This window comes from Saimiri boliviensis, chromosome 14, assembly GCF_048565385.1.
Source record: "Saimiri boliviensis isolate mSaiBol1 chromosome 14, mSaiBol1.pri, whole genome shotgun sequence".
Classification (NCBI taxonomy): Eukaryota; Metazoa; Chordata; class Mammalia; order Primates; family Cebidae; genus Saimiri; species Saimiri boliviensis.
Window position 1 is genome coordinate 8,305,414 of NC_133462.1, and position 272,805 is coordinate 8,578,218.

The 272,805-nt window shown below is 53.5% G+C and overlaps 15 protein-coding genes, 6 non-coding genes and 1 pseudogene across 51 annotated transcripts in view; 3 read left to right on the forward strand and 19 right to left on the reverse strand.

Moving 5' to 3' along the window:
- Positions 1–29,444: 29,444 nt before the first annotated feature.
- Positions 29,445–54,442, reverse strand: CPT1C (carnitine palmitoyltransferase 1C). 4 transcript variants are annotated; one of them, XM_039466954.2, is made up of 19 exons: positions 54,193–54,442; positions 53,279–53,433; positions 48,870–49,009; positions 45,830–46,001; positions 45,467–45,568; positions 45,217–45,354; positions 40,099–40,176; positions 39,762–39,869; positions 39,579–39,663; positions 38,474–38,669; positions 38,164–38,346; positions 36,660–36,765; positions 35,278–35,394; positions 33,071–33,235; positions 32,702–32,836; positions 31,267–31,419; positions 30,409–30,522; positions 30,190–30,282; positions 29,445–29,758 (listed from the first exon to the last, which is right to left on the reverse strand). In XM_039466954.2, exons 2-19 carry the CDS (start codon positions 53,417–53,419, stop codon positions 29,573–29,575), a joined length of 2,412 nt encoding a protein of 803 aa, XP_039322888.1. In that variant the 5' UTR covers positions 53,420–53,433; positions 54,193–54,442; the 3' UTR covers positions 29,445–29,572. The 4 variants fall into 4 exon arrangements, with proteins under 4 accessions (XP_039322888.1, XP_074242165.1, XP_039322890.2 ...); XM_074386064.1 differs by having other exon boundaries at positions 32,732–32,836; positions 45,767–46,001; positions 54,193–54,274; XM_039466956.2 differs by having other exon boundaries at positions 45,767–46,001; positions 54,193–54,274.
- Positions 54,443–54,533: 91 nt separating this feature from the next.
- ADM5 (adrenomedullin 5 (putative)) lies at positions 54,534–57,227 on the reverse strand. Its single transcript, XM_003940474.4, is given in 3 exon segments — positions 54,534–55,641; positions 55,644–55,743; positions 55,953–57,227. Coding segments are annotated over 3 exon segments (654 nt in total). The 5' UTR covers positions 56,027–57,227; the 3' UTR covers positions 54,534–55,161.
- A 98-nt stretch (positions 57,228–57,325) lies between these two features.
- On the reverse strand, positions 57,326–69,848 carry PRMT1 (protein arginine methyltransferase 1). 4 transcript variants are annotated; one of them, XM_003940368.4, is made up of 11 exons: positions 69,743–69,848; positions 67,447–67,500; positions 66,801–66,902; positions 64,605–64,760; positions 64,394–64,457; positions 61,343–61,485; positions 60,825–60,912; positions 60,627–60,742; positions 59,406–59,556; positions 58,954–59,075; positions 57,326–57,604 (listed from the first exon to the last, which is right to left on the reverse strand). In XM_003940368.4, the coding sequence occupies exons 1-11, from the start codon at positions 69,776–69,778 to the stop codon at positions 57,521–57,523; spliced, it is 1,116 nt and encodes a 371-aa protein (XP_003940417.1). In that variant the 5' UTR covers positions 69,779–69,848; the 3' UTR covers positions 57,326–57,520. The 4 variants fall into 4 exon arrangements, with proteins under 4 accessions (XP_003940417.1, XP_003940416.1, XP_074242167.1 ...); XM_003940367.4 differs by lacking the exon at positions 67,447–67,500 and having other exon boundaries at positions 69,743–69,847; XM_074386066.1 differs by lacking the exons at positions 67,447–67,500; positions 69,743–69,848 and adding an exon at positions 67,136–67,235.
- A 4,289-nt stretch (positions 69,849–74,137) lies between these two features.
- On the reverse strand, positions 74,138–84,201 carry BCL2L12 (BCL2 like 12). Of its 9 annotated transcripts, none has more exons than XM_010351086.2 (7): positions 83,948–84,201; positions 83,238–83,352; positions 82,882–83,021; positions 81,057–81,143; positions 80,879–80,970; positions 79,227–79,499; positions 74,138–74,356 (listed from the first exon to the last, which is right to left on the reverse strand). In XM_010351086.2, the coding sequence occupies exons 2-7, from the start codon at positions 83,342–83,344 to the stop codon at positions 74,306–74,308; spliced, it is 750 nt and encodes a 249-aa protein (XP_010349388.1). In that variant the 5' UTR covers positions 83,345–83,352; positions 83,948–84,201; the 3' UTR covers positions 74,138–74,305. The 9 variants fall into 9 exon arrangements, with proteins under 9 accessions (XP_010349388.1, XP_010349387.1, XP_074242177.1 ...); XM_010351085.2 differs by having other exon boundaries at positions 82,882–83,024; XM_074386076.1 differs by lacking the exon at positions 79,227–79,499.
- Positions 84,202–84,299: 98 nt separating this feature from the next.
- IRF3 (interferon regulatory factor 3) lies at positions 84,300–90,327 on the forward strand. 4 transcript variants are annotated; one of them, XM_010351087.3, is made up of 8 exons: positions 84,300–84,390; positions 85,164–85,336; positions 86,475–86,646; positions 86,727–86,797; positions 87,367–87,559; positions 87,661–88,041; positions 89,142–89,257; positions 90,064–90,327. In XM_010351087.3, the coding sequence occupies exons 2-8, from the start codon at positions 85,172–85,174 to the stop codon at positions 90,247–90,249; spliced, it is 1,284 nt and encodes a 427-aa protein (XP_010349389.1). In that variant the 5' UTR covers positions 84,300–84,390; positions 85,164–85,171; the 3' UTR covers positions 90,250–90,327. The 4 variants fall into 4 exon arrangements, with proteins under 4 accessions (XP_010349389.1, XP_039321330.1, XP_010349391.3 ...); XM_039465396.2 differs by having other exon boundaries at positions 84,301–84,386; XM_010351089.3 differs by lacking the exon at positions 84,300–84,390 and having other exon boundaries at positions 84,756–85,336; positions 89,126–89,257.
- Positions 90,328–91,211: 884 nt separating this feature from the next.
- Positions 91,212–111,742, reverse strand: SCAF1 (SR-related CTD associated factor 1). Of its 5 annotated transcripts, XM_039465395.2 has the most exons (12): positions 108,682–109,139; positions 107,036–107,146; positions 105,970–106,083; positions 105,706–105,763; positions 104,943–105,037; positions 104,553–104,653; positions 104,349–104,464; positions 97,200–100,034; positions 96,152–96,234; positions 95,713–95,931; positions 91,946–92,074; positions 91,212–91,652 (listed from the first exon to the last, which is right to left on the reverse strand). In XM_039465395.2, exons 3-12 carry the CDS (start codon positions 106,075–106,077, stop codon positions 91,461–91,463), a joined length of 3,936 nt encoding a protein of 1,311 aa, XP_039321329.1. In that variant the 5' UTR covers positions 106,078–106,083; positions 107,036–107,146; positions 108,682–109,139; the 3' UTR covers positions 91,212–91,460. The 5 variants fall into 5 exon arrangements, with proteins under 5 accessions (XP_039321329.1, XP_074242168.1, XP_039321326.1 ...); XM_074386067.1 differs by lacking the exons at positions 107,036–107,146; positions 108,682–109,139 and adding an exon at positions 111,662–111,742; XM_039465392.2 differs by lacking the exons at positions 107,036–107,146; positions 108,682–109,139 and adding an exon at positions 109,147–109,216.
- On the forward strand, positions 111,202–116,693 carry RRAS (RAS related). Its single transcript, XM_003940365.4, has 6 exons — positions 111,202–111,429; positions 114,868–114,955; positions 115,071–115,173; positions 115,274–115,382; positions 116,136–116,254; positions 116,328–116,693. Exons 1-6 carry the CDS (start codon positions 111,277–111,279, stop codon positions 116,410–116,412), a joined length of 657 nt encoding a protein of 218 aa, XP_003940414.3. The 5' UTR covers positions 111,202–111,276; the 3' UTR covers positions 116,413–116,693.
- A 9,847-nt stretch (positions 116,694–126,540) lies between these two features.
- PRR12 (proline rich 12) lies at positions 126,541–165,997 on the reverse strand. The gene is made up of 14 exons (XM_039466857.2): positions 165,443–165,997; positions 163,777–163,889; positions 162,596–162,757; positions 159,204–162,514; positions 156,876–157,542; positions 152,991–153,439; positions 136,626–136,742; positions 136,267–136,400; positions 134,735–135,213; positions 132,492–132,617; positions 131,683–131,780; positions 127,983–128,129; positions 127,773–127,868; positions 126,541–127,515 (listed from the first exon to the last, which is right to left on the reverse strand). Exons 1-14 carry the CDS (start codon positions 165,526–165,528, stop codon positions 127,369–127,371), a joined length of 6,132 nt encoding a protein of 2,043 aa, XP_039322791.2. The 5' UTR covers positions 165,529–165,997; the 3' UTR covers positions 126,541–127,368.
- A 141-nt stretch (positions 165,998–166,138) lies between these two features.
- PRRG2 (proline rich and Gla domain 2) lies at positions 166,139–176,121 on the reverse strand. Of its 3 annotated transcripts, XM_010351084.3 has the most exons (8): positions 176,035–176,121; positions 175,263–175,328; positions 174,266–174,363; positions 173,849–174,021; positions 173,630–173,669; positions 168,789–168,924; positions 167,125–167,271; positions 166,140–166,806 (listed from the first exon to the last, which is right to left on the reverse strand). In XM_010351084.3, the coding sequence occupies exons 3-8, from the start codon at positions 174,348–174,350 to the stop codon at positions 166,788–166,790; spliced, it is 600 nt and encodes a 199-aa protein (XP_010349386.1). In that variant the 5' UTR covers positions 174,351–174,363; positions 175,263–175,328; positions 176,035–176,121; the 3' UTR covers positions 166,140–166,787. The 3 variants fall into 3 exon arrangements, with proteins under 3 accessions (XP_074242179.1, XP_010349386.1, XP_010349383.1); XM_074386078.1 differs by lacking the exon at positions 175,263–175,328 and having other exon boundaries at positions 166,139–166,806; positions 176,035–176,112; XM_010351081.3 differs by having other exon boundaries at positions 175,263–176,112.
- Positions 176,122–176,141: 20 nt separating this feature from the next.
- On the forward strand, positions 176,142–197,253 carry NOSIP (nitric oxide synthase interacting protein). Its single transcript, XM_003940361.4, has 9 exons — positions 176,142–176,230; positions 191,083–191,153; positions 191,713–191,818; positions 193,347–193,428; positions 195,055–195,214; positions 195,313–195,431; positions 195,572–195,759; positions 195,883–195,991; positions 196,276–197,253. The coding sequence occupies exons 2-9, from the start codon at positions 191,084–191,086 to the stop codon at positions 196,345–196,347; spliced, it is 906 nt and encodes a 301-aa protein (XP_003940410.1). The 5' UTR covers positions 176,142–176,230; position 191,083; the 3' UTR covers positions 196,348–197,253.
- Positions 197,254–207,565: 10,312 nt separating this feature from the next.
- On the reverse strand, positions 207,566–207,706 carry LOC141581340 (U4 spliceosomal RNA). Its single transcript, XR_012513934.1, has one exon. It is a non-coding gene; the product is annotated as a U4 spliceosomal RNA (small nuclear RNA).
- Positions 207,707–209,777: 2,071 nt separating this feature from the next.
- RCN3 (reticulocalbin 3) lies at positions 209,778–225,114 on the reverse strand. The gene is made up of 7 exons (XM_003940363.3): positions 225,012–225,114; positions 224,338–224,585; positions 220,632–220,834; positions 217,556–217,728; positions 214,064–214,124; positions 211,598–211,797; positions 209,778–210,309 (listed from the first exon to the last, which is right to left on the reverse strand). Exons 2-7 carry the CDS (start codon positions 224,577–224,579, stop codon positions 210,202–210,204), a joined length of 987 nt encoding a protein of 328 aa, XP_003940412.1. The 5' UTR covers positions 224,580–224,585; positions 225,012–225,114; the 3' UTR covers positions 209,778–210,201.
- Positions 225,115–226,412: 1,298 nt separating this feature from the next.
- On the reverse strand, positions 226,413–243,139 carry FCGRT (Fc gamma receptor and transporter). The gene is made up of 7 exons (XM_039467152.2): positions 243,036–243,139; positions 241,537–241,623; positions 240,450–240,701; positions 240,089–240,364; positions 228,149–228,418; positions 227,358–227,474; positions 226,413–226,728 (listed from the first exon to the last, which is right to left on the reverse strand). Exons 2-7 carry the CDS (start codon positions 241,607–241,609, stop codon positions 226,619–226,621), a joined length of 1,098 nt encoding a protein of 365 aa, XP_039323086.1. The 5' UTR covers positions 241,610–241,623; positions 243,036–243,139; the 3' UTR covers positions 226,413–226,618.
- An 8,062-nt stretch (positions 243,140–251,201) lies between these two features.
- LOC141581146 (uncharacterized) lies at positions 251,202–253,467 on the reverse strand (annotated as a pseudogene).
- A 318-nt stretch (positions 253,468–253,785) lies between these two features.
- RPS11 (ribosomal protein S11) lies at positions 253,786–257,348 on the reverse strand. The gene is made up of 5 exons (XM_003940356.4): positions 257,240–257,348; positions 256,407–256,538; positions 256,132–256,207; positions 255,683–255,812; positions 253,786–253,963 (listed from the first exon to the last, which is right to left on the reverse strand). The coding sequence occupies exons 1-5, from the start codon at positions 257,252–257,254 to the stop codon at positions 253,840–253,842; spliced, it is 477 nt and encodes a 158-aa protein (XP_003940405.1). The 5' UTR covers positions 257,255–257,348; the 3' UTR covers positions 253,786–253,839.
- Positions 255,924–256,006, reverse strand: LOC120362883 (small nucleolar RNA SNORD35). Its single transcript, XR_005578675.1, has one exon. It is a non-coding gene; the product is annotated as a small nucleolar RNA SNORD35 (small nucleolar RNA).
- A 2,460-nt stretch (positions 257,349–259,808) lies between the features above and the next one.
- Positions 259,809–264,992, reverse strand: RPL13A (ribosomal protein L13a). Of its 2 annotated transcripts, none has more exons than XM_003940355.4 (8): positions 264,895–264,992; positions 262,505–262,577; positions 262,145–262,210; positions 261,870–261,971; positions 261,584–261,669; positions 261,350–261,409; positions 260,563–260,685; positions 259,809–260,379 (listed from the first exon to the last, which is right to left on the reverse strand). In XM_003940355.4, the coding sequence occupies exons 1-8, from the start codon at positions 264,907–264,909 to the stop codon at positions 260,293–260,295; spliced, it is 612 nt and encodes a 203-aa protein (XP_003940404.2). In that variant the 5' UTR covers positions 264,910–264,992; the 3' UTR covers positions 259,809–260,292. The 2 variants fall into 2 exon arrangements, with proteins under 2 accessions (XP_003940404.2, XP_074242180.1); XM_074386079.1 differs by having other exon boundaries at positions 264,901–264,958.
- LOC120362882 (small nucleolar RNA SNORD35) lies at positions 261,187–261,272 on the reverse strand. Its single transcript, XR_005578674.1, has one exon. It is a non-coding gene; the product is annotated as a small nucleolar RNA SNORD35 (small nucleolar RNA).
- On the reverse strand, positions 261,475–261,543 carry LOC120362878 (small nucleolar RNA SNORD34). The gene has a single exon (XR_005578671.1). It is a non-coding gene; the product is annotated as a small nucleolar RNA SNORD34 (small nucleolar RNA).
- On the reverse strand, positions 261,748–261,831 carry LOC120362876 (small nucleolar RNA Z195/SNORD33/SNORD32 family). Its single transcript, XR_005578669.1, has one exon. It is a non-coding gene; the product is annotated as a small nucleolar RNA Z195/SNORD33/SNORD32 family (small nucleolar RNA).
- LOC120362877 (small nucleolar RNA Z195/SNORD33/SNORD32 family) lies at positions 262,381–262,464 on the reverse strand. Its single transcript, XR_005578670.1, has one exon. It is a non-coding gene; the product is annotated as a small nucleolar RNA Z195/SNORD33/SNORD32 family (small nucleolar RNA).
- Positions 264,993–266,346: 1,354 nt separating the features above from the next.
- FLT3LG (fms related receptor tyrosine kinase 3 ligand) overlaps positions 266,347–272,805 on the reverse strand; it is a 7,489-nt gene continuing 1,030 nt past the window's right edge. For 3 of the 7 annotated variants that reach the window (XM_074386084.1, XM_074386081.1, XM_010351079.2), the window contains 8 exons: positions 272,587–272,697; positions 272,414–272,482; positions 272,179–272,232; positions 271,845–271,988; positions 270,388–270,526; positions 269,599–269,777; positions 269,454–269,522; positions 266,481–266,569 (listed from right to left, as the gene is read on the reverse strand). In XM_074386084.1, coding sequence (XP_074242185.1) covers positions 269,475–269,522; positions 269,599–269,777; positions 270,388–270,526; positions 271,845–271,988; positions 272,179–272,232; positions 272,414–272,482; positions 272,587–272,697 — 744 coding nt within the window. In that variant the 3' untranslated portion in view covers positions 266,481–266,569; positions 269,454–269,474. Of the gene's footprint in view, positions 266,570–269,453; positions 269,523–269,598; positions 269,778–270,387; positions 270,527–271,844; positions 271,989–272,178; positions 272,233–272,369; positions 272,483–272,586; positions 272,698–272,805 lie in introns of those variants that run through there. The other 4 variants (XM_074386083.1, XM_003940357.3, XM_010351078.2 and 1 more) reach the window with 4 other exon arrangements.

Consider the following 272,805-nt stretch of genomic DNA (forward strand, 5'->3'; position numbering starts at 1 on the left):
AAGACGGCGTGAAACCGTCTCAAACAAACCAGAAGGCAGGGTTTGCCAGAGATTGGGAGGGAGGGATGAACAGGTAGAGCACAATGGATTTTTAGGGCCGTGAAATGACTCTGGATGAGACTACAGTGGTGGAGACATGTCATTATACATGGGTCCAAACCCACGGACACATCAAGTGTGAACCCTTATGTCAACCACGGACTTTGGGTGATAATGATGTGTCGGAGCAGGTTCACCAGCTATAAAAAATGAGCCACTCTAGGCCTGGTGCAGTGGCTCACGCCTGTAATCCCAGCACTTTCGGAGGCCGAGGTGGGTGGATCACCTGAGGTCAGGAGTTTAAGACGAGCCTGGCCAACATGCTGAAACCCCGTCTCTATTAAAAAAAAAATTAGCCAGTTGTGGTGACAGGTACATGTGATTCCAGCTCCTGGGGAGGCTGAGGCAGGAGAATCACTTGAACCTGGGAGGTGGAGGTTGGCAGCGAGCCAAGATGGCACCACTGCACTCCACCCTGGATGACAACCAGACTATGTCTCAAAACAAAACAAGCCGGGCGCGGTGGCTCAAGCCTGTAATCCCAGCACTTTGGGAGGCTGAGGCGGGTGGATCACGAGGTCAAGAGATCGAGACCATCCTGGTCAACATGGTGAAACCTCGTCTCTACTAAAAATACAAAAAAAAAAATGAGCTGGGCATGGTGGCGCGTGCCTGTAATCCCAGCTACTCAGGAGGCTGAGGCAGGAGAATTGCCTGAACCCAGGAGGCGGAGGTTGCAGTGAGCCGAGATCACGCCATTGCACTCCAGCCTGGGTAACAAGAGCGAAACTCCGTCTCAAAAAAAAAAAAAAAAAAAAAAAAAAAAAAAAAAAAGATTATATGGGAGTATGATTTTATATATATAAGCTAGATATAGTAAGCAATAAGTTATATGATTATATAGAAAGAATGTATGGGAGTATGATTTTATATATATAAGCTAGATACAGGAAGCAGTAAGTTATATGATTTTTTTTTTTTTTTTTTTTTGAGATGGAGTTTCGCTCTTGTTACCCAGGCTGGAGTGCAATGGCACGATCTCGGCTCACCGCAACCTCCGCCTCCTGGGTTCAGGCAATTCTCCTGCCTCAGCCTCCTGAGTAGCTGGGATTACAGGCATGCGCCACCATGCCCAGCTAATTTGTTGTATTTTTAATAGAGACGGGGTTTCACCATGTTGACCAGGATGGTCTCGATCTCTTGACCTTGTGATCCACCCGCCTCGGCCTCCCAAAGTGCTGGGATTACAGGCGTGAGCCACCGCGCCCGGCAGTTATATGATTATATAGAAAGATTATATGGGACTAAGTATGATTATATGTATAAGCTAGATAGAAGTAAGCAGTTAGTTATGCTTCAGGCATCAATCGTGCCTGGGGTCTGCACAGTTCTACTTCCTCAGTGCCCATGGCGGGTGTTACCCACAAATTTTTGCATTTTTAGTAGAGACAAGGTTTCACCATGTTGGCCAGACTAGTCTCGAACTCTTGACCTTAGGTAATCTTCCCGCCTCAGCCTCCCGAGTAGCTGGGACTACAGGCATACGCCACCGTGCCCAGCATTGTTTTTAAAGAGACAGTCTCGGTCTGTTGCCCAGGCTGGAGCGCAACGGTGCAACCATAGCTCACTGCAGCCTTGAACTTCTGGGCTCAAGTGATCCTTACGCCTCAGCCAAGTAGCTAGGAATACAGGTGCGGGCCACCATGCCTGGCTAATTTTTTGAAGTTTATGTAGAGGCAAGGTCTTCTATAGAGTGGGGGTGACAGAGTGAGACCCTGTCTAAAGAGCAAAAATTAAAACAGGCCAGGCATAGTGGCTCACACCTGTAATCCAATAATTTGGAAGCCAAGGCGGGCAGATCACCTGAGGTCAGGAGTTCAAGACCAGCCTGACCAACATGGTGAAACCCCGTCTTAAAAAAAATAAAAATAAAAAAAATAAAACAATTTAAATTTCCATATATATGAGGATTTAATTTTTTTATTCTTATTTTTTTGAGACAGAGCCTTGCCCTGTCACCAGGCTGGAAGTGCAGTGGCACAATCTCAGCTCACTACAACCTCCACCTCCAAGGTTCAAGTGATTCTCCTGCCTCAGCCTCCTGAGTAGCTGGATTACAGGCGCGTGCCACCACACCTGGCTAATTTTTTGTATCCTTAGTAAAAATGGGGTTTCACCATCTTGGCAAGACTGGTCTCAAACTCCTGACCGCATGATCTGCCTGCCTCGGCCTCCCAGAGTACTGGAATTACAGGCGTGAGTCACTGCACCCAGCCGATGTATGATGATTTTAAATTCCTCTTTTTGACATTAACTGGAGATTTAATTACATAGTGGTCAGAAACGTTGATCTGTATAATACCTGTTCATTGAAATTCATTGGGGCTTTCTTTTGGCTTAGTATAGATCAATTTTTACAAGTGTGCTTGAGAAAAAAAAGTGTGTGCTTCAGTTGTTGAATGGAGAGCACTCTTATCTACTGATTGATCTATCCATCCATCCATCCATCTATCCACCCATTTATTTATACTCCTCCTGAGTTCATTTCTCAGTGAAAAGAATGTTCCTGAGGCCGGGCGCGGTGGCTCAAGCCTGTAATCCCAGTACTTTGGGAGGCCGAGGTGGGTGGATCATGAGGTCAAGAGATCGAGACCATCCTGGTCAACATGGTGAAACCCCATCTCTACTAAAAATACAAAGCATTAGCTGGGCATGGTGGCGCGTGCCTGTAATCCCAGCTACTCAGGAGGCTGAGGCGGGAGAATTGCCTGAACCCAGGAGGCGGAGGTTGTGGTGAGCTGAGATCTCACCATTGCACTCCAGCCTGGGTAACAAGAGCAAAAACTCCGCCTCAAAAAAAAAAAAAAAAAAAAAAAATGTTCCTGTGTACTACTGGGGGATGTATACGTGAGGAGAGACATCTAATTGTACATAACAAGTGTGTGTATATATATATATATATATATATATATATATATATATTTTTTTTTTTTTTATAAACAGAGTTTCACTCTTGTTGCCCAGGCTGGAGTACAATGGGACATGATCTCTGCCCACCAAAACCTCTGCCTCCTGGGTTCAAGGGTTCAAGTGATTCTTCTGCCTCAGCCTTCTGGGGAGCTGGGAGTACAGCCATGTGTCACCACACTCGGTTAATTTTGTATTTTTAGTAGAGATGGGGTTTCTCCATGTTGGTCAGACTGGTCTCGAACTCCCGACCTCAGGTGATCCACCCGCCTCGGCCTCCCAAAGTGCTGGGATTACAGGCGTGAGCCACTGCGCCCCACCACTTTAACTTCTTTTCTTGACATTCTGCCTGGGAAGTTCTGGGTTGTTAACCTAGTGACGTGTAGACCACCACTGAACCCAAGTTTGGGTCAGTTATTACTAGAGCTACTCGAAGCTGCTCAAGCTAGCATATTAAATTCAGAATCAATAAATTGATTCATTCCCATCAGACTTTACATTCTGTTCTCCCAGGTCCAACACCCTTAGAATCCATTCCTACACATACACCCAGGTTTGCGAGGTCTTTGGAAATACACAGCATCTTCATCTCCTTCCGGAGCTGAGAGTTTGAAGGCCTGAGCTCATCATTTTCTTTATGTCGTCTTCCCAGTGTGACAGAAATAACTGTTCTGTTCCACAACCCTCATCATTCCTGCTATATTGGTCAAGGGCAGCAGTTAGTTGCTTTTCTAAATTCTTTTAAAACAGGCTCTTCTTTTTTGGCCAGGTGCCATGGTTCACACCTGTAATCTCATCACTTTGGGAGGCCGAGGCAGGTGGATCATGGGATCAGGAGATCGAGACCATCCTGGCCAACATGGTGAAACCCCATCTCTACCAAAATACAAAAAATTAGCTGGGCTTGGGGGCGCACACCTATAGTCCCAGCTACTCGGGAGGCTGAGACAGGAAAATCACTTGAACCCAGGAGGCGGAGGTTGCAGTGAGCCAAGATGGTACCACTGCACTCCAGCTTGGCAACAGAGCAAGACTCCATCTGTTTGGAAAAAAAAAAAAAGGCCGGGCGCGGTGGCTCAAGCCTGTAATCCCAGCATTTTGGGAGGCCGAGGCGGGTGGATCACGAGGTCAAGAGATCAAGACCATCCTGGTCAGCAAGGTGAAACCCCGTCTCTACTAAAAATACAAAAAGTTAGCTGGGCATGGTGGTGCGTGCCTGTAATCCCAGCTACTCAGGAGGCTGAGACAGGAGAATTGCCTGAACCCAGGAGGCGGAGGTTGCGGTGAGCCGAGATCACGCCATTGCACTCCAGCCTGGGTAACAAGAGCGAAACTCCGCCTCAAAAAAAAAAAAAAAAAAAGATTTTTTTAAGAGATAATTTCATTCTGTCACCCAGGCTGAAGTACAGTGGCACAATCACAGCTCCCTGCAGCCTTGAACACCAGGGCTCAAGTGATCCTCTAGCTTCAGCCTCCCAAGTGACTGGGACTACAGGTGCACCCAGTATACCTGGCTAAAGCCTTTTGATTTGATTACTGAAATCTCACTGAAAACAACCAATGACAGGCCGGGCATGGTGGCTCACGCCTGTAATCCAAGCACTTTGGAGGCCAAGGCGGATGGATCACCTGAGGTCGGGAGTTCAAGACCAGCCTGACCAACATGGTGAAACCCCATCTTTATTTTAAAAAGAAAAAAAAAAAAAGTTAAAAAAAAAAAAGAAAACAACCAACGATAATAAATAATAAATGATGCCACTACATGGAATAACTGTCATCCCGTTTTCCGCTTGCCAGGGTATCATCTCATCATTAACCAGCTCGTCAAACAGGTGAATGACCTGATCCCAGAATCCCATCTTCAGCCTCTGTTCAATTTATTTATTTATTTAGAGACAGAGTTTTTTTCTCTGTTGCACAGGCAGGGGTGCAGTGGTGCAATCTCAGCTCATGGATGTCCTGGAAAGGAGTGAAAAAAAAATGTACCAATGAGGAGGGAACAACCAACTGCACGTGGTTCTGTGGGTCAGCTGTGCTGAGGACCGGGAAACTGATCCCTGCACTGAACAATGAAAGTGAAAGTATTTTCACTGGAGTGGTGGTTGAAGGAGACTCAAGGAATTACTTTGTTTACTTTTTTTTTTTTTTTTTTTTTTTTTTGATATGGGGTCTTGCTCTGTCAACCAGGCTGGAGTGAAGTGGCATGAACATAGCTCATCACAGTCCCGACCTCCTGGGTTCAAGCAATCCTCCCACTGCAGCCTCCCGAGTCACTGGGACGACAGGCTAGTTTTGTATTTTTAGTAGAAACGGGGTTTTGCTATGTTGTCCAGGCTGGCCTCTAACTCCTGACCTCAGATGATCCACCTGCCTCGGCCTCCCAAAGTGCTGGGATTACAGGCGTCAGCCACCGTTCCTGGCCAGATTTTTAAAATTTTTTTTGTAGAAATAGGGTGTCACCATATCGCCCAAACTGGTCTTGCAGTGCTGGCCTCAAATGATCCTCCTGCCTTAGCCTCCCACAGTGTTGGGAGGTATAAGCCATCACATCTGGCCCCAGTGAATCAATTTAAGATAGAATGGAAGGCAAATAATTTTATTTATCTACTTATTTATTTTGACACTGGATCTTCCTCTGTTGCTCAGGCTGGAGTGCTGTGGTGCCATCTTAGCTCACTGCGGCCTCCATCTCCTGGGCTCAAGCTATTCTCCCTGTTCAGCCTCTCCAGTAGCTGGCACTGCAGGCTTGTGCCACCACACCTGGCTAATTTGGTTTATTTTTTTTTGTGGTGCTGCAGTCTCACTATGTTGCTTGGGTTGCCCTTCAATTCTTGGACCTAAGTGATCCTCCTGACTCAGCCTCAGAAAGTGCTGGGATCACTGACATGAGCCACTGCACCCGGCTGCCAAGATTTCAAGATGGTGGGTGTAGATCACTATTTTGATAAGATCTGCAGCAAAGTGGAGTGCAGAAATGAGCTGGTAGCCAGTGGGAAAAGTGGGAAGGAAAGTTCAAAATTCACAGATTTATCTGTGTTCAACCAGATGTCCACGTTTCAAGTCTCAAAGACCTACTCCTTTTCAACTGATGCCCAAACCTTCATATTAGAAACTTGTGCTGGGCACGGTGGCTCCTGTCTCTAATCCCAGCACTTTGGGAGGCAGAGGTGGGCGGATCACTTGAGGTCAGGAGTTCAAGACCACCCTGACCAACGTGGTGAAACCCCGTCTCTACTAAAAATACAAAAATTAGCTGGGTGTGGTGATGCATGCCTGTAATCCCAGCTACTTGGGAGACTGCGGCAGGAGAAGCAGCTGAACCCGGAAGGCAGAGTTTTCAGTGAGCCAAGATCATGCCACTGCACTCCAACCTGGGTGACAGCGCAAAACTCCATCTCAAAAAAACAAAAAACAAAAAACAAACAAACAAACAAAAAAACCTTGAGCTTGTAATGTCCTTTCAGTAGGCATCTTGGGGTACTCAGAAGACACTGCTACATACCACTGTCCTGTGGCCATCGTTAGTATCATAGTGGATGCCCTTAGAACATTATGCATTGCAATGGAAGAATATCTGGGACTGGGTAACTGATAAAGAAGTGACATTTTTAACAAATTTCATTCGGGCTTCTGCAGACTAAGAAGTGTAAGGGCATGGCCCTGGTTTCTGGCTAGGACTTTTTTTTGTTTTGTTTTTTGTTTTTGTTTTTGTTTTTGTTTGAGATGGAGTTTTGCTCTTGTTACCCAGGCTGGAGGGCAATGGCGCGATCTCGGCTCACCACAACCTCTACCTCCTGGGTTCAGGCAATTCTCCTGCCTCAGCCTCCTGAGTAGCTGGGATTACAGGAATGTACCACCATGCCCAGCTAATGTTTTGTATTTTTAGTAGAGACGGGGTTTCACCATGTTGACCAAGATGGTCTCGATCTCTTGACCTTGTGATCCACCTGCCTCGGCCTCCCAGAGTGCTGGGATTACAGGCTTGAGCCAACGCGCCCGGCTTGTTTTTGTTTTTAGAGACGGAATCTCGCTCTGTCCCCCAGGCTGGAATGCAATGGTGCAGTCTCAGTTCACTGCAACCTCTCCACCTCTGCCTCCCGAGTAGCTGGGATTACAAACACCTGCCATCATGTCTGGCTAATTTTTGTATTTTTGTAGAGATGGGGGTTCAAAAAACAAATGAAAAAATAAAAAGAAAGAAAAAGAGAGATGGGGTTCACCACGTTGGCCAGGCTGGTCTTGAACTGCTGACCTCAGGTGATCCACCTGCCTGGGTCTCCCAAAGTGCCGGGATTACACGTGTGAGCCACCGTGGCCGGCCATGGCTAGGACTTTCCTGCTGCATCACACATGGTGGAGAAGGTCAAAGGGGAAGCAGTCACGTGTGAAGAGTGGGAACCTGAGGGGCTTCCTCGCTTTCGAACAACCTACTCTCACGGGAACTACTCCATTCCCATGAAAACGAATCCAGTCTCTCCAGAGCAAGAACTCACTCGCCACGATGAGAATAGCACCAAGCTGTTCATGAGTGATCCACCCTTACAGCCGAAACGCCTCCCACTGGGTCCCACTTCCCAACGCCAGCACACTGTGGATCAACTTCAACACGTACAAGGGTGGGGACAAACAAAACACATCCGAAGCGCAGCAGTGGTCCCCTGCAGCAGCCACAGAATTCCCTGAAGGCAGTCGCTTCAGCTGGAACCCACTGCAATCAACACTGATGATCATACATGAGTAACCATGATGCCGGCAGGATTTTTTTTTTTTTTTTTTTTTGAGAAGGAGTCTATCTGTCACCCAGGCTGGAGTGCAGTGGCATGATCTAGGCTCAGCTTCCCAAGTAGCTGGGATTACAAGCACGCACCACCCTGCCCGGCTAATTTTTTTTAAATTTTTTTTTTTTTTTTTTTTTTTTTTTTAAGATAGGGTTTCACCGTGATGGCCATGCTGGTCTTGAACTCCTGACCTCAGGTGATTCGCCCGCCTTGGCCTCCAAAGTGCTCGGATTACAGGTGTGAGCCACCACACCCAGCCTTTTTTTTTTTTTTTTTTTTTTTTTGAGATGGAGTTTCGCTCTTGTTACCCAGGCTGGAGTGCAATGGTGCGATCTCGGCTCACCGCAACCTCCGCCTCCTGGGTTCAGGCAATTCTCCTGCCTCAGCCTCCTGAGTAGCTGGGATTACAGGCACACACCACCATGCCCAGCTAATTTTTTGTATTTTTAGTAGAGACGGGGTTTCACCAGGTTGACCGGGATGGTCTCGATCTCTTGACCTCATGATCCACCGGCCTCGGCCTCCCAAAGTGCTGGGATTACAGGCTTGAGCCACCGCACCTGGCCCCTCTTTTTTTTTTTTTTTTTTTTTTTTTTGAGATGCAGTCTCACTCTGCCACCCAGGCTGGAGTGCAGTGGCACGATCTTGGCTCACTGCAACCTCCACCTCCCGGGTTTAAACAATTCTCCTGCCTCAGCCTCCCAAGTAGCTGGGATTAATAGGCACCCACCATCATGCTGGCTAACTTTTGAATTTTTAGTAGAGATGAGATTTCACCACATTGGCCAGGCTGGTCTCAAATTCCAGACCTCTAGTGATCTGCCAACCTCAGCCTCCCAAAGTGCTGGGATTACAGGGGTAAGCCACCGAACCCAGCCTCCCCCAAAATTCTCATCCCATTCATGCTTAAACCAATGTGTCCCTCAGATAACATGGATAGACAACCTTCTTAACTCCCACCCCATATAGGTCTGTACCCCCAATGGATACCTTTGGCCATTTGGGCACTGTAATAGTTCACTGTCATACAGCCATAATGACTTAGCCAAGACTGGGTAATTCATAAAGAAAAGAGTTTTAATTGACTCACAGTTCTGCATGGCTGAGAAGGCTTCAGGAGACTTACAGTCACGGGAGGACGAAGAAGCAGGCACATCTTACGTGGTGGCTAGTGAGGAGTGAGCAAGCACAGGAAAAACTGCTTTATAAAACCATCAGCTCTCATGAGAACTCACTACCACGAGCACAGCGTGGAGGAAAGCACCGCCACGATCCGATCTCCTCCCAACTGAATCCTCCCTCGGCATGTGGGGATTACGGGCAATACAATTTGAGATGAGATTTCGATGGGGACAAAAACCCAAACCATATCCGATTCCCACTCACTCAGCCTCCAAATAACTTTTCTCTCATTTGAAATCATAAAACCCCGGCCGGGCGCGGTGGCTCAAGCCTGTAATCCCAGCACTTTGGGAGGCCGAGGCGGGTGGATCACGAGGTCGAGAGATCGAGACCATCCTGGTCAACATGGTGAAACCCCGTCTCTACTAAAAATACAAAAAATGAGCTAGGCATGGTGGCGCGTGCCTGTAATCCCAGCTACTCAGGAGGCTGAGGCAGGAGAATTGCCTGAGCCCAGGAGGCGGAGGTTGCGGTGAGCCGCGATCGCGCCATTGCACTCCAGCCTGGGTAACAAGAGCGAAACTCCGTCTCAAAAAAAAAAAAAAAGAAAAAAAAAAAAAAGAAATCATAAAACCCCATGGTTACCAGAGTATCGATGACATTTGGTTTGGAAGTCAATGGATAAGAGGACCAGGCAAAGCCCTCTACTGTACAATTCTATGACATTACCCAAAAGCTAAGTCGGCAATTGGCCTTACACTGGCTGGAGCTGGGGCTGCCAGCAACTTCTTGGCCCCATGGGGAGGATTTGCTTATCATGAGGCAACTCTTCTTTACTACTTCTTTTTTTTTTTTTCAATTCCTCTTCCACAATATCCACTTTACTTTTTTTTTTTTTTCTTTTTTTTTTTCTTTTGAGATGGAGTTTCGCTCTTGTTACCCAGGCTGGAGTGCAATGGCGCGATCTCGGCTCACCACAACCTCCGCCTCCTGGGTTCAGGCAATTCTCCTGCCTCAGCCTCCTGAGTAGCTGGGACTACAGGCACGCGCCACCATGCCCAGCTAATTTTTTGTATTTTTAGTAGAGACGGGGTTTCACCATGTTGACCAGGATGGTCTCGATCTCCTGACCTCGTGATCCACCCGCCTCAGCCTCCCAAAGTGCTGGGATTACAGGCTTGAACCACCGCGCCTGGCATTTTTTTTTTTTCAATGTCTGAGAGAATTTTCATTAAAGGCAGCAGAAAGGGATCACAGCATCTTAAAAAGCCTGCCACTTCTTTACACACTGCTGTCTCATAGAATGGGGGACAGTTTAGATAAATTGAGACTGTCCCTCAATTCCGTAACAGATATAGTAATGGATAACGGATTAGCCTTAGTCTATCCATGGTCTCATGACACATTAGTAATTACTATGGTTGGCCCGGCGCAGTGGTTCATGCCTGGAATCCTAGCACTTTGGGAGGCCGAGGTGGGTGGATTACGAGGCTAGGAGTTCAAGACCAGCCTGGTCAAGATAGTGAAAGCTCATCTCTACTAAAAATACAAAAATTGGCCAGGCGCAGTGGCTCATGCCTGTAATCCCAGCACTTTGGGAGGCTGAGGCAGGCGGATCACAAGGTCAAGAGATCGAGACCATCCTGGCCAACATAGTGAAACCCTGTCTCTACTAAAACACAAAAATTAGTTGGGCGTGGTGGCATGCACCTGAGGTCCCAGCTACTTGGGAGGCTAAGGCAGGAGAATTGCTTGAACCCGGGAGGTGGAGGTTGCAGTGAGCCGAGATCACGCCACTGCACTCCAGCCTGGTGCCTGACAACAGAGCAAGACTCTGTCTTTAAAAAAAAAGAAAAAAAAAATTAACCAGGCATGGTGGCGGGCACTACTATAATCCCAGCTACTTGGGAGGTAGAGGCAGGAGAATTGCTTGAACCCAGGAGGCAGAGGTTGCAATGAGCCAAGATCATGCCACTGCACTCCAGCCCGGGCGACAGAGTGAGACTGACTCAAAAAAAAAAAAAAAAAAATTAATTAGTATGGTCTAGTGGAGCGACTGTAATTAATGAAACCTGCTGTACCTATATAAACACCTCAGGTCAAATAGAGAAAGATATCAACAGGATATACAAACAACTACCTGGGTGCATAGCACTGATCATACCCAGACTATACAGAGCAGCTGGGCTCCCGGCTAAACCCGACCTTCAAGCCTGGAACCCTGGCCCTAAGTGAAAGCTACTGACCCCATTTTTCCATCCAAACGTTGCCTTTTTGGCCTGTCACACCCCTATCCTGTGCTCACAAAAGGACTTCAGCTGGCAGAGCAACACAAGTGGCTGATGGCGGGGGTTCAAGGGGCTGAGCATCAGAGACCCACAGACGGACACGGCTAAATTCGGATGCTGCAGCTTCAGGGAAAGATCGCCTTCTTCCCGCACCATCCCCTTGTCTCCATTCTGCTGAGAGCGACTTCTTCCATCACCCAATAAAATCCTCCCCATACACCATCCTTCAATCGTGTGACCTAATTCTTCCTGGACACCAGACAAGAACCTGGGTGCTGAGAGGGCAGGAGCCTGACGCTCCTGCTCAGAGCCTGCTCCCACCAGAGAGGGGTGACTGGCGGCTCTGGCGTTTGCTCCCACGCTCCCTCTCATGAGGAGTCCCCAGCAGCAGGCTGGGCAGAAAAAAGCCACTCCAGTTCCCACCCATGAAGGGGGTCAAGGTGATGCAGGAGTTATTAAGAAATAACTGAGGCAGATAGGGTATAGGAGTCTTTGGTAAAGCCTTTTTTTGTTGTTTTTTTGAGATGGAGTCTCACCACGTCGCCCAGGCTGGAGCGCAGTAGTGCAATCTGCAACCCGCGCCTCCTGGGTTCAAGCAATTCTCCCGCCTAGCCTCTGAGTAGCTGGGACTACAGGCACCTCCCAACATGCCTGGCTTGCTTGCTTATTTATTTATTTAGACAGAGTCTTGCTCTGTCACCAGGCTGGAGTGCAACGGCGTGATCTCTGCTCACAGCAACCTCCACCTCCCAGGTTCAAGCGATTCTCCTGCCTCAGCCTCCCAAGTAGCTGGGACTACAGGTGCACGCCACCACACCCAGCTAATTTTTGTATTTTTGCTAGAGACAAGGTTTCACCATGTTGGCCAGGATGGTCTCAATCTCGTGACCTGGTGATCGGCTCCCCTCGGCCTCCCAAAGTGCTGGGATTACAGGCGTGAGCCACTGCACCCGGCCAAGGCTTTTCTTTTTAATGAAAGGCAGCCCCAAATCATTTTCTAACAAAGAGGAGTTTGTAAAGTTGAGCTGCAGAGATAGACACACAAGCTGGGAGCTTGCATGGGTGAATGCCAGCCTGGTGGGAGCTGGGGACTAGAGATGTTCAAGATGGTGGCTCCATCTTCCCTTCTCTGCCAGCCACGGGTACAGTGAGGAGCAGACAAGAGGGCCCTGACCAAGGGGAGAATTCATTTGCATAATAAGATTAGGGGCCCGGCTTGGTGGCTCACACCTGTAATCCTCTGCTTTGGGTGGCAGAGGCAGGAGGATCACTAGGTGCGGAGTTTGAGACGAGCCTGACCAACATGGTGAAACCCCATCTCTATAAAAAAATATATATATTTGTCGTGCGCGGTGGCTCACGCCTGTAATCCCAGCACTTTGGGAGGCTGAGGCGGGTGGATCACGAGGTCAAGAGATCGAGACCATCCTGGTCAACATGGTGAAACCCCGTCTCTACTAAAAACACAAAAAATTAGCTGGGCATGGTTTTATTATTATTTCTGAGATGGAGTCTCACTCTGTTGCCCAGGCTGGAGTGCAGTGGTGTGATCTCAGCGCACTGTAACCTCCACCTCCTGGGTTCAAGCAATTCCCCTGCCTAAGCCTCCGGAGTAGCTGGGATTACAGATGCGTGCAACCATGCCATCGAATTTTTTATATACGTATATATATATATATATATATACGTATTTATATATATACGTATTATATATATATACACGTATATATATACAGCTTATTTATATACGTATATATATATATACATATATACGTATATATATATACATATATACATATATATATATATATATATATATATATATATTTTTTTTTTTTTTTGAGACGGAGTTTCGCTCTTGTTACCCAGGCTGGAGTACAATGGCACGATCTCGGCTCACCGCAACCTCCACCTCCTGGGTTCAGGCAATTCTCCTGCCTCAGCCTCCTGAGTAGCTGGGATTACAGGCACGCGCCGCCATGCCCAGCTAATTTTTTGTATTTTTAGTAGAGACAGGGTTTCACCATGTTGACCAGGATGGTCTCGATCTCTTGACCTCGTGATCCACCCGCCTCGGCCTCCCAAAGTGCTGGGATTACAGGCTTGAGCCACCGCGCCCGGCCTATTTTTTTTTTTTTGAGATGGAGTTTCGCTCTTGTTACCCAGGCTGGAGTGCAATGGCGCGATCTCGGCTCACCGTAACCTCGGCCTCCTGGGTTCAGGCAATTCTCCTGCCTCAGCCTCCTGAGTAGCTGGGATTACAGGCACACGCCACCATGCCCAGCTAACTTTTTGTATTTTTAGTAGAGACAGGGTTTCACCATGTTGACCAGGATGGTCTCGATCTCTTGACCTCGTGATCCACCCGCCTCGGCCTCCCAAAGTGCTGGGATTACAGGCTTGAGCCACCGCGCCCGGCCTATTTTTTTTTTTTTTGAGATGGAGTTTCGCTCTTGTTACCCAGGCTGGAGTGCAATGGCGCCATCTCGGCTCACCGTAACCTCGGCCTCCTGGGTTCAGGCAATTCTCCTGCCTCAGCCTCCTGAGTAGCTGGGATTACAGGCACGCGCCACCATGCCCAGCTAACTTTTTGTATTTTTAGTAGAGACAGGGTTTCACCATGTTGACCAGGATGGTCTCCATCTCTTGACCTCGTGATCCACCCGCCTCAGCCTCCCAAGTGCTGGGATTAATAGGCATGAGCCACCGCACCCGGCCGAATTTTTTTTTTTTTTTTTTTTTTTTTGAGACGGAGTTTCGCTCTTGTTACCCAGGCTGGAGTGCAATGGCGCGATCTCGGCTCACCGCAACCTCCGCCTCCTGGGCTCAGGCAATTCTCCTGCCTCAGCTTCCTAAGTAGCTGGAATTACAGGCACGCGCCACCATGCCCAGCTAGTTTTTTGTATTTTTAGTAGAGACGGGGTTTCACCATGTTGACCAGGATGGTCTCGATCTCTCGACCTCGTGATCCACCCGCCTCGGCCTCCCAAAGTGCTGGGATTACAGGCTTGAGCCACCGCGCCCGGCATTTTTTTTTTTTTTTTTTTTGGCGACAGGGTCTCCCTCTGTTGACCAGGCTGGAGTGCAGTGGTGTAATCATAGCTCACAGCAGCCTTGACCCTCCAGGCCCAGGTGATCCTTCCACCTCAGCCTCCTGAGTAGCTGGGACTGCAGGTGTGTGCAATTGCACCTAGCTTTTTTTTTTTTTTTTGGTAGAGACAAAGTCTTGCTTTGTTGCCCAGGCTGGTCTCAAACTACTGAACTTAGTCTCAAAAAAAAAAAGAAAGAAAGAGAGCAAAGTAAGAGTAGGCACCTCATAGGCAGACTAGCCCTGAGGAGTGTTGGTTGGCTATTTTAATGGTTATTTCTTGATTATATGCTAAGTAAGGGGTGAATTATGCATGAGTTGTTTCAGTTATTTTCACCAGGCCTTGGTATTTGTAAAGTCAGGTGCTGGTGGGAGTGTTTTTAGCGTGCTAATGCATTCCAATTAGCATATAACGAGCAGTGAAGGTAACCAGAGGTCACTTTCATTGCCCTCTTGCTTCTAGCTCATTTTGGCCAGTTTCTTTCTTTTTTTGAGACAGAGTCTTGCTTTGTCGCCAGGCACCAGGCTGGAGTGCAGTGGCGCGAGCTTGGCTCATTGCAACCTCCACCTCCCGGGTTCAAGCAATGCTCCTGCCTCAGCCTCCCAGGTAGCTGAGACTACAGGTACTGACCACCACGCCCAGCTATATTTTGTATTTTTTAGTAGAGACGGGGTTTCACCACATTGGCCAGGATGGTCTCGAACTCCTGACCTCGTAAATCTGCCCGCCTCAGCCTCCCAGAGTGCTGGGATTACAGGCAGCCAGTTTCTTTTACTGTTTTCATTCTTATCAGTGAGGTCTTATGTCTTGTTGTCTTGGAAACCAGTCCTGCGGAATTCCTATCTCACTAGGGTGTGAAAAACAAAGACGAAGGTTAGCGTTATTAAAAACTAAACGTTTGGATGAGGAGCCCGAGGACATAAAACTGAGCCTCTGAAGAGGGGGCACTGCTAGGATGGTGCTGGAGTTGCCGAGCTCAGAGGCGGATCACCAGAGACCGGAATTTTCTCAGGAAGGGGTGCTGGTCTGGCATCCCCAAGTAGTCTTGCACCTCTGAGGATGCACAAGTTTCAAAAAACTGCAAACTGGATTTAGTGGCTGCTACAGGAAAGAACTGTCCTGGACATGGTGAAGGAGCTTTGCTGGGTGATATGGATGAAAACAGGAAACCAACAGGAAATAAGCAGAAAGCGAACAGGAAGGAGCAAGACCCCATTTTCCGGCCGGATGAGGTGGCTCACGCCTGTAATCCCGGCACTTTGGGCTGCCCAGGTCAGGAGTTCAAGACCAGCTTGACCATCATGAAGAAACCCCCATCTCTACTAAAAATATAAGAAATTAGCTGGGCGTGGTGGTGCATATCTGTAATCCCAGCTGCTTGGGAGGCTAAGACAGGAGCATTGCCTGAACCCGGGAGGCGGAGGTTACGGTGAGCCCAGATCCCACCATTGCACCCCAGCCTGGGCAACAGGAGCGAAACTCCGTCTCAAAAAAAAAAAAAAAAGTTTCCTCCTCCAGGTATTACAGTCCCACTGGTGCCCCCTATTGGCAGAGGTTAACACACAACTTGGCAAAACCAAAGTGGGGTTTTCAGAGTCCCAGCCCAATTACACAAAGCCTAGTACTGGGAAATAGATTTGAAGCCAAGAGATAATAACTTAATAATTGGCACACATAATAATAGTATGTGCCAAGCAATTATGATTAATTCAATTCTGTACCCCTGAGGACCAAATATATTTTTGAAAGACAACTTGAAAAAAAAAAAAAAAGAGTTCTTAACTACACTGAAAGACTAATTATTTTTCTGGATAGCTAATATGCAGGCTCTGCTGATATTTATTCTCCCCCAACTACACTGTGGTTTTAAAGCAGATTCTATCAAAATCCCAATGAGATTATTTTTCAATGCATTGGACACAATTATTGTAAAGGTTGTCTAAATAAATAAATGAGTAAAACAAAGATTGGTTTTCCTGCTGAAGAGTATTAAGAGATATCCAGAGCCAGGCTGGGCGCAGTGGCTCAAGCCTGTAATCCCAGCACTTTGGGAGGCCGAGGCGGGTGGATCACAAGGTCAAGAGATCGAGACCACCCTGGTCAATATGGTGAAACCCTGTCTCTACAAAAAATACAAAAAATTAGCAGGGCATGGTGGTGCGTGCCTGTAATCCCAGCTACTCAGGAGGCTGAGGCAGGAGAATTGCCTGAACTCAGGAGGCGGAGGTTGCGGTGAGCCAAGATCACGCCATTGCACTCCAGCCTGGGTAACAAAAGTGAAACTCCATCTCAAAAAAAAAAAAAAAAAAAAAAAGAGATATCCAAAGCCAAGATATTAAAATATATTGGCCGGGCACAATGGCTCACACCTATAATCCCATCATGAGGTCGGTACTTCAAGATCAGCCTGGCCAATATGATGAAACCCCATCTCTACTAAAAATACAAAAATTAGGTGGGATGGTGGCACGTGCCTGTAATCCCAGCTACTTGGGAGGCTGAGACAGGAGAGTTGCTGGAACCAGGACCCAGGAGGCGGAAGTTGCAGTGAGCTGAGATCGCACCACTGCACCCCAGCCTGGCTAGAGAGTGAGACTCCATCTCAAAATAGATAGATACAGATAGATAAATGAAATATATTATAATGTAATACTAGTTAGTGTTATCCTGAAAGAAAAATAGAAAGATAATAAATATAAAGATATTTGATGAATACGACATCAAAAAGTAATAAGGAATGCATGTAGCAAAATTATTCAAAGTATTATGTTGAGGTTATTGATTAAAATATATAAAATTTGGCCGGGCACGGTGGCTCAAGCCTGTAATCCCAGCACTTTGGGAGGCCGAGGCGGGTGGATCACAAGGTCAAGAGATCGAGACCATCCTGGTCAACATGGTGAAACCCCGTCTCTACTAAAAATACAAAAAACTAGCTGGGCGTGGTGGCGCGTGCCTGTAATCCCAGCTACTTAGGAAGCTGAGGCAGGAGAATTGCCTGAACCCAGGAGGCGGAGGTTGCGGTGAGCCGAGATCGCGCCATTGCACTCCAGCCTGGGTAACAAGAGCGAAACTCCGTCTCAAAAAAAACAAACAAACAAACAAAATATATAAAATTTAAATACTTCTGTCACATAATACCCTGAAATAAATTCCAAATGAATTTCAGGAAAAACAGAAGAAAACAGAAATGAACCTTGTTGTCACAGAGGATGCTTGCCCAGATCTGGAACTCACCAACCTCCTTCCCTGAAAATTGTTACATCTCTCTTTTTTTTTTTTTTGAGATGGAATTGGTGCAATCTTGGCTCACTGCAACCTCCATCTTCTTGGTTCAACTGATTCTCCTGCCTCAAAGTAGCTGTGGCTATAGGTGTGCAGCACCACACCTGGCTACTTTTTGTATTTCGAGTAGAGACAGGGTTTCACCATATTAGCCAGACCGGTCTCAAAAACCTGACCTCAAGTGATCCGACCATCTCAGCCTCCCAAAGTGCTGAGATTACAGCCATGAGCCACCACACCTGGCCATTTGAGCCATTTTGAGTTGATTTTTAAAATATAGTATAAGGTAGGGGTCTAATTTTGTTCTTTTATTTGTAGATATCAAATTTTCTAAACACTATTTGTTGAAAAGACTGTCCTTTCCCCTATGAATGGTCTTAGCATCCCCCCCCCCTTTTTTTTGAGATGGAGTCTTGCTCTGTCGCCCAGGCTGGAGTGCAATGGCGAGATCTCAGCTCACTGCAACCTCCATCTCCCGGGTTCAAGCAATTCTCCTGCCTCGGCCTCCTAAATGGCTGGGATTACAGGCTCATACCACCACGCCTAGCTAATTTTTGTATTTTTAGTAGAGATGGGGTTTCACCATGTTGGTCAGGCTGGTCTCGAACTCCTGACCTCGTGGTCCGCCCACCTCGGCCTCCCAAAGTGCTGGAATTACAGGCGTGAGCCACTGCGCCCGGCCTACAAGAAGGTAGGGAAGAGGACATGTGTGTCTCAGGATTAATGTCCCATAATTAACCTGGTTGATTGTATATTAACAGATAGGGGTTAACCTGGTTAGTTGAAATGGGTTAAAACACAACTTGAGCTGGGCGTGGTGGCTCAAGCCTGTAATCCCATCACTTTGGGAGGCCCAGGCGGGTGGATCACGAGGTCAATAGATCGAGACCATCCTGGTCAACATGGTGAAACCCCGTCTCTACTAAAAATACAAAACATTAGCTGGGCATGGTGGCGCGTGCCTGTAATCCCAGCTACTCAGGAGGCTGAGGCAGGAGAATTGCCTGAGCCCAGGAGGCGGAGGTTGCGGTGAGCCGAGATCGCGCCATTGCACTCCAGCCTGGGTAACAAGAGCGAAACTCCGTCTCAAAAAAAAAAAAAAAAGGCCGGGCGTGGTGGCTCAAGCCTATAATCCCAGCACTTTGGGAGGCCGAGGCGGGTGGATCACAAGGTCAAGAGATCGAGACCATCCTGGTCAATATGGTGAAACCCCGTCTCTACTAAAAATACAAAAAAGTAGCTGGGCATGGTGGCGGGTGCCTGTAATCCCAGCTACTCAGGAGGCTGAGCCAGGAGAATTGCCTGAACCCAGGAGGCGGAGGTTGCGGTGAGCCGAGATGGCGCCATTGCACTCCAGCCTGGGTAACAAGAGCGAAACTCTGTCTCAAAACAAAAAAAACAAAAAAAACAAAAAAAAAACACACAACTTGAGGTGTCCCTGGGTGGGCTCAAACCACCAACCTTTCAGTTAACAGCAGAACGCACTAACAGATCGCGCGTTCTCTAACCAAGACAGAGGAAGACTCCGCCTGAAAAAACAAACAGAAAACCAACAACAAAACTTGTTGAAAAGGCTGAAAAGACATAATAACTAAATGCAAGACGGGATCCTAGATTGGGTTCTGAAACAGCAAAAAGACAGTTTTTTTTTTTTTGAAACGGAGTTTTCACTCTTGCTACCCAGGCTTGAGTGCAATGGCGCGATCTCGGCTCACGGCAACCTCCGCCTCCTGGGTTCAGGCAATTCTCCTGCCTCAGCCTCCTGAGTAGCTGGAATTACAGGCATGCGCCACCATGCCCAGCTAATGTTTTGTATTTTTAGTAGAGACGGGGTTTCATCATGTTGACCAGGATGGTCTCGATCTCTTGACCTCGTGATCCACCCCCCTCAGCCTCCCAAATTGCTGGGATTACAGGCTTGAGCCATCGCGCCTGGCAATTTTTTCTATTTTTAGTAGAGACGGGGTTTCACCATGTTGACCAGGATGGTCTCGACCTCTTGACCTCGTGATCCACCCGCCGCGGCCTCCCAAAGTGCTGGGGTTACAGGCTTGAGCCACCGCACCTGGCGCAAATTTTTATTATTTTCATTTTACAAGTGCGCCACCACATCTGGCTAATTTTTGTATTTTTAGTAGAGACAGGGTTTCACCATGTTGTCCAGGTTGGTCTAGAACTCAGGACCTCAGGTGATCCGCCCTCATCGGCTTCTCAAAGTACTGAGATTACAGGCATGAGCCCCTGCGCCTGGCCTCAATGTTTTTTTTAATTTTAGTAGAATCAGGGCCTCACTATGTTGTCCAGGATGAGGTCAAACTCCTGAGCTCAAGGGATCCTTTCGCCTTGGCCTCCCAAAGTCCTGGGACTACTGGCATAAACCACCATGCCCAGTCCTCTCCTTTTCTTATAAAAACATCAGTCATCTTGGATTAAGGGCCTCTGTCTGATCACAGGCTTTTTTTTTTTTTTTTTTTTGAGATGGAGTTTCACTCTTGTTTCCTAGGCTGGAGTGCAATGGCACAATCTAAGCTCACCTTAACCTCCCCCTCCTGGGTTCAAGCAATTCTCCTGTCTCAGCCTCCCAAGTAGGTACGATTACAGGCATGGGCGACCACACCAGCTAGTTTTGTATTTTTAGTAAAGACAGGGTTTCTCCATGTTGGTCAGGGTGGTCTCGAACTCCCGACCTCAGGTGATCCACCCTCCCCAGCCTCCCAAAGTTTGACCTGTTTGACCATATTCTAACTACTGTAATCACACTGGCAATTACCCTATTTCCAAATAAGGTCATATTGAGAGGTGCTGTGGGATTAGGACATCAACATATCTCTTTGCGGAACACAGTTCAGCCTATAACAGCCCCCAAAGGTGTCTACACCCTAATCCCTGGAACCTCTGTCTGTCTTAGGCTACCGGGCAGGACTCTGCCAATGTGTTTGAAGTTGCAGGCCTTTCGATGAGGCAATTATCTTGGATTAGCCAAGTGTGCCCAGTCCAATTTCCTGAAGCATTAGAACTGGGGAATGGAAGCCAGACACGGTGGCTCAGACCTATAATTCCAGCATTTTAGGAGGCCAGGGCGGGCAGATCACTTGAGGTCGGGAGTTCAAGACCAGCCTGACCAACATGGTGAAACCCCCAACTCTACTAAAAATACAAAAGTAGCCGGGTGTGATGGTGCATGCCTGTAATCCCAGCTACTCCAGAGGTTGAGGCAGGAGACTGAACCCAGGAGGCAGAGGATGCAGTGAGCCAAGATCGTGCCATTGCACTCCAGCCAAGGCAACAAGAGCGAAACTTTGTCTAAAAAAAATAAAACAAGAAAGAAAGAATTGGGGAATGGAGAGAAAGAGCCAAGAGAAGGCAGGAGATGTGGGATAAGGCAAGGACATGACCTGCTATTGCTGACTTCGAAGACAAAGATGGCCCGCAGCCTGGGAATGCCGGCAGCCCCCGAGGCTGGGAACGTCCCGCAGAGGACAGCCAGCAGAACCGATTCCTGCTCACAGTCTGAACACTTGTGGAAGCAGATTCATCTGCAGAGCATCCGGAGGGCGCCCTGCCCACACCGTGATGTTGAGGCAAGAGAACAGGGCCTCAAGGCAGGAAACCTAAGGACCTCCTAGAACTAAATGAAATGGAAACGCTTCAGCTGTGACAGGAAACAGCCTTTTCATTGACTTTGTAACTTTAGTACAAAGTAAAGTTATCCTCTATCTACACAGTCTCTACACCAAGTACCTAACTTTATAACTTCACCGTAGCCTCTTTTTTTTACACAGGACACACACTAAGTAACCAGGGGAAACCTCTAGAGGGTATTCAAAGCCCAGAAAATTCTGTATCTGGGCTCTTGAGCCCCTCTGCTCGGCCCACTCCCACTCTGTAGCGTGCGCGTTCGTTCTCAATAAATCTGTTTTGTTGTTTCATTCTTTCCTTGCTTTGTTTGTGCATTTCGTCCAACTCTGTTAAAAAATGCCAAGAACTTGAACACCCTCCACTGGAAACAATATCATCCTGAGGCGCTAAGCAGAGGAACCAGGTGAGCCCAGTTGACGTGACTTTCTGACCCACAGAACTTAAGAGATGAAAAATTTGGCCAGGTGCGGTGGCTTATGCATATAATCCCAGCACTTTAGGAGGCTGAGACAGGCGGATCGCCTGAGGTCACGAGTTCAAGACCAGCCTGACCAATATGATGAAACCATGTCTCTACTAAAAATACAAAAATTAGCCAGGCATATTGGCATGCATCTATAATCCCAGCTACTCAGGAGGCTGAGAGAGGAGAATTGCTTGAACCCAGGAGGCAGAGGTTAGTGAGCCGAGATCACACCACTGCACTCCAGCCTGGGCAACCAGTTCTTTTAACTCCATCTTAAAGAAAGAAAAAAGGAAGAAAGAAAGAAAGAAAGAAAGACAGAAATTAGCATTGGTATGATGCCATGAGCTACACTGCCGTCGCTTAAATAATGTCTTTTTGGGGCGGGCGCGGTGGCTCAAGCCTGTAATCCCAGCACTTTGGGAGGCCGAGGCGGGTGGATCACACGGTCAAGAGATCGAGACCATCCTGTTCAACATGGTGAAACCCCGTCTCTACTAAAAATACAAAAAATTAGCTGGACATGGTGGCGCGTGCCTGTAATTCCAGCTACTCAGGAGGCTGAGGCAGGAGAATTGCCTGAACCCAGGAGGCGGAGGTTGCGGTGAGCCGAGATCGCGCCATTGCACTCCAGCCTGGGTAACAAGAGCGAAACTCCGTCTCAAAAAAAAAAACCAAAAAAAAAAACAAACCGTCTTTTTGCTATTTCAGAACCCAATCTAGGATCCCGTCTTGCATTTAGTTATCATGTCTTTTCAGCCTCCAGTTTTGTTGTTGGTTTTCTGTTTGTTTTTTCAAGCGGAGTCTTGCTCTGTCGCCAGGCTGGAGTGCAATGGTGCGATCTCGTCTCACTGTAACCTCTGCCTTCCAGGTTCAAGCGACTCCCCTGCCTGAGCCTCCTGAGGAACTGAGAATACAAGTGCCCACCACAACACCTGGCTAACTTTTGTATTTTTAGTAGAGACGGGGTTTCACCATGTTGGCCAGGATGGTCTCCATCTCTTGACCTCATGATCTGCCTGCCTTGGCCTCCCAAAGTGTTGGTGGAATTACAGGCGTGAGCCACCGCGCCCGGCCCTGTTGTTGTTATTTTAATTCTAGAGACTGAGGCTTGCTCTGGATTATCATTTTAGTTCGCTGCAGCCTCAATCTCCCAAGGCTCAAGTGGTCCTTCCACCTCAGCCTCCCAAGTAGCTGCTACTTTAGACAGGCACCACCACTCGTGGCTAAGTTTTAAACATGTTTTGTAGAGACAAAGTCTCACTAGGTTGCCTAGGTTAATCTCAAACTCTTTGGTCAAACCATCCAACTGCCTCAGCCTCTCAAAGTGCTGGAATTACAGGCATGAGCCACTGATCCCGGCCAGCAATTGTGAGATAATAAATATGTATTTAAGCCTCTAAGTTTGGGGCCATTTGTCACAGCAGCAATAAAAAACGAATGATAACAGGAGTTAAGAAGAAATTACTCACGCAGATAGTGAGGGTACAGGAGTCCTCGGTAAGGTTTTCCTTTTAACGAAAAGCAGCCCCAAATCCTTTTCCTTTCCAACAAAGAGCAGCCTGCAAAGTGGAGCTGCAGACACAGATGCCAGCAGGTGTGCCAATCAGGTTCAAAAGGGCGGCCCCTTCTTCATTTGATCAGCCACGTGCCAATCGGAGCATTTATTTACATAATAAGATTAAGGTGGTGCTCCCAGCCTCCCCTGTGTGATATGTAAATGTTCTACCTGATTGAACCAATCCGTGAGCCATATGTAAATCAGGCATCGCCTCCTCAAACCTGACAGTAAAATCTGGCTGGTCTTTTCCTCTCAGAGACCCTGTTTCCATACAGAGAAAACTGTTTCTCTTTCCCTCCTGCCTATTAAACCTCTGCTCCTAAATTCCTCGTGTGTGTCTGCGTCCTAAATTTTCCTGGCCCAAGACGACAAACCCCAGGGTATATACCCCAGATAACGTAGCCACTTCACTAACACAAGGCCAGGTGTGGTGGTTCACACCTGTCATCCCTGCACTTTGAGAGGCCAAGGCAGGTGGATGGCTTGAGTTCAGGAGATCAAGACCAGCCTGGGCAACATAGCAAGAAGTTGTCTCTAAAAAAAAAAGAAAGAAAGAAATTAGCCAACTGTGGAGCCACTATATTGCCCAGGCTGGTCTCAAACTCCTGGCCTCAAGTGATCCTCCCACAACAACCTCCCAAAGTGATGGAATCACAGGTGTGAGCCACCAGGTCCAGCCCATGTTGTTTTCACTGTGGGGAGGTTGGAGGCAGAAACCAGGCAGGCAGCTCAAATGTATGGTCACACATTGTCACATACCTGTTGGCTTACTCACCTCAGAGGCATGGGGCAGTATCTCAAGGTATTGCCTCCAAGATACTTAAAATTACAAAGGGAAAAATGGTAAATTTACAGTGAAAAAGCCCAACAGATACCGCTTTAACCAGGCATCAAATACAGCAGGGGTTGAATGGGAATCCAATAATCCAGGCCCCAGCCCCTCCTCCCTCAGACCTAGGACCCCAAAAGATAGGGCGACATCCAAATACCTGGAACCTGTAAGTATTACTTTATTTGGAAAGAGACTGTATTAGTCAGGGGTCTCCAGAGGGACAGAACTAATAGGATAGATACAGCTATAAAGGAGAGTTTATTAACTTTTTTTTTTTTTTTTTTTTGAGACGGAGTTTCGCTCTTGTTACCCAGGCTGGAGTGCAATGGCGAGATCTTGGCTCACCGCAACCTCTACCTCCTGGGTTCAGGCAATTCTCCTGCCTCAGCCTCCTGAGTAGCTGGGATTACAGGCACGTGCCACGATGCCCAGCTAATTTTTTGTATTTTTAGTAGAGACGGGGTTTCACCATGTTGACCAGGATGGTCTCGATCTCTTGACCTCGTGATCCACCCGCCTCAGCCTCCCAAAGTGCTGGGATTACAGGCTTGGGCCACCGTGCCCGGCAAGTTTATTAACTATTAACTCACACGATCACGAGGTCCCACAATCGGACATCTGCAAGCCGAGAAGCAAGGAGAGTCAGCCCACGTCCCAAAACTGAAGAACCTGGAGTCTGATGTTCGAGGGCAGGATGCATCCAGCACGGGAGAAAGACGGAGGCTGGGAGGCTCACATTTTTCTGCCTGCTTTCTATCCTAGCCAGGCTGGCAGCTGACTAAATGGTGCCTACCAGATTAAGGGTGGGTCTGCCTTTCCCAGCCCACTGACTCAAATGTTCATCTCCTTTGGCGACACCCTCACAGTCACACCCCGGAACAATACTCTACATCCGTCAATCAAGTTGACTGACAACTCAGTATTAACCATCGCAGAATCACTGCAGATGCAGATAAAGACTTGAGACGAGATCCTCTCGCCTCACCTGTGTGGGCCATCAACCCAAGGACAAGCGACTTTGGAAGACAAAGGTAGAGAGGGATCTGAGACCGAGGAGATCATCCTGGAAAACGGAAGCCAAAACTGGGGTTGGGAGACATAGAAGCAAACGTTAGAAGCCGTGTTTGCTCACCTCTGCTTGCCAACATGACTGCACAAAGCCCCATGGCTCTGTGATGATGTGCAGCTCCCCGGAAAGATGCTTTGAAATTAGCCAGGCATGGTGGTGGGCACCTGTGATCCCAGCTTCTGGGGAGGCTGAGGCAGGAGAATCGCTTGAGCCCAGGAGGCGGAGATTCCCGTGGGCTGAGATCATGCCACTGCACTCCAGCCTGGGCAATAAGAGTAAAACTCCATCATAAATAAATAACTTTTTTTTTTTTTTGAGACGGAGTTTCGCACTTGTTACCCAGCCTGGAGTGCAATGGCGCGATCTCGGCTCACCGCAACCTCTGCCTCCTGGGTTCAGGCAATTCTCCTGCCTCAGCCTCCTGAGTAGCTGGGATTACAGGCACGAGCAATCATGCCCAGCTAATTTCTTGAATTTTTAGTAGAGACGGGGTTTCACCAAGTTGACCAGGATGGTCTCGGTCTCTTGACCTTGTGATCCACCCGCCTCGGCCTCCCAAAGTGCTGGGATTACAGGCTTGAGCCACCGTGCCCGGCAATAAAATTTTAAAAATAATAAATTTCAAAAAAGAATAAGAGGGTTGAGGCTGAGATGCCTGCAGTTCGTATTCTTTATTACTATGTTTTAAAAAAAAGTTACCCCGAAGCATAGCAACTTGAATTAACAAACATTTATTCTCTCACATAGTTGATAAAAGTCAGGAAATCGAAAGTGGCCTAGCTAAGGTGGTTCTGGCTCGGCTCAGTGTCGCTCATCAGGTTGTGGTTAAGATGTCAGCCAGGCCGGGTGCGGTGGCTCAAGCCTGTAATCCCAGCACTTTGGGAGGCCGAGGCGGGTGGATCACGAGGTGAAGAGATTGAGACCATCCTGGTCAACATGGTGAAACCCCGTCTCTACTAAAAATACAAAAAATTAGCTGGGCATGGTGGTGTGTGCCTGTAATCCCAGCTACTCAGGAGGCTGAGGCAGGAGAATTGCCTGAACCCAGGAGGCAGAGGTTGCGGTGAGCCGAGATGGCACCATTGCACTCCAGCCTGGGTAACAAGAGCGAAACTCCACCTCAAAAAAAAAAAAAAGAAAAGAAAAAAGAAAAAAGATGTCAGCCAGGCGACAGTCATCTGAAGGCTTGACTGGGACTGGAGTATCTGCTTCCAAGATGGTGCACTTGTGTGTTCCTCACTGGCTGCTGCCTGGAGGTCTCAACTCTTCACCACATGGGCCTCTCCGCAGGTAGGTTGGGTGTCCTCATGACATGGCAGCTGGCATCCCGCAGAGTAAGTGATTGAGAAATAGAGCAGGAAAGAGAAAAAAAAAAAAAAAAAAAGAAGAAGAAAAAAGAAAAAAAAGGAAATAGAGCAGGAAGGAAGCCATAGTGTCTTTTGTGACCTCATCACTTCTACCACATTATTTTCATTATTATAAAAAGAAAAAAAAAGAAAAGGCTGGACGCAGTGGCTCATGCCTGTAATCCCAGCTCTTTGGGAGGCTGAGGCAGGTGGATCACGAGGTCAGGAGTTCAAGACTACGCTGGCCAACACAGTGAAACCTTGTCTCTGCTAAAAATACAAAAATTAGCTGGGTGTGGTGGTGGATGCCTGTAATCCCAGCTACTTGGGAGGCTGAGGCAGGAGAATTGCTTGAACCCGGGATGCGGAGGTTGGAGTGAGCTGAGATCACACCATTGCACTCCAGCCTGGGTGACAGAGCAAGATTCTGTCTCAAAAATAATAATAATAATAAATAAAGAGTCATGAATGCAGCCCACACTCAAGGGGAGGGGAATTAATCTCTATCTTTTGGAGGAAAGAGTATGAAAGTGCTTGTGGATTTTTTTTTTTTTTTTGAGATGGAGTTTCACTCTTGTTGCACAGGCTGGAGTGCAATGATATGATCTCAGCTCACTACAACCTTTGCCTCCCAGGTTCAAGCGATTCTCCTGTCTCAGCCTCCCGAGTAGCTGGGATTACAGTCACATGTCACCACGCCTGGCTAATTTTTGTATTTTTAGTAGAGACGGGGTTTCATCGTATCGGTCAGGCTGGTCTCAAACTCCTGACCTCAGTTTATCCGCCTGCCTTGGCCTCCCAAAGTGCTAGGATTACAGGCGTGAGTCACTAAGCTCGGCCTGTGGACATTTTCTAAACCACCACGGAGTGGGAGGTCTGGCTGTGGAGGTTGAGCTGACAGAGGCTGAGCCATGTAGAATTTTGATTTTGTTGCTGGGTTGATATTATTATGTTTGACTCAGTGAGGGTTACAGTCACGGAGTATTGGAACACAGTAGTGCTGGGTTGGATGGCTGGGGTTTGGTGTTGACATGACGGTAGCTGGGCTGGTGGAGATTGTAACGTCAGAGGTGGTGGAAGTAGAGTGAAGGTGTGCTCAGGGATTACGGTGTTTAAAGTCATCACTATGGGTCCAGTGGAAGCTTGGTGATGGTGGAAATAAGAAGGGCTATCTGCTGGGGATGGTGGAGCTTGGAGTTGGACATTATGTTGGTTGTGTGGTTCTGTTTTTTTTTTTTTTTTTTGAGACAGAGTTTTGCTCTTGTTACCCAGGCTGGAGTGCAATGGCACGATCTCGGCTCACCGCAACCTCCGCCTCCTGGGTTCAGGCAATTCTCTTGCCTCAGCCTCCTGAGTAGCTGGAATTACAGGCACGCACCACCATGCCCAGCTAATTTTTTGTATTTTTAGTAGAGACGGGGTTTCACCATGTTGACCAGGATGGTCTCGATCTCTTGACCTCGTGATCCACCCGCCTCGGCCTCCCAAAGTGCTGGGATTACAGGCTTGAGCCACCGCGCCCAGTGATTGTGTGGTTCTAATTGTAGTTGAGTCGTTGGATAGAGTGAGGTGTGGCATCATGGAGTTGTTGATTGCTGGAATTATGGTGGCAGTTAGGATGGTGGGCATTGGCCAGTGTATTTCCTAGTTATGGGAGCTGAATCCACTGAGGAAGAGGTTGAAATGGCTGGGGTAGCCCGGGCATAGTGACTCACGCCTGTAATCCCAGCACTTTGGGAGGCCAAGGTGGGCGGATCAGGAGGTCAGGAGTTCGAGACTAGTCTGGCCAACATAGTGAAACCCTGTCTCTACTAAAAATATAAAAAATTAGGTGTGGCAGTGTGTGCTTGTAATCCCAGCTACTCAGGAGGCTGAGACAGGATAATCGCATGAACCCAGAAGGCAGAGGTTGCAGTGAGCCGAGATCATGCCATTGTACTCCAGCCTGGGCAACAGTGCAAGATTCCATCTTAAAAAAAAAAAAAAAATTGGCTGGAGTAGGCCAGGTGCAGTGGCTCATGCCCGTAATCCCAGCACTTTGGGAGGCCAAGGTGGGCGAATCATTTGAGGTCAGGAGTTCCAGACCAGCCTGACCCACATGGTAAAACCCCCAAACCCCATCTCCACTAAAAAAATAGAAAAAAAAAAATTAGCTGCGTATGGTGGCGCATGCCTGTAGTCCCAGCTACTCCAGAGGCTGAGGCAGGGGAATCTCTTGAACCCAGGAGGCAGAGATTGCAGTGAGCCAAGATTAAGCCACTGCACTCCAGCCTGGGTGACAGAGTGACTCTGTCTCAAAAAGAAAAGAAGAAAGAAAAGGCTGGAGTTGGGTAACAAAAATTTCAGTGGGTTTGTTTGGGGATTTTTTTTTTTTTTTTTTTTTTTTTTTTTGAGATGCAGTCTCTGTCACCCAGGCTGGAATGCAGTGGCATGATCTTGGCTCACTGTAATCTCTGACTCCCTAGTTAAAGTGATTCTCCTGCCTCAGCCTCCTGACTAGCTGGAATTACAGGCATATGCCTCCATGTCCAGTTAACTTTTCTATTTTTAGTTGAGACAGGGTTTCACCATTTTGGCCAGGATGGTCTCGATCTCCTGACCTTGTGGTCTGACCACCTCAGCCTCCCAAAGTGCTGGAATTACATGTGTGAGCCACCCCGCCTGGCTTGTTTGGGGATTGTCAATTGAGGTGGCTGGATCTTTAGGTTTGGAGATGGATTTGAGGCAGATGGTAGCATTGGGGCAGCAGGAATTCGGCTCAGGAGAAATTGTGAGGTTGTGTTTGGTAAGAACGAAGATAGACATGGAGGACACTAAGCAGGTGTTGCGAGCTGTGGTTGCAGCTGTGACTGCCACTGGGAATCCGTGGCTGGGCCTGGGAATGGATGGGAGCATCTGTCTTCCCCCACTCTGGTCCTCACCTCTTCCACCCCTGCCCTGCCCACGAGCACAGCAGACACCACACACCCAGCTCACACATCTTTATTGGCCTGGATGTGGGGTTGCCAAACAGGCTACCCTGTCCTGTGCCATTCCAGCGGTGGCCATCGTCACCCTCATTCCCGAGGGGAGGCCCGCTGCCTGCTGGAAGGAGTCAGAGTGCCGGGGATGTCATAGATGTCTTGGAGGCCCCAGTCTGGCGGGAAAGAAATCCACACCTGCGCCTCGAGTCCTCCTCCCTTGAACCTCTGAACCGGCGCTTAAAATGCTGCCCCGCCTGGAACAGGGAGGCCACATCCAACAGGGCATCCTCAATGTGCTGCCCCAGCCTGTGGGAGTCCTAGAAGAAGAACGGTGTCAGAGCCAGGGGGAGCTGGGACACAGGATCCTGGAGGCTGAGAAATAAGAGGGCTGGGGGCCTGGACTCCCGGGTCTGAGGGAGGAGGGAGCTGGGGCCTGGACTCTTGAGTCTGACGGAGGAGGGAGCTGGAGCCTGGACTCCTGGGTTTGAGGGAGGAGGGAGCTGGGGCCTGGACTCCTGGGTCTGAGGGAGGAGGGGCTGGGGCCTGGACTCCTGGGTCTGAGGGAGGAGGGAGCTGGGGCCTGGACTCCTGGGTCTGAGAGAGGGGGGAGCTGGAGCCCGGACTTCTGGGTCTGAGGGAGAAGGTACTAGGCATTTGGACTCCTGGGTCTGAGGGAGGAGAGGCTGGGGGCCTGGACTCCGGGTTCCCGAGGAAAGAGGGAGTTGATGGGTACACACGTTTGTCTCACCGTTTTTGTGCTTGACTTTTTGCTGGAGATGTGGAAGGTTATCATGTCATCCCCCATGAAGATATAAGAAACACCGTAACCATGCTCATCAGCCTGGAGTCGGAGAGGGTGGAGGGAAGAAAACAGCTCCGCTCCCCTCCTCCCCCACTAGGCAGGTGTGCCGGCCCCCAGCCCCCTCTCTCCTTAGGGTCTAGGGGCCGCGCCCCCAGCTCCACTCACAGGCCCGAATCCACCGCCCGAGGAAACATAGTCCGGGTAGTTGTGGACGTCAAACAGGTGCATTTGCTGAACAGGGATCTGGCTGGTGGACAGCTGCCACTGCTCCGAATGGACCTGAGGACATGAGACCATCACATGTACAGGACAGAAATCTGCAGGTCTGGTCCTTGGCTCCACTTCCCCGGGCCTTTCTCACCCCTAAATCCGTGCATCCTTCTCCCCGGCCACGCCCTCCTCCTGGCCCCGCCCCTCTGGCCCCGCCCCACCCTATTCTCACCAACCGTCCCTCCCCTTCTCCTCACGGACACGCCCCTCCTCTGACCACGCCCCTCTGCCTAGCCCCTGCTCTGACCCTCTCCCCTTCGCTCTGCCCTTTGCCTCTGCCTTCCGCCTTTCTTGGCCCAGCTCTCTCTGGCTTCTCTGCTGATGCATCCGTTCTCAAATCACCTTCCTTTTTTTTTTTTTTTTTTTGGAGACAGAGTCTTGCCCTGTCCAGGCTGGAGTGCTGTGGTGTGATCTGGGCTCTCTGCAATCTCCACCTCTTGGGTTCAAGAGATTCTCCTGCTTCAGCCTCCCAAGTTGCTGGGATTACAGGCGCCCACTACCTAATGTGGTGACCACGCTAAGTTTTGAACGTTTAGTAGACAAGGGGTTTCACCCTGTTGGCCAGGCTGGTCTCCAACTCCTGACCTCCAGTGATCCACCCACCTCGGCCTCCCAAAGTGCTGGGATTACAGGCGTGAGCCACCGCGCCCGGCCTTGATGCGTCCTTTTCCACCATCACCCTCCTTTCCTGAAGCCTCTCCCTTCTTCCACGGTCTCCCAACTCCCTCTCTGACCCTTTCCCTGTGCCCCAACCTGGGTCAGGAAGGGTGACTGCAGGTGGAGGAATCGGGACACGATGTAGAGCGCGAAGAGGTGACGGTCCACTCCCTGCCCGCTCATGGCTGCCTTCAGCAGAGCCTGGTGCTTGTCTACTGCCACGCGGAACAGGGCGAGGCACTGTGGGTCCTGGGGTCCCCAGGTCATGGTCACAGGTCATGGAAAGACAGGAAGTCGACTTAGTGCTGGGCCCGCAGCACACCTGGCCTCAACCCAGCTTGCCACATCCCTGCAAGGTGGAAATATCAACCCCATTTTACAGATGGGGAACTGAGGCTTAGAGAGGGGAAATCATGTGTCCAGGTTCACACAGCCAGGGGAGCCAGGAGGGTTCCTAGGTGTGTCTGACCCCAGAGCCCAAACTCCTTCCACAGAACCACAGTACCTTGTAGGTGTGGGGTGAGGGCGTAGAGGTGCAGGGCAGGTGGGATCCGGGCAGAGAGGGTATGGCAAATGTCACAAAGGAAGGTCACAAGGTCACATAGAGGTTAAATGGGCAGAGTTACATTGCAGAAATGTAGTCCTGGCCAGGCACTGTGGCTCACACCTGTAATCCCAGCACTTTGGGAGGCTGAGGTGGGGTTGGTGGGTGAGGGCTGGGAATCACCTGAGGTCAGAAGTTCAAGACTAGCCTGGCCAAAATGGTGAAATCCCATCTCTATGAAAAAACTAGCTGCGCATGGTGGCATGTGCCTGTAATCGTAGCTACTCGGGAGGCTGAGGCAGGAGAACTGCTTGAACCTGAGAGGTGGAGTTTGCAGTAAGCTGAGATCACGCCACTGCACTCCAGCCTGGGTGACAGAGCAAGATTCTGTGTCAAAAAAAAAGAAAAAAAGAAAAAGAAATGGTAGGCCAGGCTCAGTGGCTCATGCCTGTAATCCCAACACTTTGGGAGGCCGAGGTGGGTGGATCATAAGTCAGGAGATCGAGACCATCCTGGCCAACATGGTGAAACTCCATCTCTACTAAAAATACAAAAAATTAGCCAGGCATGGTGGCACATGCCCATAGTCCCGGCTACTCAGGAGGCTGAGGCAACAGAATTTCTTGAACCCAGGAGGCAGAGGGGTTGCAGTGAGCCGAGATCACGCCACTGCACTCCAGCCTAGGCAACAGAGAGACACTTTGTCTCAAAAAAAAAAAAAAAAAAAAAAGAAAGAAAAGAAAAGAAATGGGGTTCCTTCTTGGGGGCTCTCCCAGTGCCCTGTGAGATCACCATGAAAGCAGTTATCACACTAAGCTGGCTGTCTCCCCCCGTCAGTGAGCTCTTTGAAGTCAGAGGCCAGTTCTGATTCATCCCTTTCCCTCATGCCCATGACGGAGCCTGGCTTCCGTAGTTCCCATCAATGTTTGCAAGTGGACGAGTGAGAACACGGAAATGACTGAAGCCTCCAGTGAGGCCTACACCCACTGTCTTCTCTTTATCCTCCATGGCTCTCACAAAGCTGCAGGCCTCCCTCGTGCAAGACCGCACCGTCTCCGTCCGGCCTTCCAGGAATAAGCGCGTCATGGCCGACTCATAAGTCAGGCAGAATTGACCCCTGTCCTGGGGGACAAGGAGGAGAGGAGGCCGTCAGCTGGGCTCAGGAAGTCACGTAGACTTGACCCATCTCTGTCCAGACCTCCAGCCTCCTCCAACCAGCCCAAGAATGGCTGGGAGAGAGAATTCAAGATGGTAGACCCACAATGGCAATGACCACAAGGAACTGTGGAGGGGCAGGTTGCGGGGCTCCAGTGGACCGAGATCCTGAGGGGGCTGTGCTTGGGGAACCCAACTGACCCGGAAGTGGGCCAGCTGCAAGGCGATCTGGATGAAGCTGTCTGAAGAGAGGTGGCAGCGTCTGATGAAGCTCTTGCCGAACAGGGAGAATGGAAAGACGTGGCAGTCGACATTTTCAGACAAGATCTTGGCTCCCCGCAGGGCTACAGAGATGGAGGAGTGGATCTGCCGGGGCAGGAGGGAAGAGGGGTGGCTGGGGTTACAGATGGGGGTAGCGTGAAAGCCAGGAATGAGGCTGGAAGCGAAGGTGGACGTGGAGTTAGGGTTGGGGCAGAATATGGAAATGGGGACAAAGAAGAGAAGAGAACGGAAGAATGAGATTAAAGATGGGGATGGGGCCGGGCGCCGCGGCTCACGCCTGTAATCCCAGCACTTTGGGAAGCCGAGGCGGGTGGATCACCTGAGGTCAGGAGTTCGAGACCAGCCTGACCAACATTGTGAAACCCCATCTCTCCTAAAAATACAAAAAATCAACCAGGTATGGTGATGGACGACTGTAATCCTGGCTACTCGGGGGGCTGAAGCAGGAGAATTGCTTGAAGCCAGGAGGCAGAGGTTGCAGTGAGTGGAGATCATGCCATTGTATTCCAGCCTGGGTGACAAGAGCAAAACTCTACCTCAAAAAGAAAAAAGGAAAAAAAAGGCCGGGTATGTGGCTCACGCCTGTAATCTCAACCCTTTGGGAGGCTAAGGTGGGCGGATCATCTGAGGTCAGGCGTTTGAGATCAGCCTAGACAACATGGTGAAAGCCCATCTCTCCTAAAAATACAAAAATTTAGCCAGATGTGCTGGTGGGCACGTGTAATTCCAGCTCCTTGGAAGGCTGAGGCAAGAGAATCGCTTGAACCCAGGAGTGGGAGGTTGCAGTGAGCCAAGATGGTACCATTGCACATCAGCCTGGGCAACAGAGTAGGACTCCATCTCAAAAAAAAAAAAAAAAAGATGGGGCTAGGAATGGCAGTGCAGACTGGAACAGGATTACAAGAATACGGTTGGGCCACCGTTGAAGCTGGGGTTGGGGATGAGGATGGAGGTGGGAGTGAGTGTTTGGGAATGGAACAGGGAAGGGGGTTGGGTATGGAAGTTGGGCATGGGTTGTGGTTGGAGGTGGATTGAGTACAGGACGGGGTTAGAGTTGGGTATGCGGTTAGGGTTGGGTATGGGGTTCGGTACAGGGTTGTGGTTGGGTACAGGGTTGGAGTTGGGTATGGGGTTATGGTTGGGGTTGTGGTTGGGTACGGAGTTGGAGATGGGTATGGGGTTAGGGTTGGGGTTGGGTATGGGGTTAGGGTTGGGGTTGGACATGGGGTTGGGTATGGGGTTAGGGTTAGGGTTGGGGTTGGGTACGAGGTTGGGTATGGGGTTAGGGTTGGGGTTGGGTATGGGGTTAGGGTTGGGTATGGGGTTAGGGTTGGGTATGGGGTTCGGTACAGGGTTATGGTTGGGTACAGGGTTGGAGTTGGGTATGGGGTTATGGTTGGGGTTGTGGTTGGGTATGGAGTTGGAGATGGGTATGGGGTTAGGGTTGGGGTTGGGTATGGGGTTAGGGTTGGGGTTGGACATGGGGTTGGGTATGGGGTTAGGGTTGGGGTTGGGTACGGGGTTGGGTATGGGGTTAGGGTTGGGGTTGGGTATGGGGCTAGGGTTGGGTATGGGGTTAGGGTTGGGGTTGGGGTTGGGTATGGGGTTGGGGTTGGGGTTGGGGTTGGGTATGGGGTTGGGGTTGGGTACGGGGTTGGGTATGGGGTTGGGGTTGGGTACGGGGTTGGGTTTGGGGTTGGGGTTGGGTACGGGGTTGGGGTTGGGGTTGGGTATGGGATGGAGTTAGGATGAATGTGGGATTCAGTTGAGGTGTGGTGGTGGTGTTGGGATGGGATTGGCCATGGAGATGAATTTAGAAGGAAAGTGGAGGGGGTTGGTGCTGGGGTTGGACAGTGGTGGTTTTGAGTCTGAAGAGGGTAGAGATGGGGCTGGAGCTGAGGATGGGATTGGTAGTGGGAGGAGGGTTGGAGTTTGGGCTGCGGATGAGGTTAGGGTTGGGGTTAGAGGTTGTGGATGCATCTGGCCTGATGTGGACGGTGGGGGAAGTGTGGGTTTCAGGTTGTGGGTAGGAATGGGTTTGATTTTCAGGTTGGGGGTGGGGATGCGTTTGGAGTCAACACTAGGAATCTTGGGACTTGGAGGAAAGGCCAGAAACCCAGCCTCACCTGGTCTGGAAGGTCCCATTGCAGCCGCTGGGGCTGGGGTAGTGTAGGGTCCGGGTGTCCCTTGCAGTGGCCGTCTGCTGAGTAGCCCAGCTGAAAGCATTCTGTAGCCAGAGTGAACTGTGGGCAAACAGAGGCCGTCAGAGTCCCTTCCGCCCTGGGGACTGAGGCCATCTAACCCAGGACCTCTTGTCATATGTCCCTTTTGTGGATAGGGGGCAGTCGCTGAGAAACAGAAACCTCTGATGTTCACAGATGGGGCCTCAGTGAGGTTCATGTTCATCAAGAACAGGATTGTCACCAATACTCAACTGGTGTCTACTGTCCCTGTACTTCTTTTTTTGACAGGATCTTGCTCTGTCATCCAGGCTGGTGTGCAGTGGTGAAATTATAACTCACTGCAGCCTCAAACTCCTGGGTTCAAGCCATCCTCCTCCCTCAGCCTCTGAGTAGCTGGGACCACAGGCATGCACCACCATGCCTGGCTAGTTTTGCTTTTTTTTTTTGAAACAGCGTCTCAGGCTGGGCTGGTGGTTCACGCATGTAATCCTAGCACTTTGGGAGGCCAAGGTGGGAGGATCACTTGAGGTCAGGAGTTCAAAACCAGCCTGGCCAACATGGTGAAACCCTGTCTCTCAAAAATAAAATTAAAAAAAAAAAAATTCAGCTGGGTGTGGTGGCGCATGCCTGTAGTCCCAGCTACTCGGGAGGCTGAGGCAGGAGAATTGCTTGAACCCAAAGGCGGAGATTGCAGTGAGCTGAGATCAAGCCATCGCACTGCAGCCTGGGCAAGAGTGTGACTGTCTCAGAAAAAAAATTAATAATAATAATAACAAAAAGAAACAGAGCCTTCTTGGCTGGAGTGCAATGGTGTGGTCTCGGCTCACTGCAACCTCTGCTTCCCAGGTTCAAGTGACTCTCCTGACTCAGCTTCCGGAGTAGTTGGGATTACAGGCGCCTGCTACCACGCCTAGCTAATTTTTTTTTTTTTTTTTGTATTTTTAGTGGAGACGGGGTTTCACCATGTCGGCCAGGCTGGTCTTGAACTCCTGACCTTGCGATCTGCCCACCCTGGCCTCCCAAAGTGTTGGGATTACAGGCATGAGCCCCTGTGCCCAGCCTGGAGTCATCTTCCTGCTCTGTAACTCCTCGCTGTGTGACTCTGGGAAAATCACTTCCTTTCTCTGAGCTCCATTTACCAGCTCATCAAAGGGAAATCCTCATCCTAGACCCTGTTCTTTGCTGGTGACCCTGGGCCAGCCTCTGCCTCTCCCTGAACCTCAGTTTTTGTTTTTGTTTTTGTTTTTGACCCTAAGGCCCTGCAGAGGGCAGTCTTCAGAGACAGGGAAGGGGTCCCCAGAACCAGGGAGTGCTGGCTGTCCTACCTCCCACATGTGTCCTGAGATGGGGCAGTCGGCCCAGGAGTGCTCCACGCTGAGCCCCAGCTTCCCATTGGAGAAGACGATTAGGGTGAAGGATTTGTCAAACCAGCTGTCGGGGAGAGTTCAGAGGGGTCACGGAGAGAGCAGGGCAGGGGGAACTTGGGGTGCTTTCTGAGGGACTTGAGGGGGTTTTCTAGGTGGGGAGATGTGGGGAGACATCGGGTGCTGGTGTGGGGATCTCCACACCACTGGGGGTCTCTATTGGGGGTCCCCAGCAGTGGCTCTAGAGGTCTCCAAGACATGTCTGGGATTTAGAGTTTGGAGATTTTTTTTTTTTTTTTTTTTTTGAGATGGAGTTTCACTCTTGTCGCCCAGGCTGGAGTGCAGTGGCGACATCTCTGCTTACTGTAACCTCTGCCTCCCGAGTAGCTGAGGGTTCAAGTGATTCTCCTGCCTCAGTCTCCCAAGTAGCTGGGATCACAGGCACACACCACCATGCCCAGCTAATTTTTGCTTTTTTGAGGTGGAGTCTTGCTCTGTTGTCCAGGCTGGAGTGCAATGGCATGATCTCGGCTCACTGCAACCTCTACCTCCTGGGTTCAAGCGACTCTCCTGCCTCACCCTCCTGAATAGCTGGAACTACAGGCACCCACCGCCACACCTGGCTAGTTATATTTTTAGTAGAGACCAGGTTTCACCATACTGGCCAGGCTGGTCTTGAACTCCAGACCTTGTGATCTTCCCACCTTGGCCTCTCAAGGATTATAGGCATGAGCCACCTTGCCCAGCCTAATTTTGGTATTTTTAGTAGAGACAAGGTTTCACCATATTGGTCAGGTCGGTCTTGAACTGCTTACCTCAGGTGATCTGCCCCCTCAGCCTCCCAATGTGTTGGGATTACAGGCGTGAGCCACCACACCCAGTCTAGAGTTTGGAGATTTTTAGGGAACTTGCTGAGGAAGTTTCAAGGCTTTTGGGGGTGTTGGGAAGTCAATGGGTCTCCCCTGGGCCTAGGAATTCAGTGCCTGCCAGGCCTGAGAATCTCTAGGTCTGGAAGTCAGGGTCTAGGGCCATGGGTTGGGGTACCTGCATTAAGGCCTGAGGATGGAATGGTTCAAGTTCTGAGGCTGAGGTCGCCAAGTCTGGGGTCCCAGGGCCTAGGAGTCCTGGGTTTGGTGGTCCTCAGCTCTGGGGTCCCTGGGTCTGAGATGCTAAGTGTGGGTTCTGAACCTGGGGTCCCAGATTGAGGAGTTCTCTGGGTCTGAGGGTCCAGCTCAGGGTTTTGGCAGTCTCAGATTTGGGGGTCACTGTGTCTGGGTTACAGGTTGTGCATCCCAGATCCAGCGGTTCCCCAAGTCAGAGGTCTCCAGGTTCCAAAGCATTGGGTCTGGGGTCCTCAGCTCTCTGCAGGTGTGGGTTCCCAGGTCAGGCTGCATCAGGGGTCCTAGGTCTCATACTGGATTCTGGGGTGCCACATCTGGGGGGCCCCATCCCACGACTGACTTACCGGTCATGGCCCCGGCCAGCCAGCAGGGCATGGGCATAGGCATCCAACGACGCCGCCGGGTCCTCCCTGGTGAGCCCCGCGGGCTCAGCGTCCAGCGACACAAAGAAAGCGGCCCCTTCCACCACCTCCAGGGCCTCGGCTGCCTGGGTCTTCAGGGACGTCCGCACCTGGGCCCACGTGTCTCTGGAGGGCCCGAAATGTGCCTGAGTCCACCCTATCCAGCAGCCACCCGGCCCCACCCCTGCCCTTCCACAGCCGCAGGACACTGGTGACCTCTGAGAGCCCCTGACCCCTGACCCCTGACCCCTACCTGGGAGCAGCAGTCAGAGAGGCCAGATGTTCCTCGTGGGGGCAGGCTGGTGACGGATCATCCAGGATTCGCTGAAACTGCTGCTCCAGGGCCCTCGGGGAAAGCAGGCTGTTTCGGGAGTGGGTCCCCACACGGAAGAATCGGCCTCGGTGGAAGACAGCCACGTGTTGGCTGTCGTGGAGGTGGCGGATGTAGTCTAGGGGTGGTGTTGGCAGAAGCGTAGGGGCAGGAAGGCCAGCCACAGAAGTATAATGACTTTTTTTTTTTTTTTGAGACAGGGTCTCGCTCTGTTGCCCAGGCTGGAGTGCAGTGGCGCAATCTCGGCTCACTGCAGCCTCCGCCTCCCAGGTTCAAGCGATTCTCCTTTCTCAGCCTCATGAGTAGCTGGGATTACAGGCACGCGCCACCACCACATCTGTCTACTTTTTGTATTTTTAGTAGAGATGGGGTTTCAGCATGTTGGCCAAGCTGGTCGCAAACTCCTAACCTCATGATGGCCTGCCTCAGCCTCCCAAAGTGCTGGGATTACAGGTTATTTGAGCCACCAAATAACAATCATTTATTACATACTTCTTAGGTGCTGTCGACTGTTCAAAGCACGCTAGTAATCATCAGCACCCTGGGACGTTTATTTACTTATTTTTTGGAGACAGAGTCTCACTCTGCATCCAGGCTGGAGTGCAGTGGCATGGTCTCGGCTCACTGCAGCCGCACCCTCCCGGGCTCAGGTGACCCTTCCACTTCAGGATCCTGAGTAGCTGGACCGTCAGGTACATACCACCATGCCTGACTAACTCTTAAATTTTATTATAGACTGGATCTCATTACATTGCCCTCGGCTGGTCTTGAACTCCTGCCCTCAACAATCCTCCTCTTTGCCCCCCGACCAAAGTGCTGGGATTATAGGTGTGAGTCACTGTGCCCACTCCTAGGTACCATTATTATCCTGCTTTAGTGAAAGCTGAGGCTCAGAGAGGGTAATAACACGCAGAAGGTCACATAGGAAGAAGTAATGGACCCTAACTCAGGCAGGTGGACTCCAGAAAGCATGCTCTTAGCCACGATATTGTTCTCCATCCATTAGTGGGGATGGGAAGAGTCTCACCTTTTTGGACCCCTGGAATCCGCGTGGTGTTGAAGATCTTCTCATACTGGGCAGAGCATAAGGGACGCATTCCCATCAGCAAAGTCTGCAGGAAACCGTGGGCTGTGAGCTGCCTTCCAGGACCCACGTGGCCCCAAGGCCACAGGACCACAGCTCCACCCCAGCCCACTGGGCCCCTCTTACCGGGGGGATCTCCTGGCGGTTCAGGCGGTGGCGGTACAGGAGGAGGGCATGGATGGCGTTTCCAGCGCGAGCTGCCTGCAGAGGCGTGGGCGTGACATACAGGAAGTCCTAGGGACCAGCAGAGGGGACGGCAAAACGCCCGTGGTCAGGTTTGCCCCAATGGGGCCACTGACCCACACACAGGTCCTGACCCCAAAACAGGGCGGAATGATGAATCCCAGCCTGTGCGTGCAGATCCAGGTCACTGAGCATGAACGTTGCATTCCACCCAGGTACCCCAACCCCAGACCCGGGGCCTAGGAACCTCAGCTTGCTCCAGAACCCCTCCCCTTCTCACCATCATGTAATAGTTGCTGTTCACCATCAGCGGATTTCGGGAACGCAGGTACACAAATTCCTCCCACCAGTCACTGACCTGGGAGCAGGGTAGAGAGACACAGTGAGGGGACTGGGGCCTTGCTGGGGGAGGGACAACAGGACAGGGAAGCCCCCAGATGGTCCTGTGTCAGGCAGGGAGGATAGAGCCAAAGAAGCCAGCCATATCATAGTCAGTAACTAGCAATCACCTAGAAATCCCGCCCTGGGGGTTCAGTTAGCTAAACCCTGCTACACTCCGGCAGTGGAATATCACACAGCTGTTGGAGAGAACAAGGTACAACCAGGCGTGGTGGCTCACGCCTGTAATCCCAGCACTTTGGGAGGCTGAGATGGGCTGAACACCTGAAGTTAGGAGTTCAAGACCAGCCTGACCAACATGATGAAACCGTGTCTCTACTAAAAATATAATAATTAGCCAGGTGTGGTGGTGTGTGCCTGTAATCCCAGCTACTTGGGAGGCCGAGGCAGGAGAATCACTTGAACCTGGGAGGTGGAGGTTGCAGTGACCTGAGATTGCATCATTGCATTCCAGCCTGGGCGACAAGAGTGGCTCACACCTGTAATCCCAGCACTTTGGGAGGCTGAGGCAGGCAGATCACCTGAGGTCAGGAGTTGGAGACCAGCCTGGCCAACATGGTAAAACCCCGTTATTACTAAAAGTACAAAAATTAGCTGGGTGTGGTGGTGGGCACCTGTAATTCCAGCTACTTAGGAGGCTGAGGCAGGAGAATCGCTTGAACCTGGGAAGTGGAGGGTGCAGTGAGCTGAGATCGCACCACTGCACTCCCACCTGGGCAACAAGAGTGAAACTCTGCCAGAAAGAAAGAAAGAAAGAAAAAGAAAGAAAGAAAGAAAAGAAAGAAAGAAAGAAAGAAGGCTGGGCGCGGTGGCTCAAGCCTGTAATCCCAGCACTTTGGGAGGCCGAGGCGGGTGGATCACGAGCTCAAGAGATCGAGACCATCCTGGTCAACATGGTGAAACCCCGTCTCTACTAAAGATGCAAAAAATTAGCTGGGCATGGTGGCACGTGCCTGTAATCCCACCTACTCCGGAGGCTGAGGCAGGAGAATTGCCTGAACCCAGGAGGCAGAGGTTGTGGTGAGCCGAGATCGCGCCATTGCACTCCAGCCTGGGTAACAAGAGCGAAACTCCGTCTCAAAAAAAAAAAAAGAAAAAGAAAGGAAAGAAAGAAAGAAAGTGGGGCCGGGCGCGGTGGCTCACACCTATAATCCCAGCACTTTGGGAGGCCGAGGCGGGTGGATCACGAGGTCAAGAGATCGAGACCATCTTGGTCAGCAAGGTGAAACCCCGTCTCTACTAAAAATATAAAAATTAGCCGGGCATGGTGGTGCATGCGTGTAGTCCCAGCTACTCAGGAGGCTGAGGCAAGAGAATTGCTTGAACCCAGGAGGCGGAGGTTGCGGTGAGCCGAGATTGTGCCATTGCACTCCAGCCTGGGTAACAAGAGCGAAACTCTGTCTCAAAAAAAAAAAAAAAAAAGAAAGAAAGAAAGAAAGAAAAAAAAGAGAGAGAGAGAGAAAGAGAGAAAGAGAGAAAGAAAGAAAGAAAGAAAGAAAAATAGGCCGGGTGCGGTGGCTCACGCCTGTAATCCCAGCACTTTGGGAGGCCGAGGCAGGTGGATCACGAGGTCAAGAGATCGAGACCATCCTGGCCAACGTGGTGAAACCCTGTCTCTACTAAAAATACAAAAAATTAGCTGGGCATGGTGGCACATGCCTGTAATCCCAGCCGCTCAGGAGGCTGAGGCAGGAGAATTGCCTGAACCCAGGAGGCGGAGGTTGCGGTGAGCCGAGATCGCGCCATTGCACTCCAGCCTGGGTAACAAGAGCGAAACTCTGTCTCAAAAAAAACAAAAAAACAAGAAAGAAAGAAAAATAAACAGAACATAAATGCAAAATTTACAAAACAATAAATATGTGAAATAATATATATGTATATATACATGAAATTTCTTACCTTGCCAATATCATAGTAACATTCAAACAATGAAAAAAACAACTGAAAGCACTGTGATAAGACTTTAGCTGGCCTTGTAGGGTTGTTTTTTCTTGTACATAAAATAATGATGTGTGTTATTACTGGCAGTTGGCCTGGAGGTACAATAAAATATACAGGCCAGGCGCAGTGGCTCATGCTTGTTACCCCAGCATTTTGGGAGGCTGAGGTGGGAGGATAGCTTGAACCCAGGAGTTTGAGACCAGCCTGGGCAACATAGTAAGAACCCATCTCTACAAAAAAGCTTAAAGATTAGCTGGGCTTGGTGGCACATGCCTATAGTCCCAGCTACTCGGGAGGCCGAGGTGGGAGGACAGCTTCAGCCTGGGAGGTCAAGGTTGCAGTGAGCCATGATCACGCCACTGCCCTCTAGCCTGGGTGACAGAGTGAGACCCCTTCCAAGAAGGAAGAAGGCAAGAAAGAAACAGAGAGAAAGAGAGAGGGAGAAAAGAGAGAGAGGGAGGGAGGGAGGGAGGGGAGGAAGGGAGAGAGGGAAAGAAAGAAAAAGAAAGGAAATGGAAGAAAGGAAAGAAGGAAGCAAAAGAAACAATTCTTTTTTTTTTTTTTTTTTTTTTTTTTGAGAAACAATTCTTTTTTTTTTTTTGAGACGGAGTTTCGCTCTTGTTACCCAGGCTGGAGTGCAATGGCGCGATCTCGGCTCACCGCAACCTCCGCCTCCTGGGTTCAGGCAATTCTCCTGCCTCAGCCTCCTGAGTAGCTGGGATTACAGGCACGCGCCACCACGCCCAGCTAATTTTTTGTATTTTTAGTAGAGACGGGGTTTCACCTTGTTGACCATGGTTGGTCTCGATCTCTCGACCTCGTGATCCACCCGCCTCGGCCTCCCAAAGTGCTGGGATTACAGGCTTGAGCCACCGCGCCCGGCCAGAAGGAAGCAAAAGAAAGGAAGAAAGGGAAGGAGGCATGGAAGGAATGAGGGAGAAAGGAAGGAAGGGAGGGAGAGGGAGGGAGGGAAAGAAGGGAAGAAACGTTTGTGTGTGTGTGTGTGTGTGTGTGTGTGTGTGTAAACAGAATCTTGTCCAAAAGTGTGCAGAAAAAAAAAAATTTAACTAGAAAAGCAAAGCCCACATTCCTTTCTATTCTCCAGACATTTCGTCCCCTTCCTCAGGTTTGACCCCCTGACCTTGCCATGTTGTTGCCCGCTGGGGCTCTACTGCACACCCTCTTCCCTGCCCTTCTCATTCTCAACACAGGTTTTCTCATCCAAGCCCAGGGTCTCACACCTACAATGGTAGGTCTCACGGTAGCTTCCTCTCCAGCCTTCCACCCTCTTTCCCTGACACCAGAGCTGACCCTGCCCCTTGCCAGCTCCAAACCCGCCCATGCCTCCCTAGTACGCCCAGGATAGAGTCCAGGATCCTCAGTCTGGAGTTCAGGCCTCTCCCACCACTTTTCACTCTTCAACTACTTTGTTCTTTTTTTCTTTGTTTTGAGTCTCACTCTGTCGTCCAGGCTGTAGTGGCATGATCTTGGCTCACTGCAACCTCCACCTCCCAGGTTTAAGCGATTCTCTACCTCTTAAGTAGATAGGATTACAGCCGCATGTCAGCACACCCGGCTAATTTTTATATTTTTGGTAGAGAGGGGGTTTCACCATGTTGCCCAGGCTGGTCTCGAACTCCCGACCTCATGTGATCTGCCCGCCTCGGCCTCCCAAAATGCTGGGATTACAGGCATGAGCCACCTCGCCAGGCCTAGCTCCTGAATTCTGGTTCAAACTTTGGAAGATCTGGGGTGGAGCTCAGAAAATTGGAGCATCTTTACCCTAAACCTCAATGTCAAATATATATGGCTGGGTGTGGTGGCTCACGCCTGTAATCTCACCACTTTGGGAGGCTGAGACAGGCGAATCACGAGGTCAGGAGTTTGAGACCAGCCTGGCCAACATGGTGAAACCCTGTCTCTACCAAAAATACAAAAAAATTAACCGGCTGTGGTGGTGCGTGCTTATAGTCCCAGCTGCTCTGGAGGCTGAGGCAGGAGAATCGCTTGAACTGGGGAGGCAAAGGCTGCAGTGAGCCAAGATCGAACCACTGCACTCAAGCCTGGGTGACAGAGTAAGACTGTGTCTCAAAAAATATACATATAAGCCGGGCGCGGTGGCTCAAGCCTGTAATCCCAGCACTTTGGGAGGCCGAGGCGGGTGGATCACAAGGTCGAGAGATCGAGACCAACCTGGTCAACATGGTGAAACCCTGTCTCTACTAAAAATACAAAAAATTAGCTGGGCATGGTGGCACGTGCCTATAATCCCAGCTACTCAGGAGGCTGAGGCAGGAGAATTGCCTGAACCCAGGAGGCGGAGGTTGCAGTGAGCCGAGATCGCGCCATTGCACTCCAGCCTGGGTAACAAGAGTGAAACTCCGTCTCAAAAAAAAAAAAAAAAAAAAAAAAATATATACATATAGGCTAGGCGCGGTGGCTCACACCTGTAATCCTAGCACTTTGGGAGGCTGAGGCAGGCAGATCATGTGACGTCAGGAGTTCGAGACCAGCCTGGCCAACATGGCGAAACCCCATCTCTACCAAAAATACAAAAAATTAACCAGGTGTGGTGGCACATGCCTGTAGTCCCAGCTGTTTGGGAGGCTGAGGCAGGAGAATCGCTTGAACCCGGGAGGCAAAGGCTGCATTGAGCCGAGATTGCGCCATTGCACTCTAGCCTGGGCAACAGAGGGAGACTCTGTCTCCAAAAAAAAAAAAATTAATATATATATACAAACATATATAAATGTAAATTTATATAATATATATTATGAGCATATGTATTTATTAATAAAATATAATATATATAAATAGATGTATATATGAGCGTATATATATTTAATGTTGAGGTTCAGGTATAGATGTATGTGAGCGGGGGCTTGGTGTATTCGCCCCAGGCCAGGCCCAGGATGGGGACCCGGGGCCATCCTCCAATTGCGGCAGTGGGCGCGTGGGTTGCGGGCGCGTTGTGGGGCGCAGACCTCGCAAGTTCAGCAGGGCGACCTCACACCCTTGGCCTTTCAGGTGGGGCCTTGGTGGCGGTGGCGGGACTCACATAGTTGGACGCCCACCAGGACTTGAGCCGCAGGTACCACTGCAGCAACGACGCCTGCAGCCTCAGGAACTCCTGCGCCAGGACCGCGGTCCAGTCGAAGTCCTCGTCGGAGAGGACGGGCCGGACCGACTCCAGGTACTGGAGGGCAGAAGAGCGCAGGTCACGCCCCGCCCACCCACGCGCGCAGGCCGCGGCCCGCCCACCCACGCGCAGGCCACGCCCACACACGCGCAGACCGCGCCCCGCCCACCTTGCGCACAGTGTCCTGCACGGAGGGCACTGGCTGGCGCGGCAGGGAGCGCTGGTAACTGAAGAGCATCGGGTGGCGGCCGGAGAAGATGCGGACCAGGGCCTGGGGAAGAGGAGTCACGGGGTCATTAACCCCTCACCGGGGGCCAGGGAGTTGAGGGGGGCGGGGTCGACAGTGGGACAGAAACCCAAACAGAAGGACACAGAGACTGAGACGGAGCATCAGCGACCCCGATAGAAAAGGGGACAGAGACCCAGAAACAGGGGACAGAGACCCAGAGAGAAGGGGAGAGATACCCACAGAGAGAGGGGGCAGAGAAGCGGGTCCCAGGAGAGCCGGAGCAGGGCTGTGCCCCTCCCATACCAGCCAGGTCTTGGTGGGAGAGGACATGGCTCCATGGGGCTCAAGAAGCCAGCCGTGGTAGGACAGAAGCAGCCTCAGCGCCACGTGCAGCGTGAAGATCAGGGCTCCCCACAAACACGAGGCAAACAGGGCGGCTGCCAGGACCCCCCGGAGCCCGTGGTGCTGCCCACCCCTGCGGGGAGAGAAAGAGAGGCTGGGCCTGGGTCTCCTGGCCTCAGAAACTCCCTCTGTTCCAGCCCCCTCCAGCCCCTGCCCTGGTCTTTTGGCTGTCAGATGGAGAAGCCCATTTTTGTCATCTGTAAAGTAGGAGTTCTATCACCCCCTCCAGGCCCCTCCCATTGTGGCAGCACCAAGCTTCCAAAGTCACTTTCCATGGAGGCTGGAGTGCAATGGCTTGATCTCAGCTCACTGCAACCTCCGTCTCCCGGGTTCAAGCGATTCTCCTGCTTAAGCCTCCCAAATAGCTAGGAGTACAGGTGCCGGCCACCACGCCCAGCTAATTTTTGTATTTTTAGTAGAGACGGGGTTTCATCATCTTGGCCGGGCTGGTCTCAAACTCCTGACGTTGTGATCCGCCTGCCTAGGCCTCCCAAAGTGCTGGGATTACAGGCATGAGCCACTGTGCCCAGGCTTTTTTTTTTTTTTTTTTTTTTGGAGAGATGGCGTTTCACTATGTTGCCCAGGCTGGTCTCGAACTTTTGAGCTCAAGCCTCCTGCCTCAGTCTTCCGAAGTGCTGGGATTACAAGTGTGAGCCACGATGCCCGGCCTCCCTCTTGGAAATGTCTACATCTGATCCTGGGCCTGTTCTATGGGGACATCTGCACAAAATCTGGCTCTTCCTCCATAGGAGGACCCATCCAAAAACTAGATCTGACATTTCACCAGCACCTGGTTTTCTTTTTTTTTTTTTTTAAGATTAATTTTAAGTATTTATTTATTTATTTTTATTTTTATTTTTTTTGAGACGGAGTTTCGCTCTTGTTACCCAGGCTGGGGTGCAATGGCGCGATCTCGGCTCACCGCAACCTCCGCCTCCTGGGTTCAGGCAATTCTCCTGCCTCAGCCTCCTGAGTAGCTGGGATTACAGGCACACGCCAGCACCTGGTTTTCAAATCCTTCCTGAAGATAAAAGTAACACAATACAAGGCCGGGCGCGGTGGCTCAAGCCTGTAATCCCAGCACTTTGGGAGGCCGAGGCGGGTGGATCACGAGGTCAAGAGATCGAGACCATCCTGGTCAACTTGGTGAAACCCCGTCTCTACTAAAAATACAAAAAATTAGCTGGGCATGGTGGTGCGTGCCTGTAATCCCAGCTACTCAGGAGGCTGAGGCAGGAGAATTGCCTGAACCCAGGAGGCAGAGGTTGCGGTGAGCCGAGATCGCGCCATTGCACTTCAGCCTGGGTAACAAGAGCGAAACTCCGTCTCAAAAAAAAAAAAGAAAAAAAAAAAAGAAAAAAAAAAAAAAGTAACACAATACAAATAATGCAGCCACTCCCATGGGTAACTCCTGCACTCCACTGACTCTCTCAGGCATGATTTTGATGAATTCTTCCAGCACTCTAAGAAGCAATTATTCATACTCCCACTTACAGATGAAGGCCATGACAATCAAGAATGGTGAGGTCTCCTGCTTAAGACTACATAACTAGAGATGGGCAAAGCTCATACTTTTTTTTTTTTTTTTTTTTTTTGAGACAGAGTTTCGCTGTTGTTACCCAGGCTGGAGTGCAATGGCGCGATCTTGGCTCACCGCAACCTCCGCCTCCTGGGTTCAAGCAATTCTCCTGCCTCAGCCTCCCGAGTAGCTGGGACTACAGGCATGCACCACCACGCCCGGCTAATTTTTGTATTTTTAGTAGAGGCGGGGTTTCACCTTGTTGACCAAGATGGTCTCGATCTCTTGACCTCGTGATCCACCCGCCTCAGCCTCCCAAAGTGCTGGGATTACAGGCATGAGCCACCGCGCCCGGCCAACTTTTTTTTTTTTTTTTTTTTTGAGACAGAGTCTTCCTCTGTCACCCAGGCTGCACTGCAGTGGCGAGATCTCATCTCACTGCAACCTCTGCCTCCTGGATTCAAGTGATTCTCCTGCCTCAGCCTCCCAAGTAGCTCGGACTGCAGGGGCGTACCACCACAGTCCCGCTAATTTTTGCATTTTTAGTAGAGACGGGGTTTCACCATGTTGTCCAGGTTGGTCTCAAACTCCTGACCTCAGGTGATCCACCCGCCCTGGCCTCCCAAAGTGCTGGGATTACAGGGGTGAGCCACCGCCCCCAGCCTTTTTACTTTTTTCTTGACACAGAGGTTGCCCAGGCTGGAGTGCAGTGGCTCAATCTCAGCTCACTGCAGCCTTGACCTCCCGGGCTCAGGTGATTCTCCCACCTCAGCCTCCTGGGTAGCTGGGACCACAGGTGAGAGAGCGACCACACCCAGCTAACTTTTTGTATCTTTAGTAGAGATGAGATTTCACCACATTGCTCAGGTTGGTCTCAAACTCCTGGGCTCAAGAGATCCTCCCAACTTGGCCTCCCAAAGTGCTGGAATTATGGGCTTGAGCCACTGCACCCAGCAAAGCTCACAATTTTTTTTTTTTTTTTTTTTTGAGACAGTGTTGTGCTCTGTCTCCCAAGCTGAAGTGTAGGGGTGCCATCTGGGCTCCCTGCAACCTCTGCCTCCTGGGTTCAAGCGATTCTCCTGCCTCATCGCTGAGTAGCTGGGATTACAGGCATGCACCATCATGCCCAGCTAATTTTTGTATTTTTAGTAGAGTCAAGTTTCCACCATGTTGGCCAGGCTGGTCTCAAACTCCTGACTTCAAGTGATCCGCCCACCTTGGCCCCACAAAGTGCTGGGATTACAGGCGTGAGCCACTGCACCTGGCCTCACCTCCTTTTTCTTCATGCTATACCTTTATTAATCTGACCCAAAATAAGTCTCAGAGGTTATTTTTCATTAGCAGGTACCCAATGACAGAGAAACTTATTGGGGGGAGGGAGAATGATTAGGGGCTACTGGGCTGAAGTTAGGGGAACCTTACCAGTCCGGCAGCAACTCTTTGATCTTCTCCATCAGTCCCAAGGAAGGATCCAGCTGGAGGAACCAGGCAAGCTGGATAGCACTGAAGAGGAAAAGCCAGCTGAGGGGGCTGGCAGGGAACACACCGGTGAGAAAGTCATTCTGTGGGAGGAAAGGGCATCCATTCAATCACCTGCCCTCTCCTCTGAGCACCTGTTCTGTGCCATCCTCAGACACCGTTGAGCACCCAGTGTGCGCTGAGCCCTGAGCTGGAGGCTCAAGATCCAGTGGGGAACAGGGAGACCCAGGCCCTGCCCTCAGGGAGGTCAGTCTGGAATGAAGTAAGGTTATTTATTTATTTACTTATTTTGAGGTGGAGTTTTGTTCGTGTCGCCCAGGCTGGAGTGCAGTGGCATGATCTCGGCTCACTGCAACCTCCACCTCCCGGGTTCAAGCGATTCTCCTGCCTCAGCCTCCCGAGGAGCTGGGATTACAGGCACGCACCACCTGACCCAGCTAATTTTGTATCTGTAATAGAGACGGGGTTTCTGCATGTTGGTCAGGCTGGTCTCGAAATCCTGACCTCAGGTGATCTGCATGCCTCGGCCTCCCAAAGTGCTGGGATTACAGGCATGAGCCCCTGCACCTGGCCAGTAAGTATTAATTGCTGTAGGGGGAGCTGTGAGCTGGCAAGTTACAGTTCAAAGGCATCAGGGAGGGCTCCCTGGAGAAGGATATTCTCAGGCAGGACCTCGAAGGGGAGATTGTCAAAGGCAGAACAGGCCGGGCCTGGTGGCTCACTCCTGTAAACTCAGAACTTTGGGAGGTCAAGGAGGAGGACGCTTGAGCGCAGCAGTTCAAGAGCAGTGTGGGCTGACACCTGTAATCCCAGCACTTTGGGAGGCCAAGGGGGCAGATCACTGAGGCCAAGAGTTAAGACCAGCCTGATCAATATGGTGAAATCCATATCTACTAAAAATACAAAAATTTGGCAGGGCACACTGGCTCACACCTGTAATCTCAGCACTTTGGGAGGCTGAGGCAGGCGGATCATGAGGTCAAGAGAACGAGACCATCCTGGCCTCTGTCTCTACTAAAAATACAAAATTTAGCTGGGCATGGTGACATCCACCATGTAGTTTGAGCTACTCAGGAGGCTGAGGCAGGAGCATCACTTGAATGCAGGAGGTGGAGGTTGCAGTGAGCCAAGATCATGCCACTGCACTCCAGCTTGGTGACAGAGTGAGACTCCGTCTCAAAAAAAAAAAAAAAAAAAAAAAAATTAGCTGGGCATGGTGGCGGGCACCTGTAATCCCAGCTACTCAGGAGGCTGAGGCACAAGAATGACTTGAGCCTGGGAGGCAGAGGTTGCAGTGATTCGAGATCATGCTACTGCTCTCCAGCCTGGGTGACAGACCAAGACTCTGTCTTAAAAAAAAAAAAAAAAAAAAAAAATTAGGCCGGGCGTGGTGGCTCAAGCCTGTAATCCCAGCACTTTGGGAGGCCGAGGCGGGTGGATCACGAGGTCAAGAGATCGAGACCATCCTGGTCAACATGGTGAAACCCTGTCTCTACTAAAAAATACAAAAAATTGTCTGGGCATGGTGGTGCGTGCCTGTAATCCCAGCTACTCAGGAGGCTGAGGCAGGAGAATTGCCTGAACCCAAGGGGCGGACGTTGCGGTGAGCCAAGATCGCGCCATTGCACTCCACCCTGGGTAACAAGAGCGAAACTCCGTCTCAAAAAAAAAAAAAAAAAAAAAAATTAGCCAGGAGCAGTGGCACACACCTGTAGTCCCGGCTACTCAGAAGGCTGAAGCAGGAGGATCGCTTCAGCCCAGGAGTTAAAGGATAAAGTGAGCTGCAATGGCGACACTACACTCCAGCCTGGGTAACAAAGTAAGATCCTGTCTCAACTGAAAAAAAAAAAAAAAAAAAAAAATGACCTCTGTTCAGAGTAGGGGCTGGAGCTAAGTAAGGGCTTCTAGAAGTACCAGGTCGTGGAATGAATGAGGAATGAACAAGAGCACAGGGTTACTAACTACACTCCTTTGGAAGCCTGAGAGAGAGAGATGACCAACATTTAATGAGCACTTACTATGTTCCAGGTGCCATTTACAAGGATTAACTCTTTAAATCTTCCCCAAACCATGTGAAGTAAGTACTAAGATGAAAACACTTTGGTTCAGCCAGGTACGGTAGCCCATGCCTGTAATCCCAGCACTTCAGGAGGCTGAGGCGGCAGATCACCTAATGTCAGGAGTTCAAGACCAGCCTGGCCAACATGCTCAAACCCTATTTCTATTAAAAATACAAAAATTAGCCAGACATGGTGGTGAGCACCTATAATCCCAGCTACTCAGGAGGCTGAGGCAGAAGAATCGCTTGAAACGGGAGGTGGAGGTTGCAGTGAGCTGAGATTGCACCACTGCACTTCAGCCTGGGTGACAGAGTGAGACTCTGTCTCAAAAAAACAAACAAACAAAAAAAAAAAAAACCGCTGGGGTTCAAGGCACACAGAGAACATGTTTAAGACGGGGTAAAGCCAAGCATGGTGGCTAATGCCTATAATCCCACCAAATCAGGAGGCTAAGGCAGGAGGATTACTTGAGCCCATAGGTTCCAGACCAGCACTTTGGGAGGCCGAGGCGGGTGGATCACGAGGTCGAGAGATCGAGACCATCCTGGTCAACATGGTGAAACCCCGTCTCTACTAAAAATACAAAAAGTTAGCTGGGCATGGTGGCACGTGCCTGTAGTCCCAGCTACTCAGGAGGCTGAGGCAGGAGAATTGCTTGAACCCAGGAGGCGGAGGTTGCGGTGAGCCGAGATCGCGCCATTGCACTCCAGCCTGGGTAACAAGAGCGAAACTCCGTCTCAAAAAAAAAAAAAAAGCCGGGCGCGGTGGCTCACGCCTGTAATCCCAGCACTTTGGGAGGCCGAGGCGGGTGGATCACGAGGTCAAGAGATCGAGACCATCCTGGTCAACATGATGAAACCCCGTCTCTACTAAAAATACAAAAAAATTAGCTGGGCATGGTGGCATGTGCCTGTAATCCCAGCTACTCAAGAGGCTGAGGCAGGAGAATTGCCTGAATCCAGAAGGCGGAGGTTGCAGTGAGCCGAGATCACGCCATTGCACTCCAGCCTGGGTAACAAGAGTGAAACTCCGTCTCAAAAAAAAAAAAAAAAAAAAAAAAAAAATTGGCCGGGCACGGTTGCTCACGCCTGTAATCCCAGCACTTTGGAAGGTCAAGGTGGGTGAATCACGAGTTCAGGAGATCCAGACCATCCTGGCTTGCATGGTGAAACCCCGTCTCTACTAAAATATACAAAAAAATTAGCTGGGCATGGTGGAGCACGTCTATAGTCACAGCTACTCGGGAGGCTGAGGCAGGAGAATTGTTTGAACCTGGGAGGCAGAAGTTGCAGTGAGCCGAGATTGCACCACTGTACTCCAGCCTGGCAACAAATCGAGACCCCCATTTCAAAAAAAAATTAGCTGGGTATATCGGTGCGTGATTGTAGTCCCAGCTATTTGGGAAGCCAAGATGGATGGATTGCTTAAGCCCATGAGGCCAAGGCTGCAGTGAACCATGATTGCCCCACAGCACTGCGGCCTGGGAGACAGAGCAACACCCTGTCTCAAATAAAGAAATAAATAGGGCCGGGCGCGGTGGCTCAAGCCTGTAATCGCAGCACTTTGGGAGGCCGAGGCGGGTGGATCATGAGGTCAAGAGACCGAGACCATCCTGGTCAACATGGTGAAACCCCGTCTCTACTAAAAATACAAAAAATTAGCTGGGCATGGTGGCGTGTGCCTGTAATCCCAGCTACTCAGGAGGCTGAGGCAGGAGAATTGCCTGAACCCAGGAGGTGGAGGTTGCGGTGAGCCGAGATCGCGCCATTGCACTCCAGCCTGGGTAACAAGAGCGAAACTCCGTCTCAAAAACAAACAAACAAACAAACAAAAAGAAATAAATAAAAACAAAAAGAAGCTGGGCACGGTGGCCTGTAATTCCAGCACTTTGGGAGGCCGAGACAAGCGGATCACTTGAGGTTAGGAGTTCAAGACCAGCCTGGCCAACAGGCTGAAACACTGTCTCTACAAAAATACAAAAATTAGCCGGGCATGATGGTGGGTAGTCCCAGCTGCTACTCGGAGGCTGAGGCAGGAGAATCGTTTGAACCTGGAGGAGGAGGCATCAGTGAGCCGACTGCAAAAAGTGAAGAGGTTCTCAGTCGGTGTGGAGCCCGGAAGTGAACCACGGAGAAACAGCTAAAGGGGTTCTGGGATCAGACATAAAAATTCCGCTAAAGGTGTGATAGGCTCCCAGAAATAGACCAACTGAAATGCCGGAAGTGAGCCTCAGACATCCCGGAAGCAGAAACCTGGATCCCCGGAAGGAAACCAACCAGCAGCATTCCTCACCCAGAAACGTGACAGATGCCTTTTCCAGGAGCGCAGGCCAGAGAGGTATATCTCCTGCAGCACAGGGGCACTGAGTTCCACTTCGGCCCCATCCGAGGTCAGCGAGGGTCGGAAACCCACGGCCTGGTGCGCTTCTGCCATTTTACGCTGGAGCCCTGGGAGTCCGGCAGAGCCATTCTTCAGGCCCCCAGCCCCTCCTCCCTGAGACCCGGGAGTCCAAGCCCCAGCCCCTCCTCCCTCAGACCCGGGAGTCCAGACCCCAGCCCCTCCTCCCTCAGACCCGGGATCCCTCGCCTCCAGCCGCCTCCTGGCGCGCCGACCCAGGACTACGTAACCTAGCTCATCCTTCTCTAAGCACCTGAGGGGTTTTGAGGGTTCTGGTTTGTAGACCCAGAGGCTTTGCGGGAAGGACGTCAATTGGGGACCTCTGTGAACGCGTGGAGAGGCTAGAGGGACAGCTCGCGTTAACTCCTCCTTTACCTGCTCTGCCAGGAACGTGGTGCGGGGGCATTGCCCTCCCCCTCCCCGTACAGGACTCTCGAGATTCGGAGGGCGGGGTTGGAGGAGGGAAACCCGTGCAGGGTCTTAAAAAAAACATTAGTTTTAGACCCATAAGAAACAAACTCCTGTTAGACATTGACGGTGTCCACCCCATTTCCGCTTGTCACGCCAAGGCGAGGGGGGTGGTGACTATAAATCCATCCGCTCTGGGGTGGCCCAGCGTCCCCTCCCCCGCCCGGGCTGGAGGGGCTGGGGAAGGAAGCACCCACTGCGCATGCCTCGCAGCCTGGGATGCTGAGGCGGTGAGCGGAGGCGAGCGTCGAGGACAGGTGATGGAGAGGCTTGCACGCGCAACCCTAGACGCAGGCCTCCAACCGCGGCAGGAGCCCGGGCCCCTGGGGTCCAGCACTTACCACGTTGAATCAGGAGTCCGCCGGTCGGATCCTGGGGACCAAACCAGAGTCCACCCCCGCCCCCCGATTTTGAGTGCCGGCCCCAAATCTCCCGCTTGCATGTGTCCAATCACGGTGTAAGGAGTCCGGGTCGAGAGGCCTTTGGATTCCTGCACACCCCTAGATCATCGTCACCCAGAAACCCCGATTCCTGTCTCGCGTGTCCCTAGCCGGGTATTCGGGTCCCGGGTTTTATCCCCGCCTCCTTCCAATCCCCGCGTTCTATCCCCGCCCCCTTCGATCACGGCGTCCAATCCCCTCTGTCCGTTCGATCCCCAGCCCTCCGTCTCCTTTTACCCGGCCAGATTCTCCACCATTTGGCGGCTCGCATTCTGTGCAGCTTGTTCGGAAACCGGGTTCCTGGGCTCCCCACTCAGCGCATTGTCTCTTATTCTCCTGTCTCTTGGGGGAACAAGGCTCAGCTGGGAGGTCGCAGCCCACCCCGGGAGCATCCTTAATGTCTAGCGCGTAGGGTGCCAGAGCAAATCTCAGCTCTTTCACGCCAGGGAGGGAGGAGGGATGTTTGGAGGTCGGGACGGCCCCCCAAAACCGCCCACAGAAAGTGCATGGATTGAGTTGGCAAGAAGGAGGCACTCCCGGGCGCAGCAACTCACGCCTGTAATCCCATCTCTTTGGGAGGCCGAGGCAGGTGGATCACGAGGTCAGGAGTTCAAGACCAGCCTGGCCAACATAGTGAAACCCCGTCTCTACTAAAAACACAAGAATTAGCCCGGCACAGTGGCACGCAGCTGTAGTCCCAGCTACTCAGGAGGCTGAGGCAGGAGAATCGCTGGAACCGGGGAGGCGGAGGTTGTGGTGAGCCAAGATCCTCCCACTGCACTCCAGCCTGGGCAACAGAGAGACTTCACCTCAAAAAAAGGAAAAATAAAAAAAGGAGGCACTACAGCGGATTGGATTCAAGTTAGACAGTCAGTGGGACTTCCGTGAGGGAGAAGCAGCATAGACAATAGAGAAGGGTGTATTAGAGACCCAGCCCCGACTGAGCGGACGAAATAGGTACAGAGGAGCAGAGACTGAAACGCAGAACGCTTGTTTGTTCAGCTCTGGTCGACAGTGTTCTTGGTCCAGCCTGGTCCTTGTGCTCCTGGGTCCAACCCAGTCACAGCCTGGGGAGGGGCTGGGGAAGACGATCTCAGGGGCTGGAGTTAGGGGAGAAGAAACGTGGGGTAGAAGTGCCAATGTACAGACAGGCAAACCGAAGCCGGGGAGGTGACCAGCAGTGCCTGAGGTCACCCAACGAACTGGGCACTCTGCTGGCCCCCTGGCTGTAGGCCGGTGTCCTGGGACCTGGGCCAGGCTTCTGCCTTGCGTCACCGCCGCCGGCGCCCATAGCTGTAGGGGTCCTGGGGCTCGCGGCTGGACTTCCCTGAGGGCTCCTTGGCAGAGGCAGAGTGAATCCAGTGTATGATCTCCAGCAGGCGGTGAGTCCGGCGTACACCCAGGGACCAGACATGCTCACGGTGCTGGAGGGCGTCCTGGTGCTGGCCCCGCCTGGAGAGGGAGTGTGGGAAAAAACGGGGTTCAAACCGAATCGAGAGATGGGGCGTGGTGGAGGTGGGCACCTAGCACTCCGAGACCAGCGGGGCACGCTTACAGATCACCTGCCCATTCCACAGAGGAGGAAAACCATGGCCGGGAGGGTGTGCGAGCCCTTTACCGTCTCCCTCCTGCCCTGTCCGACTGCCACCGGCCTTTCTCACCTGGCCGCAGAATCCGGGTCCCCTTGGGCAAAGAAGGCGAGGAGCAACAGCAGGAGGAGGATGTGGGCAGTCATCGTGGGCAAGGCGGGTCAGGATCTGTACTCTGGAGTTGCAGCCACCCCACCCCGCTCCCGTGCCGGCTGATCGTCTGTGCAGCTCTAGAGCAAGGAAACTGGGCTGGTCCCCACTTCTCAGGCGGGGAATAGAGGCCAAAAATCTGAGAAGAGACAGTCCCACGCCAGAGGGGCAGGATTTGAACCCAGGTCCCTGCCTCCCACACTGTAGCTCCGGGGCCCTCACGGGGTGTGCCGGTCATACCAGAGCTGTCTATGCCCCGGGAGGCCTGTGGAGACTTGCTGCCTTTAAAGCCTGGGAAATAGGGTGGGGCCGATGACACCCGCAGGTAGCTAAGCAGCTGGCTTCCACGAAAATGGGTGAGGGCGGCGAATCGCTAGCTCCACGTGTAGATGCAACCTCACTCTCACCCCATCGGGAAGCCGTTTAGTAGACAGTAGACCCTGGAACCTCAGGGGGCAGGCAATGCAGGGCAAGCGCAGATGCCGCCCCCGGATGGTGTGGAGCAGGGGAGACCCCCAGTGCCCTCTGGAGAGGCAAGGCCGAGGGCTGCAGTTGCACTGAAGCAGGTGTAGCCAGGGCTGTCAACGTGGAGGGGGTCCTGGGTCAACCAGGTCGTGTGCAGTGTCGTGGGGGACCCAGGACCCCGTGGCCAGCCCCCAAGAGTGAAGGGTGGGCACAGACACCATGGCTGCCGCAGAGAGGCCTTGTCTTCGCCTCTGGAGGATGGGCAGGCCCGCCCACCTTACAGCTGCCACTCCCAACTCCCCCATCCTAAGCCCCAAGCCATTCTAGGGCAGGAAGCAGGGCCACACAGCTCGGAAGAATTGTCCTCCCCAGCAGACACCTCCAACCCACGAAGTGTCCCTGGCTGCTGAGGGCAGAGCACAGTCAGCCCTAGCTGGCTTCGGAGGGTCCCGAACAGGAACAATGTGAACGCTGCGGGGAGGTGGGCAGGCTGTTCTGGGAAGCTTGAGGGGCAGCTGTGCTGGAAAGCCACCCCCATTCCCTGCCAGGCAGGAGGCTCCGGGACTCCGCAGGGGGCGGGGGTGCAGCCCCAGGAGGAGGATGAAAGAGTTGGATGAAGACCCTGAGAGAGAGCTGTGGAGGGCAGGGACCCCAAGAGGGGACCAAGGAAGGGGAGCAAGAGGCCTAGATATGGGGGAGGGGAAAACGCAGATCCACAGAACAGCAGCCAGCGGCAGGCGCCAAGGCCGGTCCCCCACTGCTCAGGCTGGCACCTCAGCACCTGCAAACGGAACCCCAACCCACTTTGCCCCCAGGAAGCAGAGCCAGACCCCAGCTGAGGATTTATTGGAGTAAATGCAACCATATAAAAACATAAGTTATGAAAAACACAGTCACAATGTACCCTCCCCATCCCCCCGGCCCAGGCCCCTAAAACCCTCTTCTTCGGGAGAGGAAAGGGGAGCCCCCAAACCGCCTAGGAACGCTCAGCCCCTGGGCCCGTGCAGGGCGGGGAGAGCCAGGCCTCAGCGCATCCGGTAGTCGGTGGAGCAGGACAGCTCGCACAGCTGGCCCTTGAAGTCCAAGTCGATGGTGAAGTCCAGGTCCCGCTGTGGGAGAGGGGGCGTGAAGGCGGAACCCCGTCAGGAGGTGGCGGCAGGGGCTGCAGACGGGACCCGTGACGACGCGCCCTCCCCGAGACCCAGCTGGACTCCGGCTTCCTGCCCATCTCCATGCTGCAGACCCCAACTGCTGGTCCCGCCCGAGCAGCTGACCTGACCCTGACAAGCGACAGCTCCACACGGACACCCTCAAGCCCACCAGGCTCACTCGACACAGAGCCCGGCTGCTGTCCCTTGCCTTTGGGTTTCCCCATCAAGACGATTCCCATCAGCAATGGACTGATTCCTTCTTTCACAAAAAAGAAAACCTTTCCCGAGCCCACTTCCTCCTCAGGCAAACGCTATGGTGAAACAAAATGGTCCAGCCTGCTGTCTCCACTCTACTCCCAGCCTTCCTGGAGACCCCCCACGCCCTCCAGCACGTGAAGACGACTTGTTGCCGACGGTCCGGAGGCCGCCTCCTCCCTCTCCGGTGTCTTTCCCAGCTAGCACCACGGTCCCTTGGGGGCCGCATGAGTCTTTGTAGGGGGCAGTCGTGTGGATGTAGGAGGTTTACCTCCCCCTCCGTCCCTACCCACCAGATGCCAGGAGCACCCCTTCTCCCAAGTGACAACCACAAGTGTCTACAGATGGTGACAAACGTTCTCTGTGGGGGCAGTGAACCCACTCAGTTGAGAATTGCTGCTGTCACGGGCTCAGGAGCGTCCTGGGGTCCACACTCTGTGACTGCCCTGAGTGCCACCTGGCCTCGCACCCAGGGGCCGGGACCCACACTTCTAGCCCAGACCGCTCCCCGAGACTCCAGGTTCCAGGCCTTCCGTCCTCCGGCCTGCTCAGACATGCCACACTGGACCTCTGCCTAGACCCACTCTCCTGGAAGCCCCCGCAGCTCCCCCACAAAGCCCCCTGGTCTTAGGTGATGGCAGCTCCTGCCAGGTGCTCAAGAGGGAAAAGAAAGGGGATCAGAAAACAAACCAAGAAGCTGCCTTCTTCCTCGGGCCTCACGCTGGGCGAGGAAACCCCGTGCACTCTGCTGGGGTCTGCCTCTTGCCCTGAAGCCCACCCAGGCCAACACCTGTCTGCCCTGCTCCCAGCCTGAGAGGCCACCTCAACTGGCGGCTCCGTTATCACTGATCCCCTTGTCTAGAGTGGAAGCACCAGGAGGGCAAGGGTTTGGCCTGGGTCCCCAGGCCCAGCTTCCAGGAAATGATCAAGAAATCCTGCTGTGTAGACAGGCATTGGGCTGAGGGGCTCAGGGACCTGGGAACAGGCAGAGGCACCCGCTCCCCCACCCCCATCTGCCCCCCGCTGCCCCCATCCCCGCCCGGGAGCCTCACGTTGTTCTTGGCGTTGGGCCGCATGCCGATGGTGCCGAAGATCTCCTCACCCGTCTTCACGGTCAGGTAATCCTCCATGTAGAACACCGTCTGTTTCCAGTGCGTGTACGGGGACTCCGGGCCTGCGGGCGCCGCCAGGTCAGCCAGCCTCAGCCTGCGGGCCCCACCCCAGCCTTGGCCTCCCGTTCCCTCTGCTGGAACGCCCACCCCCATGACAGCTGACGGGAGTGCTGTTCGTGAGTCACTTCCCGTCACTGAGGTTTGGAGACGGGGACTGTGTCAGCCTTCTGTGGACGGGGAAACTGAGGCCCAAGGCCACGTGACAGCTACATGGCAGAGTTTGTGCTGGAACACGCGTGTCCGCATGGCGCTCTGCCCGTTTCTGTCCCCCGCTCCCCTACGTGGGTGCCCCTGGCTCGGGGACGGCCCCGGCCCTGCCCGCCCCGCCTCACTGGTGGAGAAGCCGGTCCTCTTGTGGCAGCGCGTGAACTCGATGTTGAAGTAGGCCACCAGGGCGTGCACGTAGTCATTCCGCTTCACTTGCAGGCAGAACGGGGAAGTGAAGGTCAGGTCTTCCACCTTGACAGTGTAGATGTCCACCTCCTGCAGGACAGCAGGCAGCCAGCTCTGGGATGTGTCCCCAGCCCGCGTCACGCCCTCCTCCCTCCCTCGGCTCCCCGAGGGACTGTCACCCCGCTGTCCCCTTCCTGCTGGCCCTCCCGCACAGGCGCCCAGCCTTGGCTCCTCATTCATTCCTCCTCCTGCCTGTCTGGCTCCCAACAAACCGCTGGGTTCAAGCCTGGATTCCTTGCTCCCTTCTCTCCCACACCCAAGCCTGGTACTCTACCCTACCTCTGTCCAGAGCCCCCTCAGCCCTGACCCCACCGCCAGACCTCCTGGAATGCAGGTCCCCAACTCTGCCCTCTCCCCAACCCCTTGACAAGTCCACCAAGGTGGTGACTTCAAATGGCAGCCCAAACGCCGACCTCAAACCCTGCGCCGCCAGCTCCCTGGCTCTCGGAGGGTGGCCCCAGTGGGGTCCCTGCCCCTCCGGTCGCCTCTCCTTCCCCGCTTAACAGCTCCCTCCTCCCCGACAGGAACCCCCAGCCAGCCACCCAGCTTCACCCAGCTCGACAAATACTCGCTGTCGCCAGGTCTCAGAAGTAAAAAAAGTAAAGAAGAAAACCCTGTGGCCCAGGCTGGAGTGGTGACGCGATCACAGCTCACTGAGGCCCAAGCGATCCTCCCGCCCAGCCTCCCGAGCAGCTGAGACCACAGGCGCATCTCAGAGCCTGCCCGCACCCCCCACCGGCTCCTCTGCAGTGGCCCGTGTGCGTGTTCACTTGCTCACCGCCCTGGCGTCCTGCCTTCCCGTGCACAGGTCTCCCGTGCACAGGTCTCATCGGGCTATAGCTGCCGGCTTCGGAGAAGGCAGGGCCAGCCTGCCTCGCCGCTGGATGCCAAGTGCCAAGCCTGGCTCTCCCACAGGAGCGCTCACCAAGATATTTAAAGGACAAAGTGGCTTTTCCAGGCCTCTAGCACCCCTCTGGCTGGCAGGTCAGGCTCTGAGACCTCAGGCCGACACTCTGGGCCCCAAAGCCCTGCGCCAGGGCCAGGTGATGGCCTCTCTTTGGTTTCAATGTAGGCGGCACCTGGCATGCCCACCCCCTCACCTTTATGAGGCAGGCGTTGGTGACCAGCTGTTTTGGGTCCACCACGTCCACTAGGGGCTCCTTGATGGCCACATCTTTGATGCAAGACATGTCGAAGCCATATACATTCTCCCACCCTGGGGAGGCAGGCAGGGAGTGGGGTGAGCCCGCAGCAGCCCACCCGCGGCCCCACCCGCCAGCTCCCGGGCGCGCACTCACAGTGGATCTTGTAGTCTTTGTATTGCCGGTCCTCGATGGCCGTCACATACAGCGTAGCTCGGTCTGGGAAGATGAGGCCGTCGGGCGCCTGTAGAGGGGCAGGGTGAGGGTGGGGCCTGGCAACACTGCCCCTAGTTTTGCCTTGAGACATGGCCTCCTGCCCTGGTCTCAGCCACCTTCGTGATGCAGCTGCACTCACCCCCACACCCCCTGGTCTATTTCCCACACGGCCAGCCGCCAGACGACTCTCAGGCACATCTCAGGCAGCTCCTGTCCCTCGGAGGCTCTGGGGACCCTCAGCCCCTCCCTGGCTGCTCTGAGAGGAAAGGCAAGGTCACACCATCTCCCTGCCACCGTCTAGATCCAGGGCCTGTCACACCTGGCTCCGGCCGTGGCCTCCAACACCTGGCAGCCAGCCCCCACAACAGTCCCGACTGTGGGAAAAATCGAGCATGGTTTTCGTCTTCTGCCTGGACCCCAGCCCACGCGAGCTGCGCCCGTCCCGCCGCGGGCCTCACCAGCCACTTGTCTCGTGCGTAGAGCACGGTGTTGAGCATGGACTCATAGAAGAGGCAGTAGCCCATCCACTCGCTGATGATGATGTCCACCTTCTCCACCGGGAGCTCCACCTCCTCCACCTTCCCCTTGATGATGGTCACCACTGCAGGCGGACAAGGGTGGCCACGTCAGTCCCCAGGAGGCCTGCCCCTTACACATCCCCGGGGGGTTGAGCCTGGGTACCCCGCTGGGTTCAGAGAACTTAGTGAGCGGAAACCACAAACCATCTTTTATCTTTTAAAAAAAAAAAAAAAAAGTCTTTCTGTCGCCCAGGCTGTAGTGCAGTGGCACCATCTCGGTTCACGGCATCCTTCACTGCCCGGGTTCAAGAGACTCCCCTGCCTCAGCCTCCTGAGTAGCTGGTACTACAGGCATGCGCCACCACACCCGGCTAATTTTTTTTGTATTTTTCTGTAGAGACGGGATTTTACCATGTTGGCCAGGATGGCCTCGAACTCCTGACCTTGTGATCTGCCCACCTCAGCCTCCCAAAGTGCTGGGATTACAGGCTTGAGCCACCACACCTAGCCTAACTCTGTTTTAAAATTCACACCTCGCTCTGGACATTTTTGAGGCAGGAGCAGAAATTTTATGTGAGCTGGGTATCAGGCAATGTTACAATTTTGTATTCAACTGGGTGGTCTTGAGATAATAAGTAACAGCGTGGTTATGTTCTCAAAACACCATCATCTATTAGGTGAGATGCTCGCAGACGCATTTACCAGGAAAATGACATCACAGAGGGAACTGGTTTCAAATGGATTTGTGCGACCATTATGAGAATCTCTTTTTAAAAGTCACTTAAGGATGATGCCGGTGGCTCTCGCCTACAATCCCAGCACTTTGGAAGGCCAAGGTGGATGGATCACCTGAGGTTGGAGTTCAAGACCAGCCTGGCCAAAATGGTGAAGCCCTCTCTCTACGAAAAAAACACACAAAAATTTAACCAGGTGTGGTGGCAGGTGCCTGTAATCCCAGCTGCTCCAGGACTGAGGCAGGATAATCACCCGAACCGGAGAGGCAGAGGTTGCAGTGAGCTGAAATCACACCACTGAACTCTAGCCTGGGCAATAAGAATGAAATTCCATCTAAAACAAAACAAAACAAACAAAACAAAACAAACAAACAAAAAAGGAAAGAAAAGGCAGAGCAGGAAATAAAGAAATTAAGAGAAAAAGGAATGAAGTACTGATACACGCTAATACATGAATGAAAAAGCAGAAACTCCATTTCAAAAAAAACATCACTTCAGTTCCTAAAGGGAAATCTACCACATTCCCGAGTTCCCTGACCCCCACCAACCTAGCTGCGGGGACTTAAAGGCAATTTGACAAGACCTACCAAACTTACTAACTCATATTTCACTCAAGACTGGTCTCAAACTCCTGGGCTCTGCGGGTCCTCCAGCCTCAACCTCCCGAAGTGCAGGGGTGAGAGGCATGAGCCACCATGCTCGGCCACTAAGTAACCTTTTGACCCAAGCAGTCACCTTTTATAAACTGACCTCACAAATATACTAGTTTGTGTATGAAATGACATGATGTGCAGGGGATGAAAGTCTCAGAGCAGGCTGGGCACAGCGGCTCACGCCCAACACTTTAGAAGGCCAAGGTGTGAGGATCGCTTGAGCCCAGAGGTTCACCTGGGCGACATGGTGAAACTCCACCTCTATTTTAAAAAAAAAAGTTAGCCGGGTGTGGTGGCGTGTGCCTGTAGTCCCAGTAACTCAGAAGGCTGAGGCGGGAGGATGACCCGAGTTCAGGACAGGGAGGTTGCAGTGAGCAGTGACTGCACCACCATATTCCAGCCTCGGCCCCTCCCCCCAGAAAAGGAAAAGAAAATCTCAGAGCAGCTTAAACACCCATCAACAGACAACTGGTTTAAAAGGCTGGGAGATGGGCTGCTGCGGGGGCTCATGCCTATAATCCCAGCACTGTGGGAGGCAGAGGCAGGTGAATCACTTGAGGTCAGGAGATCAGGACTAGCCTGGCCAACATGGAGAAACCCGGTCTCTATTAAAAATGCAAAATTAGCCAGGTGTGGTGGTGCGTGCCTATAATCCCAGCTACTTGGGAGGGGAATCACTTGAACCCGGGAGGTGGAGGTTGCAGTGAGCCGAGATCGCGCCATTGCACTCCAGCCTAGACAACAAGAGTAGGCCGGGCGCGGTGGCTCAAGCCTGTAATCCCAGCACTTTGGGAGGCCGAGGCGGGTGGATCACAAGGTCGAGAGATCGAGACCAACCTGGTCAACATGGTGAAACCCCGTCTCTACTAAAAATACAAAAAATTAGCTGGGCATGGTGGTGCGTGCCTATAATCCCAGCTACTCAGGAGGCTGAGGCAGGAGAATTGCCTGAGCCCAGGAGGCAGAGGTTGCGGTGAGCCGAGATCGCGCCATTGCACTCCAGCCTGGGTAACAAGAGCGAAATTCCGTCTCAAAAAAAAACAAAAACAAAAACAAAAAAACAGACAACAAGAGTAAAACTCTGTCTCAGAAAAAAAAAAAAAAAAGGCTGAGGCTATACCTATGATGGTGGTCGTGGAAGAGTGGATGTCTCAACATCCTGGAAAGCAGGTGAAAGAAGCCAAGGGCACGAACCTGGTAGGAAACGCTACAGGCGTGAAAATTATGCACGTAAATGTAAACGTATTTACTTAAGTATGTGCTTGTAGGTCCAGACTTCTCTGAAGTTAGTGTTGGTTAAACTCAGAGGAGGGCGGCTGGGAAACAGGGGCTGCTTCTCACTGTGGGCCCTGAGCAACCAACCACGTGACTCTATGACTCATTCGAGAAACTAGAGAGCGCTTCTTGCCCTAATTTTACGACTGAGGCGCTAAGCTTGCGACTTTGACACTCTGATCCTCAGGCTGCCGGCAGCCCAGAAGCCCATGGGAGAGGAGCCACTGAATCTGTGGCCATCCATAGACCCCAGTGCTCCTCGTAGAGCCCTGGGGAAGCGGGCATCACCCTCCTCCACTCCCGAAAACCCATCCTCTTTCTGGGCTCACCGTGGTCTAACTTGTTGGCTTTGACGATCTTCACGGCATAATCAGAGATACTGGAACACTCGATCTGAGGGCCCAGGAAGAAGGGCAGGTGAGACCCTCTCAGTCCCATTGCCCAGCCCCCACCCCCACCCCCTCCATCCAATCCCTCATCCCCAATGCGCCCCCTTCCCTTCCCCAGGCCCGGCCCCCTCTGGACGCCCTGGAGACTCACCCCGATGACCTTGCGGGCCCCAGCCTTGGCGGCGAACATGCAGAGGATACCCGTGCCCGAACCCACGTCCAGCACCACTTTGTCCTTGAAGAGGTGCCGATTGTGAAACATGGAGTTGCGATAGGTGAGGGTGCGCACCTCATCCTTCAGCATCTCCTGGAGAAGAACGGCACAGAGACGCCGTGAGGGCCCTGAGTCCCCAGCTGGAGGACACGGTGTCCTCACAGCTCGGAGGGCCAGAGCTTGGCCCTCTCGCTTCCTGCCATGCACCTCAGTTTCCCTTTTTTACTTAATCATGTATTTATTTTTATTTATTTATACTTTGAGACGAAGTCTCGCTCCATTGCCCAGGCTGGAGTGCAATGCTGCGATCTCGGCTCACCGCAACCCCCGCCTCCTGGGTTCAACCAATCCTTCTGCCTCAGCCTCCTGGGTAGCTGGGATTATAGGCATGTGCCACCATGCCCAGCTAATTTTTGTGTTTTTAGTAGAGACGGGTTTCAACATGCTGACCCGGCTGGTCTCGAACTCCTGACCTCAGGTGATCCACCCGCCTGGGCCTTCCAAAGTTCTGAGATAACAGGCATGGGCCACTGTGCCCAGCTGGTTTCCTCTAATTCGATTAGGGCCGGACATGGTGGCTCAGGACTTGGTGCCTGTAATCCCAGCACTTCGGGAGGCCAAGGCGGGCGGATCACATGGTCAGGAGTTCAAGACCATCCTGGCCAATATGGTGAAACCTGGTCTCTACTAAAAATATAAATATTAGCCAGGCATGGCGGTAGGCGCCTGTAGTCCCAGGTACTCGGGAGGCTGAGGCAGGAAAATCACTTCAACCCAGGAGGCAGATTGGCCACTGCATTCCAGTCTGGGTGACAGAGCGAGACTCCGTCTCAAAAATAAATAGGCAGGGCGCAGTGGCTCTCGCCTGTAGTCAGGAGTTCGAGACCAGTCTGGCCAACATGGAGAAACCCCTCCTCTACTAAAAATACAAAATTAGCTCGGCATGATGGCGGGTGCCTGTAATCCCAGCTACTGGGGAGGCTGAGGCAGGAGAATCGCTTCAACTCAGTAGGTCAAGTTTGCAGTGAGCCAAGGTCAAGTCACTGGACTCCAATGTGGGTGACACAGTGAGACTCCATCTCAAAACAACAACAACAAAAAAAAAAACCCATAAATAAATAAATAGAAATCAGATTAGATGGACTAAACTCCCATCTTAGCCAGACTTGACCACTGCTACCTAAGAACCAGTGAACGCTGGATTTAAAAGTCTTCAGGCCGGGGGCGGCGGCTCACACCTGTAACCCCAGCACTTCAGGAGGCCAAAGCAGGAGGATCACGTGACCCCAAGAGTTTCAGACCAGCCTGGGCAACAAGGAAAGAGTATCTCTACAGAAAAATAAGAAAATCAGCTGGGCGTGGTGGCACACCACTGTGGTCACAGCTACTCCGGAGGCTGAGGTGGGGGCATCACCTTAGGTGGGACGTCAAGGCTGCAGCGTGCTGTGATTGCAGTAATGTGCACTCGACCGTGGGTGACAGAGCGAGACTCTGTCTCTAAAAATTAAAAAATGGTGGCCGGGTGTGGTGGCTCACGCCTGTAATCCAAACACTTTGGAGGCCAAGGCGGGCGGATCACCTGAGTTTGGGAGTTCAAGAACAGCCTGACCAACATGGTGAAACCCCGCCTTAAAAAAAAAAAAAAAATTAAAATGGCAATTTTATGCATATTTTGCCACAATTTTATGAAGAAGGCCTCGGGAGAAAAGAAAATTCCTTAGAATGCCACCCCAGCTGCGTTCTGGGGTCTCCGTGTCTTCAGTCAGATCTCAAGGGTGCAGAAGCTGTCAGGCGGGGAGCAGCTGGGGCGCAGTCCTACCGCCGGTCACTAGAGGGCGGCAGAGACCAGCGGGCCCTGCCTGACCTCTGGCTAAGGCCCCAGGCAGGCATGCGCGTTCCCACCCCAGCCTTCAGCGCGGGGCCCCTGCAGAGCTTCAGGCTCACCTCGGTCTCCAAGGCAACGGCTTGGAGAGGCGACCCTGGGGGGTGCGCAGCAGAGGGGCAGAGGGGTGGCCTGCTGCCAGGGAAGCAGAGCGCATGCCTAGGGAAACAGGATCCATGCCCACCCCCCAACCCCCTGCCCCACCATTTAACCCCCTTGAGACTGGGGCGTCGGGGACTGAAGCCACTCACCTCGTGGATGCCGAAGTGGGCATAGGAATCAAAGTAGTAATCTTTGGACGTCATGTCCTCGGCATTGGGCTTCTCGCTGCTTTCCGGCTGGCCACAGGACACCTGGGAGGGGGCCGATGGGAGCGTGGGTCAGATCTGGGGGCTCCCCACGGCCTCTTAAACCTCCAGGTCCCTATTTTTCCCTGAAGAATAGTATAGAACCCCCCAAAATCATACCATGACAACCCTACAGCCCCCCCAGGAACTCCAAAACCTAACAGCCCCATTTTCCACTTCCACGACCCCCCCCCAGAGCACCATCCAGGGGAGCACCCCAATACCTCAGCCACGCCTACCATATCTCCAGTCTCTCTGCCCCCGTCTCTAGCTCAGCCCACAGCTGGGGAGGGGAGGGGAAGGAAAACGGGGGCAGACACAGGGAAGGGCAAAGGGGGGCTGGAGGTGGAGTTAAGGAAGTAGCCATGATACCGGGGGAGGCCAGCAGGGCCGGGAACCTGGAGGGGTTGCTACTAAGTGTCTGGGGGCCTGGGGTCAACTGGTTTGAAGCAAGACGGGTATGATTAGACCTCGAGAAAGGGCCAGTGTGTGGCAAAATATACTGATGTGGAGGTCGGGGTGGGGAGGGGTCTCACAAAAGGATATTTACTTCTTCAAGAGGCGGCTGGAGGCTCATCCCATTAGCCAAGGTGGCTACAAAATTCTAGGAGAGAGTAACAGGGAGAAAGGATTAGCTACCAGGAGTGGCTGCAGGGGGCTGGGCGGCGAGACCTGGGCTCTGGCGGGAGGTAGGGTGGGTGGGTTTCCAGCAATTCTCCTTTGTGGGGAGTGGTGGCAAAGGGGGCAACTAATGAGGTGGGGTGTTTAAGAAGGGGTAGGAAAAGTGAGGGGAGAGGGAAGAAAGAGGGTCTCCGACCCCAGCTGTGGCTGGAGAGATGGTGGCCCGCCCCAACGTTGCTCCTCTCTGGCCAGGCAGCTGACCACACACCTCCCCCATCCAGGCCAGGGAAATTGGCACCGGCCACCACCAGCTGTCGCTCCCCCTCATCACATAATCTCCCCCAGATTAGGTGACACTTCCTGACACACACACCCCTATCCTAGGGTGCCATGAATAGCAGGAGGGAGGGGGGCTGGCAGGCTATGCCCACAGGGCATCTGCCACCTCTGTAAACCAGTCTCTTGTCTGAGAGGATTCCAGAAAAGAGGTGTGACCCACAGCCACTCCCCCAGAGCTAGTACCCCAGTCCCCAGCTCCTGCCTTGGGCTCAGGAGCCTCCAAACAAAACTAGCGAGAACCAATCCCCTCCCTTATAACCCTCTGCCCTGGAAGGTGGAGTCCCAGGGATGATGGGCAGCTCCTGGACCCTCTAAGAACGACAGGACTCCAGAAAGTGGCTTGGGGAGTCAGCCCGTCGCCTCCATTCAGACACCTATCCCAGGCCCTGAAGACCCCCAGGTGCGGCCAAGCCTGAGGCCACCCCAGGGGAAGGTAATTCCTCCACCCTTAGAGCCCTGGTGCCGGAGACCGCCAAGGGGGTGGGGAGTCATAGCAGTGACCCCTGGGAGCTGCATCCTGACAGCTGAGAGCTGACCTGCCCCTCCAGTCAGTGCCATAGGTAAGGGGTCGAAGGACAGAGGCCCATCAGATTACATCTCTTCCAGATGTGACCACTTTCCAAGTCTCCAAGAAGGGCCACATCACAGACCATGACCTACTAGGCTGCAAGCACCCTCCCCCCAGCTCTCCCAAGCCAGCAGGGATGCCTATAAGAAGAAAGGCACTGGGGGGTTTTCCCGCGGGGGCCTATTTCTCAATAACGCTGAAAACTACCGCCAGACAATCCTAGCCCAAGAGGGCTTGAAACGAAAGACGGAAACCTCCCCCACATGGCTGCAAGAGAACCAAACCTCACTAGAAACCTTTTCAGGCACCCAGCCTCAGGATCCCGGGGTTCAGGACCCCATGGGGGGTCCTCTCCCGCCCTCACAAAGGCCCAGGGGAGATAAAGGGCTCCAGGAGAGGATAAAGCTCTCAGCCTACGTATTTCCCACCACAACTCATTCCCAGCAGACATACCCTCCTCCCTCCCCCGCCCGGAAGAAATTTGACGGTAGGTGGGCTTCGGGACACGCCCCATGAAAAAGATGTCCCTCCCACACACCCAGAAATGGCCACAAGGGGGTGCACGGCGCCTATTAATGGGAAAATCTCCACCTAGATGCCCCACCACCACCCAGAGGGAGGTCACAGGGGCATGCCCCATCCCCCAACTCCTAAAGCCCTGGGCTAGGGTAATAATTCTGAGACAGGAAACGGGGTCGGGGGGACCCCATTCTTCGTCTTCCTCCAGTCCCTAACCCAAAACGCACAAAACCGGGGCCCCTGTCCCAACAGATGTCCCCGGAGCTCGGAAGGAGGTTGTAAAGGGCTGAGAAACACTGGCCCTCCCCAGAGACTCCCTAAATCGTGGAGGGCCCCAGATCGATCCCACCCCAAGGCATGTGCCCGCGTCCCCGGGGAGGAGAGTTGGTGGCCTCAGAGGGAGGGTCGGACCCCCTCCCCGCCCCCCCGGGCGCCCCTCCCCGGCCGGGGGCGGGGCCTTTGTCCCGCACGTGGAGCCCGCCCGGCCACCGGACTCGGCACACCCCCTCCCCACCCACCGCGCCGCGGCCACGTGGGGGCCTGGCCGGAAGCGCCCCCAGCCCTCCTCCACGTGGGAGGGGGGATGAGACCCTCCGCTAGGTCGGATGCCAAAGGCCCTTGAAAACTAGGAAACCGCCACTTAAAACGATATCCCCGGATGCGGAGCATGGGGTGACCCCGTGTGCGGCGGGCGACCTCTAACCTCCTGTCGCCGACTTAGAGCCCTTTCCCCACCACAGAGCTGTGAAACACCGACCCAAAGCCGCCCCTAGCCCAAGGCGGCGCTCCAAGCGCTCACCTCCATGATGCAGTTCGCGGCCTCGGCTGCCGCCATCTTCACCCGCACCTACTCCTCCTCCGGCCGCCAAGACCCCCCCTTTCTCCTCACTCCCCCGGGACCGCCTTATACCAGAAGGTCTAGGGCCCGCCTACCGCGACCCCGTCGGAAGATTTCATTGGTAAAGGAAGCAGCCCGTCTGAAAATACCGTCTAGCAATTGGCTAGAGAAGACGTCCATCATAGGTCAGGGGTTTGCCAACTCTGGCGCCCAGAGTCCCGCCCCCTCAAGTCGACCTGGGATGGGGAAAACTGCCCGTCTATTGCAAAAAGCGCGACTGGTGATTGGGCAAAGTCTACATCAATGCCCATCCCTTTACCCCTAGCACCGCCTCAAAGCTTCCCGGCGAGCCCCGCGCTAAAGGGGCGTCTCGAAATGCCTGTCAATCACGAGAACAACCCGCCTCCTCATCGCTCCCATTGGTTTATCGTGACGCGACGTCATGCGGCCTTTGGCCTACCCTCGCCAAGCGGCCGGCCTCAAGGAGAACACGACGATTGGCTCACGGGTAGGGAAGGAGGCGGGGTTTCAGGCACCGGCGATTGGCTCAAAGGAACTCTCACTCCTGGTCCACTAGGTGGATTTTCCCAGGCCTGGGAGAGTCTGGAGGAAAAAGGTGGCTTGTGCCCATTACCTGGGGAGAAAAAACTGAATCACTGAGAGGCCCAGAGAGAGGAAGGGCCTGTCTGGGGTCCCTAAGCAAGTGAGGAATAGGTGTCCGCCTCAACACATTAAATCCTTAAATCCTAGCCCTTGTCATAATCATTCCAAGTTTGGTTTTTGTTTTTCGTTTTTTTTTTTTGAGATGGACTCTTGCTCTGTCGCTCAGGCTGGGGTGCAGTGGCGCGATCTCGGCTCACTGCTGTTTCCGCCTCCCAGGTTCAAGCGATTCTCCTGCCTGAGCCTCCCGAGCAGCTGGGACTACAGGCGCGTGCCACCACGCCCGGCTAATTTTTGTATTTTCAGTAGAGACGGGCTTTCACTGTCTTGGCCAGGCTTGTCTTGAACTGACCTCGTGATCCACCCGCCTCGGCCTCCCAAAATGCTGGGATTAGAGGCGTGAGCCACCACACCAGGCCCATTCCCAGTTTTTAAAGCTCATTGACCCCGCTCGAGACACTTGGTTGTTGCCAAGTCCCTACCGCTGCCAGGAACTCCCACCTCTCTTTGGCCAGGTTCTCAACGTCAATTAGGGCGCAGTTTAGACATCACCTCCTCCGGGAAGCTTTCCTTGATCTGCAGAAAAGGTTCCTAGCTGAATGAAGCTGAATGCAAAGGGCCGAAAGCGTGGATCCTGCCACTGCTCTCTGCAATCCCTCTACTTCCCTCCGAGCACACCTTTCTCCAACCCCGAAATGAACTTGCTCTTTGATCTCTGGGTCTCGGCGCAGGCTGTACTCCCTGATGTGCCGCTGGCAAACGCCTGAGACTTCAAAATTTTCAATAGGTTTCGGACGCGGTGGCTCTCGCCTGTAATCCTGGCACTTTGGAAGGCCCAGGCGAGAGGATGACTTGAGAGAAGGTGTTCAAGACCAACCTGGGCAACATAGTGAAACTCCGTCTCTATTAAAAACACAAAAATTAGCAAAGAGTGGTGGCGCACGCCTCTAATCCCATCTATTGAGGAGGCTGAGGCAGGAGAATCGCTTGAATCCAGGAGGCAGAGGTTGCAGTGAGCCGAGATCATGCCATTGCGCTCCAGCCTGGGCAACAGAGTAATATTCTGTCTCATAAAATAATTATTTTTAAAAATTGAAAAACGTGGCACCGGCCGGGTGCGGTGGCTCACGCCTGTAATCCCAGCACTTTGGGAGGCCGAGGCGGGTGGATCACGAGGTCGAGAGATCGAGACCATCCTGGTCAACATGGTGAAACCCCGTCTCTACTAAAAATACAAAACATTAGCTGGGCATGGTGGCGCGTGCCTGTAATCCCAGCTATTCAGGAGGCTGAGGCAGGAAAATTGCTTGAACCCAGGAGGCAGAAGTTGCGGTGAGCCGAGATCGCGCCATAACACTCCAGCCTGGGTAACAAGAGTGAAACTCCGTCTCAAAAAAATAAAATAGGCCGGGCACGGTGGCTCAAGCCTGTAATCCCAGCACTTTGGGAGGCTGAGGCGGGTAGATCACGAGGTTGAGAGATCGAGACCATCCTGGTCAACATGGTGAAACCCCGTCTCTACTAAAAATACAAAAAATTAGCTGGGCATGGTGGCACATGCCTGTAATCCCAGCTACTCAGGAGGCTGAGGCAGGAGAATTGCCTGAACCCAGGAGGCGGAGGTTGCGGTGAGCCGAGATCGCGCCATTGCACTCCTGCCTGGGTAACAAGAGTGAAACTCCGTCTCAAAAATAAAATAAAATAAAATAGGCCGGGCGCGGTGGCTCAAGCCTGTAATCCCAGCACTTTGGGAGGCCGAGGCGGGCGGATCATGAGGTCAAGAGATCGAGACCGTCCTGGTCAACATGGTGAAACCCCGTCTCTACTAAAAATACAAAAAAAAAAAAAAAAATTAGCTGGGCATGGTGGTGCGTGCCTGTAATCCCAGCTACTCAGGAGGCTGAGGCAGGAGAATTGCCTGAACCCAAGAAGCGGAGGTTGCCGTGAGCCGAGATTGGGCCATTGCACTCCAGCCTGGGTAAAAAGAGCGAAACTCCGTCTCAAAATAAAATAAAATAAAATAAATAATAATAATTAAAAAAAGAGAGACAAAGTGACTCTGTCTTTTTTTAAATTATTTTTTATAATAATTTTTTTAAAAATGAGTCACGGCCAGGCACAGTGACTCATGTCTGTGATCCCAGCACTTCGGGAGGCCAACATGGGAGGATCACTTGAGCCCAGGAGGGGTAGACCAGCCTGGGCAACATAGTGAGACCCCATTTCTACAATTTTGTTTTTGAAATGGAGTCTTGCTCTATTGCCCATGCTGGAGTGCAGTGGCATGATCTCGGCTAACTGCAATCTCTACCTCTTGGGTTCAAGTGAGTCTGGTGCCTCAGCCTCCCCAGTAGCTGGGATTACGGGCACTCACCACCATGCCCAGCTAATTTTTGTATTTTTAGTAGAGACAGGGTTTTGCTACGTTGACCAAACTGGTCTAAAACTCCTGACCTCAAGTGATCCACCCGCATTGGCCTCCCACAAAAATTCTTTTTTTTTTTTTTTTTTGAGACGGAGTTTCGCTCTTGTTATCCAGGGTGGAGTGCAATGGCGCGATCTCGGCTCACCGCAACCTCCGCCTCCTGGGTTCAGGCAATTCTCCTGCCTCAGCCTCCTGAGTAGCTGGGATTACAGGCACACGCCACCATGCCCAGCTAATTTTTAGTATTTTTAGTAGAGACGGGGTTTCACCATGTTGACCAGGATGGTCTCGATCTCTTGACCTCGTGATCCACCAGCCTCGGCCTCCCAAAGTGCTGGGATTACAGGCTTGAGCCACCGCGCCCGGCCAAAAATTCTTTTTTTTTTTTTTTTTTTTGAGACGGAGTTTCGCTCTTGTTACCCAGGCTGGAGTGCAATGGCGCGATCTCGGCTCACCGCAACCTCCGCCTCCTGGGTTCAGGCAATTCTCCTGCCTCAGCCTCCTGAGTAGCTGGGATTATAGGCACGCACCACCATGCCCAGCTAATTTTTTGTATTTTTAGTAGAGACGGGGTTTCACCATGTTGACCATGGTTGGTCTCGATCTCTCGACCTCGTGATCCACCCGCCTCGGCCTCCCAAAGTGCTGGGATTACAGGCTTGAGCCACCGCGCCCGGCCTCAAAAATTCTTTTTTAAAAATTAGTATGGTGTCACATGCCTTTATACTAGCTACTAGAAAGGCTGAAGTGGGAGGATCACTTGAGCCCAGGAAGTTGAGGCTGCAGTAAGCCATGATAGTGCTACCGTATTCCAGTCTAAGAAACAGAGCAAGACTCTACCTCAAAAAAAAAAGAGGGGGAGGGGAGTGCGTGTGACAAACCACTGGTCTGTAGGTAGATGAGAAACCAGCAGAAAAGACTCAAAAGGAGAAATGGGAGGAGAAAAAGAACAAGAGGGTGGTGTCCTAGACATAGGTGAAATTAGACCATACCTTCCTGTGGAAATCACTGGAAAGACTCCATGACCATCATACAGCATTAGCAACCGGATCGTGAAATAGGAGAAAAAATCTAAATTGCTGGAATATTTACAGATATTCTCTCAAGTACATGACATGTCCACGAGACAGACTCTTGTAGGTGCCCCAAATAAATATTTCTACTATGAATGAACTGGTTCCTTCTTCTATTTGTGTAAGCCACAGAAATCTCTGAACCAAATTTCCTCTACTTAGAACTTCCGTTCTCAAGTGAAAGAACAGACAATTGGATACTTTGTAAAGCTTTCAATACGAAAAGTTTTAAACAGTTTATTTTTGGCAAAAACAGGTACGGCAACCACCACTCCACAGTCCTGAGTGGAACAGGAAGGCTTGGAAAAGCGCAGGCAGAGGGAAGGGACATGAGGTGTAATCTTGTAGCAGCTTCTGAGGAAGAGCTCAGTCCAATGGCAAGTTCAAGTCCACAGGTGAAACGGCCAGGATGCCCTCCTGGAAGGGAAAAGTGGCAGAGCCCTGTGAGCAGGTGAGCAGGGCAGGCGTCCCCCGCCGCACTGCAGTGTCCGCATCAGCCCAGTGAGATTAGAGTCGGGAAGGCAAGGAACCAGAGAGCGGAGAGCAACAGACACCCAGAGAAGGGGACAGAGACCCAGACAGAAAGGCACAGAAATAAGGGGGACAGAGTCCTAGTGAGAGGAGGAAAGGCTGAGCACAAGGAGGGTCAGGGCACGGGAGTGGGGTTAGACAGAGACCAAGAGAGAGAGAAGAGTCGGGGGACAGCATCAGAAAAGGGGAAGAGAGTCCTGGGATTTGAACAATTCAGAGCTTCGTGTATAAATCCAGATTCCGGGCCGGGTGCGGTGGCTCACACTTGTAACCCCAGCACTTTGGGAGGCCAAGGCAGGTGGCTCATGAGGTTAGGAGTTCGAGACCAGCCTGGCCAACATGGTGAAACTCGGTCTCTGCTAAAAATACAAAAATTAGCTGGCATGGTGGTGCGTGCCCGTAATGCCAGCGTTACAGGCTATTCGGGAGGCTGAGGCAGGAGAATCGCTGGAACGTGGGAGGCAGAGGTTGCTTTGAGCCAAGATCGCATGCCTGGGTGACAGATCAAGACTCTGTCTCAAAAAAAAAAATAATAAAATAAAATAAATTTCCGGATTCCAACACTCTGCACGATAGGGACTTTCCTTCTGTGCCCCCACAAGAGGATAATAAGAGCCCCAGGAGGTTGTAGTGGGTTTAAATGGGATCATTCTACTGAAATCCCTGGCAGAGAACCTGACCCACCCAGAAAGCTCACCTGTTATCAAGCCTATTAATTTTTTTTTTTTTTTTTTTTTTTTTTTTTTTAGGAATTAGCTGGGTGCGGTGGCTCACGCCTCTAATCCCAGCACTTTGGGAGGCTGAGGTGGGTGGATCACTTGAGGCCAAGAGTTCTAGACTAGCCTGGCCAACATGGCAAAACCCCATCTCTGCTAAAATCACAAAATCAGCCAGACATGGTAGTATGCGCCTGTAATCCCAGCTACTTGGGAGACTGAGGCAGGAGAATCGCTTGAACCTGGGAGGCGGAGGTTGCAGTGAGCTGAGATCACGCCACTACACTCCAGCCAGGGCAACAGAGTAAGACTCTGTCTCAAAAATACTGTAAAATAAACGAGCTTCTTTGCTGAGCCCAACACTTATATCCAGTCCCCGAAACATGTACTCTGAATTCTGATCTCACTGTGGACTGGACCACGTCCAGTCCTGCTCCTCACCCCCACCGCCTCCATCCCACGCCTTCCCCATCTCAGGGAACTCAGATGTCGCTTTGCAGCTATTCGGGTCATCATCTTTTAGTCTGTCCCCACATCTGGCCCATTAGCCAAATCTGTCAGCACCACCGCTAAATTAAACCCAGCATTCTACACTGCCCCAAACTTGGGTCTCATCCACTCCCGTCCTCCCTGCGCCCCTACTCCCCCGCTCCCCCGCCCACAGTCTGTCCCCAAGCGGCCGCAAGAGGGCGCCCGTTAGCACCTAAATCAGCGTCTGTCCCTCTGCTGCTCGGAGTCCTTGGCTTACCCAGTCAAAGTCCAAGTTTTCAACATGACCACAGGGTCCTGGCTGGCCTGGTGTCTCTCCTGCTGTCACCTCTCGCCTGCTCACCCTGCTCCAGCCCTACTGGCCTCTTCCTTCCTGTTCCTCAAACACACTTGGCCAGCTCCTGCCAGGGAAACCGGTTCCATGGAGAGCCTGGCCTGTGTCCCTCTCTCCGTGAATACCCACAGCGACCCCCAGGCAGGTAAATGAGACGGTGCCCACTGGACCAGCCGGGAGAGTGTCAAACTCAGGGAGATTTCGACAGTCACCAAGCCACAGGGCCTGCATACTGGAGCCCAGCCCATCTCTGAAAGAAGCAGTGGAGATCAAGTCGAGTGAAAAAAAGGAGGGAAGTAAGACCTCTGGGTCTTCTGAAGCTTTTGTGTTACAGGTGGGAGACGCTCCAACAAAGAAAAATGAACGGCCCGGCGCAGTGACTCACACCTGTAATCCCGGCACGTTGGGAGGCTGAGGTGGGTGAATCACAAGGTCAGGAGTTCAAGACTAGCCTGGCCAAGATGGTGAAAACCCGTCTCTACTAAAAATATAAAAATTACCCGGGCGCAGTGGCTCACGCCTGTAATCCTAGCACTTTGGGAGGCTGAGGTGGGTGGATCGCCTGAGGTCAGGAGTTCAAGACCAGCCTGGCCTCATGGTCAAACCCCATCTTAAAAAAAAAAAAAAAAAAAAAAAAAAATTAGCCGGGCGTGGTGGTGGGCACCTGTGATCCCAGCTACTTGGGAGGCTGAGGCAGAGAATTGCTTGAACCCGGGAGGTAGAGGTTGCAGTAAGCCAAGGCCACACCACTGCACTCTAGCCTAGGCAACAGAGTGAGACTCTGTCTCGAAAAAATTAATAAATAAATAAAAATGAACAAGAAGATAAGTAAAACAAGTCAACTCCACCATCTGTTAGAAGGCACAGAGTGCTATGGAAGGAAAAAAAGCAGGAAGGGGGAAGAAGGGCAGTGGAGGGTGTGGAGGTGGCTGTGATTGGCAGTGGGGACCTGGGAAGGCCTCGCTGGGAGTGAAACCAGAACCCACCAGAAGGAGCAGAGGGAGGAGGTGGGGCATCCAGGGCAGGGGGGGCATCCTGGCAGGCACTGTTAGAAAAGGCAGTGGGGGCCGGGCGCGGTGGCTCAAGCCTGTAATCCCAGCACTTTGGGAGGCCGAGGCGGGTGGATCACGAGGTCAAGAGATCGAGACCATCCTGGTCAACATGGTGAAACCCCGCCTCTACTAAAAATACTAAAAATTAGCCGGGCGCGGTGGCTCAAGCCTGTAATCCCAGAACTTTGGGAGGCTGAGGCAGGTGGATCACGAGGTCAGGAGTTCGAGACCAGCCTGACCAACATGGTGAAACCCAATCTCTACTAAAAATACAAAAAAAAAAAAAAAAAAAAAATAGCCAGACGTGGTGGCTGGTGTCTGTAAATCCCTGCTACTCAGAAGGCTGAGGCAGGAGACTTGCTTGAACCCAGGATGGGAAGGTTGCAGTGAGCTGAGATTGTGCCAATGCGCTCCAGCCTAGGAAACACAGTGAGACTTCATCTTAAAAAAAAAAAAAAAAAAAAAAAAAAAAAAGGGAATATTCTGCCAGCTGTAATCCCAGCTCTTTGGGAGGCCAAGGCAGTTAGATCGCCTGAGGTCAGGAGTTTGAGGCCAGCCTGGTCAACATGGTGAAACCCCGTCTCTACTAAAAATACAAAAAAATTAGCTGGGCATGGTGGTGCGTGCCCGTAATCCCAGCTACTCAGGAGGCTGAGGCAGGAGAATTGCCTGAACCCAGGAGGCGGAGGTTGCGGTAAGCCGAGATCGCGCCATTGCACTCCAGCCTGGGTAACAAGAGCGAAACTCCGTCTCAAAAAACAAAAAAAAAAAAAAGAAAAGGCAGTGGCTAGCCATGTGATCACACCAACAAAATGCCTGCAGCACGCCAGCCAGTGCACAGAGCACTTACCAGGATGACCCCATTTTAACCCTCAGAGCAACCCTGTGAGGCAGCACTACTATTCTCCCTACATTATTTAGTTTTTTTTTTTTTTTTTTGAGACTGAGTCTTGCTCTGTCTCCAGGCTGGAGGGCACTGGCTCGATCTTGGCTCACAGCAACCTCCGCCACCCAGGTTCAAGCAGTTCTCCTGCCTCAGCCTCCCAAGTAGCTGGGATTACAGGCACCCGCCACCAAGCCCGGCTAATTTTGTATTTTTAGTAGAGACGGGGTTTCACCATGGTCAGGCTGGTCTCAAACTCCTGACCTCAAGTGATCCATCTGCCTCAGCCTCCCAAAGTGCTGGGATTACAGGCATGAACCACTGCACTCAGCTTTTATTATTATATCGTTTTTTGTTTGTTTGTTTTCAGACAGAGTTTCACACTGTCGCCAGGGCTGGAGTGCAGTGGCGCAGTCTCAGCTCACCCCAACCTCTGCCTCCCGAGTAACTGGGATTACAGGGGCCCACCACTGCATCCAGCTAATTTTTGTTTGTTTGTTTTGTTTAGTAGAGATGGGTTTTAGTAGAGACATTTCACTATGTTGGCCAGTCTGGGCTTGAACTCCTGACCTCGTGATATGCCTGCCTCTGCCTCCCAAAGTGCTGGGATTACACGCATGAGCCACCGCGCCCGGCCTATTATATTATTTTTTTGAGACAGAGTCTTGCTCTGTTGCCCACACTGGAGTGCAGTGGTACAATCTCAGCTCACTGCAACCTCTGCCTCCCAGGTTCAAGTGATTCTCCTGCCTCAGCCTCCCAAGTAGCTGGGATTACAGGCAACCACCACCAAGCCCGGCTAATTTATGTACTATTTTAGGAGAGACTGGGTTTCACCATGTTGGCCAGGCTGGTCTGAAACTCCTGACCTCAGGTTATCCACCTGCCTCGGCCTCCGAAAGTGCTGTGGCCGAGGCTAATTATTTTCAATTTTTGTAGAGATGGGGTCTTACAAAATGGTCTTGAACACCTGGCCTCAAATGATTCTCCTGCCTCGGCCTCTGAAAGTGTCAGGATTACAGGCGCGAGCCACCTAACCCAGCCTCTCTCTGAGGAGAGGTTTCACATTCACAGCGTTAGCATACCCAGTGGCTGACGCCAGGCATAGCATCCGCACTCATCACTGCAGTCCTGGCATACAGCAAGAGCTCAACACAGAACCAACACAGTGGAGCTGGGCGAATACCTGAGCTCTGAGAGGAAACCTAAGAAGCCCCCACCCCTCCTCTATCTCATGACAGTTGGGTAAAGCGAGGCCCGGAGAGAGGCTTCAGTGGCTCACCCAGCCCCCCTGGGCCTGGATCCAGGGCGCGAAGCTGTGCACGTGCTCCACGCTGAGTCCGGCCAGGGTGCCCCCCAGCCCGGCCACGCGCCGGCTCAGCTCCATGGCCAGGGCCAGGCGGGCCAGGGGCTCCGGAGAAGGAGGCGGGGGCCCAGGACATGCTGGGCTTGGGCGAGATCTGTCCTCCCGGCTGCAGAACAGCTCCACCAGGCGAGTGAAAGAGCCGGCGGACAGGCGGACCAGCTTGCTGCGCAGGGCGGGGTCCGAGGCCAGCTGTGGCGTGGAAGAGGCAGGGTCAGAGTCAGCTGCACCCCAGAGACCAGCTAACAGGGGGCTGGGAGGCGTGGCTCCCCGGTTCAGGATACTTCTAGATGCTAAAACTCTAGGCCATCCCTCGTCCATATTAGCCAATCAAGTCAGACTCTAGGGTCTCGGCCAAACTACCCCCAGGATACTGGCGGAGAACCTGAGTCGCTAAGCCACGCCCCTTCCCCTGCCGCCACAGCCAATCACAGCCAATCTCTGCTGTAACTGAGTTAATCTAGTCACGCCCCCAGTACCCTTTCCCAGGGGCCAACCTAGTGTCTATGACAACCTTGCCCTCTACCATCCAATTAATATAAGAGGTTCATGTACTCTGCCCAAGCTCCGGAGCCAATAGATTTCAAGACACAGCCACAAGCCACGCCTCCTAAGCCAGGCCACATCCTATCCTCAATAAGATTTTAGAGGCCGGGCGCGGTGGCTCAAGCCTGTAATCCCAGCACTTTGGGAGGCCGAGACGGGTGGATCACAAGGTCGAGAGATTGAGACCATCCTGGTCAACATGGTGAAACCCCGTCTCTACCAAAAATACAAAAAATTAGCTGGGCATGGTGGCGCGTGCCTGTAATCCCAGCTACTCGGGAGGCTGAGGCAGGAGAATTGCCTGAACCCAGGAGGCGGAGGTTGCGGTGAGCCGAGATCGCGCCATTGCACTCCAGCCTGGGTAACGAGAGAGAAACTCAGTCTCCAAAAAAAAAAAAAAAAAAAAAAAAAAAGATTTTAGACACTCCCCCAATTCCCACATTCATTGTCTGTCTTTCCCAACTTGGCAAATCTCTTCCAGACCATGTTTTTGATGGCCACACCCTCTGCATTTAGGCCACGCCCCTCTAACAATCAAAACCGCTAATTTACAGTACAGCACTATCCTAACCATACTCCTGTTATTCAACCATTCTTTTTTTTTTTTTTTCCTTTTTTCTTTTTTTTGAGACAGAATCTCGCTCTGTTGTCCAGGCTGGAGTGCAGTGGCACTATCTTGGCTCATTGCAACCACTGCCTCCTGGGCTCAAGTGACTCTCCCGCCTCAGCCAGCTGGGATTACAGGTATGAGCCACTGCACCCAGCTAATTTTTGTATTTTTAGAAGAGACGGGGGTTCAGGCTGGTCTCACACTCCTAACCTCAGGTGTTCCGCCCATCCTGAACTCCCGAAGTGCTGGGATTACAGGCGTGAGCTACCTCTCCTGGCCTCAATCCTTCTTAAACCTTGTCCTACCCTCTCTCCACTTGACCGTCCAAAGAAAATATAGATCCGGCTTCTGATCCCAGTGCTCCACCATTCCGCAACTCCTGTCCTTGCCAAGGGGTGGGACAGACGCCCATCACCTTTTGGTTAATGACTTCTGCCTCCTCCTCCAGCAGGACTACCAGCCTCCGCAGTAGAGCTTCCTTCTCTGTGAGCGGGGGACCCTGTAATTCTGTAGGCAGAACAGAATTTGGCTGGGGGCCAAACCCTGACTATCCTGCTACCCCCATCCTTCTCCAGGGCCCCTCTGCGCCTCACCTGGGCTAGATGGAGATTTCAGTTGCTCTTCAACCAGCTGTTCTAGCCGCTGGGCCACCAAGGCATAAAAGTCTGGAGTAGCTGGGCCTGAGTAAAGAGAGTTCATGACAGGATTCCAGGACATTGGAAACTTAGGGATTCCCTCCTTCCCGCAACTACTATGGCAGGTGGCAATGATTCTCATTTTATAATGGGGTAAACTGAGGCCCGGTGAGAAAACTTGGTAAAAAATGTCAAAACCCTTAAACTTTTCACTTTATTATATCCTCAGACTGGACTTAGAATGCCAGAGTTGGCCGGGTGCAGTGGCTCATGCCTGCAATCCCAGCACTTTGGGAGGCCAACAGGGGAGGGTCACTTAAGACCAGGAGTTTGAGGCCAGCCTGGCCAACATGCGAAACCCCGTGTCTACTAAAAATGCAAAAATCAGCCGGTATGCTGGCGCGCACCTGTAATCCCAGGCACTCGGGAAGCTGAGACACAAGAATCGCTGGAACCCAGGAGGTGGGGGTTGCAGTGAGTCAAGATTGTACCACTGCTCTCCAGCCTGGGTGACAGAGCAAGATTTCTGTCTCCAAAAGACGTTCAGAGCTGAACTAGACCTCGAAGATGATCTCATCCAAGGGAGGCAAACACAAGACACTACTGTTAGTATCCCCTTCCCTCACCCACTTCAGACATCACCAATTGATCAGAGCACTTCCTCTCCTTAGCCGTGAACCCCTTTTCAAGCTAGCACTCCCAGCAGCCATTACTCGTCCATCCAGGTTCACACCTACGAGGAAGCTTGTCAGTCACTCTTGATCAAGTCCAATGATCTCCTCCCCAATTCCTACACTGTTACTGGAAAAACAGGGGAGCGGGGCAGAAAGCATTTTCCCCAGAGTCACGCAACTAAAACAGCCAGGGCGACGTGATGGAAAACCAGGTCTCCTGCCTCTCTATCAGGGGTATTCCTGGCTACAAAAGTCCCAGGGGCAGGGAAGTAGTTATAGAAGTAAAGAGACAACAACCAGAGCGACCAAATGCTCTCTGAAAACCAACCCACAGAACTGACAGATAGAAATCTGACTGGGGAGGGGAGAGGACAGGTTCTGTCCTAAAAGTTGGTGTCAGAGACTCCACAAGGCCACCCACTTGCTGAGTGATCTTCTATTTTTTTTTTTTTTTAAACGGAGTTTCGCTCTTGTTGCCCAGGCTGGAGTGCAATAGCACATTCTCGGCTCACCGCAACCTCTGCCTCCTGGGTTCAAGCAATTCTCCTGTCTCAGCCTCCTGAGTAGCTGGGATTACAGGCATGTGCCACCACGTCCGGCTAATTTTTTGCATTTTTAGTAGAGACGGGGTTTCACCATGTTGGCCAAGATGGTCTCGATCTCTTGACCTCGTGATCTACCCTCCTCGGCCTCCCAAAGTGCTGGGATTACAGGCGTGAGCCACCGCGTCCGGCTTTTTTTTTTTTTTTGAGACAGAGTCTTGCTCTTGTTGCCCAGGCTGGAGTGCAGTGGCGCGATCTTGGCTCACTGTAACCTCCGTCTCCTGGGTTCAAGGGATTCTCCTGCCTCAGACTCCTGAGTAGCTGGGATTACAGGCACCTGCCACCACCGCCGGGGTTAATTTTTGTACTTTTAGTAGAGACGGGGTTTCATCATGTTGGCCAGGCTGGTCTTGAACTCCTGATTGCAGGTGATCTGTCCACCTTAGCCTCCCAAAGTGCTGGGATTACAGGCGTGAGCCACCGCTCCTGGCCATAGTTAAGTGATCTTAAACTAGCACCTTATCCCATATTCTGCCAGTTTCACAGATGATCATGGAAATCTCTTACCAGGCTCTGAACCATAGCAGGGGCGGATGGGCAGAGAGCAAGGCCGAGGGGACTGAGTGGGGGCTGCTCCTCGCCCCAGGGAGCAGGGAAGACATCTTCGAAGGCGGCTCAGGAAGTCTGTTGGCTCTTCTGGGGCAGGGCTTCTGGGGAGGAGGACTTCAGAGAGTGACCCCACCAGAGATCCTGTGTAAGTCACTTTCAACTACCTCCCTCCCCTACCGAGGACCTCTCTCCAAAACCCCAAAGACAGAGAATAGAGTCAGATATAAAGAGAGGAGACAGACTGAGACCAGGAGCAAGAGTTAGGAAGGGGCCTCAAATCCTGGCCCCTGGGGGAGAAGCGCAACTCCTGTTACCTGGGTGGAGTTGCAACAGGAGACCCGGCTGTCTCACCACGCCTAAGGAAGGCAGCTAGGACCCTCAGCGTGTCTTCCCGGAGACCCAGCTCTTCTGAGCCTGCCATGGAGGCACCTATGAGAGAGGGGGCTAGGGACTGGACTCCAAGCATTTATCGAGAAGTGGAGGCTTGGGGACCAGGACTTGTGAGTCCCAAGGAAGGTGCTGAGGGCCTGGACTCCTGGGTCCTTTGGAAAGTGTGGGTCTGGGGGCTTAGACTCTTGAGTCCTCAGACAGAAGAGGAACAGGACAGACTCTAATCCAAGGAAAGATGGGGGGGTGGGTGCCCAGATTCATGGGTCTAAAGGAGGAGGGAGCTAGGGTCCTAGATTCCTGAGTCTTAGAGAGAAAGGAACTGGAGACCCAGACCCTTATGTCTCCCAGGGAGAAGGGGCTTAGCGCCCCAACTCCTGGATTCTGAAAGAGGTATATGCCGAATTACTGAAACCCTTAAAGCATCGGGAACTACCAATCCCAGCAGGCTTTAGGGCAAATTTTCTCCTCGGTCCGCGCTTCTTCGCCGCGCAGCCTGCTGGGAGGTGTATTTCCAAATCTCCGACTCTTGGAATCTAGACTTGGATGTCGGAGAAGCGGGACTGGGTCCTCACTCATGGATCCCGGCCGCCTCCTCTTCCCTCCACACCCTGACCCTCGGCAACACTCCGCTGACCTGGTTCGGGGCCCCACCGCCGCCACGTCCACTCAACTTGCCGCCTTCTTCACTCAACTCGTACCAACTTTCTTAGTTCAACTTTCCCGCGCCTGCGCACTGGGCCGGGTGGGTAACCGGCCCAACGTAGACGGGGCGGAACGCTGGCTGCACGCTCAATTTGCATTTGACGCTCCCAGCATGCCTCTGGCCGGAAAGCCGAAAAAGGGCATGGGGGCGGGGACAGCCCGGGCCCTACGGCCTGTCCCTTCGGCTCTGGGTTCTGTCACTCAAAGAATGATAAAGTTGTTTTTATTTCAAGAAGTCGTTGGAAAAGAAAGCCCCAGCGCTCTAGAGCTCAGCTGACGGGAAAGGGGGTGTTCAGCCCCGAGTCTGAGAGCCACCCGGAGCCCCAAGACAGGGGTGGGCTCCAGCTCCCCGCACGCCCCGACCTTCCATCGTAGGTAACGCGGAAGAGCCCGGGAGAGCGTTGGTGGCGTCCGAGAACGAGGAGCGGGAAAGATGATGGGTCTGCACAGAGAGTGAAAGGCAGGCTGTATAATCTGGGGAAAGTGGAGAAAGGAGGGAGCTACAGTGGCCGGCGCTGGAGGTCGGTTGCAGAAAAGCTAGAAAAAGTAGGGAGGGAAGAGAAAGAGAGGAGGCGTCTACTGGGGGGGATCTAGAGAGGGAGGGGTGGACTCCGCAGATGCGGGCAGTTCGCTCTCGAAAGCTGCGGCGTGCTCTGGAGGAGGAAGGCTGGCAGTCGAGGGGGAATTGTGGATGGAGGTTCTGCGTTGGAAGTAGGTAGGGGATCTTCTGTAGGGGGACTGTGGAAGGGAGTCTACACTAGGGTAAGTGCAGGCGGTAGAGGCTTACAAATGAATCGATTCTGCACTGACATAGCTAGGGAAAGAGATGCTACCCTGAAAGTGGGGCTACTTGCTTTCGATGTGGGGGAGAGAGGGGTCTACACTGGCAGAATTGAGGGAGTGGAGGGTCTGCACTGAAGTCGCTGGGGAAGGGGTGTGCCATGGATAGGGGAAGGAACTCTAGCTGATTAGGGAGCCTCTCTGGCGGTTGGGAGGATGGGAAGAGAAGGTTTCCTGTTCGTACCCCCGAAAATATGGGTGACGGACCTGTGCCGTAGCCCGTGACAGGGAGGTCTGGGTGCGGAAACTCCAGGCCAGGTGGGTCCGGGAGAGGCCGGCCGCGCCCAGGAAACGCCCTGTACGCGCAGGCCGGACCATGGGAACCCCAAAGCCACGGATCCTGCCCTGGCTGGAGTTGCAGCTGAATCTGGGGCAGCTGGAGGGTGTGGCCTGGGTGAACGAGAGCCGCACGCGCTTCCGCATCCCTTGGAAACACGGCCTACGGCATGATGCACAGCAGGAGGATTTCGGAATCTTCCAGGTGCGTCTTGAGACCAGGGACGCTGGAAACCGGGAGCTGCGCGCGGGGCGGGAAGGACTCCGAGGGGCAGGGCTGAGAAGGCGGAGGTAGCGCGCGAGGGGCGGGCTCGTGTCACCGCTGGTGGGTGGGGCCAGAACGGGAGGGGCGGGGCTAGCCGGATCAGCTGACTGATGGTGGGGCGCCGGCAGGGTTGGAGCTGCCGGTTCCGGGAATAGAACTAGAACCGGGAAAGCCGGGTTAGTATCCAATGGAAATGCATCCTGTGGATTTGGGGCTCTCTAGTGGACGGGGTTCCTAGTTGTGGGATCCTGGGGGATTGTTCTTGAAACATCAGAGGTGAGACTTGGAGCCCCAAATCTGGGGTTCCTAACCACCGGATTAGGATAAGCCAGAGGTGGTAAACAGTGTGAGGGACGAGGTTATCACGGAGGGTGTCCCGGGGCAGGTAGTGCACGGGGTTAGTAGGACTTGAAAGCCTGGCTTAGAAAGAAAAGGTTTTTAGGGGGCGCGGTGGTTCACACGTAGAATCCCAGCACTTTGCCAAGGCCGAGGCTAGAGGATCGCTTGAGCCCCGGAGTTTGAGACCAGCCTGGGCAACACAGGCCCCGTCTCTTTAAAAACAAAAACAAAAGAGGTTTCAAAGGCTTTTGAAGAGGCTGGGTGCGGTAGCTCGTGCCTGTAATCCCAGCACTTTGGGAGGCTGAGGCGGGCAGATCACCTGCGGCCAGGAGTTTGAGACCAGCCTGGCCAACGTGGTGAAACCCCGTCCCTACTAAAAATACAAACATTAGCCAGGCGTGGTACCTGCCTGTAATCCTGGCTACTCTGGAGGCTGAGACAGGAGAATCGCTTGAACCTGGGAGGTGGAAGTTGCAGTGAGCCAAGATTGCGCCATTGCATTCCAGCCTGGGTGACAAGAGTTGAAACTCCATCTCGAAAAAAAGTTTCAAAGCTCCATTTTGAAAACTAGAGGTGCAAGATGGAGTTAGGTGGGATGGGGGGATTTGGGGATGGACCTTGCAGAGTTAGAACTTGCCCGGGAAAGAGGGTGGTGGTAGGATGCGGGAGACAGGGGTGGGGCTCCGGGACAGGATCTAGGTCGTCCTCTCTCACTATCCTGACACCACTGTTGCCCCAGGCCTGGGCCGAGGCCACTGGTGCTTACGTTCCCGGGAGGGATAGGCCAGACCCGCCAACCTGGAAGAGGAATTTCCGTTCTGCCCTCAACCGCAAAGATGGATTACGTTTAGCAGATGACCGGAGCAAGGACCCTCACGACCCACATAAGATCTACGAGTTTGTGAACTCAGGTCCGCCAGGGGTTCGTGTGGGAGGCTGGGGTCCCAAGGGTTCCTGGCACCCCTGGCCGCCTCACCAACTTTCTCAACAGGAGTTGGGGACTTTTCCCAGCCAGACACCTCTCCAGACACCAATGGCGGAGGCAGTACTTCTGATACCCAGGTAAAAATGTGCCCAACCTTCAAGCCCCTCAGTGTCTGTCCTGTTCCCATGGGCTCATCCTCTCCCTCTGGACCAGCGCCCCTCCCTAGCCTCCAGTCTGCCCCTTACCTGAGCCAGTGCTGGCCCCATCTGTCCCATGCTCCAGTCTCCTTAGGAGAAAATTCAGTCTTCACTTGGCATTGAAGGTGCTCGATTTGCATTTGACACGCCTTCCCGGTATTTCATATATATCCTTGATTGGCAGGGGCTGTCTGTCAGCCACTTGGGAACTGAAAACCTTCCTCCCCTTGATCCTTCTGCTGTCAGAGCCAGGGGAGCATCCCCTCTGAAATTCTGCCCAGGTCTTGCCTGCAGAGCCAGATCCTGGGGCTGGAATGGTAGCATGTGGCGTTCATTAGAGTGTCTGTTTGGCTATTGATGCCCGTGGCTGCCTCTATCCCCAGACTGGAAGCCCTTTGAAGGCAGAGTTCAAGCCTGACCTCCCTGCACTGCTGAGAACAGACTTGGTCCACATAAAGTCTCCAGAAAAGACTGTTGAAATGCCCGATTCTCTTTTTGTTTCCCTCCAGGAAGACATTCTGGATGAGTTACTGGGTAACATGGTCTTGGCCCCACTCCCAGATTCGGGACCAGCAGGCCTGGCTGTAGCCCCTGAGCCCTACCCTCAGTCCCTGCTGAGCCCCAGCTTGGACAATCCCACGTCCTTCCCAAACCCAGAGCCCTCTGAGAACCCACTGAGGCGGCTGCTGGTGCCGGGGGAAGGTGAGTGTCAGCTGCCGGCTGGGAGGGGCTGAGGTCTGGGTAGCAGTCCCTGACTCTCTCTCAATCCTTCTCCCCTTCACGCTGCTGCTGCCGCTGCTCAGAGTGGGAGTTCGAGGTGACAGCCTTCTACCGGGGCCGCCAAGTCTTCCAGCAGACCATCTCTTGCCCAGGAGGCCTGCGGCTGGTGGGGTCTGAAGTGGCAGACAGGATGCTGCCTGGATGGCCCATCACACTGCCAGACCCTGGCGTGTCCCTGACAGACAAGGGAGTGATGAGCTACGTGAGGCATGTGCTGAGCCGCCTGGGCGGAGGACTGGCTCTGTGGCGGGCCGGACAGCAGCTCTGGGCCCAGCGGCTGGGGCAGTGCCACACATACTGGGCAGTGAGCGAGGAGTTGCTCCCCAACAGTGGGAATGGGCCTGATGGCGAGGTCCCCAAGGACAAGGAAGGAAGCGTGCTCGACCTGGGACCCTTCATTGTAGGTAAGTGAGACAGGAGCTTCGCCCTGCCCAGGAGGAAGCAGCCCACATAGCGGTTAGGATCTCGGGATTAGGACTGAATTCAGATCCTGGCTGTGCTCCGCTGGCTGTATAACCTGAGACAAAGGACTTTGCCCTGAGCCCGTGGAATCCGAGGACGGCCTCCTCTCTACTTGCCTGCCCGCGCTGCGGTGAGACACAGATCCAGTACGTAGAGCACGCTCAGGAATTAGCTACCACTGTCACCATCATCGTAACTAATGATGGTGGATAGAGCAAATAGCAGGAAAGCTGCGTGCCTTAGGGAGTCGCTCTGCGGCGGAGCTGTCCGCGATGATGGGAACGGCCACCTACACTGCCTGGTGCAGCAGCCGCTAGCCACAGGGCCCGAGCACTCAGGTGAGGCCAGTGCAGCCAGGACGTGGTTCGCTTTAATTACAGTTTAGCCGGGCGCGGTGGCTCAAGCCTGTAATCCCAGCACTTTGGGAGGCCGAGGCGGGTGGATCACGAGGTCGAGAGATCGAGACCATCCTGGTCAACATGGTGAAACCCCGTCTCTACTAAAAATACAAAAAAATTAGCTGGGCATGGTGGCGCGTGCCTGTAATCCCCGCTACTCAGGAGGCTGAGGCAGGAGAATTGCGTGAACCCGGGAGGCGGAGGTTGCGGTGAGCGGAGATCGCGCCATTGCACTCCAGCCTGGGTAACAAGAGCGAAACTCCGTCTCAAAAAAAAAAAAAAAAATTACAGTTTAAACTTAAGTAACCTCACGTGGCTGATGGCTGCAATTAGTGCACCCTTAGAGGAGACTGAATGCCAACCAGCTTCTCCAGATTCACTGAGCATCCTTGGGGGAATGGACCCCTACTCTGGGCCTGTCATGAATGCTGAGGCTTGGGGGCTGGGGGGTTCACCCTGACGGGAGGGAGGTAAGAAGTACAGAAACAGAATCATGGGGACTTTCCCCAAACAAGCATTCCCTGGTGGAGGTGGCAGAGGGCCTCAGGTCAGGGGAGATGAGTGGGGGGCTATTTTCCAAGTTTCTGGGGAAGCGGGGGGAGAGGGTCCTCTTCTCATCCCTGACTAGGCTTTTGGGCCCCCAGATCTGATTACCTTCACGGAAGGAAGTGGACGCTCACCACGCTATACCCTTTGGTTCTGTGTCGGGGAGCCATGGCCCCAGGACCAGCCGTGGACCAAGAGGCTCGTGATGGTCAAGGTGCCTGCAGCCCCGAGTCCCTGGGGCTGAGAGGGGTGGCCTTACAGAGGGAAGAGTTTGCTCTCAGGAACTGCAGCTCCCAGAAGGCCCTCCGAAAAGCTGCAGCTTCCAAGATCTCTGCAATAACCAGCTTTTCATCCGCAAGAGCTCCTTCCCATGGCCCCAGCAGCAGAGCCTGTTTTGAACTTTCTAAACCAGCAGTCCCCAAGCATTTTGGCACCAGGGACCAGTCTCATGGAAGATAATTTTTCCACAGAAAGGGAGGGGGTGGTTTCGGAAAGAAACTGCCCAACTGCAGATCATCAGGCATTAGATTCTCATAAGGAGCAACCTAGCTCCTCCCGAGCACAGTTCACAATAGAGCTCATGCTCCTGTGAGAATCTAATGCCACCCATCTGACAGAACACTGAGCTCAGGCAGTAATGTTCCCTCACCTGCTGCTCATGCCCTGCTGTGACCTGGTTCCTAGCAGGCGGTGGGGTTGGGGACCCCTGCTCTAAACCATGTAGAAGCTGGTGGACACCAAGTCCTAGCTGCCATTGTGAGGCCATGGCTGTGGCTCCCAGGAGTCAAGATCATAGACTGCTCAGCCCTGACTCCTAGGAGCACTCTGGCCTTGTACACGCATGTGTGTGTGTCTGTGTGTGTGTAAAGAGGGGAAACTACAACTCCCAGCAGCCCTGGGCCTGTGGTTCATCCTGGCTTACAGCGGGGGCTGCAGGGAGTTGTAGTTCTCCTAGCCCTGACTCCTACCTTGGTGGATACTGGCTGTTTTCCCTGACTCCTGTCTCCACTTCCTCTGCAGGTTGTGCCCACATGCCTCAGGGCCTTGGTAGAGCTGGCCCGGGCAGGGGGTGCCTCCTCCCTGGAGAACACGGTGGAACTGCACATTTCCAACAGCCACCCACTCTCCCTCACCTCCGACCAGTACAAAGCCTACCTGAAGGACTTGGTGGAGGACATGGATTTCCAGAGCCCTGGGGAGGCCTGAGCCCTCACTCCGAATAGTGTGGCCTCTAGCTCCCCTACCCCACCCACCACCTCGATCAATAAACTGGTTCCTGCTGTAGTTACCACTTGTGCGTCTGGTGTTGGGTGCCCTCTGACCCAAGCTGCTTGTTATTCCTGGTCAGGGTCTCAGTTTACCCATCTGTGCAGCTGTGCACAACTCAGGTGCTCAATGCATGAGGACCAAGCACTGCAGGGGGCAGCCGACCCTCCTCACCTCTTCCCAGGGGACCTGCTGGGTGATGGCTGCCCCCACTCTGTAGACCAAGACATAGGCTTCGAGAGGCACAAAGGTGAGGAAACACAAAGACCGGCCAGAACCGAGGCCCCTGCCCTGCCTATGAAGAGTTTGGGCAAACAGCCCTTCTCCTTCCAGGCCTCACGCCCCGTCTGTGTGGGGCTGGAGGGAGCAGTGGTAGAGAGGCTCTGCTGCCACCCTGGGGCCTTGTGCAAAGCCTGCCTGCCCTCTGACCCTGGGCACTGTCGTCTCTCCTGGCCGGGCCTCAGTTCTGGGTGATGAAAGTGGCAGAAGCCAGTGCAGCCATCCTGTTCTGTGTCTCAGTTTCCCTCTCAAGAGAGTGGCTGAGGATCACTCCAGCTTCACAGGGCTGCTGAAAAGAGAAGCCCACTCGATGGGGAACACAGATCCTGTTTCTGGGAGCAATTCCAAGGCAGGCACATGGTACCCAGGGGCCCTGAGCTGGGAGGATGCTGGTCAGGTGTGACCCCACCCCTGCTACTGTGAGCCACTGGCTCCCTGCCGGAGACTCTGCTAAGTGCTCTGCCTGTGTCTTGTTCAATCCTTACAACACCCACTGTACAGAAATTGAGGCCCAGGGGAGGCAGCTGCCCCAAGTTAGTCTGGTCACCCTTAGCCTCCTGGGGGTCCTGCCCCAACCCTCTGGCAAATTTGTCCCTGAAAACTAAGGATTAGAACCATGGTGCTCGGGGGCCATGTTTCATGAAATCTTTAATGAAATTGGGGAGAGGGGCACGAACAGAAGGGAGGGGCACTGGGGACAGGCTTTGGGGCAAGGGATGTGGGCATGGGGCAGGGCAGGGCAGGGGGCTCTCCTCTTCCCTGCAGCAACCCTCCCCCAATCATCCCACTGATGGGGAGGGAAGTGGGGAGGTGGAGCCATAAATATGTCCAGAATTTCAAAGAGACGAGGGGCGAAGAGCTGGCCAGGGCTCTCAGAGAGGGGGCAGGGGCAGGCCCGGGCCACCCTTGTCCGGGGGCCCTGGCTCCTTGGGCGGCCGTGGGGGCCCTGGGGGGTCCCCTGGCTTGCGACCGTGCTTGCGGAAGTAGCGGTAGCGCTGGACGTAGGCCCGCACCAGGTTGCTCACCTTCACCGGGTTGATCTCCCCGCTTTTGCTGTGGCAGATCTGGGGGACCAGGGACAGCCGGAGTCACCACCAGGCTCCTGGGGCCCCACCCACCAGGGCTGCTGGGCTCAGCATGGGACAGGAGCACTTCCCAATTACAGGCCAAGGTCCCTCTGTCGCCGTTGACAGTGGGTCCCCCAGGGCCAGCGGAACAGGCCCAGGTGGCCTTGAGAAAATCTCGTCACCCCCTCACCTCCCAGACTGACCTCCTCCCCACCTCCCATCCGCACCCATCTGTCCCTCCAGCTCGTCCTCCCTCTGTCCTGTGTCTGCCCCTCTCTCCAGGTGCCCACCTTGTGGACGGCCTTCCTCAGGATGTCCTTGTACTCCTCCTTGGTGATGTCCTTCTTCTGGTAGTACGGCTTGATGGCCAGCTTTACCTCCTCCACTGCCCGCTCCTGCGTGTGCAGCTTCTTCAGATACTGGGGGGGGGGGGGGGGGGTGGCGACAGCAGGGAGGAAGAGACAGCAAGGGCCAGTGAGTACCGGGTACCGGAACCTCCGTCTCCACTGGCCTCTGCAGCCAGCTTGGCCCTCTGGCTGTCCTGCTGTGCTTGAGCTAGAAGTCCTGCTGAGGGTCTGTCCCATGCGCCCTCTGCTGCAGGGACCTGGGACCAAAGGCCAGCCCTGGGCCGCTGAATGTCACTGGACATCTCCTCTAGGCCGAACCATGCCTGCCCGAGGCCTGGCCATGACATGTGTCACCTGCCCTCACAAAGTTCGGTCTGACATGGCAGGCGCTGGCCAAGCAATTACAGCCGGTTTTGAATCAGACTACAGGCAGGGCTGCTTCTGAGGACGGCAGGAAAACTACACAGGGATTTTCACCGCAGGACGGGAGGACGCAGTTCAGGTTTTGTTTTTTGTTTTTTGAGATGGAGTCTTGCTCCATTGCCCAGGCTGCAATGGGATGGTGCAATCTTGGCTCACTGCAACCTCCGCCTCCCGGGTTCAAGTGATTCTTCTGCCTTAGCCTCCTGAGTAGCTGGGATTATAGACGCACACCATCACATCCAGCTAATTTTTGTATCTTTAGTAGAGACAGGGTTTCACCATGTTGGTCAGGCAGGTCTCGAACTCCTGACCTCATGATCCACCCACCTCAGCCTCCCAGAGAGCTGGGATTACAGGCGTGAGCCACCGCGCCCGGCCCCAGTTTACATTTTTATAATACTGCTCTGGTCACCAAGGCGATGGAGGGAATGGCTAGGACTGAGGGGCACTGGGGAGTGGGGGTGAGGACTGTCCTCGGACCCACTTGCATTGGAAGCCTGGTCTGCCGCTCTCCGGCTCTAAGCCCTGGGATGATCAGCCAAATCTCCTTTTTGTGGCTCATTTTTGTTTCTTTGTTTTTGAGACAGGGTCTTTCCTTGTCACACAGGCTGGGGTGCAGTGGCACAATCACTGCTCACTGCAGCCCTGCACTCCTGGGCTGAAGTGATCCTCCCACCTCAGCCTCAGCCTCCTGAGTAGCTCAGCCTCCTGAGTAGCTGGGACTAGAGGTACCACCTCAGCCTCCTGAGTAGCTGGGACTAGAGGTACCACCACCACACGCGGCTAATTCTTGGACTTTTGTGGCGACTGGGCCTCACTATGTTGCCCAAGCTGATCTTGAACTTCTGGGCTCAAGCGATCCACCCGCCTCGGCCTTGCAAAGTGTTGGAATTACAGGCATTAGCCACTGCACCTGGCCACCTTTGTGGCTCATTTGTAAAACAGGGACAGCACCTATGAGAAGGACTATAATGACACACATGGAGGACATGGCACAGGCCAGGCACAGATCAAGGACTCAATCCAGGGGAGCTGTGCCTCTTCCCAGAGGAATGGCCGCGCGGATGAAAAGGAGAGGACACTGTAATCCCAGCACTTTGGGAGGCCGAGGCGGGTGGATCACAAGGTCAGGAGTTCGAGACCAGCCTGGCCAAAATGTCGAAACCCCATCTCTACTAAACATACAAAAATCAGCTGGGCACGGTGGTACACGCCTGTAATCCCAGCTACTGAGGAGGCTGAGGCAGGAGAATCGCTTGAACCTGGGAGGTGGAGGTTGCGGTGAGCCGAGATCGTGCCATTGCACTCCAGCCTGGGTGACAGAGTGAGACTCTGTCTCAAAAAAAATAAATAAATAATTTTTTAAAAAAAAGGAGGACAGGATAGGGGGCAGGGCAGACAGCCTCCGAGGCAAGGCTCTTCCCGCCTGTGGCCAGCGAGCTAGGAGATCCAGCAGCCACAGCTCGGGTAGCAGCTGCATCCCTGGCCTCAGGCAGAATCTTTGTCAAAGCAGACAGGAAACCTCTAGCCAGAGAGCCACGTGGGACCAGAGAAGAACAAGCCCTCTGCAGGCACAAGGGACCATCCCTTGGCACAGGGGAGGCTGCCCTCCCAAGCCAGGTGACTAATCCCCATAACCCAGGGCCAAGCCAGGTGGGGGCAAATAAGCTGAGTCCTGGGAAGGGCAGGGCACAATGGCTAACAGAGTCCAGGGACGCTGTCTGACAAGCTGAACTGTGAGGGCAACTCTGTGGCCAGGAGAGACGCAGGCCACCTGGAGGGACTCCTCAGGCTTGCCTGCTGCCACAGGACGAGGGTCTCTAGAGAGACGCTGCTCCCCAGCACCCATCTCAGATGTGGCAAAAAGGGGCAAAGGGCAGAGCACAGACCAGGGAAGAGCAAGGGCCAGTGCAGACGAGAAGGTCCTCACCGTCTCAGGCCTGCAGCACAGGGCATGAGACACGGACAAGTGACGGGCTAAGCTGCGGCCCCGCCTCTGCGGCTCACACAGGGATGTTTCATGGGGTTTATCCAGCTTTATCTGGCACCGTGAACAACTGCGTGAAGGTGGGCCACACCACCGTCTGGCTACGGGCTGCTGGACTGTGAGAAAAAACATCCAGGCTGGGCACAGTGGCTCACATCTGGAATCCCAGCACTTTGGAAGGCTGAGGTGGGAAAATTACTTGAGCCCAGGAGTTTCAGACCAGCTTGGGCAACATAGTGAGACCCCGACTCTACAAATAATTAAGAAATTAGCTCCACCATCAAATCGAAGTGGTATAAAAAGTAAAAAAGAAAAAAAAAAAAAGAAATTAGCTAGGCACGGTGGCGCGTGTCTGTCTAGCTACACAGGAGGGTGAGGAAGGAGGATCCCTTGAGCCCAAGAGATCAAGGTTGAGGCTACAGTGAGCTGTGATTGTGCCACTGCACGCCAGCCTGGGTGACAGAGGGAGACCCTGTCTCAAAAACCAACCAACCTGGCTCAAGCCTGTAATCCCAGCACTTTGGGAGGCCGAGGCGGGTGGATCACGAGGTCAAGAGATCGAGACCATCCTGGTCAACATAGTGAAACCCCGTCTCTACTAAAAATACAAAAAATTAGCTGGGCATGGTGGCGTGTGCCTGTAATCCCAGCTACTCAGGAGGCCGAGACAGGAGAATTGCCTGAGCCCAGGAGGCGGAGGTTGCGGTGAGCCGAGATCGCGCCATTGCACTCCAGCCTGGGTAACAAGAGCGAAACTCCGTCTCAAAAAAAAAAAAAAAAAACCAACCAAAAGAAAAAAAAAGCAAACCACACACAAAAACCCTTATCCAGACCTGATCGAGAGAGAAACAGGCCCAGAGCCCAGGACAGGAGCCAGCCAGAGCCGCTGAAAAAGAATCCGCATTACTGTCTGCCTGGCATCCACTCTCCCTCTCTTCATCTAGAAACAGGGGTCTTGACTTTTCATTCAAAAACCACCCTCCCCACTGACACAGAGGAAGAGAGTGTGAGCAACAGGTAATCAAGGGGTGGACTGCAGTGCAGTGTGTGTCTATGTGGGGTATAAGCGCACACCCCCACCACACACACAGACACAATTTTCCTTCGGCCCCACCCAATGCGTTTCCTGCTCCTCCATTCCAGCGGAAGTTCAGTTCCTTACAGTTTCATGATTTTGGCCTCTAAGGCCCTGTCTGCCTGCCTCAGTCTCCCTTTCTCCTTGAGCCCCCAAATCTCCGTTCCTGTCTGTATTTTCTACAGAACGGTCACCACCCACGCACTTCTCCCTAGGCCAGCTCACCTTATCTGTGTCTCCACGTCCCTCGGAGCTGCTGCTGCCCTCTCTCTTGTCAGAAGTGGCAGCCAGCCCGGTGGGGGTGGGAGGGGTCGAGCCACAGCCCCCCAGGGGGAGGCTGCCAGGAAGCAGGTAGCTGGAGGGGCCAGGGGGCAGACCCAGAGAGGTGGGCACAGGAGCTGGGGTCACCCCCAGACTTGAGGGTGGCTTTCTGTGGCTGAGGATCTGTGGGAAGAGGATGGAGGGGTGGTGAGTAAAGGGAGGGGACAGGGAAGAGGGGACGTGCACCCCGCTGTTCCCACGCTGACTTCCCCACAGCCGAGGCAACAGGCTCCTCTTCAGGCCGATACCTTGCCCCAGAGCTGCCGGGCCTGCGGTTCCTCTCCTAACCCGAGGCAATGCACAAAAGAAGGGGCGGCAGGGACTCTCCCCCAGGGGAGCCCACCTGGTTGGTGGCCTGGATCAGCTCCTGGGCCTTCGCTCGGCTCGCCAGGTTGGCTTCTTCCATCTTGAAGAGAAGTGCAGTCACTGCAGGAGACGGAGAGGTGACAACACGGAGATGGGGGGAGGTGACAGGACAGGAGCTGGTGAACCTCACCTGGACACTTGCTGCCATCTCCTGTCCTGGGTCCCAGGACAGCCACAAGGCCCCACACTCAGAATTGGGAAAAGGGGACCGGGTGAGGTGGCTCACGCATGTAATCCCTGCACTTTTGGAGGCTGAGACAGACAGATCACCAGAGGTTGGGAGTTTGAGACCAGCCTGGCCAACATGGTGAAATCTCATCTCTACGAAAAATAAAAAATCAGCCCGGTGTGGTAGTGCATGCCTGTAGTCCCAGCTACTTGGGAGGCTGAGGCAGGAGAACAGCTTAAACCTGGGGGGCGGAAGTTGCAATGAGCTGAGATTGCGCCATTACACTCCAGCCTGGGCAACAGAGTGAGACTCTGTCTCAAAAAAAAAAAAAAACAGGGAAAAAGGGGGCCTCAGTCCATGAGAGAACGACCCCCACCCCGAATGTTCTTGGGACTCCAGGTGTGTGGGCGGGGGGCTAGCCAGGGTCATGCGGTGGAGAGACGGCTGCAGGAGTCAGATTCTGTCTCCTGACCCCCTGGAAGCCAGTCCCAGCCTCTCTCCCCACCTCTGCAGTCTGGTAGAGGCCACTGCCATCCGCAAGGAACACAGTGCCCTGCACGAGCCATTCTTTCTCGTCCCTCTAACCTAGTTACCCTCTAGGGACACCCCTGAACCTAGCCCAGCACTCCATTCTGGGCTGGCTGCCCCCTGCTCTGGTCAGCCCCTCTCCCCCAGCACACCAAGGCACCTAGAGCCTCTGGACAGACCCCAGCCGGCCTCACCCACCCCTGCCCGCCCAGTCCATGTCCCCACAAACCTCCCGCTTCCAGAGCACCCCACCGGCTCCAAGTCTGTACCCTCCAGTCCCCATCCTGCCTTGCTCGCCCCAGCACCCTCCTCCCCAGGGGACACTCACAGGCCAGGACGCCGCTGGTGGTGCAGTCCACACCAGCTGGCAGGTTCCAGGGCATGGGCGGGGGCAGCGTGGGCAGCTGGGAGACACGGGAAGCCGGCCCGTCCTCCGCCCCCGAGTCACCGGCTGTGGACCCCGCGCTGGGGGCAGTGCTTGGGGCGGCCGCAGCAGTGCTGGTGGCCGTGGTGGTGGCAGGCTGCTGTTCCTCCTCCTCCTCTTCTTCCTCCTCCTCTTCTTCCTCTTCCTCCTCCTCCTCTGCCCCACCTCGGACTCCAGCCTCCTCGGTGGCCTCCTCAGGCAGGAAGGAGACCTCGGGTGTCTTGCAGCTGCTGTCCACGGTCTGTGAGTCCGGAGTGAGGGCAGGGGGCGGTGGGGCTACCTTGGGTGGTGGGGTGCTAGGGACCTTGGCTGCCCGTTCCTCTCCGGACCACGAAGTCTCCTCTGCCCCCTTGGTGCCCGCCGCCTGGCTGCAGCTATCCGCTTTCGACTTCTTCAGCGACACCGGGCCACCACTGCCCGCGCTGCCGCCTCCGCTGCGGACCTTTTTCCTGGTCTTGGATGGCTTGGTCTTTCCCTTGGTCCCCTTGGCTTTCTTGGCCCCAGCCTTGGCCTTGACCTTGGTCTTTTTGGGCTTGGTGCTGCCCGGAGCTGCTTTGGCCACCTCAGTCGGGGCCCGCTCGTCGGGCTTTAGGAAAGGGGAGCGACTCTCCCGGTCGCGGCTGAATTTGACGCCGATGGAGCCCAGGCCGGCCGACGCGGCGTCCTTGGCCGGGGTGGTGCTGCTGACACCCTCGCGGATCAGCACCGCCACCTTGGACTGCAACTTCACCTTCCGGGAGGAACAGGAGGAGGACGAGGATGAAGAGCCGGAGCCGCTGCTGACCGGTGGCTTTGGCGGGGGCCCTGAGGAAGGCGCCGACTCCTTGGGGGGCCGGGCCTTCTTGGATGACCTGTCCCTGTCCCTCTCTCTGTCCCTGTCCCGATCCCGGTCCCCCCCGTCCAGAGCCTTCCGACGAGACCCCTTCTCCCGGGAGGAGGAGGAGGAGGAAGCGGCCCCCGAGCGGCGCCGGTCCTTCTGGCTGCTCTTGCCGCCCCGCTCCTCGCCGCTCAGTCCCTCCGAGTCGTACAGGACCTCCCGCTTAGGGGACGAGGCCGGGGCGGGAGAGGGTCCTCGGGGGTCGGACTTGTCAAGCCGGCCCACCGTGATGGTCCGCTTGATGGCGAAGAGGTCGTGGTCCGTGAGGTCCTGGATGGAGGGCGGCACGGCCCCTCGGCGGCGGCTGTCGCGGTCACCGCCAGAGGTGGAGCCGGAGGGTGGCGGAGCCGGTGCCGGGGCCTTCTCACTGCCATCCCCAGACCGCTTTTCGCCCCGGGACCGCGACCGCTTCTTCTTCTTCTTGCTGCCGCCACCGTCCCGGTGCTTCCCGCGGTGCCGCTCGCGCCGCGAGGATGACGACGAGGACGTGGCTGGGGGTGGGGAAGCCGAGCGCCTCCGCCGCCGCCGCTTTTCCCGGGACCGCGACCTGCGGCTGCCTCCGCGGCGGCGGTCGGTGCTGCGCGAGCGGCGGCGGGCGGAGCGGGAGCGGGAGCGGGAGCGGCGGCGGGCAGACGACGAGGTGTGGGAGCCGGGCTTGCGGTCCCGCGAGCGGTGCTTCTTGGAGTCCCAGGGCGAGGCTGGGGCGGGCGGCGCAGGCTGGGTGCCCGAGGAGGACGAAGCCGCCTCCTTGGCCTCACCGCTGCGCTTGCGCTCCCGCCGGGACTTCTTGCGTGTGGGGGGCCCCACGGTGGCTGCCGGGGCCGGCGCGGGTGCCGGGGAGGGCGAGCGCTGGCGGTAGCGCTCCCGCCGCTGGGTCAGGATCTTGCGGCGCAGGTCCAGGCCGCCCCAGCGCGAGTCAGCCGCAGGCGGCGCGGGGGCCGGCTCCCCCAGGTCCACCTGCAGGGCGCCCTCGCCATCCGACTCCGCGTGCAGGGACAAGAAGTCATCCCCCTCGGGGGCCCGGGGAGCAGGAGGCTGCGGTAGGGGCTGGGCCGCAGGTGTGGCCGAGGCGGCGGGCGGAGGCCGGGTGGCCCGGCCGCTGGGGCGGAAAAGGGACAGTGCCACCCTGGGCTCCTCCTCTGGCTGGACAATCTCGCCCTCCTCAATCTCCGAGTCGCCGGGTGGCAGCAGGGGCGGCGGGAGGGCGGCTCCACCAGCGGTCACCACCTCCACAGAGACCTTGCCTTCCCGACAGGCCTCCGCCTCGGTCCCCACGACGAAGACCCGCCGGCGCGTGGCTCCATCAGCCCGGGTGGAGTCCGCCTGGGGCGGCGTTCCAGGGGCCGGAGTCGGCTGTGCGGGCTGTGGGTCTGGGCGGGGGCTTTCGTCACCTGGGAAGTCCTGGCTCAGGCTGTTGTCATCGTAGATGCCCGCCAGGGTCTCCGAGATGCGGCTGATGCTTTGGGACAGGCCCTCCTCCTCCTCCTCCTCCTCCTCCTCCTCTTCCTCTTCCTCTTCCTCCTCCTCTTCTTCCTCCTCGGGTGAGGGGGTCCCGGCTGATGAGCTGGGGTTGGAGCCAGTGGGTTCGAAGGGGTCGTACTTTTGCTCCGGAGCAGGCGGTGGAGAGTAGGCCTCGTCGGTGGGGTGGAAGGGGTCATAGATGTCGAATCGGGGGGCAGGTGGGGCTGGGGGTGCAGGGGGCGGTGGGGGTGGGGGAGGGGAAGGGGAGGAAGATGAGGGAGAAGGGGAAGGGGAGGAGGACGCAGAGGAGGGGGCAGGAGGTGGGGCCGGGCCCCCGTCTCCTGTGCCCAAGGTGAGATGACGTGCACAGGTGGGCCGAGAAGAGTTCGACTGTGGAGAAACTGCAAAAGATCAGTAAGAGAGAGGCGGTCAGGGCCTGAGCCTCCTTCCTGGTGCCCACTCCCTGGCCCGGCCATGGACACTTCTGCCCAGGAAGCCCCAAGTTCTTCCCAGGGGCCAGCTGTAGAATGCTCCGGACAACTGCATACCACGATTCTTAACCTGAGGGTCACTGGAGGAAACTGAGGCAGACGGCTGCAGTATCCTCCCCAAGGGCACAAAGAGAGGAGGCAGCAGTCAAGGTATAAACTCAATGTGGCCCAGAACCTGCACTCCCATATCCTGAGACACAGTACTGGCCTGCCCCTGGGCAATGTACCCTGGCCATGAAACTAGGAACTACCTTGACCAGTGCTGGCGAGCGATCCCAGGAGGTGGAGGCTGCAGTGAACTATGACCGCAACACTGCATTCCAGCCTGGGCCAAGAAGAAACAGGAAACAGGCCAGGACAGTAGAGCTGGGGTTCAAACCTAAGCCCCGCTCCGAGACAGAAACAAGCCCCAGCCTGCAGCACCCGCTGCCTCTCGTGGGAGTTTCTCCCACGTGGTAGAGGGAAGAATGAGAGGCTTACAGGGTGAGATTCCGGTGTAGAGCCAGGAAGTGGAAGAGCTGGGGAGCCCAGGAAGCCTGGTCCTCACCCCAAGCTCTTCACTCTGTGCTGAGTCCCCACCCAAGGGATTACATCTGCTCAGGACTCAGAGACACCACTGACCAGTGACGGTGGCGATGACAAAGGTTTGCTACCTTTGTGGCATGGGGATCCTATGTTACCTCGTTCACCCTTCAAGAGCCCACTACGTGTGCTAACTACTACAGTCAAAATGCCACAGTCACACGATGGAGACAGAGGCCACACCACAGGCAAGGATGGCAGGCAGCACAGTGGTGTGAGGACAGCACGAGGGAAGCAAAGGGGTCTAGAGGGCAGCACCGGAGCGACCCCTTGATCCACAGGCCCTGGATCAAGACACGTGACCGCACTCACCAGACACATGACCACAGGCAAGTGGATCAATGCATCTGCCTCAGTTTCCTCATCTATAAAATAAGGGTTTCTTCATTCATTCAACACCATTTATGGGAGGGCGGGGTGGCTCATGCCTGTAATCCCAGTACTTTCGGAGGCCAAGGTGGGCGGATCAGTAGAGGTCAGGAGTTCGAGACCAACCTGACCAACATAGTAAAACCTATCTCTACTAAAAAAATACAAAAATTAGCCGGGAATGGTGGCATGCACCTGTAATCCCAGCTACTCGGGAGGCTGAGGCAGGAGAATTACTTGAGCCCAGGAGGCAGAGGTTGCAGTGAGCTGAGACCCCGCTACTGCATTCCAGCCTGGGCAACAAGAGTGAAACTCCTTCTTTAAAAAAAAAAAAAAGGAAAAGAAAACAGTGAACAAAGCTGGGCGTGGTAGTTCATACCTGTAATCCCAGGACTTTGGGAGGCCAGTGCGGGAGGATCACCTGAGGTCGAGGGTTTCAGACTAGCCTGACCAACATGGAAAAAACCTGTCTCTACTAAAAATACAAAATTAGTCGGGCATGGTAGCGCATGACTGTAATCCCAGCTCCTCAGGAGGCTGAGGCAGGAGAATCACTTGAACCTGAGAGGTACGGGTCATGGTGAGCCGAGATCTCGCCATTGCACTCCAGCCTGGGCAACAAGAGCAAAACTCTGTCTCAGAAAAAAAGATACCGATGAACGGCATGGCCAGTCCCTCGGCTGCTGAGGGCTTAGGGGAAGATGACGCAGGGGTGACGATGACGGCACTGACTTCCCAGGACAAGCGCTGGAATAGATGAGTGAGCAGAGAGAGCCAGGCTGCACCTGCCGCCGAGTAAGGATGGCTGAGTGTCAGCTCCTCCTAGTCTCATCGCTATTCCCAGCACCTTAGACATAAAACACTCCACAGACCAGAGTGGTCAGCAAACATGCGAGATCCATGGCTTCATGTACATTTCTGTATGGGATAGGATTATGGGTGAGTTTCCTTGTTCCTAAATTTTAATATTTTCTGGAGGAAAAAGACAAAAAAACCACCTGGAATAAGAAAAAACATAACCTCAGAGTCCCCCTGAGAACAACTAGTATTAGCTTCTGGATACACCTATGTCACTCTTAAGGCCCAAAGACAAATCCAGCATACCACCTGTTTTCCTACATCAAGTTTTATAGGAACACTGCCCTGCCCATTCGTTTACTTATCCTCTACAGCTTCTAATTTTAAAGAAACTGAAACACTTTTGTGGGCCCCTAAGAATGTCATGGGTCCTAGGACCGTGTCTCTGTACTTAATGGATAAATAGATTCCAGCTGTTAAAAAAAAAAAAAAAAAAAAGCAAGGCCGGGCGCGGTGGCTCAACCCTGTAATCCCAGCACTTTGGGAGGCCGAGGCGGGTGGATCACGAGGTCAAGAGACCGAAACCATCCTGGTCAACATGGTGAAACCCCGTCTCTACTAAAAATACAAAAAAATTAGCTGGGCATGGTGGCACGTGCCTGTAATCCCAGCTACTCAGGAGGCTGAGGCAGGAGAATTGCCTGAACCCAGGACGCGGAGGTTGCGGTGAGCCGAGACGGCACCATCGCATTCCAGCCTGGGTAACGAGAGCGAAACTCGGTCTCAAAAAAAAAAGCAGTGGGTGGGCAGGGTGGCTTCCATCTGTGATCCCAGCACTTTGAGAGGCCAAGGCAAGAGGATTGCTTCAGCTCTGGAGTTCAAGACCAGCCTGGGCAACACAGCAAGACTGTAATCCCAGCACTTTGGGAGGTTGAGGCAGGCTGATGACTTGAGGTCAGAAGTTTGAGACCAGCATGGCCAACACAGTGAAACCCCCTCTCTACTGAAAATACAAAAATGAGCTGAACGTGGTGGCACGCATCTATAATCCCAGCTACTTGGAAGGTCGAGGCAGGAGAATCACTTGAACCCGGGAGGCAGAGGTTGCAGTGAGCTGAGATCACGCCACTGCACTCCAGCCTGGGTGACAGACTCCATCTCAAAAAAAAAAAAAAAAAAAAAAAAAAACTAGCCAAGCATGGTGACATGCACCTGTAGTCCCAGCTACTCCAGAGGCTGAGACAACAGGATAGCTTGAGCCAGGAATTTGAGGCTGCAGAGAGCCATGACTGTGCCACTGCACTCCAGCCTGGGGGACATAGTGAGACCCTGTCAACACACACACACACAAAAGAGAGAAGGTAAACGTGACCAGGCACAGAAGGCTGCCTGCTCTACCACAGAACCGGTGCTCAGAGCTCAGGCTGGTGCCTGTAGCTGACTGCACCTTCCTCTCCTCTCCCTCCATCCCCTCCTCCAAATACGTATGTTCATGCAGAAGGCAGGCCTAAGCCCAGGGTTCTCAACAGAGTCCAGGGCTCAGCAGCATATACTCTTTTTTTTTTTTTTGAGACGGAGTTTCGCTCTTGTTACCCAGGCTGGAGTGCAATGGCGCGATCTCGGCTCACCGCAACCTCCGCCTCCTGGGCTCAGGCAATTTCCTGCCTCAGCCTCCTAAGTAGCTGGGATTACAGGCACGTGCCACCACGCCCAGCTAGTTTTTTGTATTTTTAGTAGAGACGGGGTTTCACTATGTTGACCAGGATGGTCTCGATCTCTCGACCTCGTGATCCACCCGCCTCGGCCTCCCAAAGTGCTGGGATTACAGGCGTGAGCCACCGCGCCCGGCCAGCATGTACTCTTTAAAATGCAAAAGACCCCAGACCTGCAGAATCAGAACCCCTGGGAGTGGACCCAGCGATCTGCATGTGAAGAAGTCCTCCTGGCAATTCAGATGTGCGCTCAAGCTTGGGCTAAACTGCTCACAGGGTTCCCACTGTGTGTAGGGCTGGAGGAGCAGATTCCTCCTTGGGCAGCACATATCTCAGAAGTCAAAACCTTGGGCTTCAGACTCAGACACACCAGGACTTGAGGCCCAGGCCCCTCATGAAGCATCTGGCTGTGCACCCTGAGCAAGCACCTCTCCTTTTTCAGACTGTCTGATCCTATGGAAGATAGAGACTCAAAGAGTCCCCCTCCTGGGGAGATGAATTCCTAGTGCAGTGACACTAATACTGAGCGGGCCGAAACCAAGTGTTTCACACACGCTAACTGCTCCCCCGTGGCCCCAGCACATCGGTATTCACTTTATATACATCTGTTTGCACCTACAGCCTCGATCACATCTAACACGAAAAAAGTGGAAGGTTTTATCTAAATGACACGAGGAACACTACATGACCACCATCACCACGGACAGCTGATCCCCACACAACTCCAAGGCCACCTGCCCAGCTCCGCCCTGACCCCACATACCCGTTTTGCCTGTCCTCCAGGCCCTGAGCCGGGGCAGCAGGCTGGGCACAGGCAGAGGGATGGGATCTCTGTCCCCGATGCGGACCTCCGCCACCAGCTCCAGCATGTCCTCACTTCTGCAAGGTGGAAGAGGGGGTTGAGCCCCAGGGGTGCTTCTGGGATTCACGCCAGGGCCTTTCCCACTCCAGCTGCCAAACTACTCACTCGCCAGGCCGCAGGTCCAGGCGGCTGGGAACCCAGGTATCCGGGGGATCCAGGACACTCACCAGCCCTGCAAGGAAGCTGTCCGCAGCCATGTCCAGCACCTAGAAGAGGCCAGAGAGGCTCTATGCCAACCCTGCTCACATGAAGATTGACAAATCCTACTGCCCCATTCCCTAAGAAAACTGAGGATCTAATTCCCGTAGCCTGACCGCCATCAGCACTCAAAGCTTAGGCCCACAGATCAGGCCCCCAGACTCGCCCACATTGCCCCGGTCAGCATCGCAGAGCCAGGAGTCCAGGTCCCAAAACCCCACCCCCACAGACTCAGGGCCCCGTCCCTTCCTCCCTGATACCCTGAGTCCGGCCCCCAGGCCCCTCCTTCTTACTCACAGTAGCTGTGTCAGTCCCCCCTGATTCCTGGGAACGGGGCTCTGACCGTGGACTCCGGCAGCGCCGCCATCGAAGGCCATGACACCGAGAGCCATCTGGAGAGAGATTTGCATGGGGGATTGGACACAGGGGACTCACCGCAGAGACTTGTGGGGCGAGAGGAAAGAGGAGCTTGATCTAGTTCCTGACAGCGGAACCGGCCTCCCGCCTGCTCTCCCGGCCGCCACGCACCACCTCCCAAGGGAATTCCCAGCACCCGTTCCGCGTTGCCGACGCTCTCAGCTATTTGTCCTACTGTCTGCCCTCAGACACCTCAGCCTGGCATTCAGGCCTTGCTGGGGTCTGGTCCCCACAGACCTCTCCTGCCTCCCCCTACCCCACTCACACCCTCCTGCATGCCAGCCCCGAGGAACCTCGTCGCTGAGCCCTTGTGCTACGGGCCTACTGTGGCCGATCAGGCTTCCCTCTGATCCAAAAACTCTAGTAGGTCCTCGGAGACCCCGTTCACCTGTCCCCACTCCGGGAAGGTGCCCTGACCCGTCCCCCACCATGCTAGCTCAGGTGGGCCTTCTTCCCCTCACAGCACGTGCCTGTCTCCCTTCCCCTGGACGACGGGCCCTTCCAAGGCGGCCGCAGGGTGTCTGCCTCATCTTTGGCTCCCCATGTCAGCACACGGGTAGCACCCAGGGGCTTCAGAAAAGCTTCCAGAATGACAGGATAAAGAATGGAGAGGGGACGGGGCCAAAAGGAACCGGCGCCATACCTTTGTCATTGGGCAGGTCTCCCTGCAAGGAGCTTCCCACGGCCTGCTGGATAGCTCGCTGCGGAAGGGGGTAAGAACCAAGAGTCAGGGGACCCAGGCAGATGCTTTGCGACCTCTGCCCCTTGGGAGACAGACATCCCAAACACTGACAACCAGACTCAGGAGCTTCACGGGAGCCAAGAGTCCAGGGCCCCTGCCTCAGGCTCCTGGAGTGTGGGGGCCCGGCTCCTCCATCCCCCAGCGCTAGGAGCCCAGCAGCCTCACCAGGATAAAAGCAGAAGGAGAAAGCGTGGGGTCTCTGTCTGGCGGCCCATCTCCCCGATCCTCGCCCGACTCCTCCGTCTTCCCTCGAGACTCATCTTCTTCCTCCATGGTCACCTGGAGGTCCGGGGGCGAGAGTTTGGAGTGGAGGTCCCGGGAGAAAGGACGGAAGCCGAGGGTAGACACGAAGACCTCAAGGGCCCCGTGCCACCTCTCTCAGCATCCTCTCTGGCACCCTCCTCCCCTCCACCTTATCCCACTCTACCCCGTGCTTGGGCAAGTGCTGGGCCCAACACAGACACCCCAGGGACTAGGAGCCATTCTCTTCCTTTTCTCTGGATCTCAGGTGCCTCTTCTGTCAAAGGGAGACCTCCCCGGCTTCCACTTTTACCATCTCATTCCTCAATTCCCACAGCTTCCCTCACAACCCATCCAAACTTCAAGACCTCGTTTCCTGGCCTCCGAAGATGCAAAGCCAACACTGAGATTTTTTGTGTGTGCTGCACTGTGATTTCAAAGAGTGTATTCCACAACAGGCCCATAAAGCCACCTTTCCCAAAGCCAGTGTGCTGGGCACCAGTCAACGCCACGCCTCCAACGCCACACAGAGCCATCAGCTGTCCTCGATGACCACCCCTAAATTTTATTTATATAGAGTACCTAAGTTGCAACCTTCATAGAGTGATCTGCAAAACCAGTAAGGCATTTTTTTTTTTTTTTGAGACAGAGTCTTGCTCTGTCATCAGGCTGGAGTGCACTGGCACGATCTCCTTGCAATCTCCGCCTCCCGGTTCAAGCGATTCCCCGCTTCAGTCTCCCGAATAGCTGGGACTAAAGGCGCACGCTATCACACCTGGCTAATTTTTTGTATTTTAGTAGACAAGGGGTTTCACCATGTTGGCCGGGATGGTCTCGATATCCTGACCTTGCGATCTGCCTGTCTCGGCCTCCCGAAGTGCTGGGATTACAGACGGGAGCCACCGTACCTGGCCCAGTATGCCATTTTTAAAATGAAATCACTAAACTTCAGAAAGGCATGATGAAGAAAAACTTCCTAGGCGGCATTTACCTACTGCCATCTTCCCAGAGCCTTTGCAATATCATGGAAATTCTTTGACATAATTTCCCAGTCAGGCGGTTGAAAGATCAGCCATCAAACAGGTGGATGTCTTGATTAGGGCTTCAGAAAAATATGAATATTTCAGCTGTAAGCTCTCCCATGACTGTCAAATCTGCTACTCCTAAAACAATATCCAATCTCAAAATTCCTAGAAAGCTTCAAAATCCCTAACCCACAACTCAGTAGGCTTAAATGTAAATGCACAAGATGGGAGTATCTATCTCAGAGAATGGCTGTGAATACTGAAAGCCTGACTTCTGCCACACGTTTAGAGCACATTATGGGCTCAATCCAGATGAACAGGAACGACGCTATTAGCCCTTAAGGCCCACGTTTCCCCTTCATCTGTCTCCCAGCTTCCCCCACAGCATGCCGGCTGACAAGACCTGGGTCCTGTTCTACATCCCTCCACAGATTTTTCAAGCCACGCCGAGCTTCCACATTCAGCCTCCCAGCTCCACTTAGTTCCTAACCTCCTACGACACACCCAACCCCGATAGTCTATTACATCCCAGCCTCTTTCACCAATACTCCATACCCTCAGCCCTGTGGACCATTCCTGGCCCTGGGACGGCTCTCCAGCACCTCCCAGGGAAGCACATGGCTACCTAGAACAGTGACTGTCACATATTAGAAGCTTAATCAACATCAGCTGCCTACAGACTCAGGGATCCCCAAGCCCTCTGCAGTACATAAAGATACTTGCTTGCTCATTTACACAGCACCAGGCTTTGCAGACACACCCTCAGCTACTCAGATCTTTTGGATAGAAGAATGCTCTGCAGATACTGCTAGGTCCTGTCTGGATCGCTGGTTTCCCCAACTACAGGGTCATATAGCAGTCTAGTGCTTCACAAATAACTTGTTATAAAAAGTAAATAGAACAAAACAGTTCGTCACAGCACATCACAAGTAGTAAGTGGGAATGTCAATTCATGGAAGGTGAGTTAATGTTAACACATTATGTTACATAATGTTAAATATATTATGTTGGTCTGTACTAGGTCCATTGAAAAAAATGTATCTTAAAGCAAATCACTATCAAAATAGCTTGAAAAATACTGTAATAGTGAGTCCAGACGACCCTACAGACTCTTCCAGACTAATGAAGATTAATTTTAACTCTCTCAATAACCCTAGGGTAATGCAGAATTTTAAAACATTTTTCATTTGAATTACTTTCTGAAGGGCAAGTACATCTAAGACGGGCAAAATTTCCTCATTCTCTTCCTGTATTTTCCACCGTAAGTTTACCTGTCCCCAAAGACATTCGAATTTGCTCCAGGCACAAAAACTGCATTCCTGCAGTCACATTAAAGCCATCTAGATGGTTCCAGGTCCTTCTATCTGCCCCCAGCCTCCTGTCACCCATTTAGACACTACCCAGACCTTGGAGACCCATCCAAGACCCTTGGTACATCTCAATATTTTGCTCCCACCCCTGGTGGGCATATCCCAACCCCCTAGGTGGCCCTATAAGATTTCCTAGTCCTTGAACAGTTCTTCCAGGCCTGATAAAGGACTCCAGACCTATGCAGACCAGTTGCATCCTCAGGCCAGCCCATGTAGTCACTTTCCAGCCCTAACAAACATACCCCAGGCGCTCTAGATGGTTCTGAAGATACTCCTCAGGTCTTGCAGACCCTCCTTCACCCCTGGGACATATCTCAAAATCTCAAGATGGCCCCAGAACCCTCTAAGCAGACCCTAGACTCCGGTCAGCCCATAAAGACGATCTACAGTGTCTACAAACACGATCCAGGCCAGCTATTTGATGGAGGGCAGGCGTTAGGCTCGGTCCAGGCCCAGGGACGCCCCCAGTCCTCTCGGAGATGCCCCATAGACGCCTCCAGGAACCCACGGATACGTCCCGGGGCCCTGAGAAGGCCCCCCTCTCGGCGCCAGGTTTCGCCGCAGCTGCCGGGCCCAAGACCGCCCCGTTAAGCCCTCCGAGCCCCGTGGCTTGTGGGGAGGACCCCGGGACAACTAGCGACCCGACTCCGCCCCGCCCACCCCAATAGGCCCGAGCCCCGCTGCCCGGACCGCCGCCGCCATCTTACCCCGCCGCTCGGGCTGCGGCTCCGGCCCCGGCGCGGGGCGGGGCGGGCTGGGGCGGGGCTCGTGAGCAGAGGAGGAGAGAGGCGGAGCTAAAGCGCCGCCGAGCTTGCCGGGATTTCAAGTACCGAGCACGGCGCCGTGAAGGCTGGTGGGAAGGCAACGGGACTCGGTTTCCCAGAAGTCAAAGGGATATATGGGGCGGTGCACGCGCGATGCACGCCGGAAGACGTAGTCCTTGCACCGCCTCTGTCGCGCGGGGACAGCAAGGAGGTGAGAGGTGAAGTGGGCGGGGCCGCGGAAGCCCGCGATGACGCCCCACAGTGCCCTGCGCGCGCGCGGAAAGGGTGGCGGAACAGGAGGTGACGTAAGAGGGGCTAGACCGAACAGATGCAAGGGAATTGTAGTTCTGCGGAGTGAGCACGACTTGCTGGATGCTGTCCTGCCCACATTCTGTGCCTCAGAATCCAGATCCTCTAGGCCCCCCTAAATTTAGAACCAGACGGGATGCAGCAGCGCACACCAGTAATCCCACTCGCGAGACTGAGGCGGATGGATCGCTTCAGCCTAGAAGTTGGAGGCCAGCCTGGCCAACATAGGGAGACCCCGTCTGTAAAAAAATAAAAACAAGCCGAACGCGGTGGTTCACACCTGTAATCCCAGCACTTTGGGAGGCCGAGGCGGGTGGATCACCTGAGGTCAGGAGTTCGAGACCAGCCTGACGAACATGGTAAAACCTCGTGTCTACTAAAAATACAAAAATTAACCGGACGTGGTGGCTAACGCCTATAATCCCTAGCTACTTGGGAGGCTGGGGCAGGAGATTCGCTTGAACCCGGCAGGCGGAGGTTGCAGTGAGCCGAGATCGCGTCATGGCACTCCAGCCTGGGCGACAAGAACTAAACTCCGTCTCAAAAAATAAATAAATAAAAATAAACTTAGAATCCAGGAGCCCGACCGCACAGCCTCCTCATTCTGTACAGAGAAGTCTGAATTCGGAATCCTCTCACTCAGAGCAGAAGACTCTTATTTCCCTCCTCCCTCGAACTCAGGAGTCTCATTTTTCCTTCCTGACCCACGAGTCGGTCTCCCAGACTAGTCCTGGTCTCAAGCTCTCACATACGAATTCGGGTACCACCAATGCAGTGCTCTCGCTCGGACCCATTATCCCGGGTCTCCAGCCTCTCCAACCCTTGGACCCAAGAGTCCTGGTCCCCGGCTCCCTCCTTTACCGAACTTAGTAATAAGGACTCAGACACCTTCCTCCCTGACACTCTCCTCCCCAGGGCCCAGGAGTCCACATTTCCAGCCCCATTTTCTCCTAGGGACCCAGGAGTCTGGGCCCTCGCCTTCCTTCTCCAAGACCCGGAAATCCTGGCTCCAGGCCCTTCATGACCCGAGCATCACGACTTGGGCGAGCTGGCTCATGGATTAGGAATGCAGTGATCTCACGGCCCCTCCCTGCCCCGTTACCCCGCTGTCCCCCTCTAGGGCCCCACTCCCCTCCCAGTCTGTCTTCCGCTTGGCTGGGACAGCGGGAACCGGAAGCCTGGGTCCCTTAGCAGGCGGAGACTCCAGCTTCTAACCCAGACGCCCGGGTCGAAAGCTTGGCTAGGATCCCAGGAGGGAGGTGGAGCTTCTCCTGAAAACCTGCTGCTGCCTCGGAGCGCCCTATATACGGCCGTGCGCGCGAATCTACGAGCCCCGCCTACCAGACTAAGGCCTCGGAGATGGTGCCCCAAGAGCCACTGTCACAGGGGTCCTTATTTGCATAGCCCCTCCCCTTGACGAGCTTCCCGCCCTGACTGCTCAAAGAATGTTATTTGCATGGCCACGCCCACAGACCGCCCTCCCGCTGAGAGCGCGTGGCGGCTCTCGGGGCGAGCACGGGTCTCTTATTAGCATATGCCCGCCCCATTCGGAATTCCCCTTCGCAGCGAACCCCGTTCCCTTTCACGTATTAACATAGCTCCTCCCTCCCCTTGGCCCGTCCCCCTCTTTTAAGTGTCCGGAGACGCGAACCCTCCTAGCCAGAGTTCATGATTATGCAGTAGCCTAATTAGCGTAGCCCGCCCCGCCGGGTCCCGCCCGGCTCCCCCGCAGGCGGTAGCGAAGGCAGCAGCAGCGGTGGCGACATGAGCAGCGGGGCGGCGTCCGGGACAGGGCGGGGGCGGCCCCGGGGCGGGGGGCCTGGGCCCGGGGACCCCCCGCCCAGCGAGACACACAAGCTGGTGGTCGTGGGCGGCGGCGGCGTGGGCAAGAGCGCGCTGACCATCCAGTTCATCCAGGTAGTGGGCCCTCACCCGGGAGGGTGCCCCCGGGACCCACAACTGAGCCCTTGGGGGGAATCCCTGAGACCCCTGAGACCCTCCTATAAGGCCCTCTAATCTTAAAAGATCCCCACAGATTGTAACCTAAACTCTTGGAGAGCCTCCACCCCCTCCATGGGGGACCTTCCTTCTGCACTCGAATCCTGAGATGCCCCCCCATTCCCTCCCCCAGTGCCTAGACCCTGCTTACCTGCTGACCTGGCTTTGGGAGGTCTGACACGTCCTGGGAGCATGCTAAATATAGAACGCTCACCCCATTCAGACCCGAAGCAGTCCCAGGCCCTCCCACACACACCCCTCGGTGCCACCTTCAACCACCCTTAGCCCTATCTCCTCCAAATCCCAGAACGCCAGTGCCCAGCATCTTTCAGATTCCCCCACGCTCGATTTTTTTTTTTTTTTTTTTTTTTTTGAGACAGAGTCTCACTCTGTCACCCAGGCTGGAGTGCAGTGGTATGATCTCGGCTCACTGCAACCTCCGCCTCCCAGGTTCAAGCGATTCTCCTGACTCAGCCTCTCGAGTAGCTGGGACTACAGCGCATGCCACCACACCCGGCTAATTTTTGTATTTTTTAGTAGAGATGGGCTTTCACCATATTGGCCAGGCTGTTCTCAAACTCCTGACCTCGTGATCCGCCCGCCTCAGCCTCCCAAAGTGCTGGGATTACAGGAGTGAGCTACCACGACTGGCCCTACATTCGATTCTTAGCACCTTCCATGACCTCCCCCAGAATCTAGAAAGTCTACCCAGACCCTGGCTCTGAGACTCTTCTGGGACTACCCAGTCCTGAGAGTCCTGCTCTCCGACCCAAGATTTAAAAAGACATCCTGCCCCTTGGCCATTCCAGAAATCTTCAAGATCCCCAAGTCCTGACAATCCACCATTCCACAAGACCCAAACCTCCACTCTCCCAGCCAGCCCCTCATCTATCTTGTGTTTTTCCTCCACTGCAACTCCCTAAGCCTCTCTCAGAAACCCTGGATAACTCTCAAGTCATCTCCATGGAAGAAGCCCCCAGATTCTTTTTTTTTTTTTTTTTTTTGAGACGGAGTTTTGCTCTTGTTGCCCAGTCTGAAGTGCAATGGTGTGATCTCGGCTCACAGCAACCTCTGCCTCCTGTGTTCAAGTGATTCTCCTGCCTCAGCCTCCGGAGTAGCTAGGATTACAGGCATGTGCCACCACGTCCGGCTAATTTTGTATTTTTAGTAGAGATGGGGTGTCACCATGTTGCCCAGGCTGGTCTCGAACTCCTGACCTCAGGTGATCCACCCGCCTCAGCCTCCCAAAGTGCTGAGATTACAGGTGTGAGCCACTGTGCCTGGCCAAAGCCCCCAGATTCTTGACACCCCCAGAAAGACCTACTCTTTGGAAGTTTCTCTGGCCCCAAAAATACATCTCAATGTCTCTAAGACTGTATCTACTATAACCTCCCAAACGCCCCTGAGCCACCTCCAGGCTGACCCCCAGTTCTCAGCCCTGAGCTGCTCCGGCAGTGTTCTGAAGTCAGGCCCCTAACTACCCGCAGAGCCACAATCCCTCCCAGGGCCTAGTCCTTACTGCGTCCCTCCAGGACAAGCCCTGAACAAGCACCCTTATAACTGACAGATGCAGCCTTCAGACCCCTAGCCACCAAATCACCCCCTTTCCTGAAATTCCACCCCTGCCCAGGAAACCTCCTCCCCATTCCCAAGGGAGGTCTTCCCCACTTCAAAGAAATCCTAAAAAAACTGTCTGCACCTGAGATGCTACTGCAGAGGCCCCGGGAACCCAGGACCCGCCCCCATCCTGACCCAAGAGACCCCAGCAAGGGCCTGGGAGGGAGCCCTGCTTGTGTAGAGAAAGGCCCCTGCCCCGGGCCCCTTGCACCCAGAGGCAGTCCCAGAGCTGGCCAAAGGCCTGGCTGGAGGCGGGAAGGACCCAGGCAGGAAGGGAGGGGCCCGGGCCCGAGGGTGGGGCAGCCTCTCCGCAGCCGGATTGGAACCGGGACCTTCCCCTGGGAGGAGACACTGGAGGCCGCCTGAGGAGGAGGAGGGGCAGGGGAGGAGGAAGAGGACGGGGAGGAGGCAGAGGAGGGAGGGACATAGAGAGGCAGTCTGCAGCTCTCATAACTGACATGTTCGGTGTTTAACCGGACTTGCTCCAAACCTCCCCGATGCTGGATGAGAGGTGGTACTGTTCTTAGCCTCCTTTTCCTTTTTTCTTCTTTTTGAGATGGAGTCTCACTTTGTCACCCAGGCTGCCCAGGCTGGAGTGTAGTGGTGTGATCTCGGCTCACTGCAATGTCTGCCGCCCAGGTTCAGGCGATTCTCCTGCCTCAGCTTCCCGAGTAGCTGGGATTACAGGTTCCTGCCACTGCACTTGGCTTATTTTTGTGTGTGTGTGTGTGTGTGCATATATATATATATATATATATATATATATGTATTTTTTTTTTTTTTGAGACGGAGTTTCACTCTTGTTACCCAGGCTGGAGTGCAATGGCGCGATCTCGGCTCACTGCAACCTCCGCCTCCTGGGTTCAGGCAATTCTCCTGCCTCAGCCTCCTGAGTAGCTGGGATTACAGGCACGCGCCACCATGTCCAGCTAATGTTTTGTATTTTTAGTAGAGATGGGGTTTCATCATGTTGACCAGGATGGTCTCGATCTCTTGACCTTGTGATCCACCCGCCTCGGCCTCCCAAAGTGCTGGGATTACAGGCTTGAGCCACCGCGCCCGGCTGTGTATATATATTTTTAAGACGGGGTTTCACCATGTTGGTCAGGCTGGTCTTGAACTCCCGACTTCAGGTGGATGATCCGCCCACCTTGGCCTCCAAAGTGCTTGGATTTCAGGCGTGAGCCACCATGCCCGGCCAATTTTTCTATTTTTTAGTAGAGATGGTGTTTCACCATTTTGGCCAGGCTGGTCTTGAACTCCTGACCTCATGAGCCACCCACCTCGGCCTCCCAAAGTGCTGGGATTACAGGTGTGAGCCACCACGCCTGGCCGTTAGCCTCCTTTTTCAAATGAGGAAACTGAGGCTCAGAGAGGGGAAATGATTTGTTCAATGTCACACAGCTAGCATGTAATCAGGATGTGGGACATGTACCTTATACTGGAAAGAGAACCAGGAGTGACTGAGAGAGAAGACTAGTGTGAGGAGCGGGGCAGTGGGGAGAGTGGGGCAGGGGAGCAGATACGCAAAGAGAAGGGGACAGAGACCCAGAAAGAGGGAAATAAAGAGACAGAGGGTTCAGAGACCCAGAGAAAAGAGGGCAGAGACCCAGCAATGGGGAAAGACACTTAGAGGGAGAGAGGGACAGAGACTTAGAGAGGCAGCCAGGGGCAGGGCTCCGTCCTGTCTGTCCTGCCTGCCGGGGCCCTGTACTAACTTTCCTCTCCCTACCCCGCCAGTCCTACTTCGTGTCTGACTACGACCCCACTATCGAGGACTCCTACACGAAGATCTGCACTGTGGATGGCGTCCCGGCCCGGCTGGACAGTGAGGCGGCAGGGGATGGATGATGGATGGGGGTGGTGCCAGCGGGGGCTGAGGGCTCTTGGGGGCGACTGGGGGGAGCCCGGTCCCCATGATGGCCCCCTCCCTGTCTCTGCAGTCCTGGACACCGCGGGCCAGGAGGAGTTTGGGGCCATGAGAGAGCAGTACATGCGTGCCGGCCACGGCTTCCTGCTGGTGTTCGCCATCAACGACCGGCAGAGGTGACAGGGGTGGCTGGAGGCGGAGCATCGGGGGGGGGGGTCGGGGGAGGAACCGGGCTCCGAAGCTGGCTGGACCTCTTGCCTCCGGCTTCACTTGCAGTTTCAACGAGGTGGGCAAGCTCTTCACACAAATTCTCCGGGTCAAGGACCGCGACGACTTCCCCATCGTGCTGGTCGGGAACAAGGCAGATCTGGAGGCACAGCGCCAGGTTCGGGACACCGCTCTTTGTTGGGACCTCATCTTAGCCTGGGAGCCTCCTTCCACTGCACCTGTCCATCAGTATCCTCCTCTGTTCCTGCAGTCCTTTGACTGCCACTGTCACAGGGCTCACTTAGATGGGTTACCCCCAAACCTGACCTTCGGGGTCCCTAGCATCACCGAGCAGAGAGCCTAGCACACCAGTATCCTCAGGAGAGGCTGCTGGATGGAACAAAGGCCGTTCAGCCCCGCACCTGCCAGCCCACTTTGCCTCATCCTCCACCCTCGAGCTCCTCCCAGCCAACCTCCCACCAGCCCCAGTACCCGCCCTGCCCATGGCCGGCCCCCTCCATGGCTCCCCAGTTCCTCCCTGGGTGCCAGATGCCCCGCACAGTTGAACCCCGGTCCCTGCTCCCACCACCTCCCCGCGCTCCGACAGTGATTTCCACACAGAACTCATCCATTTGGCACAGGCTTTGGGGATTTCCAGCCTTTGGGTCTCCACTGGCCTCTGCCGGTAACACCCTGACTTCTCTGCCACTCCTGGTTATCTAAGGCACAAAGGGCAAGCCACGAAGCCCGCCCCCATCCGTCACTTAGAGGACACCAAGCCCCTGCGGCATCTCCCTCCAGGCTCTCTTCCTCTTTGAGTTCTCACAGTGGTTCACCTCCCCTAGAGGATCCAGCCTGCCTGTCTGTCTCTCCAGCTGCAGTCACCCTGAGTGCAGGGACCTGACCCCGTGTCCCTCCCCCGCACCCCCAGGTGCCCCGATCGGAAGCATCGACCTTTGGCGCTTCCCACCACGTGCCCTACTTTGAGGCCTCGGCCAAGCTGCGTCTCAACGTGGACGAGGCTTTTGAGCAGCTGGTGCGGGCCGTCCGGTGAGCCTCGTCCCCTTCCCGTCGTCCTTGTCCCCCGCCCTTCCACTCCAAACTCACTGGCCTTTTCCCACAGGAAATACCAGGAACAAGAGCTCCCACCCACCCCTCCCAGTGCCCCCAGGAAGAAGGGCGGTGGCTGCCCCTGCGTCCTCCTGTAGCCCAGGCAAGAGAGAAGCAACAGGCACAAGCTCTTGGGACCAGCTGCCTTCGCACCTTGCTGTGTGGCCCGAGGCCCTCACTGAGCCTGTTTCCTCATCTGGGTCTCCCAGGACACATCACGCGCCCCACCCTTACTTCTCCTGGCCTCTTCTGGGCTACTGCCACTGTGTGCCTTCTGCCAATGCTGCCTGTCCCCACCTAAACCTGGTGGGGGTGAGGGGCTCCTGGTCACTGCTGTATATAACTCCCCTCCCACAGAAAAATAAACGTCACTGCCAAAGTCAGGAGTTGCTTTCTAAAAAGGTAATGAGGGTCGGGCACTGTGGCTCACTCCTGTAGTCCCAGAACTTTGGGAGGCGGAAATGGGAGGACTGCTTGCGTCTAGGAGTTTCAGACCAGCCTGGGCAGCATAGTGACAACCCAAACTCTTTTTTTTAAAAAGGGTGGGGGAATGAGCTCTGGGGAGGTGAGTGAATTCGGGGCACACCTGTTATAAAGCCTCCCTCCACCTACAACCCTCGGATCTAGAACCCATCGCTTGGGAGGGACACGGAGAATTTTTTTTTTTTTTTTTTTTTTTTTTTTTTTGAGACGGAGATTCGCTCTTGTTACCCAGGCTGGAGTGCAATGGCGCGATCTCGGCTCACCGCAACCTCCGCCTCCTGGGTTCAGGCAATTCTCCTGCCTCAGCCTCCCGAGTAGCTGGGATTACAGGCACACGCCACCACGCCCAGCTAATTTTTTGTATTTTTAGTAGAGACGGGGTTTCACCATGTTGACCAGGATGGTCTCGATCTCTCGACCTTGTGATCCACCCGCCTCGGCCTCCCAAAGTGCTGGGATTACAGGCTTGAGCCACCGCGCCCGGCCCACGACACGGAGAATTTTAAAAGCAGAACCAAGTGCTTGAACCCCTACTTCCCTTTCAACAGGGCGAGTCCACCCTTTTCTGTTTTTGAGGGTATTTTCTTAGGATAAACTTTGAATGTCTGGTAAAGGAATTTTTTTTTTTCCTGTAGTTATAGAATGTGCTCTTCAGCCAGGCATGGTGGCTCACTCCTGTAATCCCAGCACTTTGGGAGGCCGAGGTGGGCAGATCAAGAGATCAGGAGTTTGAGACCAGCTTCACTAACATGATGAAACCTTGTCTCTACTACAAACACAAAAGTTAACTGGGCATGGTGGTGCATGCCTGTAGTCCCAACTACTCAAAAGGCTGAGGCAGGAGCCAAGATCTGGACACTGCACTCCAGCCTGGGCAACAGAGCAAGACTTCAAGAAAAAAATAATCATGTGCTCTTTAACATAGTAGGCAGAATCTACATATGGCTATTAAAATTAAAATTAAATAAAATTTGGCTGGGTGCAGTGGCTTATGCCTGTAATCCCAGCATTTTGGGAGGCCCAGGTGGGCGGATCGCTTGAGCTCAGGAGTTCAAGACCAGCCAGGGCAACAAAGTGAGATCCCATCTCTACTAAAAATACAAAAATGAGCTGGGTGTGGTGGCACGTGCCTATAGTTCCAGCTACTCGGGAGGCTGAGGTAGGAGGATCACTTGAGTCTGGGAGCTAGAAACTGCAGTAAGCCAAGATCATGCCGCTGCACTCCAGCCTGGGTGACGGCAAGACTGTCTTAAAAAAATAAATCAGCCGGGTGCGGTGGCTCACGCCTGCAATCCAAGCACTTTGGAGGCCAAGGCAGGTGGATCACCTGAGGCTGGGAGTTCAAGACCAGCTTGACCAACATAGTGAAACCTCATCTTAAAATAAATAAATAAACTTAAAACTCGGTTCCTCAGTCACATCATTTCAAGAGCTCAGTTGTCACATGTGGCTACTATCTTTTTTTTTTTTTTTTGGGAGGGGTGGTGGACAGAGTTTTGCTCTGTCGTCCAGGCTGGAAGTACAGTGGCAGGATCTCTACTCACTGCAACCTCTGTTTCCTGGGCACAAGCAATTCTTGTGCCTCAGCCTCCCAAGTAGCTGGGACTACAGGCGCCCGCCACCATGTCTGGCTAATTTTTTTATTTTTGGTAGAGACGGGGTTTCACCATGTTGGTCAGGCTGGTCTCTAACTCCTGGGCTAAAGTGATCTGCCCGCCTCGGCCTCCCAAAGTGCTGAGATTACAGGTGTGAGCCACCGCGCCCGGCCTCTAGTGGCCATCTTAATAGATAGGGCAAACAGACAACACTCCTGTCTTTGCTGAGTGGTCTATTGGATAGTGCTTGCTTTTTTTTTTTTTACTTTTTTATAAGACGGGGTTTCACCATGTTGGTCAGGCTGGTCTTTAACTCCCAACCTTAGGTGATTTGCCCACCTTGGCCTCCAAAGTGCTTGGATTACAGGCGTAAGCCACCATGCCCGGCCGGATGGTGCTTTCTAGAGTGTTCCAGGACACTGGAGATAGGAAACAACTCAGCTGGGCGTGGTGGCTGATGCATGTAGGCCCAGTACTTTGGGAGACCGAGGTGGGTGGATCACTAGAGGCCAGGAGTCTGAGACCAGCCTGGGCAAGAGATAGACCCTGTCTACACAAATAGACAGGCAGCCACTGTTACAAACCCTGCTTGGCCCGCTCCCACCTCCAATGTATATTGAGAAGGGGCTTTGGCTGCAGGAGGGAGAAGGGACACATGGGTGGAATGGTGTCTAAGCAGCCATGTGGCAAGTCCTCAGTTCCAGAGAGTTCCTCAGTGGCACTGACATCTGAATCTAAACGCTGAATGCAACTTGGGGCCAGTGTAGACATCTCCCATCCAACCTCCCTATTCTGTCCTGGGAGGAGCAGAATAGTTGGGTGTCTTAAGGCCACAATGGGAAAGCGGATGACACACTTCAGTCTGGAAGCCCAAAGCCCATCTCTGTCCTGGGAACACTTCGTTTTTTTACATTTCATTTATTTATTTATTTATTTATTTAGAGATGGAGTCTTGCTCCGTTGCCCAGGCTGGAGTGCAAGGGCGAGATCTCAGCTCACTGCAACGTCCACCTCCCGGGTTCAAGCGGTTCTCCTGTCTCAGCCTCCCAAGTAGCTGGGATTACAGGCATCTGCCACCACACCTGGCTAAGTTTTGTATTTTTAGTAGAGACAGGGTTTCATCACATTGGTCGGGCTGGTCTTGAACTCCTGACCTCAGGTGATGTGCCTGCATCAGCATCCCAAAAGGCTGGCATCACAGGCATAAGCCACTGAGCTCAGCCCGGCCCATTTTATTTGAGACAGGGTTTTTGCTCTATTGCCCAGGCTGGAGTGCAGTAGCATGATCAAAACTCACTGTGGCCTCAACCTCCTGGGCTCAATAAATCCTCCTGCCTCAGCCTGTCAAGTAGCTGGGACTATGAGCACACACCACCACACCTGGCTAATTTTTCTTTTCTTTTTTTTTTTTTTTTTTTTTTTTTGAGATGGAGTCTCACTCTATTGCCCAGCCTGGAGTACAATGGCTGTGATCCTGGCTCACTGCTATCTCCATTTCCTGGGTTTAAGTAATTCTCTCTGCCTCAGCCTTCCGAGCAGCGGGGATTACAAGTGTGTGCCATCATGCCCAGCTAATTTTTTGTATTTTTAGTAAAGATGGGGTTTAATCATCTTGGCCAGGCTGGTCTTGAACTGCTAACCTCAGTATCCACCTGCCTTGGCCTTTCAAAGTGCTGGGATTACAGGCGTGAGCCGCCATGCCCGGCCCAATTCTCCTGCCCCATCTTCTCGAGTAGCTGGGACTAGAGACGCGTGCTACCACACCCAGCTAAGTTTTTGTATTTTAAGTAGAATACATATTGTCCAGCCTGGTCTTAAACTCCTGATGTTGTGATCTGCCCACCTCAGCCTCCCAAAGTGTTGGGATTACAGACACAAGCCACCACCCTGACTAATTTTTCAGTTTGCTGTAGAGATGGGGTATCGCTATGTTGCCCCAGCTGGTCTACCTTTAAGCAACCCTCCTGCCTCAGCCTCCCAAAGCTCTGGGATTACAGATGTGAGCCGCCACACCTAGCCTGGGAACACTTAAACTCTCCCACATCCAACCTAAGCTCTGGTGGGAGTGAGGGGCATCCTGCCCACTATTTGCTACTCTGGAAGGCTGGAGCCAAGTGGAGACCACCATCCACCCACCCTGAAAGCCTGTGTGACTGGCCATCTCTTTTCTTTTTCCTAAGATGTAGTTTCACCCTTGTTGCCCAAGCCGGAGTGCAATGGCAAGATCTCAGCTCACTGCTACCTCCACCTCCTGAGTTTAAGCGATTCTCCTGCCTCTCATCCTCTCGAGTAGCTGGGATTACAGGTGCCTGCCACCACACCAGGCTTTTTATTTTTAGTAGAAACGGGGTTTCATCATGTTAGCCAGGCTGGTCTCAAACTCCTGACCTCAGATGATCCACCCGCCTTGGTCTCCCAAAGTGCTGGGATTACAGGTGTGAGCCACTGCACCCAGCCATGACTGGCCATCTTTTTTTTTTTTTTTTTTTTTTTGAGACAGAGTTTCGCTCTTGTTACCCAGGCTGGAGTGCAATGGCGCGATCTCGGCTCACCGCAACCTCCGCCTCCTGGGTTCAGGCAATTCTCCTGCCTCAGCCTCCTGAGTAGCTGGGATTACAGGCATGTGCCACCATGCCCAGGTACTTTTTTTTTTGTATTTTTAGTAGAGACGGGGTTTCACCATGTTGACCAGGATGGTCTCGATCTCTTGACCTCGTGATCCACCCGCCTTGGCCTCCCAAAGTGCTGGGATTACAGACTGGCCATCTTTAAAGACCCAAACCTACCCAACACACCAGCCTAAAAACCTCAACCGAGATGTCCTCATGCCCTGACCGTCAGCTCCACCCGTCACCTGTCAGCCTTCAACCATCTGCTTCCTGACCCTGGACCCGATTCCTGAATGCTCTACCTGCACCCATCTCAGAACCTGCTTCCCGGTCCTTGGGTGGAGCATGGCCTTTTCGAGGCTCCTGGTGCCAGGCTGCCTGGATTCAAATCCAACTCTGCCACCTCAGTCTCATCTGTAAAATGGGGGCAAACACAAAGGTACTTCACAGGGTGGGCGTGAGGCGAAAGGAGCCGATCGCAGAGGAAGGATCCCGGCACATACTAAGTGCTCGCCCTCAAGGACTGTGGCCCACGGTTCTCCATTCTGCCTCAGAACCACGAATGTCCCTCTGTATCCTAGATGAGAACACTGATTAGTGGGCTGGGCGTGGTGGCCCACCCCTGTAATCGCAGCACTTTGGGAGGCCAAGGCAGGCAGATCACTTGAGGTCGGGAGTTCCACAACAGCCTGGCCGACGTGGCGAAACCCTGACTCTACTGAAAATGCAAAAATTAGCTGGGTGTAGAGTGGTGCGTGCCTGTAATCCCAGCTACTCAGGAGGCTGAGGCAGGAGAATCACTTGAACCAGGGAGGTGGAGGTTGCAGTCAGCCGAGATCGAGCCATTGCACTTCAGCCTGGGCAAAAGAGCAAAACTCTGTCTCAAAAACAAACAAACAAACAAACAAAAACTCCACTGATCAGCTAAATATCCCTTTCCGGGTTCTATTATCACAGAATCTTTGGCCTGTTCTCAACCCGCCGTGGGAAAAACAAGGGCTTGGATATACTGTGTCACATCTTGGCTCTCTCCTCCCTAAGAACCTCTGCACACCGGAGGTGCAGCCCCGCTTGATGGGGAGCGATGGGGCAAGACGGTCAGCAACATTTCCATCAGTTTCCAAACAAGCTCTGACACTTCCACCTAAGTCCCAGCTGTGGGTACTCAGCCCTCAACAGAAAAGATTCCTGTGCCAACATCTCTTCCCAGATCTCACCATCCACATGCCCCCTGCCAGAGTCTTGTCTGTACTGCCCATTGGGGCCAACTTCTTGGTCAGGGTACCCTGCTTCTTGTAGGACCAAGATGCATTTTGAGAAGGTGTCAATAGTTACCTCGTGCCCCCAACACTCAGGACAACTGGTAGACCATTTTTGGAAGGTCCACAGCCACCAGCGTCCCAGAGATCAAGACAATGGCGAAAAGGCTGGCATCTCCCTAGGCACGTGTTCATGCCAGAAATTACATATTCGGTTCCTCCTCTCCCCTGAGCTCGACAGGCCCTAACAATCCTAAAGCTCTCCAGGTTTTGATGTCCCCATCTTTCCTTTTTTTTTTGAGACAGAGTCTTGCTCTGTCACCCAGGCTGAAGTGCAATGGCGCGATCTCTGCTCACTGCAACCTCTGCCTCCTGGGTTCAAGCGATTCTCCTGCCTCAGCCTCCCAAGTAGCCACTGCACTCAAGCTTGGGTAACAAAGTGAGACTCGGTCTCAAAAAAAAAACAAAAAACAAAAAGAACAGCCAGGTGCAGTGGCTCACACCTGTAATCCCAGCACTTTGGGAGGCTGATGTGGGTGGATCATGAGGTCAAGAGATCGAGACCATCCTGACCAACATGGTGAAACCCCGTCTCTACTAAAAACACAAAAATTAGCTGGGCATGGTGGGGCACCCCTGTAATCCCAGCTACTCAGGAGGCTGAGGCAGAATAGCTTGAACCTGGGAGGCGGAGGTTGCAGTGAGGTGAGATTGTGCCACTGCACTCCAGCCTGACGCCTGGTGACAAACTGAGACTGTATCTTAAAAAAAAAAAAAGAAAGAACACTACCCATTTTCCATCCTGGAACTCTGACCTGATACAACGCCAATCCTTTAGCCTCCATTTTTACGTTTTTCGTAGACACGAGGGTCTCGCCATGTTACTCAGGCTGGACTCAAGAAATCCTCCTGCCTTGAACTCCCAGAGTACTGGGATTACAGGCATGAGCCACTGGACCTGGCATTTGGCCTCAAATTGACAGCCTAATCCAGGACCTTGAGTGTGTGGCTCCCCATCAAAGGCTGCATCCCACGTGCTACAGGCCACAGTTTTGAGGACAATAATGGTCCATACTCAGTTGGCTTAACTTAATAACTGTACAAAGTTCATGGGTTCTTTTTTTTCGAGATGGAATCCTGCTCTGTCACCTAGGTTGGAGTCCAGTGGCACGACCTCGGCTCACTGCAAACTTTGCCTACTGAGTTCAAGCGATTCTCCTGCCTCAGCCTCCCCAGCAGCTGGGATTACAGGCACTCGCCATCATGCCTTGCTATTTTTTTTGTATTTTTAGTAGAAGGGGGTTTTTCTCCATGTTGGCCAGGATAGTTTCGAACTCCTGACTACAGGTAAGAGCCACAGTACCCAGCCTATTTATTTTTGAGACAGAGTCTCGCTCTGTCACCCAGACTGGAGTGACTTGGCTCACTGCAACCTCCGCTTCCTGGGTTCAAGCGAATCTCCTGCCTCAGCCTCCCAAGTAGCTAGGATTACAGGCACAAGCCACCACACCTGTAATCCCAGGATTCTGGGAGGCTGAGGCAGGCAAATCACAAGGTCAGGAGTTTGAGACCAGCCTGACCAACATAGTCAAACTTTGTCTCTACTAAAAACACAAAAATTAGCCGGGCATGGTGGTGCACATCTGTAATCCCAGCTACTCAGGCGGCTGAGGCAGGAGAATCCCTTGAACCCAGGAGGCAGAGATTGCAGTGAGCCAACATCATACCACCGCCATCTAGCCTGGGCAACAGAGCAAGTCTGTCTCAAAAAAACAAAACAAAACAAAAAATTCCAGCCTGGGCAACAGAGTCCACCTTCCAAAAAAAGAGAAATAGCCGGGCGTGGTGGCTCAAGCCTGTAATCCCAGCACTTTGGGAGGCCGAGGCGGGTGGATCACGAGGTCAAGAGATCGAGACCATCTGGTCAACATGGTGAAACCCCGTCTCTACTATAAATACAAAAAATTAGCTGGGCATGGTTGCGCATGCCTGTAATCCCAGCTACTCAGGAGGCTGAGGCAGGAGAATTGCTTGAACCCAGGAGGCGGAGGTTGTGGTGAGCCAAGATCGCGCCATTGCACTCCAGCCTGGGTAACAAGAGTGAAACTCCGTCGCAAAAAAAAAAAAAAAAAGAGAGAAATAGGGTTTGCCAGGCTGGTATCGAACTCCTCACCTTAAGTGATCCACCCGCCTTGGCCTCCCACAATGGTGGGATTACAGGTGTGAGCCACCACACCCAGCCAATTTGAAGTTTTTTTTTTTTTTTTTTTTTTTGCTCTCTCCCTGCCTCCCTTTCAACTTGCACATTTTTGACGTTCTTGTTCTAGAACACTGTTCTTCAAACTTGAATGTGCTTGAGAATCCTCTAGAGATTTTACCAAAAAGTGGGTTCTGATCAAGTATATCTGAGCAACAGCCTGACAGTCTACACCTTTTCCTTTAAGGGTGGGAGGGGAAACAGCCCCCATTCAACCCGCCCTCTCCTCCTCTGCTGCCTGTGCTGATTCTACATTTCTACAAGCTCTTGGGGAACTCCAAGAGTGCTGTACCATGGACCACTCACTTGGACACAAAAATACAGGACTTCAGGCCAACTGCAGCGTAATCCCTTTCAGAGGCTGAGGTTGGCAGATCATGAGGTCAGGAGTTTGAGGCCAGCCTGGCCAACATGGTGAAATCCCTGTCTCTACTAAAAATACAAAAATTCGCCAGGTGTGGTGGTGGGCCCCTGTAATCCCAACTACTCAGGAGGCTGAGGCAGGAGAATCACTTTAACCTGGGAAGCAGAGGTTGCAGTAAGCCAAGATCAAACCATTGCACTCTATCCTGGGCAACAAAGCGAGACTCCGTCTCAAAAGAAAAAAAAAAAAACAGCTGGGCACAGTGGCTCAAGCCTGTAATCCCAGCACTTTGGGAGGCCGAGGCGGGTGGCTCACGAGGTCAAGAGATCGAGACCATCCTGGTCAACATGGTGAAACCCCATCTCTACTAAAAATACAAAAAAAAAATTAGCTGGGCATAGTGGCACGTGCCTGTAATCCCAGCTACTCAGGAGGCTGAGGCAGGAGAATTGCCTGAACCCAGGAGGCGGAGGTTGCGGTGAGCCAAGATCACGCCATTGCACTCCAGCCTGGGTAACAAGAGCGAAACTCCGTCTCAAAAAAAAAAAAAAAAAAAAGCCAGGCACGGTGGCTCAAGCCTGTAATCCCAGCACTTTGGGAGACCGAGGCGGGTGGATCACAAGGTCGAGAGATCAAGATCATCCTGGTCAACATGGTGAAACCCTGTCTCTACTAAAGATACAAAAAATTAGCTGGGCATGGTGGCACGTGCCTGTAATCCCAGCTACTCAGGAGGCTGAGGCAGAATTGCTTGAACCCAGGAGGCGGAGGTTGCGGTGAGCCGAGATCGCGCCATTGCACTCCAGCCTGGGTAACAAGAGCGAAACTCCATCTCAAAAAAAAAAAAAAAAAAAAAACTACAGGATTTGAGCCGGGTGTGGTGGCCTGCGACCTGAGCCTGTGGCAGGAGGATCCTGTAAGCTAAGGGCAGCCTGAGCAACACAAGGAACACAGGGCCATGCATGGTTGCTCTTGTCTGTAATCCATCACTTTGGGAGGCTAAGGCAGGAGAATCGCTTGAGGCAGAGACTTGGAGGCTGCAATGAGCTCATGCCACTGCACTCCAGCCTAGGTGACAGAGCAAGAACCTGTCTTTAGCTAAAAAACAAAAGAACACCCCACAATGGGCCGGTCAAGGTGGCTCATGCCTGTAATCCCAGCACTTTGGGAGGTCAGGGCGGGTGGATCATTAGGTCAAGAGATTGAGACCATCCTGGCCAACATGATGAAACCCCGTCTCTACTAAAAATACAAAAATTGGGGGGTGGGGGGAGAATTAAAAAAAAAAATACAAAAATTCGCCAGGCATGGTAGTGGGCGCCTGTAATCCCAGTTACTTGTGAGACTGAGGCAGGAGCATCGCTTGAACCCGGGAGGCAGAAGTTTCAGTGGGCCGATACCTCAACACTGCATTTCATCCTGGGCGACAGAGCAAGACTCCATCTCAAAAACAAAAAGAAACCCCCCAATGATAAATGTTTGTTGTCTGAAGTCATTAAATTTCGGGATGGGATACTTTGCTGTGTGGGGACACAACATACACCAGCCTCAGGCCCCCCACTGCCCGGGGCTCTAGGAAAGTCCCGTTCCAGACCCTCTGCCCCGTCACCACCGTCACCCACCCCAGCGCCGCAGGACAGAGGCACTCCAGCCTGCCGGTAAAGTGTTTGCCGTTGGGTTTCGTTTGGCTGGCTGTGTGTACACAGTGTATACAAGTTGAGTTGTACAGAAGCCCAAGAAAGAGCAAGAGACAAAGGGTGGTGGAAAACGGGGGGCGGGGGGAGGCGAGAAAGGGGAGGAGGCGGGAAAGGAGACTGATAAAAAATAGAACCACATCCAGACGACAATGGGGGCGCAGCGGGTGAGGGCCAGACACAGACAAATCGCCGTAGAAAAGGAGTGGGAGGGGCAGAGAGAGGGGACCCTTCTCCCCGCTCCACCTCCCCAGCCCCCTGCCCCCGGTATGTACAATAAATAAGATTAAAAATAATTAACAAGATGCGTGTCCCCTCCCACCTGACGCCAAACGCCTTGGGGAGGGAATGGCCTTTAGCAAAGATCTTGGCCTGCAGGGGGGACTTGGGGGGAAGGGGTCCCCCAGCTCTCTGAAGCCACCCCACCCCCCCAACCATACATAGACTTTTCCTATACATTATGTACAAGGTGGAGAGGGCGGGGCTGTGGCTGTGGAGGGGGGGTCGGGGCAAGGGGAGAGGGAAACCGTTACTAAATAGACATTTATACATATATATAAATAATTTCTCTGTACACCGAACAGTGGGAGGAATGGGGAGGGAGTGGAGGGGGCTTGGGAGAAGGGGGGAGTTGGACTTTGAACCCTGCCCTTCGGGGGGGCAGCACAGACACATCCTGACCCATCACCCCCTTTCCCCGGCGATGGAGCCCAGGGGTTAGCTCCTGAGGACACGGGTCTGTCCCAATTCCCGGTTCGCGGAGGAGGCGCCCCCCCGACGGGCTGGGTTGGGGTCACCCGCAGCGGCTGTGGGCCTGTGCTTGGGCCAGCAGGTCGCTGAAGGAGTCAAAGAGCTGCTCCAGCCACGGCTGGTTCCGCATGCACTGCTGGACCACCTCCTCCTGACCCAGATCCTCGGCGCCGCCCTCGATGGCCAGGGTCTGCAGGGGTCAAACATGGCGCTGGGGAATGGCACAGTGGCCTCTGGGGAAGGAAGGGGCTGGGGCCCGGGGTGTCGGATATCAGTGTCCCAGGGAAGCGAGGGCTGGGGCTGCCTTCTGAAGTCCAGGATGGAAGGACTTGGGAGCCTGGACTCATGGGCCTGGGGCAGGAGGGGCTGGGCTTGGACCCCCGGATCCCAGCAGGAGGTCATGAAGGTTGGAATCCCAGGATGATGGGGGCAGCGGGTGGGGCTCACCTGGTCCCGGCAGCGCAGGAAGGTGTGGTATTTATAGTGGTGGAGCGAATGGTATAGTGTGTAGTATCCCGACTTTTCCAGCTCAACCTTGAACTCCTGGGCAGGGGTGGAGATGCCTCAGCCCCTCTGGCCTGGCGCTAGGCAGCCTCTCTCCTCCCGCCCCACACACCGCAAGCACTCCCCAGTCCCAGCCCTGGCCCCGGCCCCCACCTGGGCTCTGACCACACTCCTCTTGAGCTTGCTGAGCGTCTTGCGGTTGTAGGGTTCTCCCGCTGGCCGCAGTCGCACAGCACCCTCCTCCGGGGAGCCCTCCCCACTCTGCTCCACTTGCAGCTGTGGGAACGTGTGCAGCGCATCCTGCAGGAAGCCGATGGGTCAGCTGGACATTGCCCTGAACCCACACACCCCAAACCCAACAGCCAGGTCCCAGATCTGTGACTCAGTTTTCCCCAGGCTGCAGATCAGGAGACACAATTTGAGTCTTCATCTCCTCGAAGGATAGAGGAGGTTGGGCCTCACCAGTGATGCTTACACTGTGTTTTCTGGGCTGCCTCAGATTCTCAGTGCCACCCAAAATTCTACCCAAGAATTCTGAGCCCCATCCTAACCATCTACCCAGGAATTCTCACCCCATCCCAACCATCTACCCCAGAATTCTCACCCCATCCTAACCACCCATCCCAGAATCCTTGGCCTTATCCTAACCTTATACCCCAGAATTCTCACCCTATCCCAACCACCTACCCCAGAATTCTCACCCCATCCTAACCACCCATCCCAGAATCCTTGGCCTTATCCTAACCTTATACCCCAGAATTCTCACCCCATCCCAACCACCTACCCCAGAATTCTCACCCCATCCCAACCATCGACCCCAGAATTCTCACCCTATCCCAACCACCTACCCCAGAATTCTCACCCTATCCCAACAACCTACCCCAGAATTCTCACCCCATCCCCATCCCAACGACCTACCCCAGAATTCTCACCCCATCCCCATCCCAACGACCTACCCCAGAATTCTCACCCCATCCTAACCACTTACCCCAGAATTCTCACCCCATCCTAACCACTTACCCCAGAATTCTCACCCCATCCTAACCACCTACCCCAGAATTCTCACCCCATCCTAACCACCTACCCCAGAATTCTCACCCCATCCGAACCTTATACCCCAGAATTCTCAGCCTTATCCTAACTATCTACCTCAGAATTCTAATTCCCGACTAACAACACATACTTCTCAAACCTCTCCTAAAACCCTACACTGGTATTATTCACTCTACTGTAATGGAGTGCAATGTCTCCATCTCACCCACAATCCTCAGTGCCAGTCACAATACATCCCAGAATTTGTAGACTAGACTCATTTCTTCCAGAGTTGTTTTTCTTTTTTGAGACAGTCTTGCCCTGTTGCCCAGGCTGGAGTGCAGTGGCACGATTTCAGCTCACTGCAAGCTCTGCCTCCCGGGTTCAAGCAATTCTCTGCCTCAGCCTCCCAAGTAGCTTGGATTACAGGCGCCTGCCACCATGCTTGGCTAATTTTTTGTATTTGGAGTAGAGACAGGGTTTCACCATCTCCACCAGGATTGTCTTGAACTCCTGACCTTGTGATCCACCTGCCTCAGCCTCCCAAAATGCTGGGATTACAGGTGTGAGTCACTGCGCCTGGCCCCTCCTGAGTTTTTATAACCTAATGCTACCCAGAATTTTCCAAACCACCCATCACTCTACCTGCAAATGTTCAAAGCCAGCAAAACATTCCAGCTAAGACTTCTCAACACCAGCCTAAGAATCCCTTTCAGAATTTTCAGTCACCCTAATGTCCCACCCACCATTCTCAGCAAAACTATCTCAGTCACAGTTCTCAGAGCCAGACTAATATTTCCTGGCACATTTTCTGTTCTTTTTTTTTTTTTTTTTTTTTTGAGACAGCCTCACTCTGTCACCCAGGCTGGAGTGCAGTGGCGAGATCTTGGCTCACTGCAACCTCCACTCCCAGGTTCAAGCAATTCTCCTGCCTCAGCCTCCTGAGTAGCTGGGACTACAGGCACATGCCACCAGGCCCAGCTAATTTTTGTATTTTTTAGTAGAGACAGGGTTTCACCATGTTGGCCAGGATGGTCTCAATCTCTTGACCTCACGCCCGTCTCGGCGTCCCAAAGTGCCGGGATTACAGGCATGAGCCACCATACCCAGCCAGCTAGTTTTTTATTTTTAGTAGAGACGGGGTTTCACCATGTTGGCCAGGGTGGTCTCAAACTCTTGACCTCAGGTGATCCACCCACCTTGGCTTCCCGAAGTACTGGGATCACAGGCATGAGCCACTGTGCCCAGCCTCCCTGCATATTTTCTGTTTTGTGTGTGTGTGTTCGCTCTGTCACCAAGGCTGGAGTGTAGCGGCACAATTGTGGCTCACTGCAACCTCTGCCTCCTGCTTCAAGTGATTCCCCTGCCTCAGCCTCCCAAGTATCTGGGATTATAGGCTCGTGCCACCATGTCTGGCTAATTTTTTGTATTTTTAGTAGAGATGGGGTTTCACTGCGTTAGCCAGGATGGTCTCAATCTCCTGACCTTGTGGTCTGCCTGCCTCGGCCTCTCAAAGTGCTGGGATCACAGGCATGAGCCACTGCACCTGGCCTAATTGCTTATTTTCTTTTTTTTGAGATGGAGTTTTGCTCTTGTTGCCCAGGCTGCAGTGCAGTGGCACGATCTTGGCTCACTACAACTTTCGCCTCCCAGGTTCAAGCGATTCTTAGCCTCCGAGTAGCTGGGATTACAGGCATGCACCGCCATGCCCAGCTAATTTTGCATTTTAAGTAGCGACGGGGTTTCGCCATGTTGGACAGGCTGATTTCAAACTCCTGACCTTAAGTGATCCACCGGCCTCAGCCTCCCAAAGTGCTGGGATTACAGGCGTGAGCCACCGCGCCCGGCCGAATTGCTTATTTTCTACGACTAACTTCCCACCAGCCATCTCAGCGTCAGCCTAACAGCCTATCCCAGAATTCTCAGTGCTTGCCTAGAATCCATCCCAGAATTCTCAGACTCACTGCAAGTCTCCCAGAATGTCAAAAACCAGACTAACATTTATCTCAGAAGTCTCAGTTCCCCAACAGTCTATCCTGAAATTCTCAGTGCCACACTGACATCCCAACCAGAATCCTCAGGGCCAGTTTAACATTGGATTTCAGAGCCCTGATACGCCATCCCAGAATATCCAAGAAGGGGAATCATACTGATGTTCAGCACTGAAGCCTGGGATCCCAACAGCCTCCACTGGACCCATGAAGAGGCCGTCGGTCCATCGGCAGCCTTCGGTGATGGCCTAGTCTTTTTTTTTTTGAGACAGTCTTGTTCTGTCTTGCAGGCTGCAATGCAGTGGTGTGATCTCAGCTCATGGAAACCTCCACCTCCTGGATTCAAGTGATTCTCCTGCCTCAGCTTCCTGAGTAGCTGGGATTACAGGTGCCTGCCACCATGCTCAACTAATTTTTCTATTTTTTAGTAGAGACACGGTTTCTCCATGTTGGACAGGATGGTCTCGAACTCCTGACCTCAGCTGATCTGCCTGCCTTGGCCTCCTAATGTGCTGGGATTACAGGCGTGAGCCACCACGCCCAGCCAGGCCTAGTCTGTGTTTGGCTTCAAACTTGTACTTCACACTAACAGTCCAGCCCTTCAGAACCACCCCTCCACCACCCCAAGGCTCACAGCTCCTCCTCATATGGGCATCACGGCTGTTGAGAACCCAGGGATCTCCTGACAGTCTTGTCCTCAACTGTTCTCCCACCGGAGCCCAGGAGGACGATCTTCCAAGGATCGCCCCTCCCCCACAGAGGCCGACATGTATGTGTCTTTTCCATTGGACCCTGGGCCCTGGACGCCCCCTGCCCCGACCCCCAGGCACCTGCAGGGCCGGGCTTAGCGACAGCCGCTTCAGGACCTTCTTCTTGTGCTCATTCAGCAGGCCATCTATCTTCCGCATGGGGGGCAGGTACAGCTCGTCTGATGGACGAGGACAGCGTGTCAGGAAGGCCATAGCCCCACAAGGCACGGGGCCAAGGTGGGATCACAGAGTCTGGGTCCCCAAATCCTTTCCCACTCAGAGACAAAAGTACAGGCCCAAGCCCCCTCCTCCCTCAGACCCAGGAGTCCAGACCCCAGCCCCTCCTCCCTCAGACCCAGGAGTCCAGGCCCCCAGCCTCCTCATCCCTCATACCCAGGACTCCAGACCCCAGCCCCTCCTCCCTCAGACCCTGGAGTCCAGGCCCCAGCCCCTCCTCCCCCAAACCCAGGAGTCCGGGCCCCAGCCCCTCCTCCCTCAGACCCAGGAGTCCAGGCCCCCAGCGTCCTCCTCCCTCAGACCCAGGACTCCAGACCCCAGCCTCTCCTCCCTCAGACCCTGGAGTCCAGGCCCCAGCCCCTCCTCCCCCAAACCCAGGAGTCCAGGCCCCCAGCCCCTCCTCCCTCAGACACAGGGTCCAGGCCCCCAGCCCCTCCTCCCTCAGACACGGGGTCCAGGCCCCCAGCCCCTCCTTCCTCAGACATGGGGTCCAGGCCCCCAGCCCTTTCTCCCTCGGACCCAGGGACCTCCTCAATCAGACCCAGGACTCCACCGCCCAGCCCCTCCTCTCTCTCAGACCAGGTCCAGGCCTCAGCTCCTCCTCCCTCAGACCAGCGAGTCAGCCCCACCCATCCTCCCCGGCCCCGGCTCACCATGCGTGTCCTCCAGGGCCTGGATCATGTCGGGGTCAAGTGCTGTGCTCACCAACATCTCCACGTAGCTCCGGTACATCTCCCGCATCGCCCGGGTTTTCAGCAGACGCCCAGGCACTGCCCGTTCTGCGGGAAAGACAGGACGCAGGCTCATTATCCCAACTTCCCCTGAGACCTCCTGTGTGGCGGATGCTGTTCTCAACACTGGAGACCAGGAGAGAAATCCCTGCTTTAGGGAGGTCCAAGTGCGCTGGGAAAACTGACAGGCAAGAAGCACCAGTACCATGTGCTCTCGTGGCAGAATCACAGGCACTGCAAGAAGCTTAGGTAAGGTGGGCTTGGTGGCCCACGCGTGTAATCCTAGCACTTTCGGAGGCCAAGGCAGATCACCTGAGGTCAGGAGATCGAGACCAGCCTGGCCAATGTGGTGAAACCCTGTCTCTAATAAAATTACAAAAATTAGCCGGGCGTGGTAGCGCACGCCTGTAATCCCAGCTACTTGGGAGGCTTAGGCAGGAGGATCATTTGAACCCGGGAGGCGGAGGTTGCAGTGAGCCAAGATCGCGCCATTGCACATCCTGGGTGACAAAGTGAAACGCGTCTGAAAAAACAAAAAGAGAAACTCACAGGACCAGGTGCAGTGGCTCACACCTGTAATCCCAGCATTTTGGGAGGCTGAGGTGGGTAGATCACAACGTCGGGAGTTTGAGACCAGCCTAGCCAATATGGTGAAACCCCATCTTTACTAAAAATACAAAAATTAGCTGACTGTGGTGGTACACGCCTGTAGTCCCAGCTACTCGGGAGGCTGAGGCAGGAGAACCGCTGGAACCCAGGAGGCAGAGGCTGCAGTGAGTCTAGATTGTGCCACTGCACTCCAGCCTGGGGGACACAGTAAGACTCCATCTCAAAAAAAAAAACCCCAAAGACAAGGAAAAAAGATGAGGATCCCCCAGGAAGCCTGGTAGCCAAAGGTCCAATCCCTAGGAGCCTTTTATTTTCCATATATCTCCCTGCTACATTAGGGATTTTTTTTTTTTCAGACAGAGTCTTGCTCTGTTGCCCAGGCTGAAGTGCAATGGCACCATCTCAGCTCACCACAACCTCCGCCTCCCGGGTTCAAGCGATTGTCCTGCCTCAACCTCCCAAGTAGCTAGAATTACAGGTGCCCACCACCACGTCCAGCTAATTTTTGTATTTTTTAGTAGAGATGGGGTTTCACTATGTTGGCCAGGCTGGTCGCGAACTCCTGACCTCAGGTGATCCACCCTCCTCAGCCTCCCAAAGTGCTGGGATTACAGGCATAAGCCACCGCACCCGGCCTCTCCAGACACCATTGTAAGTGCTGGGGGTGTGGCAGTGTGCTGGGCAGCCGTGGAGTACACAGCAGTGTTTACTAGAGACCAGCACTGTCCTATGAGCTTCATCTCTTATGAACCCATTTTACAGGTGAGGTCACTAAGGCACGAGAGGTTATGCCTCTTTCTCAGGGTCACCCAGGGCCTCATAGGAAACCCCACCATCACAGAGCCTCCAAGAAAGACACCTAGTCCCACATCTTCCTCAGCCCCCAAATCCTGCCTTTTAGGAGGCAGAACATAGCACTGAAGAACAGAGTCCAAGGCACCTTGGGCTCAACTGCCACCTGGTGGGCACCCAATACAGACTGTGCTGCCCTCTCATCTGTAGATGAGGATAATAGTATCCACCTCCTAGGATGGATGAAAATCACACAAATTAACATCCATTAGGTTCTTTTTTTTTTTTTTTTTTTTTGAGACAGAGTCTAGCTCTGTTGCCTAGGCTGGAGTGCAGCGGTGCCATCTCGGCTGACCGCAACCTCTGTCTCCCATGTTCAAGAGATTCCCCTGCCTCAGCCTCCTGAGTAGCTGGGACTCCAGGCGCACACCACCACGCCTGGCTAATTTTTTGTATTTTTAGTAGAGACGGGGTTTCACCATGGCCGGGATGGTCTCGATCTCCTGACCTCGTGGTCCACCCGCCTCGGCCTCCCAAAGTGCTGGGATGACAGGCGTGAGCCACCGCGCCCGGCCCTCACCAGGTTCTCGGGAGGCAGCCTGTTGTGTAGTTAGATGCCCGGTGACTGTCAGCTATGGCCATTATCTGTAACATACTGGTTGTTCCTGTCCTGCTGAGGCTACCTGGCGGTCTCTGGACAGCCCTCCCCCCTGTGTCCCCTGCCCAGCCACCCACCCTGCAGCCCTGTCTGCCTGGAGCCTCACCGTCCTCGCTGGGGGCTCCGGGGGAGGACTCCGAGTCTGAGGAGCTGCCTGGTGGGGCCCCGCCTGCCGCTGCGTTACCCCCCGCCTCCTTCAGCCATTTCTTCCTCTTCTTAGGGGGCGGCTCAGCCTTCACCTTGGCGGGCCGGGCCTTAGGCAGCCGGGAGGTGGCAGGCTGTCCCGTGGCGAGACCCCGCTCCGGCCGCGTCTGCCGTCCGCTGGTGGCCCGCTCGCCCCGCAGCGGCCGCTCCCCACGCGTCACCGTCACCTTCTCCTTCTCCTTCTCCTTCTCCACAGGCCGCAGGAGGGACGGCTTCTCGGGGGCAGAGGGCTCGGGCACGGGCGGCTCGGGCGTCTGCTCTGGGGGCTTCTCAGATGTCGTCTTTTCAGGGGTCTCGGGCTTGGGAGGTGGTGCTGGGGCCTTAGGGGGAGGTGCGGAGCTACCCCCAGCAGATGTGGGGTTCTTGGCCTGCCCGGAGCGTCTAGAAGGGAACAGAGAAGGGACTACAGTCAGGAGCCCCCCAAGAACCCGGATTCTTCTCCTTAGGACCCGTGCTCAGTGCCCTAAGCATGGGAACAGCTTCCCTCATACTGTCCCCCTCTCTCTCTAGGTCTCTGGGTCCCTGTATCCTCCTCTGAGTCTCTGCCCCCTCCCGTCTCTGGGTCTCTGTCCTCCTTGTCTCTGTCCCTCTTTTTCTCTGGGACTCTCTCCTTCTGAGTCTCCGACTCCCACGTCTCTGAACCCTTGTCTGTGGGTCTCTGTCCTCTTGTTTCTGAGTCTCTGTCCCCTGACTCTGGGTCTCTGTCCTTTCTCTCTGGATCTGTCTGCCTCCTCTCTCTGGGTCTGTCCCCCTCTCTCTCTGGGTCTCTGTCCCCCTCTCTCTCTGGGTCTCTGTCACCCTCTCTCTCTGGGTCTCTGTCACCCTCTCTCTCTGGGTCTCTGTCCCCCTCTCTCTGGGTCTCTGTCCCCCTCTCTCTGGGTCTCTGTCCCTCTCTCTCTGGGTCTCTGTCCCTCTTTCTCTGGGTCTCTGTCCCCCTCTCTCTGGGTCTCTGTCCCCCTCTCTCTGGGTCTCTGTCCCCCTCTCTCTCTGGGTCTCTGTCCCCCTCTCTCTGGGTCTCTGTCCCCCTCTCTCTGGGTCTCTGTCCCCCTCTCTCTGGGTCTCTGTCCCTCTCTCTCTGGGTCTCTGTCCCTCTCTCTCTGGGTCTCTGTCCCCCTCTCTCTGGGTCTCTGTCCCCCTCTCTCTGGGTCTCTGTCCCTCTCTCTCTGGGTCTCTGTCCCTCTCTCTCTGGGTCTCTGTCCCTCTCTCTCTGGGTCTCTGTCCCTCTCTCTCTGGGTCTCTGTCCCTCTCTCTCTGGGTCTCTGTCCCCCTCTCTCTGGGTCTCTGTCCCCCTCTCTCTCTGGGTGTCTGTCCTCCCCTCTGCGGTCCCTGTCCCCTCTCTCTGTCCCCACCCCCCAGCCCCCTCTCTTGCATGCTCCATCCCCATACCCTTTGGTGTTGCGTGCTGCCTGCCCCTGTGTCCCCCATGGTTGGTACCTGACGGGCACTGGGGGTCGATGCCAGGGTTTCCGAGCACAGACCCTCACGTAGTCCTTCTTATTGACATTTTCCAGGAACTTTACATAGAGGCGCTGGTACCGATTTTTTGCGTCCCCAAAATACCCCAAATACTACGGGGAGAAAGAGGCACATGAGGAAGTTCTTGACACTGCCCAGCTGGATGGCCGACACTCCCGCGCCCTGGGCTACCTGGGCAGCCGCCCGGAGCCTGCCCGCAGCAGGGGGCCCCCTTCCAGAGACACCACAGAGCAAGTCACAGCCACGCTAAGGGAAACCCCAGCTCTAGATAGCCCGCCCCGGGCCCCCCAAATCCTCGGTCCCCTTTGCCGGCTTACATTACTAGTGGCACAAAACTGCCTCTGGCCGTCCTTGATCTCCGGAGTGAATTTCTGCAGAAGGGCCTTCTGGACTCGCCAGATGGGTGGGGGTTCACGCCCCGTCTGCAACGCCAGCTGAGGAGGAGGGGTGTGGTGAGGCCGGCAGGGTCAGCCCTCATTCCTGTAACTCTTGCCCCTACTCCCCAGCCCATTGGCCTCCCTCAACATCCCCTTTGAGAGAAGGCAGAGACAGGCCAGGCATGGTGGCTCACGCCTGTAATTCCAGCACTTTGGGAGGCAGAGACGGGTGGATCATGAGGTCAGGAGATCGAGACCATCCTGGCCAACATGGTGAAACCCCATCTCTGCTAAAGATACAAAAATTAGCCGGGTGTGTGGCCTGTGCCTGTAATTTCAGCTACTCGGGAGGGTGAGGCAGGAGGATCGCTTGAACCCGGGAGGCGGAGGTTGCAGCGAGCCAAGATTGCACCACTGCACTCCAGTCTGGCGACAGAGCGAGATTCCATCTCAAAAAAAAAAAGAAAAAAAGAAAAGAGGCAGAGACACTCTTTCACCCAGGCTGGAGTGCAGTGGCGCGATCTTGGCTCACTGCAACCTCCACCTCCCGGGTTCAAGCAGTTCTCTGCCTCAACCTCCTGAGTAGCTGGGATGACAGGCATGTGCCACCACACCTGGCTAATTTTTGAATCTTTAGTAGAGATGAGGTTTCACCATCTTGGCCAGGCTGGTCTTGAACTCCTGACCTTGGATCCACCTGCCTCGACCTCCTAAAATGCTGAGATTACAGGCGTGAGCCACTGTGCTCGGCCACCAACAAAAACCTTCTAGCCCCGGGATGTGTTCAGCTCTGTGTGCAGCTTGAACTTGGCCCTGTCCCCTCCTGCCCACCCAGTATCATGGATAAGGCTGCTTGTTCTTAGGCTGTAGAGTTGGAGTCACTATTGAATTACAGTATAAAAGCCTAAAGCTTCCCATGCGACTCAGAATAATGACAATCTCTGAGCACCGGCCACCATGTACCATGCGGGACAAGAGGTTACAGCTGTGAGCCACATGCCCTGTGGGGGTCTGATTGTGTCCCCCTGTAATTCTCTTTTTTTCTTTTCTGAAACACGAGTCTCACTCTGTTGCCCAGGCTGGGGTGCAATGGCTCAATCATGGTTCACTTTCGTGGCAGCCTCCAACCTCTGGGCTCAAGTGATCCTCCTGCCTCAGCCTCCCAAGTAGCTGGGACCACAGGTGTGCACCTCCACACCTGGCTAAATGTTTTTTGTAGAGACGGGATTTCGTCATGGTGACCAGCGTGGTATTGAACTCCGGGGCTCAAGTGATTGCTCCTGCTTCAGCCTCCCAAAGGGCTGGGATTACTATGAGCCATAGTGCCTGGTTGCCACACCAAATTCTTATCGTGAAACCTAATCCCCAAAATGATGGTATTAGAAGCTGGGGACCTTTCAGAGGTGATTAGGTCATAAGGACAGAACCTCATGAATGAAATTAATATCCTTAGAAAACTGTCTCCAGTCTGGGCACGGTGGCTCACGCCTGCAATCCCAGCACTTTGGGAGGTCGAGGTGGGCGGATCACGAGGTCAGGAGATCCAGGCCATCCTGGCTAACACGGGGAAACCCCGTCTCTATTAAAAATACAAAGAATTGGCCGGGCGCGGTAGCTCAAGCCTGTAATCCCAGCACTTTGGGAGGCCGAGGCGGGTGGATCACGAGGTCAAGAGATCGAGACCATCCTGGTCAACATGGTGAAACCCCATCTCTACTAAAAATACAAAAAAATTAGCTGGGCATGGTGGCACGTGCCTGTAATCCCAGCTACTCAGGAGGCTGAGGCAGGAGAATTGCCTGAACCCAGGAGGCGGAGGTTGCGGTGAGCCGAGATCACGCCATTGCACTCCAGCCTGGGTAACAAAAGCGAAACTCCGTTTCAAAAAAAAAAAAAAAAAAAAAAAAAAGAATTAGCCGGGCGTGGTGGCACACTCCTGTAGTCCCAGCTACTCGGGAAGCTGAGGCAGGAGAATCACTTGAACCCAGTAGGTGGACGTTGCAGTGAGCTGAGATCACACCACTCACTGCACTCCAGCTTGGGTGACAGAGTGAGACTCCATCTCAAAAAGAAAGAAAGAAAAGAAGAGAAAATAAATAAACAAATAAGTTAATGCCCTTATAAAACGGTCTCCAGTCCGGGGAAGGTGGTGTGGCTCATGCCTGTAATCCCTATACTTCGGGAGGCCGAGGTGGGCGGATCACTTGAGGAGGGCAGTTGGAGACCAGCCTGGCCGACGTGGTGAAACACTGGTTCTACTGGAAGTATGAAAATGAGCTAGAGGCCGGACGCAGTGGCGCAAGCCTGTAATCCCAGCGCTTTGGGAGGCTAAGGCAGGCGGGTTGCCCAAACTCAGGAGTTTCAGTCCAGCCTGGACAACATGGGGAAACCCTGTCTCTACTAAAATACAAAAAATTAGCCAGGTATGGTGGCGTGGGCCTGTGATCCCAGCTACTCGGCAACCAGCTATACCGCACCCTCTGCCTCCCGGGTTCAAGCAACTCTCCTGTTTCAGCCTCCTGAGTAGCTGAGACTATAGGCACCTGCCACCATGTCCAGCTAATTTTTGTATTTTAGTAGAGACGTGGCTTCACCGTATTGGTCAGTCTGGTCTCGAACTGCAGACCTCAGGTGATCCACCCATCTCGGGCTACCAAAGTACTGGGATTACAGGCGTGAGCCACCAAGCCTGCCATATCTCTGTTGCTTATAAGCTACCCAGTCTATGGTATTCCGACATAGCAGCCTGAAGGGTCTAAGACACCGAAAAAGCCTTCTCACAGAGGTTAGCAAAAGAGGTTAATGAGACAGACAAGCAAACAAAACAGAGTTTGTGGCCTGTGCCAATACAGGCAGGTGAGGTAACCTGAGACCATTTCATCAGCATGTCCACAGCAGGGAAGACACAGTGACAGGAAGGCTCCCTATCTCTGCTCCCCCGACCAACAAACACCTGCGCACTGACCATCACTACCCTGCGGTCTGTGTGTGCCCTGGCTGGGCGCTGATACAGACCCAAGAAACAACAGTACAAGTCATAAAAGTCCTAATGCCAATTCCCTGGATACTTGAGAAGCCTGGAGGAGGGGCTTTTTTTTTTTTGAGATGGAGTCTCATTCTCTTTCCCAGGCTGGAGTCTGGAGTACAGCAGTATGATCTCTGCTCACCGCACCCTCTGCCTCCTGGGTTCAAGCAATTCTCCTGCCTCAGTCTCCCTATTAGCCTGGGGTTACAGGTGCCCGCCACCAAACCCAGCTAATTTTTTTATTTTTAGTAGAGACAGGGTTTCGCCATGTTGGCTGGGCTGGTCTTGAACTCCTGACCTCAGGTGATCTTCGCACCTCAGCCCCGCAAAGTGCTGGGATTACAGGCATGAGCCATTGTGCTCGGCCTTGAATTTAAACTGAATCCAAGAATGCTTCCCGGAATAGGTGACAGATGCCAAAGAGTCCCTGGAAGGTACATGTCTTCAAAAGGGGCACCAGGCTGAGCAGCATAGCTCATGACTATAATCCCAACACTTTGGGAGGCCAAGGTGGGCGGATCACTTGACGTCAGATGTTTGAGACCAGCCCCGCCAACATGGTGAAACCCCACCTCCACAAAAATACAAAAATTGGCTGGGCAGTCATGCATGCCTGTAATCCCAGCTTCTGAATCGCTTGAACCTGGAAGGTGGAGGTTGCAGTGAGCTGAGATCACACCACTGCACTCCAGCCCGGGCAATACAGCAAGACCCTGTCTCAAAAAAAAAAAAAAAAAAAAAAATTAGCAGGCCATGCTCAGTGGCTCATGCCTGTAATCCCAGCACTTTGGGAGGCCCAGGTGGGCGGATCATGGGGTCAGGAGACCCAGACCATCGTACCCAACATGGTGAAAACCCATCTCTACTAAAACACAAAAAATTAGCCGGGCCTGGTGGTGCATGCCTGTAGTCCCAGCTACTCGGGAGGCTGAGGCTGGGGAATCATTTGAACCTGGGAGGTGGAGGTTGTGGTGAGCTGAGATCGCACCACGAGATCTCACCACTGCACTCTAGCCTGGCGACGGAGCAAGACTCCATCTCAAAAAAATATACAGGTAAATAAAAAATAAAAAGTAGGAGGTTGAGGAAGCCATCAGAACATCTTGGCAGCACGGGGAGACAGCCCCTCCCTCTCCCCTCTTGCACTCCCTGTGTCGGCTTCCTCTGAGGAACTTGCTGACACCGTAGCTGGGGTCAGGCCCTCTGGTTCAGCACATCCTCACTGGGCTTGGTACCTTCCCTCAAATCGCTTTTTTTTTTTTTTTTTTTTGGTGAGACGGAGTTTCGCTCTTGTTACCCAGGCTGGAGTGCAGTGGCACGATCTCGGCTCACCGCAACCTCCACCCCCTGGGTTCAGGCAATTCTCCTGCCTCAGCCTCCTGAGTAGCTGGGATTACAGGCACGCGCCACCATGCCCAGCTAATTTTTTGTATTTTTAGTAGAGGCGGGGTTTCACCATGTTGACCAGGATGGTCTAGATCTCTTGACCTTGTGATCCGCCCGCCTCGGCCTCCCAAAGTGCTGGGATTACAGGCTTGAGCCACCGCGCCCGGCTTTTTTTTTTTTTTTTTTTTGAGACAGTCTCAAGCTGTCACCAGGCACCAGGCTGGAGTGGCGCGATCTCAGCTCACTGCAACAACCTCCTCCTCCCGGGTAATCACTTTTTTTTTTTTTTTTTTTTTTTTTTTTTGAGACGGAGTTTCGCTCTTGTTACCCAGGCTGGAGTGCAATGGCACGATCTCGGCTCGCCGCAACCTCCGCCTCCCGGGTTCAGGCAATTCTCCTGCCTCAGCCTCCTGAGTAGCTGGGATTACAGGCACACGCCACCATGCCCAGCTAATTTTTTGTATTTTTAGTAGAGACGGGGTTTCACCATGTTGACCAGGATGGTCTCGATCTCTCGACCTCGTGATCCACCCGCCTCGGCCTCCCAAAGTGCTGGGATTACAGGCTTGAGCCACCGCGCCCGGCCCACTTTTTTTTTTTTTTTTTTGAGATAAGAGTTTTGCTCTTGTTGCCCAGGCTGGAGTGCAACAGCACGATCTCAGCTCACAGCAACCTCCGCCTCCCAGGTTCAAGCAATTCTGCCTCAGCCTCCCAATTAGCTGGGACTACAGGCATGCGCCACCATACCCGGCTGTTTTTTGTATTTTTTAGCAGAAATGGGGTTTCTCCACGTTGGTCAGGCCGGTCTCAAACTCCCCATCTCAGATAATCCACCCGCCCCAGCTTCCCAAAGTGCTAGGATTACAAGCGTGAGCCACTGCGCCCGGCCCCTCAAACCACTTTTCCTCCCAGCATTCCCACCCACACCCAGTCATCAGGCCTGACCCTGGTTCACCCTTGCCTGTTCCCCAAAAAGGGCCAATCCCCAAGCCCCACCCATCCTGCCTCTCTCCATGTCACTCACATCACTGACCACGCCCACTGCAGATTACTAGAAAAGTGGCCTAGGCCACAGTCTCCTACTCAGTGGAACCCACAGTTGATTGGAGATTTGACCTGGGGAGCTAACCAGCAGGCAAATCACTGACCTCCCTCTCCCTCTTTCTTTTTTTTTTGGATGGAGTTTCACTCTTGTCGCCCAGGCCGGAGTGCAGGGATGCAATCTCAGCTCACTGAAACCTCCGCCTCCCGGGTTCAAGCAATTCTCCTGCCTCAGCCTCCCAAGTAGCTAGGATTACAGGGATTTGCCACTACTCCCAACTAATTTTTTGTATTTTTAGTAGAGACAGGGTTTCACCATGGTGGCATGGCTAGTCTCAAACTGCTGACCTCAGGTGATCCACCTGACTCGGCCTCCCAAAGTGTTGGATTTACAGGCATAAGCCTGGCCTTTTTTTTTTTTTTTTTTTTTTTTTAAATTCTTTTGAGACAGGATATCAACTCTGTCACCCAGGCTGGAGTGCAGTGGCACAATCGTGACCATAGCTCCCTGCAGTCTCAACTTCCCAGGCTCACGTGATCCTCCTGCCTCAGCCCCCTAACCACCAAGTAGCTGGGACTACAGGTACACGCCACCGCTCCTGGATAATTTTTGTATTTTTTGTAGAAATGGGGTTTCACAGCCAGGCGAGGTGGCTCATGCCTATAATCCCAGCATTTTGGGAGGCTGAGGTGGGTGGATCACCTGAGGTCAGGAGTTTGGGACAAGCCTGACCAACATGGTGAAACACCATCTCTACTAAAAATACAAAAATTAGCAGGGTGCAGTGGCAGGCACCTGTAATCCCAGCTACTCAGAAGGCTGAGGCAGGAGGATGGACCACTTGAACCCAGGAAGCAGAGGCTGCAGTGAGCCAAGATCGCACCATCACACTCCAGCCTGGAGGACAAGAAAGAGACTGAGTCTTTTAAAAAAAAAAAGGTGGGGGCCAGACTCGGCGGCTCACGCCTGTAATCTCAGCACTTTGGGAGGCCGAAGCGGACGGATCACGAGTTCAGCAGCTCAAGACCAGTCTGGCCAACATGGTGAAACCCCATCTCTATTAAAAATTTAAAAATTAACGCCGGGCACGGTGGCTCAAGCCTGTAATCCCAGCACTTTGGGAGGCCGAGGCGGGTGGATCACAAGGTTGAGAGATCGAGACCATCCTGGTCAACATGGTGAAACCCCGTCTCTACTAAAGATTCAAAAAATTAGCTGGGCATGGTGGCACGTGCCTGTCATCCCAGCCACTCAGGAGGCTGAGGCAGGAGAATTGCTTGAACCCAGGAGGCAGAGGTTGCGGTGAGCCGAGATCGCACCATTGCACTCCAGCCTGGGTAACAAGAGCGAAACTCCGTCTCAAAAAAAAAAAAAAAAAAAAAAAAATTTAAAAATTAGCCTGGCGTGGTGGTGCACACCTGTTGTCCCAGTTACCCGGGAGGCTGAGGCAGGAGAATTGCTTGAACCCAGGAGGTGGAGGTTTTAGTGAGCCAAGATCCCACCAGTGCACTCCAGCATGGGTAACAGAGCAAGCGCCATCTCAATAAAAAAAAAAAAAAAGTTAGCCGGGCATGATGGCTTTCGTCTATAATCCCAGCTACTCAGGAGACTGAGGAAGGAGAATCGCTTGAACGTGGGAAGCGGAGGTTGTAGTGTGCCGCGATCACACCACAGCACTCTAGCCTGGGCAACAGAGCAAGACTCCCTCTCAAAAAGAAAAAAAAGAAACAGGGTTTACCATGGCAGGCCAAATTCCAAGGTTCAAGCAATCTTCCTATCTCAGGCCCCAAAGTGTTGGGATTACAGGCGTGGGCCACCACACCCAGCCAGTGACCTCATCTTGGCCCTATAGGCTGAGCAGAACCAATCAGATTTTCTCCTGAGAATCTGCACTGTGACAAGCTAAGAAGTGTGGCGCAAGCAGTGGGGGTGTTAAGCCACTGAGCTAGAGATACTGAGACTCAGTATTAATGAGAAAGCTGCAGGGTCCCATTAACAGGGAGTCAGTCCCAGGAGAGAGGCTGTGGACAGAGTACCGTCCAGGCCTGGAACAATTCCCCAGTCACCTCCCTGCTGGCCAGGGGCTCAAAACGGCACAGAGCCTAAAGTCTTCCAGCAGCACCCATGGAACTCACCCCTGCATCCAAGTCCAACATGGCTGGGCCATGCCCACCTGCCCAGCCCAGCCCAGCCCCAGCGCTCTGTCCAGCCACTCAACGCCTGATGTTCCTGCACATCTCAAATACAGCATGCCTTCCCTCACCACAGGATCTTTGTACAGCTGTTTCCTCTGCTTGGACAGCCCCAACACCATACTCTTCTCTACCCAGTGAACTTTTTTTTTTTTTTTTTTTTTTTGAGACGGAGTCTTGCTCTGTCACCCAGGTTGGAGTGCAATGGCGTGATCTCTGCTCACTGCATATTCTGCCTCCCGGGTTCAAGCGATTCTCCTGCCTCAGTCTCCCAGGTAGCTGGGATTATGGGCACCCGTCACCACACCCAGCTAATTTTTCTATTTTTGGTAGAGACAGGGTTTCACCATGTTGGTCAGGCTGGGCTCGAACTCCTGACCTGTGATTGGCCTGCCTCGGCCTCCCAAAGTGCTGGGATTACAGGTGTGAGCCACTGTGCTCAGCAGCACTTTTTTTTTTTTTGAGACACAGTCTCACTCTGTCACCCAGACTGGAGCGCAGTGGCGCAATCTTGGCTCACTGCAAACTCCGCCTCCTGAATTTAAGCCATTCTCCTGCCTCAGCCTCCTAAGTAGCTGGGATTACAGGGGCCTGCCACCACACCCAGCTAATCTTTGTATTTTTAGTTGAGACGAGATTGCACCATGTTGGCCAGGCTGGTCTTGAACTCCTGACCTCAAGTGATCCACCCACCCTGACCTCCCAAAGTGCTGGGATTATAGATGTGAGCCACCATGCCCAGCCAACTTTTTTTTTTTGAGACAGGGTTTCACTCCAGTTACCCAGGTGGGAGTGCAATGGAGCAATCTCGGGTGATCCTCCTACCTCAGCCTCCTGAGTAGCTGGGAATGCAGGCATGTGCCACCATATCTGGCTACTTTTTTTGTATTTTTAGTAGAGATGGGGTTTGCCACGTTGACCAGGCTGGTGTCGAAACTCCTGAGCACAAGCAATCCACCGACCTCGGCCTCCCAAAGTGCTGGGATTCCAGGCAGGAGCCACACTGCGCCCGGCCTCCACCCCTTTTCCATGCTTGGAGTATACAGGCTGCCCAACCCTTACAACAACCCCAGCAACAGTCCCAGTTTACAGACGGGGAAGGAGAATGGGCTAGCCTGGCCCTATCAATGTGGCAGCTCATCCCCACAAGTGGTTCTTGAGCTTTTGAGATTGATTTTTTTTTTTTTTTTGAGACAGGATCACATTCTTTGTCACCCAGGCTGGAGTGCAGTGGCGTAATCATGGATCACTACAACCTCAACTTCCTGGGCTCAGGGGATCCTCCCACATCAGCCTCTCCAGTAGCTGGGACCACAGGCGAGCACCACCACGTCTCGTTAAGTTTTTCTGAATTTTGTATAGAGACCGGGTCTCACTATGTTGCCCAGGCTGATGTCAAACTCTTGGGCTCAAGTGGTCTGCCCGCCGCAACCTCCCAAAGTGCTGGGATTGCAGGATTGAGCCACCGTGCCCGGGATGGCAGACTTGAGCACTTGAAATGGGGCTGATCCAATGGATGTGTTCGATGAATATAAAGTATCCACAGGATTGGGCCGGGTTTGGTGGCTCACACCTGTAATCCCAGCACATTGGGAGGCCGGGGCAGGTAGATCACGAGGTCAGGAGTTTGTGACCAGCCTGTCCAATGTGGTAAAACCTCGTGTCTACTAAAAATACAAAAATTAGCTGGGTGTGGTGGCACATGCCTGTAGTCCCAGCTGCTCAGGAAACTGGGGCAGTAGAATCACTTTAACCCAGGAGGTGGAAGTTTCAGTGAGCCAAGATCGCAGCACTGCACTTCAGCCTGGGAGACAGAGCGAGACTAAGTCTAAAAAAAAAAGAAGGGATGGTATAAGAGAAAAAAATGTCCAGACAGAGTGGCTCACAGCGGCAGTCTCAGCACTTTGGGAGGCTGAGATGGGAGGACTGCTTGAGTCCAAGACTTCAAGACCAGCCTGGGCAACATAGTGAGACCCCAGTCTCTATTGAAGAAATAAAAAACCTTGGCCAGGTGCAGTGGCTCACGCCTGTAATCCCAGCACTCTGGGAGGCCAAGGCGGGTGGATCACGAGGTCAAGAGATCGAGACCATCCTGGTCAACATGGTGAAACCCCATCTCTACTAAAAATACAAAAAAATTAGCTGGGCGTGGTGGCGCGTGCCTGTCATCCCAGCTACTCAGGAGGCTGAGGCAGGAGAATTGCCTGAACCCAGGAAGCGGAGGTTGCGGTGAGCTGAGATCACACCATTGCACTCCAGCCTGGGTAACAAGAGCGAAACTCCGTCTCAAAAAAAAAAATAAATAAATAAATAAAAAACTTGCCAGCATGATGTTATATGCTTATAGTCCTAGTTACTTGGGATGCTGAGGAGGAAGGATTGCTTGAGCCCAGGAGTTTGAGGGTGCAGTGAGCTATGATCACGCCACTGCTCTCCAGCCTGGGTGACAGAGACTCTATCTCAAAAACACAACAACAACAACAAAAAATAAGAATAAATGGCAGAGATTTGAGTTAGGTTAAACAAAAGCTGAGCTCTTAACTACACCAGCAGCCTGCCCTGTCTCCAGGCCCAGAAATGAGTGCCCAAGGTCTGTGTGTGTGACTCAGGCGTGGGGCTTTGTCTCTCATTATAATGCACATGCAAGTTGTATTTTAAGCATCTGAGTCCTCGCCTGGCCCCTTCCCCTGCCCCGAGCCAGCTGGGAGGTGGTGTCAGATGGCCCTGGCTCCAATCCCAGGTTGGTACCGGCCAGCCGACAGACTCCCTTTCTCTGAACGTGAACTTCTCCATCTGTAAAATGGGGATGGTCAAGCACCCTGCCCCAGGGCCCTGTTCATGTGACCCAGTGGCGGGTCAGCTGCGTTAGACTAGAACGTACATGGTGCACGGCTGAGTCGGGATAAGAATATGGGTTCCCAGGCTGGGTACGGTGGCTCACGCCTGTAACCCCAGTACTTTGGGAGGCTGAGGCCGGCGGATCATGTCAGGAGATCAAGACCATCCTAGCTAACATGGTGAAACCCTATCTCTACTAAAAATACAAACAATTAGCCTGGTGTGGTGGCACACACCTGTAGTCCCAGCTACTCGGGAGGCTGAGGCAGCAGAATTGTTAGAACCAGGGAGGCGGAGGTTGCAGTGAGCTGAGATCACAGCAGGTGACAGAGCAAGACTCTGTCTCAAAAAAAAAAAAAAACAATATGTTCTTAGTGCCAGCAGAGCTGGGTGTGGATTCCGAGCTGCAGGATTCTGGGAAGGCTCCTTTACCTCTCTGTGCCTTGGTTTCCTTCCCTATAAAATGAGGATAATAGGCCGGGCACAGGGGCTCACTCCTGTAACCCCAGCACTTTGGGAAGCTGAGGCGGGCAGGTCACCTGAGGCCAGGAGTTTGAGATCAGCCTGGCCACAATGGTGAAACCCCGTCTCCACTAAAAATATAAAAATTAGTCGAGCGTTGGTGGGCTCCTCTGTAATCCCAGCTACTTGGGAGGCTGAGGCACAGGAATCTCTTGAACCACAGAGGTGGAAGTTGCACTGAGCTGAAATCACGCCGCTACACTCCAGCCTGGGCAACAGAGGGAGACCTAACCCAGTCAGGAGGATGTTTTACCTGTGTGAGCCTCAGTTTCCATCCCTGTAAAACGTTACTAGTAGTAGTCTCTATAATGATCTTCTTTTTTTTGATCAGACAGAGTTTTGCTCTTGCTGCCCAAGCTGGAATGCAGTGGTGCAATCTCACCTCACTACAATCTCTGCCTCCTGTGCTCAAGCGATTCTCTCACCTCAGCCTCCTGAGTAGCTGCGATTACAGGCGCCAGCCACCACACCCAGCTAATTTTTGTATTTTTAGTAGATATGGGATTTCACCCTGTTGGCCAGCCTGGTCTCAAACTCCTGACCTCAGGTGATCCACCTGCCTCCACCTTCCAAAGTGCTGGGATTACAGGCACCTGCCACCATGCCCAGCCAAGTTTATCTTTTTTTTTTTTTTTTTTTTTTTTTTTTTTGAGACAGGGTTTCGCTCTTGTTTACCCAGGCTGGAGTGCAATGGCGCGATCTCGGCTCACCGCAACCTCCGCCTCCTGGGTTCAGGCAATTCTGCTGCCTCAGCCTCCTGAGTAGCTGGGATTACAGGCACGCGCCACCATGCCCAGCTAATTTTTTGTATTTTTAGTAGAGACGGGGTTTCACCATGCTGACCAGGATGGTCTCGATCTCTTGACCTCGTGATCCACCCGCCTCAGCCTCCCAAAGTGCTGGGATTACAGGCTAGAGCCACCGCGCCCGGCTTTTATCTTTTTATATAAAAATAAAAATATAAAACTTGGAGATGGATTGTGGTGATGGTGGTTCAACAATGTCAATATTCTTTTTTTTTTTTTTTTCAAACAGAGTTTCACTCTTGTAGCCCAGCCGAGGCTGGAGTACAGTGGCACGATCTCAGCTCATTGCAACCTCTACCTCCCAGGTTCATGCAATTCTCCTGCCTCAGCCTCCTGAGTAGCTAGGATTACAAGCATGTACCACCATGCCCAGCTCATTTTTGTATTTTTAGTACAGATGGGATTTCACCATGTTGGCCAGGCTGGTCTCGAACTCCTGACCTCAGGCTATCTGCTAGCCTTGGCCTCCCAAAGTGCTGCAATTACTGGCCTGAGTCACTTCGCCTGGCATACGATGTTAACATCCTTAATGCCACTGAACTGTACACTTAAAACTGGTTAAAATGGGCTGGGTGCAGTGGCTCATGCCTGTAATCCCAGTACTTTGGGAGGCCAAGGCAGGCAGATCACCTGAGGACGGGAGTTCGGGACCAACCTGACCAACATAGAAAAACCCCCGTCTCTACTGAAAATACAAAAGTAGCTGGGCGCGGTGGCTCAAACCTATAATTCCACCACTCTGGGAGGCCGAGGCGGGCAGATCACTTGAGGTCAGGAGTTTGAGACCAGCCTGACCAACATGGAGAAACCCTGTCTCTACTAAAAACACAAAAAAATATTGGCCAGGTGTGGTGGCACATGCCTGTAATCCCAGCTACTCAGGAGGCTGAGTCAGGAGAATCGCTTGAACCTGGGAGGCAGAGGTTGCAGTAAGCCAAGATCTTGACATTACACTGCAGCCTGGGCAATAAGAGCAAAACTCCCATCTCCAAATAAATAAATAAACACAAAAGTAGCCAGGTGTGGTGGCACATGACTATAATCTCAGCTACTTGGGAGGCTGAGGCAGAAGAATCTCTTGAATCCCGTGAGGTAGAGGTTGCGGTGAGCCAAGATCTCCCCATTGCACTCCGGCCTGGGAAACAAGAGCGAAACTCCGTCTCAAAAAATAAAAAAAATGGTGTGGCCGGGCGCGGTGGCTCAAGCCTGTAATCCCAGCACTTTGGGAGGCCGAGGTGGGTGGATCACGAGGTCGAGAGATCGAGACCATCCTGGTCAACATGGTGAAACCCCATCTCTACTAAAAATACAAAAAATTAGCTGGGCATGGTGGCGTGTGCCTGTAATCCCAGCTACTCAGGAGGCTGAGGCAGGAGAATTGCCTGAACCCAGGAGGCGGAGGTTGCGGTGAGCCGAGATCGAGCCATTGCACTCCAGCCTGGGTAACAAGAGCGAAAGTCCGTCTCAAAAAAAACCAATAAAATAAAATAAAATAAAATAAAATAAAAATAAAAAAATGGTTAAAATAAAATGAAATCCTGAGTGCGACGTGCCCAAAATCCTGTTCCTCAGGAGGTACTAGACAGGGTCTCACTCTGTCACTGAGCTGCTTGTGCTGCGATGCGGTCACAGCTCACTGGAGCCTCAAACTCCCGGGCTCAAGTGATCCAGTCACCTTAGCCTCCCAAGTAGCTGAGACCATGCCTGGCTAACTTATTTATTGTTTTTGGTCAATGTGAGGGGTCTTGCTATTTGCACAGCTGGTCTCCAACTCCTGGCCTCAAGCGATCCTCCCACCTCGGCCTCTCCATGTTCTGGGATTCCAGGTGAGAGCCACCAAACCCAGCCAACACTCCTATCACTGCTGTTCACTCACCCCATTCCTCACCTATCCCAGGCTGACGGCTAAATTAATTTCCGTGATTTAAAGAAATCGTGCACATAAGCTGAAATAATACACACAGGGCATCAAGGGGACCAGGACGGCCATGGGATGCAGGAGGACCAGCGAGGGAAGGACACTCAAGACTGCAGGCGCTCGGAATGCCGGGCTGGGTCATGGGTGCTCATTCTAGCATTTCCCTACGTAACTTACAAAATCTCTTAGAAATGTTCTTTTGGCCGGGCATGAGACCAGCCTGGCCAACATGGTGAAGCCCAGTCTCTACTTAAAGACAAAAAACTAGCGTGGCGTGGTGGTGCACACCTGTAGTCCCAGCTACTCGGGAGGCTGAAGCAGAATTGCTTGAACCTGGGAGGCGGAAGTTACAGCAAGCCGAGACTGCGCCACTACACTCCAGCTTGGCGACACAGCGAGACTGGGTGAAGAAAAGAAAAAGAAAAAGAAAGAAAAGGAAAGAGTTCTTTTGGCCAGGTATGGTGGTGCATGCCTGCAATCCCAGCTCTTTGGGAAGCCAAGGCAGGAGGATCACCTGACCTCAGGAGTTCAAGATGAGCCTGGCCCAAAACAGTGAGGCCTTGTCAAGAAAGGGAAGGAAGGAAGGAAGGAAGGAGGAAAGGAGGGAGGGAGGGAGGGAAGGAAGGAGGGAGGGAGGGAGGGAGGCAGGCAGGCAGGAAGGAAGGAAGGAAAGAAGGAAGAAATGTTCTTTTGTAGGCATTACAAAGATAGTAAGGTACAAAAAGAGAAGACATGGTATCTGGGATTGGCAGGGTACAGCGCGGGACAGAAAATACTAAGGGAAATGTGATGATGTTGGAATCTGAGTAATGGGTACATGGCTCTATTTTTTTTTTTTTTTTTTTTTTTTGAGATGAAGTCTCGTTCTGTCACCCAGGCTGAAGTACAGTGGCGCAATCTCAGCTCGGTGCAGCCTCTGCCTCCCAGATTCAAGCAATTCTCCTGCCTCAGCCTCCCAAGTAGCTGGGAATACAGGGGCACACCACCACACCCGGCTAATTTTTTTTATTTTTGGTAGAGACAGGGTTTCGCCATGTTGGCCAGGCTGGTCTCGAACTCCTAACCTGAGATGATCTGCCCACCTCAGCCTCCCAAAGTGCTAGGATGACAGGTGTGAGCCACCGCGCCTGGCCAAGATTACAGTACCTGTCACACTGTACTCATGTACAAATCATCATCTTGTCTCATCATCAGTAGAATCAATGACAGTGACTGGCTTCCGTCCCACCATCAGGGTGAGAATGGGCTGACCCCCTGGGCACCTGCCCTGCCGCACGCCTGCGCAGAGCACTCCACGGGCAGCTGATGACACCTACCCCATCGAGCGCCTTGCACATTAATCCTCTGATCCAACTCTATCTGTCCCGTGACAGCAGAGACCAGCAAACCTTATTCATGATGCGCCAGAGCTATTTTTTGCCACTGAGGGCCAGCTAACTACCCAGCTCTCTGCCATATGGGAAAATCAGCCATACACATGTAAATGAATGGGCATGGTTGTGTGCCAATAAAACTTTATTTGCAAAAACAAGCAGTGGGCTGGATTTGGCCTAGGGGCCCTAGTTTTCCAACCCCTGCAGTAGAATAACTGGAAGCAGTGAACAGGCTGTTGTTGGTCTGCATTTACGTATTTAACGATTTAAGATAATTACCTAAAATACAGCCAGCCAGGCACAGTGGCTGACTCCTGTAATCCCTGCACTTTGGGAGGCTGAGGCAGGCAGATCACCTGAGGTCAGGAGTTCGAGACCAGCCTGGCCAACACGGTGAAAACCCGTTTCTACTGAAAATACAAAAATCAGCTGGGCATGGTGGTACGCGCCTGTAATCCCAGCTACTCAGGAAGCTGACGCAAGAGAATCGCTTGAACCCGGGAGGTGGAGTTTGTAGTGAGCCAAGGACTGAGCCACTGCACTCCAGCCTGAGTGACAAGAGCAAGACTCCATCTCAGACAAAAAAAAAAAAGATATAGCTTGATACACAGTAAGCATTCCCAAATGATTCACTTTTCTTGTTTGTTTGAGACAAGGTTTTGCTATGTTGCCTAGGCTGGTCTCAAACTCCCAAAGTGCTGAGATTACAGGTATAAGCCGCCGCGTCTGGCCCACTTCACTATTACACTTACGGGTTACGTGCGTGTGTATCTGCGGGTAGTCTAGGTCATGACTCACATTTCCATCACCGTGCCATAAATGGCAAAGCAGCCCGCCTCTCTTGGCTTGTCCATTAGACTAGAAGCTCCCTAAGGTCAGAAGCCCGTCTGCTTGTACATTACTGGTCTTTTATGCAGATACCACCCACAGCAGGGTATCTGCAGAAACATTAACGATCGCTTTACCTTATACACGGGTAACACATGTACAGACACGTATGCAAACAACATCTCTGAGGCCGGCAGGTCCTCGCCATCTCTACGGCCCCGTCACACTGTGAATTCCAAGGGCGCCCAGCCATTCTGCCTCAGCCATGTCTAGATCTGCAGGTCCCAACACAAGCCTGCCATTCAGCAGGCGCTCAACAAACACTCAAAAGACCCAGACCATCAGGCCCGGTTTCTGGAGAAGGCTGGGACTCACCTTGAGGGAAGGGATGTCCTCGGCGCGGATGACAAACTCGTCCCGCTCCCGGAAGATGCCTTCTCCCCCACTCTCGCCGGCCTCCTCATCGGTCTCCCCACACACCGCCGCCGTCTCCTGCTTCTTGGCCAGGTGCAGGGGCCGGGTGTCCGGCAGCTCAGGGTCTTCGGGGGACGGAGCGGCGGCTGGCTCCTCGGGAGGGGCAGCCGGTGGGGCCACGGCTGGCGGGGGTGGCGGTGGAGGCGAGGGCACGGCTGGTGGAGGTGGTGGTGGTGGTGGTGGTGGTGGTGGCAGCGGCGGTGGTGAGCTGGGCGTGGGGGCCACCAGTGGGGGTGGCGAGGGCAGGGCCGGCTGTGGCGGCGGAGGCGGTGGCGGAGGCTGAGGCTGAGGCTGAGGAGTTGGGGCAGGAGGTGGAGTGGGTGGGGGTTTCTCCTCCAGCAGCGGGGGCTCTGGGGGAGACAGGGGTATCAGGCCTGGACGTTATTCATCATTCCTGGCACCTTTCCTCTTGTGCCTTAAACACCGCTTTCTGTACCAAGAGCCCCTCTGTCCGTATCTGCCACTGAGCTCTCCCCAGTGGTCCTTCTACCCTACCAGAGTCTCTCCAGAGACCCACTCTGCCTCCGGTGGCTATGAAGGAGACCTGCCTCCCATCCCTTATGCTCTTCTCAGTCCTGAAATGTCTTTGTGTTCTCAAATCCCTTGTCTGGCTTTTTTTTTTTTTTTTTTTTGAGATGGAGTCTGTGGCTCAGGCTGGAGTGCAGTGGTGCTATCTCAGCTCACCGCAACCTCAGCCTCCAGGGTTAAAGCCATTTTCCTGCCTCAGCTTCCAAAGTAGCTGGGATTACAGGGACTTAACACCACACTCGGCAATTTTTTTTTTTTTTTTTTTTTTTAAGTAGATACATGGTTTCACCATGCTTGCCAGCCTGGTCTCGAACTCCCGACCTCAGGCAATCCACTTGTCTCAGCCTCCCAAAGTACTAGGATTATAGGTGTGAGTCACGATGCCCGGCCAACCTTGTCTAGCTCTTAACTTCTCTTCCTGAATGCCCCTCCCAACTCGTAAATCATCACCTCCCTACCTCTACTTTCTCACCTCCTCTTCCTCCAAGGCCTCATCCCTCCAAGCCCATCTTTGCCCTTTCCTTGGCCAGCTTACCAGTGTGCAGACTGCTAACCCCTCCCCTGTCCGCCAGCTCCCTTCTTTAGGCCTTTTAAGAACCTCATAGGGGTCAGGCACAGTGGCTCACGCCTGTAATCCCAGCACTTTGGGAAGCCAAGGGGGGTGGATCACTTGAGGTCAGGAGTTTGAGACCAGCCTGGCCAACACGGTAAAACTCCATCTCTCCCAAAAATATTTTTAAAAACTAGCCAAGTGTTGTAGCACGTGCCTGCAATCCCGGCTACTTGGGAGGCTAAGGCAGGAGAATAGTTTGAACCCAGAAGGAAGAGGTTGCAGTGAGCCAAGACGGTGCCACTGTAATCTAGCCTGGGCGACAGACTGAGACTCTGTCTTTAAAAAAAAAAAAAAGTTCTGGCGTGGTGGCTCACACCTGTAATCCCAACACTTTGGGAGGCGGAGACAGGCGGATTACGAGAGCAGGAGTTTGAGACCAGCCTGGCCAACATAATGAAACCCCATCTGTACTAAAAATATAAAAGTTAGCCAGGCATGGTAGCAACGCCTGTCGGCTGAGGCAGGAGAATTGCTTGAACCTGAGAGGCAGAGGTTTCGACGAGCCAAGATTGCACCACTGCATTCCAGCCTGGGCAACAGAGCGAGACTCTGACTAAAAATAAAAAGAACCCCATAGGGTCTTTTTGTTTTGTTTCTTTTTTTTGTTTGAGAAAGGATCTTGATCCCTCGCCCAGGCTGGAGTACCGTGGCTTGACCATGGCTCACTGCAGCCTCAACCTCCTGGGCTCAAGTGATCCTCCTGTCTCAGCCTCCCAAAATGCTGGGATTACAGGTGTGACCCGCTGTGCTCAGCTTGTCATGGTTTTTTTTTCTTGTTTTTGAACGCTCCCCTCTAACTCCCTGAGATCTCTCCTGACCCATGAAACTGCTGCCTCTCCATCCCTTTCCTTAGCCACGGCCCCTCCCAGCCCTCCAAAGACTCTCTCAGCCTGGCTGTTCTGTCCTGCAATGACCCTGGCAGCTTCGGCCTCACCCATCTCACCTCTCCACTCCCCATTCCCCACCTTTCTTTTTGTTTTTGTTTTTGTTTTTGAGATGCAGTTTTGCTCTTGCTGCCCAGGCAGGAGTGCCATGGCTCACCGCAACCTCCACCTCCCGGGTTCAAGCGATTCTCCTGCCTCAGCCTCTGGAGTAACCGGGATTACAGGCACCCACCACCACATCTGGCTAATTTTTATATTTTTAGTGGAGAAGGGGTTTCACCATGTTGGCCAGGCTGGTCTGGAACTCCCAACCTCAGGTGATCCACCCAGCTCAGCCTCACAAAATGCTGGGATCACAGGCGTCAGCCACCGTCTCCGGCCCATTCCCTACCTTTCTACACCCCTCAAAAGCCCTCTTCATTCCCCAAGACCCCTCTCTGCCCTCCTGTAAGCCCCACCTCTCAACTCCCAATGGCTCTGTTTCCAATGTCCCTTGTGTCCAAAGGCAGAGCGTAACCCAAACCCTGTGCCCCCAGCCTCCCCTTTCACCCGCACCCCCAGGACCCAACGCCCTCCCCAAGTCTTTCTCTGCCCCCGGACACTTTTCTGTCCCTGCACACACGGCTGACTCCGAGCCCTCCTTAGTTCCCACAGCCCACCATTTTAGAACCTGAGTAGCCCTCTCCTTCCCTGTGATTTGTCACCTGCTCTGTCTCCCTGTACTCTCCAGGGTCTGCCTCGAGGCCCCTCGTACTCCACTTAGCACCTCTAAGAAACCAGAAAAAGATGCACCTTCCTCAAAACACTTGTGTACCCCCAATCAGGAAAGTCCCTTCACAAACAGGCAAGTTTAGTCCATCTACATCAATGGTGTCTCTCTCTTTTTTTTTTTTGAGACAGAGTTTCGCTCTTGTTACCCAGGCTGGAGTGCAATGGCGCGATCTCGGCTCACCGCAACCTCCGCCTCCTGGGTTCAAGCAATTCTCCTGCCTCAGCCTCCTGAGTAGCTGGGATGACAGGCACGCGCCACCACGCCCAGCTAATTTTTTGTATTTTTAGTAGAGACGGGGTTTCACCATGTTGACCAGGATGGTCTCGATCTCTCGACCTCGTGATCCACCCGCCTCGGCCTCCCAAAGTGCTGGGATTACAGGCTTGAGCCACCGCGCCCGGACCTTTTTTTTTTTTTTTTTTGAGATGGAGTTTCGCCTTTGTTACCCAGGCTGGAGTGCAATGGCACGACCTTGGCTCACCGCAACCTCCGCCTCCCGGGTTCAAGCAATTCTCCTGCCTCAGCCTCCTGAGTAGCTGGGATTACAGGCACGTGCCACCATGCCCAGCTAATTTTTTTTTTGTATTTTTAGTAGAGACGGGGTTTCACCATGTTGACCAGGATGGTCTCGATCTCTCGACCTTGTGATCCACCCGCCTCGGCCTCCCAAAGTGCTGGGATTACAGGCTTGAGCCACCGCGCCCGGCCCCTTTTTTTTTTTTTAAAGACGGGGTTTCACCATGTTGGTCAGGCTGGTCTTGAACTCCCTACCTCAGGTGATCCGCCTGCCTTGGCCTCCAAAGTGCTTGAATTACAGGCATGAGCCACTGTGCCGAGTCTTTTTTTTTTTTTTTTACGACCGAGCCTCAATTATAGATAGATCAAGAAATGGTGTCTCTTAAACAGTGTATAACCCGCATATCTGTATCCAGTGATCCTAACAACCCTGAAGCTCCACCCCACTCCCAGACCACTATCCCAGCACTCACCGGGAGTGCCATTGCTATTGGCACTGGGGAGGCCCGGAAGAGGGGGTGGCGCTGGAACTGCAGCTGCAGTGGCCAAGGGCGGCCCCTCTGGGGTGGAGGTGTCCTTTGGCCCAGCAAGCGGGGGGTCATCCAGGGCAGAGATGGCCGAGGAGATGCTCTCCTGCAGGTCTCGGTTCTTGGCCACAGAGTCTTCCTCGTCCGAGGAGAAGGAAGGCAGTGTCTCAAGGTTCCGCTTCAGCTCCTCATCCAGCCGCTTGCAGGGCGAAGGGCAGCCCAGCCCAAGCCCCTCACTCTCCGCAGCCTCCAGGGCGCCCCCAAGCCCAAAGGCTCCTGAAGGTGGGGGGTGTGGCACAGCGGGGGTGGCAGGGGGCTGGGGCTGCAGGCCTCGGGCTGGCACAGAGGGTGGCACACTCTTGGGAGGGCTGAGCGGAGGCGTCAGGCCTGCCTGGTAGAGTGGTGGGTGGCGCTTGCCTGACTTGAGGAAGTCCAAGAAGGAGGCCATGAAACCCGACTTCATCTCCGGCTGCTTCTCCTCCACCTCCTTGATCTTGGCCTCGATCTTCTCCCGAGTCAGGCTGGAGTCCAGGCTGTTGTGGTCAGTGCCTGATATGGCATCACCCGATGAGGCTCCCAGACCCTCGCCAGCCTTGGGCACAGACAGCTTGATCTAGACATGGGAGTGGCGGGCCGTGAGGGCCCAGGAGTCTGCGCCCCCAGTCCCATCCTCCCTCAGCCCCAAAAGTCCAAATTTACAGGTGCTCAGCCTGTGAATTTATTTATCTACTTTTTTTGAGACAGAGTCTTGCTCTGTCACCCAGGCTGGAGTGCAATGTCACAATCTCAGCTCACTGCAACCTCTGCATCTGAGTTCAAGAGATTCTCCTGCCTTAGACTCCCAAGTAGTTGGGATTCTAGGCGTGCACCACCATGCCTGAATAATGTTTGTATTTTTAGTAGAGACAGGGTTTCACCATGTTGACCAGGCTGGTCTTGAACTCCTGATCTCAGATGATCCACCCGCCTCAACCTCCCAAAGTTCTGAGATTACAGGCATGAGCCACTGCGTCCAGCCCAGCCTGTAAATTTCTAGAATTCAAATCTGCAGAGTCCTTGTCTTACATACTAGAAGGACAAGACTGGAGTTCCTCCCTCAAAAGACCAGGAACTTAGACTTACTGAGCTCTTCATTTGCAACCCAGTTCGAGACCCAGGAATGTAGAATCCCTAAATCCTCAACCTATGAGATGTGGAAGTGAAAAGCAGGCAGCCTAGGTGAGGTAGCGTGTACCCATAATCCCAGTATTCTGGGAGGCCAAGGAGGGTAGATCACTTGAGGTCAGGAGTTTGAGACCAGCCTGATCAATGTAGTAAAACCCCATCTCTGCTAAAAATACAAAAAAAAAAAAAAAAAAAATTAGCCGAGCGTGGTGGCGGGCACCTGTAATCCCAGCTACTTAGGAGGTGGCGGCAGGAGAATCTCTTGAACCCAGGAGGCAGAGGTTGCAGTAAGCCAAGATCATGTCACTGCATTCCAGCCTGGGGAACAGAAACACTGCCTCAAAAAAAAAAAAAAAAAAAAAAAAAAAAAAGCAGGTAAAAGCGTAAGTCCCAACCTTCTGCCTCATTCTAAACCCAGAATGTCCTTTCTTTCTATTTTTTTTTTTTTTTGAGACGGAGTTTCGCTCTTGTTACCCAGGCTGGAGTGTAATGGCACGATCTCAGCTCACTGCAACCTCCGCCTCCTGGGCTCAGGCAATTCTCCTGCCTCAGCCTCCTGAGTAGCTGGGATTACAGGCACGCGCCACCGTGCCCAGCTAATTTTTTGTATTTTAAGTAGAGACGGGGTTTCACCATGTTGACCAGGATGGTCTCGATCTCTTGACCTCGTGATCCACCCGCCTCGGCCTTCCAAAGTGCTGGGATTACAGGCTTGAGCCACCGCGCCCGGCCTTCTATTTTTGTTTTTTTTTGGGGGGGGACAGAGTTTCGCTCTTGTTGCCCAGGCTGAAGTGTGGTGGTGTGATCTCAGCTCACTGCAACCTCTGCCTTCTGGGTTCAAGTGATTCTCCTGCCTCAACCTCCCAAAGTGCTGGGATTACAGGCATGAACCAGTGGCCAGCTTAGACCCAGAGTTTCAATTCTTAGACCTGTCAGAGGGACCCAGAAATTCCTCAGACTCACTTCCTCACAGATTATAGCAATATAAACTTTATCCCCCCCTGTCCCCAAAATGCCAAGGTGCGGCGGTCCCAATCCCTTTCTTTTAAGATTCAAACACCTGGCCCAGCCCCTCCTCCCTTATCCCCTGCAAGACCCCATCCCCCTCACCTTGAGCGGCTTCAGGGGCTCCAACCGGGTGCCCCCCGCCTCCTCAGCCTTCCGACCCCGGCCTCGGCCCCGTCCGCGGGGTTTCTTGGCGCCATCGGCGGGTGTGGAGGCCGAGGCGGGCCCCGCAGTGGTGGGGACCTCCAGCGGGCGGATCCGGGGCCTCCCGCGGGGCCGGGGCGGCCCATCGCGCTTTGCCTTGGTGGGCTTGCGGCCACGGCGCCGGGGGCCATCGGGTCCCGGGTTGGGTGGGCAGAAGTCGATGTCCCCCAGCGGGGAGAGGGCCGGGCGGGAACGGCAGCTGGAGACCAGGTCGGGCAGGCGCCGGGGGTTGAGGCGGATGTCGGCGGGCACGTCGGCCTTGTCCTCGTCGGCCTCGAACTCGTACTCCTGGGCGTACAGCTTCTTGGGGGTCTGGAAGGGCGGGTCGCGGCGCCGCAGCAGGTGGAAGGAGGACGTCTTGAGCAGCTTCTTTGGCTTGGTAGAGCAGAAGATGGGCGAGGTGAGGCCGCCCTTGGGCTCGGAGGCCGGCGGCGGAGGCGGGGGCGGCGGGGGCGGGGGCGGGGGCGCCGCCTGGTGGGGGCCGCTCTGGATCAGGCCCAGCGGCTCGGCGTTGACTGTGGAGGGCAGCTCGGGGGGCTTGTTGGGGTCCAGGCCCAGGCCCGGCGTCTCGGGCCCAGCTCCGGACGCCCGGCCAGGACAGTAGGACCCATAGGGATCATAGGCAGGGGGGCCCGTGGGGGGCCCTGCGCCCGCCTTGGGGTCTCCCTCGTCCTCCGGTGGCCCGGCCTTGCCGTAGTCATCCGCGGCCCCTCCACCGAACATCTCCTCCATGGTGGGGAAGAAGCTGCGTTCCTCGTCTTGGAGCAAAGAGTCTGGGAAGCAGATGGAGGTGAGCGGCACGAAGCGGGGCGCCTTGGTGCCTTGCGGGCTGGGGCTGCGGTAGGCGCCTGCGGGATCCTTGCCCTCCGAGTTAGGCGGGCCCACGCCGGTGTCACCAGGCGCCGGGGGCAGCGGCTCCAAAGCCCCGAGCAATTCCTGCATGGCGCCTGGCGGTTCCAGGCTCTCGTCGGGTCGCAGGCGGGGGCTGGGGGCTGCGGGCTCCAGGCCGTGGCTCCGGAGGTGGGCCTCAAGCTGCAGGGGCATAGGTGGCGGAGGCGGGGGTGGCGGTGGAGGCGGCTGGGGTGCCCCGTCGCGGGTGGCTGGCTCAAGGAGGTGGACGCCGACTTTGGAGGCGCTGGGAGAGGGGCTGGGGGCGTGGCTGAGAACTGAGGGGAGCAGCTGGGGGGGAGGCGGAGGCAGCACCAGTGGGAGGTCAGGGCCCCCGGCCTCCAGGAGGAGGCCATGGGGAGTGGGCTGGGTGGACTGGGCCGTGGGAGGTGGGGGTGGAGGGCTCTTCTGCAAGAAGGCGCCCAGCTCCTTGGCACCTGCCCCGTAGTGGACAACAGAGGTGGCCAGCCCCTCGGGGGTCTCGCCGCCCCGCTCTGGCCCTTTTTTCTTCTCCTTCAGCCTCCCCAGGCCCAGCTCTAGTGCTGCAGTGGCACCCTCATCCAGGCTGGCACTGGTACGGATAACGCTCTGCAGGTGGTACCTCTGGGGGTCTTCCTTGGCCAACTCGTAGGGTGTACCCGGCGGTCCCCCGGCCCCGCCACTTCCCCCAAGTCCCTTAGAGGCATCCGCTGCCCCGTCCTCGCCCACCAAGCCGTCCGCCCCTGAGGTCCGAGGAGGGCTGGGCGCCTGCAAGAGGTGCTGGATGAGGAACTCCTCATCCTCTGTGCGCTCTGCGGGAGGCCCACCTGGGCCGGCCAGCAGCTCTGTGCCATCCGCCTTGCCCTTGTAGCCACCTGCTCCAGCTGCGTAACTGCCAGCTCCCGGAGGTGCCAGGAAAGGGGCTGAGGCCAAGACTGAGCTCAGGTATTTGCCAGGGGCCCCTGGAGAGCCGACACCAGGCGGGCGACCGGTGGCAGGCGGTGACTGGAGTGGACGAATGATGTGAGATGGGCTGGCCTCGCCGCCGCCTCCCAGGGAACTAGGTCCCCAGCCACCCCCATGGCCCGAGAGCGCGGGGGAATGGCCGGTACTGTAGCTGAGGGAGGGGCTGGCTGTGGGCAGCCCCTGGGAGTGGGCAGCTGGCCCTGGGTATGGCTCGCCCTGCACCCCATACAGTTGCCCCTGCAGCTGGTCCGGGGAGTAGCTCTGACATGTGGCCAGGCCAGGAGGAGGGGGGCCACTGGGGGGCTGTGGGGGGCCCCCTGAGTAGCTGGGGCCTTTGCTCAAGTCCTGTGCCTGCCCCCCTCCAAACCCTTGACCATAGGCCTGGGGTCCCAGAAGCCCTTGGGGCTGACCAGGGGAATAAGCCTGGCCCCCTGCCCCTCCAGCCCCAGAGGCCTTCCCAGTGGCATAGGCGGCTGCCGGCCCACCCAGGCTCTGGCATTTGGGGGTGGCGGTCGAACGGGGTGGGGGGGGCCTGGTGCCACCCCCGGCAGCTGCTCCGTAACCACCTTTGCCCGTCTTGTACCCAGGCGACTGAATGATGGGGCGGTAACCTCCGCCACCACCCCCGGCCCCAGCGCCCCCTGCCGCCTCAGGGCCCGTAGCCCGGCCTGACGCCCCTGCCGTGGCTCCGCTGGGACCAGCCTTACTAGGCTCCCCAGCACCCGGAGAGGGCTCCCCACCGCCCAGGGGGCTGCAGGCCAGGTTGGCCCGGTGGCCCATGGAGGGGTAGCTGCCTCCACAACTCAGGTAGTGCTGGAGGGCATGGGCTGGTGGCGGGGGCGGTGGGGGTTGGGCACTGGCCGGCCGCTGGTAGTGCTTGATGACCGTGTCCTGGCGGGGCAGGGCCCGCTCAGGCGGCGGGGGGCCTGGGGCAGCACCCGAGAAGTTGTAGAGCTGTGGGGAGGACTGCTCTGCGGCCGCGGCAGCGGAAGAGGAAGCCAGCAGGTTGAACTGAGTTGGGAGGTGGCGAGGAGGTGGCGGGTCTGGGGGACCAGGGCGGTAAGGGGGTGTCTGGGCTGGACCGAGACCAGCTGGCCCCAAGACACCGCCCCCTGCCAGGCGCTCAAAGCCCAACGAAGAAGGCACCGTGGGTGCCTGCGAGGGCTTCAGGTGCAGCACGTCATGGGGCGACAGGAGCCCGTTAGCTGGAGGGCTGAATGGGGGGTCCTGGAGGCTGAGGGACGAGGGCACTGGGAAGGGGCGGCTGCCGAAGGAAGCCGGGTGTTGGTAAGCCGACAGGGCGGAGGAGGACGGGAAGGTGCTGGAACCCGGCAGGGCGCCCGAGATGAAGAGCTCCGTGGGGCCTGGCGTGTGCATGGCTGGAGATGAGGAAGACGGAGGGTGAGAGAGGACAGCAAGCCAGCCCCACCCTGGCCCTGCAGGGCCGGCGCTGGGCTTACCTGTTTGCCAGGAAGGACTGCGGAACTGGGAGAGGAGAGAGGAGGCGGAGGGGCCAGGCTGGGGGCCCCGGGATTCCAGGGCCGAGATGAGGTTCATGACGGAGGCGTCGGGCCCTGCTGAGCCCGCGTGGTGGAGGCCAGTGTCGAAGAGTCCAGAGAGGCCTGGCCGGGGACAGGGGGTAGAGTCAGCCAGGTGAGGCTGCGTAGGGCAAGGTCAAGAGAGAAAGGGAAGAGGCCAAAGGCGAGGTGGATCAGGAAAAGGAGGGGAGGGAAGTGAAAAGGGCAAATTCGAAGAGGAGAAAATGGACAGAACCAAGCTAACGAGACAGGAATGAGCGGAGGGAAGGGGGAAAGGTGAGACAGCAAAGCAGGACAGCAGGCAATCAGTCGTAAGGGCAGGGGGCCCAGCTAGGAAATGGTAGACAAAAGCGTAAAAAAATCTAGAAGTTAAAGAGCCAGGGGCAAAAGAGCGGAGTCCTCAGTAAGGACAGGAGGGAGACCAAATGTGTGTATTTTCAGACAGTTAGAGCAAAGGACGGTAAGACTGGAGTCCCAGAAAGACCAGAGAACGAATCAAAAGGGACTGCACCACGTGGGAAGATTCAGAGAAAAAGATGGGAAGACAAAAAGGGAAGGAGCCAATCAGGAGGGTCGAGGGTCAAACTGGACAGCATCGCGTCATTGCCGGTACCCCGAGGAAGCGGGAACCAATCAGAAACCTTGGAGGCAAAGACGAGGGGGTAAAATAAGGCAATGGGGCAAAATTTAAAAAAAAAAAAAAAAAAGAGGGCGGGCCAGATAATTGGAGCCAATCAGAAAGAAAGGGAATCAGGAAGAAAGAATTCAGAGTTGCAAGGAGCCAAAAGAATAGAGCAAACCCAGAGGGAAGGAATTGGGGTGGGCTGGAGAGAGGCGGAAAAGCCTGGAAGAGAAGGTGGGATTTGGGGGCTGATGGGACGGGGCCAATTGGAGCGAAAGGGGCGGGACGAGGCAGAGGCGGACGAATCCGGCGAGAAACGAAGCAGGGACCAGCAGCCTCAAAGACAACCAATCAGAGGACACACAGCAAGGGGCGGGCCACGGCAAGGGCCACGTCCAATTAGGAGGGGCGGAACTTTCAACAGCCAATCAGCTGCCTCGGGAGGAGGGTGAGCCCAAAAGGGGCGGGATGGGGGCCGTACCTGCCGGGTGGTGGTTGGTGGCATAGCTTTGCAGTGGGTGGGGGGCCGCGTAGGCCTGGCGGTGTAAGATGTCCGTCTCGGGGTGCGAGGTCCTGGAGCTGCCATAGACCAAGCTGCGGGGAAACGGTAGACGTCAGGGGGGTTCTCCCGAGCTGCCTTCTCAGAAGGGAGCTCAGGAAAGCCCCCGGGGAGTTGGGGGGACATTTCCAGCTTACTGGGGTGGGGGGTGTTAAGCTAAGGAACCTTAAGCCTTGAAGGGGAGAATCGGGGTGCCCAACTAAAGAGCCACAGAAATGGCCCCCACTCCAGACCTCGAATAGTCACGTTTACAAACAGGCATGCTTAGAGAAGACACTATAACACGCAGAAGAGGGTCCGAGGCAGAGGAAGTGTCTTGAGCTGCAAATGTGAGCCCTCCCCCATCGACCCCACCGACCACCCAACCCCAGCCCCCGTGCCGGCGACACAGGCCGTAGGGCCAACCCCAGAGGTGCAGATGGACACCCCCTGTCCCGAAGACACATGGGAACACAGGCCTTGAACTTCGTGGGGTGGTGCAAAACAAGTTGGGAGCAGAAGGCAGATCGGTCCCCAAGCAGCAGCGGTGGCGGGGTGGAGAGAAGAGGGAATAAGACCCGGGGAAAGTACCAGGTACAAGTGTGAACAAGAACATCGTCCATCCCCGGGGGTTGAGGTTCAAATGCCTGGGCCCGAGCAATGCCAGGTATGTGTGCAAACGGGTATCCAACTCACCCGTGGGGAAGAAAAAATATAGACGAAGGAGTCCCACACGGAAAATCCTGACACACTTGGGGTTATGCCTTGATGGGAAACCCAGGTGTGTTGGGGAGAGGTGCTCAGAGTCAGGTGAAGTGTGAATTGTGAGGGCGCCACACCAAGAAGCAGGAGGAAAGGGGCAGATTCACAGGTGAACAGGCTGCCTGCCCCGCACGCACAGGGCCCACGCTCATACACACAAACACCCGGGAAACATGCGACTCTTCCCATGCAACGGCCCCAATCCGTGGCCGGACTCAAGAGGGCAAACCTTCCACTCCTTGCCATCAACTAGGATTCTCTGCCTTTGGGGGTGGGGGCATTGAAGGGGGCGTGTCCCAGATGCCGGACCCCCCCTTACACACACAACCCCAGCTTAGGAAGGGGGCGGGGCCCCGTGCCCACTCTGCGCGCGGAATTTCTTGGGGGGGCGCCTATCGGCGCGGCCTCGCACAGTCCCGGAACAATAGGACCTGAGAGGGGGTTCGCGCCCCCCAGATCTGCGTTCTAATTCTTCTCTGCTTCCCACCTTTGCAAGAGCAGTGCCTGAGGCGCGGGGGGGAGGGGTCACCAAGCCGGGAATCCAAGGATGGGGGGAAGTCCAGGCCTTGCTTCGCCAGTCCCTCCCACCTTCCCAAGGCCTTCCCGTCCGAAATTGTTTTGCACCCCCATTTTCCCGCTGCAATTCTCCCTTTGCATGCCGGAGCTGGCTTCGGCGGAGTTTGCAATTTGCAAACTGGGGCGGCGGCGTTGTTACAAACCAAGGAAGGCCGCTCCCTTGCAAGCCGGAGGGGAGTTTGCGATGCACGCGTCGCCGGGCGGGCCCGGCCCGGCCCGGCTGGGCTCCCACCCCTTGGCCCCTTTCTCCAGGCCACCCTCAGCTCCTTACCTAGCTTTCGCTGACCTCTCGTAACTCCATCCCGCCCCGGCGCCGAGCGGGTCCCCGAAGCCGGCGCTGGGGTAGTTCCTGTCCATGAATTGGCCGCGGTGGAAATTGGGGGGAGGGGGAGGGGGGAGGGAGGGGGCGCGCGCGCGCTCTCCTCCGCCGCCGCTCCCTCCGCTGCTGCTTTTTTTTCCCCCCTTTTCTCTCTCTCTTTTTTTCTTTGCAGCCGCGGAAGGCCCGGGAAGGCCCCGGGCGGGGGAGGGAGGGGGCAGGGGCGGAGGGGCGGGCAAGGGAGGGGGTGCAGTCGCTGAGCCAAGGAAGGGGGAAGGGGGGGTTCCCCCTAGAGGAGGGAAGGGGGGAGGAGGGACCCCGCTGTCTCCGCCTTTGCCCCGGCGCTTGCGAGAGAAAAGGGGGGGCGCGCGCTTGGGAGGGGGCGTCCCGGGCGGCCCCGGGGTGGGTGCCGGCGATGGGTGCTCGCTCTCTCGCCGCCGCCGCCGCCGCCTCCTCCTCCTCTGCGCTCACGGTGCAGCCATCTTTGCACAAGGCGGCTGGGGGAGGGGGGAGGGGAAGGGGGGGCGGGCGGCGGGGTGTCTGGCTGCGCTCCGCTTCCTCCCACAATCCCGTGCAAATGCAAAAAAAAAAAAAAAAAAAGAGAGAGAGAGAGAGTGAGCGGGGCCTGCGGGTGTAGGGCGCGTTTGCACAGAAAACCAGTTCTAATGCGCCCGAGATCGCGATTCATGTCATTAGATTTTTTTTTTTTTTTTTTGCATCGTTTCTGCTTTATTTGGTCTCCTTTCCGAAGGGTTTTTATTTAGGGGAACAGCTCAACTCCAGCTCCTTGGGTGTAGTGCAAGCCTGCCCGCACCGAGCACACTTGCGAATGTGCCCCCCACTCTTTCCCTGGGTTAGGAAGCGCCCCTGTACCACACGGGGAGTGCACGAAGACACGCGTGTGCACAGGCAGGGCTGTGCCTGTGCGTACCGTGTGGCACTGGAGGGGATGGACAGGTCGTCTGCTCACACCTAAGACGGCACAGCCGGGACTTCGCTCCTGGGTACGAGTTTCCCCGTGCGTCTGCCTACCACGGGGGCGGGATGTGACCGGTGCCCTCACCGTCAGGAGAGTGTGGGGGCCCGTGAGGGACCAGGACACAGGAATATGTTGCCGAAAACATATGTATATCCATACGCGGCGGAAACGCGTGTGCCAGGGCAGGCCTCGGGCCGGACGACCCCTATTCTCACTATTCCCCCCTCCAAGTCCAGCTTCGGCGTCTACGAGGCCTAGGGGCTTCCGGAATCCGGTGTGAATCAGGGTCGCGGTTCGGAGAGCCGGTCTGAAAGCAGCTCTTCAGTGAGGCCTCCTGAGGCTGCAAGAGGAGAGACACACTAGGGAGTCAAAGATCCGGCTGTTTTTTTCTCCCCCTCAACCCGGACCACTCCGACCGCCCTTGGCGTCTCAGCCAATCCCGGACCCTCTGGGCACAGGCCCCACCCTCCTATACTGCTCCACACATACAACGCTGGGCCACGCCCCTAGACTATTGCATGGGGCTCCGCCCCAAGCCCCAAGCCCCGCCCTAGATAATAAGGCCCAAATTTCAAGTCCCGCCCATGAGCCCAGGTTCCACCTCCAGCAGTGCCCAACCCTCTGCGCCCCGCCCCCGGGCAGAAGCCACGCCCCATACCTGCTGTAGGGGGGTGGAGGTGCGTCGTGTACCCCAGAGGCTGCCAGCGCCTGCTCATAGGTGGGGAGGCCTGGGGGTGGGGGTGGAGGCAGGGGCGTCGGTGGGCCCAGAGGGCTCAAAGGACTCAGAGGGCTGATGACCCCGGACCTGGGGACAGCAAAAGTGCCGTTAGCAGAGGCAACTTACAAGATACCTAGACTTGGGAGAAAAAGAGGAGATCTAGAAGACAGAGTCTCTGAGGCTGACGTTGGGACAGAGCTGGAAGGGAGGTGGACCTGAGAAAAGGAGGGTCACCTTCAGCCTAGCCCTACACACAGAAAAGCGCCTCAAATGACAGGCAGCTGAACACAGGCAGACACAGAAATCAGCAACCAAAGAGACACACTCTTATTTAGACACACTCATGTGCACCAGATACAGGCAGAGCAATGGAGAAAAAGCCCTGCCGAGTGCATGGCGCACACCTGTAGCTCTAGGTCCTCAGGAGGCTGAGGTGGGAGGATTTATTGAGCCCAGGAAATTGAGGCTGCAGTGAGCTGTGAATGGGCCACTGCACTCCAGCCTGGGCAACAGAGTGAGACCTTGTCTCTTAAAAAAAAAAACAAGGCCGGGCGCGGTGGCTCAAGCCTGTAATCCCAGCACTTTGGGAGGCCGAGGCAGGTGGATCACGAGGTCGAGAGATCGAGACCATCCTGGTCAACATGGTGAAACCCCGTCTCTACTAAAAATACAAAAAATTAGCTGGGCATGGTGGCGTGTGCCTGTAATCCCAGCTACTCAGGAGGCTGAGGCAGGAGAATTGCCTGAACCCAGGAGGCGGAGGTTGCGGTGAGCCGAGATCGCGCCATTGCACTCCAGCCTGGGTTAACAAGAGTGAAACTCCACCTCAAAAAAAAAAAAAAAAACAGGCGTAGTGTCTCACATCTGTAATCCCAGCACTTCGGGAGGCCGAGATTACCCGAGGCCAGGAGTTAGAGACCAGCCTGACCAACACAGAGAAACTCCATCTCTACTAAAAATATAAAATTAGCCGGGTGTGGTGGCACACGCCTGTAATCCCAGCTACTCCGGAGGCTGAGGCAGGAGAATCACTTGAATCTGGGAGGCAAAGTTTGCAGTGAGCAGAGATCATGCCATTATATTCCAGCCAGGGCCACAAGAATGAAACTCCATCTCAAAAAAAAGCCCCTTCAGAGAGGCAGGTCAACACACACAGTAACAGACAGAACTCAGCCCATCCATATAGACAGGAACACAACACAGATGCACTCCTCATCAATTTCCCACCCCCACTCAGGTGCTGCACTTGTCACCACTGAAGCTGACATTCCACAGACGCCCAGAGACCACAGGCTGCATGGTCACAGCCCACCAGATACAACATCCAGAGTGGTAATCCCACGGATACTGGTAATCCCAGTACCACAAAGACAGGCCGGCAGCAAAAGCGGATAGAGATCCTACTGCCGTCTAGACAGACAGAGCGACAGACAGGCACCAAAACCAGACACAAACCAGCTCACAGACTCACTCGCCAAATGACTGTGTCCTCAGTCATTCCTCAGTGCCCACCTGACCCCAATCCTTAACACATCTCTTTGGGTCGACCCTTCCTCCCTCCCCTACTCTCCACCGACACCCCCTCCTCACTGAAGCCCCCTTACTCTTGGGGACAGGGCTGGTGGCTTCGGCGCCGTCGCCAATGCAGATACCAAAAGGCTCCCAGGCCGGCAAGGACAATGACCAGGATGCCACATGTCAGCCCCACAGCCAGGCCTGCCACATCGACTCGTCCACGCCCTGCAGGGAAGCAGGGAAGGGGAGCCACTGTCTCGGGAACTGTCACCCACCCCAACATCAAAATTCCTTCCCACTGAGGGAACAGAACAGACCATGAAGCAGGCAGAGCTGGGGTCCCTTCCTAGCCCTGTGACCTCAGGCAATTTACCTCATTCCTTTCTTTGAGGCTCCACTGCCAGTTCTGTAAAATGGGAACCATAAAGCTGGGTGCAGTGGCTCACGCCTGTAATCTCAGCTGTTTGGGAGGCTGAGGCGGGCTGATCACAAGGTTAAGAGTTCAAGATCAGCCTGACCAACATAGTGAAACCCTGTCTCTAAAAAAAAAAAAAAAAAAAAAAAAAAAAAAAAAAAAATGGGATCCATAACCCCTACCCCACTGTGAAAACTTAATGAGATCAGGCCAGATGCAGTGGCTCATGCTTGTAATCCCAGCACTTGGGAGGCCGAAGCAGGTGGATCTCCTGAGGTCAGGAGCTCAAGACCAGCCTGGACAACATGGTGAAACCCTGTCTCTATTAAAAATACAAAAAATTAGCTGGGTGTGCAGGCGAGTGTTCATGTGCCTGTAATCCCAACTACTCAGGAAGCTGAGGCAGGAGAATTACTTGCACCCGGAAGGTGGAGGTTTCATTGAGCTGAGACCTTGACACTGCCCTCTAGCCTGTGAAACAGAGAAAGACTCTGTCTCAAAAAAAAGAAAGGTCAGGACAGTGGCTCATGCCTGAAATCCCAGCACTTTGGGAGGCCGATGTGGGTGGATCACGAGGTCAAGAGTTCAAGACCAGCCTGGCCAAGATGGTGAAACCCCATCTCTACTAAAAATACAAAAAGTTAGCTGGGCGTGGTGGCGGTCGCCTGTAATCCCAGCCACTTGTGAGGCTCAAGCAGAAAATCACTTGAACCGGGAGGTAGAGGTTGCAGTGAGCCGAGATCGTGCCACTGCACTCCAGCCTGGGCAACAGAGCGAGACTCCATCTCAAAAGAAAAAAAAAGGAATCAAAAAATTAACTGGGCCTGGCTGAGGCCAGTGGCTCACACCTGTAATCTCAGCATTTTGAGAGGCCAAGGCACGTGGACTCCCTGAGGCCAGGAGTTTAAGACCAGCCTGGCCAACATGGTGAAAACCCATCTCTACTAAAAATAGAAAATTAGCCAGGTGTGGTGGCGCATACCTGTAATTCCAGCTACTCAGGAGGTTGAGGCACGAGAATCACTTGAACCTAGGAGGTGGAGGCTGTAGTGAGCTGGGAGTACACAACTGCACCCCAGCCTGAGCAACACAGCGAGACTCTGTCTCAAAAAAAAGGTTTAGTGGGGCCTGGTAACACGTACCTGAGCCCAGGAGTTAGAGGCTGCAGTGAGCTAGGATTGTGCCACTGCACTCCAGCCTGGGTGACAGAGCAAAACTCCATTTTAAAAAAGAAAAGGGAAAATAAAAAACAAATACAAAAAATAAAATGCAAAAAAAAAAAAAATTGCAGATTTAACTGGTGGGGGGACAGAAGGGGGAGGTTCCAGTGTTTTCTCTGGTAACTGTCCCCTCTGGAATGCTGTTCCTTTTTTTTTTTTTTTTTTTTTTTGAGACGGAGTTTCGCTTGTTACCCAGGCTGGAGCGCAATGGCGTGATCTTGGCTCACCGCAACCTCCGCCTCCTGGGTTCAGGCAATTCTCCTGCCTCAGCCTCCTGAGTAGCTGGGATTACAGGCACGAGCCACCATGCCCAGCTAATTTTTTGTATTTTTAGTAGAGACAGGGTTTCACCATGTCGACCGGGATGGTCTCGAACTCTCGACCTCGTGATCCACCCGCCTCGGCCTCCCAAAGTGCTGGGATTACAGGCTTGAGCCACCGCGCCCGGCCGGAATGCTGTTCCTTTTTACCAACCAGGCCATGGATTGGCAAGGCCTGAACTCTGAAGGAAAAACAGAATCGACAGGAACATTTCTGAGTTTACCAGAAAGCTGGAAAAAATTCACTTACCAATGGAAGAATTGGTAAGGCATAGTGGTTCATGACTGTAATTCCAGCACTTTGGAGGCCAAGGCAGGAGGATCACTTGAGCTCAGGCGTTCGAGAGCAGCCTGGACAACACAGTGAGACCCCATCTCTACAAAAACAATTTGTTTTCACTATCTGGGCGTGGTGGTGCGTTCCTGTAATCCCAGCTATTCAGGAGGCTTAGTTGGAAGGATCACTTATGCTGCAGTGAGCCGTCGTTATGCCATAGCTGCAGTGAGCCATGATTGTGCCACTGCACTCCAGCCTGGGCAATAGAGCAAGACCTCATTTCAAAAACAACAAAAAACAAATGAGGAATTCGGTGACCCCTAAAAATAGAACTGAGAATCTAGAACTCCTGTTTGACCTGTCACTAAGGTGCAGGCCTGTTTGCAACCCGAGGCCTCCAGTCTCAGGACAAGGGGGTAGAGTGAGCCGCTGGGCTTGGGGAAGCCTTGCTGCTGCTTGCTCCTGGGGAAATTTCTATGGGCACTAGGTAGGTGGGCTTTCCTCCAAAAGGAAAGCCCAGACTTTTTTTTGTTTTTGAGATGGAGTCTTGCTCTGTCCCCCAGGCTGGAGTGCAGTGATGCAATCTTAGCTCATTGCAACCTCCACCTCCCGGGTTCCAGCAATTCTCCCGCCTCAGCCTCTCGAGTAGCTGAGATTACAGCGCACATCACCACGCCCAGCTAATTTTTGTATTTTGAGTAGAGATGGGGTTTCGCTACATTGGCCAGGCTGATCTCGAACCCCTGATCTCAGGTGATCCACTTGCCTCGGCCTCCCAAAGTGCTGGGATTACAGGCATGAGCCGCCGCATCCGGCCGCAGTAAACCTGAAACTTTTGAGCCCCTTTAGAAAAAAGCACAAGGAAGGCTTCAGAAGGCAGGTTCTCCTGATTCGGCTACCTTCAGGTGGATTCAGGGAGCCCCCAGGCCTCGCGAGGCCTGTCGGGAAGGAGTTACCTCCCCTAGCAACCAGGCTCCAATGTGAGGCGCCAGTCCAGACCTAGGGCCTGTTGCTAAGGTGCATCTACCCCTAGCAACTGGGCCACAAGGGGGTGGGGCATCGGGGGCCCAGAGGGTGGTCCTCCAGTGGGCAGAAGGCCTTGGGTCCTGGAGCCTGGCTAGGTGTAGGTTGCTAGGGAGAAGGCCTCCTTAGCAACCAGGCAGCTGCTGGGATGGGGCTGTGGGGGAGGGGAAAGCAGCCAGGTACAGCTTCAGGCTTCTTCGTCTGGTCTGGCCTGGCCAGGCCCCGTTGCTAAGGAGCAGCCCCCCTTAGCAACAAGGCTGCCAACAAGATAGGACCTCGGAACTCAGAGGAGGGGTTGTGGGGGGCAAAATGGGCAGGTGAGGACGGGCAGGCTTCGTCCCTTGGTCCTGTTGCTGGAGGGCAGTGTCCCCAGCAACCAAACCGCCCGAGGGGCTGGTCTTTCCACTTACTCTGGACCCGGGTGGGGCTGCCCACTTTGAGCCGGAAGGCCTGACAGACCACATAGCTCTATCCTTTCCCTCCACTAACACTTTTCCCTTCCTAGGGACACGGGACCTGCATCCAATAAGATATGGTGGGGCCTGGCACCTGTCATCCCAGCACTTTGGGAGGCTGAAGCAGGAGGACTGCTTGAGACCAGGCATTCAAGACCAGCCTGGGCAACACAGACCCCGTCTCTACAAAAATTACCAAAATTACCATTGTGGTGTGTGCCTGGAATCCCAGTTAAACTAGAGACTGAGGTGGGAGGATCGCTTGGGCCTGGGAAGTTAAGGTTGCACTCAGCCAAGATTGCACCCCGCCTGGGCGACTGGGTGCTTCAATTATTTTAACTGGGTGACTTTAATTATTATCTCAAAAATAATTAAAAATAAAATAATAGGGCCGGGCGCGGTGGCTCAAGCCTGTAATCCCAGCACTTTGGGAGGCCGAGGCAGGTGGATCACGAGGTCAAGAGATCAAGACCATCCTGGTCAACATGGTGAAACCCCGTGTCTACTAAAAATACAAAAATTAGCTGGGCATGGTGGCGCGTGCCTGTAATCCCAGCTACTCAGGAGGCTGAGGCAGGAGAATTGCCTGAACCCAGGAGGCGGAGGTTGCGGTGAGCCGAGATCGCACCATTGCACTCCAGCCTGGGTAACAAGAGCGAAACTCCTTCTCAAAAAAAAAAATAAAATAAAATAAAAATAAAAATAAAATAAAATAATAATAAGACGTGGGGGGCTCCTCAGACAAACTCGGGTCTTTTTTTTTTTTTTTTTTTTTTTTGAGACAAAGTCTCACACTATCACTTGGGCTGGAGTGCAATGGCATGATCTCAGCTCACTGCAACCTCTGCCTCCCGGATTCATGCAATTCTCTCGCCTCAGCCTCCCAAGTAGCTGGGATTACAGGCACATACCATTACACCCGGCTAACTGTTTTGTATTTTTAGTCACTATGTTGGCCAGACTGGTCTTGAACTCCTGAGTTTGTGATCCACCTGCCTCGGCCTCCCAAAGTGCTGGGATTACAGGCGTGAGCTACCGCGCCCCGCATCAAGCTGCGGTCTTAAGGGAGGGAACTCCTTTAGTAGCCAGCTTCAGGGAGCACAGAAATGGGGGGCAGACAATTCTTGTCCCTAATTTGGGGTGGAGGACATCGGTTTGTCCTCCCTGGGAAGGGACTGCCTTAGCTGCACAGAACAAGATGGCTTCAGCCCCTCACTCACCTCCTTTCCCATTGTAGATGTAGCTCTCCCAAAAGTGCTCCTTGAAGGGAGAGGAGTGGGAAAAAGAGGAAAAGCAGCAATTCAGCTGGGATGTTCACAACCCAAACGAGCCCACCCTGATTTCTGAGTCCGGGAGGAGGGAGTTGAGGGCCAGAACGTCCCCGCAACCTCCCCACAGGTATGGAGAAGACGGGGGGGGGGGGGGGGCCGTAACGTCACCGTGAGAGTGTCGTCCTCAAAATACTCCCTGGCCTCTTCCCAGGAACACTTCTCTTCCAGACACTCCCGTTCCAGGTTCCCCGGCGTGAACAGCTCCAGGTCCCAGTGATTGGCTCTTCGAATCCGGGTACGGCGACTCAGGAAGCTCTGGGCCTCTGGGGGACCCAGGAAGACTTCGGGGCCCAAAGACGTGAGAGAGAGAAAAACGGAGGGTCCCTAGGGCCGGAGTCATAGGGGGATGGGGAGCAGTGGGGTCCTGGAGGAAGGAGTAAGGGCTGGGAATCCAGACTCCTGGGTCTGAAGGAGGAAAGGGCCGGGTCCTGGATTCCTGGAAGAGGTGGGGACTAGAGGCAGGCATTCCTGAGTCCGGGGAGGTCAAGGCCAAGTGCCTGGACACTACTTCCCCCAAACACTCACCTTGGTCTTTCTCCGCACTGGGTGAAGTATCGAGGCAGGTGGTAAATCCCATGTATAGCAGCAGCAGAGAGGGGTGGCCCCTCATATTTTGTGGACACCTAGAGGCAGGTGTGTTAGAGCTGACAGGGTCTCAGTCCCTGCATAGTGAGGCAGTGTCTCTCTGACTGGCCTCTGCGGTCCATAATGATAATAACAGTGGACAATTACACAACCAGACATTGTTTACCTATATAAACTCATTTTACTTTTCTTTTGAGACACAGTCTCGCTCTGCCATTCAGGCTGAAGTGCAGTGACACTATCTCAGCTCACTGTGACCTCTGCCTCCTGGGTGCAAGCGATTCTCCTGCCTCAGCCTCCTGGGTAGCTGGGATTACAGGCGCGTATCACCACGCCCAGCTAATTTGTGTAGTTTTAGTAGAGATGGGGCGTCACCGTGTTGGCCAGGCTGGTCTCAAACTACTGACCTCAAGTGATCGGCCCGCCTCAACCTCCCAAAGTGTTGGGATTACAGGCATGAGCCACCACACATAGCCAGGAATCCTATTATCCTCAATTTTAGAGAAGAGACAACTGAGGCACAGAGAGGTAAATTAACTTGCCCAAGGTCACACAGTGTGCAAGTGTGAGAGCCAAGATTTCAGTGAAGGCAGTGTCTGCCAGAGACTAGAGCAGGGAGCTTATCTTTTTCTCTACTGTGTCTACAGCACCCGACCCAGGTGCTCATAAACATGTCCACTGGTGATCTGGACTCCTTCCTTCCTGGTAATTTCCACTTGTGCTTCTGTGTTCATTGTCACATCCATGCACAGACAACAAAGATTACGACAGAGGCAGAGGCCGGGGATTAAATATATTCTTGGGTCTAGGGACCTAAGGGGGCAGGGGCCCTGGACTCCTAAGCCTAGGAGCCCCAGACTTCTGGGTCTCAGAGGGGCGGGGAGCCAGGATGCCTGGGTCCCCAAGCCAAGCTCTTCCTCCAGGAACATTCCCTTACCTGCCCAGACCTGTGAGCACTGCCCCTTCCTCTTTAATCCGGACCTCCTTGGCCAGCTACAGCCACCTGTGAAGGGGGACAGGGAAGAGGGGAGGGGGAGGAGGGGCGCCCCACTCCGGGTAACCAGGCCCGATCCCGGTTTCTGGCAGAGGGGCGGAGCTTGTTATTACCTGCCCTGGGCGGGACTCAGGTAAGGGACAAAGTATTTAAAGGGACCTTAGGATAAAGAACTTAAAAGGCCTGAGCTCCCTGGGGGAGCCAAGGTGTCGAATACCTTGGGGCACTTGGGAGCTGGGATTCGACTCTCCTCCTTTTTCCTCCCGGCCCCTAACCGCTCCGCCTGTCCTCTAGGTGTTCGCCCGGCCAAGCTAGAAAAATCAACGTCTGGGTCTCTAGATATTCAGAAACTGGCGGGAACGAGGTGCCGTAGTTCCTGGGACAGCTGGGTAGTGCCGCAGTAAATCCCCGTTTCCCGAGGGCGACTGGAACGGCTTTGCCTTTCCATTTCCAATGGTTCTGTCTATAAAATGGGAGGGCCAGCTGTCCCCTCTCCATTGTGTTTTAAGATGCAGCAAGAAAAGTGGATATTTGGGAAAGAGGACTTCTTAATCTCTAGGGGAAGTGGTTAGTCCTTAAATTGGGGCTTGCAGAGACTCAAAGCCTGGGCATCAAACAAGAAAAAACTAGCTCCCTGGGAAATGCCTAGTACATACTAAGCGTTCCCCATATTCCCACCAGTTTCAATAACCGGAACCTTCGATTTGCCACTCACGTTTCCGGAGGGAGAAAGAGGAGAAGAGAGGACTTGAGCAAGCCGGGCGAGGCACTTTCCGCAACTAGGGGCACCTCTGCTTCCGGTGCTTCGGCTGGGCGGAAGCGGGCGGAGCGGAGCGGGTAACACCGGCGCTCCTTTCCGGTGTCCGCGCACAGTTGAAGAAGCGACCAAGGAACTGAGAGTCGTTCTTGAGGTGAGTTCGAGACGGTGTAGGAAGAGTGTTGCTGGGATCGCTTTCCTGCGGGCTAGAGGTCTCGGGTCTTGAGGGAGACCTGGGCAAGATTTTGGATTCCTGACTCCCTGTCGATCATTATTAACAGAGCCGTACGAGCGCCCCAAGTTTGAAGCTGAACTAGACTCTCCTGGAGGGGGGCCAACCGTCCATCGGTCAGTTCTCCCTCTCCCTCACTCTCACTATAAACTCAGCTAAGTGGTAGCTAGCATCGGCCAGTTCTCCCGAGAGTTACAGTTCCGCTGTAGATGGCTATTTGCTGGCGGTCCCAAGGGAAGGAGTGGACTGGGATTGCTGGGGGTCTCAGGAGTGGGACTTCAGGGAAGAGAACTCCTTTTCTGGTCTCAGTTTCCCGGACTGTGGTGGGACGGCGGGCGATACTAGATTGTCCAGTTGTCCATCGCCACCTTCTTTTCACCTGACAGCCCCTTCCCTCTCGGGGTGGGTACAGGGCTTCACGTTTTCCTGCGTGGAGCTTCGGGGTCCGGCAGTCATAGATTCACATTCTGATTGTGCTGCTAATTCTGTGAACTTGGGGCTTGAGGGGGCCTTGAGGCAGTTGGATGGTAATGATGTTTTCTTATGAAGATGTTCAAACTTACATGAAAGTGAGAGAAGAAATAGGAATTCCTGTCACCCAAATCTACCAATTATTATTTTGGCCATACTTGCTGTTTTTTTTTTTTTTTTTTTTTGGAGAGGGAATCTCGCTCTGTCGCCTAGGCTGGAGTGCAGTGGCACGATCTCGGTTCACTGCACCTGGTTCTGCCTCCCTGGTTCAAGTGATTCTCCTGCCTCAGCCTCCCGAGAAGCTGGGACTACACGTGCACACCACCACGCCCAGCTAATTTTTGTATTTTTTAGTAGAGACGGGGTTTCACCATGTTAGCCAGGATGGTCTCAATCTCCTGACCTCCTGATCCACCCGCCTCGGCCTCCCAAAGTGCTGGGATTACAGATGTGAGCCACCGCACCTGGTTTATTTTTATTTTTATTTTATTTTATTTTATTTATTTATTTATTTATTTTTGAGACGGAGTTTCACTCTTGTTACCCAGGCTGGAGTGCAATGGTGCGATCTCGGCTCACCGCAACCTCCGCCTCCTGGGTTCAGGCAATTCTCCTGCCTCAGCCTCCTGAGTAGCTGGGATTACAGGCACGCGCCACCATGTCCAGCTAATTTTTCGTATTTTTAGTAGAGACGGGATTTCACCATGTTGACCAGGATGGTCTCGATCTCTCGACCTCGTGATCCACCCGCCTCGGCCTCCCAAAGTGCTGGGATTACAAGCTTGAGCCACCGCGCCCGGCCTTTTTTTTGTATTTTTGGTAGAGACGGGGTTTCACCATGTTGACCAGGATGGTCTCGATCTCTTGACCTCATGATCCACCACTTCGGCCTCCCAAAGTGCTGGGATTACAGGCTTGAGCTACTGCGCCTGGCTGTATTTTTATTTTTTAACTTAAAAGAGATTAAAACAGGCCGGGTGATTAAATTTCTTGATTAAATTTGATTAAATTTAATTGATTAAATTAAATTTGATTAAATTTCTAAGTTAAGCTAGGCGTGGTGGCTCATGCCTATAATCACAGCACTTTGGGAGGCCAAGGCGGGTGGCTTACCTGAGGTCAGGAGTTCGAGACCAGCCTGACCAAAATGGAGAAACCCCGTCCCTACTAAAAGTTCAAAATGAGCTGGGTGTGGTGGTGCATGCCTGTAATCCCAGCTACTTGGGAGGCTGAGGTAGGAGAACTGCTTGAACTGGGACCCGGGAGGCAGAGGTTGCAGTAAACCGAGATCGCGTCACTGCACTCCAGCCTGGGCTACAGAGTGAGACTCTATCTCAAGAAAAAAGAACTGTTCCCCCTTCCACTCCAGTTTGTTTTTTTCTTGGTGAAATTAATTCAGTGAAGAAACTTGAGTCTAGTTCTGTTGATCATCCCACCATCTGAATTTGTCTGTTTGCTTTTTTTGTGGTCTTATTTTACTTGTTTCTGTCTCTTTGTTTTTAACTATTTAAAAATAGAGATAAGGTCTTGCTATATTACCCAAACTGGTCTCAAACTCCTGGGCTTAAATGATCCTCCTGCCTTGGCCTCCCAAAGTGTTGTGCAAAGATTACGGATTTGAGCCATTGAACCTGGCCTCATTTTACTTGTTTCTTCATGCCAGGGATCAGCTAACTACATTCTGCCACCAAACCCAAATCCTGCCAGCTACCTGTTTTAAAAATCAGCATTGGCCAGGAGCAGTGGCTTACACCTGTAATCCCAGCACTTGGGGAGGTGGAGGCAGGTGGATCGCCTGAGGTCAGGAGTTAGAGACGAGGCTGTTCTCCAACTCCTGACCTTGAAGTCCTGACCTCAGGTGATCCACCTGCCTTGGCCTCCCAAACTGCTGGGATTACAGACATGAACCACTGCGCCTGGCCTTTATTTTCTTTGAGACTGGGCCTCCCTGTGTTGCCCAGGCTGGAGTGCAGTGGTTTGATCATGGCTCACTACAGCCTCAACCTCCTGGGCTCAAGTGATCCTCCTGCCTTGGCCTCCCAGAGTACTAGAATTACAGGTGTGAGTCATCAGCACCAGCCAGCCACTTTATTCGCTGAACATTATTCATGGCTGAATAATGTTCCTTTGCCCAGGATATACTTATTTTGCTTATCTGTTCTTCAGTTGAGGTACCTTTGTGTTGTTTCCACTTTTTTTGTTTGTTTGTTTTGTTTTTGAGATGGAGTTTTGCTCTTGTTGCTGAGGCTGGAGTGCAGTGGTGGGATCTCGGCTCACTGCAACGTCTACCTCCCGGGTTCAAGCGATTCTCCTGCCTCAGCCTCCCAAGTAGCTGGAATTACAGGCATGTGCCACCACACTCAGCTAATTTTGTATTTTTAGTAGAGATGGGGGCTCTCCATGTTGGTCAGTCTGGTCTTGAACTCCTGACCTTGTGATCTGCCTGCCTTAGCCTCCCAAAGTGCTGGAATTACATGTAGGTAAGAGCCCAAGCACCCGACCAAGCTATCTGACTTTTTAACTGCTACCTGTTTTTGTTCAGCCTACAAACTAAGAATGGCTTTTTTTTTTTTCAAGACGGAGTTTCGCTCTTGGTACCCAGGCTGGAGTGCAATGGCTCGATCTCGGCTCACCGCAACCTCCGCCTCCTGGGTTCAGGCAATTCTCCTGCCTCAGCCTCCTGAGTAGCTGGGATTACAGGCACGCGCCACCATGCCCAGCTAATTTTTTTTTGTATTTTTTTTTTTTTTTTTTTTTTTTGAGACGGAGTTTCGCTCTTGTTACCCAGGCTGGAGTGCAATGGCGCGATCTCGGCTCACCGCAACCTCCGCCTCCTGGGTTCAGGCAATTCTCCTGCCTCAGCCTCCTGAGTAGCTGGGATTATAGGCACGCGCCACCATGCCCAGCTAATTTTTTGTATTTTTAGTAGAGACGGGGTTTCACCATGTTGACCAGGTTGGTCTCGATCTCTCGACCTTGTGATCCACCCGCCTCGGCCTCCCAAAGTGCTGGGATTACAGGCTTGAGCCACCGTGCCCGGCCTTTTTTTTTGTATTTTTAGTAGAGACGGGGTTTCACCATGTTGACCAGGATGGTCTCGATCTCTTGACCTCGTGATCCACCCGCCTCGGCCTCCCAAAGTGCTGGGATTACAGGCCTGAGCCACCGCGCCCCGCAAGAATGGCTTTTAACATTTTTACATAACTGGTAAAAATCAAAAGAATGAACTTGGTGACCTATGACAATTATATGTGATTCTGTGTCACAGTCTATAAATACAGTTTAATTGGAACACAGCCATGCCTATTTGTGTGTCTGTGGCTGCTTTTATGCTCCAGGGGCCGGGTGGAGTATTTACAGGGGCTGTTTGGCCTGCAAAGTTGAAAACAGTTACTCTCTGGCCCTTTTTTGTTATTCCCGCCTATGGAGTCCGGAAATTTAATGTAAAGGCTTGATTAAATTTCAGTTCAGCTGTTGGGTGACTACTTCAGAGCTGGTCCCTTCATTGTTGTATACTGCCTAAGTGTCCGATTTCAGGGGTGGCGAAATTCATCCAAACTTCAGGGAGCATTATGGCCCCAGGTTCGTATGGGCCCAGATTCGTATGGCCCCAGTGTGATTATATTTGGCGGTAGAGCCTTTATGGAAATAATTAAGGTGAATGGGCGGGGCCCTAATCCGATGGATTGATTGGTGTCCTTATAAAAGGAGGAGGCTGGGTACCGTGGCTCATGCTTGTAGTCCCAGCACTTTGGGAGGCCGAGGCAGGTAGATCACCTGAGGTCAGGCATTCGAGACCAGCCTGGCCAATATGGTGAAACCCTGTTTCTACTAAAAATATAAAAAATAGCCTCGGGATTATTATTATCACCCAGCAAAGTAAAAAATTGCTCCCTTAGCCTGTGACCCAGTGGGTCACGCCTTTAATCCCAGTAGTTTGGAAGGCTGAGGCATGAGGATCACTTCAGGTCAGGGGTTTACCAGCCTGGGCAACATAGCGAGCCCTCATCTCTACAAAAAAATTAAATTAAATTAGCTTAGCTATTGGGGAGGCTGAAGTGGGAGGATCACTTGAGCCCAGGAGGTAAAGGCTGCAGTGAGCCGTGATGTCACCACTGCACTCCAGCCTGGGAGACAGAGCGAGACCCTGTCTCTAGAAAAATCAATTCAATTTTAGGCTGGGTACGGTGGCTTATGCCTGTAATCCTAGCACTTTTAGAGGCCTAGGTGGGTGGATCACCTGAGGTCAGGAGTTCAAGACCAGCCTGACAAACATGGAGAAACCCTGTCTCTACTAAAAATACAAAATTAGCCAGGTGTGGTTGCGCATGCCTGTCATCCCAGCTACTCGGGAGGCTCAGGCAGGAGAATCGCTTGGATCCAGGAGGTGGAGGTTGTGGTGAGCCAAGATCACGCCATCACACTCTAGCCAGGGCAACAAGAGCAGAACTCCGTCTCAAAAAAAAAAAAAAAGTTTTAAATGCTCCCACTAGAGCTGTTTCTCTCATTTTGGAGGGAAAATGTCCTTATCTATATAGAAACCTCAGTTCTTGGCCACAAAAGCAAGCAAACTCATCTCTGGGAAAGCAGAGGTGCCTGGAGCCAAATACCGCAGAGGGTCAAGGCAGTTGACAACTAAGAATAGAGTGGTGAATGTGTCCATGAAAAGGTCAACATGACCTTCATGAGTGGCAGTTGGGGGGGCTGGGGAGCGGGTGGCAGGTGAGCGAGGGGAGGCAGCAGGTGCTGGATGCTCACTGAGAAGCTTGTGGGTCAGGGCAAGTCGGAGGAGGAGCCTGGCGGGTAGAAGGGAGCCTGGGTGAAGTTTGATCAAGGTCCCCTTCTGCCAGCAGCCCTGGTGGCCTCGAGGGGCACATTGATCGAGAAGGGGCATGAGGGAGCTGTAGGAAGGTTCTGTATCTCCACAGGGTCGTGATCACAAGGGTATATACATTTGTCAAAACGCATCTAACCTGTAAAGGCTTTGCACTGATTCTGTGTAAATATACTTAAAACCCAAAGAGTGGCTTCTGAGAAAACGCCAGCAGAGGGAGAGAGAGCTCCGTAGCTCCCAGAGGTTTGTGTGTTTCAAGTTGTAAATGGGAAAGGCAAGTTTTTCAAAGCAACCAGAAGGGGGCGATAGAGATGAAGTTGCCGTTCACAGAGGTGGGACCCTTGGTTGTGCTCCCCGTGCCAACTTCTGGATCCTACTTGAGAGCAGAAGACAACGGTTCCTGAATGCAACTAATATGTGTAATGTGGAGCCTTTTGTCTGCAAGTGCTCTTTTTATTTACCTGTTTATTTTTTGAGACAAGTCTCTTTATCACCCAGGCTGGAGTGCATTGGTAGAATCTTGGCTCACTGCAACCTGGGTTCAAGCGATTCTTGTGCCTCAGCCTCCCATGTAGCTGGGATAACAGGTGCACACCACCATGCCTGGCCAATTTTTGTACTTTTGGTAGAGACAGGGTTTCACCATGTCGGCCAGGCTGGTCTCAAACTCCTGACCTCAGGTGATCAGCTTACCTCAGGCGTGAGCCACGGTGCCCAGCCGGCAAGTGTTCTTTGGTTTGTTTGTTTGTTTGTTTGAAATGGGAGTCTTGCTCTGTCTCCAGGCTGGAGTGCAGTGGCGTGATCTTGGCTCCCTGCAACCTCAGCCTCCCAGGTTCAGGCAATTCTCCTGCCTCAGCCTCCCGAGTAACTGGGACTACAGCCTCGCGCCACCACGCTCAGCTAATTTTTGTATTTTTAGTACCAGGTGGGGTTTTACCATGTTGGCCAGGATGGTCTCGATCTCTTGACCTTGTGATCTGCCTGCCTGGGCTTCCCGAAGTGCTGGAATTACAGGCATGAGCCACAGCGCCCAGCCCAAGTGTTCTTTAAAATGTATCATTGTATGCACCTGTAGATTTCCTGTGCCTACATGGTATTGAGGTCTCAAGCATTATGATTTTTTTTTTTTTTTTTTTTTTTTTGAGACGGAGTTTCACTCTTGTTACCCAGGCTGGAGTGCAATGGCACGATCTTGGCTCACCACAACCTCCGCCTCCTGGGTTCAAGCAATTCTCCTGCCTCAGCCCCCTGAGTAGCTGGGATTACAGGCATGTCCCACCATACCCAGCTAATTTTTTGTATTTTTAGTAGAGACAGGGTTTCACCATGTTGACCAGGATGGTCTCGATCTCTTGACCTCGTGATCCACCCGCCTCGGCCTCCCAAAGTGCTGGGATTACAGGCTTGAGCCACCGCGCCCGGCCTCAAGCATTATGATTTAAAGATCCTCACATGATGCTAGTCTGTTGCATCTGAGGGCTGTCAGTCACCACGTTTTAGTACATTCAGCAGCCTTTGAGTCTTCTCTAGGATAAATAACACCACTGTGAAAATCCTGGCCCATGCTCCAAGCAGATCTCTCTGGGAATGACTTTGGGGCACATGTACCCCAGTGCAGAATCACGTACACCTATATACACCTCCTTGCCAAAGTACTGCCAGCCTGTGTTCCAGGGTAGCTGACACTGTCCACGTCCCCAGTGTCATTGTCTAACAGTTCCTGTGATCCCCATAGGGCCACCAAGCTTTGATCTTACCCATCTTTCAAAATTTGTCTGGCTAGCCTGTTGATAGGTATAAACTATTACTGTAGATTTCATTAGAATATTTCATTTCAGCATCTCTCCATATGTGTGTTGGGCTTTTGAGTTTCTTCTGCCTCTCCTTTTTTTTTTTTTTTTTTTTTTGAGATGGAATTTCGCTCTTGTTACCCAGGCTGGAGTGCAATGGCGCTATCTCTGCTCACCGCAACCTCCGCCTCCTGGGTTCAGGCAATTCTCCTGCCTCAGCCTCCTGAGTAGCTGGGATTACAGGCACGCGCCACCATGCCCAGCTAATTTTTTGTATTTTTAGTAGAGACGGGGTTTCACCATGTTGACCAGGATGATTTCGATCTCTTGACCTCATGATCCACCCGCCTCGGCCTCCCAAAGTGCTGGGATTACAGGCTTGAGCCACCGCGCCCGGCTTTCTTCTGCCTCTTCATAGCTTTTGCTTATTAAGTAATTTTGTCACCCAGTCTCTAGGGCAGTGGAACAATCTCAACTCACTGCAGCCTCAACCTCCTCAGGCTCAGGCAATCCTCTAACCTCAGCCTCCTGAATAGCTGGGACTATAGGCATGTGCCACCACACCTGGCTAAGTAAGTTCTGTAGTTTTTGTAGAAATGGGGTTTTGCCATGTTGCCCAAGCTGGTGTCCATCTTCTGAGCTCAGGCGATCCGCCTGTCTTGGGCTCCCAAAGTGACAGGATTACAGACATGAGCCACCAAGGCTGAGGCAGGAGAACTGCTTGAACCTGGGAGGCGGAGGTTGCAGTGAGCCAAGATTGCACCACTGCACTCCAGCCTGGCGACAGAGCGAGTCTCCATCTCAAAAAAATTTTTTTTTATTTGTAGAGATGGCGTCTAGCTATATTGCTTAGGCTGGTCTTGAACTCCCAGCCTTAAGCAATGTTCCTGCCTTGGCCTCGCAAAGGGTTGAGATTACAGGCATGAGCTACGGCACCCACCCTCTTTTACTCATCTTTCTATTGGAGTGGCTGCTACTTTCTTCTTGATTTGCTGGAGTTTCGTGTACCATCAGTTCTGTTATAACGCTTATTTGAAAATGTGAATTTATCGCAATGCAATTGATATATTAGGGCACAATTTGAGCATAACGCCAATTTCATATTTGCTTACACACATCCAAGGTGAATCCAGGAAACTGCACTCTGCTGTAAGTGTGTGTGTAGGAATACACAAAGCACACATACGCGCGGCACTCCTAACAAATAATATCACCACAGTTCCCCGGGCGTTAGAGCCACACCCATCCACATCTGGTACTAGGACTTTCCATCAGATCTCAGATAACCCTCCTTCCACCACATCACAGTAATTCACACGGTGCTCCCTCCACCCCACACCCATTGCCACAACAAACTTCAAGTCTTTGTCAAGGTCACATGCCATCTTTTTTGGAGTATGTTGGTATGTCTTAACCACTTCACCCGTGTGAAACTGTCCTCTCCTTTTGTATTTTGTTCTAGTCTCTTTCTTTAAGCATCACTGATAAAGTTTATAGGACTCTGACACCATCCTGTTGTCTCAGTAAACCCTGTGGTTTTGACTGCAGGGCTTTGCCTATTGCTGTGATTTCTGTGAACGCATGCATTATAGTAGAACTGACCATTTTAGATGCTAGTTGTTGGCCTGGCGCGGTGGCTCGTGTCTGTAATCCCAGCACTTTGGGAGGCCGAGGCAGGCGGATCACCTGAGGTCAGGAGTTCGAGACCAGCCTGGCCAACATGGTGAAACTTCATCTGTACTAAAAAAAAAAAAAAAAAAAAAAGTACAAAAAAATTAGCCGGGTGTGGTGGTACATGCCTGTAATCCCAGCTACTCAGGAGGCCGAGTCAGGAGAATTGCTTCAACCTGGGAGGTGAGGTTGTAGTGAGCTGAAATCATGCCATTGTACTCCAGCTTGGGCAACAGAGCAAGACTCCGTCTCAAAAAAAAAATTTTTTTTTTTTAAGATGGGGTTTCACCATGTTGGCCAGGCTGGTCTTGAAATCCTGACATCAGGTGATCCACCCACCTCGGCCTCCCAAAGTGCTAGGATTACAGGTGTGAGCCACTGCGCCCGGCCAAAAAAAAAAATTTTTTTAAAGGCTGGTCAAGTGAAGCAGTGGAAGTGGAGAAGTAACAAATCTGTAACTGGTTGTGATGGATTAGGGCAGGCGTCCCCAAACTTTTTACACAGGGGGCCAGTTCACTGTCCCTCAGACTGTCGGAGGGCTGCCACATACGTGCTCCTCTCACTGACCACCAATGAATGAGGTGCCCCTTCCTGAAGTACGGCGGGGGGCCGGATAAATGGCCTCAGGGGGCCGCATGCAGCCCGCGGGCCGTAGTTTGGGGACGCCTGGATTAGGGGTAAACACCACTGCACTCAGCCCAGCCTCTAGCCATGTTTTAAATGCACATACCCTTTGAGCCAGTGATTCCACTTTTAAAATTTATCTTAAAAGCAGGGTTGTGTGCAGCGGCTCACACCTGTCATCCTAGCACTTTGGGAGGCCAAAGCAGGAGGAACCCTTGAGTCCGGGAGTTCAAAACCAACCTGGACAACACAGCAGGACTCCGTCTGGGTAAAAAATTAGCTGGGCATGGTGGTGCATGCCTGCATTCCCAGCTACTTGGGAGGCTATGGTGGGAAGATCACTTGAGCCCAGGAGTTTGAGGCTGCAGTGAGCTCTGACTGTACCACTGCACTCAGCCTGGGTGGCAGAGTGAGACCCTGTCTTAAAAGAAAGAAAGAAAAAAATTATCTGAAAAACATCCTTGCACACATGCTGGACATTGGGTACCAAGGTGCTTTGTTGTCATAACGGACAAGGATTTGACTTACTTCCGTCCCTCCCTCCTTCCTCCTCCCTCCCTCTTTTTTTCTCTCTCTTTCTTCCTCTAACCCCCGGGGAACTGTGGTGACATCCTTGTCCACATGACAAAGCAGGTTGGTATCCAATGTTCAGCATGCATGCCTGTCACAGGCATCAAATCCAAGGCTTGCGTCCATGCAGGGGTGAATCTGTAGCAACATACAGACCGAGGACATATCTGCCGGACTGATGGGAAATGATTGCTAAGAAGGGCTGGGGTTTCCTCACCATTATTTTTTTTTTTTCTTTTTTGAGACGGAGTCTCGCTCTGTTGCCAGGCTGGAGTGCAGTGGGGCGATCTCAGCTCACTGCAACCTCTGCTTCCCAGGTCCAAACAGTTCTCCTGCCTTAGCCTCCTGAGTAGCTGGGATTGCAGGCACGCATCACCACACCAGGCTAATTTTTGTATTTTTAGTAGAGACAGGGTTTCACCATGTTGGTCAGGCTGGTCTGGAACTCCTGACCTTGTGATCTGCCCACCTTGGCCTCCCAAAGTGCTAGGATTACAGGCATGAGCCACCGTGCCTGGCCTTCATTTCTTTTTTGCTTTATTTTCCTTCCTTCCTTCCCTCCTTCCCTCTCTCTCTCCTTCTTCCTCCCTCCCTCCTTTCTTTCTTTCTCTCTCTCTCTTTTTTCTTTTGAGACAGGGTCTCACTCTATTGCTTAGACTGGAGGGCAGTGGCTCCATCTTGGCTCACTGCAGCTTTGACCTCCCAGGCTCAAGCCATCCTCTTGCCTCAGCCTCCTGAGTAGCTGGGATTACAGGTGTGCACCACTATACCCAGCTCATTTATGTATTTTTTTTGTATGTGTGGAGACAGGGGTCTCACTATCTTGCCCAGGCTGGTCTTGAACTCCTGAGCTCAAGTGATCTGCCAGCTTTGGACTCCCAAAGTGCTGAGATTACAGGCATGCACCATAGTGCCCAGCCAATTTGTTTTTATAAAACATGTACAGAGGGCCGGGCGCGGTGGCTCAAGCCTGTAATCCCAGCACTTTGGGAGGCCGAGGTGGGTGGATCACGAGGTCAAGAGATCGAGACCATCCTGGTCAACACGGTGAAACCCCGTCTCTACTAAAAATACAAAAAATTAGCTGGGCATGGTGGTGCGTGCCTGTAATCCCAGCTACTCAGGAGGCTGAGGCAGGAGAATTGCTTGAACCCAGGAGGCGGAGGTTGCGGTGAGCCGAGATCGCGCCATTGCACTCCCGCCTGGGTAACAAGAGCGAAACTCCGTCTCAAAAAAAAAAAAAAAAAAAAAAAAAAACATGTACAGAGAAGTACAGAAAGCACAACTGTCTAACCCAGTGAGTTTCAGAGCAAACGCACCCACGTAACCAGTACCCAGATCAAGAAACATTCCCAGCCTCAGAGGCTGCCTGTGCCCCTCCCAGTCACCCCACCTTCCGCCTCCCAAAGGCACCTTTTTTTTTTTTTTCTGAGACAGGGTCTCACTCTGACTCCCAGACTGGAGTGCAATGGCCCAATCATGGGCTCAGGTGGTCCACCTCAGACTCGCAAGTAGCTGTGACTACAGGCATGCACCACCATGCCCAGCTAATTTTTCTATTTTTTGTAGAGATAAGGTTTCGCTGTGTTGCCCAAGCTGGTCTCAAACTCCTGGGCTCAAGTGATCCTCCTGCCTTGGCCTCCACAAGTGCTTGTATCACAGAAGTGAGCCTCTACACGCAGACACACATGACATGTAATGCCATAATTACATTACGCGTTTTTGAACTTCACATGGATGGGATCATACAGCAAGCTTCCTTTTGTAGGTCTGGTGTCTCTTGCCCGAATGGTGTCTGTGACGTTCAGTTATACTATGAATACGGTGGTAGGCTGTGGTCGCTCATTGCTAAGTGTTTCCATTATGTGGCTATGGCCCAGTTTCTTTCTCTACTCTGTGCTGACAGGCATTGGGGTGGTTTCCAGTTTATAAGCCATTGTGAACAGGGCAATGTATGTGTCTGCCCTTCTGTTAGGTGTATACGTGGGAGAACTGCTGGCTCATAGGACTGGCATATGCCTGACTTACTAGATACTGACAATTGTTTTCCAAAGTGGCTGTGCTGGTCCGCACTTCCCCCAGCAGTGCACGAGGGTTCCAGGAGCTCCATGTCCGCGCCTACACCCCTCTGTCTAATTGCAACGCTTGTGGTGGCTGTGGGGAGGTATCTCAGTGAAGTATTTTGTTTTGTTTTTGAGATGGAGTCTCATTCTGTCACCCAGGCTGGAGTGCGTGCAGTGGTACAATCTTGGCTCACTACAACCTCTACCTCCCAGGTTCAAGTAGTTCTCATGCCTCTGCCTCCCCAGTAGCTGGGATTCCAGGTGCTCACTACCATGCCCGCCTAATTTTTTGTATTTTTAGTAGAGACAGGGTTTTACCATGTTGGCCAGGCTGGTCTCAAACTCCTGACCTCAAGTGATCTGCCTGCTTTGGCCTGAGGCAGGAGAATGGCTTGAACCCGGGAGGTGGAGGTTGTAGTGAGCTGAGATCGCACCACTGTACTCCAGCCTGGGTGACAGAGCAAGACTCCGTCTCTTTAAAAAAAAAAAAAAAAAAAAAGCTGCCTCATTCCACAAAGCGGATTAAAGTTGAAAGCATGCTTAATTAAAGCTGCCAGACATAAAAGTACAAACAGTAGCCAGGCATCCTGGCGAGCACCTGTAATACCAGCTAGTCAAGGCTGAGAGGAGAGGATCCCTTCGAGCTTGAGAGGTCAGGGCTGTAGTGACCTGTGATCATACCACTGCACTCCAGCCTGGGCAACAGAGCAAGATCTTGTCTCAAAAAAAATAAAAGGCCGGGTGCGGTGGCTCAAGCCTGTAATCCCAGCACTTTGGGAGGCCGAGGCGGGTGGATCACGAGGTCGAGAGATCGAGACCATCCTGGTCAACATGGTGAAACCCCGTCTCTACTAAAGGTGCAAAAAAAATTAGCTGGGCCTGGTGGCGTGTGCCTGTAATCCCAGCTACTCGGGAGGCTGAGGCAGGAGAATTGCCTGAATCCAGGAGGCGGAGGTTGCGGTGAGCCGAGATCGCGCCATTGCACTCCAGCCTGGGTAACAAGAGCGAAACTCCGTCTCAAAAAAAATAAAAATAAAAATAAAAATAAAAATAAAAAAATAAAATAGGCAACCTAAAAGGACAAATATTGTATGATTCAACTTATAGAAAATGTTCCGAGTGGTTAAGTCTAGACAGAGACAAAATAGCTGAGTGGTCGCCCTGGGCTGGGGTTGGAGAAAGAATTGCTAATGAGCCGCTTTCTTATGGGGGTGATGAAAATGTTCTGGAATTAGAATTGTAAATACACTGAAAACACTTTATTTATTTATTTTGAGACAGTCTTGCTCTGTCTCCCAGGCTGGAGTGCAGTGGCATGATCTCAGCTCACCGCAACCTCTGCCTCCTGGGCTCAAGCAATTCTCGGTGCCTCGGCCTCCCTAGTAGCTGGGATTACAGGCAGGTGCCACCACACCCAGGTAATTTTTGTATTTTTAGTAAAGACCAGGTTTTTTAATTTTTTATTTTTTTATTTTTTTATTTTTGAGACGGAGTTTCGCTCTTGTTACCCAGGCTGGAGTGCCATGGCGCGATCTCGGCTCACCGCAACCTCCGCCTCCTGGGCTCAGGCAATTCTCCTGCCTCAGCTTCCTAAGTAGCTGGGATTACAGGCACGCGCCACCATGCCCAGCTAGTTTTTTGTATTTTTAGTAGAGACGGGGTTTCACCATGTTGACCAGGATGGTCTCGATCTCTCGACCTTGTGATCCACCCGCCTCGGCCTCCCAAAGTGCTGGGATTACAGGCTTGAGCCACCGTGCCCGGCCAAGACCAGGTTTTACCATGTTGGCCAGGCTGGTCTCAAACTCCTGACCTCAAGTGATCCCCCTGCCTCTGCCTCCCAAAGTGCTGAGATTACAGGTAAGCCACCGCACCCAGCCTAAAACCACTTTAATAGTGTGAATTTTACGGCGTGTGAATTGTGTCTCAATAAAGTCATTTAAAAGGCAGGGTTGCACTCACTTGTGGGGAATGATGACCAGAGAGGTATCAAAGTAGGGTGGCAGAATGTTGACAGCTGCTGGACCCCAGGATATGGGTACATAGGGGTTCCTTATACTATTCTGGTTTTGAATGTGTTTGAAAACTTACAGAATAAAAAAGTTTTATTTTTTGAATTGAGCTCCAGTGTTCAGGGGCTTTCTCTTCCTCCTTTACCTGCAGTGGGAGTAGAGGTAGCTCTTCCCCTAGGCACAGAGCTCTACACTGACCTGCTGTCTGATTGGCTGATCTGAGATGCAATCACAGCCACTGTATCCAGTCGCTAGTGGACTGGCAAACACTGAATGGTTCAAGCTGGGCTAAGTGCCCGGTCTTGAGCCAGTCACTGGGCTTGTCCACTCCTTGGCCACAATCGAGCCTGCAGATATGGGAGGGGAAGGGAAGGTGCAGTGGATTCATCAACAGAGGCCCCCTTGGCGTCTTTTTTCCCCCCGCTTCTCCATTAAATGGCACAGCCACCACCCCCGCTATGAAGTAGCGGCTAGAATTGGAATCCTGGTCTCCTGCCCTCTTACCTTCAAAGAGTTTTGTGGTTAAAGGTGCTATTTTAGTATCTAAATGAGTCTAGGTGAGTCTTGAAGGGGGACTCCCTGGAGGAGGCCTGGCGACCACATGCCTTCCCTCTTCTCCACCTCACCCCGTCTCCGCTGTCCCATCGAGGAGGCAGATGAGCTCCGGGGGCTGTAGAGGTCTTCCCTGTGCTGCCTGCCTCAGGTCACCACAATCTTGCAACTGTCCCTTCCTCCCTAGGATGACGCGGCACGGCAAGAACTGCACCGCGGGGGCTGTCTACACCTACCACGAGAAGAAGAAGGACACAGGTGGGGGACTGGGGCGGGGTGCGGGTGTGTCTCGGAGTCACCATTTCCCCTCGCGCCAAGGTTTTGCTACCTCTGTGTCCCTGTCTCTCTCCTGCCCCCAACATACGTGGATGGCCTTGACCATGTAAGCCACAGCCGGGTGATCCCGCGCCCCCATGTGGCCTGGCGCTTTGTTCCCTGCCTTCTGCGCATGAACTCACTCTTCCTAACAGAGCGTCAGGGAGGACCGTGTTGTTACCCCATGTTCCAGAGGAAGAAACTGAGGCCCAAATAGGGACAGGCACTCGAGCTTGGTAACGGCCAGAAGAGTGGAGGGGAGTCAGCAGTCAGCCCCTCCACCGAGCTGCCACTCAGTGACCAGGCCTGTCTGCCTCTCATTTACGCTCCAGGGTGACACCTCCCCGTGGGTTCAGCCTCTGGCCCCAGCACACAGACTCCTGACTGCCTGTTTCTCTCTGTGTCCCCCACCCCACCACTGCGTTGTCTCTCCCGGGCTTTGGAGAGGTGCAGGTCTCCTGTTGCTCTGCCCCTCTATCACTCTGCCCATCTCTGTCCCCAGCGGCCTCAGGCTATGGGACCCAGAACATTCGACTGAGCCGTGATGCTGTGAAGGACTTCGACTGCTGCTGCCTCTCCCTGCAGCCCTGCCACGATCCTGTTGTCACGTGAGCTGGGATCAGGGGTGGGGGGATCCAGGTGGGGAGGGCAAGGGAACCACCAGGAGGAGGCTGTGTGTGTGGGTCTGGCCACCAGCACAGGCAGGGAACCCTGGAGGAGTAATTTATCCTCAGAGCCTCCATGTTCTCACCTAAGACATGGGCATGATCCTAGTGTCTGTCTCGTAGTGTGAACATACGGAAAGGGACATGTTCCTAATGGGGTGCAGGGCTCTTGGAGCATTGCTGAGGCCACCACAGAAGGTCTTCGGGAGCACTTCCCATGACCTGCCTCTGATAGTAGTGCAAAGGCTTAACAGGGGCTGAGTCTAGGCGCTAAATATGTGCTCAGTTAGTGGTATATTTTATAGAAGACACTAATGATTGGGGCCCCCAAGGCCACCTTTAGGTCCTTTTTTTTTTTCTTGAGACGGAGTCTTGCTTTGTCTCCCGGGCTGGAGTGCAGTGTCGCGATCTCGGCTCACTGTAACATCCACCCGCCAGGTTCAAGCAGTTCTCCTGCCTCGGCCTCCTGAGTAGCTAGGATTACAGGTGCCCACCAACACACCTGGCTAATTTTTGTATTTTTAGTAGAGACAGGGTTTCACCGTGTTGGTCAGGCTAGTCTCTCAAATTCCTGACCTCCTGATCCTCCTGCCTCAGCCTCTTTTTTTTTTGGAGACAGAGTCTCACTTTGTTGCCCAGGCTGGAGTGTAATGGTGATATCTTGGCTCACTGATCTGCCAGGCTCAGGTGATCCTCCCACCTCAGCACACCCCCACGGCTCCCCCCCACACACACCCCCCACTAGCTGGGACCACAGGTGTGCACTACCACACCTGGCTTTTTTTGTTTGCTTTTTGTAGCGAGGGGCTCTCGCTTTGTTGCCCAGGCTGGTCTCGAACTCCTGGCTGCAGCAATATGTGGTTCACATTGTTGCTGGGAGAATGAAGCACTTTCCCTGCAACTCTATTGGGAGAAGACAGCTGGAAGCTCAAATCGGGTCTCTACCAGACTCTGCCCCATGCGCCTGTTTCCTTTGCCGATTTTTTTTTTTTTTTTTTTTTTTTTTTGAGACGGAGTTTCGCTCTTGTTACCCAGGCTGGAGTGCAATGGCGTGATCTTGGCTCACCGCAACCTTCGCCTCCTGGGTTCAGGCAATTCTCCTGCCTCAGCCTCCTGAGTAGCTGGGATTACAGGCACGCACCACCATGCCCAGCTGATTTTTTGTATTTTTAGTAGAGACGGGGTTTCACCATGTTGACCAGGTTGGTCTCGATCTCTTGACCTTGTGATCCACCTGCCTTGGCCTCCTAAAGTGCTGGGATTACAGGCGTGAGCCACCACACCCGGCCTCCTTTGCTGATTTTAATCTACATCCTTTCACCATGAGCATAACAGCTTTGCTGAGTTCTGTCAGTTCCAGCAAATGACTGAACCTGGGGCTGATCGTGGTGGCTCCTGCCTAAAATCCCAGCAAGTTGGGAGGCTGAGGCGGGAGGATCACTTTCTTTCTCATTGCACCCTTTCTTTGCAGCCCAGATGGCTACCTGTATGAGCGTGAGGCCATCCTGGAGTACATTCTGCATCAGAAGAAGGAGATCGCCCGGCAGATGAAGGTGACGGAGATGGGGAGAGGGAGGCACAGGCAGGCAGGAGCTTTGGAGTCTGAGCTCACAGGCAGAGCCATTCAGGGCCCTCCACCCTCAGGTCCTTTTTCCCTCTGGGCCTTTGCCCGTGCTGTTCCCTCTCCCTGGCGCGCTGTTCCCCGCCTGCCTAAATCCTCCTCATCAGAGTGTAGCCCAGGTGCTGCCTCCTCTGAGCTCTTGCCAGTCCCTTGGATCTGCCCCAGTCACCTCTTCCCTTGGCACTTGGCATACCTGTAACTCTACATGTGGCTGACTGGCACATGCCCACTTCCCCGCTAGACTGCAGTTCTTCCCACCCTGTGGCCTAGGTTTTTAGTAAAGATGAGCTACACGGGCCGGCGCCGTGGCTCACGCCTGTCATCCCAGCACTTTGGGAGGCTGAAGCGGGTGAATCACCTAAGGTCGGGAGTTTGAGACCGGCCTGACCAACAGGGAGAAACCCTGTCTCTACTAAAAATGAAAATTAGCTGGGTGTGGTGGCGCATGCCTGTAATCCCAGCTACTTGGGAGGCTGAGGCAGGAGAATTGCTTGAGCCCAGGAGACAGAGGTTACCGTGAGCCAAGATCGCGCGCGACAAGAGTGAGACTCCCTTTCAAAGAAACAACAACAAAAAAAGATGTGCTAAAGAATTGACATCCCCTCATTTCATCATCTGTTTCATCATCTGTAAAACGGGCTGACAGGGCCAAATCAGAGGCTGCAGCAGGGCAGCTGGGAGGGGCACACAGGTGAACATTCTCAAGGTGTTTACTGGGAGTCTGGCCTGGCCTTCCATGTGCAAAGCCATTTGATGGGTAGGCGGGGCCCTGTTTACCGCCATGTTTGAGGCACAGTGGGTCTGTCCCCCTGACCTCTACAGGTCACGTCCTTGTTGGGCTCTTTGTCTGGAGCAAGTGGCTCCCCCTGTGCCTGTGTCCCCCCACAACCTGGTGGCCATGTTGGAGGCCCTCCTGCTCATCTGTCACCGTCACCCCTCCTCACTCAGCTGCATGGCTCAGGGTGGTCTCGCACCGCAGCACCAACTGGGCACCTGCTGTGTGCCAGGCAAGGCTGAGCACAGGACATGGCTTCACTCCTCAGGTCCGCACTCATTGCCCGGCGGTAGACGTGGACTCCTCCGCATTCCTTTGTCCCTCCTCAGCAGTTCCCCTGTCCCACACGGGGTCTGGGGCATGCACTGTATAATAAACCTAACTGGCCAGCAGGTGGCATTCATTGAACACTCAGCTGAGTGCCAGGTGAGGCTCTCTGTGCTTTAAACACTCATCCTGTGTAACCCTTCAGTGAGCAGCCCACGTAGGTTGCTATTGTTAGCCCGTTTTACAGATGAGGAAACAGGCCTGTAGAGGTCATGGTGCTCACTCAGGCCACAGAAATGACAGAGATGGGCCTTGAGCCCTGGCACTCTGGGTGTACAGCACAGTAAGGTTCACACCCGCCCAGACAGTCATCACCTCTGACCGCCTCCGTCAGTGTCCCCTGTGTGGGCCTGTTTACCTACCTGTGAAATGGGAAGAAGATACCTTGCAACCCCTCAGGGTGGTCCAAACGCAGCCCCACGGGCAGATGCTCAGCCCACTTTCCCCTCCCGGCAGGCCTATGAGAAGCAGCGCGGCGCTAGGCGGGAGGAGCAGAAGGAGCTTCAGCGAGCGGCCTCTCAGGATCACGTGCGGGGCTTCCTGGAGAAGGAATCGGCCATCGTGAGCCGGCCCCTCAATCCTTTCACAGCCAAGGCCCTCTCGGCCACCAGCCCAGGTGACTCGGAGTGGGCTTGCGGTGGGGTGGGGGGCAGGGAGCCGCGGGCTGGGCATGTGGGGGCAGGGCGGCATCTGAGTCCCTTCCTTCCCCCACAGATGATGCCCAACCCGGGCCCAGCGTGGTTCCCCCAAGTAAGGACAAGGACAGAGTGCTGCCCAGCTTCTGGATCCCGTCGCTGACGCCTGAAGCCAAGGCCACCAAGCTGGAGAAGCCGGTGAGCACCCACGGCAACCCCCGCACCCACTTGTGCCAGAGATCCAGGGCCCCGCAGCGTCCTCCCCTCCCGCACGGGGACCGTGCATCCTCCGCCTGCGCCAGCCTGCCTGCCGAGTCCTCCTCTCTCTGCCCCTGCAGTGCCGCACGGTCACCTGCCCCATGTCGGGGAAGCCCCTGCGCATGTCGGACCTGACGCCCGTGCACTTCACGCCGCTCGACAGCTCGGTGGACCGCGTGGGGCTCATTACACGCAGCGAGCGCTACGTGTGCGCTGTGACCCGCGACAGCCTGAGCAACGCCACCCCCTGCGCTGTGCTGCGGCCCTCGTGAGTCACCTGGGAGGGGAGGGAAGGGACCACCCAGGAACCTGTGGGGCGGGCTGGCCTCGGGGCCAGTCGGCCCCCGGTAAGGCCTGTGATCGAAGTCTCCCGCCCTCTCCCTCACCGCAGTGGGGCTGTGGTCACCCTTGAATGCGTGGAGAAGCTAATTCGGAAGGACATGGTGGACCCTGTGAGTGGAGACAAACTCACCGACCGCGACATCATCGTGCTGCAGCGGGTGAGGGCCCCACCCCTCCCCTGGCCCGAGCTCTCCTAGGCCCCGCCCTTCCTCCTGCTCTCCTAGGCCCCGCCTCCTCCCGACTTTTCCGAAGGCCCCGCCCCTCCCCTGCCTCCAGCCCTCCTAGGCTCCACCTGCGGTCGCCTCGCCCCTGCCCCAACGCCTACTCCTTAGCCAGCAACCAGCTTCACCTTAACCCGCTTAGGGATCCCCACCACCTCCTGGAGCCCCGCCAGTCACCCCCGGGCCGGCCTCCACCTCCCCCTTCTTTCTACCTCCCCCAGGGCGGTACAGGCTTCGCGGGCTCCGGAGTGAAGCTGCAAGCAGAGAAATCGCGGCCGGTGATGCAGGCCTGAGTGCGCACGGGAGACCAAATAAACCAGCTTGGGTGCGCAGAAACGTGGCGGCTTCATTCGCGGCATGGGCTCCCCGGGGACAGGGCAGGCCAGGAAGCCGGCCGCGCAGCCAGCGCTCCGACAGCATACGCTGGAGTTTGAAAGAGCCGGCTAAGCATATTGAACGTGGTCTCACGTCAAGAACAAAATCTAGCCGGGCTCCGTGGTTCACGCCTATAATCCCAGGCACTTTGAGAGGCCGAGGCTGGTAGGTCACTTGAGGTCAGGAGTTCGAGACAAGCCTGGGTAACATGGTGAAACCGTCTCTACTAAAAATACAAAAATTAGCTGGGCGTGGTGGCGCGTGTCTGTAATCTCAGCTACTAGGGAGGGTTAGGCAGGAGAATCTCTTGAATCTGCACTCCAGCCTGGTTAACCAACGACGCTCTGTCTCAATCCATCCATCCATCCCTAGAGTCCTTTGTTAGGGCTCCCGGAGTTATGCCAAGTTTGAAGTACAGAAAATGCCCAGGAGCGTGTCTTCCAGGCTGCCATGTGATTCGACCCGCAAAGGAAATGAAGTTTTGTGAGAAAGCACACCGCACCCTGACTGGGCAAGGCGGTCAGGAGCACCGCCCTGCACCTGTGACTGCTTGAAGGCGAAAGGAAGAGGAAACCGCAGGTGCAAAGGCCCAGAGGCAGCAACGCAGTTTGCAGATTTAAGGAGCAGACGACACGCGGGGGAGACGGGGCAGAGTGGAGACCAGGAACCGGCGCCAGCTGGTGGCGTCAGACTTCACTAGGAATGTAAGGGCTGCCCTTAACGCCTTTGTTTTTAATGACCATCGAATCACAAAAGCAGCAGCTGGGCAGCGTGAAAAACAGCACAGAGACAAAACAATAAAGCGCGCGTGCCTGCCTCACTGAGCGGTGCTGCCTAGGTTTGTCCTTCCGGGTCTCTGTGTGAGCACACACGAGGTTTCAACCAAAGCGAGGCAGAGATACACACGGCGTCCTGTTCGGAGAGCAATCCTTTTCCACCCCAGAGGCTGCAGTGCAGCGGTGCAATCACAGCTCACTGCAGACCCCCAAAGAGCTGTGACACTTCTATTTTGAGACAGAGTCTTGCTCTGTTGCCCAGGCTGGAGTGCAGTGGCGTCATCCTGACTCACTGCAACCTCCAACTCCCAGGCTCAAGCAGTTCTCCTGCCCCCGCCTCCCGAGTAGCGGGGGCCACCTGTGGCCACCACACCTGGCTAATTTTTGTATTTTTAGTAGAGACAGGGTTGTGCCATGTTGGCCAGGCTGGTCTCAACTCCTGACCTCAAGTGATCCACGTGCCTCAGCCTCCCAAAGTGCTGGCGTTACAGGTGGGAGCCACCGTGCCAGGTCCAACAGTGTTCTTAGCTAATACCCAGGTGGGATTCAAAGGACTGGGATGTGGCCAAGGGCCAGGAAGTGTCCCTTAACTGTTGTCTGGCCGAGCCACAGCTCCTACATCCAGCTGCAGGAACAGATTTGCCAGGATGGTGGTTTGTGTCATCCTTGCGCACTGGGGAGCCCCAAAACCTGGTGTTTGCTCCCCCAGGTCCTTCGAGAACATTCTCTTGGTCCCTAAGAATGCTTATGCCCCATTCCTGAGCCCCGCGTCTTTGGCAGCTGCCCAAGGTGCTACAGACGTTTCAAGAGCCCTCGTCCCCTGGGCCTGTCAATCTTCAGGCCCCTTGAGTCCCCGCCACAGCCCGGTGGGAGGGATGCCCATATCCATTTCACAGAACAGGCCACGGGGGCTGACGGCACAACCTGAGCAAAGTCACACGTGCTCGAGGGAGTGACAGAGCCAGGTTCACCCAGGAGCCAGCTGCCTCTGGGACGCCCCCCAGACTCGGTCCTGGACTTCCCCCATCTTTCAGACCCTCCCTCCCCCGAGGCCCACTGGCCTGTCCGCCTCTGCAAGCTCCCACCCCACCGGTCCATACCCAGAGTTCCATGTCATGCCCTTTCCTCCGGCATCCCACGCCCTCGTCCTCTTTCCCAAACCCCTCAACCACCCAAGTCCTTCCAGCGTTCTCTCAGCCCTCTGTGAACCCCGATCTTGTTCACGTGTTGCACAGATCCCCTTCACCCCCGATAACAACTTGAAGGGTTTCTAATCTTGCAACTGTGTTTTCCCAAAGGAACCTAAATCCCACTCTGTTCACAGACCCTTTGCAGGGGGGAGGTCAAGCTCCGGCTCCAGTCTTTTTTTTTCTTTGTTTTGAGTTGGAGTCTCACTCTTGCCAGGCTGGAGCACAGTGGCGTGGCGTGAGCTCAGCTCCTGTCTCGGCCTCTTGAGTAGCTGGGACTACAGCAGCGCCACCATGCCTGGCTCTTTTTTTTTTTTTTTTTTTTTTGTATCTAGTAGAGACCGGGTTTCGCCATGTTGGCTAGGCTGGTCTTGAACTCCTGACCTCAAGTGATCCACCTGCTTTGGCCTCCCAAAGTGCTGGGATTACAGGCGTGAGTCACTGCACCATGTTCTGTCATTTAAGCTTCTAAGGTACTTGGAGAGGAAGCAAGAGCGGAACCACAGCTTCAATCATAGCAGAAGAAAGAGACGGGAAGTAAGACAAACCTTGTCTTTGTTGAGCAGAGCTTCCTTAGATACTGGTCTAAAGTTCAGAGCAAGACCTGGGTGTGGTGGTGCTGATGGCAGGCGTGCTCACCAAGGGCTCCAGCTTTGAGAGGTTCACACACAGTGCTTCCAGAAAATTGCAGTTACTCCTAAAGATGTAAAAACGAGGGCCGGGTGCGGTGGCTCAAGCCTGTAATCCCAGCACTTTGGGAGGCCAAGGCGGGTGGATCATGAGGTCAAGAGATCGAGACCATCCTGGCCAACATGGTGAAACCCCATCTCTACTAAAAATACAAAAAATTAGCTGGGCATGGTGGCGTGTGCCTGTAATCCCAGCTACTCAGGAGGCTGAGGCAGGAGAATTGCCTGAACCCAGGAGGTGGATGTTGCGGTGAGCCGAGATCGCGCCATTGCACTCCAGCCTGGGTAACAAGAGCGAAACTCCGTCTCAAAAAAAAAAAAAAAAAAAAAAGATGTAAAAATGAGCAGGGGCCCGGGCGCAGTCTCTACTAAAAACACAAAAATTAGCCAGGTGTGGGGACCCCTGTAGTCCCAGCTACGAGGGAGGCTGAGGTGGGAGAACTGGTTGAATCCAGGAGGAGGAGGCTGCAGTGAGCCGAGATAGCACCACTGCACTCCAGTCTGTAGTACAGAGCGAGACCTCGTCTCAAAAAGATAAAAAAATAAAAACAGGAAGATTTATTCTGCCAGCCCACAGGCGAAACTGCAGGAACCAGAAACAAAGCCTTGGTTGCCAGGGTAGGGGAAGGAACTGACCCCAAAGTGGGGAGTAGCGAGAGAGACTGGGGGGTGGGGGCAGAAGGAACACTTCGGAGTTTGATTGTGGTGGTTATGTGACCCTGGTTTGTCAGAATTAGTAGAACTATTCACTAAAAGGAGTGGATTTTACTGTGTGAAGTTTTGAAATGTAAAAAAGGAGCTGGGAGGAGAGTTCATGTGAAAAAGTAGATTTCCATTTATTATTTTTTATTTATTTTTTTTGAGACGAAGTTTCATTTTTGTTGCCCAGGCTGGAGTGCAATGGCACAATGTCGGCTCACTGCAACCTCCGCTTCCTGAGTTCAAGCAATTCTCCCGCCTTAGCCTCTTGCCAAGTAGCTGGAACTATAGGCATGCACCACCATGCCCGGCTAATTTTTGTATTTTTAATAGAGATGGGGTTTTGCCATGTTGGTCAGGCTGGTCTGGAACTCCTGACCTCAGGTGATCTGCCTGCTGCCTTGGCCTCCCAAAATGCTGGGATTACAGGCGTGAGCCACCATGCCCGGCCCTTCAGTTTCTTTTTTTGAGATGGAGTCTCGCTCTGTTGCCCAGCCTGGAGTGCAGTGGCACAATCTCCTAGCTGACTGCAACCTCTACCTCCCAGGTTCATGCGGTTCTTCTGACTCAGCCTCCCAAATGGCTGGGATTACAGGCACTCATTAGCACACCTGGCTTTATTTTGCTTTGTTTTTTTGAGATGGAGTCTCACTCTGTCACCAGGCAGGAGTGCAGTGGTGCAATCTCGGCTCACTGCAACCTCAGCCTCCCAGATTCAAGAGATTCTCCTGCCCCAGCCTCCCGAGTAGCTGGGATTACAGACATGTGCCACCAGGCCTGGCCAACGGTAAATTTTATGGCCTGTGAATTGTATCTCAGCTTTTAAAATGTCAGAAGATCTGACATCAGGTAGAAGCTCCACCTGGCTGCCTGGCTCCCAGCGTGTTATTAACAGCATGGGGATTTGATCTGTTGATCTGGAAGTGGGGAGGTCACCAACGGAAGAACTAAAAGCAAAGCCAGTTCAAAAGGTTCTTCTGACAAGCGTTGGTCAGGATGTTGAGAAACGGGAACTTGTCTACCAAGCTGGTGGGCAGGTCACCTGGGGAAAAAACTGGCAATATCTACTAACGCTAACGAATGTGCCTAACTGGCACTCCACTGCCTCACTCCTGTGATGGTACCCCAAAGACATGCAAAGATGCTCAGCAAAACAACAGCTAGGATGGCCGGGTGCAGTGGCTCATGCCCAAATTTTCATAAAAGGGTAGGAGGATCACTTGATCCCAGCAGTTTGAGATCAGCCTGGCCAACATGGTGAAACCGCATCTCTACTAAAAATACCAAAAATTCGCTGAGCGTGGTGGTGGGCGCCTGCAATCACAGCTACATGGGAGCCTGAGACAGGAGAATCGCTTGAACTTTGGAGGCAGAGGTTGCAGTGAGCCGAGATTGTGCCACTGCCCTCCAGCCTGGGTGACAGAGCAAGACTCCTCCTCAAAAAAACCAACCAACCAGCCATGAGCCAGGATGTTCACAGAAGCTTCATATGTAACGGCGCCAAGCTGGAAAAGGCCCCAAAGTTGATCAGGGTGAACAGTGTGTGGTTGACTGTGGCGCACCATCCAGCAGGGGAGAAGAAGGAATGGCCTCCCAAATGCATCTGAGTGCCACAGCATAAATCTGTTTCTGTGAATTACCAGGTAAAACTAGGCTGTTAGCAATCAGGATACTGGTTATCTTTGGGTCGGGGTAGTATCTGGGTCCTCCTAGAGGCCGATAGGCTCATTTCTTTCTCTCTTTTTTTTTTTTTTTTTGAGACAGAGTCTGGATCTATTGCCCAGGCTGCAATGGGAATGCAATGGCAAGATCTCGGCTCCTTGCAGCATACACCTCCCAGGTTCAAGTGATTCTCATGCCTCAGCCTCCCAAGCATCTGGAACTACAGGCATGTACCATCATGCCTGGTTAATTTTTGTATTTTTAGTAGAGATGGGAGCGTCACCATTTGGCCAGGCTGGTCTCCAACTCCTGCCCTCAGTGATTGACCCGCCTTGGCTTCCCAAAGTGCTGGGATTACAGGCATGAGCCACTGCACCCTGCTCCCTCAACCAACTTTTTTTTTTTTTTTTTAAGAGATGGGGGGAGTCTATGTTGGCCAGGTTGGTCTTGAACTCCTGGCCTCAAGCAATCCTCCTGCTTCGGCCTCCCCAAGTGCTAGAATTACAGGCATGAACCACCGCCCTCAGTCCTCAAAATGTATTCTTAATCACCTGAATGAAAAAACTACTAAAGTCAGGCATGGTGGCATAGGCCTGTAATCGCAGCTTCTCAGGAAGCCAAAGTGGGAAAACTGCTTGAATCCAGGAGGCAGCACCTACAGTGAGCCAAGACTGTGCCACTGCACTCCAGCCTAGGTGAGAGCGAGACCCTGTCTAAATAAATAAATAAATAAATAAATACGTTTAAAATGTAAAAGTCTGAGGCGTCTGACTTTAAAAAGAGTACTGTTAAGAGAAACAAGAAAGATAAAAACATTGTCACCTGCTCTTCTTCCCATTAAAAAGAAGAAAAACAGCTGGGCACAGTGGCTCACGCCTATAATCCCAGCAATCTGGGAGGCCAAGGTGGGCGGATCACCTGAGATCAGGAGTTCGAGACCAGCCTGGCCAACATGGTGAAACCCCATCTCTAGTACAAATACAAAAGTTAGCTGGGCATGGTGGCATATGCCTGTAATCCCAGCTACTCAGGAGGCGGAGACGGGAGAATTACTTGAACTCAGGAAGCAGAAGTTGCAGTGAGCCGAGATTGCACCACTGCACTCCAGCCTGGGCAACAAAGTGAGACTCTGTCTAAAAAAAAAGAAAGGCCGGGTGCGGTGGCTCAAGCCTGTAATCCCAGCACTTTGGGAGTCTGAGGCGGGTGGATCACAAGGTCAAGAGATCGAGACCATCCTGGTCAACATGGTGAAACCCCGTCTCTACTAAAAATACAAAAAATTAGCTGGGCATGGTGGCGCGTGCCTGTAATCCCAGCTACCCAGGAGGCTGAGGCAGGAGAATTGCCTGAACCCAGGAGGCGGAGGTTGCGGTGAGCCGAGATCGCGCCATTGCACTCCAGCCTGGTTAACAAGAGCAAAACTCCGTCTCAAAAAAAAAAAAAAGAAAGAAAAATAATTTGTACATATTTGCTTAAATCTGTGTAGATTCTCCCTGGCAGGAAACACTGGCTGTCTGCAAAGAGGCAAACTTGGTGGAAGGCATTTTTAGCTTATAGCATACTGTATATTTAGGGTTTTCTATCCAGTGAGTGTGTGGCCAATATTTTTAAATAAAATGTACAAGAGTATTTTAAAAGCAAAAAAATTCTGGAGATAGGCACTAAGTGTGACAAGGTTCTGGGCAGTTTTTCCCCATAAAGCTGTTCTGTGCAAGTAATTTGTGGCTATGTGTGGGTATTGTTTGTTGCTATGTGTGGGTATTGTTTTCGATAAACATTGTTTTCAAACGTGCAGTCTTCAGAGACTTACCAGTATGCCCTTCCTCCCACACAAACCAGTCTTCCACGTCCCGCCACTAGGGGGCAGAATGTTATCATACTAAAAAGCTTGGAGACAGACGCACTGGGATTCCAATTCCAGCCCTTTCACACAGATAACAGTTATAAATTCTGGAAAAACAAAACAGAAAACAGCTGGGCACAGTGGCTCATGCCTGCAATCCCAGCACTTTGGGAGGCCGAGGCGGGCGGATCACCTGTGGTCAAGAGTTCAAGAGCAGCCTGACCACCATGGAGAAACCCTGTCTCTATAAAAAAAACAAACAAAAAACACAGCAGAGGAAAATCCAGTGTTCCTAGCTTAAGGAATTACAGCAAAAGGAAGGTGATAAATCCTGGAAAAGAGAAGATGGAGAGGGGGTACCCCAAATAATTTATATAAGCTCTACTCAACTATCTAGCTGACTCTGAACCACATCTGACTGCATGGGTACATGCCAAAAAGCTCAGCTGAACCCCCAACCCGACAAAAAAAAAAAAAAAGAGAAGTGAACTGGAAAGTCTCAGGAGAGACAGTTCAGTTAGAGTAGGGCCAAGTTAAAGGACTGCTTAGGGAGAATAAAAGTCAATATTCTCCAGAGGAACATAACAGATTCCAGAGTTCCTACATTGTATCTAACGTACAACCTAAATTAATATGGGGGGGGGGGAACAAAAAAACAGAAAATATGACCCATTCTCAAGTGAAAATATAATCAACAGAGACCTGATATGACCCATGTTAGAATCAGAAGGTTTTAAAAATACCTATTGGTCAGGCACAATGGCTCAAGCCTGTAATCCCAGCACTTTGGGAGGCTGAGACATTTGAGCCCAGGAGTTCAAGATTAGCTTGGCAACATGGCAAAACCTGGGCTCTGGGAAAAAAAAAAAAAAAAAAAAAAAATTAGCTGTGTCTAATGGCCCATGCCTGTAGTCACAGCTACTCAGGAGGCTGAGGTGAGAGGATCACCTGAGCCCAGGAGGTCAAGGCTGCAGTGAGCCATGATTTTTCCACTGCACTCCAGCCTGGGTAACAGCGTGAAACCCTGTCTCAAAAAAATTTTTTTTAATTTAAATTTAAGAATAAAAATAGGCCAGGTGTAGTGGCTCATGCCTGTAATCCTAGTACTTTGGGAGGCAGAGGTCAGATCACCTGAGGTCAGGAGTTCAAGACCAGCCTGACCAACATGACGAAACCTTGTCTCTAAAATAAATAAATAAATAAAAATAGCAAGGTAGGCCACAGTGGCTCATGCCTGTAATCCCAGCACTTTGGGAGGCTGAGGCAGATGGATCATGAGGTCAAGAGATTGAGACCATCCTGGCCAACATGGTGAAACTCCATCTCTACTAAAAATACCAAAACTAACTGGACGTGGTGGCATGCGCCTGTAGTCCCAGCTACTTGGGAGGCTGAGGCAGGAGAATCATTTGAACCCGGGAGGTAGAGGTTGCAGTGAGCTGAGATTGCGCCACTGCACTCCAGCCTGGGTGAAAGAGCGAGACTCTGTCTCAAAAAAAAAGAAAAGAGGCCGGGCGTGGTGGCTCACACCTGTAATCCAAACACTTTGGAGGCCAACGCAGGTGGATCACCTGAGGTAGGGAGTTCAAGACCAGCCTGACCAACATGGTGAAACCCTGTCTTAAAAAAATAAATAGCCAGGTGCAGTGGCTCACGCCTGTAATCCTAGCACTTTGGGAGGCTGTGGGTGGATCACCTGAGGTCAGGAGTTCAAGACCAGCCTGGCCATCATGGTGAAACCCCATCTTTAAAATAAATAAATAAGAAAAAAAAATGGACTCCACACTGGTGACAGAGCAAGACTTTTTTTTTTTTTTTTTTTTTTTTTTGAGACGGAGTTTCGCTCTTGTTACCCAGGCTGGAGTGCAATGGCGCGATCTTGGCTCACCGCAACCTCCGCCTCCTGGGTTCAGGCAATTCTCCTGCCTCAGCCTCCTGAGTAGCTGGGATTACAGGCACACGCCACCATGCCCAGCTAATTTTTTGTATTTTTAGTAGAGACGGGGTTTCACCAAGTTGACCAGGATGGTCTCGATCTCTCGACCTTGTGATCCACCCGCCTCGGCCTCCCAAAGTGCTGGGATTACAAGCTTGAGCCACCGCGCCCGGCCAAGACTTTTTTTTAAATAGCCATTCATCATCTGAGTACAGAGGCTCACACCTGTAATTCCAGTACTTGCGGAGGCTAAGGCTGGAAGATTGCTTGAGTCCAGGAATTCCAAAACCATCCTGGGCAACATAGTGAAACGTCATCCCACAAAAAAATTTAAAATTAGCCTAGCATGTTAATTTGCAGTAGCTTTGAAGGTCTCTATTTAAAAAAAAAAAAAAAAAAAAAGTAGCCCAGCATGGCTGGACACAGTGGCTCACACCTGTAATCTCAGCACTTTGGGAGGCTGAGGCAGGCCGATCACTTGAGGCCAGGAGTTCAAGATAGCTTGCCAACATGGCAAAACCCTGTCTCTACCAAAAAATACAAAAAATTAGCTGGGTGTGGTGGTGGGCTCCTGCAGTCCCAGCTACTTGGGAGGCCGAGGCATAAAAATTACCTTAACCCAGAAGGTAGAATTTGCAGTGATCCAAGATTATCCCACTGTACTCCAGCCTAGATGACAGAGCAAGACTCTGTTTCAGAAAACATTTAGCCCAGCTTGGTGGTATGCAGCTATAGTCCCAGCTACTTGGGAGGCTGAGGTGGGAGGATCCCTAGAGCCAGGGAGATCAAGGCTACAATGAGCTGTGATCTCACTACTGCATGAGACCACACACACACACATAAATTATAATAGCTACTATAACTATACTCAAGAATCTAAATGTTGGCCGGGCGCGGTGGCTCAAGCCTGTAATCCCAGCACTTTGGGAGGCCGAGGCGGGTGGATCACAAGGTCGAGAGATCGAGACCAACCTGGTCAACATGGTGAAACCCCGAAACCCCGTCTCTACTAAAAATATAAAAATTAGCTGGGCATGGTGGCGCGTGCCTGTAATCCCAGCTACTCAGGAGGCTGAGGCAGGAGAATTGCCTGAACCCAGGAGGCGGAGGTTGCGGTGAGCCGAGATCGCGCCATTGCACTCCAGCCTGGGTGACAAGAGCAAAACTCCGTCTCAAAAAAAAAAAAAAAAAAAAAAAGAATCTAAATGTTTACAATACATAAAAGACAGGAAATGTCAATAAATACAATAATAAAAAGAATAAAGCTGGCCGTGGTGGCTCACGCCGGTAATCCCAGCACTTTGGGAGGCCAAGGCGGGTGGATCATGACGTCAGGAGTTCGAGACCAGCTTTATCAACATGGTGAAACCTCGTCTCTACTAAAAATACAAAAATTAGCTGGGTGTGGTGGCGCACGCCTGTAGTCCCAGCTACTCAGGAGGCTGAGGCAGGAGAATTGCCTGAACCTGGGAGGTGGAGGTTGCAGTGAGCCAAGATTGTGCCACTGCACTCCAGCCTGGGTGACAGAGTGAGACTTCGTCTCAAAATAAATAAATAAATAAAAATAAATAAGAAAAACATGGAAATTCCAGAACTAGTAAGTACATTTGACAAGTCCACAGCATATTAAGTTAATATCAGAATAATCCTATTTTATATAATGGAAGCAAAAACTTGAAATATGAAGTTAAAAAGCATTTTCATTTGCTATAGCAGAAAAAAACCCCAAGTTACTTAGGGATTAATTTAACAACAACAAATACGACCTTTACACTGAAAACTACAAAATATTGATGAGATCATTAAAAGACTTAAAGCAATGTGGAGATATACCACGTTCATAGATGAGTAAACTTACTGTTATGAAGATGTCATTTCTCTCCAAACTGTCTATAGGTTTACAGTCTAACCCTGGGTTATATCTGTATCTTTTCCCAAGAAGAGAAAAAAATCTACTAAATACGAGTTCTAATCCCCAGGTTAGTTTTGCCTGTTCTTGAATTTCCTTTTTTAAAATTAATTCATGAATTATTATTATTTTTTTTTGAGACGGAGTTTCGCTCTTGTTACCCAGGCTGGAGTGCAATGGCGCGATCTCGGCTCACCGCAACCTCCGCCTCCTGGGTTCAGGCAATTCTCCTGCCTCAGCCTCCTGAGTAGCTGGGATTACAGGCACGCGCCACCACGCCCGGCTAATTTTTTGTATTTTTAGTAGAGATGGGGTTTCACCATATTGACCAGGATGGTCTCGATCTTTTGACCTCGTGATCCACCCGCCTTGGCCTCCCAAAGTGCTGGGATTACAGGCTTGAGCCACCGCGCCCGGCTATTTTTTTAAATTCAGTCTCCGTAGAGACCGTCAAAAATTGCCAATGCCTACTATATTTCAAGTCGTCATGGTGGGGTATTGGGAAAAGTTTTCAATGAGCAATAATCGCGCCTCGGATAAACCTCATTGGCTACGGTACTGCCACTGCGCAAAGCTATGAATTATTTTTTTAATAGCGATGTGGTCTCTGTAAAAGATCAGCCCGGGCCGGCCCTGGACTTAAGCAGCCATCGGCCTCCCACAGTGCTGGGATCACAGGCGTGAACTCAAATACTCTGTCTCTATCCTCCTTTCTTTCTGATCTGTCTCCCTCTCTCTGGGTCTCTGCCCCCCTCTCTCTAAGTCTCTGTCCCTCTTTCTCTGAGTCCTCATCCCCTGCTCTCCAGGTCTCTGTCCATCTCTTTTTTTTTTTTTTTTTTTTTTGAGACGGAGTTTCGCTCTTGTTACCCAGGCTGGAGTGCAATGGCGCGATCTCGGCTCACCGCAACCTCCGCCTCCTGGGTTCAGGCAATTCTCCTGCCTCAGCCTCCTGAGTAGCTGGGATTACAGGCACGCGCCACCACGCCCGGCTAATTTTTTGTATTTTTAGTAGAGACGGGGTTTCACCATGTTGACCAGGATGGTCTCGATCTCTCGACCTCGTGATCCACCCGCCTCGGCCTCCCAAAGTGCTGGGATTACAAGCTTGAGCCACCGCGCCCGGCCCTCTGTCCATCTCTTGTCTTGTCCCACCAAACAAGGATCACCATGACCTGCCTGCTGGGGCCTGCACAGTGTGAACCCATGCCCCATCTTCTCTCAGTTCCAACCCTCTTCCCCTGGCTCATTCCCTTCCAGCCACCCTGGCCTCCTTGCTGATGCTGCCACATCAGGACCACTGCTGCTTCAGGGGCATTTTACTTATTCTTCTCTCCCTGGAATGCTCTCCCTCCAGAACTCTCCATGGCTCCCTCCTTCACTCCATGTACCACTACCTTTCCCAGCCACTCAGTCATCAGAATACTGCCACATAGCTACCCACCTCCCTGCTTCACAGCGTCTGTCACTCCATGCTTTTAGGTCACTGTGTCTCTTCTTCCCTACAGAACTGGAGCTCTGAGTGGGCAGGGCTTCCTGTCTGGTTTGTGTGCTGCAGACCCCAGGCTTTTTTTCTTTTTGTTTGAGACAGTCTTGCTCTGTCACCCAGGCTGGAGTACGGTGGTGCCATCTCAGCTCACTACAACCTCCGCTTCCTGGGTTCAAGGGATTCTGCTGCCTCGGCCTCCAGAGTAGCTGGGATTACAGGCATGAGCCACCACGCCTAAGTTTTATATTTTTAGTAGAGACGGGGTTTCACCACTTGGCCAGGCTGGTCTTGAACTCCTGACCTTGTGATCCGCCCACCTCAGCCTCCCAAAGTGCTGTGATTACAGGTGTGAGCCACCACACCTGGCCCAATTTGTGTTTTTTTGTTTACTTGTTTTGTTTTGAGACAGTCTTGCTCTGTCACCCAGGCTGGAGTGCAGTGGTACGATCTCAGCTCACTGCAACCTCTGCCTCCTGGGTTCAAGGGATTCTCCTGCCTCAGTAGCAGGAGAGCAGCTGGGATTACAGGTGCCTGCCACCACACCCGACTAATCTAATCTTTTATATTTTTAGTAGAAATGGGATTTCACTATGTGGACCAGACTGGTCTCAAACTCCTGATCTTGTGATCCGCCTGCCTCGGCCTCCCAAAGTGCTGGGATTACAGGTGTGAGCCACCACACCCACCCATGTTTTCTTTTCTTATTTTTTTTTTTTTTTTTGAGACGGAGTTTCGCCCTTGTTACCCAGGCTGGAGTGCAATGGCGCGATCTCGGCTCACCGCAACCTCCGCCTCCTGGGTTCAGGCAATTCTCCTGCCTCAGCCTCCTGAGTAGCTGGGATTACAGGCACGTGCCACCATGCCCAGCTAATTTTTTGCACTTTTAGTAGAGACGGGGTTTCACCATGTTGACCAGGATGGTCTCGATCTGTCGACCTCGTGATCCACCCGCCTCGGCCTCCCAAAGTGCTGGGATTACAGGCTTGAGCCACCGCGCCCGGCGCGCCATGTTTTCTTTTTTATACCTAGGAATGCCCTCCAACCCTGCCAGTACCCAGCACCCCTCCTTCAAATGCCTAGTCCCTGACTGTGTGCCTCGGCCCCCAAACCATCTCCAGGGCCCCTCTACCCTTCACAGAGACAGACAGACACAGACAGACATGAAAGGTCCCACCGCTGCCTTTTATTGGCTCCTGGCAGAGAGGAGGTGCCCAGGGCCAGGCAGGAGAGGGCAGGACCAGGGGAGTTTCTCAGTCTGTGTGGTGGAGGCTCAGATTGGGAGCCGGAGGGGCTGGTGGAGGTTCTTAGGGGCTGAGCTTGGGGCCAGGGTCCCTGGGTCTGGGCTGGGAGACTGGGCCAGTCAGAAATATGTGTCACTTATCCTCTGGGATGGTGAGGGCCCCTCCTGGGGCTGGGGGTGTCACAGGGACAGAAGGCCACCCAGGAGGTCTGTGAAAGCCCGGGGGCAGGGAATGCCAGGGACTGCGTCTGCCTCCTGCGGGGCCTGGACAGGGAGGGGCTGGACCACGGTGGCCCCTGCTCAGGTCACCGCGCGCCCCACAAGGCTATAGCGGACACATGGGGCTCACAGCTCGTCGTGGTGCCGGGTCAGGTCCTCGCCGTAGTTGGTGGCCTGGCTGCCCACAAACATGTTCCAGTTCCCCAGGATCTCCGCTTTGCTCAGCCGCCCGTCCTGGAGGGAGGGCCACAGCTCAGAGGGGACAACACACCCTGGTTTCAAAAGCCCTCCCTGCAGCCAAGTGTGTCCCTATGTCCCTGGGACCCTTCTCTCTGGGTCTCTGTCCCCACCCCGGTCTCTGTTCCCCTTCTCTCTCTGGGTCTGTCTCCCCTCTCTCTGGGTCTCTGCCCACCCCCCCTTCCCGTATCTGTCCCCCTCTCTCTCTGGGTCTCTGTCCCCCCTCTCTCTGGGTCTGTTCCCCTCTCTGTCTGGGTCTCTCCCCTCTTTCTGGGTTTCTGTTCCCCCTCTCTGGGTCTCTGTCCCTCTCTCTCTCTGGGTTTGTGTTCCCCTTCTCTCTCTGGGTCTGTCCCCGTCTCTGTCTGGGTCTCTCCCCTCTTTCTGGATTTCTGTTCCCCCCTCTCTGGGTCTGTTTCCCTCTGTCTCTGGGTCTCTGTCTCCCCCCTCTCTGGGTCTCTGTTTCTCTCTCTGTTTCTCTCTCTCTCTCTCTCTCTCTCTCTCTCTCTCTCGGGGTCTCTGTCCTCTCTCTTCTTCTCTGTGTCTGTATCTCTTTTTTTTTTTTTTTTTTTTTGAGACGGAGTTTCGCTCTTGTTACCCAGGCTGGAGTGCAATGGCGCGATCTCGGCTCACCGCAACCTCTGTCTCCTGGGCTCAGGCAATTCTCCTGCCTCAGCCTCCTGAGTAGCTGGGATTACAGGCACGCGCCACCATGCCCAGCTAATTTTTTGTATTTTTAGTAGAGACGGGGTTTCACCATGTTGACCAGGATGGTCTCGATCTCTTGACCTCGTGATCCACCCGCCTCGGCCTCCCAAAGTGCTGGGATTACAGGCTTGAGCCACTGCGCCCGGCCTCTTTTTTTTTTTTTTTTTTTTTTGAGACAAAGTCTCACTTTGTCGCCCAGACTTAAGTGCAATGGCGCCATCTCGGCTCACCGCAACCTCCGCCTCCCAGATGCAAGCGATTCTCCTGCCTGTGCCTCCTGAGTAGCTGGGATTACAGGCACGCGCCACCACACCTGGCTAATTTTGTATTTTTTATAGAGACGGGATTGCTCCCTGTTGGTCAGGCTGGTCTCAAACTCCCGACCTCAGGTGATCAGCCCGCCTCGGCCTCCCAAAGTTCTGGGGTTACGGGCGTGAGCCACCTCGTCCTGCCTGTCCCTCTTTTTTTTTTTTTATCCCACCTAACAAGGACTCCCAGCTGCAGGCCCAGGTCCCGCTCATTTCTGGGCGCTGCCCGCGCTGCCCCCTCACACCCCCCCCCCCATGGCCCGTCACTGCACCTTATCCGTGTCGCTCTCGTGCAGCAGGTGGTTGGCTTCCACCAGGGGCTGGTCCTGGGCGGGGGGCAGGATCCAGTAGCCCACCTCATTCCCGTCCAGGTGGCCGTCCTTGTTCAGATCCCGGAAGTCCCGGAACTGCTGCCTCTCCGTCTGCACCCACGCGGGCTCCTCCTCCCCGGGCTCGGCTGTGTACAGATCCGCTGCGGGCGGGACACAGGGCACGAGGTGAGGCGCAGCTCTGGGAGTCTAGTGGAGCTGGGGGCCTATCCCGGCTCCGATACTTCCCGACCCAGGCCCTGGAGCAACTCACGACCCTCTCCCTCGCCTCAGCTGTCTCTCCTGTTTCAGTGGAATTAGTAGCAAAACCTGACTTAAAAAAGCAATCATTTGTTACAGGAGAAATTCATTTGATTGGTTGATTGAATGATTGATCAATTTCTTCCTTCTTTCTTTCTCTCTCCTTTTTTTTTTTTTTTTTTTTTGGAGACGGAGTTTCGCTCTTGTTACCCAGGCTGGAGGGCAATGGCGCGATCTCGGCTCACCGCAACCTCCGCCTCCCGGGTTCAGGCAATTCTCCTGCCTCAGCCTCCTGAGTAGCTGGGATTACAGGCACACGCCACCATGCCCAGCTAATTTTTTGTATTTTTAGTAGAGACGGGGTTTCACCATGTTGACCAGGATGGTCTCGATCTCTCGACCTCGTGATCCACCCGCCTCGGCCTCCCAAAGTGCTGGGATTACAGGCTTGAGCCACCGCGCCCGGCTTTTTTTTTTTTTTGAGACGGAGTTTCGCTCTTGTTACCCAGGCTGGAGTGCAATGGCGCGATCTCGGCTCACTGCAACCTCCGCCTCCTGGGTTCAAGCAATTCTCCTGCCTCAGCCTCCTGAGTAGCTGGGATTACAGGCACGCGCCACCATGCCCAGCTAATTTTTTGTATTTTTAGTAGAGACGGGGTTTCACCATGTTGACCAGGATGGTCTCGATCTCTCGACCTCGTGATCCACCCGCCTCGGCCTCCCAAAGTGCTGGGATTACAGGCTTGAGCCACCGCGCCCGGCTTTTTTTTTTTTTGAGACGGAGTTTCGCTCTTGTTACCCAGGCTGGAGTGCAATGGCGCGATCTCGGCTCACCGCAACCTCCGCCTCCTGGGCTCAGGCAATTCTCCTGCCTCAGCCTCCTGAGTAGCTGGGATTACAGGTACGCGCCACCAGCCCAGCTAGTTTTTTGTATTTTTAGTAGAGACGCGGTTTCACCATGTTGACCAGGATGGTCTCGAACTCTCGACCTCGTGATCCGCACGTCTTGGTCTTCCAAAGTGCTGGGATTACAAGCCTGAGCCACCGCACCGGGCCAAGACCCCATCTCTTAAGAAAAAAAAAAAAATTGCCGGGCATGGTGGCTCAAGCCTGTAATCCCAGCACTTTGGGAGGCCAAGATGGGCAGATCACTTGAGGTTGGGAGTTCCAGACCACCCTGGCCAACATGGCGAAATCCGTCTCCACTAAAAACACAAAAATTAGCTAGGAGTGATGGTGGGTGCCTGTAATCCCAGCTACTCAGGAGGCTGAGGCAGGAGAATCGCTTGAGCCCAAGAGGTGGAGGTTACAGTGAGCTGAGATCACACCACTGCACTCCAGCCTGGACGACAGAGCAAGACTCTGTCTCAAGCAAACAAACAAAAATTCCTTGTTTGCCTTCTCTTTGACTAAGTTTTTTGCCCCCTAGGGGCAGGACAGTGGCAGGGACCCAGGGAGAACTCGGGGGTCTTGTGTGGGTCCCCCAACACCCCATGTAACAGCAAGCACAGTGTTCACTGTGCAGACGCAGGTTCAAGACCAGCCTCCCGATCCCCCACCTACACTAAACACAGTCCCTAAGCCTTGATTTTCTAGAAATTTCAGAACCCCAGCAGGGCGCGGTGGCTCATACCTGTCATCCCAGCACTTTGGGAGGTTAAGGCGAGTGGATCACCTGAGGTCGGGAGTTTGAGACCAGCCTGACCAACATGGAGAAACCCCCTCTCTACTAAAAATACAAAATTAGCTGGGCGTGGTGGCGCATGCCTGTCATCCCAGTTACTCGGCAGGCCGAGGCAGGAGAATCCCTTGAACCTGGGAGACGGAGCCTGTGGTGAGCAGAGTGAAACTCCCGTCTCAAAAAAATAAAAAAACAAAAAACTCCAGACCCCCAAGAAGGTACTTTGTGTTATTATCTGCTGTAGCCGCCACCCTGCTGTAATTCAACTGTAGCCTGTATGCCGTAGGTGCTCAATAAGTGTTTCCTGGGCCTGGCACACAGCAGGTGCTCCATAAATGTCGAGTGGTTGCATGAACTCAAGCAGTGCCCTGCCCCCATGTCTGAGGGCCACTGCTCTCCGATAGGTGATGTACATCTGGCTGCCCCCACCAACCCTGCCTTGCCTGAGAAAAGAGAGGCGACCCGGGAGGAAACGGGGGCGCACTCACCGATGTACTCCTCCACCTGGACATAGCCATCTTTGTTCCTGTCCACGTCCTCCAGGGCTTCCTGGGAAGAGAGAGGCATTGAGGCTGAGGGCCGATGCCCCTGGCCCCTGGAGAAGGCTGGACCCCTGGGGTAAGAGTGTGAGGTTTTCTTGGAAATTGAGCTCCAGTCAGCTGTGTGGGGCAGGCAGTAGAGCCGTCTCCACAGGCAGCATGTGGGAAATCTGGGGGCTTTCTGGGATGTTACGATGATACAGGCACTACCTGCATCCTGGGGGCGAGAGCCCGGGGGCCCCAGTGTCCAGTGTCGCACACCAGGAGAGCTGATCTGGGTCCCTGAAAACTTACTCGAGCCCCAGCAAACCCCCTCGAAGGCGAAACGCTCCTTCACATTTAGCAGAGCCTAGAACCTACATCTGCTTGCTTGCTTTCTCTCTCTCTCTTTCCTTTCTTCTTCTTTTTTTTTTTTGAGACGGAGTTTCGCTCTCGTGACCCAGGCTGGAGTGCAATGGCGCGATCTCGGCTCACCGCAACCTCCGCCTCCTGGGTTCAGGCAATTCTTCTGTCTCAGCCTCCCGAGTAGCTGGGATTACAGGCACGAGCCACCATGCCCAGCTACTTTTTTGTATTTTTAGTAGAGACGGGGTTCCACCATGTTGACCAGGATGGTCTCGATCTCCTAACCTCGTGATCCACCCGCCTCAGCCGCCCAAAGTGCTGGGATTACAGGCGTGAGCCACCACGCCCGGCCCTCCTTTCTCCTTATTATTGTATTTTATTTTTGAGACGACTCTTGCTCTGTCACCCAGGCTGGAATGCAGTGGCCTGATCTCGGCTCACTGCAACCTCCGCCTCCCGGGTTCTAGTGATTCTCCTGCCTCAGCCTCCCCAGTAGCTGGGACTACAGGCGCGAGCCAAGACGCTTGGCTAATTTCCTATTTTTCTTTTTTTTTTTTTTCTTTTTTTTTTTTTTTTGAGACGGAGTTTCGCTCTTGTTACCCAGGCTGGAGTGCAATGGCGCGATCTCGGCTCACCACAACCTCCGCCTCCTGGGTTCAGGCAATTCTCCTGCCTCAGCCTCCTGAGTAGCTGGGATTACAGGCACGCGCCACCACACCCAGCTAATTTTTTATATATTTTTTTTTTTTTTTTTTTTGAGACGGAGTTTCGCTCTTGTTACCCAGGCTGGAGTGCAATGGCGCGATCTCGGCTCACCGCAACCTCCGCCTCCTGGGTTCAGGCAATTCTCCTGCCTCAGCCTCCGGAGTAGCTGGGATTACAGGCACGCGCCACCATGCCCAGCTAATGTTTTGTATTTTTAGTAGAGACGGGGTTTCACCATGTTAACCAGGATGGTCTCGATCTCTTGACCTTGTGATCCACCCGCCTCGGCCTCCCACAGTCCTGGGATTACAGGCGTGAGCCACTGCGTGCGGCTAATTTTAGGAAAGATCGAGTTTCACCATGTCAGCCACACTGGTCTCAAACTCCTGACCTCACGTGATCCACCTGCCTCGGCCTCCCAAAGTGCTGGGACTACAGGCGTGAGCCACCGCACCCGGCGCCTACCTCTGCTTTATACACATAAAGAACTTTAAGGGTTCTTCTGACACACTCGACACCTCTCTTCCTTGTTTTTTGTGCCTTTCTTTAGCAAAACGACTTCTGTTCCCCTCTTTAAGTCCAAATTCATTCACTGTAAGACTGTGGGTCAGGTGCGGTGGCTCACGCACGCCTGTAATCCCAAAACTTTGGGAGGCTCAAGCGGGAGGATCCCTCAAGTCCAGGATTTCAAGACTAGCCCAGGCAACATGCTGAGGCCCTGTCTCTACACAAAATTTAAAAATTATCGAGTCGGGTGGATCACAAGGTCAAGAGATCGAGACCATCCTGGTCAACATGGTGAAACCCCGTCTCTACTAAAAATACAAAAAATTAGCTGGGCATGGTAGTGCGTGCCTGTAATCCCAGCTACTCAGGAGGCTGAGGCAGGAGAATTGCCTGAGCCCAGGAGGCGGAGGTTGCGGTGAGCCGAGATCGCGCCATTGCACTCCAGCCTGGGTAACAAGAGCGAAACTCCGTCTCAAAAAAAAAAAAAAAAAAAAAAAAATTAGCCAGACATGGTGGCATGTGCCTGGTGGTCCCAGCTTCTCGGGAGGCTGAAGTGGGAGGATCACTTGAGCCCAGGAGTTTGAGGTTGCAGTGAGCTGAGATCCAGCCACTGCCCTAGAGCCTGGGTGACAGAGTGATGCCCTGCCTCAAAAAAAAAAAAAAAAAAAAAAAGGAAGGAAAGAGAAAAAAAGTCTTATTCTATAGCACAAAGCACATTTTGGAGCCAGGCACAGTGGCTCATGCCTGTAATCCCAGCCCTTTGGAAGGCTGAGGTGGACAGATAGCCTCAGGTCAGGGGTTCAAGACCAGCCTGGCCAGTATGGTGAAACCCCTTCTCTACTATAAATGCAAAAAAGATTAGCCAGGCATGCTGGCACACCTGTAATCCCAGCTACTCAGGAGGCAGAGGCAGAACTGCTTGAACCCAGGAGACGGAGGTTGCAGTGAGCCAAGATCATGCCACTGCACACCAGCCTGGGTGACAGAGTGAAACTCTGTCTCAAAAACAAAACAAAAAACAAAATTAGCCAGGTGTGGTGGTCCACGCCTGTGATCTCAGCTACTTGGGAGATTGAGGCAGAACTGCTTGAACCTGGGAGATGGACGTCGCAGTGAGCTGAGATTGCACTCCAGCCTGGGTGACAAGAGCAAAATGCCATCTCACAAAAGAAAAGAAAAGAACAAAGCACGTTTTGGCAAAAAAAAAAAAAAAAAAATTATAAAGGAATAGGCCAAGCATGGTGGCTCACACCTGTAATTTCAGCATTTTGGGAGGCTGAGGTGGGTGGAACTCGAGGTTAGGAGATTGAAACCACCCTCGCCAACATGGAGAAACCCCATCTCCACTAAAAATACAAAAATTAGCTGGGTGTGTTGATGCACACCTGTAATCCCAGCTACTCAGGAGGTTGAGGCAGAAGAGTTGCTTGAATCCGAGAGGCAGAGGTTGCAGTGAGCTGAGATCAGGCCACTGTACTCCAGCCTAGGCAGTAAGAGCAAAACTCTATCTCACAAAAAGAAGAGAAGATGAGGAACCACGTGGGGGGCTGAGGATTTCCTGGGGCTCAGCCAGGGTTGGGGTTCCTGAGGCACTTCTGGGAAGGCGGATGTGCCTGTCTGAGGGAAGGCTGGGGGCCTGGACCTCACATGCGAGCGCAGGGAGGGGGAGGCCTGACAAGGAGAGATCAGACCCCAGGAGTCTGGGAGTGGAGGTGGGAAGGGTCACCCTCCCCTGACCTGCGTTTGCGGCCTGGGTTCCCTAGGAAGATGCAGGACAGCCGGGTGACTACCTGCCCCCAGGTTGGCACCCGGAAGTAGGACCTGGGACCGGAAGCCTGGGTCCCTGGAAGGGTGTGGGGGCAGGGTCCTCCAGCTGCCACTCACAGCAATCACAATGTCCCGCATGTGAGGGAAGTCCTCGGGGTGCAGGAAGGCCGTCAGCTCCTCCCGAGTGGCCAGCGAGTCCCCATCCTGATCCGCCACCCGGAAACGCCGCTCGTCCCGAGCCAGCATCTTCTTGTAGGTCTCTGGGTCCTCCACGTCGTGAAATTCTTCACCTGGGGAAGGACAGGTCGCAGTGAGATGAGCTTTAAATGAGAAAGCGCCAAGCAGGTTAAAACAAAGACAAAGTAAGTCCTACTTGGGGCACAAAGACTTCTGTGGCGTTTAATAAGTATATATCAATAGGCCGGGCGCGGTGGCTCATGCCTGTAATCCCAGCACTTTGGGAGGCTGAGGTGGGCAGATCACAAGGTCAAGAGATCGAGACCAGCCTGACCAACATGGTGAAACCCCCATCTCCACTAAAAATACAAAAATTAGCTGGGCATGGTGGCGCTCGCCTGTAATCCCAGCTAGTCTGGAGGCTGAGGCAGGAGAATCGCTTGGACCCAGGAGGTGGAGGTTGCGGTGAGCCAAGATGGCGCCACTGCACTCCAGCCTGGGTAACAGAGCAAAACTGTCTCAAAAAAAAAAAAAAAAGTATGTATCGATACGTTACATATAATTTGTGTGTATATATATATTATATAAGTATATAATATATATAATACATTATATAACATTATATTATTTTATTTTTCTCCCTCTGTTGCCCAGGCTGGAGTGCGGTGGCATGATCTCGGCTCACTGCAACTGCCGCCTCCTGGGTTCAAGTGATTCTCGTGTTTCAGCCTCCAGAGTAGCTGGCAGCCTCCTGAGTAGCTGGGATTACAGGTGCATGCCATTATGCCCAGCTAAGGATTTTTTTTTTTTGGTAGAGACAGGGTTTCTCCATGTTGGCCAGGCTGGTCTCAAACTCCTGACCTCAAGTGATCCACCTGCCTCAGCCTCCCAAGGTGCTGGGATTACAGGAGTAAACTATTGCACCCGCGCTTTATAACATATGATATCCACACCATAAATTAGCTAACTTGTGAGAGATTATATGCTAAACTCTTTATGTAACAATATTGCATTTAATCATCACAAAAAGCACGTACAGTGGGTTTTTCCACTTACTGTACATTTTCTTACTTTTTTTTTTTTTTTTTTTTTCGAGACGGAGTTTCGCTCTTTTTACCCAGGCTGGAGTGCAATGGCGTGATCTCGGCTCACCGCAACCTCCGCCTCCTGGGTTCAGGCAATTCTCCTGCCTCAGCCTCCTGAGTAGCTGGGATTACAGGCACGTGCCACCATGCCCAGCTACTTTTTTTTGTATTTTTAGTAGAGACGGGGTTTCACCATGTTGACCAGGTTGGTCTCGATCTCTTGACCTCGTGATCCACCCGCCTCGGCCTCCCAAAGTGCTGGGATTACAGCCTTGAGCCACCGTGCCCGGCCTTTTTTTTTTTTTTTTTTTTTTGAGAGGGAGTCTCACTCTGTTGCCCAGGCTGGAGTGGAGTGGTGCGATCTCAGCTCACTGCAACCTCCGCCTCTTGGGTTTAAGCAATTCTCCTGCCTCAGCCTCCCAAGTAGCTGGGACTACAGGAATGCGCTACCACTCCCAGCTAATTTTTTGTATTTTTAGTAGAGACGGCTTTTCACTGTGTTAACCAGGATGGTCTCGATCTCCTGAACTCGTCATCCGCCTGCCTCGGCCTGCCAAAGTGCTGGGATTACAGGCGTGAGCCACCACGCCTGGCCCATTTATCTACTTTCTGAATGCAAGAACTGATTTTCAGAGAGAAGAAATAACTGATCCAAGGGTCTGCAGCCAGGAATGGTGGCCTTTGAGTTGATAGTGGCCCATTTGGCTCCAAACTGCCGCTGTGATAACAGGGACTCGGATGGTTTGACAGAGAGGAGGGGAAGGGCATTGTTATCAGAGGAACACGTGAAGAAGGTAGAGGTTTGAGGAGTGTGGTGGGTTCAGGAAGATCCATTGGGTGCAGAAAATGCAGAAAAACAAAGCCGCAGGTGGAGACATCCTGGCTGAGGAGTGGGACTGTCTCCTGGGGGGCCGGGGAGAGCCATGAGCCAGGGAGGGGCTAAGTCAGCGCTGGGTGTGAAGACCATCCCCTGGAGCCCTGTGGAAGACAGGCTGGACGGGGAGGCTGGTGCCAGGGACAGAGGAGAGGAGGGAGAGAATAAAGGCTGCGTGTGGGGCGGGGTGGGGGGGCACTGGGGCTGGGGCTTAGGGCAAAAAGGAGGGATCGGAGAGTCAGGGGCAGGGTAACTGGCTTTGGGGGGTCTCAGGATGAGAGGTCATGGAGGTCAGGGGTCAGGATGACGAGGCATTAGTCCCCTAGTCATGGTGTCATAGAGGCTGTGGGCCCCAGAATTAAAAACCCTGAAGGAAAGGCCGGGCACGGTGGCTCACGCCTGTAATCCCAGGACTTTGGGAGGCCGAGGCGGGTGGATCACGAGGTCGAGAGATCAAGACCATCCTGGTCAACATGGCGAAACCCCGTCTCTACCAAAAATACAAAACATTAGCTGGGCGTGGTGGCGCGTGCCTGTAATCCCAGCTACTCAGGAGGCTGAGGCAGGAGAATTGCCTGAACCCAGCAGGCGGAGGTTGCGGTGAGCCGAGATCGCGCCATTGCACTCCAGCCTGGGTAACAAGAGCGAAACTCCGTCTCAAAAAAAAAACAAAAAACAAAAAACAAAAAAACCCTGAAGGGAACCTGGGTAGCTCAGCTGGTAGAACTTTGGACTTTTAATCTGAGGGTCCAGGGTTCAGGTCCCTGTTTGGGTGTGATCAGGGGCTTTTAACACCTTATTCTGACTTCATGTTTGGAAAAAAAATCGTTTTTAGCATGCAGCTAAATACCAGAAAAACAAACAAATAGGAAAAACAAAGAAGAGAAGCCAGAAGTGAGAGACTGGGGAACTGAAAGTGATGGGGTCATAAAAGTGGGTAGAGCCTAGCCAGGGGCCAGGGACGCTGGGTAAATGGATTCAGGGTTCTCAGAGCGAGGCGGTCCAGAAGGTCAGGGTCACGGTGTGTGGGGAGCAGGGTCGGGGGCTCGCCGCGTACCGGGCGCGTAGTGGCCATAGGTGGCGTTGCGCAGCTCCTCCCAACCCACACGCCCGTCGCGGTCCGTGTCGTACGTGTCCCAGGCCGCGCTCACCGAGTCCCGTATGTGCCGCTGCTGCGTGTGCGCGATCCACGAGCGAAGCTCGGCCAGCGACACCCAGCCGTCGCCGTCCCCCGCGCGGTCCATGCGGTCCACGATCCTCCTGCGAGCCGGGGCGGGCACATGTCAGTCCCTGGCCCCGCCCCAGGCCCCGCCCCTCGCACGGGGCCACGCCCCCGGGACCCATCTGGTCCGGGGCTGAAAATGCAGTCCAAGGCCCGCGGACGAATGGGGAGGGGCGCGTGTCAATTCGGGACCAAGCCCACCGCAGGGCCCCTCCCCTCAGCCTAGAGTCCACCCCCGGGCCACGCCCTTCCCGAGAACAAGCGGGCCAGCCGGGAGCACTGCAGGGGAGGAACCTACGACGATCAAGGGTCACCCTCTCCGCGCCGGCCCCGCCCTCCGCCTGCACGCGCTGCACCTCTCGCTGGGCTGAGCTGGGGTGGGGACAGGGAGCGCGGCGTCGCACTGCGCCTCTTGCCAGGGAGCCCTATTCCAAGACTGACTCTGGGCCGGGCGCGGTGGCTCACGCCTGTAATCTCAGCACTTTGGGAGGCCAAAGTGGGCGGGTTACGAGGTCAGGAGTTTGAGACCAGCCTGACTAAAATAGTGAAACCCCGTCTTTACTAAAAATACAAAAAAAAAAAAAAAATTAGCCGGACATGGTGGCAGGCGCCTGTAATCCCAGCTACTTGGGAGGCTGAGGCAGGAGAATCGCTTGAATCTGGGAGGCGGAGGTCGCAGTGAGCTGAGATCGCGCCACTGCACTCCACAGCCACGGCCACACCCCGCCAACTCAGGGCTGGCCCCGCCCCGCCCCGCCCCCTTACCGGGAATGCGCGTGTCAAATTCAGGTTCCTTTCCCTCCAGCCTTGCCATGTGCCACGCACTGTGGCTTTCCCCCACCTGCTCCCGGCCGAGTCAGGCACTGCCCGAAGACCATCACCCGTAACTCGGTCTCCCTCTGCCCCTCCCCATGCTCCGCTGGGCTCCAGTGCCCCTCCCCTTGGCTTGTCAAGCTACTTTAGGTTCCATGTCGCCCCTTCTCTTGGGCCACGCCTGTCAGCTCCCTGGCCCCTCTCTCCTCCCTTGGTGGCGCCCTGCCAGGCCCAATCTCTAATTAACAGAGACCACATGGAGCCCTCCTCCCTGTCACCGTCCTCAGGCTCCGACGGCCCCCTCCCTAAGTTTGAAAATCGGAGACAGCAGAGCCTTCTCCAGCCCTGCCTGAGTCACCACCCCCACTCCCGCACCAGGCAGTCTCTGCTCGGGTCTTTCAGGGGCCGACTCTGTCCCTGGACTCACACCCTACTCTGAGGTTCCTGCTGCTAAGAGCGTGGATTTCACAGTCAAACACTTTAGGTCCAAATCTGACCACTTCTTCCTGGCTATGTGACTGTGGGCAGGTGACTTAACCTCTCTGTGCCTGTTACCCCTCTGTAAAATGCAGAGAAAATAATCTTACCTACCCCAAAAGGGAGGTTGTGGGGAATAAATGAGTCAGGCTATGTAAGCACTTAGAACAGGTCGGGTGCAGTGGCTCATGCCTGTAATCCCCGCACTTTGGGAAGCCGAGATGGGCAGATCACTTAAGATCAGGCGTTTTCCGGCCGGGCGCGGTGGCTCAAGCCTGTAATCCCAGCACTTTGGGAGGCCGAGGCGGGTGGATCACAAGGTCGAGAGATCGAGACCAACCTGGTCAACATGGTGAAACCCCGTCTCTACTAAAAATACAAAAAAAATTAGCTGGGCATGGTGGCGCGTGCCTGTAATCCCAGCTACTCAGGAGGCTGAGGCAGGAGAATTGCCTGAACCCAGGAGGCGGAGGTTGCGGTGAGCCGAGATCGCGCCATTGCACTCCAGCCTGGGTAACAAGAGTGAAACTCCGTCTCAAAAAAAAAAAAAAAAAAAAAAAAAAAAAAAAGATCAGGCGTTTTCAGACCAGCCTGGCCAACAAGGTGACACCCCATCTCTACTAAAAATACAAAAATTAGGCCAGGCACGGTGGCTCAAGCCTGTAATCCCAGCACTTTGGGAGGCCAAGGTGGGTGGATCACGAGGTCAAGAGATGACCATCCTGGTCAACATGGTGAAACCCCGTCTCTACTAAAAATACAAAACATTAGCTGGGCATGGTGGCGCATGCCTGTAATCCCAGCCACTCAGGAGGCTGAGGCAGGAGAATTGACTGAACCCAGGAGGCGGAGGTTGCGGTGAGCCGAGATTGTGCCATTGCACTCCAGCCTGGGTAACAAGAGTGAAACTCCATGCTGTAATCCCAGCTACTTGGGAGGCTGAGGCAGAAGAATTGCTTGAACCCGGGAGGCAGAGGTTGCAGTGAGTTGAGATCATGCCACTGCACTCCAACCCAGGTGACACAGCGAGACTTCATCTCAAAAAAAAAAAAAAGAAGAAAGAAAGAAAAGCAAAATTAGTTGGGCGTGGTGGCGTGCACCTGCAATCCCAGCTACAAGGGAGTTTGAGGCAGAATTGCTTGAACCAGCGAGGCGGAGGTTGCATCAAGCCGAGATTTCATCACTGCACTCCTGCCTGGGCGACAGAGCGAGACTCCATCTCAATAAATAAATAAATCAAATTGTAACTCCCCCACCAATAATCTCTCCCCTCCACACTTTCTGACTCTGCTTTATTTATCTCCATTTGATCCACTTTCTACTTACTGCCTTCCTGCTGTTTTCCTCACCACAGTGTAAACTTCAGGGAGACAGAGATTTCTGTCTGTTGTGTTAGCTGTTGTGACTTCAGCACCTTGAGCAGTGCCTGGTACATAGCAGGTGCTCAATAAAGCTTTGTGGGCTGAATGAGCAATGGGGGATGCATAGATCAAGGGGGCTGCTCCTTTCACCGCCCCCCAACCTCCTGCCCTCAGGCCCTGACCCTCTCACCCTGACAGAGAGGGTGAACAAGGCTCCATTCTAGCCAGGTCACCCTGAAACTCATGGCTCCGCCACTTTCCTGCACTGGCCGGGCTCCTTACATGCCAAACCTCATTTTTCCACACCAGTCCCTGCCACTTACAGAGCAGGAAAGGGGAGGGGAGATGTCTGGGACAAGGCAATAAGAAGTGCTTAGGGGCAGAATCTAAACCGAGATTTTGCTGCCCTCAAAGGTCCCCCTTTTTTTTTTTGAGATGGAGTTTCGCCCTTGTTGCCCAGGCTGGAGTGCAATGGCACAACCTCGGTTCACTGTGACCTCTGCCTCTTGGGTTCAAGCAATTCTCCTGCCTCAGCTTCCCAAGTAGCTGGGATTACAGGCATGTGCCACCACACCCAGCTAATTTTGTATTTTTTTTTTAGTAGAGATGGGGTTTCTCCATATTGGTCAGGCTGGTCTCGAACTCCCAAAAGCAGGTGATCCGCCCGCGTCTGCCTCCCAAAGTGCTGGGATTATAGGAGCGAGCCACCTCGCCTGGCCCTTCAGGCCTAAATTTTAACTTAATTTGTTTTTCCCAGGGAGAGAAGATAGACTGATTTCTCATAAAGAACTGAAGTTCAGTCCACGCCATTTCTCTGACCCCTGTCATTTCTCCCGCGCCTCCCTCCCAAGCCCCACCTCTGAACACGCCCCACCCCATGTCTCTCCTACCCCAGACGGGCCTGGCTTTCCTCTGGGGTGAGTTGGTCGAATTCCTTGGCCACTTCCCGTCCCAGGAAAGCCTCATGGTCGTACTGGAAGTTCCCGTGGGCGTCATCGTGGGGGGCGTCGCTCAGGGGGGCCGCCTGGTGCACCCTCCCCTGGCCATGAGGGCCTGCGTCCGGGGACGGCTTCCCCTGCGCCCCATGCCTCAGTAGCAACAGAAGCAGCAGAAGCGATGGTCGCCACATCATTGGTCCCTGGGGAGTGGCACAGGTCAGGGACCAGGGGTCAGGGGTCATAGGGATGAGGACAGGCACGGGGCAGGAGGATGGCGAGGTGGAGGGGTTACCAAGGACAGGACCCGGAGATGGAAGTTGGCTGCAAACTTTTGGGCTCAAGAAGGGCGGGCGATGAGGGGAAGGAGGGCGGGGTGCTCAGAGGGAAAGCCACCTACGAGGAGGACCAAACCTTCTGACAGAGGCTCAGGGAGGTCCCAGGCCTGCGAGGGGGAATTTCTGGGAGAGACGTGGCGCACATCCCACGCAAGGCGCAGGGCATGGTTGTGGCCGGCGAGAGGTCAGGCAGGCTCCTCGTGATTGCTCCCAGCGCGGACCCTGATCCTCTACCCAAGCCGCCCCAAGCCGCCCTCCTTAGACAGACGCCCCCCAACCCGCTCCCTTTACCCCGTTATCCAGCTTTGCTCCGCTCTCCACGCTTCGCTTTGCGTTCCCGCAAATATGCCCAATTCAGGCGCTCTCCAGTCAGGCCCCGCCTCTGGCAGCGCAGAGCCCCGCCCTCCAACCAATGAACTTGCACGAGAGCCCCACGGGGCGGAGCCAGCGAGCGCAGGGAGGGCCGTGGGCGCCCCTCGCCACGTCCACAAAGGAAAGCGCGGCCTGACACTGGAAGGAAGTGGGTGGGCGACGCCGCAGTGACGCGGCCGGGGAGAACTACAACTCCCGGCAGGCGTCGCGGCACTCTGCCGTCCACCTCCAGCTGCTCTAGCCCCAAAGCCTCACGGGAAATGTATTTTTCCCTCTTTCCCTTTGTCAGGATGGTTTAAGAAAGAGCTGTACGTTCCAACGGTTTTATACCAAAAAAAAAAAAAAAAAAAAAAAAGAAGAGCCGAATCAAGGGGCCAGGGGAAACATCCTACTTCCTCCAAGAGGGAACAGTGCTCCTCCCTCCTCTTCTGCTCCAAGGATTCAGGTGGTCAGATACTAGCCGATAATGCCTCAAAATGCCTGGCACGGAGTCATCCAGTAAATATTTGTAAAATGTATGAATTGAGAATACATGAGCGGACGAGAGCGGTGGCTCACGCCTGTAATCCCAGCACTTTGGGAGGCTGAGGCGGGCGGATCACCTGAGGTCAGGAGTTCGAGACCAAACTGGCCAACATGGTGAAACCCCATCTCTACTAAAAATACAAAAATTAAGACGGGCGTGGTGGTGGGCACCTGTATTCCCAGCTCCTCGGAAGGCTGAGGCAGGAGAATGGCTTGAACCCACAAGGCAAAGGTTGCAGTGAGCCAAGATTGCGCCACTGTACTCCAGCGTGGGTAACAAGAGCAAAACTCCGTCTCAAAAAAAAAAAAAAAAAAAAAAAAAAAAAGAAATAAAATAAAATTAAATTTAAAAAAATACATGGCCTTGGGCCGGGTGCAGTAGCTCAATGCCTATAATCCCACCACTTTGAGGGGCCAAGGCGAGCAGATCATTTGAGGTCAGGGGTTCAAAACCAGCCTAACATGGTGAAATCTTGTCTCTAAAAAATACAAAAAATTAGCCGATGTGGTGGCACGTGCCCGTAATCCCAGCTACTCGGGAGGCTGAGGCAGGAGAATCGCTTGAACCCAAGGGGCAGAGCTTGTGGTGAACCGAGATCACACCACTGCAAGCCAGCCTGGACAATAGAGCGAGACTCTGTCTCAAAAACAGAAAAGGAAAATACATGACCCGAAGTATAAAACCGGCAGGTTCCTCACGGCGGCATGTGACCAGCAGGAGAGCTCTGAGGCCCTGCCATGCAGTCCCCACTCATTCCCTTACCTCCCCTGCCTGAAAAAATGAGAACACACGGATTGGGCCTAAACTCGTGTTATATTGTCGAAGTGGAAAACAGCCATGTGTTAGGAGGGGAAACTGAGGCAGACCACAGGACAGGGCTCCAGAGGACAACGGGGCCCAAGACTCCTTCCGGAGGCTCAGAGATGCCAGTGTTCCGGGAGGTCTCACAGCACGAAGGGAGCCTGACCGCATTCACTGTCAGCGGTCAGAAGGTGGACGGTCAGGCAGTGGCTGGGCTCACATGTGCATCTTTCCAGTCAGCATCCTGGGCCTCCCCCGGGGTGGGCAGGAGGGCCCCGGCGTCGTCTCCACGGAGGGAGATCCAAGGGGCTGAGGAGAGAGAGCGGGAGATCGTCGGCATCTCCGAGGCGCTCTGGGTCTGCCTGGCCCGCCCCATCTGTGTCACACACTCTCCCTCAGTCTCTGCCCCCTTCCTTCTGGGTCTGTCTCCGCTTTCTTCTCCCAATTCTTTGTCCCCCCTTTCTACAGCTTTGCCGCCCTCTCTGGGTCTCTGTCCCCCCCCCGGGTTTGTCCCCCTTTGGGCCTCTGTCCCCTCTTTTTTGGTTCTTGAGATGGAGTCTCGCTCTGTCACCCAGGCCGGAGTGCAGCGGTGAAGTCTCGACTCACTGCAACCTCCGCCTCCTGGATTCCAGGGATTCTCCTGCCTTAGCCTCCTAAGCCGCTGGGACTACAGGCACCTGCCACCACGCCTGGCTAATTTTTTGTATTTTTAGTAAATGGGATTTCACCAGGTCAGCCAGGATGGTCTCGATCTCCTGACCTCGTGATCTGCCTGTCCGCCTCAGCCTCCCAAAGTGCTGGGATTACAAGCCTGAGCCACTGCACCCGGCCTCTGTCCCCCTCTTTGGGCCTCTGTCCCCCGCTCTGGGCTTCTGTCCCCCCCTTTGGGTCTCTGTCCTCCCGGGTCTGTGGGTCCCTCTCGCCGAGGCCGCCCATACCTGGCAGCCCACTCCTCATCCTTCGCCACAACAGAGCTCCTCCCACAGCCGCTGCCGTCAGCAGCAAGACGCCGACGACGATTCCCACAACAAGCACCGAGGACTTGGCTGGAGATTCTGCAGCCAGAGAACACGGTGAGATGAAGGGCAGCCCCTCCGCCCCACCCGGTCAGGACACGGAACTGGGGGCTCCCAGCCCCTCCCCGCCTCGGAGATCCCCGCGCCAAGTGTCTGATGCGCAGGGGAAAGGCCAGGCGGGTGATCCGGGCAGAGTGCCCCCAGGCTGGACACAAGAAGCAGCCAGGGCGCCAGCGGCTGCGGGAACACCGGCGGTGGACCGGCCGCGGCAGGCCGGGGCTGTCCCGGTGCAGACGCGAGGGGCAGGCAGAGCAGTGGGAGGTCAGCCCCACGGGCACCGGAAGTAGCAAGGCAGCAGGCGGTCAGTGCTGGTGAGGACGGGCATAGCAGACAACGAATGGTCAGATTCCACGAAGAGCCGCGGCAGCAGCAGCAGGACGGAAGATGGTCAGACTCAGGGGGAACTGGCCATGGTGGTTAACAGCTCCTCAGACTCAGTGAGGCCAGAAGCAGCAGGACAGAGGGCAGTCGGCCTTGGGGAGGGCAAGCCATCAGGCTTTGTCGCACTGGCAGGTGCGAGGCACAAGCCGGTCAGATTCAAGGAGGCAGCAGCAGCAGCAGGGAGGAAGGTCAGACTCAAGAAGGACCGGTGCAGCAGCGAGGCAAGGCCACATGAAAGACACCGGGAGCATCGCCGCCGGGCGGAGCCTCACCCAGCTCCACCCTGAGGGGCTGTGCGAGGCCCGCGTGCTGCACGATGCAGCAGTAGTGGTGCTCGTCGCCACTTTTGACTGTCAGTGAGGACCAGGCGTGGAAGGAGCCGTCACCGTTGGGGCCGAAGTCGCCCTCGCCGGTGCCAGCGGCCAGCCCATTCCGCTGGAATCGAAGCTGCAGCTCCGGGGGGTAGAAGGAGAAGGCACTGCAGGTGAGCACGGAAAAGCCAGGGCTGCCGGGTCGGGCCTTCAGGCGCATGGAGGGCGGCTCTGCAGGAACCAGAGAGGCAGATCTAAGCCCCCAGACCCGAGCCCACTGCTCCCAGGACCAGGGCTAGATAGGGACTCAAAGAGGCCTCCATGTTTGCACTGCGCTAACCCCGGAGAATACGGTGGTAAAGGGGGAGGCACTTCCCAGGTGAGAGAGACTCAACCTATCCACCCTTCCAGGTGTCTCCTCAAGATGTCACCTCCCTGGGCTGGGCATGGTGGCTCACGCCTATAATCCCAGCACTCTTGGAGGCTGCAGTGGATGGATCACCCGAAGTCAAGAGTTCCACACCAGCCTGGCAACATGGCGAGACCCTGACTCCACTAAAAATAGAAAAATTAGCCCCGTGCCTGTAGTCCCAGCTACTCGGGAGGCTGAGGCAGGAGAATCGCTTGAACGGGGAGGCAGAGGTTGCAGTGAGCCGAGATCGCGCCACTGCACTCCAGCCTGGGTGACAGAGCAAGCCCTCGTCTTGGGGGGAAAAAATGGTAGTAAGAGGATAATTATGAAAAATTCCACACCGACACATTTGAAAATTTAGAATAAACACATTCCTGAGAAATACAACCTTCTAAACTGACACAAGAAGAAATTTAAAACGTCAGCAGTCCTGTAACTAAAATGTTTAATCCACAGTTTCAAACATTTTGAAAACTAAAATTCCAGGTCCAGAAGACATCAATTAATGAATTCTTCCAAACAACTAATGAAGAAATGATTCCACTCCACTGCTAACTCTTTCAGGGAGTAAAACAGAGGAAACACTCTCTCAACACGTTTTTTTTTTTTTTGAGACAGAGTCTCTTCTGTAGCCCACGCTGGAGTGCAGTGGTGCGATCTCAGCTCACTGCAACCTCCACCTCCCAGATCCCGGTTCAAGCAATTCTCATGCCTCAGTCTCCCGAGTGGCTGGGGATTACAGGTACGCGCCACAATGCCTGGCTAATTTTTTTTTTTTTTTTTTTTTTTTTGAGACGGAGTTTCGCTCTTGTTGCCCAGGCTGGAGTGCAATGGCACGATCTTGGCTCACCGCAACCTCCGCCTCCTGGGTTCAGGCAATTCTCCTGCCTCAGCCTCCTGAGTAGCTGGGATTACAGGCACACGCCACCATGCCCAGCTAATTTTCAGTATTTTTAGTAGAGACGGGGTTTCACCATGTTGACCAGGATGGTCTCGATCTCTTGACCTCGTGATCCACCTGCCTCGGCCTCCCAAAGTGCTGGGATTACAGGCTTGAGCCACCGCGCCCGGCCAATTTTTGTATTTTTAATAGAGATGGGGTTTCACCATGTTGGCCAGGCTGGTCTTGAACTCCTGACTTCATGATCCGCCCACCTCAGCCTCGCCAAGTGCTTCTCCGAACACATTTTATGAGGTCAGCATAATCTTGACAACAAAGGGCACTACAAGAAAGAAAACTGGAGGCCAACATCTCTCATAAAAATAGATTCAGACTCACTTTGGGAGGCCGAGGCGGCGGATTACCTGAGGTCGGAGATCGAGACCAGTCTGACAGACATGGTGAAACCCCGTCTCAATTAAAAAAAATCTTTTTTTATTTTTATTTATTTTTTTTTTTGAGACGGAGTTTCGCTCTTGTTACCCAGGCTGGAGTGCAATGGCACAATCTCGGCTCACCACAACCTCCGCCTCCTGGGTTCAGGCAATTCTCCTGCCTCAGCCTCCTGAGTAGCTGGGATTACAGGCACCCGCCACCATGCCCAGCTAATTTTTTGTATTTTTAGTAGACACGGGGTTTCACCATGTTGACCAGGATGGTCTCGATCTCTTGACCTCGTGATCCACCCGCCTCAGCCTCCCAAAGTGCTGGGATTACAGGCGTGAGCCACCGCGCCCGGCAAAAAAAATCTTTTTTTAATTAAAAAAATTAAAAACAAATAGATTCAGGCCAGGCTCAGGGGCTCACGTCTGTCATCACAGCACTTTGGGAGGCTGAGGTGGGCAGACCACGAGGGTCAGGAGTTTGAGACCAGCCTCACCAAAATGGTGAAACCCTGTCTCTACTAAAAAATACAAAAAATTAGCCAGGTGTGGCAGGGGCCTGTAATCCCAGCTACTCGGGAGGCTGAGGCAAGAGAATCACATGAACCCGGGAGGTGGAGGTTGCAGTGAGCCAAGATGGCACCATTGCACTCCAGCCTGGTTGACAGATCGAGACTCTGTCTTAAAAAAAAAAAAAGTAGATTAAAAAAAAAAAAGATTCAGAACATTTAAACATAGTATTAGCATCTCATGCCTGAAATCCCAGCATTTTGGGAGGATAAGGTGGGCGGATCACTTGAGCCCAGGAATTGGAGACCAGTCTGGGCAACATAGGAAGGCTTAGATTCTACTAAAAATTTAAAAATTAGCCAGTGTGGTGGCATGCACCTATAGTCCCACCTACTCTAGAGGCTGAGGCAGGAGGAATGCCTGAGCCCAGGAGTTTGAGGCTGCAGTGATTATGATCCCACCTGTGTATAACCATTGCACTACAGCCTGGGCAACACAGAGAGACCCCGTGTCTAAAAAATAAAATGTACATAGAAATGCAAGTAACCTATAAAAACAGGTGATACACTTTGGGAGGCCGAAGCAGGTGGATCACGAGGTCAAGAGATCGAGACCATCCTGGTCAACATGGTGAAACCCCGTCTCTACTAAAAATACAAAAAAAAATTAGCTGGGCATGGTGGCGCATGCCTGTAGTCCCAGCTACTCGGGAGGCTGAGGCAGGAGAATTGCCTGAACCCAGGAGGCAGAGGTTGCGGTGAGCCGAGATCGCGCCATTGCACTCCAGCCTGGGTAACGAGCCAAACTCCATCTCGGGTGTGGGGGGGTAAAAAAAACAGGTGATAAAGCTGGAAAAGTTAACTACTAGATTGCAAAATTTTCTTTTTTTTTTTTAAAGATCGATTCTCTGTCCCCCAGGTTGGAGGGCAATAGCACAATCTCGGCTCACTGCAACCTCTGCCTCCCAGGTTCAAGTGATTCTCCTGCCTCAGCCTCCAGAGTAGCTGAGACTACAGGCGCCCACCACCAACATGCCAGGGAATTTTTTTTTTTTTTTTTTTTAGATGGAGTTTCGCACTTGTTACCCAGGCTGGAGTGCAATGGCGTGATCTCGGCTCACCGCAACCTCCACCTCCTGGGTTCAGGCAATTCTCCTGCCTCAGCCTCTCGAGTAGCTGGGATTACAGGCACGTGCCACACCTGGCTAATTTTTTGTATTTTTAGTAGAGACGGGGTTTCACCATGTTGACCAGGATGGTCTCGATCTCCTTATCTCGTGATCCACCCGCCTCAGCCTCCCAAAGTGCTGGGATTACAGGCGTGAGCCACGGCACTCGGCCTTTTTTTTTTTTTTTTTTTTTTGAGACAGAGTGTTGCTCTGTCGCCTGGGCTGGAGTGCAGTGGCGCAATCTTAGCTCACTGCCATCTCTGCCTCTCAGTTTCAAGTAATTCCCCTGCCCGAGTCTCTCAAGTAGCTGGGACTGAAGGCATGCACCACCACACCCAGCTTATTTTTTGTATTTAGTAGAGATGGGGTTTCACCATGTTGGCCAGGATGGTCTCGATTTCCTGACCTCGTGATCCGCTCGCCTCGGCCTCCCAAAGTGCTGGGATTACAGATGTGAGCCACCACGCCCAGTCTAGATATCAGAACTTTCCATAAAGCTAAATCAAATCAAGAGAGTGAGGTACTGGCACTAAGTCTGTCCAATAAATCAGCAGAATGGAGAGGGTTAGAAGCAGATCCACACTTTACCTACGAAACACACTCCCCTGCAGTTCACTGAGGGAGCAGAGATGATGGTCTAGCAACAAAGGATGCTGGGCTAACCGGATGTATGAACCTCCATCCCTACCCTCATCCTAAGGTGCAACTGAGTCAAAATGGATGATATCACTAATGTGAAAGCTATTTATCAACCAAGCTTCTAGAAGACATAGGTGAATACCTTCATAACTCAGAGGAAAGACCCCTTAAAGAGAATACACAAAAAAGCTACAGAATTAAAGATAAAATTGAGCTTTGTATAAGTTAAAATTTATGCCAGGCGCAGTGGCTCATACCTGTAATCCCAGCACTTTGGGAGGCCAGGCAGGCAGATCACGAGATCAGGAGTTGGAGACCAGCCTGACCAACATGGTGAAACCCTGTCTCTACTAAAAATACAAAAGTTAGCCAGGTGTGGTGGTGCCTGTAATCCTACCTACTTGGGAGGCTGAGGCAGGAGAACTGATTGAACCCAGGAGGTGGAGGTTGCAGTAAGCTGAGATGGTGCCACTGCACTTCAGCCTGGGTGACAGAGCGAGACTCCATCTCAAAAAAAAAAAAGGTTAAGGGCCTGGTGCGGTAGCTCACGCCTGTAATCCTAGCACTTTGGGAGGCCGAGGTGGGTGGATCACCTGAGGTCAGGAGTTCAAGACCAGCCTGGCCTTCATGGTGAAACCCCATCTTAAAAAAAAAAAAAAACCGATTAAAATTTATAAACTTTATGAAATAAATGGAAATCGATAAACTGAACTTCACCAAAAATACGAATTTTTGTTCATCCAAAGCTTTTGTTAAGAAAGTGAAGAAAGATTGGATGCAGTAGTTTATGCCTGTAATCTCAGAACTGTGGGAAGCTGAGGCAGGAGGATCTCTGAAAGCCAGGAGTTCAAGACCAGCCTGGGTGACATGGAGAAACCCCGTCTCTATGAAAAATTTAAAACATTAACTGCGTGTGGTAGTTCACACCTGTGGCCTCATTCACTCAGGGAGGCTGAGGTGGGAGGACTGCTTAAGCTTGGGAGGTTGAGGCTGCAGTGAACTATAACCCGCTACTACACTCCAGCCTGAGCAACAGTGCAAGGGCCTGTCACACTCTCACACACACACGCACACACACACACACACACAAAGCCGGGTGTGGTGGCTCATGCCAGCAACCCCAGCACTTAGGGAGGCCAAAGCAGGAGGATCCCTTAAGCCCAGGATTCTTTTTTTTTTTTTTTGAGTTGGAATCTCACTGTCACCCAGGCTGAGTATAATGGCATGATCTCAGCTCACTGCAACCTATGCCTCCTGGGTTCAAGCTATTCTCCTGCTTCAGCCCCCTAAGTAGCTGGTACCACAGGTGCCCACCACCACGCTTGGCTAATTTTTGTGTTTTAAGTATAACAGGGTTTCACCATGTTGGCCAGGCTGTTCTCGAACTCCTGACCTTGTGATCCACCCACTGCGGCCTCTCAAAGTGCTGGGATGCGCCTGGCCAAGCCCAGGATTTCTAGACCAGCCTGGGCAACAAAGTGAGACCCCCATCTCTGCAAAAAATAGAAAATGTTAGCCAGCTGTGGTGGCGTGTGCCTACAGTCCCAGCTACTTGGGAGGCCGAGGCGGGAGGATTGCTGGAGCTTGGGAGTCCAAGGCTACACGGAGCTGTGACTATGCCACGCCACGCCACGCCACGCCACGCCACTCCAGTCTGGGCGACAAAACAAGATCCAAACTCAAAAAAAGAAAAAGAAAAAAAAGATTTCAGCAACTGCCCAGGGCTGGACATTACTGCCCAAGTTCCGTTCAGGGCGGGTGGATCTGGGCAACTGTGGGTCTCGGCTGGGATCTTGGTTTTGGTTGCTCAGCAGAAAACACACTTGCTGCTTCAAGAAAGCCCAGCAGCTTTTCTCCCCTCGAGCTGCTTCTCTGGCAAGCTGGCAGAATTTGCTGCAGTCAGATGGAATGGAGGGGCCGGGCTGACGGCCATCAGCAGTTCTGGGTTCTGCTTTATGTTTACTATTCTTTTCAGCAAATCTGTATCTTCCTGTGTGGGGCTCACAGCCCGAGCCTTTCGCCTCCAGGGTACTTCCAATATAGACTAAATCTAAGCACAGGAAATCTGTCTGGCCTCTGGTTTTGTTTAACAAATTACCAAACCAGGCCAGGTGCGGTGGCAGTTCACATCTCTAATCCCAGCACTTTGGGAAGCTAAGGCAGGCAGATCACCTGAGGTCAGAAGTTCAAGACCAGTCTGGCCAACAAGGAGAAACCCTGTCTCTACTAAAACTACAAAAATGAGCTGGGCATGGTGCCGCATGCCAGTAGACCCAGCTACTCTGGAGGCTGAGGCAGGAAAAACACTTGAACCCAGGAGGTGGAGGTTGCAATGAGCCCAGATCGTACCATTGTATTCCAACCTGAGCAACAAGAAGGAAACTCTGTCTCAAAAAAAAAAGAAAAGAAAAAAAATCCATCCCGGCCAACCTGGTGCAACCCCATCTCTACTAAAGAACCAAAAATTGGCCAAGCGCGGTGGCTCAAGCCTGTAATCCCAGCACTTTGGGAGGCCGAGGCGGGTGGATCACGAGGTCAAGAGATGGAGACCATCCTGGTCAACATGGTGAAACCCCGTCTCTACTAAAAAAAAAAATACAAAAAATTAGCTGGGCATGGTGGCGTGTGCCTGTAATCCCAGCTACTCAGGAGGCTGAGGCAGGAGAATTGCCTGAACCCAGGAGGCGGAGGTTGCGGTGAGCCGAGATCGCGCCATTGCACTCCAGCCTGGGTAACAAGAGTGAAACTCCGTCTCAAAAAAAAAACAAAAAACAAAAAACAAAAAACAAACAAAAAGAACCAAAAATTAGATCTCAGGTGTGCACCTGAAATCCCAGCTTACTCAGGAGGCTGAGGCAGGAGAATCACTTAAACCCGGGAGGCAGAGGAGGCAGTGAGCCAAGATCGTGCCACTGCACTCTCCAGCCTGGAGACTGAGCGAGAGCGAGACTCCCTCTCAAAAAAAAAAAAAAAAAAGATTAAGGCAATGCTACTGCTGCCTGCTAAAACCATCAGGAGAAAACCTGACGGAGAACTTCATAACAGCACCTGGATCTAGCGGTCTGCAGCACAGCTACTCTGTGCTGTGTTTGCAGTGTTTGCAGCCTGTGCGCACAGACGTACGCACCAACAACCCAGGAAGTTTTCTTGCCATAAAAATTGAACCAGAATCTGATTAAGCTTCTAGACTGAGCCGCTCCTTTACAGAAGGGAAGGAGTACTATGTCCAGCAACATCACAGAATGAAAAGAGCAAAGCCCAGTCTGCAGGAAACTCAAACAGGACGTACAGCTGACTTACTTCAAAGCACAATCACAAGAGAAAAAAAAGAAAATGGAAACCCATAAATCGAAAGACACTCAATATCACAATTAACTCAAACTACCTCAAAATGAATCACAGACCTAACTGTAAAACACAAAACTTTAAAACTCTGAAGATACACAGATCTAGCTGTTTGGTTTAGCAATTACTTGAGAGATAAAACACCAAAAGCATAATCCATGCTAGGAAAAAAAGAATAAACTGGATTTCATCAAAATTAAAAACTTCTCCTTTGTGAAAGGCGCAGTTAAAACAATGAAAAGAAAACCCAGTGAGTGAAAAAAATACTTGCAAAATACCTATCTGATAAAAAACTGGACTCCAGCCAGGCCTGATGGCTCACATCTGTATTTAATCCCAGCCTTTGGGAGGCCGAGGTGGGTGGATCATGAGGTCAGGAGTTCGAGACCAGCCTGACCAACATGGTGAAACTGTCTCTACTAAAAACACAAAAATCAGCTGGGCATGGTGGTGTGCACCTGTATTCCCAGCTATTCAGGAAGCTGAGGCAGGAGGATTGCTTGAACCTGGGAGGTAGAGGTTGCAGTGAGCTGAGATCTCACCTCTGCACTCCAGGCTGGGTGACACAGTGAGACTCTATCTCAAAAAAAAAGAAAAAAAAATTGGACTTCAAAACAAATAGTTTTTTTTTTTTGAGACAGAGTTTCGCTCGTTACCCAGGCTGGAGTGCAATGGCGTGACCTCGGCTTACCACAACCTCCACCTCCTGGGTTCAGGCAATTCTCCTGCCTCAGCCTCCTGAGTAGCTGGGATAACAGGCACGCGCCACCATGCCCAGCTAATTTTGTGTATTTTTAGTAAAGACGGGGTTTCACCATGTTGACCAGGATGGTCTCGATCTCTTGACCTTGTGATCCACCTGCCTCAGCCTCCCAAAGTGCTGGGATTACAGGCTTGAGCCACCATGCCCGGCCGATTGTTTTTTTTTTTTTTTGAGACAAGAGTTTTGTTCTTGTCACCCAGGCTGGAGTGCAATGGTGCAATCTTGGCTCACTACAACCTCTGTCTGAGTAGCTGGGATTGTAGGTGAGCACCACCATGCCTGGCTAATTTTTATATTTTTAGTAGAGATGGGGTTTCACCCATGTTGGCCAGGCTGGTTTCGAACTCTGACCTTATGTGATCCACCTGCCTCAGCCTCCCAGAGTTTTGGGATTTATAGGCGTGAGCCACCATACCCAGCCACCATATACATATTTTTTTCATTTTGAGACAGGGTCTGGCTCTGTCATCTGGGCTGGAGTATAGTGCTGCAATCATAGTTCAGAAACTGCAGCCTCAAACTCCTGGGCTCAAACGATCCTCCCACCATAGCCTCCCCAGTGGCTGGGACTACAGGCACGTGCAACCACACCAGGCTAATTTTTTTAGTTTTTTTTTTTCTTTCTTTCTTTTATTTATTGTAATTTTTTTTTTAAATTTATTGTAATTTTTGTATTTTTAGTAGAGATGGGTTTTGCCATGTTGGCCAGGCTGGTCTCAAACTCCCAACCTCAAGTGATCCACCCGCCTCAGTCTCCCAAAATGCTGGGATTACAGGTGTGAGCCACTGTGCCTGGTCCTTGTTATACTACTGTTTCTACTTAAGCGTGGTTTGAAATTTTCCCTACCTAGGCTGGGCATGGTGGCTCTCGCCTGTAATCACAGCACTTTGGGAGGCCGACATGGGTGGATCACAAACTCAGGAGTTTGAGACCACTCTAGCCAGCATGGTCAAATCCCGTCTCTAGTAAATACATAAAAATTAGCCAGGCATGGTGGTGTGTGCCTGTAATTCCAGCTACTCGGGAGGCTGAAGTAAGAGAATTGCTTGACCCTGGGAGGCGGAGGTTGCAGTGAGGCAAGATCGCGCCACTGCACCACTGCATTCCAGCCTGGGTGACAGAGTGAGAATCTGTTTCAAAAAAAAAAAAAAAAAATTCCCTACTTAGGGAAGAAGGAGCCCGGCGTGGTGGTTCCCACTTGTAATCCCAGCACTTTGGGAGGTGGAGACAGGTGGATTACCTGAGGTTGGGAGTTCGAGACCAGCCTGACCAACATGGAGAAACCCCATCTCTACTAAAAATACAAAAAGTCAGTCCGGGTGCAGTGGCTCACACGGGTAATCCAAGCACTTTTGGGGGGCTGAGGCAGGCGGATCACGAGGTCAAGAGATCGAGGCCATCCTGGCCAACATAGTGAAACCCCGTCTCTACTAAAAAATACAAAACTTAGCTAGGTGTGGTGGCTCATCCCGAGTAGCAGTCCCAGCTACTAGGGAGGCGGAGGCAGGAGACCTGCTTGAAACCGGGAGGTGGAGGTTACAGTGAGCCGAGATCGCACCACTGCACTCCAGCCTGGCACCTGGTGACAGAGCAAGACTCTGTCTCCAAAAAAAAAAAAAAAAAAAAAAAAAAAATCAGCCGGGTGTGGTGGCGGGCGCCTGTAGTCCCAGCTACTCAGGAGGCGGAGGCAGGGGAATCGCATGAACCCAGGAGGTGGAGGTTGCAGTGAGCTGAGATCGCGCCACTGCACTCCAGCCTGGGCAACAAGAGCAAAACTCCACCTCAAAACAAAAAAAAGGAAGATCTACCTGTTTGAATGTCAGCTTCTCCTTTGTGGCCCTTGGAGTGAATATCTGCGCAACTCCCCAGCTGACATCTTTTTCCAGCAGCCTGGGAGCCCCAGAGGGTGAACTGTGTCACTTCCCCCTTTGCTCAAGGCCAGAGCAGTGCCTGGCACTGCAGAATGCTCTTGGCCAACATTTGTTCAATGAATGGGGATGTGGGGGCTTCCGGGGAGGAAAACAGTGAACTCTGCCCTGCAGAGCGGAGGGAGGGCTTCTCAGAGGAACTCATGTCCAGCCCTGACCTTGAAGAATAAGGAGGGCCGGTGCATATGCAGAGAGGGGAGGGTGGATCAGCAGGGGGAAGTGGCCGAGCAAATGCTCAGAGGGAGGACCCTGCTGTTGTGACGGCTGCTGCGTGGGTCTGAGGAGGACATGAAGCCAGGAAGGCCTCACACCTGTCATCGCAGTATTCTGGGAGGCCAAAGTGGGACAACTGTTTGAGGCCAGGAGTTTTGAGTCCAGCCTGGGCAGCACAGTGAGATGCCATCTCTACAACAAATTTTAAAAATTTGCCAGGTATGGCCAGACGCGGTGGCTCACGCCTGTAATCCCAGCACTTCGGGAGGCTGGGGTGGGTGTATCACTTGAAGTCAGCAGTCTTGAGACCAGCCTAGCTAACATGGTGAAACGCCGTCTCTACTAAAAATACAAAAAATTAGCCGGGCGTGGTGATGTGTGCCTGTAATGCCAGCTACTCATGAGGCTGTGGAAGGAGAATTGCTTGAACCCAGGAGGCGGAGGTTGCAGCGAGCTGAGATCATGCCGTTGCACACCAGCCTGGCCAAAGCAACAGAGCGACTGTCTCAAAAAAAAAAAAAAAAAAAAGGCTGGACGCAGTGGTTCATGCCTGTAATCTGAGCACTTTGGGAGGCCGAGGCAGGCTGATCACCTGAGGTCAGGAGTTTGAGACCAGCCTGGCTAACATGGCGAAACCCCGTCTCTACTAAAAATACAAAAAATTAGTTGGCCTTGGTGGCAGACGCTTATAATCCTAGCTACTCAGGAGGCTGAGACAGGAGAATTGTTTGAACCTGAGAGGCGGAAGTTGCAGTGAGCTGAGATTGCGCCACTGCACTCCAGCCTGGGTGACAGGCAGGTATGGTGGTGTGCACCTGTAATCTCAGCTACTCAGGAGGCCAAAGCAGGAGGGTCACTTGAGCCTAGGAGTTCCACATCACCCTGGGCAACATAGTGAGACACCATGTCCAGAAAAAATAAAGTGAGCTGGTGTGCTGCTGCTGGGCTGTCACAGCTACTTGGGAGGCTCAAGTGAGAGGATGGCTTGAGCCTGGGAGGTTCAGGCTGCAGTGAGACGAGACTGTGCCACCACACTCCAGCCTGGGGTGACAGAGTGAGAATCTGTCTCAAAAAAGAAAAAAGGCAAGGGCCAGGCACAGTGGGTCACCCCTATAATCCCAGCACTTTGGAAGGCCGAGGCGGGTGGATCACAAAGTCAGGAGTTCGAGACCAGCCTGGCCAACATTGTGAACCCTCATCTCTACTAAAAATACAAAAGTTAGCTGGATGTGATGGTGAGCACCTGTGGACTACAGGGAGGCTGAGGCAGGAGAATTCCTTGAACCTGGGAGGCAGTGGTTGCAGTGAGCCAAGATCACGCCACCGCACTCCTGTGTGGGCGACAGAGTGAGACTCCATCACACACACACAGATAAAGAGGCAAGGAAGCCAGGTGTTTGTCCTGGGGGGTCTCTGGGGAGCCACGTGAGGGCTGTGAGTGGGCAGGGGGCAGGGGTGGTGGGTGCAGAAGGACCCCTGAGGAAGGGGGTGCAGAGCTTGGGCTTCAGTGGGAGGCCAACTGAGGGTCCGGGCAGGGGCCCTGAGGCAGGGGTCGTGGCGGGGGAGAGGACAGAACAGCGTGGGCTGCAGAGAGCTCACCCTTCCACTCCAGGTTTCCGCGGCCCCTCTCCAGGTGCTCCCGCAGCCGGTACGGGCAGGAGTGTAGCAGGAAGGTAAGCTCCTTGCTGGCCGCCTTGTCCTGCTGCTGCCACCGCTGACTGATGGCCAGGGCCTCGGGCCAGTCCCCATCCCAGGTGCCCTGCTTGAGGTCGAAACTCATGAACTCCTCGCCGTTCAGGGCGAACTTGGCGGTGGGCACCGAGGCGTTGTCAGGACCCAGTTCACAGCCCAGCAGCCCCTGCAGGGTGTATGGACCTGGGGTCCCCACACGCAGGTAAGCGGGGCCCGGGAGCACGGCCCCAGCCTCTCACCCCTCGAGACCCAGGAGTCCGAGTCTCACCTTTTCCATCCAAAGCTTTGAAAGCTTCCAGAAACAGCTTCTCCTTCAACCTCAGATCTGTGGTTTCTTTCTCCCAATACCAGGACACCTGGTTTTCCCAGACCCAAGCTCCACAGGGCTCCGCCTGGCCCCGAAGGCTGCTGTAGCTCAGGTATTGCTGCGGGCCCAGCCAGCCCGACACCCAGAAGGCAGGAGTCCCCGGGGCAGGCGAGGACACTGCGGTGAGGTGGTACAGGAGAGAGACGTGGTTTTCTGCGGACAGAGACAGAGCTGAAGCGAGCGCACGGGCAGGGAACCAGACCGCAGTGGGACAGACACCCAGGGAGGGAGAAGAATCTATTATGGAGGGAGGGGGATAGATTCCGAGAGAGGAACAAAGACCAAGAGAGAGAAGGACAGACACTCAGAGAGAGAGAGGGGGACAGAGACCGGGGGAGGGGGGGAACAGAGACCCAGAGAGACAGAGAGAGAGAGTGGGACAAAGACCCAGAGAAAGGAGAGGACAGAGACCCAGAGAGAGAGGGGGACAGAGATGGAGGGGGACAGAGACCTAGAGAGAGAGGGGGACAGAGACCCAGAGAGACAGAAAGAGAGAGTGGGACAGAGACCCAGAGAAAGGAGAGGACAGAAACCCAGAGAGAAGGGGGGACAGAGACCCAGAGAGAGAGGGGGACAGAGACCCAGGGAGAGAGAGGGACAGAGACCCAGGGAGAGAGGGGGACAGAGACCCAGGGAGAGAGGGGGACAGAGACCCAGGGAGAGAGGGGGACAGAGACCCAGGGAGAGAGGGGGACAGAGACCCAGGGAGAGAGGGGGACAGAGACCCAGGGAGAGAGGGGGACAGAGACCCAGGGAGAGAGGGGGACAGAGACCCAGGGAGAGAGAAGGGGACGGAGACCCAGAGACAGAGGCGACAGGCGGTTTGCAGCCTCAGGCCGGGGAGGAGACCGAGAGTAGGGGACGGAGCGGAGGAGGCAGCGCCCGGCGCTCGCGGGGAACTCGGGTCCCGCCGGCCTCGCCCCGTCCCGCCCGGGGTCGCCTCCCGCCGCCCGCCCGCTGCACGGCCCCGGCCCCGAGCGGCCCTCACCTGCGCCCAGGCTCCCGGGCAGGAGGAAGAGCAGGAGCCCCAGCGCCCAGGGCAGCGGCCGCGGGACCCCCATGCTGAGAGGACGACCTGGGGCGGGAGGGGGCGCGTGACTCCTCCCGACCCCCGGCCCGCCCCTTCCTCCCGGGCTTCGCGGGCAGGGCCGGACCGGGACGCCGACGAGGGGCTCTGCGGGCTCCGTCCAGACCGCCAGCAACGCCCGCCTCCCACCCGGAGACCTTTCACCCCAAAACTGGAGCTCCGCTGGTTAATTAATTACAGAAACTTGATAGGCTGAGAGTCCCGGCCCCGCCCCTTCCGCCGCCTTCAGGCTCCAGCCCCTCCTCCCTCAGACCCAGGAGTCCAGGCTCCAGCCCCTCCTCCCTCAGACCCAGGAGTCCAGGCCCCCAGCCCCTCCTCCCTCAGACCCAGGAGTCCAGGCCCCCAGCCCCTCCTCCCTCAGACCCAGGAGTCCAGGCCCCCAGCCCCTCCTCCCTCAGACCCAGGAGTCCAGGCCCCCAGCCCCTCCTCTCTCAGACCCAGGAGTCCAGGCTCCAGCCCCTCCTCCCTCAGACCCAGGAGTCCAGGACCCCAGCCCCTCCTCCCTCGGACCCAGGAGTCCAGGACCCCAGCCCCTCCTCCCTCAGACCCAGGAGTCCAGGCTCCAGCCCCTCCTCCCTCAGACCCAGGAGTCCAGGACCCCAGCCCCTCCTCCCTCAGACCCGGGAGTCCAGGCCCCCAGCCCCTCCTCCCTCAGATCTAGGAATCCAGGCCCCAGCCCCTCCTCCCTCAGACCCAGGAGTCCAGGCTCCTGCCCCTCCTCCCTCAGACCCAGGAGTCCAGGCTCCAGCCCCTCCTCCCTCAGACCCAGGAGTCCAGGCCCCCAGCCCCTCCTCCCTCAGATCTAGGAATCCAGGCCCCCAGCCCCTCCTCCCTCAGACCCGGGAGTCCACGCCCCCAGCCCCTCCTCCCTCAGACCCGGGAGTCCAGGCCCCCAGCCCCTCCTCCCTCAGACCCGGGAGTCCAGGCTCCTGCCCCTCCTCCCTCAGATCTAGGAATCCAGGCCCCCAGCCCCTCCTCCCTCAGATCTAGGAATCCAGGCCCCTGCCCCTCCTCCCTCAGATACAGGAGTCCAGGCTCCCAGTCCCTCCTCCCTCAGACCCGGGAGTCCAGGCCCCCAGCCCCTCCTCCCTCAGATCTAGGAATCCAGGCCCCAGCCCCTCCTCCCTCAGACCCAGTGTCCAGACCCCAACCCCTCCTCCCTCAGACCCAGTGTCCAGGCCCCCAGCCCCTCCTCCCTCAGACTCTGGAGTCCAGGCTCCTGCCCCTCCTCCCTCAGATCTAGGAATCCAGGCCCCAGTCCCTCCTCCCTCAGATCTAGGAATCCAGGCCCCAGTCCCTCCTCTCTCAGACCCAGTGTCCAGACCCCAGTCCCTCCTCCCTCAGACCCAGTGCCCAGACCCCCAGCCCCTCCTCCCTCCGTTGGGCCCTGTTCTGCTCACGTTCCCTTCAGCCTCGCTCCCTTCCTGCCTGCGGCCCTGCCTGGCTCCGGGCTCCCGTGACTGGAGACCCCGGTTCCTCTCTCACATCCTGTGGGAGGGGAGGCTGCTGCTCCCTGAGTCCAAGAAAATCCAGCCCCACCCCCCAGTTGCAGGGCACACCCCAGGCCCCAGGCCCAGCCTGTTTGTTTCTCAAAACGTTTGAGGCTCTTTTTTTTTCCTTCTCCATGGTTCCTGTTTTTGACTTGGAGGGCGCCCACCGCCCAGGGAACTCTTGACAGAGCTAGGGAGGAAACTGGATGCTCCCGGAGTCCGCAAGCTGGAGGTCTCTGGATCCTCCTCCTGCCCCTTTGTATCCCCCTGGCCCTCCCCAGCGCCCGCTGTTCATCAGAACATTCTGGAAGCCTCCATAGTGCCTCCTTCAAGCCCTCCCCCACCGCCGCATCCCCTTAAAAAGTTCCTGCAGGTGCCCTTTAACATTCTTCTGATAGGGCTTCAGTGGCCACACGGTCCCCATCTGCTGCGGCCCCTGCCCACACTCCTGCTACAAAGCTCCCCATGCACTTGTTTCATTGTGGTAAAATATTCAAAATATTTATCCTTACTGGCCGGGCGCAGTCACTCACGCCTGTAATCCCAGGACTTTGGGAGGCCGAGGCGGGCAGATCACGAGGTCAGGAGATCGAGACCATCTTAGCCGACATGGTGAAACCCCATCTCTACTAAAAATACAAAAATTAGCCAGGTGTGGTGGCGCGTGCCTGTAATCTCAGCTACTTGGGAGGCTGAGGCAGGAGAATCGCTTGAACCCTGGAGGCAGAGATTGCAGTGAGCGGGATGGTGCCACTGCACTCCAGCCTGGGGACAGAGCGAAGCTCTGTCTCAAAAAAAAAAAATTTACCCTTACTGTCATTTAACACATTTACAATGCTGTGCCACTGTCACCTCTATCGAGTTCCAGAGCTTTTTTATGGCCCCCAAACAGAAGGTCTGTTCCCATTAAGCACCCTGCTCCCAGCTCCCCGCCACCATTCATGTGCTTTCTGTCTTGATAGATTTGCCTATTCCGCACATTTCATAGAAATTGAATCATATAGGGCCCGGCGCGGTGGCTGAAGCCTGTAATCCCAGTACTTTGGGAGGCCGAGGCGGGTGGATCACGAGGTCAAGAGATAGAGACCATCCTGGTGAACATGGTGAAACCCCGTCTCTACTAAAAATACAAAAAATTAGCTGGGCGTGGTGGCGCGTGCCTGTAATCCCAGCTACTCAGGAGGCTGAGGCAGAAAAATTGCCTGAACCCAGGAGGCGGAGGTTGCGGTGAGCCGAGATCGCGCCATTGCACTCCAGCCTGGGTAACAAGAGTGAAACTTCGTCTCAAAAAAAAAAAAAAAAAAAAAGAAAAGAAATTGAATCATATAACAAACATGAAGTCTTTTCTTTCTTTCTTTTTGAGAGAGGGTTTGGCTGGATTGCAGTGGAACAATCACGGTTCACTGTAGCGTCCACCTCTCAGGTCAAACACTCCACCTGCCTCAGCCTCTCAAAGTAGCTGGAATTACAGGCACCCGCCACCAGGCCCAGCTAATTTTTGCATTTTTGCAGAGATAGCGCCTCGCTATGTTGCCCAGGCTGGTCTCAAACTGCGGGGCTCAAGACAGCCTCCCACCTTGGCCTCCCAAAGTGCTAGGATGACCGTGTGAGCCACCACACCTGGTCTATTTTCAGCTCTCTTGGGTATACACCGGGAGTGGGACTGCTGGGTCAGGTTCTCTGGAAAACAGAACCCACAGAATGTGTATATGCATACACAGAGAGAGATTCATTTTAGGAACTGGCCTCCAGGTTTAGTGGACAATTAGCTGGTTCAGAGTCTGTTGGGGGACCAGGTGTGGTGGTGCATGCCTGTAATTCCAGCACTTTGGGAGGCCAAGGTGGGAGGATCTCTTAAGTCCAGGAGTTTCAGACCAACCTGGCCAACACAGAGGGACCCTGTCTCTACTTACAAAAAAAAAAAAAAAAAAAAAAAATGCTAGGCATGGTGGCTCATGCCTGTAATCCCAACACTTTGGGAGGGCGAGGCAGGTGGAACACCTGAGGTCAGGAGTTTGAAACCAATATGTCGAAACCCTGTCTGTACTAAAAATTAGCCCGGCGCGGTGGAGGGCACCTGTAATCCCAGCTACTTGGGAGGCTGAGGCAGGAGAATCATTTGAACCTGGGATGTGGAGGTTTCAGTGAGCCGAGATCGTACCTTAATATCCCAGCCTAGGCAACAGACCGAGACTTCGTCTGAAAAACAACAACAAAAAACTTAACCATGAGGTAAATCTATAATCTGTGCTGTCCTTGTCATGAATGTCTTCACTTTTTTTTTTTTTTTTTTTTTTTTTTTTTTTTTGGAGACGGAGTTTCGCTCTCGTTACCCAGGCTGGAGTGCAATGGCGCGATCTTGGCTCACCGCAACCTCCGCCTCCTGGGTTCAGGCAATTCTCCTGCCTCAGCCTCCGGAGTAGCTGGGATGACAGGCACGCACCACCATGCCCAGCTAATTTTTTGTATTTTTGGTAGAGACGGGGTTTCACCATGTTGACCGGGATGGTCTCGATCTCTTGACCTCGTGATCCACCTGCCTCGGCCTCCCAAAGTCCTGGGATTACAGGCTTGAGCCACCGCGCCCGGCCTTATGTCTTCGCTTTTCTGATTCTCCCTGTGTCCTACTAGAAGATCCACTGAGACCCACCCCGAGGCCCGCTCCTAAGAGACAGAAAGAACCTGCTTTAACTTCCCGAGAATCCTAATGACAGCATCCTCAGCTCTTCCCAAAAATGCCGAGGCACCTGCCCTGTCCTTAGCTGTCCCCTCTGGTTTCCTTGGGATCCTGTCAAATCTTCAGGACATTCTTCCGGAAGCCCCTGGGACCCATTTTACGGTTCTTTGGACCCTGGCGGAGTCCTTGATGGCCTGTTTCAGTGTCCCCCAGGAGCCTGCTCTGCTGTCCCTTGAAGTCTGACTACCATCACTGTGAGTAGGTCTCATGTCCCCAGGGCCCTGCTGTAACATTACCAGGACATTCAGAAAGCTCCTTTTTTTTTTTTTTTTTTTTTTTGAGACGGAGTTTCGCTCTTGTTACCCAGGCTGGAGTGCAATGGCGCGATGTCGGCTCACCGCAACCTCCGCCTCCTGGGTTCAGGCAATTCTCCTGCCTCAGCCTCCTGAGTAGCTGGGATTACAGGCACGCGCCACCATGCCCAGCTGATTTTTTTGTATTTTTAGTAGAGACGGGGTTTCACCATGTTGACCAGGATGGTCTCGATCTCTAGACCTCGTGATCCACCCGCCTCGGCCTCCCAAAGTGCTGGGATTCCAGGCTTGAGCCACCGCGCCCGGCTTTTTTTTTCTTTTTTTAAAGTGGGGTTTGGCCGGGCGCGGTGGCTCAAGCCTGTAATCCCAGCACTTTGGGAGGCTGAGGTGGGCAGATCATGAGGTCAGGAGTTTGAGACCAGCCTGGCCAACATGGAGAAACCCCGTCTGTACTAAAAATGCAAAAAATTGGCTGAGTATGGTGACATGTGTCTGTAATCCCAGCTATTTGGGAGGCTGATGCAGGAGATTCACTTGAACCCAGAAGGCGGAGGTTGTGGTGAGCCGAGATCGTGCCATTGCACTCCAGCCTGGCAACAAGAACGAAACTCCTTCTCAAAAAAAAAAAAAAAAAAAAAAAAAAAAAGCCGGGCGCGGTGGCTCAAGCCTGTAATCCCAGCACTTTGGGAGGCCGAGGCGGGTGGATCACGAGGTCAAGAGATCGAGACCATCCTGGTCAACAGGGTGAAACCCCGTCTCTACTAAAAATACTAAAAATTAACTGGGCATGGTGGCGTGTGCCTGTAATCCCAGCTACTCAGGAGGCTGAGGCAGGAGAATTGCCTGAACCCAGGAGGCGGAGGTTGCGGTGAGCCGAGATTGCGCCATTGCACTCCAGCCTGGGCAACAAGAGCGAAACTCCGTCTCAAAAAAAAAAAAAAAAAAGAAAGAAAGAAAAAGAAAAAGGCCTCAAGGCCCCTTAAGGCCACCTGGGAAACCCTTCTAGATGCCCTAGGGTCCTTCGCCATCTCAGGAGCCCATTTACAGCATCACCTGGTTGTCCTGAATCAAATCCTCAGGGTTCTGCTCTAATGATCCCTGACTACACCCTCTCTCTTCCTGGGATCCTGTTTTCACGTCCCCAGGGCTCTATTAGAACCCCCTTAGACTGTCACTTGGGCTCCCCCAGGACAGCTATAATGTCTTGAGGACCCTACTATAACACAATGGCTGTGGCATGGCCAGGTGAGGCGGCTCACGCCTGTAATCACTTTGGGAAGCCGAAGCAGGTGGATCACCTGAGGTCGGGAGTTTGAGACCAGCCTGGCTAACGTGGTGAAAACCCTGTTTTGTAAAAATACAAAAATTAGTTGGGTGTGGTGGTGAGTGCCTGTGATCCCAGCTACGCAGAAGGCTTAAGCAGGAAAAACACTGGAACCCCAGAGGCAGAGGTTTCAGTCAGCCCAGATCGTACCACTGCACGCCAGTCTGAGTGACCCCATCTCAAAAAGAAAAAAAAGAAAGCCAGCCCATGGGAGTACACACTCAGCATAAAGCAAAAATGCCCCCATGGTTTCAGTTTCAACATGGTTCAAGCAGAGCACTCACCAGGCGCTGGTCCCTTCTGAGCCACTCCTTGGATGGCATGAGGAGCTGGCCTTGAAGCCGGCCCTGGCCCCCATTGCTGTTGCCGCAAGTGACCCAGGCAACTTGGAGCTGTGCACGCTGAACCACCCTAACCTCTGCCTGTCCTCTCCGCCCCTACGCAATAGTGCCCTCTGCTGACCTGGGGAGGCAATCACACCTGAATTCAAAAGCAAAACCTGACTCTTTGAGGTCCGCCTCTCCCAGCTAAAGGTTCTTTATCTGTAAAATGCGGATAATAATTGTGACTTTATTAGGGTGGTACAAAAGTAATTGAGGTTTCTATCATTAGAACCGCAATCACAGGCCTGGCACAGTGGCTCACACCTGTAATCCCAGCACTTTGTAGACCATACCTGTAGTCCCAGCTGAGGCAGGTAGATCACGAGGTCAGGAGTTTGAGACCAGCCTGGCCAATATGGTGAAACCCCATCTCTTCTAAAAATACAAAAGTTATCCGGGCATGGTGGTGTCTGCCTGTAGTCCCAGCTACTCAGGAGGCTGAGGCAGAAGAATCGCTTGAACCCGGGAGGCAGAGGTTGCAGTGAGCCGAGATCGTGCCACTACACTCCCGCCTGGGCGACAGAGCGAGACTCCATCTCAAAAAACAAAACAAAACAAAACAAAAAAACAGGCCAGGCCTGGTGGCTCACGCCTGTAATCCCAGCACTTTGGGAGGTCGAGGTTGGTAGATCATGAGGTCAGGAGATTGAGACCATCCTGACTAACACAGTGAAACCCCATCTCTACTAAAAATACAAAAAATTAGTTGGGTGCAGTGGCGGGCCCTTGTAGTCCCAGCTACTTGGGAATCTGAGGCAGGAGAATTCACTTGAACCGGGGAGGTGGAGGTTGCAGTGAGCAGACTGCGCCACTGCACTCCAGCCTGGGCCACAGAGCAAGACTCTTGTCCCAAAAAGAAAAAGAAAAATCACAATTGCTTTTGCACCCACCTACTTTCTATCTCATTAGAGGCTTTGGTGGGCCAAAGGCTCCACATGGGGCACACAGGGCATCCGTAGTAGCCCCTGTTTGTGTTAACGCCCCAACTCCCCAGCCGGGCTGGGGCCCCAGGGATCCCACTGGCCTGCAGACTCTGACATCAGGCCCTGCCTACAGCTGTCTTGCTCACTCCTGCACCGATTCCCAGGGAACAGCACAGCAAATATTTGCAGAAGGAATGACCCTCGGATGGCTTGATGTGCTCCTAAAACTCATCTAGAATATCCTTGGTGTTCTGCTAGAATGTTCTAGCTAAATCTATACTGACCTCTGAAAAAACATCCATAGGTCTTTCATTTGTACTTTTTTTCTTGAGACAGGGTCTCACTCTGTCACCCAGGCTGGAGTGCAGTGGTGTGATCCTAACCTGCTACAGACACAGACCTCTGGGCTCAAGTGATCCTGCCTCAGCCTCCCGAGTAGCTGGGACTACAGCCCAGCTAATTTTTTTTTTTTTTTTTTTTGAGATGGGGTCTCAGTCTGTCACCCAGGCTGGAGTGCAGTGGTACAATCTCAGCTCACTGCAACCTCCGTCTATATCCCAGGATCAAGGAATCGTCCCACCTCAGCCTCTTGAGTAGCTGGGACTACAGGCGCATCCCACCAGGCCCAGGTAATTTTTTGTATTTCTGGTGCAAATGGGTTTCGCCATGTTGCCCAGGCTGATTTCAGATCTCAGCTCACTGCAACCTCCGCTTCCCTAGTTCAAGCGATTCTCCTGCCTTGGCTTCCCTAAGTGTTAGGATTACAGGTGTGAGCCACCGCACCTGGCCTGACCACTATCCTTGTAAACCAGAACCCTACTATAAAAGCATGCCTGGAGCTACCTTTCCTGTGAAAAGGGAATGCCACTGGGACCTCCTATAATAGGCACTTGACAGAATATTCCAGAAGCATGCTAAAACACACTCAACATCCCATGAGAAACTACCAGGGCTTGCTGTAATGGAACCAGGATTCCACACCCATACAATAAATATTAAAGTAAAAATCCTAAATATCTTACCAATAAGTGCAGAATAGTGAAATAAAAAAAAAAAAAGAGAAAGAAAAAGAAAATATAAAATAAAATAAAAATCCTGGGTCTGGCCAGGCATGGTAGCTCATGCCTGTAATCCCAGCACTTGGGGATGTTAAGGCGGGTGAATCACGAGATCAGGAGTTCGAGACCATCCTAGCTAATACGGTGAAACCCTGTCTACCAAAAATACAAAAAAGTAGCTGGGTGTGGAGGCACACATCTGTAGTCCCAGCTACTCGGGAGGTAGAGGCAGGAGACTCCCTTGAACCCGGGAGGTGGAGGTTGCAGTGAGCCGAGATCGCTACACTCCACTCCAGCCTGGGCAACAGATGGGTGAGACTCTGTCTCAAGAAAAAAAAAAAAAAAAAAAAAAAAAAAATCCTGGGTCCATTACAGCAAGCAAGGGCTGCCTGCTAGAGACTCTTGTCCTTAGACCTGCCCAAGGGTCCCAGGGCATGCTGTAACATGACACTACCAGGCCTCTCTCCAACACCAGGCTGAGGGCCCCAAATTGTTACACCCCTGTGTGCACTTAATCAGGACTGCTTCTATCCATTATCACACATGAGCATTTTTTTATTTTTTTGAGACTGAGTCGCCCTCTGTTGCCCCGGTGGAGTGCTATCTCGGCTCACTGCAACCTCCACTTCCTGGGTTAAAGCGATTCTCCTGCCTCAGCCTCCTGAGTAGCTGGGACTACAGGTGGGAGCTACCACACCAGCTAATTTTTGTATTTTCAGTGGAGACGTGGTTTCACCATGTTGACCAGGAACCATCCATTTTCCTGTCAGTCAGGAAGGACGTTGGTGTTGAGGCTAACTAAGTTGTCAAGGACAATAACTACCATGGCTTCTGAAGTTTTGCCAAAACCTCAGAGGTGTGGCCTTCTGGACAAGCATCTGTGATTTCATAATGTTGGAGCATTCATGGTATCCTTGGGGGTTGCAGCTTTCTATACGTTTGCTGTGGTTGAAACAAGAAAGCAAGCATATGCAGACTGCTACAGAAATTGATTCCATGAAAGATTTTGAGGTGAGGAAGGCTGGTATCTTTTTTTTTTTTTTTTTTTTTTTGACACAGTTTCCCTCTTTCACCCAGGATGTAATGCAGTGGCACAATCTCATTTCACTGCAACCTCTGCTGCCCAGGTTCAAACAATTGTCCCACCTCAGCCTCCTAAGTAGCTGGGATTACAGGTGCATGCCACTGTGTCTGGCTAATTTTTGTATTTTTAGTAGAGAGAGGGTTTCACCATCTTGGCCAGGCTGGTCTTAAACTCCTGACCTTGTGATCCACCTGCCTTGGCCTCCTAAAGTGCTGGGATTACAGGTGTGAGCCACCGCACCAGCTGGAAGGCTGGATATCTTTCAGACTGCAAAGTGATCTTGGAAGTTTTTTTTTTTTTTTTTTTTTTTTTTGAGACGGAGTTTTCGCTCTTGTTACCCAGGCTGGAGTGCAATGGCACCATCTCGGCTCACCGCAACCTCTGCCTCCTGGGTTCAGGCAATTCTCCTGCCTCAGCCTCCTGAGTAGCTGGGATTACAGGCACACGCCACCATGCCCAGCTAATTTTTTGTATTTTTAGTAGAGACGGGGTTTCACCATGTTGACCAGGATGGTCTCGATCCCTTGACCTTGTGATCCACCCGCCTCGGCCTCCCAAAGTGCTGGGATTACAAGCTTGAGCCACCGCGCCCGGCGTGATCTTGGAATTTAAAGAATTTCTTCATGTCAAATTACCTAGCCGGTTGTCAATGACTTGTGTTTCTGAATACATGAATATGTATGTAGGCTAAGAAATAGTTTCTCTTGATAAATAATTAACAAATTTAAAAAAATCAATTCATTCACTTAATTGAAGACAAAGGCAGTGAGGGAGGGAGCCAGGTGGAAACTCAGGGTCAGAGAATTCCACAGGGAACAGACGGTGAAGAGGCTCAGCAGGAGGTAGGCACTGGCAGTGTGGGGCTGAGTGAGAGGGAGAGCAGGTGGGAGGGGACACCAGGGGACCTGCTGACCCAGGAACTGTATCTCCTTTGGTTATCAAAGAACCTTATGGGGCAGGCGCGGTAGCTGTCACCTGTATGGATTCCCAGCACTTTTGAGCGACCAAGATGGGTGGATCATGAAGTCAGGAGTTTGAGACCAGCCTGGCCAACATGGTGAAACCCCGTCTCTACTAAAAACGCCAAAATCAGCCAGGTGTGGTGGCATGCACCTGTAATCCCAGCTACTCAGGAGACTGAGGCAGAGAATCGCTTTAACCTAGGAGGCGGAGGTGCAGTGAGCCAAGATCACACCAGGGCACTCCAGCCTGGGTGAGAGAGACTGTCTCAAAGCAAAAACAACCAAAAAAAAACCCTATGGTCCTTATCCCCATTCTTCAGGTGCAAGGCCTGTTGAGGGGTCCCAGGGGGGCTTTCTCCTTGGTCTTTTCGAGCCACCAAGTCCAGCAGAGTTCCTTCCTCAGCACACACCCTGATGTGATGGGGTACCAAGGAGACGCCCCAATAATCTGGAGGAAGCCGGAGAGCCAGGCTGTTGTTGTAAACACAGCAGCCCCACCCCGAACGGAAACACCTGTGGCCAAGGGGAGGGGCCGCCACCTCCCACCCCACTCTGGGTCTCCGTCCCCTCCCTCTGGGGTCCACGCTCCCTCTTTGCCCCTTGCTGGATCTCTACTGCCCCAGCATAGGGTGGGGTGGGTGTGCAGTTTCTGTGAATCAGGGCGGTCCCCCCCCAACCCGTCCCTGCCCCTTCCTGCCCACTTCCTCTGGCAGGAACCCTCGCCCTCCTCCCCCTCCGCCACCGACCTGGGTAAAAGGCAGGGACTGGGCCCACAGGGAGGCAGCATCCCGGAGGTTGTGGCGACGGCGGCGGCAGCAGCGGCTCCTTTCCCCATAGCCCTGTCTCCCAACCCTTGTACCAGTGCTGGGCTCAGACCCTGGTACAGGCCTGGGGGGCAGGGACCTGGGGACCCCGGCACCGGCAGACCCCGACGGTGAGGTCAGTGGGCGTTCAGACCGCCCTTCCCTGTGCCCCCATCTCTGCTGTGGCTTGAAGGCAGGTCTTTTCCCTTTGGGTGCCACAAATCCTCTGGTGCTCCCCTGCCTCGCTGCCCCCCACCCCATGCCTGTCTCCCCACTTGTGATGCTCGGTGCACCTGTCTGTTGTGCCTCCCTCTCACAGTGGTCTCTGTGCTCTCCCCAGCTTTGCAGGTGACATTCCAGAACCCCTGCTCCCCATGCCATGACCCTGGGCCTGGCCTGGCCCTCTCAAGGCCCCCATCTCAGCAGCCTGTGTGTTGGGCCATCTCCGGGAGCTTCCTGCCCACTTCCTTCCCAGCAGCCTGGCCCCAGTCCTGCTGAGCCGGGCTCCAGGACAGCCTCACCAGGCCACTTCCAACACCACTAATTTCCTTACTTCGATTTTGAGGCAGCTGGGGCAAAGGAAGTTTCTAGAACCTGAGGGCTGGAACTCAGCTATCTACTGGAACTCCAGGAGGAGGGCTTGGCCTCTCCCAGGTGAATTTCCTCATCTGCAGACGGGCATGGTGCCCACCTAGGAGTGGGTGGTGGGTGCACGGTGTCTCCCTCCTTGGCTAGAAACAGGGATCGGAGGCCCAGGCTCAAGTTAAGACCTTCACAGTTCACAGCCAGACAGCAGGGCATCCAGCACCCCCATGGCAGGGGGGCTGCAGCTCCCTCCCCTCCCCACCTGACAAGGTCAGGAAAAGAGCAGACAAGGGCCTGGAGAACCCAGCGGCCTCCGCCTCCCCTGACTTCCTCCCCAGGGGACAGGTGTGGGGAACAGCGCACCACCAGGGTATCAGACATATTCAGACACCAAAAAGGTGACAAGGACCAAAAAAGGAGACCCAGCGGAAGGCAGGCATCTTAGCTCATCCTCCCCTGTCCTCACCCACAGCAGCCTTACGCAATTCCCACAGGGACACCCCCACCCACCATGCTCTGATAAAGGCGCAGAGATCCCAAGTCTGGCTGGGAATGAGAAAATAACTTTATTTGATTGTGGGGAGTGGGCCGACATCCAGCCTCAGAACTTCTGGAACTGCTTCTTGGTGCCAGCGGCCTTGGTGACCTTGAGCACGTTGAAGCGCACAGTCTTGCTCAGGGGCCGGCACTCACCCACTGTCACGATGTCACCGATCTGGACGTCCCTGTGGAGGCAGGTGGGGCCATGTCCTCAGGAGCGGCTACCCCGTAAGCCCTGGGAGGCTTTCCCTTCACCTCGCCAGGCTGAAGGCCCTGCTTTGGCTCCACCAAACCCCAACCGAGCTCCACTCAGCAATTCAAACTGCTCCCGTTATTTCTTTAGTACCAACTTTGTGCCAAGCACGAAGCTCAACGCCGTAGACAGAGCAGGGCCACCGTGGCGGACGAGCTCTCTTTCACAGCCGAACTAGACTAGCCCCAGGTTGTCAGCGGCCTCCTCACCACCCCACCCCAGCAGAGCAGCAGGGGAATCCTGTAGCAACAGTGCTAAGGGACAACTTCAGGTCCCTTATCACTCAGAATCAGTTCAGGCCACTTTCCTCCCTGCCCACAGGACTCCCTACCTTGTTCCCAAGATCCTCCCCGCCCAAAGGCCACCATTATCAGCTGCGCCACGTCCCCATCCTTTGTACTTGACTGACACCTGCCACCCACCTGCTGGAAGGTGCCCTCTGAGGGAACAGGACTGTGCCCTGGCTCACCACTGAGCCGCGGGCATCCAACACCAAACCTGGCACATAAGCTCTAAATAAAACACGCTGATGCGATGAACAAACGTGGAATTCCAACGCTTCTGAGGTTCCCATCTGGTATAACACCCTAACCTTTTGGTTCCGAGACACCTACCTATTACAGGTTCAACATCCCTAATCCAAAAATTCGTTAATACTGTAAAATCTGAAGTTTTGTTTTTGTGTGTGGGAGAGACAGGATCTTACTCTGTCACATGGGCTGGAGACCAGTGGGGCCATCTCGGCTCACTGCAGCCTCCACCCTGTGGGCTTAAGCAATCCTCACACCCCAGCCTCCCGAGGGCCTGAGACTACAGGCCCATGCCACAGCACCCAGTTACTTCTATATTTTTTGTAGAGGGAGGGTTTCGCCATGTTGCCCAGGCTAGTCTCCAACTCCTGGGCTCAAGGGATCCTCCTGCCTCGTGCTCCTACAGTGCTGGGATTACTGGCTTGAACCACGGTGCCTGGCTAAAATCAGAACTTTGAGTACCAGCATGAACCCTTTGCTTTCTGATGGTTCAATGTATGCTAAGTTTGTTTCACATGCAGAATTATAAAATGTACTGCACAAGATTACTTTCAGTCTATGTAAATGAGGTGTACATGAAACAAATGAACTTCGTGTTTAGACCTATGTCCCGTCCCCAAAACATCTCATTATGTATATGGGAACATGCCAAAATCTAGCCCCAGGCATTTTTTTTCTTGAGATGGAGACTTGCTCTGTCGCCCAGGCTGGAGTGCAATGGCATGATGGCAGCTCACTGCAACCTCCGCCTCCCAGGTTCCAGTGATTCTCCTGCCTCAGCCTCCTGAGTAGCTGGTATTACAGGTGCCCACCACCACGCCTGGCTAATTTTTTTGTATTTTTTAGCAGAGACGGGGTTTTACTATGTTGAGCAAGCTGGTGTTGAACTCCTGACCTCATGATCCACCCACCTCGGCCTCCCAAGCATTTCAGGTAGAGATATTCAACCTGTGGAACACTTAAATTCTGAAGAGCAAGTGATATACAAATCCTGAGATTCTGCGGCTTCCCAGAGATGCCACCTCAGTCACTGCCTCCCTCGGTTGGCCTTAAATTGGACTGGCCTGGAATCTGAAGGCTGGGAGAATGGCCTGAGCAAGCTGATGGGCCCCTGTGCTCACCTGAAGCAGGGGGACAGGTGTACGGACATGTTCTTGTGGCGCTTCTCGAAGCGGTTGTACTTGCGGATGTAGTGCAGGTAGTCTCGGCGGATGACAATGGTCCTCTGCATCTTCATCTTTGTCACTACGCCTAGGAGCAGGCGCAGATCATAGGTCAGGTCCCATGTGAAAAGAGGGCCATGGGTAACCTGAGGCATGCTGGGAACCAGAGCCACCGAGCAGGGATTCCAAGAAGTCCCCGTTTCCAGCCTTTTACCAAATGGCTTTCTCAGCAGTGCCCGTATGGGTATCTGAAGACCATCGTGAAAGCAGACATCATCTGCCAATGCCCCTGCACCCACAGGTTTGCATTCCCAACCACCTCCCTCACCCAGGACCCAGGAGTCTGGGCCCCAAGCCCCTTCTTCCAGTATTCAGGCCCTTGACACCAAACAAATTCACGCACTTACCAGAGAGGATCCGCCCTCGAATGGAGACGTTACCAGTGAAGGGACATTTCTTGTCAATGTAGGTGCCCTCAATAGCCTGAAGGGATAGGGAAAACAAAGTAGTAAGCCTTGGGCGGGTGGTTCCTGAAAAGAACCGGAGGCGTGGCCTCAGGGAAGTGAACTACAATTCCCATCAGCCCTGGGAGCAGCCACTCAGATGTGGGCAGGGCAACTCGACTAGGGAGCACACGTGCAGGAACGCCAGGGTCCCCTTCTTTTTCTGAGGTTCCCCGCACCTCCTTGGGCGTCTTGAAGCCCAGACCGATGTTCTTGTAGTACCGCGGGAGCTTCTCCTTGCCAGTTTCTCCCAGCAGGACCCTCTTCTTGTTTTGAAAGATGGTCGGCTGCTTTTGGTAGGCACGCTCGGTCTACAGGTATGAGGAGTGATGAGCTGGTAAGTTTGAAGCGGGCAGCAACATGGCCTAGAGACCTTCCCAGAACCTCCCAGACCTCACGCTTACAGCACAGCGCCGGCCTCCAAGGTCTGGTACCCCAGAATCACCCTCTAAGACACGACTGCCGCAACTTTACCTGTAATTCATACTCAGATCTAAGCCCGGAGTTATTTCTATTTGCTCCAGAAGGCCTCCCAGGGCCTGCAGAATTCATACTCTAAACCAGGATCACCCCTTCACACCCTGGACACCTTTCAGCGAGGATTATTCTCGAAGACCCAAGGTGGCCCACCCAGGATTCACTCCTTATGTAGTACATAAGGATATATCAAAACGGCAGGCTCCCTGGACTCGCCCTTAGCAGTCCATTCCCACAGAATTAACTCTGAAAACCAGAGAACTAAAGAAAAAGCCTTCTTAAATTTGGATTTTAAGAAGGTAACTAGAAAACGCTTGAGCCTCCATTAAGGCGCGGAGCCCCCAGGATTTAGGAAGGAAGCATTCATCTAAACACACGCAAAAGCACGCGCCCTCCGCCCCAGTTAATCCCTAGGAAACAAACACGGACTCTCAGAATCAACTCCCGAACGTAGATGCCGGGACCTGCCCTCCCGGACGCGCCCCTGAAAGCCGGGGCGGACCCCGCACTCTGGGATTCAGCCCCAAGCCCGCACCTGAATGTCCGCCATCTTCCCGACAGCCTGCAGAAAGGAAAGCAGCGGCGCCGTACGGGTGTCCTTATCGACTACGCAGGGGCTGGAGAGGAAGTGACGTAAGGAGCAACGTGCACGGCCTTGGGCGGGACCTCGAGCGCGACTCTGGCAGGCTGCACTTAATTCCGGGATCCGGATCGAGAAGGACTGACGGGCGGGAAGTGGTGAACACGGTCTCGCGAGGTCTTAGGCCATCAGGGCGCTGGGCGCGATTATTCAGGCGGGAATATCGGGACCAGCCTTCTGTCCGCCCGTGATATCGCGAGAGTCGTACGGAGTACGTCATGTTTCTGCGCGGCGTAGGCTCCCGTAGGATTTGGATATCGCGCGGCTGGGTCTGTTGAGCCTTCAAATCGGATGAGGGAGCGGCCATCTTTCTGAAGGGTGGACGGCCGAAGGGTGCTAGGAGCCTGTGTGGGGGTGTCGCCATCTTTGTCAGGGGCAGGAGCTGCTCACAAGCTTTCGGAAGTGTGATGAAAGTTACTCGCCGGGTGCGGTGGCTGCGCCTATAATCCCAACACTTTGGGAGCTCGAGTCGGGAGGATTACTTGAGCCAGGGAGGTTGAGGCTGTAGTGAGATGTGATTACAACACTGCACTACAGTTTGGGCAGCAGAGTCTCAAAAATAAAAATAAAACAGCACCAAGACTTTTAAGGTAACACACAGAGAAAACCTCTGTCTGTAACAGCGTATCCAACAGAACTTTTTTTTTTTTTTTTGAGACGGCGTCTCGTTCTGTCGCCCGGTCTGGAGTTCAATGACACGTTCAAGTGATTTTCCTGCCTCAGCCTCCCGAGTAGCCGGGATTACAGGCGCACAGCACCACGCCCGGCTAATTTTGTATTTTTAGTAGAGACGGGATCTGTGTTGCCCAGATTGGTCTTGAATTCCTGGGCTCAAGGGATTTTCCCGCCTCAGCCTCCTCATAGCTGGGACTACAGGCATACGCCACTATGCCTGGCTAATTAAAAAAAAAGTTTTTTGGCAGGACACGACAGCTCTTGCCTCTAGTTCCAGCACTTCGGGGACTACCAGCCCTGTCTCCAAAAAAAAAAAAAAAAAAAAAAAAATTCTTAACTTAGGGTCTCCCTGTGTTCCCCCGTCTGGACTCGAATGATTGGGACTACAGGCGTGAGCTACCACACCCTTTAAGGTTTTTATTGTTCGAGATGGAGTTTCACTTAATGCCCGGGCTGGAATGGTAAATCTCAGCTCACTGCAACCTCCGCCTCCTGCATTCAAACAATTCTCCTGACTCAGCCTCCTGAGTAGCAGGGATTGTTAACAGGTGCCCACCACCACGCCGAGCTAATTTTTGCATTTTTAGTAGACAGGGTTTCACTATGTTGGGCAGGGTGGTCTTGGAACTCTTGACCTCAGGTGATCCACCCGCCTTCCAAAGTGCTGGAATTGCAGGAGTTAAGCCACTGCGCCCAGCTTAGAGTTCTTTATAGCAAGATACAGAGTTCTTTACAGCAGGATATAGAGAGGACTTGTAAATATTTTGTCGCAGTGTGTGGCTTCTTGTTCTAAGTGTCTTCCTAAGTCTTAAAAATGTTTATAAAGTCCACTTTCCCTTTTGCTAATGGACCATGCTTTTAGAGGGTAATTTTAGTTTCACATGGAGTTTGTGAAATTTAAGATTATTCTTTAAAATGGGTTATTTCTGGAGTAGGCTTCTCTGTGGGATGGGAACCTATGTGGGGACTCTGGCAGGGGTGGGCAACATCTATGTTCACTGACTTTCAGGGAAAACACAAGCCACTGTGGTCTCTTGACTTTCCTGTAAAGGTTAAGCCCATAACAGACGTTTATCTGGTGCATCAACACAACACATACTGTCCACTCGTTTCTCTGGGGTAAGGTTGGGCATATAAGCATACAACTACCAAATGATTACTCCCTAATTATGGAATCCAATCCCGAGGATGGTATGAATCTAGCTTCCGTTACTTACCTGCACTTTTACCTTGTCTTGTGTTTAGGCCATGTTTACTATGGAACCGTGGGCATGACATGTATGGCCCTGAGACGTCATCAGCAAAATGGTTAACAGGGGCCTTCCCACCCAAGCAAACTTTGACCTGGGATATTTTATGCAATTGTTACCTAGTAAATGCTTCACAAGCAATGCCCTTTCAGGCATTCAAACTAGCAGACCTAAGGTACAGGTCTTTTAGTGCAGGTAAGGCCTAGTATTATGTCCGTTAACCCAGTGCTTATCATTTGCAAAGTGCCTGTCTCTAGAGACAGCCTGGACTACATAGCAGCCTGGCAGTGGGGGCATGGGTCCATACTTTGCAGCTGAATTAGAATGAGGCAGGCTTCCATTAACTGGGAAGCACCAGGCACTGCCCACCACCATTGTTTTGAAATGTCTTTGGTTTGTAAGTGCTGCCTATAAAGGATAAGTGAATTTAGGGCAAGTTACTAATACTTTTCTGTGCATTAGCCAATTTTCTAGTTTAAGCTCCTCATCCCCTCTTTTACCACCTGCCTCCACAGCAGACACAGTGCAAAGACGCAGGATTTCTTTAAAAGTAATTTATTTGACTGTGATCACAAAACACAGGTGAGGAGCATGGGCATTGCTTGTAACCCCCGAGTTGCCCATCTTCCCAGTCTATGCTTCTATAAATACCCTTTGTACAACAGCGAGCGCATGCTGTTCCCAAGCACGTGCACATTCTAACAGCTGCAGAGTATAGTGCATGACCAGGTGAAAGTTAAGACGCCCCACTCACAACTAAGGCCCCTGCAATTAGTCTTCCAGAACCTTCTGCTAATAGTAACTGGTTGCTCTTCCTATTATAAATGATACCTGCACAATTCTGAGTGTTTTCAAGTAACCTCGGCAAGCAGTGACTAGCCTTTTCCTTGCTCCGAGCTTCCTATGTCCCAGGTTGCCTGTAGCACCCGGACTGCTGCTGCCCCTGGGTCCCGCACATTCCAGGGCAATGATGGAGGAAGGCAGGCCAGGCCAAGCATGAGGAATTAAGAGTCTTTATTGGGCTCAGACCAGGAGTCCATGGGTCTTGAGGACCTCTGTGTATTTGTCAATTTTCTTCTCCACGTTCTTCTCGGCTTGTTTCCGTAGCCTCTGCCAAGAATATGCACAGATGGTGGTGGTCAGGAGGGCTTGGATCGCCCTCATTACATGGACTCCATCCCACCCCAACTCTGGCTGCCCCTTTGCCAGTTAAGAGTCCTCTGTGGGCAAGATAGCATCTGCCAGACCCACCCGGGTGCGAGATACCCTCTCAGCGCCGGCCCCTGCCCTCACCATGAGCTGTTTCTTCTTCCGGTAGTGGATCTTGGCTTTCTCCTTCCTCTTCTCCTCCAGGGTGGCTGTCACTGCCTGGTACTTCCAGCCAACCTCATGAGCCAGGCGGCCCAGATAGGCAAACTAGGGGGGTAAAGAAAGTTGTAAGAGCATTTTTTTTTTTTTTTTTTTAAGACGGAGTTTCGCTCTTGTTGCCCAGGCTGGAGTGCAATGGCGCGATCTCGGCTCACCGCAACCTCCGCCTCCTGGGTTCAGGCAATTCTCCTGCCTCAGCCTCCTGAGTAGCTGGGATTACAGGCACGCACCACCATGCCCAGCTAATTTTTTGTATTTTTAGTAGAGACGGGGTTTCACCATGTTGACCAGGATGGTCTCGATCTCTTGACCTTGTGATCCACCCGCCTTGGCCTCCCAAAGCGCTGGGACTACAGGCTTGAGCCACCGCGCCCGGCCGTAAGAGCATTTAAGCTCCGCCCCCCAAGGAGCCTGAGCTGGGAGGTGGAGGTGACTGACAGTTGAGAATATTTTCATGCAACTGTTCTCAACAGGCCCCAGTTAAAAAAGCACCAGTAGAGAGTAGAGAGGGAGGGAACAAAAGAAAAAAAAAAAAAGCATCACCCACCCCTCCTGGCATCAGCTAAGCCATTGGCATTGTCGGCACTCCCACAGGGACATCCGCAGACCATCGTGAGATAAGGACATCATCTGCCAGGCTCAGGGGGGCCCCAGGCCCCTCAGCAGGCCCAAAATCCCCACAGTAGGCAGCACAGTGGAAGCTGGGACTCACCTTCCTTGTAGGCTTCAGACGCACGACCTTGAGGGCCGCAGGAACCACCATCCGCTTTTTCTGTTAGAGAAAGAAAGGGGCTTAAGAGCCTTGGAAGGACCAACAGGGAAGGAGCCCAGCTGGGCGGGCATCTCAGCCAGTGTTGCTTTCATGAGGATCAAACAATGTAGGTAATTGTGAACATCACAGACGCCATGGGCAAGGCTGCTGTCTGGTGGGCTTGGCACAGCTCACCTTGTCATAGGGCGGTGGGATGCCGTCAAACACCTTGAGGCGGTCCAAGGCGGCCTGGCCTCGCTTGGTCTTGTGGGGCAGCATGCCTGTGGGGTGACAGAGAGCAGGCCTGCTCAGAGGGGCTCCTAAGGACACCCACCCTCCCCACTGAGGCGGGTCCATGGGTGGCCTCAGATGGTAGTGCATGTGGAGTCATCTCATGGTCGGGAAACTCGAACATAGTGGGAGAAGTCCTCATCACCGGCCACCTGCCCGTCCCCAGCTGCAGTCCCCACACCCTGCTCACCTCTCACGGTCCGCCAGAAGATGCGGCTCGGGGCCCGGAAGTGGTAGGGGCCTCGGGAAGGGTTGGTGTTCATCCGCTTGCGGAGGAAAGCCAGGTACTTCACTAGCGAGACATCAGAGTGTGAGGCCTGCTCGTCTGCCAGCACCCCCAAACTCCCAATTCCAAGGACCTTGTCAGGAGCAAGTAGCCTCTCCCACCACTGCTTGAATTGCCTTCAGAGCTTCAACAGCCCACAGGGAGACCCCCTCCAATGCTCCTCCCAAGCTGTCACTTACACTTGTTTCTGTAGAAATTGCCAGAAATGTTGATGCCCTCGCAGCGAACAACCACCACCTTCCGGCCTAGAGGGAGGGAGCGGTTACGAAGAGCTGAGGGCTCTACCACAGCCTGCGCAGGCACCCCAGACACAGTGCAGTACTCGCCAGAGCCCAGTTCATGTCTAAACGAAAAGCTAGCCTAATGCAAAATCACTTCTGAGCCTCAAGTCCCTGACCCTGGGAAGAGTTGCTGGCAGGTCTCAGAGCGGTGCATGGGGTTGATCTCATGGCCGTGAGACTCAAACGAAAGATGGTGAATGTTGCTCATCACTGACCGCCAGCGGGGGCTCCACAGGGGGACTCTGGGAGGCGACTTACCCAGCAGTACCTGCTTAGCCACGATGGCTGCCAGGCGGCCCAGGAGATGGCCTCGACCATCGAGCACCAGGACCTGTGGGAGACAAGGAATCGTGAGCAGTGTAAATGCCCAAACTCCTCTCATATCTCAGGTCTCCTGTGATTTTTTTTTTATGCTCAGACTGTATTTTGCAAAGCCAAGAACTTCAATGCAGACCAGCAAGGCTCTGCTCACTGATTAAGTTACAAGACCTCATAACTAACTGTAGGATTTTGGTTTTGAGACAGCGCTTCCCGTTGCACAGGCAGTCAACCTCCCAGATCAAGCTATCCTCCCACCTCAGCCTCATGAGTAGCTGGGGCCATGGGCGCACCGCCACCACACGCAGCTAATTTTTTTTCTGAGATGGAGTTTCTCAGACTTGAAATGGGTGACAAAGGAATAAAATTTTAAAAAAGAAAAAAAAAAAAAAAAGAGGTGGAGTTTCATTCTTGTTGCCCAGGCTGAAGTGCAATGGTATGATCTGAGCTCAGTGCAACCTCCGCCTCCAGGGTTCAGTTCAAGCGATTCTATTGCCTCAGCCTCCCCTGAAGCTTTGATTACAGGCTCCCACCACCATGCCTGGCTAATTTTTGTGTTTTCAGTAGAGATGGGATTTCGTCAAGTTGGCCAGGCTGGTCTGGAACTCCTGACCTCAGTTGATCCACCAGCCTCAGCCTCCCATAAAATTTTTGTACTTTTTTTGTTCAGTAAAGGTTTTGCCATGTTGCCTAGGCTTGTCTTGTACTCGTGGCCTCAAGCGAGTACAGTTTTCCAAAATGGTGGGATTACAGGCTTGAGCCACCATGTCCAATCAATTGTAGAATATTAGCAGAATCTATCCTCTGATGTATAGGATGTTTCTACGACAAATTTCATTTGTAAGAAAACCGAACTTCAGGCGGGATGAGGTTAGGCAGAGCAGGCAAAAACCCATGCTAGCTCTGCTACTGCATCACTCTCCTTGCCTAGGTAAACTGCTCAGGCACCGAACCTCAGCTTCCTCTAGAGTAGGAATCCTGGCCAGGCGCAGTGGCTCACACCTGTAATCCCAGCACTTTGGGAGGCCTAGGCCGGCAGATCACTTGAGGCCAATATAGTGAAATCTCACCTACTAAAAACACAAAAATCAGCCGAGCATCACGGCGGCCAGCTGTAGTCCCAGCTACGCGGGAGGGTGAGGCAGAAGAGTCACTTGAACCTAAGCAGAGGTTGCAATGAGCCAAGATCCCGCCATTGCACTCCAGCCTGGCAGTCAAGGCGACTCCGTCTCAGAAAAACAAAAAAAGAAAAAAAATCCCAGAGTAGAGATCTTCATTGTTATAATGCAAAATCACGAAGCATATTTTTGTCTTTACATGTCCTTTGTAAGTGTTGGAACGCAATACAGATATACATAAAGAATCTAAATCCAGACTTCCTGAAGTCCTGACCTTGGCCCAAACTCACCAATTCCCAAGTTTTGATTCCCTCTCCTGTCAAATAAGGTTAACAATATCTGCCTCAGGAATACCGTTAACTAGACGAAACAATGCAAACTGTGCTAGGCACAGAGACACACGTTCGGTTAATATCACCACTTGCTTTGATCAGCCTGGCTCAGAAGTTCTGCCCCCAACAACCAGACTATTCACAAGGAAACCTTTCCAGGGCCAACTTAATTACACAAGGAGCAGGAAAAGGGCCCCCGGGTGTTTGCAGGCAAAAAAGATGTCCCATCCTCGTGGAACCATTTGTCACAGCTCTCGACTTCCAGAAACCAACAGGCCTCAGGACAATCGCCAACGCCGCAAACCAAGGAAAACGAGTTCATTCCTGAGTGCCCGGCAAGCAACAGCTCTCTCGACCCCCCGCAGAAAGGTATTCAGAATTAGAACCACCAGAGCTGCAGGGGACCCCGATTAACAGCTCCACGTGAGATAAAAGCAGCCTGCGCACGGGAAAGAATGGAAATACCTTCCACTTTCGGCAATCCTCAGTTTCTCACGGCCCCGAAACCGCCCGGCCAGACTTTCGCGTGTTCCCCATCGTTGAGGACACACAAGGGTCCAATTCGGCCAAGACTCGACCCCGAGGCCCCCACCCACTACCCATATTCAAGATAAGCGGTCTAGTTTCAAAATAATCCGTCCTGTACCGGGAGTTCCATCACCCTCGCCTCAAGAAAGAAATGCCGCTTTGTAGCCAACCCTAGGCCTAAAGAGAGCCCCGTCCTTTTCTACATTTTCCCTTTACCACAAAAGACTTCCATTTTGCTTAACTGCGGATGTTAAACTCCGCAACACAGGTAGCAGAACCGAGAGGGTACGACCCCGTTCCAGCCTGAATCCCACCCGGCCCCGTGCCGCCCCGGCCCGCGCGGAGCCCACACCTGCACCTCCGCCATCTTTGAGAGCCGCCCGGGAAAGGAAGAGGTCTTGTCGCAGGGTTTCTTATCCCTTAAAACAGGGGCGGCAGAAGTGACGCAACGTGGGCTGCGCAAACAGCTTTTTGTGTTGTGATTGGTCAAAGCGTTGTGCGCGCGCGCAGAGATGTCCCACGGAAGGCGGGTTATCTTTCAATTGTCCAATCCGGATATACTTCCGGTCGGACTTCCGCGACCAGAGCCGAGCCCTGCAATAGATCACGTGGGGTGTGGAGGCGGTGCTGCTGGGGCGTGGCCGTCCGGCTTCGGCGGCGGTGTTTGAGGGGCTGTAAATCTCATTCGCACGCTGTCTGCCATGTTTGTAAGGGAAAGCGCCACTACCCCTTCAAGCGACTGAAGGCTGCAGGGCCTCTGGTGGCCCGCAGGGGGAGACCAGACACCCCCCAGGCCCGCTCTTCCACGCTCAGTCCAAGCTTACTTTATTTTCTAAGACAGGGGCTCGCTCTGTCACCCAGGTCAGAATGCAGTCGGGCGATCATGGCCCACCGCAGCCTCGACTTCCCAGTCTCAAGGGATCCTTCTGCCTCAGCCTCTCGAGTAACCGGGACTACAGGGGTGCGCCACCTCGCCTGGCTAATATATATATATATATTTGTTTGTTTGTTTGTTTGTTTGTTTGTTTGTCAAGGCAGGGACGAGGGCGGTGGGGAATCTTGCCATGTTGGCCAGGCTGATCTAGAACTCCTGGGCTCAAGCGATCTTCCCATCTGGGCCTCCCAAAGTGCTGGCATTACCGGCTTGAGCCCCGGTGCCCTGCCCATTCTAGGCTTAGAGATTTGGATCCCAGTGTCTGGTCGACTTTACTCTGACCTGGACAAACCCCTGGCCTTATCTGGGCCTCAGTTTCTCCATCTGTAAAACAGGTGGAAGTGGTCCCCAGGGAATCTAGGAGTGGATGAAGGAATGACTTCTAGATGCCTGGCTGCACCAATCCGCTGAGCATTCCTCAGAGAAACTTCTCACTTTCTGGACTGTCGGCCTTTGCTTCAGCTGGGTCCCTTGCCCAGGATGCCCTCCCCAACCCCTCCAAATCTGGCTTGTCACCATCGCAGTGCCCTTTGGCTCTGGAAAGCCTCTCTGATCTCCCAGCCTCGGTTAGTTGCCCCCTACACCCCTGGGCTCCCACACTGCCTCTGTGCTATCTCCATAGGAGCCTGTGGCATCCTGCACCCAGGCACGCTGAGTCCCTTGTCTTCTCCTCCATAGCCTAGAAGACCTGGGGCGACTGGGCTGGTTCTGACTCAAATCCCGGCTCTAGCATTAACCAGTCCTGGCCTGGGGCTCCAGGAGACCTCAGAAAACACCTATTTAATGAAACATTGCATTGCAACTGAAAAACCAAGACTGAAATCAAAACTACCCCATCCACACCCATCCACAGATAGACCTGGCCAGAGCTGGTAGAAAAGAATGATTTATATACATTTCAGGGGGACAATGGCTTTGTACAGAGTTGGGTAAATGGGGCCGGTGCTGGGTTCTGGTGTTGCCTCCATCCTGAGGAGGAAGCAAGAGGGGCATTGGGCCCAAGGAAGGGACCGTCCTCTAGCCAACTTCTTCTGTGTCCGAGCTGTGCATTCTCTGGCTGGTGTCTCCCCTCTGTGTACCTCAGTGTCCTCCCCTGTAAAATGAGATGATAGATGCATCTGTCTCACCGCGTTCTTTTTTTTTTTTTTTTACTTAATTTTTTTTTTTTTTTTTTGAGACGGAGTTTCGCTCTTGTTACCCAGGCTGGAGTGCAATGGCGCGATCTCGGCTCACCGCAACCTCTGCCTCCTGGGTTCAGGCAATTCTCCTGCCCCAGCCTCCTGAGTAGCTGGGATTACAGGCACGCGCCACCATACCCAATTTTTGTATTTTTAGTAGAGACGGGGTTTCGCCATGTTGACCAGGATGGTCTCGATCTCTCCACCTCGTGATCCACCCGCCTTGGCCTCCCAAAGTACTGGGATTACAGGCTTGAGCCACCGCGCCCGGCCTGGAACTTCTTTTGAGACAGCCTTGCTCTGTCGCCCAGGCCGGAGTGCAGTGGCATGATCGTGGCTCACTGCCGCCACTGCCTCCTGGGTTCAAGTGATTCTTCCTGCCTCAGCCTCCTGAGTAGCTGGGATTACAGGTGTGCACCACCAAGCCCGGCTCATTTTTATATTTTTAGTAGAGGCAGGGTTTCACCACGTTACCCAAGCTGGTCTTGAAGTCCTAGGCTTAAGAGATCGGCCTAGGAGTTACAGGTGTGAGCGACCGTGCTGGGTGAAATACAATAAAATTAATATCAATTACTGGCCAGGCATGGTGGCTCATGCCTGTAATCCCAGCACTTTCTGAGGTTGCAGCTGCCAGATAATGAGGTCTGGAGTTTGAGACCAGCCTGGCCAACATGGTGAAACCCTGTCTGTACTAAAAATGCAAAAATTTAGCCGGGAATGGTGGTACCTCCCTGTAGTCCCAGCTACTCAGGAGGCTGAGGCAGAAGAATTGCTTGAACCTGGGAGGTGGAGGTTGCAGTGAGCAGAGATCATGCCGTTGCACTCCAGCCTGATCAATAGAGTGAGACTCTGTCTTAAAAACAAAACAAAACAAAACAAAAAAACACCAGTCTTTACTAAAAATATAAAAAATTAGCCGGGCGTGGTCGCGGGTGCCTGTAATCCCAGCTACTCCAGAGGCTCAGGCAGGAGAATCGCTTGAATCCGGGAGGTGGAGGTTGCAGTGAGCAGAGACTGTGTCATCGCATGCCAGCCTGGGTGACAGAGCGAGACTGCATCTCAAAATAAAGAAAGACAACCTTGAGTCAAATCTTGGTCGTCACCCTTGAGCCGTGTGACTTTTGCCAAATTATTTACCTCTCTGTGCCTTGGTTTCAGTGAAATGGGATCACAATGGCAACAACTTCTCAAGGAAGTGAGTTCATTTGTAGAAAGCCCAGTATGGGGACTGCATTACCAGGGGACTCTGTGTGTGACCTATTGCTACAAAAGGTTAGATTTGAAATGTTCCCAGCTTCTCTTCTTCCTCTCATACCTCCCATGGCTCCTTGCTGCCCCATGCCGGGCCCAAGTTACCGGAACACCCTGAGCTTTCTCATACCAAAGGGCTTCGCAAAGACAGTTCCCTCTTTCTGGAATGCCATTCCCTTCCTGCCCCAGGAGGCTGCTCTGTCCTGGCTTGCAAACTCCTTCAGGTCCCCAGTGAGCTCAATGGCTTTCCCTAATCTCCCTCTCTCCCAGGTCCCTGCCCCCATCCACCCATCACCGGGCCGGACCCAGGCTGTCTGCACCAACTCAAGCCTGTCAGGCGCCAGCCCTGTCCCTCCTGCTCTCTGACCCCTGACTCTTTGCCCTACACACTCCACTCCATCCCCTGGTCCCAGCCTGGCTCAGACATGGTCCTTGCCCTGGGCCCTCCCACACCCTCCAGCTTGGTCTCCAGTCCCTCTCCATGATGGCCCCAGAAGGGTCGGTATTTATTTATTTATTTATTTATTTAGAGATGGAGTCTCACACTGTCTCCCAGGCTGGAGTGCAGTGGCTCAATCTTGGCTCACTGCAATCTCCGCCTCCTGGGTTCAAGCCATTCTCCTGCCTCAGCCTCCTGAGTAGCTGGGACTACAGATGTGCACCACCACACCCGGAGAATTTTTGTATTTTTGGCAGAAACAGTGTTCTGCCAAGTTGGCCAGGATGGTCTCAATCTCTTGACCTCGTGATCTGCCCACCTCGGCCTCCCAAAGTGCTGGGACTATAGGTGTGAGCCACTGTGGCTGGCTGGGTCTTTCTTTCTTCTTTTTTTTTTTTTTTTTTGAGACAGAGTCTTGCCCTGTCGCCCAGGCTTGGGTGCAAGGGTGTGATCTTGGCTCACTGCAACCTCCGCCTCCCGGGTTCAAGAAATTCTCCTGCCTCAGCCTCCCAAGTAGCTGGGATCACAGGCTTCTACCACCACACCCAGCTAATTTTTTGTATCTTCTGTAGCAACGGGGTTTCATCTTGTTGGTCAGGCTGGTCTCGAACTCCTGACATGATCTGTTCACTCTGGCCTCCCAAAGTGCTGGGATTACAGGTGCCAGCCACCACGCCTGGCCCTCTTTTTTGTTTTTTTTTGAGACAGAGTCTCCTTCTGTCGCCCAGGCTGGGGTGCAATGGTGGGATCTCAGCTCACTGCAACCTCTGCCTCCTGGATTCAAGAGATTCTCCTGCCTCTGCCTCCCAACTAGCTAGGATTACAGGCATGTGTCATCACACCTGGCTAATTTTTATAATTTTAGTAGAGACTGGGTTTTGCCATGTTGGTCAGGCTGGTCTTGAACTCCTGACCTCAAGTGATCCGCCCACCTCGGCCTCCTAAAGTGCTGGGATTAAAGGCGTGAGCCACCATGCCCAGCTCCAGAGGGATCTTTCTGCACCCAGAGCTGCCCCAGCCCTTCCACTGCTCACCACCCTCCATGCCTCCAGTGCCCCTCCCCACCTGCAGACACAAAGTCCTGGCTCCACAGCCCGTGAAGGACTCACCAGGATGAGGCCCCGGCTGGGTCAGTGCTCCACAAGCAGCAGGTCCTGGGGACTGGGGACGGGAGGCACCTGTGGCCCCCAAAGTGTCAGCCACAGGTAGGCCACCCTCTGGGCACCCTTTGCCCCCTCTGCCCACCCTGCTCACCTGCTCCCTAGCACGGGGTATCCTCTGCCGTGTCCTCTGCCAGTGCGGGCACCAGGCAGCGGCCAGCAGCAGGAGGCCCGTGGGTAGCAGCAGCAGGAAGAGCAGAGGGGACGGCGGGGCTGTTGGCGCTGTGGCCTCCAGGGCCCCAGAACTCTGTGGGGGTGGCAGGGTCGAGGAGTCTGGGGAGAAAGAGGAGGCTAGGTGACCAAGGAGAAGGGCTGGGGTAAGGAAGGAAAGAGAGGCCTGGCTGGTGCTGGCTGTGTGACCTCAGGTGGGCTGCTTGGCCTCTCTGTGCCTCAGTTTGCTTATCTGTAAAAGTAGGATAATCATTGTACCTACCTTGTCAGGTTGTCACAAATTAAATGAGTGCACAGGTGGGGTGCAGTGGCTCATGCCTGTAATCCCAGCACTTTGGGAGGCCAAGGAGGGCGGATCACTTGAGGTCAGGAATTTGAGAACAGCCTGGCCAACATGGTGAAACCCCATCTCTACTAAAAGTACAAAATTAGCAGGGCATGGTGGCGCAGGCCTGGAATCGCAGCTACATGGGAGGCTGAGACCAGAGAATCGCTTGAACCCAGGAGGCGGAGGTTGCAGTAAGCCGAGATTGTTGCCACTGCACTCCAACCTGGGTGACAGAGCAAGACTCCGTCTCAGAAAAAAGAAAAAGGTAAACTGAGGTCCAGAAAGAGGAAGAAGCTTGCCCTTGTCACCGCTAGTGTCTGGGACACCGCAGTGAAGGAGCAGCCGTGAGGATAGGAGGGACGTGGGGGTGGCTGGGAGCCTTACCAGGCTGACACTGTAGCTCCAGGCACCGGGAGAAATTCCGGCGAGTGATCCAGGGCTTCAGAGCAACCAGCTGCTCGGAGGTCTCCTGCAGGAAGCGCGAGATGTTGGTCTGGACGAAGCGAAGACAGCTGCGGGGGGGCTAGGGGCAGGGGAGGGAGACATCATCACCACATCATCCTCCCCACCGTCCCTCCGCAGGCCGAAGACTCTTCCTGCTGGTGATGCCAGCAGCAGGGCCCAGTGAGCTCTGGCTCTCGCAGAGAGTTTATTATTATTAGAGACAGAGCCTCGCTCTGTCGCCGAGGCTGGAGTGCAGTGGCACGATCTTGGCTCACTGCAACCTCTGCCTCCCGAGATCAAGCAATTCTGCGGCCTCGGCCTCAGCCTCCCGAGTGGCTGGGAGTACAGGCGCCCGCCACCATGCCTGGCTAACTTTTTTTTTCTTAGTATTTTTTTTTTTTTTTTTTTGAGACGGAGTTTCGCTCTTGTTACCCAGGCTGGAGTGCAATGGCGCGATCTCGGCTCACCGCAACCTCCGCCTCCTGGGTTCAGGCAATTCTCCTGCCTCAGCCTCCTGAGTAGCTGGGACTACAGGCACACGCCACCATGCCCAGCTAATTTTTTGTATTTTTAGTAGAGACGGGGTTTCACCATGTTGACCAGGATGGTCTCGATCTCTCGACCTCGTGATCCACCCGCCTCGGCCTCCCAAAGTGCTGGGATTACAGGCTTGAGCCACCGCGCCCGGCTTTTTTTTTCTTAGTATTTTTAGTAGAGACGGGGTTTCACCGTATTGGCCAGACTGTTCTCAAACTCCCGACCTTGTGATCCACCCACCTCAGCCTACCAAAGTGCTGGGATTACTATTATTATTATTATTGTTATTTATGAGACGGAGTTTCGCATTTGTTGTCCAGACTGGAGTGCAATGGTGCGGATCTCGGCTCACCACAACCTCCGTCTCACGGGTTTTAGTGATTCTCCTGCCTCAGCTTCCTCAGTAACTGAGGATTACAGGCATGTGCCACCGCGCCTGGCTAATTTTTTTGTATTTTTAGTAGAGACTAAAATATGGGGGTTTCCCCATGTTGTTTAGGCTGGTCTCGGGACTCCCGACCTCAAGTGATCCACCCACCTCGGCCTCCCAAAGTGCTGGGATTACAGGTGTGAGCCACAGCACCCGGCCTCCTCAGAGTTTAGAGATCCCCCTTCTCCCCTGTTTTCTTTTGGGGGTGGAAGAACCCCTCAGTGGCACCCTTCATCATGGCCTAGGAAACCTGGACCCCAGAATGGGAGCAGAGCCCTCCCATGGCCGGTTTCTAGGGACATGTTTTTCTGCAGGAACCGGGCTCTGCAGGGGATTGGGTTCTGGCTCCACCTTCCTTGGGTGGCTTTACTGCCAATGCCTAGGAAGGCATCTCCCTCCCCCTCACTTGTCCCCTAAGTTCAGGGCTGACCTGAAAGGCACATTTGGTGACAAAGTGTATCTCCGTGTTCACGCGCTCCAGCAAGCCTCGCATCTTGGACCCAGCCACAGCCTTGAGCCGCTCCATCCAGCGCTGTGCCAGGACCAGCCGCCAGAGGGCGCCGCAGAGCTCCTCCTGGGGGGAGAACCCACGGGTCTGAGGGAGGAGGGGCCGGGCCGCGGCTGCTGGGTCCGAGGGAGGAGGGGCAGGGGACGCCGATTCCTGGCTTTGCGGAGGGGAGTGCCAGGTTATGCGCTCGCCTGGGTGGGGCATCTTGAGTCTGTGGTCCCCACCTCCACCCTGGGTCCCTCCCAACGTGACTCACGTCCTGCAGATTGGAGGCCACGGTGACCGGATAATCTTGAAGCAAGTAGTCAGACTGCGGGAGGAAACAGGGTCAGGCCTGGCTGAAGACAGCGGGAAACAGCACTGTGGGGACCCAGAGGGGGCAGCAGAGATCCAGAGGGAGAGGGGGACAAGACTCAGAGAGGGGGAACCCAGAAGAAGCCACAGAACCTTGAGCTCAAGAAGGGGCGACACCTCCCAGCACAGTGGCTCACGCCTGTAATTCCAGCACTTTGGGAGGCCAAGGTGGGAGCATCGCTTGAGCCCAGGAGATCGAGACCACCCTGGGCAACACAGGGAGAGAGACCCCATCTCTACTTTAAAAAGAAAAAAAAAAAAAAAAACATGCAGGGGGATCCCATGAGGGGGTCGGGGCAACGCCGCTCACCAGCTCACGGATTTTGACAGCGAAGTCGGAGGAGATGGGGCTGAGCTGGAAGGAGCAGTCCTGGGTCCCACTGAGCTCCGAGCTCAGCAGCAGCAGCAGCAGGAGACGAGTCTGCAGGGGAGGAGGAGCTGGGGGAGCCCTCCGCTGTTCCACACACAGCCCCCTCCTCCGGGCTTCCCGCCTGCACTCATCTGTCCTCCGCGCTCCTCCCCGCCTCGA

What these genes read in the sequence shown, in the direction of transcription:
- CPT1C (XM_039466956.2), bottom strand. Translation starts at nt 53,419, where the DNA reads ATGGCAGAAGCGCACCAGGCCGTGGGTTTCCGACCCTCGCTGACCTCG. An exon ending in TCTCAGGACACATGTGGGAG is followed by an intron (nt 35,395 to 36,659) that starts GTAGGACAGCCA and finishes GTTTGCCCACAG; the next exon opens with TTCACTCTGGCTACAGAATG. An exon ending in AGTCACCCTTCCTGACCCAG is followed by an intron (nt 30,523 to 31,266) that starts GTTGGGGCACAG and finishes TCATGTCCTCAG; the next exon opens with GTCCATTCGGAGCAGTGGCA.
- PRMT1 (XM_003940368.4), bottom strand. Translation starts at nt 69,778, where the DNA reads ATGGCGGCAGCCGAGGCCGCGAACTGCATCATGGAG. An exon ending in CCAACGCCTGCCTCATAAAG is followed by an intron (nt 59,557 to 60,626) that starts GTGAGGGGGTGG and finishes GCTGTCCTGCAG; the next exon opens with GAGGTGGACATCTACACTGT. An exon ending in GAGGACCGGCTTCTCCACCA is followed by an intron (nt 59,076 to 59,405) that starts GTGAGGCGGGGC and finishes CGGCGCCCGCAG; the next exon opens with GCCCGGAGTCCCCGTACACG.
- BCL2L12 (XM_039465397.2), bottom strand. Translation starts at nt 83,389, where the DNA reads ATGCTTGGAGTCCAGTCCCTAGCCCCCTCTCTCATAGGTGCCTCCATG. An exon ending in GAAATCTCCATCTAGCCCAG is followed by an intron (nt 80,971 to 81,056) that starts GTGAGGCGCAGA and finishes TTCTGCCTACAG; the next exon opens with AATTACAGGGTCCCCCGCTC. An exon ending in TCCAGGCCCAGGGGGGCTGG is followed by an intron (nt 74,357 to 79,226) that starts GTGAGCCACTGA and finishes TTTCCCTTCCAG; the next exon opens with GAGGGCATCCTGGCCGTTTC.
- IRF3 (XM_010351089.3), top strand. Translation starts at nt 85,172, where the DNA reads ATGGGAACCCCAAAGCCACGGATCCTGCCCTGGCTGGAGTTGCAGCTG. An exon ending in AGGATTTCGGAATCTTCCAG is followed by an intron (nt 85,337 to 86,474) that starts GTGCGTCTTGAG and finishes CTGTTGCCCCAG; the next exon opens with GCCTGGGCCGAGGCCACTGG. An exon ending in AGAGGCTCGTGATGGTCAAG is followed by an intron (nt 89,258 to 90,063) that starts GTGCCTGCAGCC and finishes CTTCCTCTGCAG; the next exon opens with GTTGTGCCCACATGCCTCAG.
- SCAF1 (XM_074386067.1), bottom strand. Translation starts at nt 106,077, where the DNA reads ATGGAGGAAGAAGATGAGTCTCGAGGGAAGACGGAGGAGTCGGGCGAG. An exon ending in CACCAGCGGCGTCCTGGCCT is followed by an intron (nt 96,235 to 97,199) that starts GTGAGTGTCCCC and finishes CGTCTCCTGCAG; the next exon opens with TGACTGCACTTCTCTTCAAG. An exon ending in TGATCCAGGCCACCAACCAG is followed by an intron (nt 95,932 to 96,151) that starts GTGGGCTCCCCT and finishes CTCTTCCCACAG; the next exon opens with ATCCTCAGCCACAGAAAGCC.
- RRAS (XM_003940365.4), top strand. Translation starts at nt 111,277, where the DNA reads ATGAGCAGCGGGGCGGCGTCCGGGACAGGGCGGGGGCGGCCCCGGGGC. An exon ending in TGACCATCCAGTTCATCCAG is followed by an intron (nt 111,430 to 114,867) that starts GTAGTGGGCCCT and finishes CTACCCCGCCAG; the next exon opens with TCCTACTTCGTGTCTGACTA. An exon ending in CAGCTGGTGCGGGCCGTCCG is followed by an intron (nt 116,255 to 116,327) that starts GTGAGCCTCGTC and finishes CTTTTCCCACAG; the next exon opens with GAAATACCAGGAACAAGAGC.
- PRR12 (XM_039466857.2), bottom strand. Translation starts at nt 165,528, where the DNA reads ATGGACAGGAACTACCCCAGCGCCGGCTTCGGGGACCCGCTCGGCGCC. An exon ending in CACCAACCACCACCCGGCAG is followed by an intron (nt 162,758 to 163,776) that starts GTACGGCCCCCA and finishes GTCCCCGGCCAG; the next exon opens with GCCTCTCTGGACTCTTCGAC. An exon ending in TCCTGCGCTGCCGGGACCAG is followed by an intron (nt 127,516 to 127,772) that starts GTGAGCCCCACC and finishes TGACCCCTGCAG; the next exon opens with ACCCTGGCCATCGAGGGCGG.
- PRRG2 (XM_074386078.1), bottom strand. Translation starts at nt 174,350, where the DNA reads ATGAGGGGCCACCCCTCTCTGCTGCTGCTATACATGGGATTTACCACC. An exon ending in CAGTGCGGAGAAAGACCAAG is followed by an intron (nt 174,022 to 174,265) that starts GTGAGTGTTTGG and finishes TGGGCCCCGAAG; the next exon opens with TCTTCCTGGGTCCCCCAGAG. An exon ending in TTGAGGACGACACTCTCACG is followed by an intron (nt 173,670 to 173,848) that starts GTGACGTTACGG and finishes TCTCCCTTCAAG; the next exon opens with GAGCACTTTTGGGAGAGCTA.
- NOSIP (XM_003940361.4), top strand. Translation starts at nt 191,084, where the DNA reads ATGACGCGGCACGGCAAGAACTGCACCGCGGGGGCTGTCTACACCTAC. An exon ending in AGATCGCCCGGCAGATGAAG is followed by an intron (nt 193,429 to 195,054) that starts GTGACGGAGATG and finishes CCCTCCCGGCAG; the next exon opens with GCCTATGAGAAGCAGCGCGG. An exon ending in CCACCAAGCTGGAGAAGCCG is followed by an intron (nt 195,432 to 195,571) that starts GTGAGCACCCAC and finishes CTGCCCCTGCAG; the next exon opens with TGCCGCACGGTCACCTGCCC.
- RCN3 (XM_003940363.3), bottom strand. Translation starts at nt 224,579, where the DNA reads ATGATGTGGCGACCATCGCTTCTGCTGCTTCTGTTGCTACTGAGGCAT. An exon ending in TGCGGGACATTGTGATTGCT is followed by an intron (nt 214,125 to 217,555) that starts GTGAGTGGCAGC and finishes CTCTCTTCCCAG; the next exon opens with GAAGCCCTGGAGGACGTGGA. An exon ending in ACGAGAGCGACACGGATAAG is followed by an intron (nt 210,310 to 211,597) that starts GTGCAGTGACGG and finishes CCCTCCCTCCAG; the next exon opens with GACGGGCGGCTGAGCAAAGC.
- FCGRT (XM_039467152.2), bottom strand. Translation starts at nt 241,609, where the DNA reads ATGGGGGTCCCGCGGCCGCTGCCCTGGGCGCTGGGGCTCCTGCTCTTC. An exon ending in CAAAGCTTTGGATGGAAAAG is followed by an intron (nt 240,365 to 240,449) that starts GTGAGACTCGGA and finishes TGGGGACCCCAG; the next exon opens with GTCCATACACCCTGCAGGGG. An exon ending in CGGAAACCTGGAGTGGAAGG is followed by an intron (nt 228,419 to 240,088) that starts GTGAGCTCTCTG and finishes TGGTTCCTGCAG; the next exon opens with AGCCGCCCTCCATGCGCCTG.
- RPS11 (XM_003940356.4), bottom strand. An exon ending in TCGAGGGCGGATCCTCTCTG is followed by an intron (nt 255,813 to 256,131) that starts GTAAGTGCGTGA and finishes GCCTGCTCCTAG; the next exon opens with GCGTAGTGACAAAGATGAAG. An exon ending in CACCTGTCCCCCTGCTTCAG is followed by an intron (nt 253,964 to 255,682) that starts GTGAGCACAGGG and finishes CTGCCTCCACAG; the next exon opens with GGACGTCCAGATCGGTGACA.
- RPL13A (XM_003940355.4), bottom strand. An exon ending in GGCTAAGCAGGTACTGCTGG is followed by an intron (nt 262,211 to 262,504) that starts GTAAGTCGCCTC and finishes CCCTCCCTCTAG; the next exon opens with GCCGGAAGGTGGTGGTTGTT. An exon ending in GGAAGAAGAAACAGCTCATG is followed by an intron (nt 260,380 to 260,562) that starts GTGAGGGCAGGG and finishes TATTCTTGGCAG; the next exon opens with AGGCTACGGAAACAAGCCGA.